We start from the raw sequence: 288,358 nt of genomic DNA on the forward strand, positions 1-288,358 counted from the left end.
AGCATGCCAATTGCACACTCCCTCAAAACATGAGACATCTGTGGAATTGTGTTGTGTGAAAACTGCACATTTTAGATTGGCCTTTTATTGTCCCCAGCACAAGGTGCATCTGTGTAATGATCATGCTGTTTAAATCAGCTTCTTGATATGCCACACCTATCAGGAGGATGGATTATCTTGGCAAAGATGAAATGCTCACAAACAGGGATGTTAAATCTGTGCACATTTGAAAGAAATAAGCTTTTTGTCCATATGGAACATTTCTGGGATGTTTTATTTCAGCTCATGAAACATGGGACCAACACTACATGTTGCGTTCATATTTTACTCAGTGTAAATGCAGAATATTAATCCATTGATTCATGGATAACACCCACTCGTTACCTATAATGGAAAGAGAGAACAATTCCTCTTCAGCTAGCCAGTATTCTGAATCATCACTGTGTGGATTCTATTTAGCGGCATGTGATCTGCCCAACTAGGTTTGAGGTATACAGTATTTGGTGTTCGTGCATGCACAGTTGACTGCATACTAGATAGTAGACACGTATGTACATGCATACAGCATGATGACCTCACCTGAATACTGCAACCAGAGGTGCATAGATGGAGTCTCCATCGTAGATGTACATGTGGTCCCAGCTACATTCCGTGGCAAAATGGTTGAAGCGCAACCTGAGAACAGCGTTTGGGCTGGACGACAGAACATAGAGCATGGTTTAAAATGGGTAGCTATTGAGCTGCAGTAGTAACTACAACACTGCCCACGATGATCAGGAGTCTTTACATTAGACAAAGAGTTTAACACGAAGACCACTGAACAATAACAAATCAGTCTAAGAATGAATACATACTGTACAGAATATAGATAGAAGAGGTTAGGAGAGGAAAGAGAGCAAGAGCTACTTACTAGCCCTCGATCAGCCAGGTGCACTTAGTCTTGTACTTGTAGTTGATAGGTCCATCTGTGAGGGAACCTGATGGCTCTGTTAACCTGGCAAAGAGTGAAAAGCAACAATTAAAACATGGAGAAAGATAGATGGACAGATAGCTCACATAGAGGGGGAGGGTATAGGGTATAGCAGTGTTTCCCCTATATTAATTTAGCAGCGGTGGCCCACCACCGCTAAATATTTGCAACCACTCCAAAAAATGTTAATATGCTGATGTCTTTTAAACGCCTACACCAGTATAAATCCACTTTTTCAAGCTAAGACGATGGCCAGAGCTTACCAACAATTTTGCACAACAATATAAGTCAATAAGTTATCGTTTTAGTCAAAGTATGAAGTATTTGTGCTTCAAGTGACAAATTTGAATGTGTGACTTTGGGTGTTTTCGTGAGTCTTACGTGTCTTTTCCTATGAGATGACATGCCAATTCTTTTCAGCCTACATTTTGTTTCAGGGCTGGGTTTTATTTCAATGTTACCACCCACCAGCATGGCAATGTTTATTAAGCAGTAACAACTGCTGGGACGTCTTCCTATTTGAGAGTCGTCTGAGAGCCAAACAGACAGATATTGTCAAAACTGGCTATATCATACAAATGTCTAAAAACAAAAATTATCTTTGATCTTACTTTAAGGTTAGGGTTAGGCCAGCATTTTTCCAAACTCGGTCCTCAAAGCTTAATGATTAGTTAATTATTTCAATCAGCGTGTCGCGTGTGTAGTGATAGGGCAAAAACCAAAACGTGCACTCCTTGGGGTCCCATTGACAGAGTTTGGGAAACACTGGGTTAGGCTAAGGTTAGCAGTCTGGTTCGGCTAAGGTTAGCAGTCTGGTTCGGCTAAGGTTAGCAGTCTGGTTCGGCTAAGGTTAGCAGTCTGGTTCGGCTAAGGTTAGCAGTCTGGTTCGGCTAAGGTTAGCAGTCTGGTTCGGCTAAGGTTAGCAGTCTGGTTCGGCTAAGGTTAGCAGTCTGGTTCGGCTAAGGTTAGCAGTCTGGTTCGGCTAAGGTTAGCAGTCTGGTTCGGCTAAGGTTAGCAGTCTGGTTAGGCTAAGGTTAGCAGTCTGGTTAGGTCAGGTTTAAAATCTGATTTTAAGAGAAAGTAGAAATAGGCCGGGTTTATAACTTTGTGGCTGTGTTAATTAGTGACCAACCTACACGTGGGCGCCTTACTATAGAGTAAATTAAAATAGGGGGGTAAAAGTGATGTTTTTGCACTTCCCCTTTATTACCAGCAAAATATCCCAATCTATTGTATCATTTGTCAAGTTTCACTTATTTTTGAGCTAGTCTGCATAAAAATAAAATGTGACAATTTTATAAAAATTGTCAAATTGCGTGGTATGATTGCATTTTAGAACCCGTGGTTTTGACCACTAACGTTTTAGGCAAATTAGTTTTGCATGGCCTGATGCAGGGTTTGCTCATTTTCAACCATTACATTGATCCTAAATAGAAATCTCCACCCTCACAGGGCACCTTGCCATGCAAAAAAAACATGAATTCAATAAAACACTCCAACCCATTCACTAGTTAGGCCATCCAGGCCATCCATACAACCAGAGGTTATATCCTTTCTTTTTCTATGGCGGTTTCACGGCTGCAATTTAGACAACACATTGATATAGCTGCACAATGTAGACAACACATTGATATAGCTGCACAATGTAGACAACACATTGAGATATAGCTGCACAATGTAGACAACACATTGAGATATAGCTGCACAATGTAGACAACACATTGATATAGCTGCACAATGTAGACAACACATTGATATAGCTGCACAATGTAGACAACACATTGATATAGCTGCACAATTTAGACAACACATTGATATAGCTGCACAATTTAGACAACACATTGATATAGCTGCACAATTTAGACAACACATTGATATAGCTGCACAATTTAGACAACACATTGATATAGCTGCACAATTTAGACAACACATTGATATAGCTGCACAATTTAGACAACACATTGATATATAGCTGCACAATTTAGACAACACATTGATATATAGCTGCACAATTTAGACAACACATTGATATATAGCTGCACAATTTAGAAAACACATTGATATATAGCTGCACAATGTAGACAACACATTGATATAGCTGCACAATGTAGACAACACATTGATATAGCTGCACAATTTAGACAACACATTGATATATAGCTGCACAATGTAGACAACACATTGATATAGCTGCACAATTTAGACAACACGTTGATATATAGCTGCACAATTTAGACAACACATTGATATATAGCTGCACAATTTAGACAACACATTGATATATAGCTGCACAATTTAGACAACACATTGATATATAGCTGCACAATTTAGACAACACATTGATATATAGCTGCACAATTTAGACAACACATTGATATATAGCTGCACAATTTAGACAACACATTGATATATAGCTGCACAATTTAGACAACACATTGATATATAGCTGCACAATTTAGACAACACATTGATATATAGCTGCACAATTTAGACAACACATTGATATATAGCTGCACAATTTAGACAACACTAGCTAGCTTGCAGCTACATTCCTAATGAAAATAATGTACTTTTTACTCCACACATTTTCCCTGACACCCAAAAGTACTCATTACATTTTGACATGAAAATGGTCAGAATCACACACTTATCAAGAGAACATCCCTGGTCATCTCTACTTCCTCTGATCTGGCAGACTCACAAAACACAAATGCTTAGTTTGTAAATTATGTCTGTGTGAGTGTCGGAGTGTGCCCCTGGCTATCCGTCAAAAAAAAGAAAATTGTCCCATCTGGTTTGCTTAATATACGGAATTTGAAATGGTTTATACTTTTACTTTTGATACTTCAGTATATTTTAGAAGTTCCATTTACTTTTGATACTTAAGTACATTTAAAACCAAATACTTTTAGACTTTTACACACAGTATTTTACTGGGTGACTTTCACTTTTACTTGAGTCATTTTCTATTAAGTTATCTTTACATTTACTGAGGTATGACAATTGAGTACTTTTTCTCCCACTGTCAAATGGCAAGAGTAAGACAACGTCAACAACTGGTATAGGCTTAGCTGAGACTCATTTCTTGACAGGTAGGCTGCTAGTCTTTATCTGAAATAATTCAGAAATAACAGTCTTAATTATTATAGTAGTCTGAAATGGTGTTGACATAACCATAGCTAGCTAATGAAAGTTATCATGCTAGCTAGTTACATTCAGTGGCCTAAATGTTGATATTTCTCTACTACACCACGTTCCCACTCCAAATTCCTGAATATGTATTAGCAGCATGCGTCAGTCTTTGAGCTGGAACCTAAATGTGAATTTCCGCTCTAGGACAGGAATTACTCAAAATAGGTGCGGCAACTTCCTCTGCGGGGCTTTAAATGGACAGTGCGAGATTTTGTGAATTAAGCCTTTTTTCTACTTACCCATATAGTCAGATGAACTCATCGATACCATTTTATGTCTCTGCATGCAGTATGAAGGAAGTTGCTAACTAGCGTTAGAGTAAACGCTTACTAGCGTTAGCCCAATGACTGGAAGTGTATGGGAACAGTAAGCATGATGTTCGCATAGACTTTCAGTCATTACGCTAACGCGAGTTAGCAATGGCTTGCATATGAGTACATCACCGTGATTCAGCTACTGTACATTTCCTGTCAAAGAGTATTGTCTGAGGTGTGACAGGAAGGCTTCCTGCCACAGGAAATGTACAGTAGCTGAATCACGGTGATGTGAGTGCTGGGTCAATAACCGGAAGGTCGCTGGTTCGAATCCCGAGCCGACTAGGTGAAAAACCTATCGCTGTGCCCTTGAGCATTCAACCCTAATTGCTCCTGTAAGTTGATCTGGATAAGAACGTCTGATTAATGAAGTAAATGTGTTTGGGGGTGTGTGTGTGTGTGTGTGTGTGTGTGTGTGTGTGTGTGTGTGTGTGTGTGTGTGTGTGTGTGTGTGTGTGTGTGTGTGTGTGTGTGTGTGCGCGTGTGCGGGCGAGCGAGCGAGAGCGTCTGTTTGTGTGTGCATTGGCGTTCTCTAAATGTGGCCACATTGACAGCCTTCCTCATCTCAAATGGGGAATTGAGGGACAGATATGTGTCTGCTTTAAGGGGTCCTTAACTGAAAAAGAATCCCAACGTCCATCTCAACCAATTACACTGAAACCACAAGTGTTATAGGAAATCATTAGCTCTCCCATTCAGAAAGCATCGGTCTTGTTTACTGGACAACACCTCCATCTACAGCCACACAGAGACTATTAGACAATGCTATTCTCTGGTCACCCTGACGTAATGGGACAAAATGGAAGACTACTGAAGGAGAGCCAGGAGCTGATGTCTTCAAGATATTGACATGGGGTAAACAAAGCACAAGTCACCATTATCTGATATATTATTGTCACTACTGGGAGCCTGGGACACTGTGGTCACACTGGCACCCAGCCACATCACTTCCTGGTATCAGCCTTGACAACAAACCCTCCAACAAGTCTATGTGTGTCTGTGTCTGTGTCAGTGTGTGTGTTTTACTATCCTTGTAGGGACCAGAAGTAAAACAAGGAACATTTCGCTGGTCCCCACAAGGAAGAAGGCTATTTTAAGTGTAGGTCTTAGGGTTAGAATTAGGGTTTTGGGATTAAGGTCAAGTTTAGGGCTAGGTTAAGGGTTAGGGTAAATAGGATTTTTAATGAGAATCAATTGTTTGGTCACTTCAAGGAGAGTAAAACAAGCATATCTGTGTGCGTGTGTGACGGGGGGGGGGCAGCGACTGTCTCTTATTCACACATCAGCAGTGACCTTATGCCACATGTCATGTAGATGACAACAATGACCTTTCAACAACCTTAATGCACAGAAGAAAATGCATTAAGAGAAGTGCTCTGGAATCATGCAGGACATGGATAGGCAACTCCAGTCCTCTGTGGCCTGATTGGTGTCTCTTATGCCCAGGGCACCAGCGAACACACCTAACTCCAATAATCAACTAATCATGATCTTCCGTTTAAAATGCAATTCGTTTAATCAGCTGTGTTTGCTAGGGATGGGGGAAAGGTATGACACCACTCCGGCCCACGAGGAGTTGCCCATCCCTGATGCAGAGAGTACATTCAGCATGGAACCAAGTCAACCAACTCACTACCAAGTGGAACTAAGTGACAGATGGGAATATAACACGGAATTTACTTATTATTATTAATAATACATCATTTCTGGAGGCATCTCCAGGGAATTAAAAGGAGGGAGTTAGACAGACAGAGAGTCATGTAGACCCAGACAGACAGAGAGAGTGTCAGAGACAGTCAGACAGAGAGAGTCAGACAGAGAGACAGAATGAGTCAAACAGAGAGAGAGTCAGACAGAAAGACAGAGACAGACCGAGAGAGAGTCAGATAGAGACAGAGACAGAGAGAGGGTCAGACAGAGACAGAGACAGAGAGAGGGTCAGACAGAGAGACAGACTACACTAGCAAAAACCCAAACTAAGCTGCATTGCGTTGCTTTGCTTTGCGTGTCTGAGCTGGGAGCTAAGTGCTGATTACAGACAGTATAACCCATCTGGCATTCAGGACAACCAGGTCAGGGCCTGTGGCAGGGTTAGGCAGGGGAACACACACACACACACACACAGAGAAAGACAGACAGACACAAAGACACTATGCACAGGCTGTCTGAGCCAGGCCAAGACAAACAACGCTACATTACACCACTCATGACCGGAGTTGGATCAGGGCCCTAGAGGGCCGAACGTGATGCCTCCATGTGATTAAAACAGACAGATTGCAGCCCAACCTGACTTCTAGGAGGCATGCTTCCAAATACCACCAATATAGAAGGGGAACCGGGTTGGCTACGTCCGGTGCAGGAAAACATGAACACGGCCATGTGAGTGAGTCACCAGGTTATGTTTGCGTCTCTCTCTCGTTCTAGCTCTCTTTCGCTCTCGTTATCATCTCTCTCTCCCTCTCTCTCAATCTCGCATTAATCCCAGGGATTGGAATATAAATATTCATCTGAAAGGCAAGAGCTCAGATTGCCGTACTACACAGCTCTTACCCATTCAAGCGGACTACAACCAACAAGCTCATATTTTCAGATGAAAATCTTATCCGATTGGTCCAATGTCAGTCTGTGGGAGAGAGATATTGTGTAGGTGTGTGTTTTCTACTCGGAGCCTGGGAGGAATATATTACTGACCACCTGCAGCCATGCCGGAGACATCAAAAGGTCCAATACATCCTGTCTTCCATGCAGGATACAGACTGTGACGAGTAGAATGACAAATCTAACAGTAAATGAATAGGCCTGTGTTCTTTCCTCCAGTGTTAAACCTGGACAAGCACATGGACGGTTTCATCCATCATTTCATAAAGAGCCTTTGAAGGACCGTCTTTTTAGACTTCAGTGATGCGCCAGTCTGACCACATATCGCCAAGAGTGGTCTGAACCCTGTGAGCATCAAACGCTACTAGAAGTAGACTCGGGCCTCCACTGTGGGCAGAGCGTGCAGGTCCATTCATTTATTTTGCCAACCCTTAGAAAACCAGAGCCACTCAAAATGCACACGCAAAACTGCATGACACCGTGAACAGCGAGATGCACAAGCATTTCGCTACATTCGCACTAACATCTGCTAACCATGTGTATGTGACAAATAAAATTTGATTTGAGGTAGCTTTAGAAGACTAGGCCAGCAGCACACTGTTTAGCAGGGTCCAGTATGACCAACAACATCCCACTGGGCAGAAACTGGTTGAAGCAACGCCATTTTCTTTCACCAAAAAATGTAATGTGATGACTTTGAATCAACGTGGACAACTGATTGAAATTGAAAGTCAATGTAAGAGAATTTCCTATTTTTTTCACCCAATGTTCAATCCAAATCCAGTGACGTGACATTTGTTGTTGAATTCACGCTAGTTGACATCTCAACCAACATTTGAATCAAAATCAGCCATTGGAATGACGTCTGTTCCCAGTGAGACGGCACTCTCGCTCTCCCACCCAACACTGGGAGACGAGCTTTAAACAAATTGCTCCTGCCCCTTTTGGAATTCCACAAGAGCAGACGCAGTAAAAGGCAGACAGGAGTGGAGGTATGGTAGGCGAGTAAACCGTTTTCAAATATTAATCTCCTCTGAGTGAATAATTGATCATGTGTAGCAGACAGATGTACAGTGGCCGGAGTGGTGAATCCCTTGACACGTCAGACTAGAAACGCCTGTCCCTCAGGTAGTATAGGCAAAAAAAGAAACTCTCTCTCAACAACACACATCTTAATGCCCAGACCACTAACCCTCTCTCTCTCTCTCTCTCTCTCTCTCTCTCTCTCTCTCTCTCTCTCTCTCTCTCTCTCTCTCTCTCTCTCTCTCTCTCTCTCTCTCTCTCTCGCTCTCTCTCTCTCTCTCGGAAAATCACTATCGGTTTCACTTCACTAATCACAAGAACGCACAGACAGAGTGGAAGAGGAAGAGAAATACTGCATGTATTGCAGAAGAGGACAGGGAAGGACAAGACATAGTCTATCATAGCCCTCTAAAATAGTGAAAGCCCAGCAATTACAGTGGGGCAAAAAAGTATTTAGTCAGCCACCAATTGTGCAAGTTCTCCCACTTAAAAAGATGAGAGGCCTGTAATTTTCATCATAGGTACACTTCAACTATGACAGACAAAATGAGAGAAAAAAAATCCAGAAAATCACATTGCAGGATTTTTAATGAATTTATTTGCAAATTATGGTGGAAAATAAGTATTTGGTCAATAACAAAAGTTTCTCAATACTTTGTTATATATCCTTTGTTGGCAATGACCGAGGTCAAACGTTTTCTGTAAGTCTTCACAAGGTTTTCACACACTGTTGTTGGTATTTTGGCCCATTCCTCTATGCAGATCTCCTCTAGAGCAGTGATGTTTTGGGGCTGTTGCTGGGCAACACAGACTTTCAACTCCCTCCAAAGATGTTCTATGGGGTTGAGATCTGGAGACTAGCTAGGCCACTCAAGGACCTTGAAATGCTTCTTACGAAGCCACTCCTTCGTTGCCCGGGCGGTGTGTTTGGGATCATTGTCATGCTGAAAGACCCAGCCACGTTTCATCTTCAATGCCCTTGCTGTTGGAAGGAGGTTTTCACTCAAAATCTCACGATACATGGCCCCATTCATTCTTTCCTTTACACGGATCAGTCATCCTGGTCCCTTTGCAGAAAAACAGCTCCAAAGCATGATGTTTCCACCCCCATGCTTCACAGTAGGTATGGTGTTCTTTGGATGCAACTCAGCATTCTTTGTCCTCCAAACACAACGAGTTGAGTTTTTTACCAAAAAGTTATATTTTGGTTTCATCTGACCATATGACATTCTCCCAATCTTCTTCTGGATCATCCAAATGCTCTCTAGCAAACTTCAGACGGGCCTGGACATGTACTGGCTTAAGCAGGGGGACACGTCTCGCACTGCAGGATTTGAGTCCCTGGCGGCGTAGTGTGTTACTGATGGTAGGCTTTGTTACTTTGGTCCCAGCTCTCTGCAGGTCATTCACTAGGTCCTCCCGTGTGGTTCTGGGATTTTTGCTCACCATTCTTGTGATCATTTTGACCCCACGGGGTGAGATCTTGCTGGAGCCCCAGATCGAGGGAGATTATCAGTGGTCTTGTATGTCTTCCATTTCCTAATAATTGCTCCCACAGTTGATTTCTTCAAACCAAGCTGCTTACCTATTGCAGATTCAGTCTTCCCAGCCTGGTGCAGGTCTACAATTTTGTTTCTGGTGTCCTTTGACAGCTCTTTGGTTTTGGCCATAGTGGAGTTTGGAGTGTGACTGTTTGAGGTTGTGGACAGGTGTCTTTTATACTGATAACAAGTTCAAACAGGTGCCATTAATACAGGTAACGAGTGTAGGACAGAGGAGCCTCTTAAAGAAGAAGTTACAGGTCTGTGAGAGCCAGAAATCTTGCTTGTTTGTAGATTTATTTTCCAACATAATTTGCGTATAAATTCATGAAAAATCCTACAATGTGATTTTCTGGATTTTTTTTTCTCATTTTGTCTGTCATAGTTGAAGTGTACCTATGATGAAAATTACAGGCCTGTCTCGTCTTTTTAAGTGGGAGAACTTGCACAATTGGTGGCTGACTAAATACGTTTTTGCCCCACTGTATATATGCTGATCTATCTGACCTCTAGTCAACACATCTCTAGTCCAATTTGAAAGGCACTGTTCGTTGGAGCAAAGCAGTCATCCTGCAGAAGAACTATCCTGGTTCCTCCTACAACATCCTGTGACCTCACCGTTCTTTCACACCCAACTCTCTGCTCTCGCTGAGTCAGACTGCCTTCTCTCCTACTTTCCTAACTGAACAAACTTAGCAATGTTTTCATGATGAGCAGATTTCCATCTATCTACAGTACTCATCCTCTGCTACAACCAACACATACAGCCGGAAGTAAAGGAGTCTGAGCAGTCTCATGTTTCTTCTCTCCTGGGCTGTGTTCAGGGTCCTGAGTCCCTCTCAAAGAGCTCTCACTGACCTGTCTGTCTGCTAGGAGCAGATCAAAGCCTTGCTCCCACTCTGCACAAGGGCTCTCAATCAAATTCAATGAGTCGAGAGAGACTGCATGGGAGAAGAGGAGAGAAGTGGTGAACAGGACCAGTCAGATAACCTCCTTCCTACAGCCAGGTGCTAGAGTGTAAGGGTATCGGAGAGAGACCTCTGAATGCTGATACAATCTAGACCTAGTCTGATCAGATGGAGGAAGTGCAGGTCCACATTCCAGATTCAAGTGAGGAAAATATACAGAGAATAAAGTGACAAATGAGACTATGTGGGAGGTTTTTGTTCTTTTGATTTCTGAAAGCATTAACTGGAGAGGTTTACTATATGGAAAAACAGGAGCAACCATTCCTTAGATGAATTAAATTCTTCAAATTTCTCTGTAAACAATGAATACAGAGAACTGATAGGCAGATGCACATAGTTACATATTTGGTGACTCTGCAATCATCATGAGGTGTCAATAAAGCACAAAGTCATGTGCCCCTCTATTGTTCGACCAATAACAACACTCCAAACTCAGGATAACAGAAAATGCGTTCTTCAACATAAAGAGAGGGCCCAAGATTGTGAAAACATTCACACAAAGCACAAGGGTAAGTATAAGCATGCACACACACACACAAACACAGCTCTAGCATAGTGGACAAAGAGCTTAGTGACAGTTCCCAGTCAGCTGACAGTGACCTCATCTCTCAAGTGTTACACAATGTCCTCAATACACTGTTAAAGACAACTGTTTTCTTTGGGGACAGAGCAGGACCACTCCCTCACTGTAGCGTAGCCTTTAAAGAGATGTGGTACTGTAGCTGCATACGACGCACACAAAACACCCATCTCCCCCAGGCTATTGCAGCCCTGCGAATAGACAATGATAAATGAATCATTTACCCAATGGGTGACTGCTGACTTGTTCCCTCATACACACAGGTACAGGCGCAGTGGTCCTTTGGCTGTCTGCTAGTGGGGGATGGACAGAACTGTTATCACGCTCCCGCTGACAGGGACAATGTGTGTGTACATACTGTATGATAAATCAGCATTGTAAGAGGGTGAAGATTGAGGGAGGATATTATCATAATCACTGCATGATTTTGAGTGTGTGCGCGAGTGTGTGAGCATGTGTGTGTGTGTGTGTGTCTCTCAGAGTGAAAACAATGGGGAGAAGAATAACCCGGTGTAAATAACCTTGACCATCCTTTATTAGAAATAAAAAATCATGAAGGATAGAGTAAATGGGACTGTAAGAAAAGAGATTGATGTTTGTACGTCTCCAACACCTCTTCACGGTCCAGCAGCGTCACACCAGCAATTCATTCATCGGCAGACCCCGGGAACAGAAATCACATCGCTTTTACATTCTTTTCTAAAATAAGGTCAGGCTAAAGTTAATAGAATCGTATCTAACCAGCCCCTCCATACACCCTCTGCCTGAACCAATACCCTTGTATGTCAGTGTGAAATCTCAGAGAAACCCAATTGAGTGTTGTGGAAAGCATGAAGCACATGATGCAGTCAAACAGAGGTACTGCATTTAGTCAAATGAAAGCTTGTGAATATTCAAAACAAGTTTATGGTATAAAAAAAAGAAATACAGGCTGCTGAATGGTCACAGATATGCAGGAAAATATAGTATGTCTAGAGCAGATGAATAATCATCACAACATTACATTTCTAATTTGCGTCGGTACATTTTGAAGTCGCAGAGATCTCAATAAACAAAACAATCAATTGACATAACGAAAGAAACCGCGGGAACAAGTGGCACGTGCTTCTCCAGCAACCACGAGAGTACGCGCATGTACAGAACGCGCGTGTGAACGAGCGGAGCTCTGAAAAGCGGTAACCAATACATCAAAGTTGGCACTCAAAATAAATTCACCACATACTGAAGGAATATAGACTGGAGTTACGCAGATAACTCAGCGACATCATAGCAATATGGATAGCAATGATCTGCGTTTATACAACATTCAAATCTCAAGAAAAACAGGGGCAAGTCTTAGCCAAATTAATTTTGGAGCATACAAGGGAGCAGGGCTTGAACATGAGTGGGAATGTGATGCGCACAGGCATGCCTGTCGCCATCACGCACGCACAGACACATACACGTATAAACATGAAAAAGGTGTTTGATACACATGAGAACACAATGAATTCTCTTCTGAGCTTCCAGCCTCTAAGACGTTGCAGTGTTATTCATATATTCACAATATAAAAATAGCCCTCCCTGCATTTCCTCTGAAGAACACCATTCCTGGACACTAGTGTGTAATACTGTACTTGCTGACAGAGAAAACAAGTTCCTTGTAAAAGCAGGTGATTAGTGAATCTTATCTCATCGCCAGAGGTTTTTCTGTGGGACTTTCTAGAATGTCACGCATGACACTAAAACCATGGTTTTCTCAGAAATCGTATGATCAAATAGCTATCTGAATCTATGGGTTCCTAGACAGTGTGCTTTTCCGAAAACACATCCATCACTCTCTTATATGAACATATGAGTGTTCAGCTGAACAAGTTCACATCCTCCTCCATTCTGGCAACATCACTACACCCACAAGCCTCTGATTCAATGATAAATGACATCAGATTTCCACAGCAAACTTCAAACCTTCACCTGTGTAAAGTGGATAAAAACTAACTGCAACCCTATATAGCCTCTGCTCAGGTGAAAATATGGCATGTGGGGTACCACCACCCAAATCAGAGTAGCCCTCGCTTATCTGGACAGTGAAATCTAAACTAAGCACCAGACCATCACAGGCTTTCCAGGATCCCGTAAATCCCATCTGATCCAGTGTGTGAAGGGTTGGTGTCAGCGGTGGGATCCATGGCTGACAGGGATGAGATGAGGCTCATCCCACAGGCGTTCCTCATTAATATTACCAATATATCCAACTGCCAGAGAAAAGAACAAGGCTGAGATGCTGCTGAATCCAATTACCAACAAAGTGAAAAACATTCAGAAGAAGTGGAAGTAGAATACAGCTTGAGAATAGAAAACTAAAACCGAAAGCTTTGCAGTGGTGATTAGTGGGTACAATTCCTCAGTGGCAGAGTGGTTCAGACTGTGCATAAGAGAACAAATATGTTTATAGTGATATACTGTATAGTCACAACACGGCAAATAGGTTGTAAATGAACTGAAAGCCAAAGTATAGAGGCTAATGCGTGCCTGCTTTTTTTTCTTGTGTGTGTGTGTGTGTGCGTGCGTGTGTGTGCGTGTGTGTGTGTGTGTGTGTGTGCGTGTGTGTGTGTGTGTGTGTGTGCGTGTGTGCGTGTGTGTGTGCGTGTGTGTGTGTGCGTGTGTGCGTGTGTGTGTGCGTGCGTGTGTGTGTTTGCATTAGTGTGAGTGAGAGAGCCCACCAGACTTTAAATGCTGCTCTACCAATTCACTGATGATGCAGGCGTGATTGTGAAGACATAAACAATGCAGTAATATCTAGCGCTACAATAACAACACACACATAATCTTGAAAAATGAACACAAGTTATATATTTTACCTTTATTTAACTAGGCATGTCAGTTAAGAACAAATACTTATTTACAATGATGGCCTAGGGTTAACTGCCTTGTTCAGGGGCAGAACGACAGATTTTTACCTTGTCAGCTCAGGGATTCAATCCAGCAACCTTTCGGTTACTGGCCCAACACTCTAACCACTAGGCTACCTGCCGCCCCAGGTAGGGTGTGTGAGTGTGTGTGTGATGACGTTGGATGGTCTGTGTGAGAGCAGAAACAGACCATTCATTATAGTACTACTACTATTATTACCCACAGTTTACACCCAGCCCACGGTGGAACAATTACATAGGAAGGTCTAACTTAAAAGCCTTGTGTAGTTTAACAGTATTTTAACGACCCTGGGTTTATAAGCGCGGAAATAGACTATGCCGCACGAGCATGCTTTTACGGCACAGTAATTAAACATAGTGTAATAACCTATCGTTTCTTGGACTCTATGTATCATTACCAAAAATGTGCAAATAGACTTGCAAACTTGAGGAATATGCTCCAAAATGCAGTGTGGTTCCACAAGGAAGAGATGAGTGGCGGAGACCGAGAGGAATGAGGACAGCAGTGCAGCCTAGGTTACAAGACTTGTGTAGGCCTAATGAATGACAAGCGCAGAATATTAGATTTGTGTTTTGTAAGTGATGATTCATTGCATTTATCAAATGGCACTGTATGGATGTTGGAATTATTTTAGAGTGGAGTAGCCTAATAGTTGGAATAGTAACTGAAGTCTGGACACTGAATGTAGGCCTCACAATAGCCTATTCTAATATTAACTCCTGCAGAATTAAGTGTTCCTCGAAGTAAAATTATAGACCAAACGTGAATTTTGTCTCGGGAAGAGAAGTATAGAAATATGATTTCTTTCTTTCAGCATATTCTCAGGGCTCCTGAGTGGCGGTGTAAAGGCACTGCATCTCAGTGCTAGAGGCGTCACTACAGACACCCTCGTTCGAATCCAGGCTGTGTAAAGGCACTGCATCTCAGTGCTAGAGGCGTCACTACAGACACCCTCGTTCGAATCCAGGCTGTATCACTACCGACCGTGAGTCCCATAGGGCGGCGCACAGTTGGCCCAGCGTCGTCCGGGTTTGGCTGTCAATGTAAATAAGAATTTTTTCTTAAGTAACGTACTTGCCTAGTTAAATAAAACAGTTGTTGTTTTTTTATTCTATATTTTGAGAGAATGCTAAGTTTAGGGACCTGTTGTGTAGCCTAAATTGCCATTTCTTTCAGTGACATTAAAAGCTGACTGTATTTCATTTTCAACCACATAATATTTGCATCCACGACTAACTAAAATACTATCAGAAACATGCTGGATCATTTTCAAAGCTTTTCATTTCCTTGCTTAAATGTAATTTGGAAATCTCCCTGGTCCCTAAACGTCCTCGCTCCGTGAGAGAAGCAGAAATGAAAGAGAACTTTTGTTCTCGATGTCAACTAGGTTATTGATGATGCATTGGATTTATGGATTTATGACATTCTGGCGAGCAAGGCTTTATTTAATATTCTAGACGAGCATCAAGTAATGACAGGAGAGAAGCCGCATCAAGTAATGACAGAAGAGCAGCTGCATCAAGTAATGACAGAAGAGAAGCTGCATCAAGTAATGACAGAAGAGAAGCCGCATCAAGTAATGACAGAAGAGAAGCCGCATCAAGTAATGACAGAAGAGAAGGTGCATCAAGTAATGACAGAAGAGAAGGTGCATCAAGTAATGACAGAAGAGAAGGTGCATCAAGTAATGACAGAAGAGAAGGTGCATCAAGTAATGACAGGAGAAGGTGCATCAAGTAATGACAGGAGAAGGTGCATCAAGTAATGACAGGAGAAGGTGCATCAAGTAATGACAGGAGAAGGTGCATCAAGTAATGACAGGAGAAGCCGCATCAAATAATGACAGGAGAGAAGCTGCATCAAGTAATGACAGAAGAGAAGCCGCAACAAGTAATGACAGAAGAGAAGCCGCATCAAGTAATGACAGAAGAGAAGCCGCATCAAGTAATGACAGAAGAGAAGGTGCATCAAGTAATGACAGGAGAGAAGCCGCATCAAGTAATGACAGGAGAGAAGCCGCATCAAGTAATGACAGGAGAGAAGCCGCATCAAATAATGACAGAAGAGAAGCCGCATCAAATAATGACAGAAGAGAAGCCGCATCAAGTAATGACAGAAGAGAAGCTGCATCAAGTAATGACAGAAGAGAAGCTGCATGTATCTACTAATTATAGTCAAGTTGACAAATAAATAGCCTGTTTATGCTATGTTCAAAAGGTAGGCTAATACATTTAAAGTTAACAAACAAATCTTTACTATTAGGCCCATAAAGATCCTATTAAATGAATGTGGATTACATAGGTCTACGTAATTCTATGATTAGGCATATAGAATTGTTATTTATTTCTTGAAGTGCATGCACAAGAGGTCCCTGTACCGGAAGGATATTACAGTGCCTTCGAAAGGTCACACCTTGAATTTTTCCACATTTAGTTGTGTTACAGACAGAATTTGTCATCACTGGCCTACACACACACACACACACACACAATACCCTATAATGTCAAAGTGGAATTGTGTTTTTCAAAAATGTTTACAAATGAATGAAAAATGAAAAGCTGAAATGTCTTCAGTCAAGAAGTATTCAACCCTTTAGTTATGGCAAGCCTAAATAAATTCAGGAGTAAAAATCTACTTAACACGTCACATAATAAGTTACATGGACTCACTCTGTGTGCCTTGTTTAACAAGATTCTTTAATGACTACCTCATCTCTGTACCATACATACAAATATTTGTTAGGTCCCTCAGTCAAGCAGTGAATTTCAAACACAGATTCAACCACAAATACCAGGGAGGTTTTCCAATGCCTCGCAAAGAAGGGCACCTATCGGTAGAAAAGAAAAGAGCAGACATTCCATATTTTCAAGCATAGTGGTGGCTGCATCATGTGATGGGTATGCTTGTAATCCTTAAGGACTGGACAGTTTTCAGGATAAAAAAGAAACGGAAAGGAGGTAAGCTCAGGCAGAATCCTAGAGAATCCGGGTTCAGTCTGCTTTCCACCAGACACTGGGAGGTGAATTCACATTTTCTACTTGAAAATCTATGGCAAGACATGAAAAGGGTTGTCTAGCAATGACAAACAACCAATTTGACAACTCTTGAAGATTTTTTTAAAGAATTATGGGCCAATGTTGCACAATCCAGGTGTGGAAAGCTCTTAAGAGACTTACACAAAAAGACTCACAGCCATAATCGCTGCCAAAAGGTGCTTCTACAAAGTATTGAGTCAGGGATGTGAATACTTGTGTAAATTAGATTTCTGTATTAAATTAGCTAAAAAAAATGTTTTCAACTTGTCATTATGGGGTTTTGTGTGTGGATGGGTGAGATTGTTATTTTATTTAATCTATTTTGAATTTGTATTTATAATGGATCCCCATGTATTATGGATGCCAAAGCAGCAGCTCCTCTTCCTGGGGTCCAGCAAAATTAAGGCAGTTTATACAATTTTAAAATATTACAATAGATTCACAGATTTCACAACACACTGTGTTGTAAAAAACACTGTGTTTCACAACACACTGCCCTCTGGCCCCTACTCCACCACTACCACATATCTCCAGTACAAAATCCATGTGTATGTATAGTGCATATGTTATCGTGTGTGTGTGTGCGCATGTGCACATTTGTCTGTGCCAATGTTTGTGTTGCTTCACAGTCTCCGCTGGTCCATAAGGTGTTTTTTTTATCTAATTTTACTGCTTGCATCAGTTACTTGATATGGAATAGAGTTCCATGTAGTAATGGCTCTATGTAGTACTGTGTGCCTCCCATAGTTTGTTCTGGACTTGGGGACTGTGAAAATACCTCGTGGCATGTCTTGTGGGGTATGCATGCATGTCCGAGCTGTGTGCCAGTAGTTTAGACAGGTGCATTCAACATGTCAATACCACTCATAAATAAAAGTAGTGATGAAGTCAATCTCTCCTCCACTTTCAGCCAGGAGAGAATGACATGCATATTATTAATAGCTCTCTGTGTACATCCAAGGGCCAGCCGTGCTGCCCTGTTCTGAGCTAATTGCAATTTTCCTGAGTCCTTTTTTGTGGCACCTGACCACACGACTGAACAGTACTCAAAGTGCGGCAAAACTAGGGCCTGTAGGACCTGCCTTGTTGATAGTGTTGTTAAGGCAGAGCATCGCTTTTTTATAGACAGACTTCTCCCCATCTTAGCAACTACTGCATCACTATGTTTTGACCATGACAGTTTACAATCTAGTGTTACTCCAAGCGGTTTAGGCATCTCAACTTGCTCAATTTCCACATGATTTATTAGAAGATTTAGTTGAGGTTTAGGGTTTAGTGAGTGTTTTTTTTCCAAATACAATGCCTTTAGTTTTAGAAATATTTCGTGCTAACTTATTCCTTGCCACCCACTGAAACTAACTGCAGCTCATTGTTGAGTGTTGCAGTCATTTCAGTCGCTGTAGTAGCTAAGGTGTGTAGTGTTGATTCATCTACAAACTCTATAAACTCTGGCTTTACTCAAAGTCAGTGACATGTCGTTAGTAAAAAAATCTAAAAAGCAAGGGGCCTAAACAGCTACCCTGGGGAATTCCTGATTCTAAATGGATTATATTTGATAGGCGTCCATTAAAGAACACCCTCTGTGTCCTGTTAGACAAGTAACTCTTTATCCACATTATAGCAGGGGGTGTAAAGCCATAACACATACGTGGTTCCAGCAGCAGGTTATGATCAATAATGTCAAAAGCTGCACTGAAGTCTAACAAGACAGCCCCCACAATCATTTTATCATCAATTTCTCTCAATCATCAGTCATTTGTGTAAGTGCTGTGCTTGTTGAGTGTTCCTCCCTATAAGCGTGCTGAAATTCTGTTGTCAATTTGTTTACTGTAAAATAGCATTGTATATGGTCAAACACAATTTTTCCAGAAGTTTACTAAGGGTTGGTAACAGGTTGATTGGTCGGCTATTTGAGCCAGTAAAGGGGGCTTTACTATTCTTGGGTAGAGGAATGACTTTAGCTTCCCTCCAGGCCTGAGGGCACACGCTCTCTAGTAGGCTTAAATTGACGATGTGGCAAATAGGAGTTGCAATATCGTCTGCTAATATCCTCAGTATTTTCCATCTAGATTGTCAGACCCTGGTGGCTTGTCATTGTTGATAGACAATACTTTTTTCACCTCTTCCACACTGACTTTATGGAATTCAAAAGTACAATTATTGTCTTTCATAATTTGGTCCGATATACTTGGATGTGTAGTGTCAGCGTTTGTTGCTGGCATATCATCCCTAGGTTTGCTTATCTTGCCAATGAAAAAGTAATTCAAGTAGTTTTCAATATCAGTGGGCTTTGTGATGAATGAGCCATCTGATTCAATAAATGAAGGAGCCGAGTTGGCTTTTTTTCCCAAAATGTAATTTAAGGTGCCCCAATTCAGGCTGTAACACAACAAAATGTGGAATAAGTCAAGGGGTATGAATACTTTCTGAAGGCACTGGAAATCTACTTTCGAGAGAGAGCGACAGACAGACAGACAATAGTTTCATTCACAGAGCCAGATAAATCAATGTATCCTGGCACTACGATGGAGAGCTGCTTCCAGTTTCTCCAGAGCTGACCACACCACTGATATCTCCATCTGCAGGCAAGTCACTCTATATCCTGAACAGCTGATTTAGGATCAGTTCTCCCTAACAGGAACCTGACCCAATCCATTAAGAGCTAAACAACGACTGGCTCTGGATCCGAATGTTAGACCTCTGTTTAGACATAGAGGAGAACTGAGATTGGAGGGTCGGTCTGTTAAAGCAATGCCAGACTAATAGGCACCTCTTGCTAACTCAGTCCTCCTGGTGGTGGGCCCCATCACATCTGCTCTTCATTAGCACTCCATTGTGTTCTGGCCTCTTTTACGCTGTGTTTAGACAGGCAGCCCAATTCCGATTTTTCACTAATTGGTCTTTTGACCTATCAGATCAGCTTTGAATAATATCTGATGTGATTGGTCAAAAGACCAATTAGTGGGAAAAAGACCCAAATTGGGCTGCCTGTATAAACGCAGCCTTAGAGCTAGCTGCAAGGGGACTCCATGCCAACAGAAATCACTTCTGCTGTTGTCAGCCTCCTCCTGATTTCATTAAAGGACTGGGTTCCCCGTACTGTACGCCCCACACACTCCTTGGAACACAACAGACCCCTTAGAAAAGAAACTCAGTCTGGCAGCTCCAACACAGTCTTCATACAATATTCATTTATAAAGTATATTTAACAGAAATTCTATCTCAATCAAATCCTGAGCTGAGCAAACAAGACATTGGAAGAAAGAAAGAGTAACACATTGTTTCTGTAAAAAGAGAGATGTTGACCACTGGTGTCAGCAATTCGAGGCAAACAAAAGCGGAGTCTTGGACAAACATGTCAAAGTGGTTTAATTGGTGCGTTAAAGGGCAGGAAGCAGGAGTTTTTACTCACCAAAGTAACAGTGTGGTTAAAGACTAAGTAACTTAGTTCTAGTCACGATATGGTTACCTATAACAACAAACATAGTTATGTTTTAGCCACAGTAGGTTGGTGGCACATTAATTAGGGAAGACAGGCTGGTGGTAATGGCTGGAGCGGAATGGTATCAAATACAAACACATGGTTTCTATGTGTTTGAGGCCATTCCATTTACTCTGTTCTGGACATTGTTATGAGCCGTCCTCCCTCAGAAGCCTTCACTGGTTATAGCATTTTTACATGTTTCTTAACTTATTTCCGGATATCTTCAAAACTCCCCACAATGCCCTATTTCTCAATATCCTATGGAGAATCTACTCTGCGTTAGCTAGCTCGAGTGCTGCAGTGGTGAGCTACAATCTACCAATCATCAGGAGGTGGGATGTAACAACCATGACCTGTTCTCTGTGAAGAAGGATACCAGACTTTTTCAACCTTGGCTTAGTACTAGAGAGCTACAGTAGCGGACTGACTGTGCCGTTGTGATACTTTCCATCTGCCTGGAGCCTTCGATCGCTGTCTTACTGTTGACTCCTCCCCTCATCTCCTGTTCCCAATTCCGGTCTCTGGAATATATCTACTTTGGATTTACCTCACTACATCGCTATTGGATTCATGAGTGCAAAAGATTTGGTTGACTTTGAAGTGATACATTTGAAGTTATTTCTGTTGGGAGTTTATATTGTTGGGAATAGGCTGGTTTGCCGGGTACTCCAGATTCACAACCCACAAAAAACAACCCACAAAAAATATATTGTCATTCTTCGGTTTTATGTAATAACTCAAAAAATATAAAAGTGAGGTGTAACTTTGCATTGGGACTTGATGCATATACTTACGAAAATTCATGTTACATGTGCTTACGTTTATGCTACCTACCCTTTTAAGCTCATTCAAGGTCTGAAACTACGCAAGAGTTTGCAAGACATCAAAGCTTAAAAGAATAGCATGACATTGAGAAATGTCAATACAGAATCGTTTGGCATTCAGAGAGCTGCCAAAAATAAAACAGTAGACTAGTGCTCCGTCAACCGAGGTGAGGGGGTATTTTAAGTAGAGTCAAAGATCATGTTTGACCACATTGTTGACATACAGTAATCCATTTACAAGACAAATGTCCCTTCATGACTTATGCATGAGACTCTCCTCATATTAGCAGCATTTTCATGCTTCTTCATGTAGATAGAGTGAACATGAGATTACGGCTTTTGACAATGCAAAGCCACCACCTCAACACAGGTCAGCATTGATTGTCTTTCCCTTTACACTGATGTCGGCAGAAATACTGATGGAAAATGTCCTTTCTGATGCTGCACTCAACAGGCTGTGTTTCTGTGTGTGCTACTGATGGCTCCATATTGTACAGCCCCAGGTGCAGCAGCGCAGGGAACCTCACCACATCCCATCTGGTACTGCCAAAGAGTGACAGACCATGGCAGAGAGAGGAGCAGCTATGCCACCTGGGGCCCCCTGGGCCACCCACTGGTGTCTGGTAAAACACACACATACATTAGTGCACGCACACAGTTTAGCCCAGGGAGGAGCATTACATTTATTTCCACATTAATGGAAACATGGGAGCTCTGAGTGCTGTTAGACTTCGCTTACGAAACTCTACAGCTATGAAGCCTCTTTCACACAACGTTGGCGACTTAACGCTTCCCCCAGCATAACTAAGCCGTCAGAACACAGCGAGAGGCATCTAAGAAAGATAAACCACATCAGCAGACCTAGGGAAGAACACAATCAAAGAACCCAAATTAAGTCAAATAATCAAACCACACTGTGTACTTTAAATCACCACACCCACACACCACCACCCAGCAAACACTTGAGTTATGAAATCAGTTGCATAAGCAGCCATTTTGAAATGGGGGAGTGTGGACTCCACAGTGCATTCATGAGAGTGGTCATCAGTGGAGCTGGAGAGAGAAGGAACAACTAAACACATCCAGCAGGAAGAGAGAGGTGGAGTGGGTGGGAGAGGAAGAGGGGAGAGTAAGAAAGAGATGGGGGGGTGAAGGAAGAACAGCCATAAAAGCTGTAGTAATTCCCGGGCACTCGGTTCAATCACAGGTTTTGTTGTGAACTCTACATGAACCGTCACTCCACTGCCTGGTGTTGTCATGTGTTCCTGGAGAGAGAGATGCACCATGGCCAGGCAAACCATAACAACTCCAGCGAAGAGACACAGGATCCATTACACTGAGTGAACATTCCGCCCTAGACACTGTGGAGACTCAGCTTGGCCTGACCAACGGTTAAGGATGTGAAGTGCTGTGTTACACCTCCCTTGGAGATCTTACATGGGAAAACATTTTACATGTGCTATACACTTCAGCTGACAAACTTAAAAGGAATGATTCACCCATTTTGAATGTTATGTCGTATTTATGCACCTCGGAGTGATGTTCTATCGATTATCGGGGTCATTTCATGTTTTCATGTATCTGAGATATTCACTGTTCAAGCGGGCAGAAATCAAAATCAAATTGTATTGGTCACATACACATTTAGCAGATGTTATTGCAGGTGCAGCGAAATGCTTGTGCTTCTAGTTCCGACAGTGCAGTAATATCTAACAAGTAATATCAAATCATTTCACAACATATACCCGACACAAATCTAAGTAAAGGAATGGAATTAAGAATATATAAATGTATGGAACGAGCAACGTCAGAGCGGCATAGACTAAAAGAAGAATAGTATAGAAATACACCCGGCATGATGAGTTATTAATGGCGAATAGCTCAAATACATTAAATGACTCCAGGAATCAATAGAACGTCGCTCAGAGAAGCACAAATATGACAAAATATTCAAAAATGGGTGAAAAACGCACCAAATTATTTTTCAATCTTCAAAATAGAAATGCTACCAAATAAAATGCATTGAAACTTGTTACAAATGGAGTCAGGCACGATTCACCGAATGATATTTTGAAAGAGGAAGTAAAGTACTTTAAGAATATGTTTTCGTTTCAGTCTCCTCCATCTCCACTAACCGAAGCTAATTGTTTGGATTTTTTTCCTATTAATAATTAACTTAACATTATACAGAAAGACTCATGTGAAGGCCAAATTACAGAGGAGGAATTTCTTGATGCAATTAAAGCCTTTAAGTCTGGGAAAACTCATGGGCTGGATGGCATACCAGTGGTAGTATACCAAACTTTTTGATATACTCAGAGGACCATTATTAGCATGTTTTAACAACTCCTATATTAATGGTAGATCATCCGACACGCAACAAGGTCTGATTTCATTATTACTGAAACAGGATCCAAGTGGTATATGTAAAGATCCAGTCCATTAAAAAAAATTGCGGTCTCGTACACTTCAGTGTTGTGATGCAACAATTATAGATAAACGCTTGGCGCATAGAATTAAAACAGTATTGTCAGATATTATTCATCCTAATCAGACAGGTTTTTTACATGGAAGATACATTGGAGATAATAGAAGACGAGTACTGGAAACAATAACAGAATACTATGAAATATCGGGGAAACCAGGCCTGGTTTTTATAGCTGATTTTGAAAAGGCTTTTGATAACGTACGACTGGAGTTTATACATAAATGCCTAGAATATTTTAATTTTGGAGAATCTCTTATAAAATGGGTTAAAGTTATGTATAGTAACCCTAGGTGTAAAATAGTAAATGGTTACATCTCAAAGTTTTAAACTCTCAAGAGGAGTAAAACAAGGTTGTCCACTATCGGCATATGTATTTATTATTGCCATCGAAATGTTACGTACGTATGTATGTACCCCAAAAATATATGGGGGATTGGAAATGATGCAGACAATTACATTGAAGGATGCAACAATCTACCCGCAATATAAAAGCTGATCCTTCCCTTTATATATATATGGGTGAATCGTTCCTTTAAAGTCATTATATGTACTCAGTACACTCGCCAAATGCACTCACACGCACGGGACATTAACTCACTTCCTCCACACAGTCACACACCGATTCAACAAATGCTCCCACAAACACAGGACATTGACAAAAAACATAGACAATGAGACTTATAAGCACAGAGACAGAGAAATAGATTCAATGCAAACTGCTGAAACCTCTTAACACCTCCACAGATACCTCAATGGCTCAGAGTAAAAACTTGTGGGGGGGGAGACAGGGAAGGGCAAACCAAATGAACCCACTTTGTAGGTGACATTTATTTTAAATTATTATTTTCCCCCTCCGCACCTTAATAATTGGCCTGGTTCATTAAAGGATAAAAATCATCTTACTGGACAATCTCACACCACAATTGCACCTGGCATTTAATTGATCTGCTCAGCCTATTCTTTGTGGCGAATAGAAGAAAGAGCAGGGAGACTGGGATTGCTACGACGGGGCCAAATTATCATTGTTCACTCTGCTTTTGTGGCGCTTGCCAGAAGTGCCAAGACATCATCAACTTGGGGAGAAATCTATTGTGAGGTGCAGTGTTCTATGGTTCCAACTTCCTGCTGATGGAAGTGACTCCACGCTGAAGCAGACACTCATTCACATACAGACCCAGACAAATAAAGACTGACAGACCAGAGAATGGCAGGCAGAATGACTGTGAAACTTCCATTTAGGAAGAGAAAGGAAATTCAACATTTACATGATGAGCCTGTCTCTCAAACAGTGACATATGCTTTTACATTGAATCCCCACATTATGTCAACTAGTGAGCTCAAGACAGACCACCTAAACCCCACAGGAAAGCCATGCTGCTGTGGTTCAGATGAGACTAATACCTCCATCAGACATGGCTGGTGTCGATCAGACAGATACATAACCATACTCACACAAGGCGGTGAAATATACAGTGGGGCAAAAAAAGTATTTAGTCAGCCACCAATTGTGCAAGTTCTACCACTTAAAAAGATGAGAGGCCTGTAATTTTCATCATAGGTACACTTCAACTATGACAGACAAAATTAGAAAAAAAAATCCAGAAAATCACATTGTAGGATTTTTAATGAATTTATTTGCAAATTATGGTGGAAAATAAGTATTGGTGTAGGCTATTTTAAGTGGATTTATTAGACTGTAGATGCTATAAAGGTCTGCATCAGTGACTTGTAGGCTATGAGTGGAAGCCGGAGATGCTAAACGTGTTAAATGTTCATTAATTGTCCATTTCAGTGAGACCGGCAGTTATTTAAATTACAATCACCGGCTAACAAAATTTCATAGCCCTAATCCTGTTTGCAATAAGGCACTAAAGTAATACTGCAAAAAAATGTGGCAGAGCAATTAACTTTTTGTCCTGAATAGAAAGTGTTTTGTTTGGGCAAATTCAATACAACACATTACTGAGTACCACTCTTTGTATTTTCAAACATAATGGTGGCTGCATCATGTTATGGTTATATGCTTGTAATTGTTAAAGACTTGGGAGTTTCAAGACAAAAAAAATTACAGAATGGGCAAAATCCTGGAGGAAAACCTGGTTCGGTCTGCTTTCCACCAGACACTGGGAGATGAATTCACCTTTCAGCAGGACAATAATCTAAAACACTGGAGTTGCTTACAAAGACGACAGTGAATGTTCCAGAGTGGCTAAATTACAGTTTTGACTTAAATCTACCTGAAAATGGTTGTCTAACAATGATCAACAACTAATTTGGACAGAGCTTAAAAAGGGCAAATGTTACAGAATCCAGGCGTGAAAAGCTCTTATCCAGAAAAATTCACTGCTTATCGCTGCCAAAGGTGATTCTACAAAGTATTGACTCAGGTGTGAAAATACTTACAGCACCAGACAACCCTCATTCAATGGTTTTTCTTTATTCTTACTATTTTCTACATTGTAGAATAATAGTGAAGACATCAACACTATGAATTAACACATATGGAATCATGTAGTAACTAAAAAAAGTGTTAAATCAAAAATATAATTTTAGATTCTTCAAAGTAGCCACCCTTTGCCTTGATGACAGCTTTGCACACTCTTGGCATTCTCTCAACCAGCTTCACCTGGAACAGTCTTGAAGGAGTTCCCACATATGCTGAGCACTCGTTGGCTGCTTTTCCTTCATTCTGCGGTCAAACTCATCCCAAACCATCTCAATTGGGTTGAGGTTGGGTGATTGTGGAGGCCAGGTCCTCTGATGCAGCACTCCATCACTCTCCTTCTTGGTCAAATAGCCCTTACACAGCCTGGAGGTGTGTTGGGTCATTGTCATGTTGAAAAACAAATGATAGTCCCACTAAGCCCGAACCAGATGAGATGGCGTGTCGCTGCAGAATGCTGTGGTAGCCATTCTGATTGAGGGTCCCTCTAATTCTAAATAACTCAGCAACAGTCTCACCAGCAAAGCACCCCCACATCTCCTCCTCCATGCTTCACAGTGGAAACTACACATGCGGAGATCATACGTTCACCTACCCTACATCTCACAAAGACACGACGGTTGAAAACAAAAATCTCGAAAAAGGACAGATTTCCAACAGTCTAATGTTCATTGCTCGTGTTTCTTGGCCAAAGCAAGTCTCTGCTACGTTTTGATGTCCTTTAGTAGTGGTTTCTATGCAGCAATTCGACCATGAAGGCCTGATTCACGCAGTCTCCTCTGAACAGTTGATGTTGAGATGTGTCTGTTACTTGAACTCTGTGAAGCATTTATTTGGGCTGCAATTTCTGAGGCTGGTAACTCTAATAAACTTAACTCTGGGTCTTCCTTTCCTGTTGCGTTCCTCAAGAGAGACAGTTTCATCATAGCGCTTGATGGTTTTTGCGACAGCACTTGATGAAACTTTCAAAGTTCTTGACATTGACTGACCTTCATGTCTTAAAGTAATGATGGAGTGTTGTTTCTTTTTGCTTATTTGAGCTGTTCTTGACATATTATGGACTTGGTCTTTTACCAAATAGGGCTATCTTCTGTATACCACCCTTACTGTGACACAACACAATTGATTGGCTCAAATGCATTAAGAAGGAAAGAAATTCCACAAATTATCTTTTAACAGGGCACACCTGTTAATTGAAATGCATTCTAGGTGACTAACCCATGAAGCTGATTGAGAGAATGCCAAGAGTGTGCAAAGCTGTCATCAAAACAAAGGGTGGCTACTTTAAAGAATATAAAATATATAATTTTAATATTTTTAATTAACCTCTGTTTTTCTACTGCTTTTTTTGCTACATATACATATATTTTACATGTGGTACTTTTATATAAAGTAGTCACATAACAATAATACATTATCGAACATGAGCTCTTTAATCCCAACCCTCAGCCACTCTCAGCCCATCCCACCTACCACCACAGACCACCCCCATTTGGTTTCAATGTGCCATACATTTTTCAATTGTGCTGTGATGTTTTACAAAATGTTTGAGCCTTTCTAATCGTATATTATCCACAGATTGTGAGCTAAAGATGAAACTCGTAGGAAAGATTATTAAATTATTTGTTGACTGACTATGGCTTTCCAAATCGCCCAACATCGCTATTTGTAAGATTCGATTTAAGTGCATGTTGTGATTTTTTAACCATTCCTGAACCAGTGACCAGAAACAAGCTACATAGGGGCAATACCAGAATAAATTATCTATTGATTCTGTCTCTTCGCAACAAAATCTACAGAGCTGAGATTGTTTTATGGCCAATATATATATATATATATCAATAACCAGGATGTAAAGAAATGTGTGCACAAAATTTGATATATATATACATATATGGAGGATAAAACTGAAATAGTAACCAGCTTTTTATGGCTTGTTTAAGAAAGGGCGATAATTTAATTTTCAATTAGTCAGAAATGATCCATTGTAATCTGTATGAAGGCAAAAAGGCAACAAAAAAAGGCCTTTATTTTTTTCATTTCACCTTTATTTAACCAGGTAGGCAAGTTGAGAACAAGTTCTCATTTACAATTGCAACCTGGCCAAGGTAAAGCAAAGCAGTTCGACACATACAACAACAGAGTTACACATGGAGTAAAACAAACATACAGTCAATAATACAGTAGAAAAATAAGTCTATATACACGATGTGAGCAAATGAGGTGAGATAAGGGAGGTAAAGGCAAAAAAAGGCCATGGTGGTGAAGTGAATACAATATAGCAAGTAAAACACTGAAATGGTAGATTTGCAGTGGAAGAATGTGCAAAGTAGAAAAAATAATAATGGGGTGCAAAGGAGCAATAATAATCTACTGGAGAACCATTTGAGTTTAAGTATAATTTATGTATGAGTGAAGCTTTTAATGAGAGGTTTCTAGCTTTATTATTTAATAATGTTAGCCCCCCCCAAACTCATATTCATTATATAAATAGGCACGTTTAATTGTCTGGCTTAGCACTCCAAATAAAATGAAATATTTTTTGCTAATATGATAATGGCACTGGAGTAGGCAGTGCCATTAGTAAGTAAGTACACTGTGATAGGACCAAAGAGTTAATCAATGTGATATTCCATAAATAGACAAGTATTTACCTCTCGTTGGTTGCAGAATCTTATCTATTTTTGCTAAATTTCTATTGAAATTAATTCTGGTAAGTTCATATGTATTTTTTGAGATGTGTATATCAAGTATGTCTACTTCACCATCCTCCCATTTTATTGGTAAACTACAAGGTAGTGTAAACACTATTTTTAACGATCCAATACGTAATATGGTACACTTGTCAAACCTAGGTTTTAATCCTGAGAGGCTAGAAAAGTTCTCCAGATCTTCAATGAGACGGTGCAGGGATACAGATTGCGGATTTAAGAAAAAACTAGAGTCATCAGCATACATTGACACTTTTGTTTTCATCCCCTGGATTTATAACCCCTTTATGTTCTTGTTGGATCTCATTTTAATAGCTAGCATTTCAATGGCCATAATAAATAGATATGGAGACAATGGACAGCCTTGTTTAACTCCTCTTAAAAGCTCAATACTTTCTGAGAAGTAACCATTATTTACATCTGGGGTTTGCTGTACATAACTTTAACCCATTGTATAAGAGATTCACCAAAATTAAAGTAATCCAGGCATGGATTACTTTATATATACATTCTAGTTGTACTTTATCAAACACCTTTTCAAAATCTGCTATGAAGAAGTAATTGTTGTATATTATCTCCAAGATATATTATCTTCCATGTAAAAAACCTGTCTGATCAGGATGAACAACATCTGGTAGAACCTTTTTTATTCTATTGTGCTATACATTTCGCCAGGATTTTCACAACAATTAAGTGTTAAAGGCCTCCAATCTTTTTAAATGGACTGGATCGTTAGATTTCCCACCTGGGTCCTGTTTTAGTAGTAATGAAATCAGACCACCTTGTTGAGTAAAGGAACGTCTACCATTTGTATAAGAGTAATTAAAACATGCTAATAATGGATCTTTCAGTACATGTTTCCATGTACAAAAAATGTCTGATATACCTCTACTGGTATACCGTCAAGCCCTGGTGTTTTTTCAGACTGAAAAGATTTTATTGCCTCAAAAAGTTCCTCTTCTGTAAGTTGGCCTTCACACAGGTCCTTCTGTAAATTTGTTAATTTTACATTATTATTATTATGATAGAAATCATAGTTAACATAATTCAATGGAAATAGAGGAGACCGAAAAGAAAACATATGCTTCAAATATGTTGCTTCCTCTTTCAAAATATCATTTGGTGAATCATGGATAACTCCATCATTTGTAACGAGTTTCTGTAAATTATTTTTGGTAGAATTTCTATGTTGAAGATTCAAGAAAAATGTTGTGCATTTTTCACCATTTTCCATCCAATTCGCTTTATTTTTGATACATTACACTTCATCGTTCTTGAATAAGTACCTCCATTTATTTTTGTTTTTCCTCTAACCTATTTTGTGCCTATATAGTGGTTTCCATTACCATCTACCTGCTCTGTTACTTCCTCTATTTCCTTTATAAGTCTAATCTATTTTGACCTAAACTGCTTTTGTTTTAATGTTGAGTATTTTATTGAATGGCCTCTAAAAGTACATTTGAAAGTGTCCCATACAATAAGGGGATCTTCTGTACCCATGTTGTACAAAAAAAAGTCAATTATGAAATATTTTGTCTTAGTAAAGAACAAATTGTCATCCAATAGGCTTTGAAATATAACAAAACATTTTGATTTGTTTAACACTCTTTTGGTTACTACATGATTCCATATGTGTTATTTTATAGTTTTGATGTCTTGACTATTATTCTACAATAGTAAAAATAAAGAAAACCACTGGATGAGTAGGTGTGTCCAAGCTTTTGACTGGTACTGTACGTAAATGAGAGATTTCTGCATTTCATTTCCCCCAAAAATGTGCTTAAATAAAAAAGAATTAAAAACATGTTCACTTTGTCATTATTGAGCATTGTGTGTAGATTGGTGAGAGAAAACAAATCTATTTAATCCACTTTGAATTCAGGCTGTAACAACTAAATGTCAAGGGGTATGAATACTTCCTGTAGACATTGTATATACATGTTGCAATTGTATTTCTATATCTACATATGTAGAATGACAACCACCAAAAGGCAGTGGGTATACTCAACAGAGATGGAAACAAGCATTGATTAAAACAACTTAGAAAGAAAGCAGACCCAATTGTTCCACTTTCCAAATCACAACAAGCATTCTCTCATTCTCCATGACAATCCCATGGTAATGATCACAGAAAAGAGAGTGACATTGTTGGTACCTCAAGGCATTCTAGTCTCTGGGAAAACAGGGAGGGCATGAGTCATGTGTTACACACATGCATTTGGAACTCCGTGTATGTGTGTGTGTGTTCTTACATGAGACAAGGCCTTCGCTCTCATCATATCAGGATTAGCGCGCTCTCTGGACAGATGGCCATCCAGCCCTCCCCCACCCTACACTTCAAACACACAGCTCAGCTCCACACGTAGGCAATTTCAGTTCACTGTGCACAAAAACATAGCAGCCGTCAGCTGTACCCCGCCTGAGGCTTAAACATGCATAAATTACCACACACACACACACACACAGTGCTGTATGACAAACACATGTTTGGTGATGTAAGAGGTCACTCCCGTGTTCTCAGACAAACAAAATATGTAGGCTACGCCTGTGAGAACTAGACTCCTACCACTTCCTTCCCTCCCTCCCTCAACCCTTCCCTCCCTCCCTACACACATGAACACTGGAACAGACACTACCCATCAACCTGGGATAGGCAAGCCATTTCTACAGTACAAACTGGTCAGACGTCAAGGTTTGTTTAAACTTAAATGTAACCTGGGTCAATTTGAATTGTCTTCATTGTTGATGATGCTGGGAGAGCAGACTATCTTGATACATAGGGATGACAAACCAACATGGCTATATTTATATCGGACATGCTCTTTAAAATCATGTTGTTTTACAGTTAATCCTATTGGAGGACCGAATATTTAGATGTTGAGTCTCCCGTATCCCAGTCATCAAATGGTTCAGTCCACCACATGACAGCCATCCATTACTGACCACAAATTAAATCTAATGTCATGAGTATTTAAAAATAATATCAGTACATTACAGTATGCATAGTATTAAAAGACACATAGCAACCCAATACAATATAGTGCATTTATATCATGTGTTCTAGTGGGGAGGAGCTCTGGGGGAATTTGTGAGACCATTCTCATTTAAAAGTTCTCATATGTCTGTAGAAATCTAGAGAGGCCCTAATTGTGTCCATATTCAGAGAGCACATCCTTATAACAAAGAGTATTGACCAATATAAGGTGAGCAGGATCCAGTAATGTTACTGTACTTTTTGCATGCACACATGTACAGTAGTTCTCTTTCAGTCTGCTCTGTGCAGTGCTGTTTCCCACCACCTAGTCTCTATATGTGACACCATTTTCAGGACACCCCCAGAGGGTTTGGATGCAGAGGAAACTAAGTGAGGCCGTGTAAAAAGAAGTACTTGATGTTCTCTGCTCTATAAATACAGTGTCATGGTCTCAAAGCAACTGTACAATCACTTCGTTCTCAAAGCCTTCACCCATTTACCCCTCTCAGAGCTGTTCAGTCTGTCCGTGCAGGAAAGAAGGCCTTCATGTTTAGGACACTTCATTCCCCTTCTTGTCTACATATGCATGAGCTCACTAGATTCAGTTTGCACGCTCTGATCCATTTCCAAATTCCACACCCCAAGCGATGTTATAGACAAGCACATCAGGACTTGACGGACTGAGGAGCAACAAATTAAAATAGACTAGATGGGGGAAATGCAGAAAAGAATACAGATTGTAATATGTGTTCATTTTGTCTCTACAACGCAGTGTCCATGGTGCTCCTCAGAGCTTAGTCAGCTTACAACAACTTCTAGAAATACAGATAAGAAATGGAGAGAGGTGGATGAGGGGATGGAGAGGGGGGGATGAGGGGATGGAGCGAGAGAGGGAGATGAAAGCACGGAGGGAGGGAGATGTGGGGATGGAGAGAGGGAGATGAGGAGAAGCAGAAATATCTAAGCTCCTTAATTAGATACTGTATGTTCTTCTTTCCCATGATGCTCTGATTGACATTGTGTCCATAACTTTGTGATTCTCATATATTTTTGTCAAACTGGGATTTTATTCCTGGTGGGAATGACCTTATCTGTAGGCAAGTACAGCTTCTATAGAGATTTACAAATACTTGAATCTTCTCTTCAGAGTTCAATGACTTGTACAATGTTTGATTAATTCAGTGCACATGACACCAGCAAGTGCTGCTTGGGAAATAAATGAACTAAATGAATGCACTCAGCATGTTTGTAATGGGATGAGAGTCCGGGAAATTCCAATTAGGAAAGTCTTAAAAAGGCAAGTTTAAAAGAACAGAGGCCTTGAATCCTCCATATCACAAGTTTCCTTTGAAAGAGAAGCACATTATTATCCCTCGCTAAGTGCACAATATAGCAGTACTGTATTCACCCCATCAAGCACTTTAAAAACAGGAGCAATAGGTTGTTGGTGCAACTAGCTCTAGCTTGATTAAAGAAAGAAAGACATTGAGAAAGAGATAAAGGGAGAGGAGAGGAAAGTAAAGTGTGGGAGTATACAGTGCATTCAGAAAGTATTCAGACCCCTTGACTTTTTCCACATTTTGTTACATTATTAGACTTATTCAAAAATTAATGGCATTGTTTTTTCTCCTTCATCAAGCTACACACATATCCCATAATGACAAAACCTGTTTTTTTTTTCAAATATTTTATTTCACATTTGTTAAAAAATATAAAAAATGGAAATATCACATTTACATAAGTATTCAGATGCTTTACTCAGTACTTTCTTGAAACACCTTTTCCAGCGATTACAGCCCCGAGTCTTCTTGGGTATGACGCTACAAGCTCGGTACACCGGTATTTGTGGAGTTTCTCCTATTCTTCTCTGCAGATCCTCTCAAGCTCTGTCAGGTTGGATGGGGAGGGTCGCTGCACAGCTATTTTCAGGTTTCTCCAGAGATGTTTGATCGGGTTCAAGTCCGGGCTCTGGCTTGGCCTCTGAAGGACATTCAGAGACTTGTCTGGAAGACATTCCTGAGCTGTCTTGGCTGTGTGCTTAGGGTTGTTGTCCTGTTGGAGGGTGAACCTTCGCCCCAGTCTGAGGTCCTGAGCACGTTGTCATCAAGGATCTCTTTGTACTTTGCTCCCTACATCTTTCCCTTGATTCTGACTGCTACCACCATGCTTCACCGCAGGGATGGTGCCAGGCCTCCTCCAGACATGACGCTTGGCATTTAGGCCAAAGAGTTCAATCTTGGTATCATCAGACCAGAGAATCTTCTTTCTGGTCCAAGAGTCCTTTAGGTGCCTTTTGGCAAACGAAGCGGGCTGAAATGTAACTTTTATTGAAGAGTGGCTTCCGTCTGTCCACTCTACCATAAAGGCCTGATTGGTAGAATGCTGCAGAGATGGTTGTCATTCTGGAAGGTCTTCCCATGGCCACAGAGGAACTCTGGAGTTCTGTCAGAGTGAGCATTGGGTTCTTGGTCACTTCCCTGACCAAGGCCCTTCTCCCCCAATTGCGCAGTTTGGACATTCAAGTTTGGACTCCAATCAAGTTGTAGAAACATCTAAAGGATGATCAATGGAAACAGGATGCACCCGAGCTCAATTTCGATACTCATAGCAAAGAGTCTGAATACTTAAGTAAATCTATTTTTGCTTTGTCATTATGGGGTATTGTGTGTAGATTGATATGGGGGAAATTGTTTCATCCATTGTAGAATAAGTCTGTAACGTAACAAAATGTGGAAAAAGTCAAGGGGTCTGAATACTTCCCAAATGGACTGTGCATGGGCCAAGCAGGATGCAATCTCCTCAACTTTATGTCCACTCGTAACCCTCACTGTTTCTAATAACGAAACTGAGAATAAAATAACAAAAGTCCTTAATTGACAGTCAAACTGTCAGAGAGAAGACATTTTTTCAGTTCTGCATTCAAAACAACAAACTTAAATTTGACCTCTACCAGGCTGTAAGATTATGAGCATCTTTTTTTATTTAGGATGCCTACAAATGCTCATAGTCTGCATTTTGGTTTTGGCAGCATCTGGGTTGTAACTGTTTGTTTGTGTGAATAATTAATGTATGGGTGGAACTGCAAGATGTAATCTGCCTGTCTGAATCCATTTGCAGCAACCAGCCTGTGGCAGTCAGACAGTCACACTCAGGGAAACAGACTAGAGGGGCCGCAGTGCCATAAAAATCACAGATAACTAAATCAATAGAGCAACTCAGCAAGCTGTTTCCACTCTGCTAAACTCCGATTTCCCCCTGACATTGTGTATGCCATCCACAGGTGAGATGATTCGCTGAAAACAATCGAACCGCTGATGTGATACATTAAAAATAAATTGTTGTGCATCTTTCGTTCGCTCTTTGATTGGCACTTTGAACCTCCCACAGCTTCCGTGCACTTTTTATTTATTTCACCTTTATTTATCTTGGCAAGTCTAACCCAGACGACGACGGGCCAATTGTGCGCCGCCCAATGATACTCCAATTTGCAGCCGGTTGTGAAACAGCCTGGAATTTAAACAGGGTCTGTAGGTCTGTAGTGACGCCTCTAGCACAGAAATGCAGTGCCTTAGACCGCTGCGCCACTTGGGAGCCCTTCCAACTTCACTATTTGACACTGATAATGAACCCGTTATTGTCCAATTAATTATACTGGATTCCAGACAGGAACTGTACACTTGCCATTTATGGCATTCAAATGTGGTCCATTTTAGAACTTAATACAGACAGCATGGACATTAAAGGGCCAATCCGAAGTTGAAATAATAACAAAGCGGTCACTGCTGAGTGATGGGTCTGGAGAAATGAAACAACTCAAATTCACAGAGCTATGGATGCAAGGTCTGACCATGCATGATATCAAAATTAGAGTTGGAACCAAGTTGAGGCTAAAGTGTTTTTTAAATTTTATATTTACAATGTTTACAAACATAGAAGTAAAACACGCTTATATAAAAGTTAATAAGGCATTGATAAGTTATATTCTTGAAGAATCAATGGGTATATAATTCATTTATAAAATCCAAAAATGGATGTAGCAAGTGCAGATTGCCCCTTTATAAATCAGCCAAGGTAAGGACAAAACACTTTTGGTTGATAACATGAACATACTGAAGGGTTTGAGTGGGATGAAATGACCAGCTTTAATTTAATCACAGGTGGTGGCACTTCATTAAAAGGTGACTGAACTTCCTGATTTGGCCTCGTTTTGAAGATTGCTCATTAAGAAATGCTAAACAAGAGTTGTCTTGGGGGTGTGGTTTGATGTGAGTGTGTTATGTTTGCATATCGTACCCGGGCAATTACTGCCGTTTGTCCCTCCTAAGTCACCATAGCAACAGCACAGCCAACATAGGTGTATGGTGTATTTCTCAGGTAGAAAAAAGAAAAATGTGCATGAAAAACGAATCAGTGCACTTCAGACAGTCGAGTCGGGAAAGTTTGGCTGCGCGCTCAGGACTGATTTCTGAGAATAACATCACATCTTCAACCTCATCTGAAAGCTGTCAAACTTTTGTAAATAAATCACAAGTTACACACTGTTTATCAGTGCCCAAAATCACTAGTAGCTTGCAGGCACATTGAGCATCCAGGCCACAATCAGCTTATCAAGTCACTGGCGAGTGGCAATGTGTGCGCTTCTGTGCCGTTTTGTTTCTTACAACATTCACACTATATATTACTAGTGTGTGCACGTTTGTCTGGCAGTGTTTCATGGGGAATCATGTTACAAAACAGGTTACGGGGGAACATGGGATGTTCCCGAATGCAGTTGCAGTTTGGATACAAGTGCGCTCTGATTGTCTCAATTCAAATTTTGCCACAAAAAGTGGCAAACTTGAGTGGTTTACACTATCAAAACACATCAATCAGCAAGTGGCCACTTAATAAAGGGCCTAGGACCAAGAGTTCAACATAACATGGGAGACATGAGGCGCCGCGTAATGGGAAGGTCTGTCTCACTATCTGGAGGTTCTGGCTGCTATGATTGGATATAGCGGGCGCAGCTGATATAGCGCAATCAGCACAGCTGCTTCTCTCCTGTTAGTCAGCACTGGGCAATCCATACTCACCCTTCCAGTAAATTGTGACATACTCACAAAACTCAGTTTTAGATGAGACTGACTTTATCACCAACATTTTCCTATTTACACTTTGTAGTACATTTTGACACTAGAATGAATGTTTCTGACTCATATCAATGCCACATAGGCTGTTTAAAACTAGAGAAGTTGTTTCTAAATTGCTGCCTAAAATCTCTCTTCAGTGCCCCACACTCAGGTTAAGATCTAGTTCCCATTCTCACATGACCTGGCAATACACTATTTTTAACCATCCTACCTGCACATCCCCATTTCCCCTCAAAAAACATTACTAGTCCCACATAAAACTGGATCCATGACCCTTAAAATCCCAAAAGATTGAGGTAAACAATATTCTCTGATGAACATGGATTAAATTTATATTAGACTAGATTAGTAGATTAAGTTGTCTTTAGTTCATATATATGATTGGTATTTTAGAAATATGACAGGAATGAGTTATTTCACAGTAGTTACAAAGTAATGCAGATAGGCCTAAGTAATATTGCAGCACTGAAATAGTTCCACAACTTTGTACGAAAGGACTTCACCTGTTGCTAATAATCAAATAAAAATAAATTCCATGTAACCACATCTGCCTGGGAAATGTACTGTTAAGTGTGACCAATTTCCTGAATAGATTTAATCTAAGGGATTAAAATGTGCTGTTATTTGCATCCTGATGATAGACATGCAGGTTTGAACCCAATTCAACACAGATTTGACAAGTGTGACCCAGTAGTGTCTACCTTTTCTTTTAAATTGCCAGTCCAGAGGATGTTGACAGATGGTCAAGGTGTGAAAGTAGCTGCATGATGGCATTACGGTGCTGATTCCCTTCTGACAAGAGGGGAGGTGACCTCAGCTCCTCACATTAGGCCAATACAGGCAATCAATCAAGGCCTGTACTAAAGGGAAAAAATCAGTAGGCCCTCCCCTAAAGCAACTCTGACTCAGGGATGGTTGATCATAATCAAATAAGTCTACATATTCACTATTTCCAATCATGTGGACCAGTTATAATATAGTTTACACACTCAAACTCAATCTACCAGCAATAAGTAATGTGTTCATTATCAAATCACCAGTGTTTGGGAGTAGTTTTGCAATAGCTTGGTGGTTGTTGAACTAAATTCAAATCTTGGTTGTGTTTTCAGTAGTTAATTACTTTTTTACCATATAGCGGTGTAGCTAACTACTTGAACTACACACTACATTTTATGCCAGAAAATGTCCTTTCTTTTTCGGCATTAGACCTACCAATCTCACTTGAAACATAGTTTTTGTGTTTGGTCGGCTAAATTACACATTAACAACAGATAGACTACAAATTGCAATCAATGAAATTTCAGATTTAGAAATAAGATTTCAACATTAAGTAGTTTGGATGTAGTGAACAATTTTTTCAAAGTAACTTTAGTTAAGTAAACTAATATGTTTTAAAGAGTAGCTTAACATCTTCAAGTGTGACGTAATTGGTAGCTTGGTAAACTATATGTTCAGTGTAGCTTCCCTAACACTGGCAATCACAACACTTTTTCCACTCGATCTATACAGGTAGTCAGCCATGAATTGCCAGCAATAGCAAGCCTCAATGACAAGGACCACAAAAAAACATGGCTTAGTCCATTACATGGATAGTTCTCAGCCCTCTCCTGTACTCCCTGTTCACCCACGACTGCGTGGCCATGCACGCCTCCAACTCAATCATTAGGTTTGCGGACGACACTACAGTGGTAGGCTTGATTACCAACAATGACGAGACGGCCTACAGGGAGGAGGTGAGGGCCCTCGGTGTGTGGTGTCAGGAAAATAACCTCACACTCAACGTCAACAAAACAAAGGAGATGATTGTGGAATTCAGGAAACAGCAGAGGGAGCACCCCCCTATCCACATCGACGGGACAGTAGTGGAGAGGGTAGTAAGTTTTAAGTTCCTCGGCATACACATCACGGACAAACTGAATTGGTCCACCCACAGACAGCGTCGTGAAGAAGGCGCAGCAGCGCCTCTTCAACCTCAGGAGGCTGAAGAAATTCGGCTTGTCACCAAAAGCACTCACAAACTTCTACAGATGCACAATCGAGAGCATCCTGTCGGGCTGTATCACCACCTGGTACAGAAACTGCTCCGCCCACAATCGTAAGGCTCTCCAGAGGGTAGTGAGGTCTGCACAACCCATCACCGGGGGCAAACTACCTGCCCTCCAGGACACCTACACCACCCGATGTCACCGGAAGGCCATAAAGATCAGCAAGGACAACAACCACCAGAGCCACTGCCTATTCACCCCGCTATCATCCAGAAGGCGAGGTCAGTACAGGTGCATCAAAGCAGGGACAGAGAGACTGAAAACCAGCTTCTATCTCAAGGCCATCAGACTGTTAAACAGCCACCATTAACATTGTGTGGCTGCTGCCAAAACACAGACTCAACTCCGGCCACTTAATAATGGAATTGATGGAAATTGATATATTTTTTACATCACTAGCCACTTTAAACAATGCTACTTAATATAATGTTTACATACCCTACATTATTCATCTCATATGTATATGTATATACTCTACTCTATATCATCTACTGCATCTTTATGTAATACATGTATCACTAGCCACTTTAAACTATGCCACTTTGTTTACATGTATCACTAGCCACTTTAAACTATGCCACTTTGTTTACATACCCTACATTACTCATCTCATATGTATATACTGTACTCGATACCATCTACTGTATCTTGCATATGCCGTTCTGTACCATCACTCATTCATACATCTCTATGTACATATTCTTTATCCCTCTACACTTGTGTGTATAAGGTAGTAGTTTTGGAATTGTTAGGTTAGATTACTCGTTGGTTATTAATGCATTGTCGGAACTAGAAGCACAAGCATTTCGCTACACTCGCATGAACATCTGCTAACCATGTGTATGTGACAAATAAAATGTTATTTGACATGCTATATATTTGTCTGTTGAGTCTAAGGTGACTGTTGCAGGGATATTTGATTGGAAAATCGATATGAATCCACAAAGATAATAATTTGTACATTTACCACCCTTGAATAGAATGTAAAGGCTTTATATTGTAGCGTGGCAGAGAGTAATAACAAAGGAATGCGCCGGGTTAAGATGTCACGGCTCTTGATATCGTTTGGTGATTCATTAGCATCCGCGCATAGTTTCTAAAACCAGAAGAGCAACATCGCGAGACTTCCGGGAACGCTTGCGAAATAAACCAGGCCAGGGTTTGAAAAGTCAATGAGAAAAGTGAAACATTCTTCCTTTAGTTGTTCATTTTCTCGAAATCTAAATGGCACAACCTAGATTCGAGCCAATGTCTTAAGTACTTGAACATGTTATTACTCCACCCTCGTGAAAGTGACAAACGGACACGTTTTAATTTTCGTCAAAAACTACTTTATATCGAAGGACTGCCTGTGATTTGATGGCCTACACATGCGCAATTGGGCGCGAGACGACCTTTATAGACACGATGACGTATTTCTACGCATCAGCTTAGCTTGCCAACGTCGCCATGACATGTACTGGAGAAGCAGCTTTAGCCTGTCTTCATACCGTACTGTCGGTCTGTGATTAGCTGCAAGTCAATAATAGGCTACTTCCGACCGAGCGAGGTTGTAATAATGTCAAGTGGACTTGAACTTAACGTAGCAGGCGTAATAGACAGTAGACTTTGTCTTTGAACACTGGTTAGAAAGTAGCCTGGATCAAACAACTCAATACTCGATTAGAATGTTACTTTGAAACAGTATATTTGCGGATACTTACTTGAATCTTCCCTGACAGTGTTGACACTGGGCTCCAACCCATCCTTGGTCACAGACGCAAGTTCCATTGATGCATTTACCAGAAAAGCAATTTTTATCACAGGACTTGGAGACTGTAGCTTCGGTGTAAAACACCAAGTACAGCATAAGGAATGCCCCCAAATATATTTTGATGTCCTGGGGTCGCATATTTGGATATCTAGTCCATGTGCATAGATGCATTCCTCGGCAGTCCCCTCCCATTTTACTTTAAAAACAGGTAAAGTTCTCCTTTTCTGGTTAAGACTCCCTTATTCACAGATTGAGTGACTCAATTAAAATGTCACTTATTGGTAATAAATACTTTGTAATCAAAGGTTTGGTGTATGCGTGGGATAGCCTAGCCATGAAGCTAAATACACTCAAACATTCAAATTGGCTTATTTATTGGCTATAGAAACATAGCTGAGTCTGAGCATATTGCTGGAGTCCCGCAACTAAAGCATCTCTCATCAGACAACAAAGCCTGCAAATGTGTACTGACTTTATGCACTCCTATTAAACTTTCTTGAACTAACGTTAATGAATGCTCACAGCGTTATTCCCAGAGGCTAAGAAGCCATTTTAAAAACCAAAGAAAATCGGTGTGTTTTCTAAGTTGTATTCTAAATTAAGTATTTTCCAAGCAATTTTCAAGTTCACCATCCTAATGCTTCCCGAAAAACTGGAAGAAAATAAAAGGTCACAGGATTGATCCTGGGATGTTAGTTCTGGATCCCAATTTCCATTGCAAGAGTCGGTTGTGGATGTTGTTCGCTGCGGTGGAGAATGCAGCAACCCGGACAAATAGATCAAGTTGACCGTTCTCCGTTCCGCTTTTTCCCACTTTCAGTTTAGTCCCCTTCACGGAAGATAATGACGCTTATTTGCATAACAATTAATGTAATCCTTGTCAGAGAAAGCGATATTCACCGATGAATAACAACACGATCACCTCCTTACGTGATGATACTCGCACAGCTGGTTTTCGACAGGGAAACTCCTGGACAAAGCTCCGAGCATGAGCAGAGCAAAATTACGCATTTAAAGAGACAGTACACGAATGCGCGCTGCTGTCCCTGTACTGGTTAGCCCTATCCGAGATCCTTGGGACGTCTGTGCCCTAAACTCTAACCTTAACCCCTACTCTAACCATACCCTAACCTTAACCCTTACCATTTTTAACAAGAACCCCCTGTACTTCTCAGAACCTTGTTTTTCTTCTTCTCTGGTATAACGGCGTTCGCAACAATTGGATGTGCATGCCGCCACCTACTGTACGGGTGGATAATAAGGATCCACAAATGGAAAAAATGTGTGTAAAAATATTCATATAAAACGATAAATAAAATTTAACTAATCAAAATCAACCTGCTTTTCTGTAAAAAAAAATATATATATATATATATATGTATAATAACATTTCATCAGGTTCCCACACAGGCTCACAAGGAGCATTGTGCCATCTTCCAGAGACAGTAGTCCTTGTAGTGCTTCTGCAGTGAACTCTTGAAACCTCAAATACATTTTTGGCCGCAGCCACAATGTCAAGCTTCTTGGATTTCTTGGACACTTGAGCAATAGAATTTATAACAGTGGCAACAAACACTACAAAATCCACCTTCACAATGAGTGTATCCAGGTCTATTGACTGACAAGGAACATTTATAATGGGCTGTGGAGCATCACCACCATCTCTTCAGCGCTGTCGCCACTTGCCCCATCGACTCTCTTAACCACCTCCACATAGGAGATCAGCTGGACAGCCCTGATCCTTGACACCTCGACCTCTTGACTTTCATGTTAACAGGGCACTCAGGGAATATGATCCCCACCACAGTTGCAACATTTAACATTTTACCTCAATAACATATTCCTCCCATCTGCAAACACTTGACACATGGCCAAACTTTTTACACTTCTTGTATTTCAGCAGGTTTTGCAGAAAAACTCACAGCGTGCCTTATACAGTATATCCCAGCTTTACATGGGTTGGGAGATACTCTTCATCAAACATCAGTAATACAGATGTACTATTCTCCTTTTTCCCCCCATACACCATACGGGTCATACATACAATAACTACTACTTTCAGGCTGAGATATTGATTATCACTGTTCAACGGGATGCCAGAGATAACACCTTTTACCAGTGCCCTGTTACGAAAATCAAAGCTGTCCACTTAATTCATCGATAATTTTGCGAGCCACAATGCACACTCCTTTTGCTCTTCAAAATCAAAGATTATTGGTCACATACACGTGTTCACCAGATGTTATTGCAGGTGTAGCGAAATGCTTGTGTTTCTAGCTTCAACAGTGCAGTAATATCGAACAATTCACAACAATACACACAAATCCAAAATAAAGGAATGGAATTAAGAATATATAAATATTTCGACGAGCAATGTTGGAGCGGCTTAGACTAAAATACAGTAGAATAGAATACAGTATATACACGAGATGAGTAATGAAAAATAATTCAACAATATTAAAGTGACCAGTGTTCCCTTATTAAAGTGGCCAGTGATTTCAAGTCTATGTACAGTATATAGGGCAGCAGCCTCAAAGGTGCTAGTGATGGCTATTTAACAGTCTGATGGCCTTGATATAAGCTGTTTTTCTTTCTCATTGATGCACCTGTACTGGCCTAGCCTTCTGGATGATAGCGGGGTGAACAGCTTGGTTGCTGACCTTGATGATCTTTTTGGCCTTCCTGTGCTGTAGGTGTCCTGGAGGGCAGGTAGTTTGCCTCTGGTGATGCGTTGGGCAGACCGCACCACCCTATGGAGAGCCCTGCGGTTGCGGGCGGTGCAGTTGCCGTACCAGGCGGTGATACAGCCCGACAGGATGTTCTCAATTGTGCATCTATAAAAGTTTGTGATGGTTTTAGGTGTCAAGCCAAATTTCTTCACTCCACTGCTTGTGTGGGTGGACCATTTCAGTTTGTCCGTCAAGGAACTTGAAGCTTTCCACGTTCTGCATTGTGGTCCCGTCGATGTGGATAGGGGGGAGCTCCCTTTGCTGTTTCCTGAAGTCCACGATCAGCTCCTTTTTTTTGTTCACATTGAGTGATAGGTTGTTTACCTGGCACCACACTCCCAGGGCCCTCACCTCCTCCCTTTAGGCTGTCTCATCATTGTTGATAATCAGGCCTACTACCGTTGTGTTGTCTGCAAACTTGATGACTGAGTTGGAGGTGTGCGTGGCCATGGTTGAACAGGGAGTATAGGAGGGGGCTGAGCACGCACCCTTGTGGGTGTTGAGGATCAGTGAAGTGGTGTTGGTTCCTACCTTCACCACCTGGGGGTGGTCCATCACGAAGTCCAGGACCCAGTTGCACAGGGCAGGGTTCAGACCCAGGGACCCGAGCTCAATGATGGTGTTGAATGCTGAGCTATAGTCAATGAACAACATTCTTACAGATACACACCACCATACCACTCCTGAGTCATGGTTACTTTAAATGCATCCACTATTCCCAGCACCTTCTTCACCATCCTCATGACTTCAAAAAGGTTCCCCAAATGAACATCCTTGTCCAAAAAAAACTTGCTCTGACAAGAAACGTTTCATTAGACTCCTTTTCAACAACAATTCTAGCCCTTTTCGTTCCATTCTTGGACTTCACTGTTGTCCACTCATCCTTCTCACTAACTGTACTCCATGCACTTTCAGCTTCAAACAGCACTTCCGCTTCCGCCTTCTCGCTTGGCTTCTTCTTCCTCGGTGGGGTTTTTCAGTGGTTGGAATCCAACGGTAATGGCGCATTACTGCCACCTACTGTGCTGCCTGCTGCTGTCCCTGTACTTCTCAGAACCTTATCACAATCACATCACACAATATCCCCATGGGCAATTTCAAACCATTGTTGCAGAAATGCTTTCCTGTCTTGGTTACTGACCTCAAGTGCCCTTGTCTCTGCTAATGTATTTAATCTCAATTTGTTTCAAATGGCACACACTTGAGGCCAGGAAGATGATTGATTATGGATGCTGTTGAACAGAAACAATAGCCTATCATGGATTCAGCCTCTTCTAATCAACCAAGAAAATAAGCTATAATTATAACAATGTAAATGGTGTGCCATAGAATAACCTAGGCCTAGATGTGTTGAGTGAGTTTTATCATTTTCTATGCAATTTGTTGCTTTGGTTTTAATCAAATAGTCAAGAATCAATAAACATTTTTCTTTTTAATTTCCCCCCGATGGGACTATGTGACCCAATCAATATTTCTGCATTGACTCCAGGGTGAGCAAAATTCCTAGCTGCATAATGGAATTTACCCAAGCAACCAGAATACAAAGCCAGCTTAAATGGTTCAATGTGGAATACTTTTTCTACCCAGGTACTTGTTTTAAAGACGCTTTTCTGAGTTGTAATGAATTCAGGTCTGACCTTGTTCAGCATCACCTTCAGTAGGATTACCAGTTATAATGATCATCATCATTAGACCCTAACATCCATTTACTATTCTGGATAATAGAATCAAGTCACTCACACATTCATGCCAATGCTATTAAGTCCCTTATTGCTTTAGTTAAAAAGATTCTGCTTCTCTTAGAGTTAGAAGAGGTCATGTTTTATTTTGTTTAATCAATTAAACTCCATGGATTTTTTTAAATGTACACTAAGTGAATGTACTTTGTAGGAGGGGAACACGTCTCTGTTGCTAGAAACCAAGCAAAACACACATAATCCTGCATGTTTACATCAGGCCCAGAGAAACATTAGAGAAATCTTTGAACCAAATTAGTTTTCCTCTTTGTCCAACAACTATGAAGTAGAATCGGGGAAAATAGCCATACTAGCTCGAAAGACCTCACTCTCTCTCTCTCTCACACACACACACACACTCACCAGCTAACAGGAAATGTTCTTTAATGCCTCATCATGACATGCTGTTTATGTTCCCAAAGTGGGTAGCCATGAGCCAGATGTTTCCTGGTGGACTGTGTATAGTTGATAGCTACCTGGCTGTGCCCTCTTTACTGCATGCACCAAAAATAGGTTGAGCCCATTGTTCCATGACTTCCCTGAAATAGCTAATAAAATAAATAGCTGATCAGGGATTTTCTTTACCGAATGGTAAGAACAAGAAAATGGTTTTGTATCAGAATACACTGTGGCCACTGATCCTTTCTTTAGACGTTGGGCCTAGACCGTGGCGACCCGTTATTTTTGTTGTTGGCTGTTGTGCATGTTATTTTGGCCTTAATACGTGTCACATATCAGTTTGCAAACAATGTAAAAAAATATATATACGTATATGTATAGAGTTAATAAAGCTGCATACAAACATGGTCTCTTTTGGCTTTCTTGAGTAAGGCAGCTCCAAAATGCAGGTGTTTCCACCTAGCCCAGTGCTTTCTTTGGTGGAGTGGCAACCAGCATAAAATACAGAGCGTAGGGGTTTGTAATCTTCTCTAGTTGCGCCGTAATTGGCTCTGTTCTTTCACTCATGGGGACACTACGTTACTGCAAAATCTACAGGGATATCTAGAAAGTTAGATTTACATTAGAATTGCCCATCCAAGAAGGCTCAAGGTCATTGGCTACAGAATAAATGGTGTCAAATCACGTTATATCTACCGTAGCTTTGATTGGACGGATAATGTCAACATCATACTTTCAAAATCTTAGCTAGCAAGCAGTTATTATCATGAATCACGTCGACAATCTACTGGGGAATCCTTTTCAATCCTTGTCATATGAAGAGAAATTACAGATAAAACGCATTCGTGCTCATTGGCCATTAGACATAAACATTACACAACAAGTTGGAAATCGAAAATTCAACAATGAGTGGTTTGGAAGGAATCAGTGGCTAACTGCAAAGCAATCACTATTTTGCTTCCCCTGCTATTTGGTGGAGAGAGTGTGTGGTCCAAGTCTGAGTTTAAGGGTCTCCTTTCCAATCTTAAAAGGAGAAACATTCACACGCAATATCATGGGACAGAAAAGGTTGAATACATTGACCATACTGTCAATCCAGTATGACTGCCACGTTCAAAACAACTGGAAACTCAGACTTCAGTGAGTTCCAGACCACTGGGAACTCTGAAAAAAACTAGCTGTGGCTGGGAAAATACGTTTTGAACGGTCATCCAACTCGGATTTCCAAGTTGGGAACACGGGCCTCTTTCTAGAGCTCCAACCTGTAGATCATGGACATCATGATTCAACCTTGTTTTTTTTTTCCAGAGTTCCCAGTTGTCTTGAAAGCACCATAAATCCAGATAATGCCAGACTTTGATGTTTAATGACAAAATTTGCCCACAAGAAGGACCAACGCGCCACCTTCCTGTTCAAGTGAGCACAGCACAACGGTCCCAAAAGAGTCCAAAAATGACTTATGCTGCTGCATAAATTATGTAATATGCCAGGTAGATATGTATACTGTAGCTAAGAAAGTGTATGTTGTGTAGTAATACTGCTGTTAGTAACCCATGTGCCTCACCCTAATAATTTGGTCCCGTTCACCCTCATAACTTAATATACTGTTCTGACTTGTAAGATATAAGAGATTTCATTGTCTGCTTATATGCCCCCTTTATTTATCCTAGGGTTCTGACTTGGGGAGAATACTGTAAGAACGGCCTATGTTCTGAATACTGCCGCTGTACATTTCAAAAATGCTGAACAAATAGTTCTATTGACTACATCTATCATAGCTCGCTCATTAATGTCTTAATCGAAATTACGGACGGCCTCTTATCCGCTCATCATTCCCTTATGCCATAGTTTGTACATCTCAAATGTCCGTATAAACCACAATTGTTTAAGGAAGTCAGCCATATCAGCCATGTTTTTTAAAAGGCAGTAAATGAGGCTGAATGATCTGTTTCTCTGCCAGACAAGGCTCCGCTGATATCCAGATGTAGCTGTGTTAAGGATTCACTCCATTGTACTGAAAAGAAAGCTCTGCTGTTGGGACAGCTTTATGTAGGCCCTAACAGTTTGTGGACACCGTTTGTCACCGTTATAGTGCAATTCATGTATTGTTTAGTGTTGTGTTGTGGAGTGGCTTTGCTGGCATGCATCTAAAAATGTTTTGGGGAGTTTTCCCCATCAAGATTTACATGCTAAAAATCGCCAGTGGGCCTAGATAAGATCCTCATATGATGAACAGAACAACTCTAGTAAGATCATCAGCTCTGCTATCTGACCATACCATAGCCAGATCAGCAGTGTTATGACAGTCTGTTTGTATGCTCATTGGCTCCCTCATGCATCCACAAACTGTCACTGCAAGTCGTCCATCCTACCAATCACATTGTACTGTCAATCCAAAAGAGAATGATTCAGCCCTAGTGATTGAGGGCAGAGGGCAAAACCAAATCTATAGGTCACACTCTGACAAGATATTGCACGTTGCCAAGCCCATTTCAGACAAATCCTGTTATACAGTATCAGTGAGCCAGCCATGAGGGTCATCGGTGAGGATGGGAATGTGATTTCATATCCTCTGAGCGGCTTGTGCCAGACAGGGTTTATGAAACGCTGCCATCTGTCCTGCCTTCAATTTGAAGTGCGTCTAAACAGGGAGGTCTGAGGCTGGGCTGGGCTAAAGCACTGACAGGATCATCCATCTTGTTACGTCAGAATGAGAACTCACGCAGATGACCCCCTCTTCAATCACGTACTGTATGACCACCAGGATCAGACACTTTCCCTGCAGTATGGGTTTAAAATCAGGTCTCTCTCTCGCTCTGTTTCTTTCTCCCCCAATGGGCTTTCTAAGCATGGGTAACATTTGTTTACATTGCCAAACCAAGTAAAATAGATAACTCAAGTGAAATAAAAGAAATCAACAACAAACATTACACTCACAAACATTCCAAAGGAATAGAGACATTTAAAATGTCATATTATGGCTATATACAGTGTTGTATTGGTGTGCAAATAGTTAAAGTCCAAAAGGGAAAATAACATTTTATTTATTTATTTATTTTACCTTTATTTAACTAGGCAAGTCAGTTAAGAACAGATTCTTATTTTCAATGACGGCCTAGGAACAGTGGGTTAACTGCCTGTTCAGGGGCAGAACGACAGATTTGTACCTTGTAAATATGGGTTGTATTTACAATGGTGTTTGTTCTTCACTGGTTGCCCTTTTCTTGTGGCAACAGGTCACAAATCTTGCTGCTGTGATGGCACACTGTGGTATTTCACCCAATAGAGTTGATCAAAATTGGATTTTTGAGTCTGTGTAATCTGAGGGAAATATGTGTCTCTAATATGGTCATACATTTGTCTCTCTCTCTCCCACTCTCTCAGCCTCTTTCTGTGATCAAATCAAAGTTAATTTGTCACGTGAGCCGAATACAACAGGTGTAGACCTTACAGTGAAATGCTTACTTACAGGTTCTAACCAATAGTGCGAAGAAAAAAAAGGTGTGTGTGTGTAGGTAAGTAAAGAAATAAAACAACAGTAAAAAGACATGTGAAAATAACAGTAGCAAGGCTATATACAGACACCAGTTAGTCAAGCTTATTGAGGTAGTATGTACATGTGGGTATAGTTAAAGTGACTATGCATATATGATAAACAGAGAATAGCAGTAGCGTAAAAGAGGGGGTTGGTGGGTGGTAGGTGGGACACAATGCAGATAGCCCGGTTAGCCAATGTCCGGGAGCACTGGTTGGTCGGGCCAATTGAGGTAATATATACATGAATGTATAGTTAAAGTGACTATGCATATATGATAAACAGAGAGTAGCAGCAGCATAAAAGAGGGGTTGGGGGGGGCACACAATGCAAATAGTCCGGGTAACCATTTGGTTACTTGTCCAGCAGTCTTATGGCTTGGGGGTAAAAACTGTTGAGAAGCTTTTTTGTCCTAGACTTGGCACTCTGGTACCACTTGCCATGCGGTAGTAGAGAGAACAGTCTATGACTGGGGTGGCTGTGGTCTTTGACAATTTTCATGGCCTTCCTCTGACACCGCCTGGTGTAGAGGTCCTGGATGGCAGGCAGCTTTGCCCCAGTGATGTACTGGGCCGTACACACTACCCTCTGAAGTGCCTTGCGGGTCAGAGGCCGAGCAATTGCTGTACCAGGCAGTGATGCAACTAGTCAGGATGCTCTCGATGTTGCAGCTATAGAACCTTTTAAGGATCTCAGGACCCATGCCAAATCTTTTTCGTTTCCTGAGGGGGAATAGGCTTTGTCGTGCCCTCTTCACAACTGTCTTGGTGTGTTTGGACCATTCTAGTTTGTTGTTGGAATTTGAAGTTCTCAACCTGCTCCACTACAGCCCCATCGATGAGAATGGGGATGTGCTCAGTGCTCCTTTTCCTGTAGTCCACAATAATCTCCTTAGTCTTGGCTACGTTGAGGGATAGGTTGTTATTCTGGCACCACCCGGCCAGGTCTCTGACCTCCTCCCTATAGGCTGTCTCGTCGTTGTTGGTGATCAGGCCTACCACTGTTGTGTCGTCTGCAAACTTAATGATGGTGTTGGAGTCGTGCCTGGCCATGCAGTTGTGGGTGAACAGGGAGTAGAGGAGGGGACTGAGCACACATCCCTGGGGAGCTCCAGTGTTGAGGATCAGCGTGGAAAGTGTGTTGCTACCTACCCTCACCACCTGGGGGCGGCCCATCAGGAAGTCCAGGATCCAGTTGCAGAGGGAGGTGTTTAGTCCCAGGTTCCTTAGCTTAATGCACAGTAGTACTGGTAGATATAATACGTGAAAATGTGTCAATTTCAGCTCTGTGGAGTCATTATACCATATGAACTGTATCCATAGACAGGGCTTTCAACAAGGTCTGTATCAGTGGAGGCTGTGGAGGCTGTCCTTCCCTCTGCAGCTTCCACTGCTCTGTTCAGTCCAAACATCATATTGTTTTCGTGTCAGGTTAATGCTTTTACAATATGTCCATATTCTATTTTTCATTATAAGGGGTTGATTTCTATGTGATTGTTGCTTTAGGTTAGTACAGATTAGGGTATAGAGAAATGTGCGCATAGTATATTTGTTAGGACCTTTGTTGAAAGCCCTGTCTATGGATACGGTTCTTATGGTATATATACTATACAAAGCTGAAATTGATAAATTGTCATGTATTATATCTACCAGTACTACTGTGCATTACATATGATCACACACCCTATGAAATATATGATACATTTTTTTTAAACTATGCTACATATGCCCGTTAGGACTATTGTACCCTTCTGCAGTCACGAGTGGCTCAAATTCCTGCAGTCCCTCTACAGATAATATTGTCTCTATAATGTTGTCAAGATATGAATGACCATTCCAGTATGACCTTGGTTATGGTTGCAATAACACAAAAGACCACAATCGCCAACCAGATGATCATTTGATTAAATAGAACTGGAGATCAGAGGGCAGGACTTGTCCATGTAAGTAATAAGACTGGCTTCAGGGCCAGTTGTTTTTTGCTTCAGTGTTTGCCTGTTTGAGAGACAGTGTAATAAGGACATAACTTAGTCTTGTAGATAGGAGCCTCGGCACTGATTGGAGCCTAATGATCCTTGACAAAGCCCAAATCCAATTTTCTCACACCAAAGACATGGCACGCTTTAATAATATCTAGGTTATTTTTTATTTTGGGTGAGTCAAATTATGATGGAATGGGTGGAATGGATATTTTTTCCAATAGCATATTATTTTTCTTGTGACAGCACAATTTAATATTTAGTTATTGCGTCAGAATCAATCAATAGGGACACGATATGGAAAAGTTCAAAATTCTTGGATGAAGATGTCTACCATACTGTACTATCAAACATTTCATTCTATGAAATTGAGTGTGGTTATCGTACTCTATACAACAGATAAATAATATCCATTAAGTGCCAGTTCTACACAAATTCTCTGTACCTCCCCACAAAGTCTCATATAATATTTATATTATATTAGAGAAGCCCTTGAGATTAACCTAGTGTAGCCCAGTGTATAATCTTCCCATTGTAGGGGATCCTGATTCTGTGATTTTGTCCATTTATCCAGTCACACAAGCGTACAAGGGAGGGAAGTGTGTGTGTGTGTGTACGTATGTGCATGAGTGCATGCGATACCGAGAGACAGAGAAAGACAGAGAGACAGAGAGCAAGAGAGATAAAGATGGCAATATAAACATTTCAAACGCACTAATGCAATATTAAATGGTTGGAGACATCCTGTTTGTAATTGTATAATCCATAGAGGTGGATAGAGGGCCCTTATATGACAGCATGAGCAGTGCCATTGAGGGCTCCCTCCATTTTAAAGTAGTCAATTTCTTCTTTTTCTACTGTACTTCTATTAGCTGTTAAATGAACTGAAAAGGTGCATACTGCCACCTGGAGTGTGTTGTCAGAACAGGTATAAAGCCGAGGTTGGTAAATTATGGAATGTTTGCTCAGGAGTATAATGAATTGGCTTATCCATCCTGATGAGCTGGATGGAATTATGTGATCTTTGCTTAACCTATAGGATCCCCCACCAAGTTGACTACAGCTTTTTCTGCAGTTAAATGCAACAAAACAGTATATATAATTAATGTATCATTATAATGTATATTTATATTATTTATAAATACTAACATGGTTTTTGAACAGGATAACCTGTTTACAAGCATGATACTTTTACTTTATAGCTTGTTGGCCATTAGTTTTTCTCAATGATATTGACTACTTCACTGGTAATTCCCACTTGGTTATGTACGCACCATTAGAATGCAACAGGTGGAACCTTTTAGATGTCTATCACTATGGAGAAGTACCTGATAGGATTATTTCAAGTACCTGCTGTCCCTTTAAAAAGGAAACTGCAATCAGCCATTTTGAGGAGACGACCGTGTGGAAATGTCTGGTTGGGGCTCAATGAAATGTTTGATGAATGTTAGAGTGTGTCCTTTATGGTAAGCCTTCTATTTCAAATGAGTAATATTATTGAACATGTGTGTTTAATAATATAAACGGTTTGATAACCATCTTGTACATGTAGTATTTTTCATATTAAAGAATTGTTTATTGATGATTACAGTTAATATTTGTATTGCCATTATGTAATAAATGATAAGATGACTTTCTCATTTGATGGCAAATTAATTTGGATGAATAGAATCAGATAATATATTAAACTGTATGTATATTAGGTGTGGCCCTTTGATATAGCATGGATGTTTGCATGACCAGTCTAGGATTTAGAATCCACTGCAGGTTATTCTGAAATTTAAAAAAATTATAAAATATTGTACTGTGAATATATTTCAAGAACAACTGACAGAATTCAAAACCAGCTTCTTCGGTGCTGAGCTTTTAAGTAACACAAACATCCACTAGGTGGCCACAAATGACAGGGGATTCAATAGGTAGCCATGCACAACATACAGTGATTATTTGGAAAGCCAGGAGATGCTGCTGACCATGTGACCTGAACATGGAAAACACAAAACCCTGATTGCAAAGGTATAACATAAGCTGTGTTCACACTGCATTTAGCCCAGGGCTAAGAGCCTCTTTAGCACTGGGCTACGGGAGCTTTTAGGTCGGTACTAAGAAGGTATTCATACTTACACATTCTAAACTGGGCTAGCACCAACCTTAGTCAAGGGATAGCTGGCCTATTCTGGAGCAGGGTTAGCACCAACTTTTGGGGGCTAGCCATTTAGATGTTACCTAATTTGAACATTCTACTCCAGGAAAAGGACAGTTGGTTTCAGTTAGCCCTGCTTGTGTGAACACAGGCTAAGCTAGCCCAAGGACAGTGTTAGCCTGGAGGTAAGAACAAAACAGTAGGAGGCCTATTGTCTACCAAACCTGCTTCCCCTACTTATACACATTTTTGATTATTATTATTATTAGCCTATCTCACCGAGCAGAGGAAAAGCCCAATCAACTAATTGACTCAGCCCAGGGACAGTTTTTGCAGTGATTAAACTGAGCCACTAGCATGAAAAGGAGAGCACTCCTACACACACTTCGTGGTGTGCTCTGTGACAGCTATGCAGTCTGTATTATGGCCTGATTCAATCTGTCCCCTGGGTCTCAGCAGCTCTCATTAGAGGTTCTGTGAAAACTTTACTTGGCACCTGAGACATGCCCTATTAAAACACATACAGTAATTGGCCATCTTAATCACCAGCACAGTACTGCCATGGAACCATATAGGCTACTGTAGGATAGAAGTTGGAACGTTGCATAGATATACGAATCTCAGGCAACACAAGAGTACACGCTATGAGTATCTTTTGACACTGACAGACATTTTCTATTGTATTTCTCTTCAAAGGAAAATGTGGTGTGTGGGTGGTGTTGCCAAGGTGACCATGTCCAAAATGTAGGACCATGACATACTTCAAGACAGGGTAAGTACAATAATAATTTCACTCTTTTGGCACAGGGTGTCTAAGAGGAACCCAGTTAATTAAGTATCAGAAGCTTTAGTTTTATTTCCTAGATAGTCAAAGCTGAACAGTATATCCCCAGTGGACATTAAAGGCATGCTGTAGCCTACATCCCAGGGCCCAGTGGACTATAGGAGGGAGAAGCACAGAAAACTCACTCCAACACTGAATCACATTCATTATTCATTGTGCTAAACCCAAACTGTCATCTTCCAACACTCGCGCCAAATCCACGGAGGACACTTAAGTGCATAGAATGGGAAAATAAAGTATGTGAAGCCTCAAAGGGGCATGAGTAAATGTCTGACCATCCCTCAAAAGCAAACCCCCAAAATGGTAGCAAACAAAAAGGTATATTCACTTCCAATGCCATGGAAAAGACAACCTTGACATCAATCCAATTTACTCTAAAACTTAACTCTCTCCCTATTATCCTTAGAGGACAAGAGACAGTTTAACATTTCTGCCAACCTGCAAAGCACAATAACAATGAACCTTGTTTAATTCAGGGTTAGCCAGATATGTGACACAATGTTTATCAACTAATTAATCCCAAAACAAAAATACTGGTAGTTGATAAAAAGCTGCAATGCCTTGGCTAGAGAGAGAAGACGCAGAGGAGAGATGGAGGTAAGGTCCTTTTGATCATGTTTTGGAATGTTTTTGGGGGATATCGATTTTGGCTGAGGCATGTGCTGAGTAATCATTGGAGGCTATGCATATGACATTGCTTAATTAAATCACTGCAGGTCGTGTTTTCTTAGCCCGAACAATATAATGGTGTGTTCTACACATTCAATTTGAAGCAGTCGACAGACTCAACGAATGACCAAAGTTTATCCTCAATATCATGCACAGTGAATAATAAGGAATCCGGTTTGTACAGAGATTGTCACAAAGGCAATTAATTTTCGGTCCCAATTCCAGGGACTGGGGACAAACGGTATTCAACCTACGAATCACCGTTTTACCTTATCACCCATAGCAGCTTTAGATAGATACTTGCGCTCGCTGATTTTCTTGCTTCTATCAGGATGGACTGCATTAGTTAAGGCTGGTTTAATTAATAATATATTGTCTATTTGGCTGCATCCTGCAAGTACACGGCTCAAAGGGCCTTTAAGGCTTTTTTTCATGGTGTCAGTTGATAATACTTTTTGTTAGACTTTGTTGTGCCTAATCCTTTGATGCTGAGAAAGTATTCAATTGAAGCGCAGCATATTTATGTATATTTCAAGACTTTGAAGTCGTAATGTCATTTAAAGCGGCACAGTATGCATTTCTGTTCAATAAACAAATATATACCGTATTTATATATTTAACCTTTATTTAAATCCAGTGGCATTATTCATTGGTGGATTTTAAAGACGTATTTTTGTAAACCATACGAGGCTATATTTGTTTACCGTAGCTCCGTGTTTACTAAGTCATTTCATGGCTCGTTTAAATATCGCTGGGTAAAATTGGACAAGGTGCAACCTAATCTGCCGCCGCTGGTTATGGCATCCACATAATGTCCTAATTTGCAAACTGTTTTTAATGTCATATCCCACACATTCTCCTTTATGTGTGCAGGGGGAAAACAACTTTGGAAGCAAGTAAAAAATGTGTCATATGCCAACATTAGTTTGATAATTAATTGCCATAAAGTAAAATTGCAGTGATCCCAATTATTTAAAATTATAGTAGGTGTAGTTTACACTGTAAAACAATCGTGCTGTTTATACAGGCACTTTTCTGGCAGATAGTTATCTGTAAATGATTGTAAAAAAGTACAGTATGTTACCATATATTCCAAAGAAACTTTGGTTTAACAGTATTTATGGTATCATACTGTACCTTTTTTTGAAAAGTAATTTACATGTTACTGGCTGCCAGTAAATTACTGTAAAAACAACAGAATTTGTTTTACTGTTTACTTATCTTCTTATTCTAGGCTAACTTCAGATCAAGATCAATTGTATTTTAGTCTCTGAACCAGAGCCAGAAGGTGGGCCCAGTGGTAGTTATAATGTTGGCCAGAGTTCAGTATGCTGGATGGACTCCTGATGCTTCTCTGATAGGCTCTTATGGTAGAGAATGTGATTGGAATATAATGGGATTGACGGTAACCTTTAACAAGAACCAGGAGGGCACAACACCTGCCTCTCCTTGCAAAGATACAAACATGACTCGGCTTCATTTGATGTTGTTCTTTTGGACCGAGTGGCGTAGTGGTCTAAGGCACTGCATCCCAGTGCTAGAGCCGTGACTACAGACCCGGGTTCGATCCCGGGCTGTATCACAACCAGCTGTGATCGGGAGTACCATAAGGTGGCGCACAATTGTCCCAGCGTCGTCCGGGTTAAGGGAGGGTTGGACGGAGTAGGCCGTCATTGTAAATAAGAATTTGTTCTTAACGGACTAGCCTAGTTAAATAGAATAATGCAGTGCAGATATTGATAGAGTAACGTGGGAAACTTCATAGTCATAATGTAAATGGTTGTCTGAAAGGTTAAGATAATCGGGTAATTAAGAATCAGACATTTGCTATTGATCCTAAATAAAAATGATACACCTCAATCGATCCTTTAACGTACATGTAGCGTTATAGTTCTGTGCATTTGGGAGAGCTCAATCTATATCTCCAAACTCATTGCTCAATTTTAGCACATGTGGATGATCCAAGCCTTTATGAACAATTGCTACCAAAAGTAAAGCATTATTAATGGGCTGGTTGAGTGATCTCCTATAAACTGTCTTTTGTGCTAAGTAATATCTCCAAACTATGTGACACCTACCGAAACTATAACAATGGTGAAAGTCCAGCTGAATTATTCACCTACTGTGGGTCCCAACAAATGAAAGGGTAGTGTAGGTGAAAATAGTCCAGTGTTATCTCTATTCATCAGGAAGTTATTCCAGGAAGTTATAATTATTCGACCTAAGTATATACTATCTATACATACCACGTATTTACTGAATATTCTGGATTCTGACACATTCTCACTCTGTATCTACTCTTGATTGTTATTTCTGTTTAGGTTTTTGATTATTTGTGTATTTGAATTGTATATGCGAGACATTCTACTGCCCTGTTGGAGCTGGTAACATAAGCATTTCTCTGCACCTGCTTTAACACCTGCAAATCTTTCATTTGATTTTATTTGAAGGCAGACTTTCATGCTACAATGAGTCCTAATTAAGGAGCTCTGACTGTTCCTCTGGAAAAAGAGGTTGAGGTAATTAGACCTTAAGCTCTGTTGCCTGTGTGACTTGTGATGGGCGGAGGTGAGCAGAGGTAACTGCGGATCATACATATTGGTGTGTGTGTGTGCGGGTCTTCTGGCATTTATGTATGCGTGTGTATATCTTTGTGTGTCTGTGAAGGCTCCCTCTGATGATCAAGGATATCCCTGCTTGAGATGGAGAGTTATGGAGGTAAAGACCAAGTGGTGGAGGTAAAGACAGAGAGGAGAGTGGTGGAGACAGAGAAATAGAAAGACCGAGAAACAGACATGAGGGGGAGATGCAGAGAGAGAGCCTCCTACCTCTGCCAGTAAAGCCTAGTCTCATAGACTAGGCGTAGCATAGTAAATGTAAATCCGGGTCACTCAAATTAGTATGATACAGTATGGTTACATAAACCAGATGGTTACTTTAGGCAAAAACAAAAATAGGGTGGATGGGAAGGTGTATAACGCAAACGTCTAGCAACCCAAAGGTTGAGAGTTCAAATCTTATCACGGACAACTTTAGCATTTTAGCTAATCAGCAGTTTTTCAACTATACATTTTAGCTACTTTGAAAAAACTTAGCATGTTAGCTAACCCTTCCCCTAACCTTAAACCTTTAACCTAACTCCTAAACTTAAAACTAACTTAACCCTAACCCCTAGCCTAGCTAACGTTAGCCAGCTACCTAACAGTAGCCACCTAACTAGAATCCATAACATATCATACGTTTTGTGAATTTGTAACATATTGAACGTTTGGAAATGTGTAACATATTGAACGTTTTGCAGATTCGTAACATATAATACTAATTGTAATACGTAATATCATACAAAACAGGTGATGGACATCCACAAATGAATATATATATATATATATATATATATACCAAACGTAACATATCATACTAAATGGAGTGTCAGATTTACATACAGAATAATACTAAATGCTCTGAGACCAGGTTGGCCAGCACCGACGGCAGTGTTGCTGACTCTACTGGGGTCTGATCCTGACGGGGGTCTCTTCTTCTTCCGTCACGCTGCATCAGCAACACAACACATGGGATCCCTGAGTCATACAGCTAGGGTGGAGCCCCACTCCAGGGGGCTGAGCAGAGGGCTTCTCCAGCCCAACCTGCCGTGAGCCAAGCTGCTGTCAGGGGACTTTATGGAGCTCCAGCTGAAAGGGGGTGGTCCCCCAGTGGTCCCCGCAAATACCATCTACAGAACCGTCCAGCAGCAGGATTACTCTGCGGGCATCTGGCTCCGCAGGAAAGAGAAAAAACTTGAACATGTAAGCCAAGGGACCTTTGTCTAATAAGTTGCTGTAACTGTGAAATCTATAGATTTCTCATGGCTGTTCTATCTCTGTTTGCAAGTTGTTGTCTATTAGGTATTTTTATCTGGTTGTTTCTATACTTGAGTGTTTTGTGTTAGCATTTCCAGTGTTATATATTGCCTGCTGAATGATCTTATCTGCTCTAGTAGCGACTTCATTTTCTGACATAAATGATACAGTTGAACCTTATTGCTGTAGACTGGCGTTGAATTATTAATTACTCTTCTTTACAGTGTAGAAGTTAGGGTCCAGAAGTCTATTGGATAAGCTGCTGCAACCACTGAGTGATTTGCGACAAGGGAAGGTACGCTAAAGTCAGACTGTACTGTATGTAAATTCTCCCTGTGCTCAGTTGATGCTCTTAGTGGATTGAGCCTAATGTAGATGAGTTTATTGAGGATAGAGAGGAAAGATGTTCTCCTCGTAGCCGTACTCTGAACCAAAACTGATTTATCTGTAAGTAATGCTTCAAAGTGCTCTTCTTATTGAAGGAGGTCAATATGAGTCCGACAAAGAAAAGCTAGTTTCTTGGCTTACTTCCAGTCAGTGTGTCTTAAAAGGTTTCTATTTATATTATATCAAGGCATCTATAAAAACGCAAATGTGCCTGTAGATATGGTCCAGTGAATGTTTACCCTCGTGTCTAGCCTGCGGCCAGCAGTTTGAACTGGAAATGGTGCGCTGAATATTTGATGGTTCAAAGGGATTGGGCCGTGTTTATATGCGATGCTTTCCAAGCCCAGCTGTCTGTTCTCACTGCTTACTAAAAGAGGAGGAGAGGAGAGAGTTCTGCACTCCTCCTGGCTGCCTGTCTTGTCACAGCACCCAGTTAGCCAGCTCTTACCCATCCCTCCAAAACCAATTGAATGGTTTGATGAAGCCGTGTCCTTTCTGAGTTTCACTCTTTTTCTACAGAGAAAGATGTAGAAACAGTAAAGTATGTCTTGAGCAGTAAAGTATGCAATTTTACTGAATTTGGAACAGGGCAATAGAAGAGCTAATTACCGACAACAAAACAACACTTGAGATGATGTATTCTGTAACACCTTGCTTTGGTGAAACTTGAGTCTTGGAGGGATAAATAAACAGATCGGTAGTCATGAACCGTCACTCACCTTAAATCAACTGTGAAAGGTGGGAATGGGGTGTAATCTTTGTTTTGCTAGGAGAACTCGGAAACTCATAAACAGCGAGCGCCAAGAGGCTTGGGGAAATTGCTCGGGAGAGTCGTGCTGTGGCATGAAGCGGTGCTATGCTTGCTGTTGACATAAAGCAGTGAAGATTGTAAATGGCAAGGTGTTATTGCAGATGTTCTTCTCTCAGTATCGCCTGGACTCAGTGGACTGTGTGGTGAACCCCTGCTGAACCCATCATTTCACACCACATAGTGAGAGTTTATTTTGCACAGAGATGAGGAGTTATCTGTATGAGTTAGGACCAATGATGTATATAAACCCTGGATTGATCATGCTGGGTTTAAAGCCACAGGTTGACACTCCCTCATAGGAATGAATGGAATTCAAAGGTCAAGTAGGGAGTGCTTGTATTTGTCCTGTTTCACAAATGTACAAGTGTGTAACCTGTTCAAGTGTGTGGTGTGAAATGGATTTTTTTTCTTCATATCCCGCACACCCTGAGACACCCTCTGTGAGGTCACAGCATGGGATTAGCCATTATTGATGGTGACCCTGAAGCAATTAGGGTTAAGTGCCTTGTTCAAGGGCAGATCAACAGATTTTCACCTAGTCAGCTCAGGGATTCAAACTAGCAAACTTTTGGTTACTGGCCCAACACTCTAACCGCAGTATTTCAATTAAATGTTTCAAGGACAAAATTACATGTATTTAAGTATCTTTGTTGTTTTTGTGTAGACAGTAACATTAATAATATAAACATTTTATTTTAAGGATTTATTTTATTTTTTATGTTTAGTTCACATAATATAATTTTAAAAGTATGCATAGACGTGTCTAATAGAAAAACATGTGGAAAAAACAAATAACATTTATATAGCTTCCAAAATGTTTTTTACAACGGTGGGGGAGTGCCAAGATGGAGGTATGGTGGCTTCAACACAGCACCCCCCTCAGTCATCGTGTGTATATATATATATATATATATATCTCATTGGTTAGGACTTCCTGGAGAAGCAGGTTCTGTTTTTCATTTACTGGATAGTTCCCTGCTGCCTCCCATATCAGAATATCACATCTCTCGCTCTCTCTCGCACCTGCTGTCTCGACTTCTGAATGCTCAGCTTTGAAAAGCCAACTCACATTTCCTCCTGAGGTGTTGAACTGTTGCACCCTCTGTAACCACTGTGGTTATTTGACCCTGCTGGTCATCTATGAACATTTGAATGTCTTGAAGAACGATCTGGTCTTAATGGCCATGTACTCTTACAATTTCCACATGGCACAGCCAGAAGAGGACTGGCCACACCTCGGTACCTGGTTCCTCTCTTCCTAGGTTCCTCCATTTTCCAGGGAGTTTTTCCTAGCCAGTGTGCTTCTACATCTGCATTGCTTGCTCTATGGGATTTTTCGTCTGCGTGTCGGTATAAGCACTTTGTGACAACTGCTGATGTAAAAAGGACTTTATCAAATACATTTGACTGATAAGTCTCCTTTGAAGTTGAACTCTAAAAGATGATAAAAATCTAAATTAATACACCTCACAAATATATAGCTAGTGGGTTATTTGCTAATGACATCAGTGACCACTGCCCTATTGCATGTATCAGAGATACTAGGCTAAAAAACCCTGACCTCCATATAATTTGAAAGAGAAACTATAAAGACTTCTCAGAGCAAGCCTTTATCCATGACCTTTATTATTCAGCTTTTATCCGTAAACTGCATAATGGACCCAGTTTTAACGTTCTCTTTCTTTTCATCAATTTTTACCTTCATGGCTGATAAACACGCCCCGTTAAAGCAACTTAAGGTAAAAAATCGAACTAATCCTCGGTTCTCCTGTGATTTGAAAATCCTTTTTCTGCAAAAGAATCAAGCATGGGCCTTGGCGAGGAAAACTGGTGAAACAGCTGATTGGCTGCTTTTTAGGCAATTGAGAAATAAATGGACTGGAGGAATAAAAAAAGCCTAAATCTAGGTATTTTCTTGATGCTCTGACAGAGTCTGCTGGTGATCCCTCTAAATTCTGGAAAACTGTCAACTCACTTAAACCAGGAAACTCCTTGACTTCCCTGCTGAAGCAAATTACATCGGAATCTGGGATCATCAGTGACCGAACTGAAATTTGTGATGTTTTTAATAAGCATTTTATTTCTGCTGGTATTCTTTTTGAAAGAAAAAATGGCCAACATGATCCTGACCGGTCTATTGTTTCAGCCCCTCTGCCTTTAGCTGATGTGGAAAACAGTAAGTGACTATTTTCCCCCTTTTGGGTAAGCTGTCTTATCTGCACTTATCTGCTATAGATTCTAAGAAATCAGTAGGCACTGAACATCTGGATCCATATTTACTCAAGTGTGCAGAACCTATTATTGCTGGTTTAGTGACTCATATTTTGAATCAAACATTTGTTGTAGGAAAGATTCCTAAATCTTGGGAAAACACTTTTGTTTTACCACTCCTCAAGGGAGGTGATGGTAGTGAGTTGGATAATTATCGGCCCATCTCTAAGCTCTCCTGTTTGGCTAAAATTCTAGAGTCACTGGCGAATAGGCAACTACAATCTTTTTTAAGAGTTAACAATACTTTTTCTAGTAATCAATCTGGCTTTAGACCTAAACACAGTACTATTACAGCCACTGTACGTGTTGTAAATGATATTACTAATGCTCTAGATAATAGAAAGGACTGTGCCGCCTTGTTCATAGATTTGTCTAAAGCTTTTGACACTGTAGACCATGTGATACTTTTAGGTAAGCTGTCATCCATAGGACTGGGACTGGATGCCTGTCGTTGGTTTCATGACTGTCTAAAGGAAAGAAGGCTGTTAGAGTCGACTGCATCCAGTCAGAGCCATTGGAGTTGGTTAAAGGGGTCCCACAAGGTTCTATACTTTGGTCCGTTACTGTTCACTCTACATAAACAATATCGGTGATGAGTTAAGAAAGTGTCAAATTAATTTATATGCTGATGACGCTGTCATGTACTCTATCACTTCAACGGCTGACCAAGCATTATCATTATTGGAGACAGATGTTAAGACAAGGGTCTTTTATACAGCTGAAACTTGTTTTAAATGCAAAGAAAACAACACATTTTATGATTTTTAATAGGTTCAAAAAGTTGGTTGAAAATACACTTGCACTTACGAGCTTAGATGGTTCTCGAATAAATCAGGTCTCTGCATATAAATACATAGGGATATGGTTGGATGATAAACTGTCTTTTAAAATGCATATTGACAAACTTTGTAAATGGCTAAAAATCAAGCTAGGCTTCCTCTATAGAAACAGGACATACTTGTCCTCTACAAATAGAAGACAAATTGTGCAAGCTACTTTTATGTCTGTTATAGATTATAGGGATATTATCAACGTGCATGCTACGGCATCAACACTTAAATCGCTGGATGCTACTTAACAATGCGCACTTAGGTTTATTACGGGTGCTAGCTACAGAACTCACCACTGTGTTTTATATCATAATGTGGGTTGGACTTCGCTGTCAGTGAGACAAGAACAACATGCTCTCGTGTTTGTCTGTAAAGCATTTCTGAATAAGCTACATTCTTATTTATCATCACTCATCTTGAGGCCCATGCGACTTCCACAGAGTTGGGTATGGCTGCCTTTTCCTGTTACGCTCCTTGCCTATGGAATAGCCTGCAGACTAAACTTAAACTTGAGACTCTTATCCCACTTGCTCATTTTAAATATTTATTGGAGCATTTTTATTTTTGTATTGCTTGCAACTGTTTCGGGTAATGCAGGTTCTTGTGCTGTTAGGGGAATAACCTGTTCTGGGAATAACCTGTTAGGGGAATAACCTGTTAGGGGAATAACCTGTTAGGGGAATAACCTGTTAGGGGAATAACCTGTTAGGGGAATAACCTGTTCTGGGAATAACCTGTTCTGGGAATAACCTGTTCTGGGAATAACCTGTTAGGGGAATAACCTGTTAGGGGAATAACCTGTTAGGGGAATAACCTGTTCTGGGAATAACCTGTTCTGGGAATAACCTGTTAGGGGAATAACCTGTTCTGGGAATAACCTGTTAGGGGAATAACCTGTTCTGGGAATAACCTGTTCTGGGAATAACCTGTTCTGGGAATAACCTGTTAGGGGAATAACCTGTTAGGGGAATAACCTGTTAGGGGAATAACCTGTTCTGGGAATAACCTGTTCTGGGAATAACCTGTTAGGGGAATAACCTGTTAGGGGAATAACCTGTTAGGGGAATAACCTGTTCTGGGAATAACCTGTTCTGGGAATAACCTGTTAGGGGAATAACCTGTGTGTAAATGTAGTCTGTTGCTGTATTTAAACATGTAAAAAAAAAAGGTATTATCTGTGATCATTTTGTTTGTCTTGTGTAGTTTTTTAATCATTGTATCAACTGTATGTGTAACCATGTATACGCAGGGCCCAGCTGTAAAAGAGACCTTGGTCTCAGTCTGTGTTCCTTGTTGACATAAAGGTATAATAATATCAGTGTGCTGCTTCGTCTATATAGCTTTGACTAAAGGCAGAAATAATCATTCTTATAACCCATCTAGTGTTTGATATGTCAAATTACACTGGGTATGACCTCTAGCTAAACTCCCCTGGTCAATGTTCATATGGGGCGGCAGGGTAGCCTAGTGGTTAGAGCGTTGGACTAGTAACCGAAAGGTTGCAAGTTCGAATCCCCGAGCTGACAAGGTACAAATCTGTCGTTCTGCCCCTGAACAGGCAGTTAACCCACTGTTCCTAGGCCGTCATTGAAAATAAGAATTTGTTCTTAACTGACTTGCCTAGTTAAATAAAGGTAAAATAAAATAAATATGAAGGAATTTGAGAATGTCAAGTCTCAAATAAAACATCCTTCAACATCAGTACCATCTGTACCATCCCTCCTGTCAGGAAGCTTCCACTAGTAGAACACAGCTGGGCAAATTGTCTCACTCCCATGTGAGATGAGTGATGTGTGAGTTAGGACTCCCAGAAGAATCCGGTTCAGTGTTTTTGTGTGGTTTTTTTGTCTCCAGAATCGCATCAGAGAAGTCTACTTCAAAGTTGAATTGAACAGAGAAAATGGTATTTCAAAGTGTGTAGCTGTGAGCTGCTTTGTTTATAGAGCTTTGACCGGTGGCAGGAATAATCATTCTCAACTCGTGTTCGATGTGTCGAATTACAGAAAGAGTAGCCTAGCTGTTGCATTAGTAACGGCTAATTGGGGATCTAAACAAATAAATCAGTAGCCTGTTTTGTTTCTTGGTAAACAGACTAGCAGCTAGGTGAATGGTATCATTCTCTAGTTCAATAAGAAGCAGAGCTGTATGTGAGCAGTGTTTGATCTAAAGATGTAAGACACATTGCCTTAGTTATAGTGCCTTTGAACTTTGCAGGTTGAGTGTATTGATGCAAGAGAACCTTTCTACTATGGCAAATGGTAGTCAGCCTCCCAACAGGGTGCAGAGTGTCCAGAGCGGTTTTCTTCTCAGGGAGAGATTGAAAAACCCCTAGCTGTGACAGTAAAACTAATCAAATCAATTGCCAGGTCTGACAGCCTGCCTTCTCGCCCGTTTCCTCAATGTCTGTTAGAGTTAAAGATAAGGGACAGTTCAGGCACAACCTTGTCTCTGCTGGTACCACACGCACCCCACATTCCATCCCCCAACCATCAACGTATCAGTGACCTGAAATGACAAGAACCATTGCATCAACTTGTAGACTTGCCAACTAAGCTTTTACTTCCAAACTTTCTCCTCTACCAAGGGTATGAGTGAAACTGTTGTTTCGTCATCATCATAGTTTAATTCAAACATAAAAAATGTCCTCAATAAATGTAGGGTTTAATAGATGTTTTATGCATTGTGATTGAGTTTTTCTTACATCTGAGCTGACAGTAGCAAGAAAACCCCAATGTACTGTACAGACACATTAAACCATCCGCCTGGGGAAGCTACACCAGGAGCTACATCAGGGAGATGAAAGATAAATGAGGATAACGTTTTAGTTTAGCTTGGCAAGCATTGGTTTTGATATTACAGAGCAACAATAGACCATGACAACACTACAGAGCCTTACCGTCCAGTATTTGTCTACAGGCATGGCCAAAAGTTTTGAGAATGACACAAATATTAATTTCCACAAAGTTTGCTGCTTCAAGGTCTTCAGATATTTTTGTCAGATGTTACTATGAAATATTGGAGTATAATTACAAGCATTTCATAAGTGTCAAATGTGTTTATTGACAATTACATGAAGTTGATGCAAAGAGTTAATATTTGCAGTGTTGACCCTTCTTTTTCAAGACCTCTGCAATCCGCCCTGGCATGCTGTCAATTAACTTCTGGGCCACATCCTGACTGATGGCAGGCCATTCTTGCATAATCAATGCTTGGATTTTGTCCGAATTTGTGGGGTTTTGTATGTCCACCCGCCTCTTGAGGATTGACCACAAGTTCTCAATGGGATTAAGGTCTGGGGAGTTTCCTGGCCATGGGCCCAAAATATTGATGTTTTGTTCCCCGAGCCACTTAGTTATCACTTTTGTCTTATGACAAGGTGCTCCATCATGCTGGAAAAGGCATTGTTTGTCACCAAACTGTTCCTGAATGGTTGGGAGAAGTTGCTCTCGGGGGATGTGTTGGTACCATTCTTTATTCATGGCTGTGTTCTTAGGCAAAATTGTGAGTGAGCCCACTCCCTTGGCTTAGAAGCAACCCCACACATGAATGGTCTCAGGATGCTTTACTGTTGGCATGACACAGGACTGATGGTAGTGCTCACCTTGTCTCCTCCGGACAAGCTTTTTTCTGGATGCCCCAAACAATCGGAAAGGGGATATATCAGAGAAAATGACTTTACCCCAGTCCTCAGCAGTCCAATCCCTGTACATTTAGCAGAATATCAGTCTGTCCCTCATGTTTTTCCTGGAGAGAAGTGGCTTCTTTGCTGCTCTTCTTGACACCAGGCCATCCTCCAAAAGTATTCGCCTCACTGTACGTGCAGATGCACTCACCCCTGCCTGCTGCCATTCCTGAGCAAGCTCTGTACTGGTGGTGCCCCGATTCCGCAGCTTAATCAACTTCAGGACAGGGTCCTGGCGCTTGCTGGACTTTCTTGGGGCGCCCTGAAGCCTTCTTCACAACAATTTAACCGCTCTCCTTGATGTTCTTGATGATCCGATAAATGGTTGATTTAGGTGCAATCTTACTGGCAGCAATATCCCTTGCCTGTGAACCCCTTTTTGTGCAAAGCAATGATAACGTTTCCTTGCATGTAACCATGGTTGACAGAGGAAGAAGAATGATTCCAAGCACCACCCTCCTTTTGAAGCTTCCAGTCTGTTATTCGAACTCAATCAGCATGACAGAGCGATCTCCAGCCTTGTCCTCGTCAACACTCACACCTGTGTTAACGAGAGAATCACAGACCTGATGTCAGCTGGTCCTTTTGTGGCAGGGCTGAAATGCAGTGGAAATGTTTTTGGGGGATTCAGTTCATTTGCATGGCAAAGAGAAACTTTGCAATTAATCTGATCACTCTTCATAACATTCTGGAGTAGATGCAAATTGCCATCATACAAACTGAGGCAGCAGACTTTGTGAATTAATATTTGTGTCATTCTCAAAACTTTTGGCCACGACTGTATGTGGCACATTGGCCACTATAGCTACAGATACAGCAGAGGGTGCTATCATCAAGCCTAAAAGAAGAGCTAAGGACCTCAATGTTATGGTCTAACGGAAGTGATGCAGGCGGCTTTGAGCTTTAATTTACATGGCACCATAACAATTTGTGAGAATCTACATATAGTGCAGTCGGAAAGTATTCAGACCCCTTTACTTGTTCCACATTTTTTACTTTACAGACTTATTTTTAAATGGATTACGTAGTTGTTTTCCCTCATTAAGCTACACACAATACCCCATAATGACAAAGCAAAAACTGGTTTAAATGTTTTTTTGCAACAAAAAAAACTATGACATTTACATAAGTATTCAAACACTTTACTCAGTACTTTGTTGAAGCACCTTTGGCATAGATTACAGCCTCAAATCTTCTTAGGTATGATGCTACAAGCTTGGCACACCTGTAATTAGGGAGTTTCTCCTATTCTTCTTTGCAGATCCTCTTAAGCTCTGTCAAGTTGGATGGGGAGTGTTGCTGCACAGCTATTTTCAGGTCTTTCCAGAGATGTTCGATCGGGTTCAAGTACGGGCTCTTTTACTCTTTTTACTTTTTACTCCACCAAAGCACATTCAGAGACTTGTCCCGAAGCCTCTCCTGCGTTGTGCATAAGGTCGTTGTCCTGTTGGAAGGTGAACCTTTGCCACAATCTGAGGTCCTAAGTGCTCTGAAGCAATTTTTCATCAAGGATCTCTCTGTACTTTTCTCCATTCATCTATGCCTCGATCCTGACTAGTCTCCCAGTCCCTGCTGCTGAAAAACATCCCCACAGCATGATGCTGCCCTTCTGGAAGGTTCTCCCATCTCGACAGAGGAACTCTAGAGCTCTGTCAGAGTGACCATCGGGTTCTTGGTCACCTCCCTGACCAAGGCCCTTCTCACCCGATTGCTCAGTTTGGCTGGGCGGCCAGCTCTAGGAAGAGTCTTGGTGGTTCCAAACTTCTTCCATTTAAGAATGATGGTGGCCACTGTGTTCTTGGGGACCTTCAATGCTGCAGAAATGTTTTGTCACCCATCCCCAGATCTGTGCCTCTACACAATCCTGTCTCAGAGATCTATGGACAATTCCTTCGACCTCATGGCTTGGTTTTTACTCTGACACGTGCTGTCAACTGTGGGACCTTTATAAATACATGTGTACCTTTCCAAATCATGTCCAATCAATTAAATGGTATTTCTGTTTTCACTTTGTCATTATGGGGTATTGTTTTTTTAACCATTTTAGAACAAGGCTGTAAAGTAGCTAAATGTGACAAAGCGAAAGGGTCTGAATACTTTCCGAAGGCACTGTATACATACTAGCTACCTCTTTTATCTTTTACCTCGTACCCCTGCACATCGACGCGGTACTGGTACTCCCTGTATATAGCCATGCTATCTTTTTACTCGTTATTCTTTATTCACTGTGTATTTTTCCTTGTGTATTACATTTTTTTGGTTGAATTTTTCATATTTCACTGTTAGTCTACAGCTGTTTTGCAACGAAGCATGTGACAAATACAATTTTATTTGACACGCACACAAACACTTTCTGTAATGACATGACGCTGGCGGCAGGTAACTTAGCAGTTAATGTTCGGCCAGTAACCAAACGGTCATTGGTTGGAATGACAGAGGTGATTCTATTATGACTATCTTTTAACTTATACTTTCCAGTTGTTCAACAAAACAATGATTCCAGTAGTGGGAGAGGCATGCATCTGCATCGAGATAATGACAAGGGTTCGCTTGTGGTTTTCTATGTGGTTTTCTATGGCAGATGGGCCATGTCTAACCCTGCTAACTCAGAGCAGGCCGACACACTGCTGGTTGATTCTCTGTCATACGGCTCCAGTGGGTCCCATGAAGCAAACCTTCAGAGACCATACTATATCAGCCCTCACAGTGTAGGTTCTGGCTTAGTCTACTGCATAGTATACTGTAAAGTTGACTTAGTGTACTATAAGTCGATGTACAGTATACTTTAGTCTACTGTAAGGTATACTGTACTATAAAGTATACTTAGTCTACTGCTCATCTACTTAGTCTACTTAGTATAATGCTTAGCCTACTCTAAATTGTCTTGAGTCATTGTGATAAAATACATTTTTGCTCTCCATTTTATGCACATACAGTATGTATTTTGGGAATTGTAAGATGCATCACTATTATCATGGAAAACAATAAGTAAAACTACAGTAGGTTTCAAAATCTATTGAACAGCTATTTTGAATTAAATCAATAGGAATAGTAAGCTATCCTGATAGCCAACTTCTATGGTATGTCAGGTTAATACAGAAGGTTGTTGTATATTCTCCATATGCATCCGACTCCTATTACTTTTTATTCATCATCTCAACTGTCAGGTCGGACCTGGTAAACCATTATAGGGTACCCCGCTTCAGTAATGGTTCAGCCCCAACCCTCAAGACCTGCTCAAGGTCCTAAACGATATCTTAACCGCCATCGATAAGAAACAATACTGGGCAGCCTTATTCATTGACAGAGTCGAAAGCCTTGGCCAGGTCAATCACCACATCCTCATCGGCAGACTCAATAGCCTTGGTTTCTCAAATGATTGCCTCACCTGGTTCACCAACTACTTCTCTGATAGAGTTCAGTGTGTCAAATCGGAGGGCCTGTTGTCCGGGCCTCTGGCAGTCTCTATGGGGGTGCCACAGGGTTAAATTCTTGGGCCGACTCTCTTCTCTGTATACATCAATGATGTCGCTCTTGCTGCTGATGAGTCTCTGATCTGCCTCTACGCAGACGACGCCATTCTGTATACTTCTGGCCCTTCTTTGGACACTGTGTTAACAACCCTCCAGGCAAGCTTCAATGCCATACAACTCTCCTTTCGTGGCCTCCAATTGCTCTTAAATACAAGTAAAACTAAATGCATGCTCTTCAACCGATCGCTGCCCGCACCTGCCCGCCCGTCTAGCATCACTACTCTGGACGGTTCTGACTTAGAATATGTGGACAACTACAAATACCTAGGTGTCTGGTTAGACTGTGAACTCTCCTTCCAGACTCACATTAAACATCTCCAATCCAAAGTTAAATCTAGAATTGGCTTCCTATTTCGCAACAAAGCATCCTTCACTCATGCTGCCAAACATACCCTCGTAAAACTGACCATCCTACTGATCCTCGACTTCGGCAATGTCATTTACAAAATACCCTCCAATACCCTACTCAATAAATTGGATGCTGTCTATCACAGTGCCATCCGTTTGGTCACCAAAGCTCCATATACAACCCAACACTGCGACCTGTATGCTCTCGTTGGCTGGCCCTCGCTTCATACTCGTCGCCAAACCCACTGGCTCCAGGTCATCTACAAGACCCTGTCACCATAGCATCACCCACCTGTAGCACGCGCTCCAGCAGGTATATCTCGCTGGTCACCCCCAAAGCCAATTCTTCCTTTGGCCACTCTCCTTTCAGTTCTCTGCTGCCAATGACTGGAACGAACTACAAAAATCTCTGAAACTGGAAACACATCTCCCTCACTAGCTTTAAGCACCAACTGTCAGAGCAGCTCACAGATTACTGCACCTGTACATAGCCAATCTATAATTTAGCCCAAACAACTACCGCTTCCCCTACTGTATTTATTTATTTATTTTGCTCCTTTGCACCCCATTATTTCTATTTCTACTTTGCACATTCTTCTACTGCAAATCTACCATTCCAGTGTTTTACTTGCTATATTGTATTTACTTCGCCACTATGGCCTTTGTTTGCCTTTACCTCCCTTATCTCACCTCATTTGCTCACATTTGTATATAGACTTATTTTTCTGCTGTATTATTGACTGTATGTTTGTTTTACTCTGTGTTGTATGTTTCGAACTGCTTTGCTTTATCTTGGCCAGGTCGTAATTGTAAATGAGAACTTGTTCTCAACTTGCCTACCTGGTTAAATAAAGGTCCAATTTAAAAAAGCACCAGACATTTCCAAATCGCAGACACACACACGTACTTGACCCTGTAGATGTTTTAATTTTTTAAATGTTTTAAATGATTATTTATGACAAAAGACACAAGGAAGGGGTAACATTAAAGTATTAGAACATGAAGGACAAATAATACAGCATCAAGACACTATCAAACATGTATCAGTCTTTCCGCAACAGAGCTATCCTTATGTGTGAGGGTGCGTGTGCATGATAGTGATATGAAATATGTGTCTTAGTTGTCTTAGTTTCCTTTTTCATGATCACAATCTTGTGAAACCCGAACCCTCCAAGGTCCCCCACAGTTCCCCAATTGCTGTCCCTCAACCATTCGAGACCTCTCCCACAGCCCCCCCACCCGCCCCCCTGGAAGAAGAAAAATACAATTAATTCCATTCCCCTCCAAGATCCCCCCAATGCACCAACAACCAAGAAAATGAACTAAAGAGAAAAAAGGAAAAGACAGAAGAAACAGCAAACAACAATGCAAAAAATATATATCTATAAATTAAAAACAAAAGACATCAAGGACAACTGAAATCCTAACAGAAATGCCTACTTTATATGTTTGTGTGCATGTCTGGCACTATTACATGTATGTGTGTGTTCTTGTATGTGTTTATTTATTTATTTTTTCCTTCATCTTTTGACCATCATTCTCTCTCTCACACAGCAACTCCACTCTGACTTGTCTCCAATTCCACATACCAACCCTCAGCTTTCCTCAGCCCATAACATCTATCTCTGCTGGCCACCCAGTTCGTGTTTCTATGCAACACATATCTTTCAACTATACTATAATGTTTAACATACAATTTCAATCTATCTAATAGAATAGAATCTACAGATTGCGTGTTGAAGATAAATACTTTTAATAAGAGTGTTAGTATATTAGTAGTTGACTGACCCGGTCTCGCCAGATCTCCTATCAGTACTATTTCTAGGGTCAATTATAGATCAATGTTATACATTTTCAGCCATTCCTGAACCTGAGACCAGAAACAGGCTACCTGAGGGCAATACCAAAATAAATGGTCTATTGATTCTGTATCCTCGCAACAAAATCTGCAGAGCTTCGATGATTATATGCCCCAGATTTTCAACATTTTGTTGGTGGCAAGAATTCTATATAATAATTTTAGCTGAAAAACACTAAGTTTTGAATCTTGCATTGTTTTATATATCAACTCATACCATGGAATCGGTACATCAAAAATCTCTTCCCAACTATTTTGCAATCTGTATGGCACAGTTGTCAACATCCTGGTCCTCAAATGAAACTGGTATACTTTCCTATTTATGCTATTTTTATTCCTCCCTGTAGACTTATCTAACGTCTATGTCAGACACATTGGCCTAATATAGTTTACTCAAATCCCCTCTGCACTTAAGGCATTGAACTTCCATGTGGATTATGCATAACTGTAGATAGTTCCCCATTGTTTCGTAATAGCATTGTTAATAATAGCTTTCTGAAATATGCATTTGTACTGCCGGCTAAGTGACCATCAGTATTGTTGAAGTGGGGACCATTACGATTATCAGTATTGTTGACATGGGGACCATTACTATTATCAGTATTGTTGACATGGGGACCATTACTATTATCAGTATTGTTGACGTGGGGACCATTACTATTATCAGTATTGTTGACGTGGGGACCATTACTATTATCAGTATTGTTGACGTGGGGACCATTACTATTATCAGTATTGTTGACGTGGGGACCATTACTATTATCAGTATTGTTGAAGTGGGGACCATTACTATTATCAGTATCGTTGAAGTGGGGACCATTACTATTATCAGTATTGTTGACGTGGGGACCATTACTATTATCAGTATTGTTGACGTGGGGACCATTACTATTATCAGTATTGTTGAAGTGGGGACCATTACTATTATCAGTATTGTTGAAGTGGGGACCATTACTATTATCAGTATTGTTGACGTGGGGACCATTACTATTATCAGTATTGTTGACCAGAATATTGTTCTCAACAGCGTCCTGGTCATCTCCTGCTTGGCAAAGTCTAAATGGATAGATACAAAAGTTGATATTGTTTTCTTTATCAGATGCAAATCTTGTTGGGTTGTTTTTGTTTCTATACTGTATTGACAGTAGAAAGTGCACTTGGAAGGACATTATTTTATCACCGATTCTCCCTCTTACTCATTCATAAAGCAATTTAACGACTGGATGTACAAGCTTAGAAAAAAAGCTCCTCTCTAGAACCTAAAAGTGTTCTTCGCCTCTCCCCATAGGCAAACCCTTTGAAGAACCCTTTTTGGTTCCAAGTAGAACCTTTTCCACAGTGTTCTACATAGAACCCAAGAGTTCTACCTGGAACCAAAAAGGGTTATCCTATGGGGACAGCCGAAGAACCCGTTTGGAACCCTTTTTTTCCTAAGAATTTATCTGTAAAGATCTGACACCACCTTAAACCCTGACCAGTGACAGTATTCTCATCGCTTCACTGCAGGACCACTGCTAAAAAAAAATCCTTTTTACTTTTATATTTCAGAGATTCATATGAGATCATTTTAGGAGCATTAGGAGACACTGAGGGACTGGGAGTGGTATAAGATTAATTGGGGCTGTCAATTGTGTAGTGTCTCAGATCTAATTAAATCCAAAACGAATGAAATTGTGCAAAGGCAATTGCAACACATATCACTCGTACATTTATTTCTCCGACATCCCCCCCCCCCCCCCCCCTCATTCCCATGATATATTTTCACACCCCTGAAATATTGTTTCAAATGCATTTATGTAAGTGTGATAATTAGACCTCAGTGGAAATACTATTAGCAGTCATGGTGATGGTTATTGGGGGGAAAAATAATATCTTCAACATTTGTAGATGGACTTGATATTTCACAAATGTAAATGAATGTGAACCAGCACTTTTGATTGCATTGTCCTGATATGATAATTGATAGGCTTTTCATGGTCAGCACCATATTTTGACTGGGAGTTTATCACTGTAGTCTGATGGGTACTGCTTGTAAATACGTAAGGGGGAAAACCTTTCAATACATAGGATCAAAACCTAAACTTCATCTTCTTCTGCAACACAACCTTTACTGAGTGATGGCTGCATTTCAAGGAACTACTGGTTCAGTTTTTCCAGGTAAACACATTCTGAGGTAGTGAGGTGGCTTTATCTGTAACAAATCAGATCAAACAGCTGCTATCATTGTTCGTTTTAATTCTTTGTTTTTCAAGCTGTCATGTCTGGGATTGGAACCAAGCATCGTAATATCCATGGCTTTGTTTTGCGTCATCACATACTCTTAAACAGCTACAGTATATGACATTGAATATAATATTGTAGTTCAAAGGCAGGATGGTGCAGTAATCTGGTTTTGTTTCTGCTGGCTGTCATCTGTGGGGTGATATGCTTGCCAGCCCCCTCCCTCTACCCCTCTCAGGTAGTAGTATACCGTGTGCCTTTATCTGCCCTGCTCATAGCCAATGATCTGAGCTATGGCTTTCCTGGCCTTGGGCCTGTAGAATGTCTATTGTTCCTCTCCTCTGCTGCAGTCAGCTGGGTGCTTCATTATCGAGAAATGCACAGTACACTGTCCAACACAACACAGATACACTCTGTAGATCAGATAGCACTGACCAATAGAATAGAACTGCAGTAATAAATACTGTATAGCACACTAAGGCAGAACAACAGCAGAGCAGATCAGCAGCTGGCTAGATTGGATGGAGAAAGCAGACAAAAGAGCAGAGACAGATGTATCTGATAATTCAGCTCAGGTTGTCTGATGGATCAAACACTAACCGAGTCAGAGAAGATTGGCTGTTAGACGGACAGCAGTGGCTAGACAGAAATCGGATTAGACACCTATGGATTTGACCAGACGCTCAAGATGACACCCTCACAGATGATTTACTTTTGTTTGGTGATTGAAGTCGATGGCAGCTTTGACATGTTTATATTTATGGGATACATGTACACTGTACAGCAGATCATGCCTGTGTTGTAGGAAAACAGTGTGTGGAGACTGTCCTCTATTGGTGGCTGTGTGTTATAACACTGCTGCAGGGAAGGTTGACTATTCATCATTTTAATTAAGGTGAAAATTAAATCAGACTGTGGAAATACCATGGGTCATACCAAAGAAGTGTGTGTGTGTGTGTGTGTGTGTGTGTGTGTGTGTGTTTTGCAATATCTTGGCGATTGTAGCTTAATGTTTATTCAGTACACAGTATGGGAGGATTATGTTGCCGACGTGGAATAGACGTTGAATTGATGTCTGTTCCCAGTGGTGTCTTTTCTGACATCTAACACACTGCAGCGTCACTATCACAATGGTATAAATGTAATCGATTGGTTTCCATAATCCTGTAATATTCAAATGCACCTTGGTTTTAAACAGGTTATTCTTTTGTCATCCTGGTGGCTACAAATGTTCATCTATGCAATACATTTCTGTGCAGGTACTTATCCTATTGGTAATATTATAATCATGTGATGTAATCATGTGACATTTGAAAACATTGCTGTCAGTTTGCCACTTCATGCCACCTATAGTGTTCAATGTCTTTCCTTTGCTGTGGATCATTTGTTTGTTTTCTACACATGTGCAGTGTGTGTATAACTCATAATACCCGCTGAGGATTTATCATTTACCAGACCAGCTAACTACAATTTCCTTTGGAATCATGTGAGCTAACTAATATTATTCATGCATATGTGTGTATCAATTTATATAGTGTGCCTGTCTGACTTTGTTTGAGAACTGAGGAGCTACAGGAGTTGTGATTTTGCCCAGATGTACCGGTCTGCCTCTGTCTGAGGTTCTCACTCCGTATGGCTTGAACAGAGGGAGGGGAAGATGGCTGGAGTGGATTTGTATTGGATGGAATAGAAGAGGGGGAAGGATCATCAAAGGTAGGAGGGCTGAGGAGAATGGACCATCTATCTTTCCCAATCTCACGATCTGTGTTTCCAACTAAAGGGTGGAGAAGTGTGAGGAAGAGATACAGAAGGGGAGGGAGAGCGAGCGAGCGGGTGAGGGAAAGGGAAGGAGAAGGGGAAAATGTAGTGAGAAATAGAGAGTATGAGAGAGGGAGAGATTGATAGCATGTCAGGACTCAGTAGCTTCCTGTTTCTACACTCTACATTATACCTTTCATTTGGACGCTGTCCAGCCAACAGGAATAGCAGCGTGTGAGGGGACAGCATCTCCTGCCCTGTCAGAAACAGGCTCCTGTCCAGAAAACAAGCACACACAATTACACACACACACACACAAATACACACACACACGTGTGCTGCGGAGAGGACTATCGACGCAGGGGTGCATCATGAAGGTGAGTTCTACTCACTCAAAGAAAGCCAAATAATTTCAGAGAGGTCAGCAGCTACTGTTGCCAGCTGGCGTGTCATCTTTTAGCTCGCATTCATGTGTCAGCTTACGCATTCATGTGTTGTTGTAGCTCGCAATGAGACTTTGAAATTTAAAACAGGTGAATGTGTTTTTGGCTGTGAACAGTGTTGTTCTCTGAGCTTTTGATGCTACAGTATGTACATACGATATGCTTAGCTGAGAGGTCATTGATCTCAGTGCAAACTGTACATTTTGATTTGCTTGCCTTTTAAGTACTTCACAACTCCACTGGGTTGTAGTTTTTGATGAAGACATTGAAAATAGGTGAGGGATTTGGGCTCTTCAGTAGTTGGGGGCTGGGATGTACAGTATAACGTTGAGGGGAAGGCAGTGTTGCTGAAGGTGATGCTGGGTTGTTTGCTTGAGGACGAAGTTACACTAAAGAAAGATTGCTGTGAACACATTTATCACTAAATTACTGACCACATTTAGTCATGACATGAAACAGCTCATAGTTTCATGCTAAACAACATTCCCAGATTTCAAATGTTTATAAGGTTGGTGGGTGAAAACTTTAATGAGGATTTGGGGATGCTGTTCATTTCCATATTTGTCAAATGTTTTTGGAATTTGGTGTGGTTCCAGTCATTTTGTCATCTGTCATATTGTTGTCACATTGCAGACGACACCACTGAGATGCTGAGGATGTTTGACCGGGGATACAGGGTTGAAGGGTTTGTGTAGATATTTTTTTACAACCTCTTTGGGGGGTGTCACAGCTCACTTAGCAGTAAGGGAAGGCGCAAAGTGCAGCAACTCTCCCTCGCACCGGCCGTCACTCTTTCAGCACCGCTGCACAAAACAGAGCTGACAACTGAAGCATGCAGCCAATATGACACAGGCTGACCTGCTATTCTGCCTGTGGGGAAATGAGTGGAGGGGGAGGGGTTTCTCTCTAAATTCCACTCGCAGACAGGATCTCTATGCATAGAGCGTGCCAACGCGCGCACACACATACACACTGAGCTAACAGAACTCATCCAGCAGAAAGCCCATAGGAGAGGGAAGCCAGAATTACTTGGAGTGGTACCCATGGAAACATCACCACTGGCTCACCTCTGCCTCCTCAGGTAGTTCCAAATCAAATCGTATTGGTCACATATGTGTTCAGCAGATGTTATTGTGAGTGTGGTGAAATTATTTCGCTTCTTGTTCCGACAGTGCAGCAGTATCTAACCAGTAATCTAACAATTTCACAACTACCTAATACACACAAATCTAAGTAAAGGAATGGAATAAGAACATATAAATATGTGGATGAGCAATGTCAGAGCGTCATAGGCTAAGATGCAATAGATAGTATAGAATACAGTATATACATACGAGATGAGTAATGCAAGATATGTAAACAGTATTAAAGCGACTAGTGTTCCATTTATTAAAGGGACTAATGATTTCAAGTCTGTTTGTAGGCAGTAGCCTCTCTGTGCTAGTGATGGCTATTTAACAAACTGATGGCCTTGAGATCGAAGCTGTTTTTCAGTCTCTTGGTCCCAGCTTTAAAGCACCTGTACTGACCTCTCCTTCTGGATGATAGCAGGGTGAACAGGCAGTGGCTTGGGTGGTTGTGCTTGATGATCTTTTTGGCCTTCCTGTGACATCGGGTGCTGTAAATGTCCTGGCGGGCAGGTAGCTTGCCCCCGGTGATGTGTTGTGTAGACCGCACCACCCTCTGGAGGTGCAGTTGCCGTACCAGGCGGTGATTCAGCCCCACAGGATGCTCTCAACTGTGCATCTGTACAACAATGCAGTTGGTGGGGTCAGTTTATGAGATCAGTTGGCGGGGTCAGTTAAGGATTACATTGTTACTTACGGCTTACAGTCTCTGAGGATATGAGTAACATATCTTAGTCCCACACACTGGCAGACTGTTTGTTTAGCAGTGTTTCCCAAACTCCATCCTGCACCCCCCTCCCTTGGTGCACGTATTGTTTTTTGCCCTAGCACTACCATAGCTGATTCAAATAATGAAAGCTTGATGAGTTGGTTATTTGAATCAGCTGTGTAGTGCTGGGGCCTCAGCACTGAGTTTGGGAAACACCTTTTCATGGCACAAGTGTCACAGTGTTTTGTGTGTGTGGGAAGCAAACTGAATTTCTAATATTGTTTTCGCAGACCTCGTGCTGTGAGACGGTTCCCTGGGCAGTATTCTGTCCTAATGTCTGAATCTTATTTCAGACTCATTCTGCTGACTGGTGTAATATGGAAGCACTAGTTTAACAAGCTTTACATAGTATGCCAATCCAATCTTTTTTTTTATATGTCAACTATTAATGGAACTTTGATTGCACAAAATAACCTTTTCAAAATCATGACAGCAACATATTAGCCTCATAAACAATGTCTTACTTTATTTCTTACGTCGCTACTATCACAAGGGGACGGACCCTACCCCTCCTACCCAAGTGCATTAGGTCACAGTGCTCTGGAGATCATATATCACAAGGATTGAATGAGCGGATGGGCTGACCACGGACCAGTTATGGTCAGGAGCTCAGAGCTCTCTGTGAGCCTGTAATGGCCAAGCCAGTGCTGCAGGCTGCAGCCTATAGGGGCTCCACGAGGGAGGGACTGGGACGGCAACAGTGCTACCATCCCTGGCTGGGCCAATAATACTGCAGCATGGAGAGACGTATCATTGATCGTCTCTTGACTGGACTAAACTAATGGTGCCGCTCCAAAAATAATGAGATCTAATAAGTGTGCACTGTCTGATTTATAAAAACATGAATTACTGCATGTCCCTTTTATTAGATTATATGCAAAGGGAAATGGTTTTGAATTGTGTTTGAGATAGCTTGGTTGATGCTTGAAAGTGATTTATTTGATCAAATATTCTACCTTCTCTCTCCATTCTTCTACCACAATGGAATTTCTGATTATCTGGCAGGGCATTTAACCCATCTTTTTCTCAATTACTGGAAGAAATTGATACATTTTGCAGTTATTCGCAATAATTTCATATCACACATGCAAACACACACACACACTTTCCACTAATTGGTCTTTTGGATCTGAAAAAAAGATCAGAGTTGGGTTGCTTGTCTAAGCACATCCATATAGACACACAAATGGACACTAACATAACACATTTCCCTAATGCAGAATGTGTAAGTTATTTAGCTTGCAGAGTGTGTCCGAGTCTCTTTTAGTATGTAGCTTGGAGCAGTAGTGATGGGAGTTTACTCACCCTCTAAATCAGACAGCAATTCACAGATCAGCCCTGGCGGTGCACAGCATTGATTTCCATTGTTACGTAGACCATACTTAACTTAACATTTCTGTGTCACCAGAGGATTTTAGCTTCATGGATAAATTATTAGACTGTATTAGTGATTTAAATACATGGGTACTTATTGTTGGAGCCCAAGCACAGAGAGAGAGAATCTGTCTGGACATTTTAATTCACGGGCAATAAAAATTAAACACCAGGTGAAAAACCTAGGTGTTGTTTTAGATTCTGAACTCAATTTCGAATCCCACATTAGGAATGTGACAAATAGCTTTTTAACCACTTGAGGAACATTGCCACGGTGTGACCGTTTCTCTCTCGTGCTGACACACAGAGACTCATCCATGCTTTTATTACGAGCAGGCTTGATTACTGTAATACTCTCCTGTCTGGTCTACCCAAGAAAGCCATTGGTCAACTGCAAAACATACAGAATGCTGCAGCACGGGTACTGAGCAAGACCAGACGAAGAGCACACATTACATCAGGTTTAAGGTCTCTGCAATGGCTGCCTGGGAGTTTTAGAATTTATTTTAAGATTCTTCTATTGGTTTTTAAATCAATCCACGATTGTGCACCCCAATACATGTCAGACATGCTTTTAAGTTATGTACCCAGTATGTCCCACAGGTCCTCTGGCACTGTCCTTTTAACTATCCCAAAGGCTAGGATGAAGAGGCATGGAGAAGCAGCCTTTAGTTATTATGCCCCCAGCCTCTGGAATAGCCTGCCAGAGAACCTGAGGGGAGCCGAAACTGTGGACCTTTTTTGCTTCACTTTTCCTTAGGGTGATTTTTAATCTTTGGGTTTTTGTTATTCTTAAATTTCTATCCTCTTGTGTTTGTGTTGTAAATATTTAAGTTGTTTTATTTTCCTTGTTTATGAATTTTTTCCTGTGAAACACATTGCATTGCATTCCATGTCTGAAATGTGCTGTATAAATAAAGCTTGATGATTTGAATATAAAACTCGACAGATATGCAGAGAGGGCAGAAGCAGGAAGAAGCATTAGAAGAACCGTAGGATATATACAGTACTATTTCTACTGTAAATGGAGAACACTGATAGCTTACTGTAGCCGACAAAACTGGTGTTTCTGCACCATCATACAGTAATTGGTTCTATTTCTTTGACGTGTTCGAGGCTTTTATTCTATTCTGTCCTCTGACAAAGATGGTGGTTAATTGGTCCCTTGTCTAGGGGAAATGGCCTGCTTTCTGTCAGTGCAGCAGTTCTGACATTTCTGCTGCGTTGTTCCCATCATCATGGTGTTCGTGCTCCACCAGCTGTCCTCTGGTCATGAAAGCCTCAGGCTGAGGCTTCCCAGGGATGAGGGGAAGGGGCCCAGGATCTGGAAAACTAGTCTTCTCCCATCTGGCATTAGAGGTGTCTGGAGCCTCAGATTTCATGTTGCTCTAATGGAGGCTTAATTGACTTATTGATCAGAAGGGGCCTGGATGCGATCAATGGGCTGAGCTGCCTGCAGGGCAGGGAGCGGGTCCCAGCCCTTCAGACTAAAGTAGACACGATCCTTACCAGTTACCACTCCAAGAGATAGTGCAGAGAGAGAACATGTTCCTGACAAATTCTCAGGGTGTTGATACTGTATTTTCCACTGGAGCCATTCTATAGCTACATAAATAACCTGCACCTTTTTGGCCAGTTTTCTTTTTCTCTTTTACCCTCTCTCTGTTTTCCCTCTTTCCAGTAATGTTTGCTAATTTCCTCTCAGGTTTCTGTGGTTACAGAGGTCTGTATTGATATGGAGATATAATGAATACATTCCCATTAATAAAGAGGAAGGCGATAATAGAAAGAAATACTAAAAAAATAAAAGCATATCTGCCATTTTTTCCCTTGTCATCTTTCCCTGATTTTAAATATTTCCCCCATCCTTCTTTATCCCATAACATCCTGTGGAGTTTTAAATCATTGTGGGGAGATGTAGTGAGTTCCAAGGCAAACGCCAGCGTTTGTCTTCTGACCTTTCTGTGTGGAGGCGGTATTGGAAAGGTCAGGTAAAAGGTCTCACGCAAATTTCAGCCAGAGAACCATAGCAATGATCGACTTGACTGCCAAGGAGATGCATCACAAATATGATGGCTGACTCATGGATATTGAATAGTTACAACTGATTGTTGATAACAATTATTAGCGATCTCACCTCACATTTCCAATGTTAATGTTCCTTTAGGAGATTCCACATAAAGATCCAGTCTGGTGTTAACTTGGGTTGGTGCAATTGAATATGCTACAGTAAAAGAACCATTAGAGCTAAACAATATGCATTCTAAACAACCATCACTCCATTGTGTAATTGGCAGTATTAATCACTGGGTCACATGGGCCCCAATAACCAATCACAGACAGCAACGCTCCTCCTGTTGGAACCTATGCAGCACATTTGTCAGTCAGTCACCGGCAGATAGCTAGCTCAGGCCAGGGAAGAAGGACTATCCACTCTTATTGTAGCCACAAATTTAAAGGCTGACCCCAGTACTGCAGGCATTGTTTGCAGAAAACAGGATCCCCTATTTATTTTATTTATTTATTTTACCTTTATTTAACCAGGTAGGCAAGTTGAGAACAAGTTCTCATTTACAATTGCGACCTGGCCAAGATAAAGCAAAGCAGTTCGACAGATACAACGACACAGAGTTACACATGGAGTAAAACAAACATACAGTCTATAATACAGTATAAACAAGTCTATATACAATGTGAGCAAATGAGGTGAGAAGGGAGGTAAAGGCAAAAAAGGCTATGGTGACAAAGTAAATACAATATAGCAAGTAAAACACTGGAATGGTAGTTTTGCAATGGAAGAATGTGCAAAGTAGAAATAAAAATAATGGGGTGCAAAGGAGCAAAATAAATAAATAAATAAAAATTAAATACAGTTGGGAAAGAGGTAGTTGTTTGGGCTAAATTATAGGTGGGCTATGTACAGGTGCAGTAATCTGTGAGCTGCTCTGACAGTTGGTGCTTAAAGCTAGTGAGGGAGATAAGTGTTTCCAGTTTCAGAGATTTTTGTAGTTCGTTCCAGTCATTGGCAGCAGAGAACTGGAAGGAGAGGCGGCCAAAGAAAGAATTGGTTTTGGGGGTGACTAGAGAGATATACCTGCTGGAGCGTGTGCTACAGGTGGGAGATGCTATGGTGACCAGCGAGCTGAGATAAGGGGGGCCTTTACCTAGCAGGGTCTTGTAGATGACATGGAGCCAGTGGGTTTGACGACGAGTATGAAGCGAGGGCCAGCCAACGAGAGCGTACAGGTCGCAATGGTGGGTAGTATATGGGGCTTTGGTGATAAAACGGATTGCACTGTGATAGACTGCATCCAATTTGTTGAGTAGGGTATTGGAGGCTATTTTGTAAATGACATCGCCAAAGACGAGGATTGGTAGGATGGTCAGTTTTACAAGGGTATGTTTGGCAGCATGAGTGAAGGATGCTTTGTTGCGAAATAGGAAGCCAATTCTAGATTTCACTTTGGATTGGAGATGTTTGATATGGGTCTGGAAGGAGAGTTTACAGTCTAACCAGACACCCTAAGTATTTGTAGTTGTCCACGTGTTCTAAGTCAGAGCCGTCCAGAGTAGTGATGTTGGACAGGCGGGTAGGTGCAGGTAGCGATCGGTTGAAGAGCATGCATTTAGTTTTACTTGTATTTAAGAGCAATTGGAGGCCACGGAAGGAGAGTTGTATGGCATTGAAGCTTGCCTGGAGGGTTGTTAACACAGTGTCCAAAGAAAGGCCGGAAGTATACAGAATGGTGTCGTCTGCGTAGAGGTGGATCAGGGACTCACCAGCAGCAAGAGCGACCTCATTGATGTATACAGAGAAGAGAGTCGGCACCCCCATAGAGACTGCCAGAAAAGGAATGAGGAAATGTCAATCTTCATGTAAAAAATAAAATAAAACCGAAGACAATCATGGTAGCAATTATTGCTTCTATTACACCAGGTGTATGTCCTGATTATTTAAAAAAATTGAACAGGGAGTTATAAGTATAATTGAGTTGCTAATGGCAACCTGCAGTACCCCGGTTTGCCTTCAACATGAGTTACTCAATGAGAGCGGGCAGCACTGAACTAGCCTGCAACATCACTTCCTGGATTAGCGCCAACTGCACATGTTATGTTTCCATGAGATGCCATCTTAACCTGACTTCCTTGGCTTCAAATGTACATTTTACCTGTAACATGTTAGTATTGAAATCGTAAATTACTTCTCAGAGTGTAGACTGGGGTCTAGTACCCAGTGAAAACATGACACACTGGATCAAGGAGGATGATGGATAATATTGGCAGGACTCACAATAATCAGAGCTAACCTTCAGGCCCAGTCCCGATGGAGTGAATAGATCGCAACACAATCCCCCGATGATTGGGAATTGATAAATGCTGCAGGCGTTATGTAATGCCTCTACACAAATTGCCAACAGATTGAAACTGGGCGTGCCTCTTGTTTGTTTTATTGGAGATAATGCATTAGGAAAGGAACAGTGAGTCAGGTCTCTAAAGCCTTGTTCACATTGGCAGTTTGAAGTGACTCAAATTCCTTCTTTTTTTTGCATATCCGATTAAAATCAGTTGTTTTTCCTGCTGTCTGGACAGCCAAAAAGCAAATGGATTTCAAAAACAAAACTGATTTGAGCATTAAGGCTCGCAGTGTGAAAAAAGGCTTAAGATAAACAGTAAGTTGAGTGACAAACAACATGCCATGTGGCCAATGCGAACTGTTGTGTAGCAGACAAGGTTGATCATAGCCAATCTCACAATAGCAGTTTATGATCTCAAGGTGTTAGTGATTTTCGATAATATCAGAAGATGTGTAGGCTTTCAAGTATAGGGATTTGTTTTCTCAAGGGTTTTACCTTCCAAATGAGCTCTGTTCAACTAAGCTGTAACTACAATTTGTGTATCAGAGCAGTTCTTATCTTTGAATCCAGAATTCCCTTTGATATTCCATCCCGTTCTCTCCCCTCTTGATGAGATGAGCTTGAGGTTCCATTGATTGGTTCAGCTATGTGACTGGCCCTCAGATTGAACCTGACATACCTGGCAAATAGCCACACCAATACAGATATCATAAAGCTTGCTTGCCAAGCTTTCTGTTCCTGAGTTGCATTGCCATGTCAATCATGGTCCTTTTGAAACGGTTCTTGGTCCTCGTCTTCTGCGACATTTCTGAAGTCGCACTGTTGTGTTGAGGTATTACACAGTCCTCTGAGAGGCTTTTTAACAGCTTCTAGACAAAATGATTCATTCTTAACCAACATGACTTGAGCAGCTCTGCACTTCTAGGTGGAAATATTCAGGGGCTTGGAAAATGTATACCTTTTGCACTGAAAGTATATTTTCTGGGCCATCAGCACACGAGTACAGTCTGTCATTTATTCTGGAGATGGAAAAGGAGTGAAAGACCATGCATCCCAGAGTGCTTAGCCTTGATGTGCTGAGTATGTGCAGAGACACATCCAGCTGACAGGACACACTGTCCTGGCATCACTCACTGGCTCTAGGGACCTTCACGCTGTCATGTACAGAGTTGGTAAAGTACTGTAGTAAAACAGCTCTGTGTGATGGGAATGGCTGTAGAAAGCCAGGTAATAAGAAGACAGGAGCCAGGAGACTGAGGAACCAGAGACGGTTTGGACGAGGTGGTGCAATTGCCAGCACTTTTTTGCAGGTGTCAGAGATACGCACACAGAAGAATACCTTGTTTTTTTATGTTAGTAGTCTAGGGAGTAGTTCAATGGTCTTAACGTTGTGAATCCACCCGCTAGTAAAAAGGTGAGGTGTGAGGTATCACGATCTCTTTCAATAATGACAGGAATGGAGGAGGTCTTTATACTAGTGAGATTGCTAAGGCGAACACCGCCATGTTTAGTTTTGCCCAAACCAGGTCGAGGCACAGACACGGTCTCAATGGGGATAGCTGAGCTGACTACACTGACTGTGCTAGTGGCAGACTCCACTAAGCTGGCAGGCTGGCTAACAGCCTGCTACCTGGCCTACACCCTATTTCATTGTGGAGCTAGAGGAGTTAGAGCCCTGTCTATGTTGGTAGATAAGATGAGAGCACCCCTCCAGCTAGGATGGAGTCCGTCACTCCTCAGCAGGCCAGACTTGGTCCTGTATGTGGGTGAGTCCCAGAAAGAGGGCCAATTATCTACAAATTCTATCTTTTGGGAGGGGCAGAAAACAGTTTTCAACCAGCGATTGAGTTGTGAGACTCTGCTGTAGAGCTCATCACTCCCCCTAACTGGGAGGGGAGGGGGCCAGAGACAATTACTCAATGCTTAATTGCAATTCATCTGATCACTCTTCATAACATTCTGGAGTATATGCAAATTGCCATCATACAAACTGAGGCAGCAGACTTTGTGAATTAATATTTGTGTCATTCTCAAAACTTTTGGCCATGACTGTACTTTACTGACCTATACTCTACTTTTCTGTACTGAGCTGTTTGGGCCAAATGAAGGTCCGTATGGAACAGACCGAAAAAAATGTAATCTCATAGAGAGAGAGATTTCTTCTCCACACTCTCGCTTTGGCCGAAATGAAAACAACGAAAACAATCATGAGCTGAACATAACAGTATGCCAATGGAAGGGAGAACAGTAGCAGGTGACCCAACTGTGGTTTGACTACTATGATTTGCATTGTAGCCAATTCAATTGCAGTAATTTCGATTTGGTAACATAATTACGAGTTTTAATCACTTAATAATTCATAAGCAAAATTGATATAAATAAAAACACTAACCAATTAATAGAGCTACATTTTACTTCTGAACTTTTATCTTCCCTCATGAGGGAGACAAATTAGAATATATGTTGAAGATATGTGTGTTTTGGTAGCGGAATAGCAAGGCACAAGCAATGTTTCTTAAACTTACAGAATGCAGAAAACAACTAAATATATGTAGATATTAGTTGGCATGTGTCTTTCAGCATTATTGTGCATTATTATGTACCTTTTTAAGACTATTTCTGGTAGATGTTTTGTTAGACCCCTTTTTCATTTGTGCGTATTGGGTATATGTTGTGTAATTTTAGATATGACTGCACTGTCCGAGCTAGAAGCACAAGAATTTCGCTACACCCACAATAACATCTGCTAATCACATGTATGTGACCAATGAGATTTGATTTGACCAGAAATCAGAGCTATTACTTATGCCAATTTTTGTTTAATGGAAAATGGTTTAAACATTTATCTTTGCATTTATTTCCCCCAAATATAGACTCTTAGCATTCATTTGACACCCAGTTTGATATGCTCCTATTAACTTCCCATGTTGGTGCTCATGGGTCCTTTTACATTGAAATGACCTGTACCAACAAATTGATCCAACTTGAAGGGGCAATCAGTGGTTGCTACATCCATTTTTGGACTTGTATATTATTGACATGTAGGCCTACCCATGATTCATGAATAATATATATTATAAATGCCCCATGAGCTTATTTCAACCGTTGTACCCCATTAGAACCCAAAATACAAGCTAGTTTTACTCCAATGTTTGTCAACAAAGAAAATGTAAACAAACTAGATGGTTCTCAATACATGATTGAAACTATAGTTCTGATATCATGGATGGTCAGTCCTTGCGTCCATAGATCCGTCTATGAATTTGAGTGATTACATTTCTCCAGCCCCATCCCTCTGCGTTTTACTGAACCGGGGGTGGGGAGGCTGTTTTATTGTTTCTACTGCTGATTGCTGCTTTAAATGTATCATAAATTAAGCTAATTTAAGTTGGGTCGATTACTGCCTTGGTGAGCTATATTATTTAGGTCAAGTCAACCTTAGCAAAACTGTTACAGACCTCTGCATATAAATGATTTATTTATATCCTAAAGTTGTTGTTGACCTTTTCAAATGATCTCTCTTTGTGTTCCTTTGAAACAGCATGAATATATGTTGATACATAACATGCATATAACAACATGTATGAGGACTTTCCTGTGAGTTCACCCAACAGAGGTCCTTCCCTTTGTCCTTGGTGCAATGGATAACTGAATATCCACTGAATAATGTAATATAACTCTTCTTAACATAATAGCTTTTCAGTAGTAACAAAATGAAGCCAGATATTACATTATCCATTGCTTGAAGATGTACACCTGACTGTTTACTACTGTAACTATCCCTCTACCTTAGGTGATCTACAGCTACGGTAATTCCTTTTCCTTAGTTGTTGTGCGTTATACCATCAGTTTAATTTATTCCACTTCGCTCTCTTATAGTTACACCTCCCTCAGAGAGGTGCAAGATCTGAAGCTTTCCCTGTTACTTTTGGGTAGAGGGGCCATTTGTACTTGTTAAAGGGACACGCTTGAAAAATGTGATGTCCTCAAAGCATTATTCAGGAAGCGGATTTAGCACCAACCTTCAGATATTTCATGAAACTCAAAGGTTTTTTATTTCCAGGCTATTTATAATTCAAGACCAAGCTTCTCCTAGATTGCACATACAGTGCCATCAATCTCATCTTTATTTTTTTTATTTTTTTTATTTTTTTTATTCTTTTCAAATCAATCTACAGTTTTGGTGTCTTATCAGTGTTTTACACATTCTCCACACTACTGTAAGTCCCCTGTGTGTGAACTGTCTATATGTAGAAGGTAAACAGAGTTCTTACACCACTATGCATCAAGAGTCTGTTGTTTAGGGAAATCCATCCAATCCTTTCACCCTGGTGCCTTTGTCAGTGTTCAGCATGAGTCTCTGCACCCACATCAGTCTACCAGAGACATGATCTGCTCTTTAACCAAGTACCAAGCCATTAGATGTCAGGAACGCCTGTACTCCTCAACTATCCCGACTAAACTACGAGGAAAAATCCTCTTACTAAAGTACAGATGAGAAATGATATAGTATATAGTTATACTCTGGTTCTTTTTTTATCTGCACAATATGCCAAGTTTGATAAGAAATCCTCCTCTTCGTTATACATCATTACTACATTACTGCTGTACTAGTGTCTGAAAGAATGGGAAAGTAAGTTGTGGTCGGCAAAGCTTCTATTGAAACAGAGTAATATTTCCAATCTAACTCAGTACTGGCACCTTTCTGAGCACTTATGTATAACAGTGTATAACTCAACTTTTTGTATAAATATTCAACCGTGTAACCAATCTAATTTCCCCTGTCCTATTATTTTCCATTACAAGCTGGTGAGTGATGGCAGTTCTTCATAGAACAGCTGTGCTCATAACAGACAATGAGTCTCTTGAGGCACACTGAATATTAACTCTCTCTCTCTCCACTATTTCCACAAGGATGAGCAGTTTCTGTTGCAGATCTCTGCATCATTTCATAGGTAACAATGTTTGTGCGGGCATGCGTCATGTCCATGATGTACGGTTATGGTAAAGGCACTGTGGTAGACCTGCCTTGTGGATGGTAGGTAGATACTCTGTGCTGAGTGCTCTCTGGGGCTTGATGAAGGAATATTGTAGGTTACTGAACCCTCTAGTACAGAACAGATATGCAGGCTGTCTGTTAATCACTTCTGGGAGCCAAATATAGATTAAAGCATGCCTTTCTGCTTTGGTTTTTAGTGAATGCAATTAGCTTGTTACAAATGTGACCGAACCAAGAAGCTCATTTAAATTATACAACTTCCATGAAAACATCAAGAAATCGCTGATTGTCAGGCCCTGTCAGTTTGGATCACCACTTGAAGCTTTATGCTGAAAGAAATAAAAATCTGGTTTGTTGCGGGCATACACTGTAGACACCTTTCTTTCTGGGATAGCTGTATACAGATGAACTATCTTCATTTGATCACTCTGTCATCTCAAATGTATAGGTGTATTCAAAGTTTAAAAAGGCTTCTACAGTTTGTAATTTCCACATGAACATTTCTGATGTGATTTGCCCTCATGAAAAATCTATCAACCCCTATAAAAATGACCATGAATTATAATTCACATAAAACATTTCTTGTTACTGCAGGGTAATTTTCCTGTTGTGAGAAACTGGCCAAATTAAGATGGCACATTTTATACATGCTAAAGTGTACAGAGGACAGGCTTTTCCAACGCCTGTGTTGTATATAGGCTAAATCCATGGCTGAAGTCAACAGACAAACGCTCCAGCTGTTCCTCTATACTGGAATTGAATTTTCAGCAACTACAAAGGGAATAGAAAAAATCTTGTTGCATGATTTGATCATCAGCACAGACATCTCTGGCCACAGCAGCGGCTTACAGATACTTGGCTTGCCCCGAAACAAGACTGTCTGTTCATGAAACATGAGGCTTTCTTCTCTGCATAGGTTCTCCAATGGTTAGAGACAACATTAGTCAAATTATTCCAGGATAAGTAGTAAAAATAAAGTCTTAGAAAAAAAGGTGCTATCTAGAACCTTAAAGGGTTATTGGCTGTTCCCCATAGGAGAACCCTTTGATTAATCCTTTTTGGTTGGAAGTTGAAAACCCTTTTGGTTCCAGGTACAACCCTTTTGGGTTCCATGTAGAACCCTCTGTAGAAAAGGGTTCTACCTGGAACCAAAAAGGGTTATCCTATGTGGACAGTCGAAGAACCCTTTTGGAACCCTTTTTCCTAAGCGTGTAGAATTGCATGAGCTCTGAGTGTTATCCCTCTCCCTGTGCTAAGGTATAACCCTTTCCTTTGTGGGCATGGTAATCTGCAGCTCTAAAATAGGAGTAATCATCATCCACTTAATTAGGCCCCTGACATTTGCCTGTCTTTTTCTTGTATACAGTAATAAACTATTTTCACAATGGGTCTCTGAAAATATGTGACTTGTCGACATTTGCATTACCATTTTCAATATTACAGGCTTCTAATTAGTTAAAACGCTCTAGATAACTGATGCCAAAGTACCATGACTACCATGGTAAAATAGTTGTAAATCACCTTCCATTATGTTCTGAGAGGGAGTTGACTGTAATGGCAGTGAATACACTCACTTTGTGCAAATTACTATTACAGGCCAACTTTCCACTGCATGCCTAACATCTATCATTTTGGCCTAATGTTTTAATCCCTGATGAAAAAACGCCCTCTTTTCAGCAGACATCTCTGCCTCATATCCCTGAATCTGAATGCCCATCCATACTGACCTTCCCTTCAAGTGGGCGTGTGACTTACTGGCACCCTGCCAGCTGCCATGTACCAGTCATCAGTCTTTTTCACAGTGACTAGAACAATGGAGCTTTTAAAGCGGCAGCCATTTTGAGCAGGCTTGGGGCTTCCCACAAAGTCAGTCCAGGCTCTAGGTAGTGGGGCACAATGAGTTGTCTAATGTAGTAGTCAAAGATGTTGTCTGTTCCCTCAATCAGTCAAGCAATCAAATATATTTTATAAAGCCCTTTTTACATCAGCAGTTGTCTCAAAGTGCTTTACAGATACCCTTCTTAAAACCCCAAAGAGCAAAGCAATGCAGAGTCGTAGGCACAGTGCCTAGAAAACCCAAGGAAGAAACTTATTGTGTACCTGTTTCCTTCGGAGTAGCCTATTGTATTCAGAGTTCGGAGTCACTATTCCTCTATACTTATATTCATATATTCATAAGGAGCCTTATGGACCTAGACTTGGCGCTCCGCTACCACTTGCCGTGCAGTAGCAGAGAGAACAGTTTATGACTTGGGTGACTGGAGTCTTTGACAATTTTTAGGGCCTTCCTCTGACACGCCTAGTATATAGGTCATGGATGGCAGGAAGCTTGGCCCCAGTGATGTACTGGGCCGTACGCACTACCCTCTGTAGCGCCTTGCGGTCGGATGCCGAGCAGTTGCCATACCAGGCGGTGATGCAACCGGTCAGTATGCTCTCGATGGTGTAGCTGTAGAACGTTTTGGGGATCTGGGGACCCATGACAAATCTTTTCAGTCTCCTGAGAGGGAAAGGGTGTTGTCGTGCCCTCTTCACAACTGTCTTGGTGTGTTTGGACCATGATAGTTTGTTAGTGATGTGGACACCAAGGAACTTGAAACTCTCCACCCATCTCCACTACAACCCTGTCGATGTGAATGGGGGTGTGTTCTGCCCCACTTTTTCTGTAGTCCACGATCAGCTCCTTTGTCTTGCTCACGTTGAGGGAGAGGTTGTTGTCCAGGCACCACACTGCCAAGTCTCTGACCGCCTCCCTATAGGCTGTTCCATCGTTGTTGGTGATCAGGCCTACCACTGTTGTGTCGTCAGCAAACTTAAGGATGGTGTTGGAGTCGTGCCTGGCCATGCAGTCATGAGTGAACCGGGAATACAGGAGGGGACTAAACACTCACCGCTGAGGGGCACCCGTGTTGAGGATCAGCGCGGCAGATGTGTTGTTGCCTACCCTCACTACCTGCAGGCGGTCTGTCAGGAAGTCCAGGATCCAGTTGCAGAGGGGGGTGTTTAGTCCCAGGGTCCTTAGCTTAGTAATGAGGGTTGTGGACACTATGGTGTTGAACGCTGAGCTGTAGTCAATGAACAGCATTCTCACATAGGTTTTCCTTTTGTCCAGGTGGGAAAGGGCAGTGGGGAGTGCCATTGAGATTGTGATTACTGTTTTCTTGCTCAGTCTTATCGAAGAGTACGTGTTCACATAGGAGGGCATGGCTGTTTTTCAGCTAGGGTGAATATCTCCGGTAACTGAAGGACTGTTGACTCTGGACCCCATTCAGGAGTCTGATAACTGGCAACGTTTCAAGTGCACACTAGCACTATGACCCCCTCCCAACAACACAAACCTAATTCAAACATATGTCCTCATGTGTGAGAGAGGTCTATTTACCTATAATTGTTATTCAAGGTTTCTTCTCAGTAATGAACTCTGCCATATAATGGCCTTTTGTGTTCAAGAGTAATTATGTTATGGCTCCTGCAGCAGTTAAAGAGATCAGGACATATTTGTTATTGTTTTACTTGCGGAGTAATTAGGTCATGGTTGTATGTCAATAGCCATTATACAATGTTCCGGTTGGAGTTGTGATTTACCACCACTCAAAGTGCATTGGGTATACGTTTTAATGTACACAGATAAAATGAGTATACTGTACATGAGGGAATATTTCAATAGATATTATATGATGTTATGATGAGAACTTTGTTTTTACCGTCAGAGCACCCAAGTATGTAAGAACAAGACCAACCGAATCCAAGCAATAAAATATTGTATTGAGTGTTTACCTCACTGGGGAAACTATAGCATTGGTTTTCTGTGTACAGTTGTTTGCGAAAGTATTCACCCCCTTGGCATTTTTACTATTTTTTTTGCCTTACAACCTGCAATTATTGTATCATTTGATTTACACAACATGCCTACCACTTTGAAGAGGCAAAATATTTTTTATTGTGAAACAAACAAGAAATAAGACAAAAAAAAAACAGAACCTGAGCGTGCATAACTTGACTTCGGCGATGTCATTTACAAAATAGCCTCCAACACTCTATTCAGCAAATTGGATGCAGTCTATCACAGTGCCATCCGTTTTGTCACCAAAGCCCCGCCAAAACCCTGCCTTATCTCAGCTCACTGGTCACCATAGAAGCACCAACCCGTTGCTCGCGCTCCAGCAGAAATATTTCACTGCTCATCCCCAACGCCAACACCTACTTTGGCCGCCTTTCCTTCCAGTTCTCTGCTGCCAATGACTGGAACGAATTGCAAAAATCACTGAGGTTTGAGACTTGTATCTCCCTCACTAACTTTAAGCGTCAGCTGTCAGAGCAGCTTACTGGTCGCTGCAGCTGTACACAGCCCATCTGTAAATAGCCCATCCAACCAACTACCTACCTCATCCACATTTGTTTTAGTTTTTCTGCTCTTTTGCACACCAGTATTTCTACTTGCACATCCTCATCTGCACATATCTCTAAATTGCTAAATTGGTCTATTTATTGCCTTACCTCCTTACTTCATTTGCACACACTGTATACAGATTTTTCTATTGTGTTATTGACTGTACGATTGTTTATCCCATGTGTAACTCTGTTTTTGTCGCACTGCTTTGCTTTATCTTGGCCAGCTCGTAGTTGTAAATGAGAACTTGTTCTCAACTGGCCTACTTGGTTAAATAAAGGTGAAATAAAAAAAAGAACCCCCCCCCAAAGTCAATACTTTGTAGAGCCCCCTTTTGCAGCAATTACAGCTGCAAGTCCCTTGGGGTATGTCTCTATAAGCTTGGCACATCTAGCCACTGGGATTTTTGACTATTCTTTAAGGCAAAACTGCTCAAGCTCCTTCAAGTTGGATGGGTTCTGCTGGTGTACAGCAATCTTTAAGTCATACCACAGATTCTCAATTTGATTGAGGTCTGGGCTTGGACTAGGCCATTCCAAGACATTTAAATGTTTCCCCTTAAACCACTCAAGTGTTGCTTTAGCAGTATGCTTAGGGTCATTGTCCTGCTGGAAGGTGAACCTCCATCTCAGTCTCAAATCTTTTGAAGACAGAAACAGGTTTCCCTCAAGAATTTCCCTGTATTTAGCATCATCCATCAGTCCTTGAATTCTGACCAGTTCCCCTGTCCCTGCTGATGAAAAACATCCCCACAGCATGATGCTGCCACCACCATGCTTTACTGTGGGGAAGATGTTCTCAGGGTAATGAGAGTTGTTGATTTTGCGCCAGACATAGCATTTTACTTGATGGGCAAAAAGCTACATTTTAGTCTCATCTGACCAGAGTACCTTCTTCCATATGTTTGGGGAGTCTCCCACATGCCTTTTGGCGAACATCAAACGTGTTTGCTTATTTTTTCTTAAACAATGTTTTTTTTCTGGCCACTCTTCCGTAAAGCCCAGCTCTGTGGAGTGTACGGCTTAATGTGGTCCTATGGACAGATACTCCAATCTCTGCTGTGGAGCTTTGCAGCTCCTTCAGGGTTATCTTTGGTGTCTTCGTTGCCACTCTGATTAATGGCCTCCTTGTCTGGTCTGTGAGTTTTGCTGGGCGGCCCTCTCTTGGCAGGTTTGTTGTGGTGCCATATTCTTTCCATTTTTTAATAATGGATTTAATGCTGCTCCGTGGGATGTTCAAAGTTTCTGGTATTTTTTTTATAACCCAACCCTGATCTGTACTTCTCCACAACTTTTCCCCTGAACTTTTTGGAGAGCTCCTTGGTGCCGCTTGCTTAGTGGTGTTGCAGACTCTGGGGCCTTTCAGAACAGGTGTGTGTAATACATACATACACACACACACACACACACACACATACATACATACATACATACATACATACATACATACATACATACATACATACATACATACATACATACATACATACATACATACATACATACATACATACATACATACATACATACATACATACATACATACATACATACATACATACATACATACATACATACATACATACATACATACATACATACATACATACATACATACATACATACATACATACATACATACATACATACATACATACATACATACATACATACATACATACATACATACATACATACATACATACATACATACATACATACATACATACATACATACATACATACATACATACATACATACATACATACATACATACATACATACATACATACATACATACATACATACATACATACATACATACATACATACATACATACATACATACATACATACATACATACATACATACATACATACATACATACATACATACATACATACATACATACATACATACATACATACATACATACATACATACATACATACATACATACATACATACATACATACATACATACATACATACATACATACATACATACATACATACATACATACATACATACATACATACATACATACATACATACATACATACATACATACATACATACATACATACATACATACATACATACATACATACATACATACATACATACATACATACATACATACATACATACATACATACATACATACATACATACATACATACATACATACATACATAGATAGATAGATAGATAGATAGATAGATAGATAGATAGATAGATAGATAGATAGATAGATAGATAGATAGATAGATAGATAGATAGATAGATAGATAGATGGATGGATGGAGGTGCCACAGGGTTCAATTCTCGGGCCGACTCTTTTCTCTGTGTATATCAATGATGTTGCTCTTGCTGCGGGCGATTCCCTGATCCACCTCTACGCAGACGACACCATTCTATATACTTTCGGCCCGTCTCTGGACACTGTGCTATCTAACCTCCAAACAAGCTTCAATGCCATACAACACTCCTTCCGTGGCCTCCAACTGCTCTTAAACGCTAGTAAGACCAAATGCATGCTTTTCAACCGGTCGCTGCCTGCACCTGCATGCCCGACTAGCATCACCACCCTGGATGGTTCCGACCTAGAATATGTGGACGTCTATAAGTACCTAGGTGTCTGGCTAGACCGCAAACTCTCCTTCCAGACTCATATCAAACATCTCCAATCGAAAATCAAATCAAGAGTCGGCTTTCTATTCCGCAACAAAGCCTCCTTCACTCAAGCCGCCAAGCTTACCCTAGTAAAACTGACTATCCTACCGATCCTCGACTTCGGCGATGTCATCTACAAAATGGCTTCCAACACTCTACTCAGCAAACTGGATGCAGTCTATCACAGTGCCATCCGTTTTGTCACTAAAGCACCTTATACTACCCACCACTGCGACTTGTATGCTCTAGTCGGCTGGCCCTCGCTACATATTCGTCGCCAGACCCACTGGCTCCAGGTCATCTACAAGTCTATGCTAGGTAAAGCTCCGCCTTATCTCAGCTCACTGGTCACGATGGCAACACCCATCCGTAGCACGCGCTCCAGCAGGTGTATCTCACTGATCATCCCTAAAGCCAACACCTCATTTGGCCGCCTTTCGTTCCAGTACTCTGCTGCCTGTGACTGGAACGAATTGCAAAAATCGCTGAAGTTGGAGACTTTTATCTCCCTCACCAACTTCAAACATCAGCTATCTGAGCAGCTAACCGATCGCTGCAGCTGTACATAGTCTATTGGTAAATAGCCCACCCTTTTCACCTACCTCATCCCCGTACTGTTTCTATTTATTTACTTTTCTGCTCTTCTGCACACCAATATCTCTACCTGTACATGACCATCTGATCTTTTATCACTCCAGTGTTAATCTGCAAAATTGTAATTATTTGCCTACCTCCTCATGCCTTTTGCACACATTGTATATAGACCCCCCCTTCGTTTTCTACTGTGTTATTGACTTGTTAATTGTTTACTCCATGTGTAACTCTTTGTTGTATGCTCACACTGCTATGCTTTATCTTGGCCAGGTCGCAGTTGCAAATGAGAACTTGTTCTCAACTAGCCTACCTGGTTAAATAAAGGTGTTCTCAACTAGCCTACCTGGTTAAATAAAGGTGTTCTCAACTAGCCTACCTGGTTAAATAAAGGTGAAATAATAAATAAATAAACATACATACATACATACATACATACATACATACATACATACATACATACATACATACATACATACATACATACATACATACATCAATCAATCAATCAATCAATCAATCATGTGACACTTAGATTGCACACAGGTGGACTTTATTTATGTGACTTCTGAAGGAAATTGGTTGCACCAGATCTTATTTAGGGGCTTCTTAGCAAAGGGGGTGAATACATATGCACACACCACTTTTCCGTTTTTTATTTTGTAGAATCTTTTGAAACGTGTTATTTTTTTCATTTCACTTCACCAATTTGGACTATTTTGTGTATGTCCATTACATGAAATCCAAATTAAAATCAATTAAAATTACAGGATGTAATGCAACAATGTAGGAAAAACACCAAGGGGGATGAATACTTTTGCAAGGCACTGTATATCTGAAGATGTCACTGGAGGATAATGATTATCCAATACGTTCTCATTATAACCAAGTGAGCATCCCACTGAGATTAGCAATCAGACAAAACACAATATAAACACCCTTCAGTATGGGACTAGATCAGTCTCTAATTATTATGTCATTACTATGTAATACCATGGTAGCAAATGAATTATAGCAACCACATTTGTTTCCTGCTTTCCTTTGATTGTTATGTTTGGGTGGATTAGTAACTGAATGCCTGGTCTTATCATAAGTTTAAGTTCCCCCATGGCCATATGATAAACATGATTAGCTTGATAGAGCAAAAGAGAAAGAAATGTGAAATTCTGAGCAACAATGTATAATTTGCTTTTGAATGTATTAATTCTACATCCACACTTCCCCAGTTCAAAGCCGGCGTGTCTTTCTATGGACACATGGTGTAGATCAAATGTGCCACTATTTTGAGGATCATAATTGGCGGAGTGAAAATACTTTAGAGGTCTCACATCATCAGAGATCCATTAAAGATGACCTGGGACTCTGTCAGCCGTATCACAGTAAATGTACTGAGAGCACATAAGATCTTTCAGAAGAGCTGATACACGCTAGGGGTAACATTGATAATGAACATACTGTCTATGTTAGTAACAAAGGGCACAGTGTTCGCCTACATAATATTGTCAACATAGTTTCCACTAGAAGATTTAATTTTATAAAACGTAAGTTGCCTTCATTAGGCTTCGGATCCCCATTAGCTTTTACCGAAGCAGCAGCTATTCTTCCTGGGGTCCACAAAACACGAGGAAAACAAGAGCAAAACTTACTGTTATTGATGTTGTCCTGCAGTATACACACAATTCCTTTCTAAAGGTCCCAGAGACTAGTAAACAGTGTTGGGGTGACATTCTCTCTCTCTCTATCTCTCTCTCTATCTATCTATCTATCTCCATTACAATCTCACAGGGTTGACCAAGGTCCAAGTGCCTCTTTGATTTGGACAAACCCTCCAGAAGTACTTTTAAATGTTTTATAAATGATTGATTTGAGGCCAAATCTAACTGTTTTCAGTAGATCACTGTACCACCAGCCATGGCCTCCCCTGCAAATACTTGTTCTCCCTTTTCCAATTATTATCCTTACAAATAATGGTAATCTTTTCACAATTTTGAGCCATTTGGATCCAGCCCAAATATGCCAAGTTATCAGCAGAAAATGCCTCTTTACTGGGTTCCCTGTTGGCTTCTCTCCCCCATATGGCTGATCCTGACCATGTACAGTATGTAAATGTATGCGTTGACTTCCCTTGGGAATGTGCTGCTATAATTTATGATTTGCTGTGCAGTGCAATAAAGCAGCTAGGTTGGGGCACTAGGGGTGGGCACTGACCCTCTAGGTAAATAAAAATGTCCAACAATCAATGTGTTGCTTTCTTTTACAGTCTCAGCAGAAATGCATCGTAATCTTTGCGTTGGTGTGCTGTTTCGCCGTGCTGGTGGCCTTGATCTTCTCAGCGGTGGATGTCTGGGGAGAGGATGAAGACGGTATAACAGAGGAGAACTGTAACAAGAACTGCAGGTGAGATATCCTCCAGCCATAATAATCTCTCAATTCCCATAGCCCAGTTTTTCAAAAATTATCTTTATGGATTTCACCTAGGATTATCTGATCAAATGGATAGAGAGAGAATGAATGAATGGAATGGTAATCCCCATTTAAGTAAATGATCTGTCCATTCTATTCATTCTATTTCTATGCATTTAATCTATGCATTTAATCCAGATAACGTTACACTGTCTATACACTGTCAATCAAGTACACTATATATACAAAAGTATGTAGACACTCCTTCAAAATAGTGGATTTGGCTATTTCAGTCACACCCATTGCTGACGGTTGAATAAAATCAAGCACACAGCCATGCAATCTCCATAGACAAACATCGACAGTAGAATGGCCTTACTGAAGAGCTCAGTGACTTTCAAAGTGGTAATGTCATAGGATGCCAACTTTCCAACAAGTCAAATTTCTGCCCTTCTAGAGGTGCCCCGGTCAACTGTAAGTGCTGTTATTGTGAAGTGGAAACGTCTAGGAGCAACAACGGCTCAGCTGCAAAGTGGTAGGCCACACAAGTTCACAGATCTGGACCGCAGAGTGCTGAAGAGCATAGCGCGTAAAAATAATCTGTCCTCGGCTGCAATACCAACTACAGAGTTCCAAACTACCTCTGGAAGCAACATAAGCACAATAACTGTTCGTTGGGAGCTTCATGAAATGGGTTTCCATGGCTGAGCACACAAGCCTAAGATCACCATGCACAATGCCAAGCATCGGCTGGAGTGGTGTAAAGTTCACCGCCATTGGACTCTGGAGCGGCGGAAATGCATTCTCTGGAGTGATGACAGCAAATGCTCTGGCAAACAAATAAACAAAACACCATCCAACCTGGAACTGAGTGAGTAATGATTAGTCTGAAGCAATTTTTTTACTTTCAAAAGCCAAGAAGAAAAATATATTACAATGATAAGGCTACTAAGCTTGCTAGGACAAAGAGCTACAACTTCAATTGGCACTGATGTGTCGATACCTTTGAGCCCAACAAATGGCCGGCTACCCCACCCAAATCCAAAGGCCTCGAAGCCCCCTCCTGCTGTTCAGGGCCATCCACTGGCATTTTATACAAGAAATCTGCCAACAGAAATAAAAGCTTCTCCCAAGTGGGTGTGACACACACCTACTCCCATTACCTGCTGCTTGGATTCCACCTGGCAATCTGTTCACCGTCTGTCCTGGTTGTCTCCCCGTCTGGTACAAGTACCCCCCCCCAAGCGTTCACTCGCCTTCAGCCCACACACACTGTTGGGGCTGTGACTCGTAACTTACATGGCTTGCCCAAAGTCGTTAAATATTTTTTAAATCTTGTGCATCTTGCTATTTTGCTATTTGCCTCATGACTCCTGCATGCTTTGTTGACTACAAACTTTCTTTACCCAACCATGGGGCAGATTGTTTGTTCCCACACTCGGGACTATGACTATTGGTTACACAGACTCCCATCCCATTCTAACCACCTCTTGCCGGCTTTGTATTCATTTTACCTGATGAAATTGCTGTACAATATGATCTTGTTGCCATCTGATGCACATTCAGATGTCGTAAATCAGCACTGCAGAGCTTTCCCTGATTGTATTACTGTTGGTCAAATCACATTTATTTATATAGCCCTTCTTACATCAGCTGATATCTCAAAGTGCTGTACAGAAACTCAGCCTAAAACCCCAAACAGCAAGCAATGCAGGTGTAGAGGCACGGTGGCTAGGAAAAACTCCCTATAAAGGCCAAAACCTAGGAAGAAACCTAGAGAGGAACCAGGCTATGAGGGGTGGCCAGTCCTCTTCTGGCTGTGCCGGGTGGAGTTTATAACAGAACATGGCCAAGATGTTCAAATGTTCATAAATGACCAGCATGGTCAAATAATAATAATCACAGTAGTTGTCGAGGGTGCAACAAGTCAGTTGGCTTTTCATAGCTGATCATTAAGAGTATCTCTACCGCTCCTGCTGTCTCTAGAGAGTTGAAACCAGCAGATCTGGGACAGGTAGCACGTCGGGTAAACAGGTCAGGGTTCCATAGCCGCAGGCAGAACAGTTGAAACTGGAGCAGCAGCACGGCCAGGTGGACTGGGAACAGCAAGGAGTCATCATGCCAGGTAGTCCTGAGGCATGGTCCTAGGGCTCAGGTTGATGTTTGATGTTGATGATATCTGGAAATGTGCATGCACACCCTGGCCCATCTACTGTTGCTAGCCCCAATTCTGACTTGTGCTCTGATATCTGCTTCACTGATTTCTGCTCTCGTAAAAGCCTGTGTTTTCTGCACGTTAACACTAGAAGCTTATTACCTAAAATGGATCAGTTGAAAGTGTGGGTTCACAGCTCCAATCCACATCTGTTGGTCATTACTGAGACATGGTTAAGGAAGAGTATTTTGAATTCTGATGTTAACCTTTCTGGTTATAACCTTTTTCGGCAAGACAGATCTTCCAATGTTGGGGGAGTGGCAATCTTTACCAAGGATCATCTTCAGTGCTTAGTTGTCTCCAACAAGTCTGTCCCCAAACAATTTGATTTTATAGTATTAAGTATCAAACTTTAAAATAGCTCTTTGTTGACTGTTGCTGGGTGCTATCGTCCTTCTTCAGCACCGGCCTGTACCTTACCTGCCCTAAATTCTCTCCTGGCCCCTTACACTAAGTCTGAATTTGTCCTGTTATGTTACCTAAACTGGGACATGTTTAAACCATCTGACCAAGTCCAAAACAATGGGACTCTCTAAATCTTTCTCAGATTATCACCAATCCAACAAGGTATGACTCCAAACACCCAGAAAATGTGGGTGTTTGGGGATCAAGCCTCATTTTTTATATTTTCAGTGGTATTGTCAACAAACACGCCCCCATAAAGAAAATGAGAATTAAAAACAGGTTCAGCTCTTGGTTCGACCGTGATCTTGCAGAGTTACTCAATCTCAAGAATTGCATTTGGCGAAAGGCTTGGCACATGTATACTCAAGCTGACTGGCTCTCGTTCAGGCAAATTAGAAATAAGTCCACTAAGGCTATCCGGAAGGCCAAAGTTAGTTACTTTAAGGAGCAGTTCTGTGGGTCTAACCCCAAGAAGTTCTGGTAAACAGTTAAAGACCTGGAGAATAAATCCTCTTCACAGCTGCCCATGTCCCTTAAAGTTGATGATGTGGTTGTGTCTGACAGTCAGGATTCCTATTTGACTCAGCCGTGCCTCCTTGTCCATCCAACATTTCCTCATCTTCCACCCCTTCTAATGCGACTATCCCCGATGCTTCTCTCTTTTTTTCCCCTGCCCTGCTACAAAGTTTCTCCTTGCAGGCAGTCACAGAGTTCGAGTTGCTAAAGGAGGTCCTGAAACTTGACCCCCCCCAAAAAAAATCTGGGTCAGATGGTTTAGACCCTTCTTTAAGTTTGCTGCCCCTATCATCATCAAGCCTCTCTCCAACCTTTTTTAACCCTCTCTCCAACCTTTTTTAACCTGTCTCTCCTTTCTGGGGAGGTTCCCATTGCTTGGAAGGCAGCCACGGTTTGTCCTTGAAACAAAGGGGGAGATCCAGCTGATCCTAACTGTTATAAATCCTGTTGTGACTCGGGGGCAGTATTTTCATTTTTGAAAAAAAAAACGTTCCCGTAGTAAACGGGATATTTTGTCAGGACAAGATGCTAGAATATGCATATAAGGATAGGATAGAAAACACTCTAAAGTTTCCAAAACTGTAAAAATATTGTTTGTGAGTATAACAGAACTGATGTTGCAGGCGAAAGCCTGAGAAAAATCCAATCCGGAAGTGGCCCATGTTTTGAAAGCGCTGCGTTCCAATGAGTCCCTATTGAGCAGTGAATGGGCTATCAACCCGATTACTCTTTCTCTGTATTCCCGAAGGTGTCTACAGCATTGTGACATAGTTTAGTGTCATGTGATGATTACGCTCCCGCATGCGGGATGGGGAGTCACTAGAGGATTTATAGAACCATTTCTATTTTGCCCCGTTTATCAAAAGTGTTGGAAAAACGTGTCAATAATCAATTGACTGGCTTTCTATACTATTGCAATCTGGTTTCCGCTCAGGTTATGGATGTGTCACTGCAACCTTAAAGGTCCTCAATGATGTCACCTTTGCCCTTGATTCTATGCAATGTTTTGTGGCAATTTAAATATATATATATATATTGACTTGGCCAAAGCATTTGATATGGTAGACCATTCCATTCTTGTTGGCTGGCTAAGGAGTATTGGTGTCTCTGAGGGGTCTTTGGCCTGGTTTGCTAACTACCTCTCTCAAAGAGTGCAGTGTATAAAGTCAGAAAATCTGCTGTCTCAGCCACTGCCTGTCACCAAGGGAGTACCCCAAGGCTCAATCCTAGGCCCCAAGCTCTTCTCAATTTACATCAACAATATAGCTCAGGCAGTATTAAGCTCTCTCATCTATTTATATGCAGATACAGTTTTATACTCAGCTGGCCCCTCCCCGGATTTTGTGTTAAATGCTCTACAACAAAGCTTTCTTAGTGTCCAAAAAGCTTTCTCTACCCTTAACCTTGTTCTGATCACCTTCAAAACAAATGTCATGTGGTTTGTTAAGAAGAATGGCCCCACAGGTGTGATTACTAACTCTGAGGGTTTAGAGCTTGAGGTAGTCACCGCATACAAGTACTTATCAAAAGTGTTGGAAAATTCGTGTCAATAATCAATTGACTGGCTAGATGGTACACTGTCCATCTCTCAGCATATATCAAAGCTGCAGGCTATAGTTAAATCTAGACTTGGCTTCATCTATCGTAGTCGCTCCTCCTCACCACAGCTGCCAAACTAACCCTGATTCAGATGACCACCATACCCATGCTAGATTACAGAGACGCAATCTATAGATCGGCAGGTAAGGGTGCTCTCGAGCGGCTAGATGTACTTTACCATTCGGCCATCAGATTTGCCACCAATGCTACTTATAGGACACATCACTGCACTCTTTACTCCTGTAAACTGGTCATTTCTGTATACTTGTCAAAAGACCCACTGGTTGATGATTATTTATAAAACCCTCTTAGGTCTCACTCCCCCTATCTGAGATACCTACTGCAGCCCTCATCCTCCACATACAATACCCGTTCTGCCAGTCACATCCTGTCCCCAAAGCACACACATCCCTGGGTCACTTGTCTTTTCAGTTCGCTGCAGTTAGCGACTGGAACGAGCTGCAACAAACACTCAAACTGGACAGTTTTATCTCAAATCTCTTCAAATCATAGACACTCTTACTGACAGTTGTGGCTGCTTTGAGTGATGTATTGTTGTTTCTACCTTCTTGCCCTTTGCTGTTGTCATGTGTTGCTGCCTTGCTATCTTATTTTCTTAGATCTCTATGTAGTGGTGTCTCTCTTGTCGTGATGTGTGTTTTGTCCTATATTTTCATATACATATATATTTTTTTAATTACATCCCAGCCCCTGTCACCACAGGAGGCCTTTTGCCTTTTGGTAGGCCGTCATTGTAAGTAAGAATTTGTTATTAAATAACTTGCCTAGTTAAATAAAGGTTAAATAAAAAAATATATAAATCAAAATGAATCTCGCATCACCACCTGGCAGACAAATATGGGTTAGGCGGATGCCAGGGGAACGCTACCTGCCCCAATGCATAGTGCCAAATGTAAGGTTTGGTGGAGGAATAATGGTCTGGGGTAGTTTTCATGGTTCGGGCTATGTCCCTTAGTTCCAGTGAAGGGAAATCTCAATGCTACAGCATACAATGACATTCTAGACAATTCTGTGCTTCCAACTTTGTGGTAACAGTTTGTGGAAGGCCCTTTCCTGTTTCAGCATGACATTACCCCAGTGCACAAAGCGAGGTCAGAAATGGTTTGTCGAGATCGGTGTGGAAGAACTTGACTGGCCAGCACAGAGCCCTGACCTCAACCCCATCGAACACCTTTGGGATGAAATAGAACGCCGGTTGCGAGCCAGGCCTAATCGCCCTACATCCGTGCCCGGCCTCACTAATTCTCTTGCAGCTTAATGGAAGCAAATCCCAGCAGAAATGTTCCAACATCTAGTGGAAAGCTAGTGTCCTAACAGAGTCTGTTATTGCAGCGAAGGAGGGACTAACTCCATATTAATGCCCATGGTTTTGAAATGAGATGTCCGACGAACAGGTGTCCACATAAATGGCCTTCTGTTGGGCTGCATCGATGACAGGGCACATCTGAAAGCATTGTGTGAGAAATAATCTATTTTGAGCGATGGGTTTGTTTGAGGAAGATAGAAATCCACTGTGCTCATTCAGAGTGGAACCTATATCCCCTTTGCCTAGTAAGCTAAGTCAGTGTGGTGTAGAGAAAATGTAATACTTCGATCAAGACATTAATGTCAATTATGGGAATCATAGTTCTCCAAATCTGGCATATATATACAATTTTGTATGTGTCATAGGCCAAGACCTTTATGAGGCAGGGATCTTGTATTGCTTGTATTCAGGAAGTCTGCTTCAGGGGGAAAATTAGATTAATTTTTGGATTAGGGCACATAGGCTTTGTAAACAGAATATTTCATCAAATTAATATCCTGTGTGCAGGATAAACTTCTGTGCTGCGTCAGACATTTTCCCAGATTAGGGTTGCAGTGTGCCAGAGAGGAGTTCATAATGATCGACATGGTGCTGCTTCCTTCCTTATGACTCTTTGTAAACTGTCAGCATTTGGAGCCACTATTGACCAGTGCTACATTTCACTGCTGTTAACTTGGTCTATTTCAGGACCTCCTGTATCTTGCCATGTCTGATCCCATTGGCTCCTGCTGTCTTAGCATTAATTGTCTGGGATTATGCATGGAGTGCTGTTTTAGAATGATTGGGGTTCTGTTCATGATGAAATTTTGCCATGCCATGGTAGAGCTTAGTGAACGTAATGTTCCGTGAGCAGTATGGGGGTTGATAGCATCTCTCAACAGCTCTTTCACTTCAAGAGTGCTGAAGTACTTTTTATACTTTTCAGACTAATAATAATTTGAGGGGTGCTTATATTTGTTATTTTACACACAAGTGTAATGGAACTGTGTATTATTCCAACTCCCCAACTACCATTGTACAGCGCCCCTGGAGCAATTAGGGTTAAGTGCCTAGATTTTACTTATTTTACCAGGTAAATTGACTGAGAACACATTCTCATTTACAGCAACAACCTGGGGAATAGTTACAGGGGATGGGGGGTGATGAATGAGCCAATTGGAACCTGGGGATGATTAAGTAGCCATGATAGGAGGGCCATATTGAGAATACAGCCAGGAGACCGGGGTTAATGCCCCTACTCTTACAATAAGTGCCATGGGATCTTTAGTGACCACAGACAGTCAGGACAACTGTTTAACGTCCTATCCGAAGACGGCACCCTACACAGGCCAATGGGATATTTTTTAGACCAGAGGAAAGAGTGCTTCCTACACCACTTCCAGCAGTATCTGGTCTCCCATTCAAAGACTGACCAGGACCAATCCTGCTTAGCTTCAGAGGCAAGCCAGCAGTGGGATGCAGTGTGGTATGCTTGCTCAAGGGCACAGCGGCAGATGTTTTACCTTGTAGGCTCTGGTATACTGTTTGAGCTCCTATTTCCTGTCTCGCATGAGTAATGTCAAATTGTCAACCTATACCCGATTGTCAAACTGTGCAACTGCAATACAAGGTGTATTAAGCTATTAGTGTCTAACATCAACTAATGCCTTATTGCAATGATATTCTACCTCACAACTTTAGGTTAATCCAAAGATTCCTGTAGCCAATTAGATGCGATCATATTGTGCATTGCTGTACTTGTCTAACAGCTGGTATTGAATGTCTGTTGACGAGGTACATATTGATCCAAGGCTGTGTAGTGGCAGACTAGAAACTAAATAATGTCGTTTCCGGATGGTGATGGACCTAGAAAAGGGTTAGTGGTCTCATTTACTGGTAGACCTTAGATTTTAATCAATCTTTGGAATCCACTGTTCCTGATAATGCAGTAGCAGAACTAGACTGTTTATTTACTTCGTACAAGACTTTATACATGGAAGTCCCCATCAAATGTTTGTTTTAATGTCACCTAAACTGTATAATGAATCAAGGGGCATAAGAACAGTTTGTCAAACATGTGTTTTTGGCTACTAATTACCAGTGCAGTCAGTATTCACCCAGTGCCCTATAAAGGAATGATGACTGTTTACTATTTCTGGAAGACCTTCAGTCAGTAGCATCCAAGACACTCTACCTGGGTCATACCTGGGTCTATACAGTAACCAAACAGGCTCAAAGTTCTGCCAGCATCTGGAGTCTGAATTAATGGATTGTCTTAGCCACTGACATCAGTATTATAACTCAATGAAACTCCAGGGCTGAAACATACTAAATCCAGTCTCAGGCTCAGGCAGTGAGATTCTTACATTTTATTTCTTGAATTTATCCTCATATATACAGTACCAGTCAAAAGTTTGGACACACTTATTCATTCAAGTCTTTTTCTTTTCTTTTTACTAGTTTCTACATTGCAGAATAATAGTGAAGACATCAAAACTATGAAATAACACATATGGAATCATGTAGTAACCAAGAAAGTGTTCAACAAATCTTTGAGATTCTTCAAAGTAGCCACCTTTGTCTTGATGACAGCTTTGCACACTACTGGCATTCTCTCAACCAGCTTCATGAGGTAGTCACCTGGAATGCATTTCAATTAACAGGTGTGCCTTGTTAAAAGTTCATTTGTGGCCTCCCGGGTGGCACAGTGGTTAAGGGTGCTGTACTGCAGTGCCAGCTGTGCCATCAGAAACTCTGGGTTCCTGCCCAGGCTCTGTCGTAACCGGCCGCGACCGGGAGGTCCATGGGGCGACGCACAATTGGCCTAGCTTCGTCCGGGTTGGGGAGGGCTTGGGGGTTGGGATGTCTTATCGCGCACCAGCGACTCCTGTGGCGGGCCGGGCGCAGTGCGCGCTAACCAAGGTTGCCAGGTGCACAGTGTTTCCTCTGACACATTGGTGCGGCTGGCTTCCGGGTTGGATGGGCGCTGTGTTAAGAAGCAGTACGGCTTGGTTGGGTTGTGTATTGGAGGACGCATTACTTTCAACCTTCGTCTCTCCCGAGCCCGTACGGGAGCTGTAGCGATGAGACAAGATAGTAGCTACTAAAAACAATTGGATACCACGAAATTGGGGAGAAAAAAAAATGTATTTAAAAAAAAAAAATGTTAAGTTAATTTGACAAGGTAGGGGTGGTATACAGAATATAGCCCTTTGGTAAAAGATGGCAAGAACAACTAAAATAAGCAAAGAGAAATGACAATCCATCATTACTTTAAGACATTTAAGACAACAAGTTTTTTTCAATTAGTAGGTGTGGGTGTGTCCAAACATTTGACTGGTACTGTATCTGTATTTGAGTATTCTCAGCAATTGTATTTTTTATTTGACTGTTTTATTTTACCAGGCAAGTCAATTAAGAACAAATTCGGCCTGGCAAGCAGCATACGGCCTCCTGTGGGCAATGGGGGCGGGGATTTAAAGTGTAAGAATATATCAGACATTTGTAATGACATTACAATAATGCATAATAATACTTTTTCCATGACTTACGTCATCGTACTATATGTGAATTTGCCTATTCCTATTGGGATGTCATAAAGAATACATGAAAACACTGATCAATTCCAGGCATATCTAGCTAGTCATCCATCATGGGTCTCATTCACATTCACAGAGCCTTGGCTGCTACTATCAAAATAGTTTCCACCATTTAACATGCCAGTCTGCTCCAGTGTGTCTGCCTGGACAGGCTTCCTGCTCGTTCGCAGAGCCGTTGGGTTTAACTGGACTTCTTCGTTAGCAGCTCTGTGAGTGTCATGGATGCACCACTGAAGGACATCAACACCACTGAAATCAGCCTTTCAGATAGGTGGGAGGGATTTCATTGTCATTCCAGAGATTTAAAACTTTAGCTTTCACTTTGAAAATTACTGAATTTTCCTCCACTTGGGTATCAAGTAATACACACGGCTGCACATTGGTATTTCAAATGAGGGTGGCCTAATGTGCACGCCGTGTAAATAAATCTATGGATGTCCTTAGTGCTGAAACAAATGCTCTCCTCACTTTACAGAGACCTGCTTGCTGTTAGAGGCATACATAATCCCTGTGCATTATTTATTGAGTGAAATGGGTTGTTGTTTTTTCTCATTAAGATGACATGTTCTTCTTCCCTGGTCTTCCCCACTTTTGTGTTTCTAATTCTAATGGTAAATAATGCATGGAGTGACTGTTCATTTATCAGTCTCTGAATGTTGCATGCTATTTCCAGAGTTTGCTTGTTTGTGTGTTATTGCATTTTGTCTATTCATGTTTTAGAGATTTAAAGCTTACAGAATAATCTACCATACTTTCTTGATCCTAACCTAAATCAATCCAAGTTCATTTCACAAACACATTTGTTTGACTACCATTCTCTTTGGGATATGTAGTGCTTTACTTATGGAACATATGAACACCTTAGTGTCCTTTACCATATTCCTTTTCTCCAACGTCATGACCTGATTTCAAGTGGTTAGTCACCCAGTCACTTTTTCTGGTACGCCACCGGTCAATTTGGTTTTGCAGCACTGACAGTATGTTGTCTGCTTGCTGACTCAACCGGGGCCAGGAACTGAATGTCTGCTCAACATCTCACTTGACTTGCCCTGTTACCGTTTTATGTGATTAACTGTGTTTTCCTCCAAATGTTTTTTAGATATATTTTTGGGGGTTACCCACTTTTTTCTCCCCAATTTCGTGGTGTCTAATTGTCCCATCATTGCAACTCCCGTACGGACTCGGGAGAGGCGAAGATCGAGATCCGTACGTCCAACGAAACACGACCCCGCCAAGCCGCACTGATTCTTGACACAATGCCTGCTTAATCTGGAAGTCCGCCTCACCGTTGTGTCGAAGGAAACACCATACACCTGGCGACCTTGTCAGCGTGCATCCCCCCAGCCCGCCACAGGAGTGGCTAGAGTGCTGCAGTGCCTTAGACCGCTGCGCCACTCTGGAGGCATTTCGCTCCAATATTCAACCATTTCCCAGCATGAAGAATGTTTGCTCGGTATTGGATCGGTATGAATCAATGATCTGGCAAGATAAAGCAGGAGCAATTTAGTTTTTTGTAATTTTTTGTTGCAATTTTTATAATTATACAGATAAGAAAGAACAGGTAGAGGGAAAAACATACACTGATCCTCTACCAGATCAAACCCACCCCAACCCCCCATGCTCTAACAGAACACACACTGATCCCCTACCAGATTAAACCCACCCCAACCCCCCATGCTCTAACAGAACACACACTGATCCCCTACCAGATCAAACCCACCCCAACCCCCCATGCTCTAACAGAACACACACTGATCCCCTACCAGATCAAACCCACCCCAACCCCCCATGCTCTAACAGAACATACACTGATCCTCTAACAGATCAAACCCACCCCAACCCCTCATGCTCTAACAGAACACACACTGATCCTCTACCAGATCAAACCCACCCCAACCCCCCATGCTCTAACAGAACACACACTGATCCCCTACCAGATTAAACCTACCCTAATGCTCCAACAGAGCCCCACCCCAAAACCAGACTTAAAGCAGGTATTATATAGAATTTGAGTTATATATACAGTTGAAGTCGGAAGTTTACATACACTTAGGTTGGAGACATTAAAACTCGTTTGTCAACCCCTCCACAAATTTCTTGTTTAACAAACTATAGTTTTGGCAAGTCGGTTAGGACATCTACTTTGTGCATGACACGAGTCATTTTTCCAACAATTGTTTACATACAGATTATTTCATTTATAATTCACTGTATCACAATTCCAGTGGGTCAGAAGTGTACATACAAAGTTGACTGTGCCTTTAAACAGCTTGGAAAATTGCAGAAAATTATATCATGGCTTTAGAAGCTTCTGATAGGCTAATTGACATAATTTGAGTCAATTGGAGGTGTACCTGTGGATGTATTTCAAGGCCTACCTTCAAACTCAGTGCCTCTTTGCTTGACATCATGGGAAAATCAGCCAAGACCTCAGAAGAAAAATGGTAGACCTCCACAAGTCTGGCTCATCCTTGGGAGCTATTTACAAATGCCTAAAGGTACCACGTTCATCTGTACAAATAATAGTACGCAAGTATAAGCACCATGGGACCACGCAGCCGTCATACCGCTCAGGAAGGAGACGCTTTCTGTCGCCTAGAGATTAACGTACTTTGGTGCGTTCAAAGTGGTGATCCTAACTGACCTAAGGGAGTTTGTACGAGGATTAAATGTCAGGAATTGTAAAAAACTAAGTTTAAATGTATTTGGCTAAGGTGTATGTAAACTTCAACTGTGTGTGAGAGAGATAATCCCAAGTAAAAATAGTGATACAAATTCCAATTTGGGTTTGTTTATGGAGTTGTGAAAGTAGCTGTGTCCATGTCTTCTACAAAGGATAGGAACGGAGGCCAGATATTATAATGTAATTGCGGATCCGCTAATGGAGCAGCACATTTTCTCTGGCTTGATGTTGCATGACTTCCTTTATCCAAACGTAGGAGGAAACCCATCCTTCAGAGCCATTCGGGTTTGATAAAAGCATGTAGTGTGTCTAAAGCACTCAGGCTGACACACTAATTCCAATATGTTTACCTTATATTCAGCACTCCTGCTAGGCTAGAATGGGGTTTGAAACATTGAGGAGAGCAAATGAATTTGCAATGTACAGAAATGTACTGTGTGGTGTGTCTGTGAAATTGAAATAGAACACATTCTTGGCAGATGTAACACAGTTCTTAGAAGATTTAATTCAATTACTTATGATCAATTAGCTTTGATGATGTCCTTATGGCCCAGCACACAGTTTGACGTACATCTGTGTTTGTTAGGTCGGATCTGTGTTTGTTGTCAGGTTGCTATGACAGCCTAAGTCACTGATATATGTTTCACTTAGACCTGGATACATTCATGGAGAGACAATAGACACTGTGTTTCTAAAATGTGTTTCATGTTTTAATGTCATGTGCACTGAACTGCCTTTCTTGCAAGCTCCAAACCCCCAAATGCAGTAATCAATATCAATGTAGCACTAAAAATAACATAACAAAAACACACAACAAATAAGAACATGAGAAAGTAAGAAGCTATGTACTGTACAGGGTCAGTTCCAATACCATATAAACAATGTGCAGGGATACTGGAGTGATACTATGTATTAGGGTCAGGTGACTAGGCCTCAGGATATATGATGCGTAATTGATTGTATGCGCACACGTGTGTGTGTTTGAGTCCTGTGAGTGTGCATACAGAGGGTGCAGAAATAAAACACGGGTCAACTCAGGCCGTGTAGCCATTCTGTTAGCTATTTACCAGTCTTATGGCTTGGGGATTGAAGCTGTTCAGGAACCTATTGGTGTCCAGACTTTTAGTAAATCCCTATTCATTTATTTTACTTTTTTATTTTACTTTTTCTCCCCAAATTCATGGTATCCAATTGGTAGTTACAGTCTTGTCCCACCGCTGCAACTCCCGTACAGACTCAGGAGAGGCAAAGGTCAAGGGCTGTGCGTCCTTCGAAACACAACCCAGCCAAGCCGCACTGCTTCTTGACACAACACCCGCTTAACCCTGAAGCCAGCTGCACCAATGTGTCAGAGGAAACACCGTACACCTGGCAACCGTGTCAGTGTCCGTTGCGCCCGGCCATCCACAGGAGTTGCTAATGGGCGATGGGACAGGAACATTCCTGCTGGCCAAACCCTCCCCTAACCCAGACAACACTGGGCTAATTGTGCGTCGCCCTATGGGTCTCCCGATCCCGGCTGGCTACGACAGACTCGAACCAGGATCTCTAGTGGCACAGATAGCAGTGCCTTAGACCACTACACCAATCGGGAAGCCTCGTTGGTGTCAGACTTGATGCACCGATACCGCTTGCCATGCAGAAGCAGAGAGAACAGTGGCTGGAGTCTTTAACAATTTTCCGGGCCTTCCTTTCACACCGCCTGATGTAGAGGTCCTGGATGGCAGGGAGCTCGGCCCTAGTGATGTACTGGGCTGTCCGCACCACCCTCTGTAGTGCCATGCGATCGAGACTGGTGCTGTTGCCATAATAAGCAGTGATGCAGCCAGTCAAGATGCTCTCAATGGTGCAGCTGCAGAACTTTGAGGATTTGAGGGTCCATTGCCAAACGTTTTCAACCTCCTGAGGGGGAAGAGGCACTGTCATGCATTCTTCACAAGTGTGCATGTGTGAGTGGACCATTTTAATTCCTTAGTCATTTGGACACCGAGGAACTTGAAGCTCTCGACCTGCTCCACTGCAGGCCCGTTGATGTGGGTGGAGGGTGTGCTTGCCCCCCCCAGATCCATGATCAGCTCCTTGGTCTTACTGATGTTGAGGGAGAAGTTATCCCGGCACCACACTGCCAGGTCACTGACCCCCTCCCTGTAGGCTGTGTCGTCGTAGGCTGTGTCATCATCGCCGGTGATCAGGCCTGCCATCCTCATGTCGTAAGCAAACTTGATAGTGTTGGAGTTGTGCATGGCCACACAGTTGTAGATGAACAGGGAGTACAGGAGGGGACTAAGCATGCACCCCTGTGGGGCCCTCGTGTTGTGGGTCATCGTGGCGGAGGGGATGTTTCCTACCCTCACCACCTGGGGTTGGCCCGTCAGGAAGTCCAGGATTCAGTTGCATAGGGAGGTGTTCAGTCCCAGGCTCCTAAGCTTGGTGTCGTGTCTTTGGCTATGCCGGATTAATTGATATGACATGCTATTCTATAAAATAATTGATCCGTAATTAATATTACCTGATTGAGCTAATCCTGTAAATGTAATTAACTAGAGAGTCGGGGCACCACTAAATAATATTTATAGAGCTGTTATATTCTGAATAAACTCTTAAAGACCTAGTAATATTTTACATCAATAGCAGTCAATATTAATCGTCACCTTAATTCAGTCTCATCTGAAAGTTGTAAATTCTTGGTTATCTTCACGAACCCTGGCTAACAAGTTGAATCAGCAATACAAAATTGGGTTTAATTATCTATTTACTAAATACCTAACTAATCACACAGAATTACACATACACATAATTAATCATAACTTGATTACAAATTACGTCATAAAGGAAAACGTCAGATATGACAGCTTGTTACACAAAAGAAAAGGCTGGGTTTGAATGAAAGAGCGGGAAGACTGATGAACAAAGGGCAAAGCTGTGCTATCGTAAATACAGTATCTGATGCATTCTGAATTACCGCCCATTTGGAAAAGGAAAATGCAATAAATATTTACTCTGAGCTGCGCTTCGGTAGGTTGGTGGTAGAGGGAGGGCCTTGTTGCCAAACCGAGTCCTTTGTCCTTTGAAGAATGTCCCTGGTGGTCAATTGGATACGTTGTAGTAACGTTGTTGTGTGATAGACGGGATACTCTGTCTGTTCCTTCCTAACCCTCGTTTGCAGCTGCTGTTGCTAACTCAACGGCTAGGAGGTATCACTTCTGTAGTGAATAAGAGTTCAAAGTTCATACCATTCGCAACCAAAGCTCACGCTGATGTTTGCTTCGTTCTGTAGTTATTATCTGAACCATTCTGACATCGGACCGTCGTCCTCACATCCTCGGAACAGGAGGTTATATTGTCGTCATGGCTTTATATAGGAAGGGAGAAAAGGGGTGTGTTTCATAGTTAACAACCTATGTCTCTTCATGTGGGCGGCCACTTAGTCGGGCCTAATTCACAGATGACAACCGAACTGACATCATATTAATTACGTACCACCGCATATGTTCAATTGGTCGGATTACCAGAATATAGTTAATTTCCCCTCACCTTCTGATGTTCCCAGAATCTCTATGTTAACCAAGGTGTTTGCAAATGTAACATCAGTAGGGTAGAGAGGGGAAAAAGGGGGGAAGAAGTTTTTATGACTGTCGTAAACCTACCCCCAGGCCAACGTCATGACATTGGTGAAGAGCTTGGAGGGGACAATCATGTTGAACGCTGAGCTGTAGTCAATGAACCTGAGCCCTAGGACCATGCCCCAGGACTACCTGACATGATGACTCCTTGCTGTCCCCAGTCTACCTGGCCATGCTGCTGCTCCAGTTTCAACTTCCACCTGACTGTGCTGCTGCTCTAGTTTCAACTGTTCTGCCTTATTATTATTCGACCATGCTGGTCATTTATGAACATTGAACATCTTGACCATGTTCTGTTATAATCTCCACCCGGCACAGCCAGAAGAGGACTGGCCACCCCACATAGCCTGGTTCCTCTCTAGGTTTCTTCCTAGGTATTGGCCTTTCTGGGGAGTTTTTCCTAGCCACCGTGCTTCTCCACCTGCATTGCTTGCTGTTTGGGGTTTTAGGCTGGGTTTCTGTACAGCACTTTGAGATATCAGCTGATGTACGAAGGGCTATATAAATCAATTTGATTTGATTTGATTCTCACATACAGTTGAAGTTGGAAGTTTACATACACCTTAGCCAAATACATTTAAACTCGGTTTTTCACAATTCCTGACATTTAATCCTGGTTAAAATTCCCTGTCTTAGGTCAGTTAGGATCACCACTTTTATTCTAAGAATGTGAAATTTCAGAATAATAGTAGAGAGAATTATTTATTTCAGTTTTAATTTCTTTCATCACATTCCCAGTGGGTCAGAAATTTGCATACACTCAATTAGTATTTGGTAGCATTACCTTAAACAATTTAAACTTGGGTCAAACATTTCGGGTAGCCTTCCACAAGCTTCCCACAATAAGTTGGGTGAATTTTGGCCCATTCCTCCTGACAGAGCTGGTGTAACTGAGTCAGGTTTGTAGGCCTCTTTGCTCTCACACGCTTTTTCAATACCGCCCACAAATTTTCTATAGGATTGAGGTCAGGGCTTTGAGATGGCCACTCCAATACCTTGACTTTGTTGTCCTTAAGCCATTTTGCCAGAACTTTGGAAGTATGCTTGTGGTCATTGTCCATTTGGAAGACGCATTTGCGACCAAGCTTTAACTTCCTGTCTGATATCTTGATGTTGCTTCAATATATCCACATAATTTTTCTCATGATGCCATGTATTTTGTGAAGTTCACCAGGCCCTCCTGCAGCAAAGCACCCCCACAACATGATTCTGCCACCCCAGTGCTTCACGGTTGGGATGGTATTCTTCAGCTTGCAAGCCTCCCCCTTTTTCCACCAAACATAATGATGGTCATTATGGCCAAACAGTTCTATTTTTGTTTCATCAGACAAGAGGACATTTCTCCAAAAAGTACAATCTTTGTCCCCATGTGCAGTTGCAAACCATAGTCTGGCTTTTTTGATGGTGGTTTTGGAGCAGTGGCTTCTTCCTTGCTGAGTGGCCTTTCGGGCTATGTCGATATAGGACTCTTTTACTGTGGACTCTTTTATATATATAGGACTCTTTTACTGTGGATATAGATACTTTTGTACCTGTTTCCTCGAGCATCTTCACAAGGTCCTTTGCTGTTGTTCTGGGATTGATTTGCGCTTTTCGCACCAAAGTACATTCCTCTCTAGGCGACAGAACGCATCTCCTTCCTGAGCGGTATGATGGCTGCGTGGTCCCGTGGTGTTTACACTTGCATACTATTGTTTGTACAGATAAACAGGGTACCTTCAGGTGTTTGGAAATTGCTCCCAAGGATGAACCAGAGTTGTGGAGGTCTACAATTTTTCTTCTGAGGTCTTGGCTGATTTCTTTAGATTTTCCCATGATGTCAAGCAAAGAGGCACTGAGTTTGAAGGTAGGCCTTGAAATACATCCACAGGTACACCTCCAATTGACTCGAATGATGTCAATTAGCCTATCAGAAGCTTCTAAAGCCATAACATAATTTTCTGGAGTTTTCCAAGCTGTTTAAAGGCACAGTCAACTTAGTGTATGTAAACTTCTGTCCCACTGGAATTATGATATAGTGAACATTCATAAGTGAAATAATCTGTATGTAAAGAATTGTTGTAAAAATGTCATACACAAAGTAGATGTCCTAACCGACTTGCCAAAACTATAGTTTGTTAACAAGAAATTTGTGGAGGGGTTGAAAAACAAGTTTTTTTTAATGACTCCAACCTAAGTGTATGTAAACTTCAGACTTCAACTGTAGGTATTCCTCTTATACAGTATAGGTGGGTGAGGGCAGTGTGGAGTACAATTGAGATTGCGTCGTCTATGGATCTGTTGGGGCGGTATGCAAATTGGAGTGGGCCTAAGGTGTCTGGGATGATGGTGTTGATGTGTGCCGTAACCAGCCTTTCAAAGGAGAGGTTGAAAATGACAGTGAATATACGTGCCAGATGATCTGTGCATGCTCTGAGAATGCTCCCTGGAATACTGTCCGGCCTTGCGAGTGTTAAACCTGATCTAAATACCTTACTAATGTTGGCCTTGGAGAGCGAGGCAAAGTAGAGATTTCGTGCTGGAGTGCCAATTTGGTGGGGTAAAGAAAAAAACTAAAACTTGGGTTCAAATTCTTTTAAATTCTTTAACTGTGTGTAATTGAGCCTGCCTGATGCAGTGGAACCAATGGAATAATCCCCAAAAATGCAAACCCTGACCATCCAAGCAGACTCACTCTATTATCGGGGTGGCAGGGTAGCCTAGTGGTTAGAGCGTTGGACTAGTAACCGAAAGGTTTCATGTTCAAATCCCCGAGCTGACAAGGTACAAATCTGTTCCTAGGCCGTCATTGAAAATAAGAATTTGTTCTTAACGGACTTGCCTGGTAAAATTTAAAATAAGAAAATTACTTGAAGTATTTCAAAGAAAACAAGTACTATTTGAACCCAGGCTTGATGACTGACTATTGGTGTTGAGACTTCACTGGCTGGGTTTAGAAGCCTTTTCATCTTTGATTTCCATTACATTTATGATACTATAATTCACTCTACTTGAAAGCAGCCGGATGCATAGATAATGATTCTAAATAATGCCCTGGAAAATGTGCTACAGTTCCATTAGAGTTCTGCCACGGTGTTCCTGTTAGAAGGCAGTCCAGCCACTCTTCTATTCACCCCTACAACCGATCTCGGTGATAATAATGTCTAGATGGATCATTTTCTAAAATATAGTGTAGGAGGTAATCATAGGTGAACGTCAATGCATATGACCTCGTTTTACAACATCACAAGGCAGCTGCACAAGTTACAGATGGTTCTGTGGCTAATGCAGACAGACATAATTGTCTCTGTGCTCTAAATTACTCTTTAATTAAACTTCTCTTGCTTCTAGGTCTTTTCAATTACAAGGCTGAAAAACAGCCATGTGTCATTAAATTAGTTTTTTTTCACTCATTTTCAATCTCAGGGTAGTGCTTGTGGAGAATATTCCAGAAGATGTCACCTTCTCTGAGAATGCTACGTCCCACCTCCCCCTCTCTGCTGGGCTGCACAGCCTGTTGGACCTGGCAGTGGCTGGTCACTCTGTGGAGATTGTGTCACCTCAATGGAACCTGAACCCCTCCGACTATGAATACAGATTCCTACAATCTTCTAGGCAGGTAAGCACAACAACCAAACAGGTAGCACCACCAGGCCAAATAAGGCATTACTGTTTATCATACCTAGCCTGGCAGTTTTACTTATGGTCTTTTTCTTGTCAATAAATCCAAATGTATTGTATAAGATGCTCCTTACTGTTCTTCCACCAAGAATACAAATAGCTCAAGTTCAAGTTTTATTGTAAAAGCACAGTGAAATGCTTAACTGCGAGCTCTACCCAACAGTGCACCTATTAATAAAAGTCTAAATAATCATTTAAAAAAAGTATATAATAAAGAAAACAAGAAATAAGAAACAGCTGTATCCAGGGAGTATGTATACATATCTTGTTCACCTTATTCCAGCTGCTCTGACTTCTTGTTGCTTCAAAGATCAGCCTTAAGTACAGTCTTATCCATCGCTCACACATTGTCTTTATAGGCTTATGCAGACTGGGTATGGCCACTTTCTGCCAGAATGTGCCATTAGTAGATTGCAGCCAAAACCAAGCCCATCTATTGTGTTGGCACACCAGTAGACACCACCACCATCTGACAGCCATTAGCACTAAAACACTCCTGCTTACACCGAGGCTAAGGTTACACAGGGGTTTGGCTATAATGGCAGCGTTGAGGTTTGGACAACCCCTGTATCTACCCACTGCCATTTAGTTCATTAGGCCTAATGGCACCCCTTGGCAGTTTAACTGGAGAGAAATTGCACTTGGGGGCCCTCTGGCCTACACAATTATAATTGCTGGAGCCTGGCCCAATGTTAAAAATTACATTAAAATAAAATGCATTTTTGGTTATTGGTAAACATTTTTTACTATAATCACAATTCAGCAACAAACAAAAAAATATTTAGGAAATCTGTTCCCAACTATTCCCACGAAATAAAAATAGATACACTATATATACAAAAGTATGTGGACACCCCTTCAAATGAGTGGATTTGGCTATTTCAGCCACACCTGTTGCTGACAGGTGTATAAATTCAAGCACTCAGCCATGCAATCACCATAGACAAACATTGGCAGTAGAATGGCCTTACTGAAGAGCTCAGTGACTTACAACGTGACAAGTCAGTTTGTCACATTTCTGCCCTGCTAGAGCTGTCCCGGTCGACTGTGAAGTAGAAATGTCTAGGAGCAACAACGGCTCAGTCGTGAAGTGGTAGGCCACACGAGCTCACAGGACGGGACTGCCTAGTGCTGAAGTGCGTAGCGCGTAAAAAACGTCTGTCCTCGGTTGCAACACTCACTACCGAGTTCCAAACCTCTTCTGGAAGCAACACCCATACAATAACTGTTCGTCGGGAGCTTCATGAAATGGGTTTCCATTACGGAGCAGACGCATACAAGTCTAAGATCACCATGCGCAATGGCAAGCCTCGGCTGGAGTGGCATAAAGCTCGACGCCATTGGACTCTGGAGCAGTGGAAAAGCGTTCTCTGTAGTGATGAATCATGCTTCACCATCTGGCTGTCCGACCGACGCGTTTACACTGATGCCAGGAGAACGCTACCTGCCCCATAGTGCCAGGTTTGGTGGAGGAGGAATAATGGTCTGGGGCTGTTGTTCATGGTTCAAGCTAGGCCCCTTAGTTCCAGTGAAGTGAAATCTTAACGCTACAGCATACAATGACATTCTAGACGATTCTGTGCTTCCAACTTTGGCAACAGTTTTGGGAAGGCCCTTTACTGTTTCTGCATGACAATGCCCCCCGTGCACAAAGCGAGGTCCATACAGAAATGGTTTGTCGAGATCAGTGTGGAAGAACTTGACTGGCCTGCACATAGCCCTGACCCCATCGAACACCTTTGGGATGAATTGGAACGCCAACTGCGAGCCAGGCCTAATCGCCCAACATCAGTGCCCGACCTCACTAATGCTCTTGTGCCTAAATGGAAGCAAGTCCCTGAGGCAATGTTCCAACATCTAGTGGAAAGCCGTCCCAGAAGAGTGGAGGCTGTTATAGCAGTAAAGGGGAGACCGACTCCATATTAATGCCCATGATTTTGGAATGAGATGTTTGATGAGCAGGTGTCCACATACTTTTGGTCAGGTTGTGTATGATTGTGTCTCAATGTAATCTTGGTATGAAATGATTGTTAGTTTCAAATGCAATATATTTTTGAGCTTACTTGTGGTCATTTTGCAGTGTACAAATTATTATAATTACGTTTCGGCCCCGACCACCCGCTTTGACAAATCAGCCCGCGGCTGAATTTAGTTGCCTACCCCTGACCTATGGTGATCCAATTGATTGTGTTCTTGGTTACAGGGTCAGGCTTTGCTGCAAAGACTGCAGGGGCTGAAGAAGAAGGGAATCAATTTGAAGATAGCCAGTGGAATGATCAACTCTTCAGAGCTGAAGAGCCTGTCTCGTCACAGTGAGTCATGTTGTCAACCACAAGACCAGAGCTACAGTGACATTTCCATTCCGTATACAGTATATTGCCATTTTATAGAAAATACTGGGTAGTGAACGGTGTGTCAGTGAAGCGACTTAAAGGGAACACACCCTTACGCAATGCACCAATAGGGTTAACCCCATTGCTGTGATGCCTGTTGACAGGATGCGTAGGGTGTTTGTATTTCACACCAGTGACCCGGGTTTGCTTCCCTCCAGTGGGATGGCGGCTGTGAGGAACGCACGGCCCGGACGTGTCAGGGGTCTGAGTAGTCAAAGCACAGGAACTTGCCTTCCCGTTCACACTTGAGACCCAGGTTCGCTTCCCTGCCCCACCGTTCACTACAGTATCTACAAAATGGTCTCGTCACTTTTATCTCAATGAGGGATAATACATCATGACTAATCTTACATGCAATATTAACATACATTGCTGTGAAAAAGTACTTGCCACCATTCTAATTTTCTCTACTTTTGGATATTTTGATACTAAATATTATCAGTTCCTGGAATGGTCTGATCAAAGTCGAGACCTAATCCCAATTGAGATGTTGTGGCAGGACTTGAAATGAGCAGCCCACAAATGTCGCTGAGTTTAAGCAGTTCTGCATGCAAGAGTGGACCAGAATTCCTCCACAGCGATGTTAGAGACTGATCAACAACTACAGGAAGCATTTGGTTGCAGTCATTGCAGTTAAAGTTGGCACGGCCAGTTATTAAGTGTAAGGGAGCAATTACTTTTTCACACAGTGGAATTGGGTGTTGCATAACATTGTTAATTGAATAAATAAAATAAGTATCAATTTTTTGGGTTATTTGTAAACTCAGGTTCCCTTTATCTAATATTAGGTTGAAGATCTGATTACATTTATGTCATTTAGCAGACGCTCCTATCCAGAGCGAAAGCATTTATACTTTTTTCATACTGGTCCCCCGTGGGAATTGAACCCACAACCCTGGTGTTGCAATAACATTCTCTATCAAAAATATGCAAAAATGGAGAATCAGAAAGGGTGCAAATACTTTTTCACAGCACTGATTTCTATCTCTGTCGATTCTGTCTTTTCCTACCTGTGTAGGTGAGGTACACTACATTAACATGACAGCCCTGACCAAAGGCTTTCTGCAATCTTCTTTCTGGGTGGTGGACAGGCAGCACATCTACATCGGCAGCGCCACCATGGACTGGCGATCACTGTCCACGGTATCTTAGTATATTCACTCCATTATATTTACCTACCTGTGTATATTTCTTTCTTTTTTTACCCCTTTTTCTCCCCAATTGTGTGGTATCCAATTGGTAGTTACAGTCTTGTCTCATCGCTGCAACTCCCGGACGGACTCGGGTGAGGCGACAGTCGAGAGCCGTGCGTCCTCTGAAACCCAACCAAGCCACACTGCTTCTTGACACAAGGCCTACTTAACCAGGAAGCTAGCCGCACCAATGTGTTGGAGGAAACACCATACACCCGGCGACCGTGTCAGCGTGCACTGTGCCCAGCCCGCCACAGGAGTCGATGGTGTGCGATGGGACAAGGACATCCCTGCTGGCCAAACCCTCCCCTAACCCGGATGATGCTGGGCCAATTGTGCACCGCCCCTTGGGTGTGCGACAGCGCCTGGACTCGAACCCAGAATCTCTAGTGGCACAGCTAGCACTGCGATGCAGTGCCTCAGACCACTGCACCACTCGGGAGGCCACCTGTGTATATTTCTGTAACATTTATTCTCCATTCAATGAGACCAGTCCACCTATGAGTGCTCCTCATACTGACTAATATGTTACATACCTTGATTACGTAAACACTTTAACCAATCTACTGTGTACACAAAACCTGTTTTCATTTTGAGGTCTGATATTGCAGGCACTTTGAGGGTACTGTGTACAACCATCAGCTCTGGGGATTTTTGTCCAATGATTATGCAATCAATATTTATTCAAACACTGCTAGTTACACTAGGAGAACAGCATCCATTGGCTTAGGTTGCACAAACATCCTGAATATAAAAGAGATGCAACTTTTTATAGTTGGCAGAAAACGTCACCGTTTTCACGTGCGTACGAGAAAGGACAATGCTGAATTAATTGAGTGAGGACAAAAAGGGAATGTGGTGCTGCTCAAAGCTGCAAAAGTACAAAAGGTTGATTTAAAGTGTGACCCCATTCGCTGTACCTAGCCCATCTATCTTTATCACTTCACTGAAATAAACATTTGCTTGAGAAGTGCATCACTTGAAACCCTGCTGTGAGAAGGGATGGGAGAGGCTTGGTGATTGGAAGGGCCTGGAGGACTACCTGCCTCGTCCGGGGCCAGAGGAGGGCAGAAGACGATGGGGAGGATTCAGGGCTGGTAGGGAGAGGAGCACTGGGCTGTGGAGAGGAAACAAAAAAGAGGACAGGAGGGAGAAGGGGAAATTGAAGTGTGGGGAGTAGGAGATGGGAGGAGAGGGAATGGAAAAGGGGGAATGGAAGGAGAGGAGGGGGGAGGCAGGATGAGAAGAGATGTGTGAAGTAAGGATTTGGTATGGGTGGAGTCCCTGGGGGCACATGCTAACACCGTACAACATCTGTGCTGTTGCTTTGTTGTCTCTCAGATGAAAGAACTGGGCATCATCGTCTACAACTGTAGTTGCCTGGCACTGGACCTGCACAGGGTATTCAACCTCTACTGGCAGCTGCAGTATAAGGACTTTATACCGTCCATGTGGTCCAAAAGGCTGAGCGCCCTGTGGAACAAAGATGAGAACCTTCCACTTCTCTTCAACAACACCAAGGCTGAAGTCTTTGTCTCTGTGAGTGACAACTAATCGTTCTCTCACATGGCTTCATGCATAAAGACAGGAGTTTGTCTGGACGATGTGACCTTTTAACAAGGGCCTTGAAATTATTTTTTAGCATTCTGTATCAGTAGTAATTTGTATCATTCTGAAACAAGCAAATTTTATACTAAATTAATGAATACTTTACAGAGATTATGAATTCTTTGGGGGTTTTCTTGCTAGCAATAATAAATTGCCAATATTTATGCATACTATTTGAAGACTTTTCTTGGTTAAAGCCTTTACATTAGTCCTGATATATATAAATGATGTAAACATTTGCAATGTCCTCCCACAGTAAGAACTTTGACGAGAGGTGACAGTTGGGTGAAAAAAGCTGTGTCTTATACAGCTCGATATGACTAATCAGCTGCTGTTTTAAGTACGCTAACGGGATGAAAAATTGCATTGCTTCCAACAGAAAACATACTTTTGGCTGGTTGTAAATTAGGCCAGTCGATGAACATTTCTGAAAAACAGAGGGAACGTTAATCATCAGAAGTATTGATAGCATGGAACTGTGATCTGTCATTTTTCTCATCACACACATCCTATGGGTGACAGGGCTTTAGGCTGCGCGGCTCCGTGGCTGAGGAACACACTTCCAGACACTATTAGGGTTGCAGAGTCTCTGGCCTCCTTTAAGGCACAGCTCAAGACCGTGCTGTTCAGAAAAGCTTTCAAGGACCTCTGTTAATTCTGTTCTCATGTCCTCCAGACCTGTATATAGCTTAGATTGTTGTCTGTGTTCTATGGTCTGTGTTGTTTTTGTTTTGTTTTTATTTTATTGCACCTTGGGTGTGAGAAAAGAGCTTTACCAATTAAATGAATATTATTATTATATATCAAGAAATAAAGAACAGAGGCAGGATCAGTTAGAGACAAGTAAAGAGAAGGTAACGATGCTGTTGAAATACTAATGGACAAAGATATGTTCTAAGAGATAGTGGTGGTGGTGATGATGACGACGACGAATTGATAACAATAATGAGGACGACAACAATGACAATGATTCATTGCATCTGTAAAGCCTTGTCATTGACATGAGGGCCTCCGTTCTCTACTCTCCAATGATTTAACAGTCTTATCTTGTGGCAGAGCTCTCCAGATGTCTTCTGCCCTAAAGACAGGACCAGAGACCTTGATGCCATATCCTACGTGATCCAAAAGGCCAAGAGGTTCATATACATATCCATTACAGACTATCTGCCTCTCACTAACAGGAATGCTCACAGGTGAGCAATTTGTTGATACTGACAGCACCTGATCACCTTATTGTTGAGACTGACAGCACCTGATCACCTTATTGTTGACACTGACAGCACCTGATCACCTTATTGACACTGACAGCACCTGATCACCTTATTATTGATACAGACAGCACCTGATCACCTTATTGTTGATACTGACAGCACCTGATCACCTTATTGTTGATACTGACAACACCTGATCACCTTATTGTTGACACTGACAGCACCTGATCACCTTATTGTTGACACTGACAACACCTGATCACCTTATTGTTGACACTGACAGCACCTGATCACCTTATTGTTGATACTGACAGCACCTGATCACCTTATTGTTAGTGTTGTATTGTTCGCCCATTTATACAATACAATGACAACTGATAGAATGAAACCGATAGGATGTAACTGTGTATAATGACCTGTAATTACCAAACAGATTAGTGTGTAACTCTTTGCTACCTTGGCAGATACTGGTCACGTATAGACGGGATGCTTCGGGAGGCCTTGATCCTGAGGAACATCGAAGTGCGTCTGCTAGTAAGCTGCTGGGAGCAGACGCATCCCCTGACCTTTAACTTTGTGTGGTCCCTGAAGACCCTGTGCATGGAGCTGGCCAACTGTTCAATGGAGGCTGTGAGTGTGGACACCACATGCCTACATCCTCATTACCTGGATACAAACTGATGTTATACAGAATCATCATAGCTACTTTACCAGGCTCATTATACATACAGTGAGCTACAAAAGTATTGGGACAATTATACATTTTTATTTTATTTGTTTAATCTATACTCCACCACTTTGGATTTGAATGATACAATGACTGAGGTTAAAGTGCAGACTGTAAGCTTTAATTAGAAGGCATTTTCATCCATATCAGGTGAACCGTTTAGAAATTACAGGACTTTTTGTACATAGTCCCCCCCCCCCAATTAACTTGTGTGTATTAAAGTAGTCAAAAGTTTAGTATTTGGTACCATATTCCTAACTTGCAATGATTACATAAAGCTTGTGACTCTACAAAACTTGTTGGAGGCATTTGCTGTTTGTTTTGGTTGTGTTAAAGATTATTTTGTGCCCAATAGAAATGAATGGTAAGTAATGTATTGTATCATTTTGGAGTCACTTTAATTGTAAATAAGAATATAATATGTTTCTTAACCAGGGGAGCATCTTTGGTTTTAGAAGTGGGAGGGACAAAAAAAAGTGAAATCAAAATATATTTTATATTTGAGATTCTTTAAAGTGGCTACCCTTTGCCTTGATGACAGATTTGCACACTCTTGGCATTCTCTCAACCAGCTTCATGAGGTAGTACCCTGGAAGGCATTTCAATGAACAGGTGTGCGTTGTTAAAAGTTAATTTGTGGAAGGTAGGGGTGGTATACAGAAGATAGCCCTATCTGGTAAAAGACCAAGTCCATATTGTTATTTTATTGCTACTCTTTAATTATTTGTTACTTTGTTCTTTTTTTTCCTCTTCTTTTTTTCTGAACTGCATTGTTGGTAAGGAAGCATTTCACTGTACCTGTTGTATTCGGCACATGTGAGAAATAAAATGTGATTTGATATTATGGTAAGAACAGCTGAAATAAGCAATGATACATTAAAGTTCATAATTGCTTTAAGATGTGAATGTCAGTCAGGGTGGAAAATGTCAAGAACTTTGAAAGTTTCTTCAAGTGCAGTCGCAAAAACCATCAAGCACTCATGAGAACCGCCCCAGGAAAGGAAGACCCAGATTTACCTCTGCTGCAGAGGATAAATGGACATTAGACCGGTGGGAATCTGTCCTTCGGTCTGATGAGTCCAACCGCCGTGTCTTTGTAAGACGCAGAGTAGGTGAACGGATGATCTCTGCATGTGTGGTTCCCACCGTGAAGCAGAGGTGTGATGGTGTGGGGGTGCTTTGCTGGTGACACTGATTTATTTCGAATTCAAGGCACACTTAACCAGCATTGCTAACAGCCAGCATTTTACACCGATATGCCATGCCATCATGATTCCACTTATTGGGACTATCATTTGGCTTTAAAAAAGGACAATGACCCAACACACCTCCAGGCTGTGTAAGGGCTATTTGATCAAGAAGGAGAGTGATGGAGTGCTGCATCAGATGACCTGGCCTCCACAATCACCTGACCTCAACCCAATTGAGATGGTTTGGGATGAGTTGGACTGCAGAGGGAAGGAAAAGCAGCCAACAAGTGCTCAGCATATGTGGGAAGTCCTTCAAGACTGTTGGAAAAGCATTCCAGGTGAAGCTGGTTGAGAGAATGCCAAGAGTGTTTAAAGCTGTCATCAAGGTCAAAGGGTGGCTACTTTGACGAATCTAAGATATATTTTGATTTGTTTAACACTTCTTTGGTTACTACATGATTCCATATGTGTTATTTCATAGTGTTGATGTCTTCACTATTATTCTACAATGTAGAAAATAGTCTAAATAAAATAAAAACCCTTGATTGAGTAGGTGTGTCCAAACTTTTGACTGGTACTGTATATATTTTTTTATCCTCTCGGGATAAACACTCCAAACAGCCTACCCGACTGCTCAGAGGCGTCCGCATGGTCCTAAAGCACACCGTTGCCTGATTTGATTCAGAGGGGTTGGGTTAAATGCGGAAGATGCATTCAGTTGTACAACTGACTAGATATCCCCCTTTCCATTGTATCACATTTCAATGATAAAACTAGGTGGCACAAAAATGCAATTTCAGAATGAGGGGGGGACATGTTCCCCCCTGTCCCCAGTGAAAGTTGCGCCCCTGTTCTATAAATCTCTACATTAATATGGATGCTACCATGAATACCGATAGTCCTGAATTAATCATGAATAATTATAAGTGAGAAAGTTAGTCACACAAATATCATACCACCATGACATGCTAACCTCTCACCATTACGAAAAAAATGTTTGGGGGGTATGATATTTGTGCGTCTAACTTTCTCACTCATCATTATTCAGGACTATCCGTAATCATGGTAGCATCCACATTAATGTAGAAGTGTTCAAAAACATGTTCTATTCTTATTTACAATAAAAGTGACTCCAAAAAAACACTACATTATTTGACATTCCTTTCTACCGGTCACAAAATAATCAAAACGTGCTGTAGTACAGAGCCAAAACAAAAATTGTGTCACTATCCCAATACTTTTGCAGTGCACTGTATTTAATCATCTCTATAGTAGGTCATGTATTCATCTCTACTGTACCTGCAAACCTACTGTAGGCCATGTAAAATGTATTCATCTCTACTGTACCTGCAAACCTACTGTAGGTCATGTAAAATGTATTCATCTCTACTGTACCTGCAAACCTACTGTAGGTCATGTAAAATGTATTCATCTCTACTGTACCTGCAAACCTACTGTAGGTCATGTAAAATGTATTCATCTCTACTGTACCTGCAAACCTACTGTAGGTCATGTAAAATGTATTCATCTCTACTGTACATCATGTAAAATGTATTAATCTCTACTGTACCTGCAAACCTACTGTAGGTCATGTAAAATGTATTCATCTCTACTGTACGTCATGTAAAATGTATTCATTAATCACTACTGCTAAGCCAGTCCTTGTGTGTTTTGTGCAGAAGTTCTTCAGCCCCAGGGAGCAGAGAGATGGCACGCTACAGGGAATCAACCATAACAGATTAATGGTGACAGACAGTGCTGTGTACATAGGTGAGTTCACTTGCATTCATTTCAGATGAGTAATAACTATTTTGCAAATGTTTTTTATTTTTTTAAATTCAATTATTGGTCTAGCTACTGGTTGGTGGCTTGATTAGTTTGCTTGTGAGGTGGGTTGACTATTTGGCTAGTACCTTTGAATCTATATTTCTGATTAACGGTTTTGACGGGTGTCTGTTGTCCCACAGGCAACTTTGACTGGGTGGGGAATGAGTTTACGTTCAACGCTGGAGCAGGCTTGGTGATCAATCAGGCGGAGGGGATGAAAGAGAAGAACTCAACGTTGGTGGAACAGGTGAGGGCTACGTTCGAGCGGGACTGGTATTCACGCCACACCAAGAGCCTGCAGGCTAACAAGATCCCAGTCTGCAACAAGCACCAGCTCAACCAACTGGCACATCTCAAAATCGCTCAACCAACAGAGCGCAATGGGAGTAAGGAGAGTCCCAATGGCTCCCTGTGAATCCGAAGACGTGGTGCGTTACAAGACTGATTTATGCAGGCTTTAAGAGAAAAATAACAGTTTAATACTGAAATCGGACACTGTAGACGTAATATAGGACTTGGAGGGCAACCTTCTGCTTATTTCATCCTGACTGTTTCTTACAGAAGACATTCATGGGAAGGGAACTGATCAAATAAATTGATTTTCTATTGAATGCTGAACCTCAGTAAATATAGTTCATCGTTAAATCCATTTAGCCAATAATGACATCATTCATCACAACCCTTTAAAACCCTCTCTGGCCCAAGCAGGTTGGAGCTGCATGGACAGTAGTGTGGAGATATCCTATACAATCTATACTCCAAAAGGTGTTTACCTGGTGTGTCTTCAATTTTCATTTACAAAGTGCAGCATACCTCCAACCTCGACCAAATGAACTGGGGCCAGCTGATCAAATGAAACTAATGGGGAAAATAGGAATGCCAGAAACCTCACCTGACTCCTAAGATAAAGACATCTATTTGATGTTTATTGTTGCAGAGTAAAGACAATTATGCCCCATTGGCATTCATCTATTTTGGTATCATGTCTAAAATTCTGTTTTGGTCTAAACCAGAATGTAAACTGACTGGGGTTGATCTCAGAATCTTGACTCAATTTCCAGCATCCAATTTTAAGTAAAAGTTGATGTCTTCTATTCTGTATATTTTCTTTGTTGGAAACACTCAATAGGGTACAACTAGATATTTAACCTGTGATAGAGCTTTAGGGCTGTTATGTTTTTAACATGATCAAAAATGTATATATTATTAATTATTTTTTGAGCGTCTTGCTTCCTGAAAAGTGTTGAAACCACCATGTCCCTGGACAGTACTTAGTTTGTAATGGATATGCTATCATACCCTGGTCTTATGCATAGGTTAAAACGAAAACCAACTGCAGCGGTCAATAGCATACTAACATTGGAAGGAGCTGAGCTGCCCTTTTAAGGTCTAAGACAAGGATGGGCAACTGGCGGCCCCCCTTTTGTAGGCCCACGGATCAATTTTCAAAGCCTTAAAACAAAAGATCTGTCAGGGTCTCAACTTACTGTTGAGTTAGAATAGTATAATACACAAGGTGACATTTTGAAATGTAGTTGTGCATCAGCAGTTTCTCTCGTTATGTCAGTCACTCATTTAGCCCATGTCAGCAAAAACAACTGTGATTGTAAGTTAGTCCTGCGGCCAGTTATCTAAACTTTTAGTAATCATGGTTGAATTACCGATTTGGGGGGCCTCCATTGATGTTGTTAGTCACATCATATTAAAAACTGCAAACCTTTCTCTCCACCCCATGACAAAATTAGTAGAATTGCATGAAATTAGTTATAAAATTGAGAAATCTTCTCCGCCTCATGGCAAATGGGGCGGCAGGGTAGCCTAGTGGTTAGAGCGTTGGACTAGTAACCGGAAGGTTGTGAGTTCAAACCCCCGAGCTGACAAGGTACAAATCTGTCGTTCTGCCCCTGAACAGGCAGTTAACCCACTGTTCCCAGGCCGTCATTAAAAATAAGAATTTGTTCTTAACTGACTTGCCTGGTTAAATAAAGGTAAAATAAAAATAAATAAATATGTATAGAATTGCAGGAAATTAACTCTGAAACGTATAACTTCCACTTAATGGCCCCCAAAAGGCTCTGATTGCATGTGTGAGTATGGATGTGGGTACACAGACCCGTGAGCCACTGCTGCCCCCTATGATGAGTTTAGCTTTGTTGTGGCCCCCACCCTCATCAAAGTTACCCATCCCTGGCATTTGTTTGGTAAAATTACAAGACAATGATTTTACCTAATGGAATATTGGTCCTAGATTCCCAAGGTATTCGTGAATAATTAGGTTTATTAGGTATAACTGGAAAAGGGTGTTGAACCAGTGGGACAACTGTAGCTCTCTTTAAAAACAGATGTTGACTTATTGAACAGATATTGTAAACAATTGGAGGCTATTTCAGTCAGTAAGATCAATAGCATGACTTTTTAAAGACTGCTAAACACCATTTCCAGTTCCCCCTAGGACATGTTTTGAAATAAGACCTTATGCATTGGACTTAACACCGGCAGAGAAAGTAACCACAGCAACTCTTTACACCACACGCATGATACACTTTGCGCCGGAATATCAAAGATGATCAACTACAGGAGTTGTCAACACCTTTTTATGAACATGTCACTCCAATGACTAAATACTGTATGTAATAGGCCTATCTGTGGTGTTTGATTGGCATTACACTTCTATTAATTCTGTTTCATCTGTCTTTTCATGGTAATATAATGGGAGAATACTTTCTCCATGTTTACAGGTGGTTCCCTTCACACATTATTTTATAACTGGGGTTCTGTTATATCATATTCTGATACAAGAAAAATATGAATAGTAAATTGAAAAAATTAATACGTTTGTCAGCGTTAACCAGTACATAAATGTAGCATTAACACATCTATGATGTACACTGCTCTTATGGCAGACAATGTTCTTAATCTGACAGTAAATATCTGTACAACAACTTACCCTTTAACTACAGGTAACTGCCAAAATATAGGAAACATCAGTGTCTTAATAGGGCGTTGGGCCACCACAGGCCGCCAGAACAGCGTCAATGAGCCTTGGCATCGATTCGACATGTGTCTGCAACTATTGGAGGGATGCAACACCATTCTTCCACGAGAAATTCAATCATTCGTTTTTTTGTTGATGGTGGTGGAAAACGCTGTCTCAGGCACCGCTCCAGAATCTCCCATAAGTGTTCAATTGGGTTGAGATCTGATGACTGAGACACACACACCCTTTAAACCCCCTATGCTCCTTTGAGACCCCTCTTTCAAAGGCACAGATATCTCTTCTAGCCATGGTAGTCAAAGTAATGGGCAACTGGGCATTTGTATACATGACCTTAAGCATGATGGGATGTTTTAATTGCTTAATTAACCCATGAACCACACCTGTGTGGAATGAACCTGCTTTCAATATATATACTTTGCATCCCTCATTTACTCAAGTGTTTCCTTTATTTTGGCAGTTACTTTTATGTCCTCATGTCATAAAGAGGTAGTCAAAGGCATAGGACTGCTGTTGGTGCAACAGTCCAGAGTAGGCTACTTTATATATTGTTTTACAAGTGCATCAATAGTGACTGTCAATGATCTGTTTAGGAATGCACTTTGTCACTGCACAAGAAACATATTTTCTTATTCAATTGCTGGCAAACCTTCAGTCACTGTATTGCTCTTGATGTAGCAATTCTGGGATAAACATTTCCTAACCTATACATCGAACCCATTCATAACAGATCAGAGCAAACCAAATGTGGGTGTGTCCCAGATACAACCTACAGTATAAACTGTCCCTGATTCACTGTTGCCACCTAGAGTTTGTTTAAGGAAAGATTATTTCTCTCACCTGCAAACAAGCACAAAAGATGTCTGAATACAAAGTAAAGATTAATGAATAGTCTTAGTCCTCATCATCACTTGCGCATTAGACAGACAGCCTACATTTTATTAGAATAGTCTCCTGTGTAGTTTTTCAAAATGTTAGATTAGATTTGTACATCCACAGTAGGCAAACATGTCATACGCTACTACTGAATGGTAAATTAATTCATTTAAAAGGTATGATTGTAATAATAGCTTGAAGGATACCACTGTGGTCAAGGTGATTTACAGTTAATTTAAAAGCACATTGCATCACAACACATGGAAGACCAGTGGAGGCTGCTGAGGGGAAGATGGCTCATAATAATGTCTGGAATAGAGCAAATGGAATGGCATCAAACCATGTGTTTGATGTATTTGATACCATTCCACTCATTCTGCTCCAGCCATTGCCACGAGCCCGTCCTCCCCAATTAAGGTGCCACCAAACTCCTGTGTTGAAGACATTGATTGGGCTGGTTCGACATTGCAGCCGACAGTGCAGGCGACTGCCTGTTCTACAAATCACCTTGCATTGTAAATAGCTGCTCATTATTTGTTTCAGTCAGTCACAATTGACCCATAATACATTGCGGTTTTGATGCTCTCAAACATGACCATTCATTTCGATACTATTACAGTACAATGACTGCCCTCTGGAGGACAATATGTCCCACCAGTTAATTATATACTTAACAAAAATATAAAACGCAACATGTAATTTTACTGAGTTTACAGTTCATATACAGAAATCAGTCAATTTAAATAAATGCATTAGGCCCTAATCTATGGATTTCATGTGACTGGGAATACAGATATGCATCTGTTGGTCACAGATACATTAAAAAAGATGATAGGATCAGAAAGCCAGTCAGTATCTGGTGTGACCACCATTTGATTGTGGCATGTGCAAAGTTGTCCCACCCCTCTAATGGCTGTGCGAAGTTCTTGGATATTGTCGGGAGCTGGAACATGCTGTCGTACATGTCAAACCAGAGCATCCCAAACATGCTCAATGGGTGACATGTCTGGCGAGTATTCAGTCCATGGAAGAACTGAGACATTTTCAGCTTCCAGGAATTGTGTACAGATTCTTGTGACATGGGGCAGTGCATTATCATGCTGAAATACGAGGTAATGGCGGCAGATAAATAGCCTCAGGATCTCGTCACGGTATCTCTGTGCATTCAAATTGCCATCGATAAATGCAATTGTGTTCGTTGTCCATAGCTTATGCCTGCTCATACCATAACCCCACCGCCACCATGGGGCACTCTGTTCACAACGTTGACATCAGAAAACCGCTCACCAACATGATGCCATACACGTGGTCTCCGGTTTTGAGGCATATTGGACGTACTGCCAAATTCTATAAAATGACATGAGGGCAGTTTATGGTAGAGAAATTAACATTCAATTATGTGGCAACAGCTCTGGTGAACATTCCTGAAGTCAGCATCCCAACTGCACGTTCATTCAAAACTTGACACATTTGTGGCATAGTGTTGTGTGATATAACTGCACATTTTAGAGTGGCCTTTTTTGAGAAATAATATTTTTGTGCATATGGAAAATGTCAGCTTATGAAACATGGGACCAACACTTTATGTTGCATTTATATTTTTGTTCAGTGTACATTACACCATCTCTGTTTCCAAATGTACAAATAAGCAGAGTAAGTCATGCCTTACAAATATGTTCTCATGCATAATACAACATACTTTTTTTGCTTAATTTTGGCATGCCCACTGTTGCATGCCCTGTCTTTATGAACTGTAGGATTAAAGTACAATAGACAGCCTTATTTTAACAATATATATTTCAAAATACAAAAATAGTGTATATTTATTGTATAACCTTGATGCCTATATCGAATTGATACATTTAATGTTTTCTCTTAATAAAAAAAAATCTGGTATGTATGTATTGTAGTTTTATTCAGAGGCTACTGGACATGTCCAGTCCAAACCCCGGTAACTAACCAAATTCAGGTAGGTCTACGCGCTTTAGTGACTATCCATTTCAGATTACGTGATATTTAAACTGTGGTGGTTTAACCTGTGAACTAATTAATCCTATCTCAAGAGTGGGGGTTAATTTACCACAGCGCCCGGGTGACAAGGGTGTGGGGGCTCTCAATCATGAAACTAGATTGCCAGTGTCTTGGCTATGCACACTATCACCCTATTCAGGCATAGAGAGGTATCTTCAACTAGCACACGGAAACTTCGCCCTACACAACAGCGCCAATAAACGGGCAATGTAGCCTAAATCACTATTCAGGTAATGTAGGTAGTTTACAGAGAAATGTCAGGGATTATTAGTATTGTGCGTTCAAAGGATCACAAAGAATAAAACACTTACTAGGTTACCACACACCTGATGGGCTGTTCAATTTGTAGAACGCTAAACGCTGATGTAATCGGTTACCATAGGGACCGATTAGGAGTCAACCTATTCGACCACTTCGAAATTCATGAGTGCGCATTTTCAGATTTTCTGCAGCTACGGAGAGGGATACTAACAATACATGGACTAGCTTGTTAGCTAGATCTCAACAAATGTATGCATACTTACACTTCAGTTGTGCATTTAGTTTAATTTCAAGACTAACCTTCCTCGCCTGAAGAGCACTAGTGTAATTTTTAGCCAACATGGCTGAGGACAGCGAGTGGGTTGTGGAGAGCATCGCTGGATATTTGGGAAGTCCTGAATGGGTCATTCCATACACTGACTTCTTGGAAAACAAATGCACAGGTAAGAAAGGCCATTTGTTTTTCTACGTTTTTACGATAAAGAAAATTATTATAAACGGTTTTCAGGACCAGGATTACAAATGCTGAAATCATCCTTGGAACCCCTGCTCGAGTGAGCTAGCTACCAAGCTGAATAACAGCCAGCTAGCTAACGTTAGCTATTAAATCTAAAACTTTTACTGTAGCTAGCTAGCTTCAAGCACGTAATGTTTTTGTTGGCGAAAGGGAGCAGTGATTTTCCAGCTCAGTTGTTTGGCATGCGTCAGTGCGTCACATGTTTGAGCGACATTCATCCAACATGTCTTATTATAGCTTAGTTAATACTTTAAGCAAATAAACTAGCTGGTTAAGTTATCCACTGGGTGAAACAGTATATACATGTGCGTAGAGACCACTCGAACGCCTAGAAAGTTCCGATTCAAACGCACAATTCACCAGATCTGCATTAGAATGATCACCAACTATTGAGTTTCGTTGATCAACTCTCTGCATTTACTTCCGGTATGTACTTCCAAAAAATGTCTAAATAAAAATGTACAAGCAACCAAAAAACATCCAGTGTGATAGGATTGAGCTGTTGTATTCTTCCGATCTGATCGTTGCAGTAATTTTTTTGGAAGTACATACCGGGAGTAAATGAAGATACTTGCTCAGCGAAACTCCATATTTGGTGATCAACAAATTTACATTATTAACGCTTACAGTGGGGAATCGGCGCATTCTGGATGTTAGCATACAGATACTGGTGCACACACTGGTTGAATCAACTTAATTGGTCAACGTGTTGTGACATGGAATCAAGGTGAAAAATTCATTGGATTTGAAAAAAGTCATTAACCAGTACGGTTTTCATCTAATTTTAACAAGCGTTGTAAACATTGAAATTAGGGTTGAACTCAAATACATTGACTTACAGGTAAAAGTGTTGTTAATATCATTAATTTGGCATCTTATTTATAGGGCTAATGTAATGGTACCCCATTCATAGACGCCAACTGCTTTAGCTCTATTGATGATAGTATCTTCTTTATGGGAGCTTTTTGAAAGCTAACACGCATCGCTTGCCGTACTCTTTTGTAAACATAAGGACCATATTTCATAACAGCGAGAAATTATTTTCTAAAAACAAAAGGTTAAATTGATACACACATTGTTAGGGTTAATGTTCCCACACAGCCATATCCATGTTTCAGCGCTTGTTTACTGAAGACAAGAGGTGCTAGTTAGCTGTCTAGCATGCTCTGAACACCTGTGTGGAAGCGTAACTCGGGAAGTGTAGTTGGATGGAGGCAGCCATAGCTGTTTGGATCTGTAACTGCTACAGTGTAGTTTTGTCGGATGGAAGCTCCCATAGCAGTATAGATCTGTGCTACAGTAAGTATATTTTAAATTTAAAGGATTGTTTCTCGCTGATGAAAGATAAGGGCTATATATTTCAAAAGCCGTATCACAAGCAACTACTATTGACATTTCTAAAGGTTAAACCACAGCGTAGGGATTGTAGTTCACATGAGGTAGGGGAAGTTAATGGCTGAAAACTGTAGAGAGAAGGCAGAATGCCGCCTAAAGTTTTTTTTTAAAGCTAATGTGATGGTACTACTACTTCTAAACTTCCAAAGATCCAATCAACCATGGATGAATGATGGTCTACCTAGATACAAGCTGAAATGATGGTGTTCTTTGTCTGGTAAAGTAGATGTAAGTGTAGACTACATAAACCCAAACTCAAGTTAGGAGTTACATTCAACTGTTCAATGTTATTTAGGTAGTCTATGCAAATGAGTATGGAAGCTGTTCAATGTCTCAATGTTTTGACATGATACACCACATTAACATGTCAACGTGTTTTAATTGGCACGTTAAAGGGTAGGAAGTGTGAGTTTTTACTAGTGATGTACCGATATAACATTTCTGGCCGATAGAGACCTTTTTATTTATTTTTATTTTATTTTACCTTTATTTAACCAGGTAGGCAAGTTGAGAACAAGTTCTCATTTACAACTGCAACCTGGCCAAAATAAAGCAAAGCGGTGCGATACAAACAACAACACAGAGTTACACATGGAATAAACAAACATAGTCAATAATACAATAGAAAAAGTCTATATACAGTGTGTGGAAAAGAGGTAGGATAAGGGAGGTAAGGCTATTTGAGTGTCAAATAACACTATTTGACACATCAAATAAGTTTGTTGAACAAACAGGACCTGAATATGACTGTCACATAATAATTTAAGGCGTTAATTAATTTTTTACGTAGTTATTACACATTGATTACACTATCACTCGTATTTCATATGTCACAAAGATTCATCGATATGTATGCTATGATGCTGCTAAGGTTGTCCCGCGCACCTACAGTGCTGGCCATTAAAAAAGGGCAATGAATTCTATTATCTTGGCATTAATGGATTTCACCTTAGAGTTGTCTCACTGAAATTGTGTTACTCTTTCAAATGACTGCTTGACTTGTTGACTGCTCAATCCACACAGCAGACATTGTGGGCTAGTTTAGGAAGGCTGTGCTGCACGTATAGCGCAAAATTTTACATGGCGTCATTACTTCATGTACCTTCATTATATAGGTATGCACATCAGCTTTGACATCGGTTTTGCACATCGGGCATTAAACTAGACATCGGCCGATTCCGATATTTTCCACGATATATCGTGCATCCATAGTTTTTACTCAAGGTAGTAACAACACAGTGTGGTCAAAGACTTAGTACCTTAGTTGTAGTCACGATCTAGTTACTTATAACTACAAACATAGTTATGCTTTAGCCTTTTCACATATTTATTAACTTATCTTAAATGACCCACAATGTACTAATTCTCAACATCCTATGGAGAATCTACTCTGCGTTAGCTACACTACATAGTCAAAAGTATGTGGAGACCTGCTCGTCGAACATCCCATTCCAAAATCATGGGCATTAATATGGAGTTGGTCCCCCCTTTGCTGCTATAACAGACTCCACTATTCTGGGAAAGCTTTCCACTAATTGTTGGAACATTGCTGCGGGGACTTGCTTCCATTCAGCCACGAGCATTAGTGAGGTCAGGCACTAACGTTGGGTGATTAGGCCTGACTCGCAGTCGGTGTTCCAATTCAACCCAAATGTGTTCGATGGAGTTGAGATCAGGGCTTTGGGCAGGCCAGTCAAGTTCTACCACACCAATCTCGACAAACCATTTCTGTATCGACCTCGCTTTGCGCATGGGGGGCATAGTCATGCTGAAACAGGAAAGGGCCTTCCACAAACTGTTACCACAAAGTTGGAAGCACAGAATAATCTAGAATGTCATTGTATGCTGTAGCGTTAAGATTTCCCTTCTATGGAACTAAGGGGCCTAACCGGAACCATGCAAAACAGCCCCAGACCAGTTCTCCTCCTCCACCAAACTTTACACTTGGCACTATGCATTGGGGCAGGTAGCATTCTCCTGGCATCCGCCAAACCCAGATTTGACCGTTGGACTGCCAGATGTTGAAGTTTGATTCATCACTCCAGAGAACGTGTTTCCACTGCTCCAGAGTCCAATGGCAGCGATCTTCACACCAATCCAGCCGACGCTTGGCATTGCGCATGGTGATCTTAGACTTGTTTGTGGCTGTTTGGCCATGTAAACCCATTTCATGACGCTCCTGATGAACAGTTCTTGTGCAGAAGTAGCTTCCAGAGGCAGTTTGGAACTCGGTTGTGAGTGTTGCAACTGAGGACAGACGATTTTTACGCGTTACGCACTTCAGCACTCTCCGATCCCGTTCTGTGAGCTTGTGTGACCACTTTGCGGCTGAGCCATTGTTGCTCCTAGATGTTTCCACTTCACAATAATAGCAATTACAGTTGACCTGGGCAGCTCGAGCAGGGCAGAAATTTGACGAACTGACAATGCCACGTTGAAAGTCACTGAGCTCTTCAGTAAGGCCAATGTTTGTCTTTGGAGATCGCAAGGCTGTGTGCGTGATTTTATACACCTGTCGGCAACAGGTGTGGCAGAATCCACTAATTTGAAGAGGTGTCCACATACTTTTGTATGTAGCGTGTAGCTCTGTTGAAATGTACACAACTTGTTTCCAAAGCTAAGCAAATCAAATCAAATGTATTTATATAGCCCTTCGTACATCAGCTGATATCTCAAAGTGCTGTACAGAAACCCAGCCTAAAACCCCAAACAGCAAGCAATGCAGGTGTAGAAGCACGGTGGCTAGGAAAAACTCCCTAGAAAGGCCAAAACCTAGGAAGAAACCTAGAGAGGAACCAGGCTATGTGGGGTGGCCAGTCCTCTTCTGGCTGTGCCGGGTGGAGATTATAACAGAACATGGCCAAGATGTTCAAATGTTCATAAATGACCAGCATGGTCGTATAATAATAAGGCAGAACAGTTGAAACTGGAGCAGCAGCATGGTCAGATGGACTGGGGACAGCAAGGAGTCATCATGTCAGGTAGTCCTGGGGCATGGTCCTAGGGCTCAGGTCCTCCGAGAGAGAGAAAAAAAAAAGAGAGAATTAGAGAGAGCATATGTGGGGTGGCCAGTCCTCTTCTGGCTGTGCCGGGTGGAGATTAAAACAGAACATGGCCAAGATGTTCAAATGTTCATAAATGATCAGAATGTTTGAATAATAACAAGGCAGAACAGTTGAAACTGGAGCAGCAGCACGGCCAGGTGGACTGGGGTCAGCAAGGAGTCATCATGTCAGGTAATCCTGGGGCATGGTCCTAGGGCTCATGTCCTCCGAGAGAGAGAAGGAGAGAATTAGAGAACGCACACTTAGATTCACATAGGACAGGATAAGTACTCCAGATATAACACACTGACCCTAGCCCCCCGACACATAAACTACTGCAGCATAAATACTGGAGGCTGAGACAGTATACATAAAGGGTACATAAAGGTAGGCATCTGTATGGTAGACTCGTTCTCACAGAAGTGTATTACCCCTCATCACCAGCTGTCTACACAATATGTGAAAACCAGCACCTCCCTCGACAGAGATCAATCATCTCAATAACTAAAGCAGATAGCTTGCTACGGCCCACTACATAATGAGGATGTGAAATTTCAGCACCAAAGCACGTTTCTACTTTGGGCAGAGTGGGTGGACACCCTATTGTTCAGGCAGAAGTCATTGGACTGTGGCTTCACATTTTATTTCAATATACCTCATATTTAGGTTGATAGCATGACGTTGAAAAAATGACTTCAAATATTACATTTTACAACATTGAAACAAGGTCAAATAAACTGTGTAATCAAATCTAAAGTTAATTGACGAAAGGATGAAAAAGATTGTTTATGTTTCTTTGTGGAATTTTTAATGCAATTTCACCTGTTCATCGGGAGCTTCATGAAATGGGTTTACATGGCCAAACAGCCACAAACAAGTCTAAGATCACCATGCGCAATGCCAAGCGTCGGCTGGATTGGTGTGAAGATCGCTGCCATTGGACTCTGGAGCAGTGGAAACACGTTCTCTGGTGTGATGAATCAAACTTCACCATCTGGCAGTCCAACGGACAAATCTGGGTTTGGCGGATGCCAGGAGAATGCTACCTGCCCCAATGCATAGTGCCAAGTGTAAAGTTTGGTGGAGGAGGAGAACTGGTCTGGGGATGTTTTTCATGGTTCCAGCTAGGCCCCTAAATTTCACAGTACCAGTCAAAAGTTTGGACACACCTACTCATTCAAGCGTTTTTCTTTATTTGTACTATTTTCTACATTGTAGAATAATAGTGAAGACATCAGAACTATGAAATAACACATATGGGATCATGTAGTAACCAAAAAAAGTGTTACACAAATATGTATTTAATGAGAGTCTCTCTTTGCCATGTAAATGATCTGAATCCCCAAAAAACATTTCAGCCCTGCCACAAAAGGACCTGCTGACATCATGTCAGTGATTCTCTCTTTAACACAGGTGTGCGTGTTGACGAAGACAAAGCTGGAGATCACTCTGTCATGCTGATTGAGTTTGAATAACAGACTGGAAGCTTCAAAAGGAGGGTGGTGCTTGGAATCATTGTTCTTCTTCTGTCAACCATGTTTACCTGCAATGAAACACGTGACGTTATCATTGCTTTGCACAAAAAGTGGTTCACAGGCAAGGATATTGCTGCCGGTAAGATTGAACCTAAATCAACCATTTATCGGATCATCAAGGAGAGCAGTTCAATTGTTGTGAAGATGGCTTCAGGGTGCCCAAGAAAGTCCAGCAAGCGCAAGGTCCGTCTCCTAAAATTGATTCAGCTGCGGGATCGGGGCACCACCAGTACAGAGCTTGCTCAGGAATGGCAGCAGGCAGGTGTGAGTGCATCTGCACGCACAGTGAGGCAAAGACTTTTGGAGGATGGCCTGGTGTCAAGAAGGGCAGCAAAGAAGCCACTTCTCTCCAGGAAAAACATTGGGGACAGACTGATATTCTGCAAACAGTACAGCGATTGGACTGCTTAGCACTGGGTTAGCCATTTTCTCTGAGTCCCCTTTCCGATTGTTTGGGGCATCCGGAAGAAAGTTTGTCCGGAGGAGACAAGGTGAGCACTACCAATCTGTCCTGTGTCATGCCAACAGTAAAGCATCCTGAGACCATTCATGTGTGGGGTTGCTTCTAAGCCAAGGGAGTGGGCTCACTCAGAATTTTTCCTAAGAACACAGCCATGAATAAAGAATGGTACCAACACATCCCCCGAGAGCAACTTCCATCCAGGAACAGATTGGTGACGAACAATGCCTTTTCCAGCACGATGGAGCACCTTGCCATAAGGCAAAAGTGAGTACGTGGCTCGGGGAACAGAACATCGATATTTTGGGTCCATGGCCAGGAAACTCCCCAGACCTTAATCCCATTGAGAACGTGGTCAATCCTCAAGAGGCGGGTGGACAACAAAAAAACACATTCTGACAAACTCCAAGAATGAGCTGCCATCAGATGTGACCCAGAAGTTAATTGACAGCATGCCAGGGCAGATTGCAGAGGTCTTGAAAAAGAAGGGTCAACACTGCAAATATTGACTCTTTGCATCAACTTCATATTAATTGTAAATAAAAGCCTTTGACATGCTTGTAGTTCATACGTGCTTGTACTTCAGTATTACATAGTAACATCTGACAAAAATATCTAAACACTGAAGCAGCAAACTTTGTGGAAATTAATATTTGTCATTCTCAAAACTTGTCCACGACTGTACATGAACATTTCCAGATATCATCAACAGAAATGTAATCAAGGCACGGCATAGTACAGGGAGAGCTCTGCAGTGCTGAGTTATGACTTCTGAATTTGCATCAGATGGCAACAAGATCATATTGTATAGAAATTTCATCAAGTAACATGAATACAAAGCCGGCGAGAGGTGGTTAGAATAGGATGGGAGGCCAAAAGTCTGTGTAACCAATAGAGAGTCAGAGTCCAGAGTGTGGGAACAAACAGTCTGTCCCACGGTTGGGTAAAGACAGTTTGTAGTCAAAGTATGCAGGAGTCATGATGCAAATAGAAAAATAGCAAGATGCACAATAAAAAAATTAAATCTATAACGACTTGGGGCTAGCCATTGTAAGTTCAGAGTCACCTGCCCCAACAGTGCGTGTGTGCTGGAGGCGAGCGAAAGCTTGGGAGAGAGGAGTGAGTGTGGTAGAGGAACCTGTACCAGACTGGGAGAAAGGCCAGGGCAGACGGTGAACAGAGAGGAGTGAGTGTGGTGTAGGAACCTGTACCAGACTGGGAGAAAGGCCAGGGCAGACGGTGAACAGAGAGGAGTGAGTGTGGTGTAGGAACCTGTACCAGACGGGGAGAAAGGCCAGGGCAGACGGTGAACAGAGAGGAGTGAGTGTGTTGTAGGAACCTGTACCAGACGGGGGAGACAGGCCAGGGCAGACGGTGAACAAATTGCCAGGTGGAACCCAGGGAGCAGGTGTCACACCCACTTGGAAGAAGCTTTTATTTCTGGAGGTAGATTTCTTGTATAAAATTCCAGTGAATGGTCTTTGAACAGCAGGATGGGGCTTCAAAGGATGCTTCAAAGACTCCTGACACTTGTTCGGCCAAAACCCCTTTTACTTCACACATTAGTGCTAATTGAATGTGTATCTGGTCTGTCCTTTCAAGCCTGAGACCTCAGTTCCAGGTTGGAATGGTGTCCTCAGGTCTCTGCTGTTTGTTTGCTAGAGCACCCTCTGTATAGCTTGGAAAAATAACCTTGGAAGCAGTAATCTCTCCGGTTAATTTTGGTCAAATTAGGTTATAGGTTTGGAGTTTTGGTCTGGAGCGAAGGCCATGCTGTGGCGAGTAGCATCCTGCATATGTACCTGCCAAAAAATCCAAGTTTATCTAACTCAATCTATCCTTTTGTAAAAAAAAAACATGTTGAAAGATGTGAGAGCTCCCATTTAGCTGTCTCTCTCTATGAGGGGGGCGTGTTTCCACTGCATGCCAGATATTATGTCAAGAACAGCGCAAATAAGCAAAGAGAAACGACAATCCATCATTACTTTAAGACATGAAGTCCGTCAATCCGAAAAATAAGAAATGTTCAAAGTTCAAGTGCAGTCGCCAAAACCATCAAGTGCTATGATGAAACTGGCTCTCACGGGGACCACCACAGGATAGGAAGACCCAGAGTTACCTCTGCTGCAGAGGATAAGTTCATTCGAGTTACCGGCCTCAGAAATTGCAGCCCAAATAAATGCTTCACGGAGTTAAAGTAACAGACACATCTCAATAACTGTTCAGAGGAGACTGTGTGAATCAGGCCTTCATGGTCAAATTGCTGCATAGAAACCACTAGTAAAGGACACCAATAATAAGAAGACTTGATTGGGCCAAGAAACACAAGCAATGGACATTAGACCGATGGAAATCTGTCATTTGGTCTGATGAGTCCAAATTTTAGATTTTTGGTTCCAACCGCCATTGCTTTGTGAGACTCGGAGTAGGTGAACGGATGATCTCTGCATGTGTGGTTCCTACCGTGAAGCACGGGGGTGTGATGGTGTGGGGGTGTTTTGCTGGGGACACTGTCTGTGATTTATTTAGAATTCAAGGCACACTTAACTTCTTGCGGATTAATGGGACGCTACCGTCCCACCTGGCCAACATCCGGTGAAATTGCAGAGCGCCAAATTCAAATTAAATTACTATAAATATTAAACTTTCATGAAATCACAAGTGCAATACATCAAAATAAAGCTTAACTTGTTGTTAATCCAGCCGCCATGTCAGATTTAAAAGAGGCTTTACGGCGAAAGCAAACCATGCGATTATCTGAGGACAGATCATTTTTAACAAATCATTTTCAACCAGAAATAGCGATATAATATATGCCTTACCTTTTGAAGATCTTCTTCTGTTGGCACTACAAAAGGTCCCAGTTACATTACAAATGGTCCTTTTGTTCGATAAACTCCTTCTTTTATATCCATAAAAACTCAGTATAGCTGGCGCGCCTCAGTAAATAATCCACTCGTTTTCTCTCCTTCAAAATGCATACAAAATGAATCCCAAACAAGTCCATCAACATTTATAATCAATCCTTAGGTACCCTAAGACAATCGTTATTGTCTTTACCGGAGAAAAATACCAAAGAACGTGCTCTTATTCACATGCTTCGAAACACTACCGCCAAAATGGGAGAAACCTAGAAAAACTACGATTTCTGGCAAAATCTTTCCAAAACCCAGCCTGAAACTCTTTCTAAAGACTGTTGACATCAAGTGGAAGCCCTAGGAACTGCAATCAGGCACGATTTCGCCCTATTATAAAAGAGCCAGCCATTGAAATCAGTGGTAGGATAAATTTGTTTTTTGGGGGGATGGTTTGTCGACGGGGTTTCGCTTGCCATTTCAGTTCTGTTATACTCACAGACATTATTTTCACAGTTTTAGAAACTTTAGAGTGTTTTTTATGTCCTAGCTTCTGGGCCTGAGTAGCAGGCAGTTTACTTTGGGCATGCTTTTCATCCGGACGTCAAAATACCGCCCCCTATCCCAAAGAAGTTAAGCAAGGCACTTAACCCTATTTGCTCTTGTAAGTTGCTTTGGGTAAGAGCATCTGCTAAATGGCTAAAATGTAAATTAAGAATGTATGTCAATAAGCAGTGTCACCCTACTTGTTTAATTCAGATATTATGCATGCAAGTTTGCATAGTTGACCAATTTGGCATTTTCTTTCAGTTTTTGATGACGAAGATGAAAATAAATTGACTTATACAGAAATCCATCAGCAGTACAAGCATTTGGTGAGTAGCTAGCTACAGTCTTTGGAATGGCTTGCAACATTATTATGCATTGGGTTTCTTATTATGATGATTTATCATTACACATGTATCTTAAATAGACATATTCTGGAAGGGTCTGCAATTCCATAAATTAGTCCTGAATCAAGATGTGGAATGGCTGAGTTAGTCATGAATAGTTTGTCAGTGTCTTAACATCAAATGTTTTGTCTCTGGAAAACGGTGATGCAACTAGCAACATTTACTTTCAGGTGGAGAAGTTGTTAGAAACCTACATGCAAGAGGTTGGCATCGATGAGCAGCAGTTTTTGGAGGCATGCTCCTCTCCTTTTGCCAAGTCCAAAACCTTACAGGTAAGCTCGATCATCTTTCATATACACTGCCACAAATTATGCCAGCTACGTAGATGTAGACGGATGAGTGTGCACCTTTACAATACAAATGGGTTGAGAACAGAACATCTAGATATTTACATATCCTTCAGTGCTTTACACAAGTCAGTGGAAGGAAAATGTAAACCATTCCTCTGAAAATACCTAGGTCTATGTTTGGGCCAGGGCTCTCTCTGGATACAGCATTAAAGACTCTCCATAAAAAATAACATTATGTCAATGCCACTTGCCTGATGTGATGACATATATAGGGGATTTGTATTATGATGATGTCTAATGGTTGCTGGGAACTTGCCAGCTATTGGTCTCTGGCCATACTGAACGATATATTCTGTATCTGGAATTCAATAGCCTCCATCTCAGGACAATTCATTTAATGCACCATCAATGTAATGACAGAGTTAATTTGTGATGACTCATCAAGTAATGTAATACACAGTACGTCTCTGACAGTAGAGATGAGCTCTTTGACATCCCAAAGGCCTAGTTGCCTTTTGATGAAGCCAAGCGCTACAAGGTTCAGGTCTGCACTGAACTGGAAGCTAACCAAGTCATTTGGAATAATTATTGCACAGTTTTATTTATCTGTTATTTTACCAGGTAAGTTGACTGAGAACACGTTCTCATTTGCAGCAACGACCTGGAGAATAGTTACAGGGGAGAGGAGGGGGATGAATGAGCCAATTGTAAACTAGGGATTATTAGGTTACCGTGATGGTTTGAGGGCCAGATTGGGAATTTAGCCAGGACACCAGGGTTAACACCCCTACTCTTACGATAAGTGCCATGGGACCTCTAATGACCTCAGAGTCAGGACACCTGTTTAACGTCCCACCCGAAAGACTGCACCCTACACAGGGCAGTGTCCCCAATCAGTGGGATATTTTTCTTTAGATCAGAGGAAAGAGTGCCTCCTACTGGCCCTCCAACACCACTTCCAGCAGCATCTGGTCTCCCATCCAGGAACTGACTGGGACCAACCCTGCTTAGCTTCAGAAGCAAGCCAGCAGTGGTATGCAGGGTGGTATGCTGCAGGTCAGGAAGGAGGAGTGGACAGTGCCAGAGTTTAACAACTCTAATGAGGTAGCTTACTATGGGATGGGTTTCTACAGGGACTCCCTGTGATATTGTTACAATTTAACTTTGGGCCCTATCTAATCAAACTCAATTACCAGGTTTCTGGGATAAATCCCAAACTATTCTTCTTGCACTACAAGTATGCCTAGGTTATGCACATTTGATGTGTGTAGATAAACACTGTAAACATTGTTTGTTTCTTTTTGTGCAAGAATACTAACTTATCCTGGAGACCTGTTCACTGATTTTATGAAATGGGCCTTCGGTTGTAGCCTGGTGGAACAAGCCGAGCGCATCGGTCAGTCTGCTTGACCAGGCCACTCCGGTTGCATGGCAAGCAATCAAGAACAAGAAAGGTACAGATTGAACTACCTGTGAAGAAAGGTAGGCTACAGTGCCTTGCGAAAGTATTCGGCCCCCTTGAACTTTGCGACCTTTTGCCACATTTCAGGCTTCAAACATAAAGATATAAAACTGTATTTTTTTGTGAAGAATCAACAACAAGTGGGACACAATCATGAAGTGGAATGACATTTATTGGATATTTCTAACAAATCAAAAACTATTCAAAATTATTCAGCCCCCTTAAATTAATACTTTGTAGCGCCACCTTTTGCTGCGACTACAGCTGTAAGTCGCTTGGGGTATGTCTCTATCAGTTTTGCACATCGAGAGACTGAAATGTTTTCCCATTCCTCCTTGCAAAACAGCTCGAGCTCAGTGAGGTTGGATGGAGAGCATTTGTGAACAGCAGTTTTCAGTTCTTTCCACAGATTCTCGATTGGATTCAGGTCTGGACTTTGACTTGGCCATTCTAACACCTGGATATGTTTATTTTTGAACCATTCCATTGTAGATTTTGCTTTATGTTTTGGATCATTGTCTTGTTGGAAGACAAATCTCCGTCTCAGTCTCAGGTCTTTTGCAGATTCCATCAGGTTTTCTTCCAGAATGGTCCTGTATTTGGCTCCATCCATCTTCCCATCAATTTTAACCATCTTCCCTGTCCCTGCTGAAGAAAAGCAGGCCCAAACCATGATGCTGCCACCACCATGTTTGACAGTGGGGATGGTGTGTTCAGGGTGATGAGCTGTGTTGCTTTTACACCAAACATAACATTTTGCATTGTTGCTAAAAAGTTCAATTTTGGTTTCATCTGACCAGAGCACCTTCTTCCACATGTTTGGTGTGTCTCCCAGGTGGCTTGTGGCAAACTTTAAACAACACTTTTTATATCTTTAAGAAATGGCTTTCTTCTTGCCACTCTTCCATAAAGGCCAGATTTGTGCAATATACGACTGATTGTTGTCCTATGGACAGAGTCTCCCACCTCAGCTGTAGATCTCTGCAGTTCATCCAGAGTGATCATGGGCCTCTTGGCTGCATCTCTGATCAGTCTTCTCCTTGTATGAGCTGAAAGTTTAGAGGGACGGCCAGGTCTTGGTAGATTTGCAGTGGTCTGATACTCCTTCCATTTCAATATTATCGCTTGCACAGTGCTCCTTGGGATGTTTAAAGCTTGGGAAATCTTTTTGTATCCAAATCCGGCTTTAAACTTCTTCACAACAGTATCTCGGACCTGCCTGGTGTGTTCCTTGTTCTTCATGATCCTCTCTGCGCTTTTAACGGACCTCTGAGACTATCACAGTGCAGGTGCATTTATACGGAGACTTGATTACACACAGGTGGATTGTATTTATCATCATTAGTCATTTAGGTCAACATTAGATCATTCAGAGATCCTCACTGAACTTCTGGAGAGAGTTTGCTGCACTGAAAGTAAAGGGCCTGAATAATTTTGCACGCCCAATTTTTTAGTTTTTGATTTGGTAAAAAAGTTTGAAATATCCAATAAATGTCGTTCCACTTCATGATTGTGTCCCACTTGTTGTTGATTCTTCACAAAAAAATACAGTTTTATATCTTTATGTTTGAAGCCTGAAATGTGGCAAAAGGTCGCAAAGTTCAAGGGGGCCGAATACTTTCGCAAGGCACTGTACATGTTAATGACTTGAAGGCAAGCTCCTTTCAGTTCTGCTCATGCTGTTACTTGCTGTCTCCATGCCAACTGTTTTGACAGTTCGGCGGGGTTGTGATACTACTTAATTACCTTGCTGAAGCATTTCCCGAGGTCTGAATCTGAGGACCTTATCACCATTGAGCTTAATCCACACCTTTCCCGACCCTTTACCTTCCTACTAATGGTAGGGAATATGAACTGTCAGAGTGGGGAAATGTGATAGGATTGGGTGTGCTCTCATGAAAAAACATTTAAGATAACTTTCAGCCTAGATCTTCTTGAAATGCGTCCTCCTGTCATGGACTGAGGAGCATGCCCCATCATGTTCAACTCCATGGTCAAAGAATGCATGGCCCTGCATAAAAATACATAATAGGAAATAGTTCAGGTACACAATGATGCATTCTGTTTCTCCTCCATCTGCTGGTGTTGTGAACCTGAGACTGTTAAACATACAGGAGCTCAGGTAGACCTGATCTATGACCAGATTAGTGGGCCAGGCCTAAATCGGGTTAGTGAGATACAGGAACAGCTCGATGGAGCTATTCCTGATGGAGAGTGTTACTTAGTCTCAGAGCCAACAGTGCCCTCTGGGACATACCTGGGCCAGAAAAAGACCTTGGTTGTGATTTAAGTTACCAGGAGGCACATAATGTAGGCCTCAGGACAGAGACAGAGAGAGGAAGAGAATTCAGAGCTGACTCAGTTTCAATTACAGTGCCAACTGCCAAGGTTGCACAACCCAGAGGCAGAGAACTCAAAGAAACAAGTACAAATATGAATAATTCATAGGACTTGTCAAGATGGTTAGCAGACATAGAACAGTATTCATGCTTATTATTAACTGTACCTTTTGTACAGACTGTATTCCAGCCCGTCCTGGCCACAGACGACTTCCAGATGTTCAGGTCTCTCATGGTGCAGAAGAACATGGAGCTCCAGCTCCAGGCGCTGCAGGTCATTAAAGAGAGAAATGGTACACCTTTTCACTGTTGTCACACAACTCCTAATTAGGGTTGAACAAATCTGGTAACTTTCCCAACATATTCAGATTTTGCAGATGTCTTGATTGGAGGATTCCGCATTTCTTGCGTATTCCCTCCTGATTTGTGAAAGTTACTGGATTTTTTTGCAATCCTAATGCTTGCCTACCGTACCAGCTTACACACTACTCCATCATGCGGGTGTGCCCATACACACACACACTTGGCACAATGGCACCGATGAGCCTACACTGGTCCAAAACTATTTGTTCTAATGCTCCCCTCCTGTGTGCATAGGCGCCCTGCCTGAGTGTCTCACAGATGGAGCAGACGTGATGAGTGAACTGGAGCAGCAGGAGATGAAGATTATACAGGAGGTTCTGAAGTAAGAGACTCATAGAACTGGGGCCATTACACCAGCTCTCATACATGCACTGTCATTTTATAATAATAGGGTTTTCATCAGGTTCTCATAGGCTTTGTTGTGTCGTTTCCTTTAGTCATTGGCGCACACGTAGGGCCCATAGTTTTGCCTGAGCACATTATTAGACCAGGAAAGACTCCAGCTCCCGATACCCCCCCCAAAAAGGAACAATAAAACAACAGAGGCTATATGCATGATATATTATTATATATTATTCGTAGCCGTCTATTTACCACCACAGACCGATGCTGGCACTAAGACCACACTCCACCAACTCTATAAGGCCATAAGCAAACAAGAAAATGCTCACCCAGAAGCGGCGCTCCTTGTGGCCGGGGACTTTAATGCAGGCAAACTGAAATCAGTTTTACCACATTTTTAGACTCTAGACCACCTTTACTCCACACACAGAGATGCATACAAAGCTCTCCCACGCCCTCCATTTGGCAAATCTGACCTATAATTCTATCCTCCTGATTCCTGATTACAAGCAAAAACTAAAGCAGGAAGTACCAGTGACTCGCTCAATACGGAAGTGGTCAAATGACGCGGATGCTACGCTACAGGACTGTTTTGCTAGCAGCGACTGAAATATGTTCCGGGATTCATCCAATGGCATTGAGGAGTACCACCTCAGTCATCGGCTTCATCAATAAGTGCATCGACGACGTCGTCCACACAGTGACCGTACCTACATATCCCAACCAAAAGCCATGGATTATAGGCAACATCCACATCGAGCTAAAGGCTAAGTGCTTTGAAAGGTTGGTAATGGCTCACATCAACACCATTATCCCAGAAACCCTAGACCCACTCCAATTTGCATACCGCCCAAACAGATCCACAGATGATGCAATCTCTATTGCACTCCACACTGCCCTTTCCTACCTGGACAAAAGGAACACTTATGTGAGAATGCTATTCATTGACTACAGCTCAGCGTTCAACACCATAATACCCTCAAAGCTCATCAGTAAGCTAAGGATCCTGGGACTAAACACCTCCCTCTGCAACTGGATCCTGGACTTCCTGACGGGCCGCCCCAGGTGGTGAGGTTAGGTAGCAACACATCTGCCACACTGATCCTCAACACTGGAGCTCCACAGGGGTGCGTGCTCATTCCCCTCCGGTACTCCCTGTTCACCTATGACTGCATGGCCAGGCACGACTCCAACACCATCATTAGGTTTGCTGATGACACAACAGTGATCAACGACGAGACAGCCTATAGGGAGGAGGTTAGAGACCTGGTCGGGTGGTGCCAGAATAACAACCTATCCCTCAACATGAGCAAGACAAAGGAGATGATTGTGGACTACAGGAAATTGAGGACCGAGCACGCCCCCATTCTCATCAACGGGGCTGTAGTGGAGCAGGTTGAGAGCTTCAAGTTCGTTGGTGTCCACATCAACAACAAACTAGAATGGTCCAAACACACCAAGACAGTCGTGAAGAGGGCATGACAAAGCCTATTCCCCCTCAGGAAACTAAAAAGATTTGGCATGCTGCCTGCCTGGTTGCATCACTGCCTGGTACGGCAATTGCTCGGCCTCTGACCGCAAGGCACTACAGAGGGTAGTGCGTACGGCCCAGTACATTACTGGGGCTAAGCTGCCTGCCATCCAGGACCTCTACACCAGGCGGTGTCAGTGGAAAGCCTTGAAAATTGTCAAAGACCCCAGCCATAGACTGTTCTCTCTACTGCCTCATGGCAAGCGGTACCAGAGTGCCAAGTCTAGGACCAAAAGGCGTCTCAACAGTTTTTACCCCCAAGCCATAAGACTCCTGAACAGGTCATCAAATGGCTACCCGGACTATTTGCATTATGTGCCCCCCCCAACCCCTCTTTTTACGCTGCTGCTACTCTCTGTTTATCATATATGCACAGTCACTTTAACCACACCTACCTCAATTAGGCCGACTAACTGGTGCCTGTATATAGCCTCACTACTATTATATCCTTAGCTTAGTGATGAGCTTTGAGGGTACTATGGTGCTGAGCTGTAGTCAATGAATAGCATTCTCACATAGGTGTTCCTTGTGTCCAGGTGGGAAAGGGCAGTGTGAAGTAGAGATTGCATCATCTGTGGATCTGTTTGGGTGGTATTCAAATTGGAGTGAATCCAGGGTTTCTGGAATAATGGTGTTGATGTGAGCTATTACCAACCTTTCCAAGCACTTCATGGCTACGGACGTGATTGATACGGGTCTGAATTCATTTAGGCAGATTGCCTTTGTGTTCTTGGGCACAGGGACTATGGTGATCTGCTTGAAACATGTTGGTATTACAGACTCAATCAGGGACATGTTGAAAATGTCAGTGAAGACATCTGCGGTGAAGACATCATTGTGGGGACGACATCCTCAATGCACTTCTTGATAAAGCCAGTGACTTATGTGGTGTATTCCTCAATACAATCGGAAGAATCCCAGAACATGTTCCAGTCTGTGATGGCAAAACAGTCCTGTAGTTTAGCATCTGCTTCATCTGACCAGTTTTTGTTATTGACCGATCACTGGTGCTTCCTGGTTTAATTTTAGCTTGTAAGCAGGAATCAGTAGGATAGCATTGTGGTCAGATTTACCAAATGGAGGGCGAGGGATTGCTTTGTACGTGTCTCTGTGTGTGGAGTACAGGTGATCTAGAATTTTTTCCCCCTTTACCTTGAACCCTGTTAAAAAACCTGTGCTTTGAATTGAGGAGGGCAGTCCATAAGCGCGGACGAAGGATATCAAGGATCTGGAGAAAAAAAATCTTTATGGAGGAATGGTCTAAGATCCCTCCCTAAGTGTTCTCCAATTTTTATTTTACCTTTATTTAACTAGGCGAGATCAGTTAAGAACAAATTCTTATTTTCAATGACGGCCTAGGAACAGTGGGTTAACTACCTGTTCAGGGGCAGAACGACAGATTTGTACCTTGTCAGCTCGGGGGTTTGAACTTGCAACCTTCCGGTTACTAGTCCAACGCTCTAACCACTAGGCTACCCTGCCACCAATCTCATAAAACATTTAATAAAAAGGCTCAGTGCCATTATCCTCACAAGGTGAAGTATTGAAAACAGCTGCCAATAATCTTGAACCCCATCTTTTGGGAGAGAAAAAAAGTATTACTTTTTAAACAATCTTTTCTCTGAGAAATTGCATTAGTATAATAACATTTTCCTTTTTATTTTGCATACAATATAGCTTAGTATTTTTTTATTTTATAGTATCTAAATGGTGACAATAATGGCTGTGTTATTTAAGATCGCTTTGTATTCAACTACAAGTAACACATTGAAACACACTAGTGCAACCCTATAAAACCATGGTGGTTTTGATGTAAAGCAACCTCACTCTTATCATCTGAGTTAACCGACCATCTACTAGTAAACATATCTCCCCGATGTGTGTTTGTACAGGAAGTCAAAGGAGGATTATGACCTAGAGATGGCTCGGCGACTGCAGTCAGAGGAGATCGGCTCCACGTTCAGAAGCTGCTCTGATAGGCCAGTTCTAGAGGCAGTCAGCATCCAGAGGCCCACCTCCATTCAACAGACCAACAAGGTGAGTTATAAACCTAATACTGACTCATCAGAGTGTTGTAATACAAAAATACTGAACATAAGACTTTGTCTGCCTGTAGAATGTGATAAATGGTTCCTATTTCATGTATTCATAGCCATAGTATTCTTCTGAGCTATGTAGTTTAGCAGCAACACAAAAGAAGGGGAAGTGATGAGTACAGCAGCTTACAGTCCCTACATATCACGTTACTAGACAGTCTTCAATCAATCAACTAATGCAGTGGTACATGATCTGGCAGATATCCAGCCCTGTTCTAGGACATGGACTCACATTGTTAACTAAAGGTTTGACCTGTAACACTGTTTTTTGCACATTATCGTTACAATATATGTTTTTTTTGCCTGTATATTAACCTAAAGTGGGGTATGTGACAACTCTCTTGTATGTTGCATATGCTCAGCCCAAGGCTGAGGCGAAGGTGTGGGACAGTGGTAGCCACCAGCCCTCTGTCCCTCTGGTCAATGGAAACGCAACGGTAACTCTCCTAGTAGTACAGTGCACACAGTCTGCTATTGCACTGTTAGACCTGTGGTCGCACATAAATGTTAGCTGTACAACCTGAACTTTGTGAACATCAGTGTGGCATAACTAGAACTGCTAGATGCAATGACATGGCTGCCCTGTGCCTTCCATGTAGGTGAACAGTACATCTCCTCAGAGAGGGGAGCTGAAGGCTGCTGGAGGTAGTGGGCAGATGAGTCCAGCCAATACCAGCACATCTCCCCCTTCTAAGTTGGCATCAGGTAATAACTGTTACATTCAGTCTCCAATACTGTTGGCTGACTGTTTCCCCTCCATATACTTTGGTGCTTGAAACAGTCTTCTCTGTTTCATGTTCTCAGTACATCTGCTCTATTACTAGTCTGTAGTGATGTACCTTCCCTACTGTTCACTGGATTTACTCTGTGCCCTCAGGTTATAGTATACACTAGTCTGTTCTGCTTGAAGTCTTTCCTGTAGTGTAGATATAACACATGAATGCTAAAAGGTTCATCTACATTACATGTCCCTTCAAATTAGTGGATTTGCCCACGCCAGCTGCTGACAGGTATATAAAAATCGAGCACACAGCCTTGCAAACTACATAGACAAACTTTGGCAGTAGAATGGCTTTACTGAAGAGCGTAGGACCGCGTAGCGTGTAAAAATATTCTGTCCTCGATTGCAACACTCACTACAGAGTTCCAAACTGCGTCTGGAAGCATCATCAGCACAAGAACTGTTCATCAGGAGCTTCATGAAATGGGATTCCTTGGCAGAGCAGCCGCACACAAGCCTAAGATCACCATGCGCTAAGCCAAGCGTCGGCTGGAGTGGCGTAAAGCTCGCCGCCATTGGACTCGCGTTCTCTGGAGTGATGAATCTGGCAGTCCGATGGAAAAATCTGGGGTTGGCGGATGCCAGGAGAATGCATAGCCATGCAATGCCAACTGAACATTTTGGCGGAGGAATAATGGTCTGGGGCTGTTTTTCATGGTGCGGGCTAGGCCCCTTAGTTTCAGTGAAGGGAAATCTTAACGCTACAGCATACAATGACATTCTAGATGATTCTGTGCTTCCAACTTTGTCAACATTTTGATTAAGGCCCTTTCCTGTTTCAGCATGACAATGCCCCCGTGCACAAAGTGAGGTCCATATAGAAATGGTTTGTTGAGATCGGTGTGGAAGAACTTGACTGGCCTGCACAGAGCCCTGACACCTTTGGGATGAATTGTAACACTGCGAGCCAGGTTCAATCGCCCAACACCAGTGCCCGACCTCACTAATGCTCTTGTAGCTGAATGGAAGCAAATTCCAACATCTAGTGGAAAGCCTTCCCAGAAGAGTGGAGTCTGTTATAGCAGCAAAGTGGGGACCAACTCCATATTAACGCCCATGATTTTGGAATGAGATGTTCGACGAGCAGGTGTCCACATACTTTGTCAGGTAGTGTACTTCAGAGGTTGTGTGACTACTGGAGGGTTATGTGTTGATGCAGAACCACGAGTCCTTCCTGCTGTGAGGGTTCCAGTGAAGGGCATAGAGCTTCCGGCTGTCTCCAGGGAGAAGGGCAGCAGCCAGGCAGTAGAGGGCTGGATAGAAGAGGCACGCAAGGAGGCTGGCATCTCCAAGCCATTCACAGTGAGACTCTCCTACTGCATACACCATACAAAGGGCTTTGTGTTTTGGTTCATCATGTCACATGACATAGATTTGAATGTTTAAGGCTTTCCCAGAAAGGAGAATTAGACTATTTACATTTTTCTGATGGTCAGACATAAAAAGGGGGTTTGATGAAAAAGCTTTAAATCCAGGTCATGTGACATTAACCATTACACAGGGCCATATGTCATGCACTCTGAATAAACACCCAGGCAACATGACCAGTTTCGCTGAAGACAGATGGATTGTGTTTCTCTGTGTGTTCAGGAGTTGTCAGCAGAGCAGCAGGTGCAACTCCAGCAGAGGGCGCTGTACCTGAGGCAGCAGAGGGACAAACTTCAGGCCATGAAAAGAGAGCAGAGACCCAAACCAGCCACACCAGAGGAACCCCCTGCCCCCACTCCCAGCACACCGGTAACAGCTTTCATTAGTTACCACTAATAACGATAACAATGCACCACACCTCAGCTGATGACTGCAAATTCAAGTAGAACTCTGCTAGCAAAGAACTCTGGTCTGCCTGTGTCATGTTTTTAGTGAGTTTCAAATGCAATCTTCTCGATTGGTTTCCTCTTCCCCTCTTCTTTTGCTGCCTTGCCAATCAAAGGACTATGTTCCTAAAATGAACAGGGGTGGTGCTAGTAGTGTACAGGAAGAGATGGTCAATGCCTCGCAGCCTGCAAGCTCTCTCGTTGGGGGACATAAACCCAAGGTGATCTGGGTTGAAGTGACAACTGTCTCCACTTTGTAGTGCTGCTGCCCCGTCTGCTTCTACTCTTCTGGCTCTATTCAGTCTAGATCGCTGAAGCGTTAGATTGCGCAATATGAAAAGGGTCATTTCCAATTGAGCCGGCATATGCAGTCGCCACTAACATTGCTTTTAAATCAGGCTGAACTTCGGCGATACGGATTGAATAAAGCCCTTGCTGTAGTAGATGTGACTTAAGTTTGAGTGGTGCTACCGTTCAACATTTGATACACTTTCTTGGTTTTCCCTTCAAAGGAGATCTCTGTCGAAGATAAAAAGAAGTTACAGAAAAGACAACATCTGGCTGAAAAACTGAAAGAGGAAGTCATCAAGAAGTAAACGCAACTGCAATATACACCCCCCTCAGAGTTTAATTGTAGTCAAAATGGTCCGGGACTGTGCTTGAGAAGGGGCAAAATGAAAGGTATTCAAATGGATCTTTATATAGAATCAGTGGTGCATTAATATTAACTATGTAAGATCATGTATGCCGTTTAATAAATCCTATTATTTTATACACTTTCTGCCAAAGATCTTGTGTGATAAACCTACTGGTCAGCATGGAAAGATGCAATTAACTTGTACATACTGTTTTAAATCTACAAGCATGGGTACCTCAGAGGCAAACCTACTGGATAGGCATTTGGACATTTTCAGCACTCAAACCAAATGAGAAAGTTTACAGATTAAATTAAACTAGTATCCAGAGTAAAATAAAGCTAGATCCACAACTTTAATGCCAGGGTCACATTTAATCTGAAAACGTATCAACTGTATACAAAATTTTAGAATGGAGATAGTGGTAGTAAATGCACTTTGTACACATTTTTCAGGGAGAAAACAAACCTATTTGTTGGTTACATTTGGGCATTCACAGATGCTGTACGTACTTCGACAAATGCTTTCCACCTCTTCCTGACATCTCAAACTACATCTATCAGGGATAGGCAATAGATGGGTAGGGACCACCCAAAATCTGAACACAAGCAGGGCCGCAACGGCTCGCAGGTCTGCTTACACACATCCATACCCACAGATGCAGTCAGAGTAGGCCCTGGTCCTTTGGGTGCCGAAGCTAAATTGTTACACCCACCTTGCGAGCAAAACAATTTAGCAGCCCCCATCTTGACAGAGAATTTGAAGTTTTAGTTTCATGCTATTCTACACATTTTGCAAAAGGGTGGATGCGTTTGCAGTTGATCATCAGATATATTAAATGGGGCACCCGGTAGGTAATTCAACCATGACCACAAGTTTAGATAGCTGGCCTAGACTAATTTGCTAATTGAGTGACTGTCAGAAGAGAAACTACTGATGCAACAAAATTGCACCTAGTGTATTCTACTATTCTAACCCAACAGTAAATTGAGACCCACACTGTCCAACAACAAACATGGGGATGAGGGGGCATCCCTGGTCTATATAAAATGGCAGTAGCTGGTCTAGCCACCACTGCTGCAATTTTGGATTGAAATATGTTCTGACCCACAGGAAGTGTGCTAGCAACAATCTCAACCCATCAGGAGTACTGAACTGGATCACCGGTAGTATGTATCACTGAGAAGAGTTTCTGTTCTTTTAAAACAAGATACATACCTGCTGGAAAATAGACTTCTCTGAACAAAGACATCTGGAGCCAGTGAGTCAAAGCCACTGAATACACAAACTTCAGACATTCTCAGTGGGCTGCAAAAATGACTTTACTGCAGTTTAATACCAGAATTGCAACTCTTGCTTTCTACAATGAATTTAATTAAGGGTGAACAGTGGTCCCACCATTTGTGCAGCAAAAAGATAAAAAAAATACACTGGCAGGTATAGCTCTCCCCTTTTTAAAATCACTTAAGGGGCATATGATGAAAAAAAAAAAAAAAACTGTACAGTACTTTTAAACTCATGAATACTGGATTCCTGACTAGTTGTGTGTGAGCCTCGGCAATGCAGCCCCAGCTTCGACAGTTGAGTCCTGCTCCTCAGAACTAAGAAACTTTTGTTTTCTGTAGGTTCGTTTTTTTTTGTTACTTATCCCCTCTTTTTGCCTAGTTCCCTCCACCCAACCCAAAGGAACAGTTCTGTAGGGTCAGCCAATCAAGCTTCCATTACTAAGCGGCTAGTCCTGCTAGCCTGACTGGCTCTCCCATTAGCACCTGCTCCCCCTTCTGTAGAGCGACTGAGGTTTGGATGAAGTGCAGCGCCCCTGCTGGACCAACAGGGAAACCATGGCACTGTTCAACCTCTCTGGTCCACAGGCCAGATATGGGGACGTAGGAGCAGGGGGGCAGGGTAGGAAGGTGGGAGTGGTCTCTGTCCAGTGGACTGTGGCACAGCTGACCAAGACCAGACGATTTCACTGGCTTAGGAGCCCAGACGGGGACGTTTCCGTGGCGACTGCTCTTCGTCTTCTTCCTCCTCGTCTTCGTCGTCAGGGTAGTCTACAAGGCCGACCATCGCAGTCTGTCAACGAGAACACAGGTCACATTAGAACTCAAGTGACTCAACCCTGGGTTTGATAATTTTTACTACTGGGGTGGCAGGCAAATGGGGCTTTTTACTACAGATTGACAGGTAGAAAGAGGATATGGCTCACCTTGGCAATTAGAATGGCAGTTGACAGGGAAAGCTCACCTTGACTACCAGGGTGCCGGGTGTGGCGTCCGACTTGGCTGGGGAGCCGTTGGGACTGGCTGAGGCGGCGTGTGAGGCAGCTGGCTTGCCGTTGGCACCGTTGGCAGCCCCTGCAGAATGAGAGAAGGTAAACTTAAAGCTGCCAGTTGGGGTCTGCGTTGGGAAGTTCTCTTTGTCGTCACTCTCTTTAACTGTAAAGAGACGGAAATACATAGTGAACATACCATTCCACAAGTTGTGGGTTTGAACACACTGAGCAGAGTGGCGGCACTTACCTTTTTTTGCTTCCATATACTTTCCGTAGCTCTCTGGGAACTCTTCCTCTGGCCTACTTTTCTCAACAGCCTCTCCTTCGTCATCATCCTCATCTTCATGGAACCACATTTCCTCATCCTCGTCCAGCGTTCGGGCATCCCTACGATATCTGCTTGGATACAGTAAAAACACATTTTAACAGGCTTTATATAAAAAACTAAAATATAAGTTACTTGACAACGCAACATTGCTTTACTTTGCTCAACACAAACCAACTGCTATTAAAGTATATGCCAAGTTATCCTCTTTGACTGAACCAAACAAATCAAACGTTCCACTTTAACGCCATTCCAGGTATCCATGTCTGTGGGAGATGACGAAACACTGACCTGTTGAGTCTCAGGGTCTGTCGGTCCTTCTCCTGCTCATATCTGCCCTTTAGGCCCTTGAACGTCTGGACGTATTCAATGGATTCAAGTGCTTTGTAGTAGTTGTCTATGATGTGTGCTATCAGGGACTTAACATCCTCCTGTAGAGAGAGATGTCATGAGAGTGTGTGCATGTGGTAAAATGGTAACCAGACATGTTAAGGGTGAATGGGGGCTTACAACTTTGATGAACTCAAAGAGTTCGATGATGGCTGAGTTTAGGAGGTTGTATCTAGTGCCATTGTCCAGCAGAGTGTTGATGACTGGCTCAAACAGGTTCCCTTTGATAATATAGCGGTTGTAGTACTCATCCTTCTGCCCGATTATCCTCCTCATGAAGCGCAGAGCACCTGTTAGACAAAATCAGACAAAATCAGTACAATCACCACTTTGAAAAGAGGCTGAGGAAACTCCATACCGGCAATTACTTGCAGTACATTTTAGGTTGTGGATTTATCAATGGATTATACCCAGGAGCCAAGGGTCTGGGTTCTAGCTTGATGTGCTTCATTAAACAAATTCACTCTACTGACACAATGTTTTCATGTCAACCCTTGGTGCTCCCCATATTCTAGAACCATGTCCCTCTGTAGTGTTTCCCCAGTGACTCACACAGTGCCAGGAAGGTGTGTTTAGAGTTCATTAGCACCAGGATTCGTCGTAGCAGGTCCTTGTTCATGATGTATGTCTTTATGTGGTACGTGTGGTGCTCAACACAGAATGTCAGCAGCTCCAGAATCAAAGCCAGGAGTTGAGCTGTCTGGAAATTATCTGGAAGACAGCGGCATGCATTTACAATTGGGAGAGACACTCCTAGTCAAATTAGATTTAGGATTGTAATAATATGGTTAAATACCAGGACACACTGGGTTGATCTTGGTGGACCCCTCTTGCAGAGCTGAGAGACATAAAAACAATGAATATCAGTCATACAAACAGATCCAAACCAAGACATCTTGGCCTGCCCACCAAAAAGATATGCTTATCTACACAGAGCTGTACCTAAACACACCAAATTCTACAAAGGACCAGAGTCCATACACACAATGCATATATTATCAGTGCTTTCCGGAATCCTTGGGACGTCCCTAACCTAAACCCAAACCCTTGCCTTAATAACCATTTAAAATGTAAACTTCAATGAGGTTGGGACGTCCCAACGATTCCGGATAGCACGGACCATGCATGCATCCATTTAGATCTATAATCACGCGAGTTAAAATACAAAAAAATCATCCCCCTCCTCACCTTTGGACTTCTTCTCGTCTACAGTGTTGGCCAATAGAGGGGCTGTTAGGACCTGCATGCAGTACTTGTAGAAGAAGCTGAGGAACTCCGTCTTCTCCGTTTTCTGACAGGATTCAAAGTGAAAGTATCATACAAATCATGAGGTATAGCTAGCTGTTCTGTTTTCTTGCATAATAATCGTTGTGACAGAGTGCATGTGTATTTGGACATGGTCTTACATTGGTGGGCGTCAGCATGTTCTCTGGGTCAATCAGTGTACGTAGGAGCCCCATCAGCTGCACAGCACCCCCCAGCTCAGGGTCCGAGTCACAGATCATCTGCTTTATAACCACGTTGATCAGCAGCACATCCTAATGAACATACAGAGGGGAACAGTGAGTAGCGTCAAGTACAGGAAACCTAGAACACCCTAGAGAATTCAGACTCATCTAATCTAAATGCTCAGAAAAGGTATGCTTGAGTTAACAGTAAACACCTACTATAAGAAACAGTTCAATGGTTAAATAATCATGCCTTCTCATTTACATAATCACATCTCCATATGGCACCTACATGTGTCAGAGAAATTTGAAAAATTGGCCCACTAGTATCACGTAGGGCTAGCTATATGATATACTTACATCATCAGTTTGCTGTGGCTCCTGCATAACAAACTCTCGTACCATGGAGGGGCTGAACTCCACCAGGTATGAGAATATGTCTGTGGCTGCAGCCCTCACTTGCAGGTCGTCCATCCCCTGTGGAGACGGTGAGACACAATAGTCACACACTGGGTATACACAGTGAGCTCAAACTAATAGCGCATTCAGCTCCATCCACGTGTTTCTGTAGGGGCTCAGGAGTCTTCGTGCAATCTGGAATAACTGACTTTCTAGACCTTTCTAAATTCAGGATTAAAAGGATTCTTTAGGATTTAGGCAATGAATCCCTTTATCTACATCCCCAGTCAGATTAAATCACAGATTTTTTTTTGTATGCATCCAGTATGAAGGATGTTAGAGGTAGTTTTGCGAGCAAAAGCTAACTAGCTGTAGCGCAATGACTAAGTCTATAGAATCTACTAGCATGCTAGCGGTCAAAGTCTATGGAATCTACTAGCATGCTAGCGGTTACCATTGACTTCCAATCATAGCGCAACATTAGTTAGCAACTCCCTTCAAACGGTACGGAGGTAGACAAAAATGGTAGCCACCATTAATCTGACTTTGGGGAAGTAGATAAAGAGCTTTATACCCAAATCCTGAAGCATCCCTTTAAGAGACACTCTGGTACATTTAAATTCATTCATTCATTTTTACATGTGCTGGCAAGATGCAGCCCTTGATGTTGAGATGAGATTAAACATTCAAGTGATTGAGAGAATGTTGCCACATCAAACACACAACCAAATGTCCAGGCTAAATATGCAAAAAGTAGACATTTAAAATGTACATAGTAACCATTCATACCATGACTATTTCAAGAGCAGGAAGAATGCCTAGATTCGCCAGAGTCTTGAAGAAAGCATCTCTATTTTGCGGTTGCAAGGTTTGTGAAAAAGCACAAAATTCTTTGAAGAAGTTCACCTGTGAAGAGGAAGGAAAACACAGGACAGTACTGAAACATTCATGACAAAAGCTGAGTATTTGTATGCTTTTAATAAATAGAGTTAATCATTAAACTTACTAGTTCCCTCCTTTTACTGTCCTCTGTGGCTTCATCCGTTAGCTGTGCGAAGACTTCAGTGAGGAACTTCTCATCCTCCTGTAGTGTAAGGCATGGATATAAAGTTAACATACTCAACTGCATCTCAGATCTCTGTGGTCTGTAGAGGTTTTGTGGTGAGAGGTCATGTTAAAAAGCACAAGGCCTGAACCCAAATTTATTACAGGTGTCAATAGACATGGCCATGTCCCTCTTGAGCTTCTAAAACGTGTATAATTATACTGCCAAGAGAAGTTAAAAATAAATAAATTAAATCATGCCACAGCCTTATCATTGTTATCAATGTGAGATCCAAGACATTCAGGGCCTACTGGTATGTTGGCTTCACAGATTCCCCATCAACTACAAACCCGTTCACTAATATCAGAGCCAAAGACAAACAGTTTGATCGAGAAGTAACAAGCATCGATTTACAATACTGAAGACAACAAAGTGGCATGAGTATTTTATCACATTTCATATGATATTCTATTTATGTCAAATAAAATACATTGATGAGTAGGGATGCACGATATTTTTAAAAAATATTATAGAAACGGTAAGCATATCGGAAACGGTCAATATTATCGAAAAACGCCAACATCAGCCAGATGTCTAGTTTAACGCCAACGTGCAAAACCGATGTCAAAGCTGACTTGCATACCTATAAACGTAGGTAGATGACGTAATGACGCCACGATAAATATAACACTACACATGCAACACAGAATTTCCAACCTAGCCCACAAGGTCAGCTGTGTGAATCGAGCAGTCATTTGAAAGAGTAAGAACATTTCAGTGAGACAACTGAGGCGGAATCCATTAAAGCCAAGATAATGGAATTCATTGCCCTTGACAATCAACCACTCTCTGTCTTGGGTGATGTTGGCTTTCGCCGACTGGTCGAGCACCGGGTACACACTACCAAGTAGGCGCTATTTTCCCGATTTTGCCCTACTGGAGTTACACAATATTGTTGAAACTCACATCCACAAGCAACTTGTTATGGGCGTCACTGCTATTTGCTTCACAACGGACATTTGGACCAGAGACGTCAGCCCATTGAGTCAGACAGCTCAGTGGGTCGACGAGGATTTCGTACTGAGGAAATCCGTATTGCATGCTCAAGAATGTGCTGGTTCTCATTCCGCTGCTGCCATTTCAAATGGCATTTGAGAACATGAACACTCTTCGCTCCAATTCGAACAACTGTCTCAAGAAATAAGCTCAACTGCGTCTGCAGCAAATGTGATACCCTGTCATGGCATTGAAACCCCTGCACAACAAAAACGCCAACACAGACCGCCTGGTTAACTTGTTAAAGTACTCTAGTAGAGGCTGTGAACAATCGAGTCGGTGGCATTCTCTCTGAGCCTCTGTGTCGCCACCATGCTCAATGCTAGGTACAAAGACCTCTACTTCGATGCAAACAAGAAACAGGGTTTACGTGAAATGTCTGGCTGTGTCTGTAACAAGACGGAAAAGGACAGTGACAGTGTGCACCGAGGAAGAAAGGCCACGGATAGACAGAGCTGAAACTTCACTGTTGACATGTTTGATGAAATGGTTGAGACTGAACAAATGAACAACGAAACAGCACAGCAAGTAAGTGAAACAAATAGGGTTTGATTATGTTTCACTGGTAAATGGGGACATATGTAAATGCCAACAAAATAACGTGTGTGTGTGTGTTGCAACTATTTAACTGTACTAGAACGCTTAAAATGGCGCAAATGTTTAATAAATATCGGCATCAACTTTTTTTGGCAAGGAAAATATTGGCCAAAAATGTCATATCAGTGCATCCCTATTCATAAAGTTGATCCATTCCAGGTTGTTTACAACAGCAGAATATCACGTAAATTGTAATCAATACATGTATCTTCAGATCTACAGATGGGGGAAATTTCACAAGAAAATAAAAGCACCAAGAGACACTCAGTCACAACATTGTTGGTTTCATTCAATGGTTTCTTTATTTTTAGTATTTTCTACATTGTAGAATAATAGTGAAGACATCAATAGTGTAGCCACCCTTTGCATTCTCTCAACCAGCTTTGAGCTAATCACCTGGAATGCATTTAAACTAACAGATGTGCCTGTTATGGATGATGCGAATTTTTGCAGCTTTTTGTAAAAAAAATCGCGCAACATTTCAACGTCCTGCTACTCATGCCAGGAATATAGTATATGCATATGATAAGTATGTGTGTATAGAAACCACTCTGAAGTCTCTAAAACTGGTTAAATCGTGTCTGTGGCTATAACAGAACGTGTTTAGGAGTAAAAATCCCAGGGAAAACTGTTCACCAAAAACACAAAAAAAATATTCATCCGCCAGTCAATGTATTGTCTAAGGCGATAGAAAATAGATGAGGTTCCGATTACAATGCCTACAGCTTCCACACGATGTCGCCAGTACTGGCATTTCATGGCTGGTTTATCCTTGGTGAGATGACGTATAGGCACTTCCTGTCTTGGGGCGCACCGGAGGAAGTTATGAAAGTGAAAAAATGGACGATGATTTCAAGACTTGCTGCTATCGAATACAGATCGCCCCGTGATCAATTTGATCGATTATTAACGTTTATTAATACCTAAAGTTGGTTTACAAAAGTAGTTTGAAGTGATTTGTAAAAGTTTATAGGCAACTTTTTTAATTTTAAAAAGTGACGTTGCATCTTGTAAAGGTGAATTTTCCTGGATCAGACCGGCCTTCATAAAATGACATTTTGGGGATACAATGACGGATTTAAATCGGGAAAAATACCCAATTGTGATGTTTATGGGACATATAGGAGTGCCAACAAAGAAGCTCGTCAAAGGTAATGAATGTCTTATATTTTATTTTTGCGTTTTGTGTAGCGCCGGCTACCGCAAAATCTTTTGTTTAGGTCTCGTTCAGGTATTTTGGGGGGTGCATGCTATCAGATAATAGCTTCTCATGCTTTCGACAAAAGCATTTTACAAATCTGACATGTTGGCTAGATTCACAACGAGTGTAGCTTTAATTGAGTATCTTGCGTGTGTGTTTTAATGAAAGTTTGAGTTTTATCGAGTACTATAGGTGGCGCTCTGAAATTTCCGCTGATTTGGTTCCTGTGCAGGAACCACATCCGTAACAGGTAGTTACATTTGTGGAATTTCTTTCCTTCTTACTGTGTTTGAGCCAATCAGTTGTGACAAGGTAGGGGTGGTATACAGAAGATAGCCCTATTTCGTAAAAGACCAGGTCCATTACATTAAGACATGAAGGCCAGTCAAAGCAAAACATTAAGAACTTCAAAAGTTTCTTCAAGTGCAGTCGTATAAACCATCAAGTGCTATGATGAAACTGGCTCCCATGAGGACCGCCACAGGAAAGGAAGACCTAGAGTTACCTCTGCTGCAGAGGATAAGTTCATTCGAGTTACCAACCTCAGAAAAGGCAGCCCAAATAGATACTTCACGGAGTTCAAGAAACAGACATCTCAACATCACCTGTTCAGAGGAGACTGCGTGAATCAGGCCTTCATTGTCGAATTGCTGCAAAGAAACCACTAGTAAAGAGACTTGATCAATGGACATTAGACCGGTGGAAATATGTCCACAGCATTCTGCAGTGATACGCCATCCCATCACGATTCCACTTAGTGGGACTATAATTTATTTTCAACAGGACAATGACCCAACACACATCCAGGCTGTGATAGGGCTATTTGACCGAGGAGGGTGATGGAGTGCTGCTTCAGATGACCTGACCTCCACAATCACCCAAACTCAACCCAATAGAGATGGTTAGGGATGAGTTGAACCGAGTGAAGGAAAAGCAGTCAACAAGTAGTTAGCGAAAGCCAACAAGTAGTTAGCATGTGGGAACTCCTTTAAGACTGTTGGAAATGCATTCCTCATGAAGCTGGTTGAGAAAATGTGTGCAAAGCTGTCATCAAGGCAAAGGGTGGCTACTTTTTTAGAATCTAAAATGTTTTGATTTGTTTAACTTTTGTTTGGTTACTACACAATTCCACGTGTTATTTCATAGTTTTGATGTCTTCACTTATTCTACAATGTAGAAAATAGTTTTAAAAAATATATATAAAAAAAACCTTGAATAAGTAGGACTGTCCAAACTTGACTGGTACTGTGTATATAAGGAGGACCTAACTTGACAAGGCTCACACTACATCATGGTTGTTGTAAGATCTTTCAGATACAAAGACCCAACTGATTGGAATAATTTACCAATAGAAAACAGGGCATTAAAATCAGTGAATTTAAAGCCCCTTTTCAAATGTTAAGGACAAACCGTTTGTGTTTTTAATTAATAGAAACATCACCATGTGAAGATTTTTGTAAACCTGTATGTATATATTATAGGTACTTAGTTTATTAGTTGACTTAGTAGTTGTTGCAGGGGTTAATAAGTTGTATTAGCATTTTTATTAGTTGGAGCAGGAGTAGTTGTACAACAATGTTTCTATGCTGTTAGTCTACTTTTTTTAAATGAATTGTTTCACTTATTATTAGACAGTTGCCATATGCTTGTTACTAAGTATGTATGTTTGAACACTCAAATGAGATGTGCATCTCGAGATTTCATCCTGTAAAATGTGAAATAAATAAATAGACTTACATTTGTAGTTAAGAATGGAAAAATCTTGTTTGGCACTGTTGGTTTGCAGTGACTCACCTGCAGCATGCTGACTATCTCCACCTTGTTGAAGAAAATGAAGGATGTGAGGGTGGAAAGGAAGTTCTCTTCGAAGACAGAAGGAGTGGGAAGGATGATGTCCTGGATGTACTGCACACGGTATGTCTGGTGGATCTTCTGCCGCAGCTCTGAGTCCGTGATGGGGATCACCTCCTTGAACTTGGCCGTCTTGGTGAGGAACTCGCGGTGCCTTTTGGGCTGCACCAGCGCCGGGTCGTACTCCAGGCAGCCCACCACGTCCATGATGCAGTCGTCTGAGAACATGACCTCGAACAGAGCCGCCTTGTTGAGAAAAAGCACGCCACGCACAATCTCATACAGATGATGTAGGCCCTCACGGTTGTCCAGGTCTTCACACACCTGGAAGAGCTGCAGTAGCTTCTTCATGTAACCTTCGCTCATAAGGGCTAGGGCCAGTTTCTCCCGGCGGATGGGCGAGGACAGGACAGAAGTCACAAGGTCAGCGATCTCCTCCAGCCGGGCCAGCTCGCATGGAGGCAGCTCCACCAGGTGGCTGGTCTCTGGCATCTCCTCGAAGCGCTCCTCCTCAGACTCATCGATGGGGTCCTGGGTGATCTCCAGCGCAGGGTCTTTTCCCTGCACCTGGGGTGGAAATTAGACACAGGCCAAAGGTAAGAATAATAGAGAAGATCTCTAGTCCCCCATTGCAAAGGACAAACTTCTATAACATGATATTCTATCATTTAAAATGATTAAATACTACTGGCTTAGTCTTATATGGGCATACAAAGAAAATGTATGTTTACTGGCCCCTAAAGAAGCAGCAGTGAGCTACTATGCACATACATGGTTATTCATAGTATTGGGGGCTGGAGCTTCAAATATCAAGCAAATATGGTACAATCAATTTTTCCAGACAAGGCATGTTTTTACTTGTGTGTATGTCACCAACAGTTGTGACATGTTCTATAAATGTTGTTCCTGCAGTTAAAAAGTATGCTTTCTGGTGCCATAAAACGACTATAAATAGCATAGTAGTACTCATAAAACTTACACTGACTTACACAACCATATAGAGTAAACACCGTACAATACCTGACAAATCTTTTCCCAGATTTCATCACAGCCAGCTTTTTCCTGAAAACTCAGAGCCAGATCATAGTTCTCTGCTTCAGACCACACGATCAGAGTATCCTGAGCAGGGAAAGACGGTCCTCATGATCAAGTTCAGACAAATCTATTTTCAAGTATTTGCATTGTCAAATTAACCACAACTGTACACATTCACAATTATTTAGATACATAGGCTACTTTTATAAATGGAACTTCCCCAGAGCAAATACAACACTGAATGTACACTGATGATACACAGCAGGCCTCGATAGAGGTAGAATACTTACTTGTTGTTTTTGATATGCAGTATTTGGGCTGATTTTAGACTCCAGAAGAAGTGAGCCTAAAAGACATGAGGACATTTAGTTAGCTAACCACTACCATACTGAAATAATTATTTGCTGTCTAAAATGTTCCCAACTATATAATCAACAACTTAATTCATTAACATGGTGTGAAATAATGTTCGTCAAATAAGCCTTCAATATCAACAACAAGATGGCTGTTGTAACTGACGATAATGCTGAAACCTGAACACTTTTACTGACAAACTGTGCATGTAAACAAAGACAACACACCATAAATTAGCTGCCAATTTGTTTTGGGCTGGCCAACAACTATCCCTTTATTTACTACTGAGTTAGCCAAGTGAGTTTACTAGTAACGTTACCTAGCCAACGTTAAACTAGCAAGCTGTGCAACAGTTATTTGACCAGGTTGCTAGTTGGCTGGCTAGCTCGTTATCTAGCTAGTTGGATACACTACTTGTAATGTACCAATGTTCATTAACAAGATAACTAGTTCGTTAATTATATAACCTTAAGTATTGAAACGGAAAGAGTTTGAAAGGAAGTCAGTTCAACCACATTTATATTGCAAGTACTGGCTAGCTAACGTTATGCTAGCGTTACATCGATAATTAAAACAAATCAGTTATCTTCAAGTCTAATCACCCATACGGTTACAAATAACGTTAAACGTAAAACAAACGACATAACGTTAGACAGTTAGTATTAGCAATATAGTGATTTAGCTACAGTAGTTGGCTAGAATAACTCATACACGTCGACATCAGCAGTTACGTTTGTAACTAGTGAGCTAATAACAATTGATTGCCAACTGATCTCGCTAACTAGTTGGTTAGTTAGGTGATCGTTCGCAAACTAGCTAGCGATGTGGAATTATTGAATGGGAGGCCTGTGCTAGCTACCAGCTAGCTGGCTAACTACGAACAAAACAAACGTGACGAGCCATCGTCTACTTATAAGATATGCTAGTTAGCAACTCACCGTCGGATTCGGCCCGAACTAATAATGATATTCCCTTTAGTCGTTCGACAAAGGTAGACGAGACATGTCCTGTGCCCCTGTCGTCCCACTGTCGGTCTTCATTCAGCGTGTATACTTTCACACGCCGCCGAGTATCCGACATAGTTACCTTGAGGAAAAACTAACGCGTTAGCAAGCCAACACTAACGTTAGTTCACCCTATCTTTAAAATAGTTGTCTAGCTATGTTCTTATCCCCGAGCTTCAAACGTGTTTCTACCCGCATGTCCCAGACATACATCTGAGTATGATTTACAATAATGTGCTATTTAATGAACATATTACGCGGTTGATTGTTTTTTTTACCCGCAGAAAGCAGGATATCTATCGAACTGTAAAATTCACCGTTGAAAACAACTACGACGGCCTCTTCACTATCGTCCACAGACCGCCATCTTGTAATCCGATCTTTTTCTTCCCCTACGTCAATCAAACAGCTACCGCCGCGGGGTCTCCTCTGAGGGGCTACGGAAACCAGTACTATGGCGTTAATGCTGTAATAGTTTCGATATGGTTGGGATACAGACCTGTCAGTCTCTGCTTTGCTTACAATATAGGAAAAAGAATGCTGTTGATTTCAATTTAAACAGCCAACTAAATATTGAAGCACTAACAATGAGTATGTAGAATATTGGAATATGGCATGAGCAGTCACAGGTTCAAGTCAAGTGAATGTAAAACAATGGAATGTTTAGTTTACATATTTATTATTCATTGTATAAAATAGATAAACAAACTGACAGCATATTGTTATTTGACAACTCAAAATCATATGACCACCAAGCTGATATCATTGCTGAAATCAACAGGGAATGAGAGTACAGCAACCAGTGCTTGGAGGATGTTGGTGAGTAAATGACAAATGGTAGTTCAGAGAAGTCAGGATAGATAGACTGTGGATGGAGACTGGACAGTTGGTCCGTGTCTAGGAGGATAAGGGGAGTCAAGACGAGTTGCTGGTTGCTTGGCCATTCCCTGTGCCCATGGTGATGCTCTGTTTCTCACTCAGTGTCTTAACAACTGTTGCTGCTGGAGATTGTAACACTTTCCTTGAAAGCCTCATTCTTCCATCTGTTGGGTCTCGCCCAAAGTATTTAACCTGTTGATAGCATTCCATCAAAAGAAAGAATATTAGTCAAGGAGTCAAGCAAATTAAGAAGGTCAGAAGACTGCAATACATACCTGAATCTGCTGTCCAACCTCTAATCCAATAGCACTTGGGTGTTTTATCTGGACAAATTCAACATGTACAATTATTTCACTCTGCCAACAATTTTAGCTGAAACATTGTTTATTAATGGATTACTTTTTAAAATCACACAAATTACAACTTATTGTAAAATATAACTGAAAACAAGCCAACACATGCAGCCCTTTCCAAACTGGTAAGATCTGTAAAACGTACTACATGTTGAAGTTCCTGTAATCCCTGCATGGTATTCTGGGACTAGACTCTTACCCGTTTATGGTCCAGCTGAGAGTTATGGAGCAGAACAGCACTCATATTGGGATACAGCTTCACCATGACACCAATGTCCCTGTGGAGGAAAGGAGACAGAAGTGCAGCAAGTCATGAAGCTACCTGTTCAGCAATCCAATATTTAAAATCAATCAATGGAACAAACATTTTAAAAACTTGACTGCATCACAGATGAAACAGCAGCCCCCAATAACGCAGCAGTGTGTACCTTATTTCCATGATGGTGGCAGTGTAAACAGCACCAAACTCCAGCTGCTGCTCTTGCTGAAAGGAAGAAAAAAAATACATCCTCAGATTCATATCAGTACTGATGTGTGTAAGTACTGCCTTTTTGGAGAATATAGTACAATGATGTTTAATGAGGAGTAAATAAAAATGAGGAATTGTAAGAAATTTGGCAATACAGTGGAATTAGACTAGGTTGGACTCACATCATCTTTGCAGATTTCTGTGATGAACTCCTGGGCTTCATTCATGGCACCAGGAGTAGGTGCAAACACAGAGAAGGTCTCCTCATCCACCTGGCTTATCGTCACACCTATCCAATGACACAAAACAACCACACACACAACAACCTGTAATTTCCCCATACACCAGGGATCATCAACTAGATTCAGCAGCAGGCAGATCTTTTCTTGAGTCCAAACAGACATAGCATTTGACTAAAACAATGATTTCAAACCTTGCTTACATTTGTATACGATTGCATATATATATATATATATATATATATATATATATATATATATATATATATATATATATATATATATATATAGTCATTTACAACATTAACAATGTCTACACTGTTTCTGATCAATTTGATGTTATTTTATTGGACACAAAATGTGCTTTTCTTTCAAAAACAAGGACATTTCTAAGTGACCCATAACTTTAACAGTAGTAATAAACTCAACAAAAAAACAAACGTCCTGTCACGGTCAACTGTGTTTTTCAACAAACTTAATTAACATGTGCAAATATTTGTATGAACATAAGATTCAACAACTGAGACAAACTGAACAAGTTCCACAGACATGTGACTAACAGAAATGGAATAATGTGTCCCTGAACAAAGGGGGTGTCAAAATCAAAAGTAACAGTCAGTTTCTGGTGTGGCCACCAGCTGCATTAAGTACTGCAGTGCATCTCCTCCTCATGGACTGCACCAGATTGGCCAGTTCTTGCTGTGAGATGTTACCCTACTATTCCACCAAGACACCTGCAAGTTCCTGGACATTTCTGGGGGGGAATGGCCCTAGCCCTCACCCTCCGATCCAACAGGTCCCAGACGTGCTCAATGGGATTGAGATCCAGACTCTAAGCTGGCCATGGCAGAACACAGACATTCCTGTCTTGCAGGAAATCACGCACAGAACGAGCAGTATGGCTGGTGGCATTGTCATGCTGGAGGGTCACATCAGGATGAGCCTGCAGGAAGGGTACCACATGAGGGAGGAGGTCTCCCCTGTAAACGCACAGTGTTAAGATTGCCAAATAATGACAACTAGTGTTTAAACCATTTATAATGAAGATCTGTTGTTATTTGGATTTTTACGAATTATCTTTGAAAGACAGTGTCCTGAAAAAGGGACATTTTATATATATAAAAAACACACAGTCAAAAGTTTGAACACACGTACACATTCACAGGTTCTTTATGTTGACCATTTTCTACATTGTAGAATAATAGTGAAGACATCAAAACTATGAAATAACACACATGGAATCATGTAGTAACCCCAAAAAAGTTTTAAACAAATCAAAGTATATTTGAGATTCTTCAAAGTAGCCAAGCTTTGCCTTGATGACAGCTTTGCACACTCTTGGCATTCTCTCACTCAGCTTCACCTGGAATACTTTTCCAACAGTCTTGAAGTTCCCACATATGCTAAGCGCTTTTTGACTGCTTTTCCTTCACTCTGCAGTCCAACTCATCCCAAACCATCTTAATTGGGTTAAGGTCGTGTGATTGTGGAGGCCAGGTCATCTGATGCAGCACTCCACCACTCTCCTTGGTCACATAGCCCAACCACAGCCTGGAGGTGTGTTTGGTCATTGTCCTGTTGGAAAACAAATGATATTCCCACTAAGTGGAATTATAATGGCGTATCACTGCAGAATGCCGTGTTAGCCATTCTGGTTTAATTGTAGCTTGAATTTTAAATAAATCACTGACAGTGCCACCAGCAAAACAGCCCTACACCATAACACTTCCTCCTCCGTGCTTCACGGTGGAACCACACATGCAGAGATAATCCATTCACCTACTCTGTCTCAAAGAACAAAAAAAACTCAAATTTTGACTCATCAGACCAAAGGATGGATTTTGGTGTCCTTTAGTAGTGGTTTCTTTGCAGCAATTCGACCATGAAGACCTGATTCACACAGTCTCCTCTGCACAGTTGATGTTGAGATGTGTTTGTTACTTGAACTCTGTGTGAAGCATTTATTTGGGCTGCAATCTGAGGCTGGTAAGCCTAATGAATGTATCCTCTGCAGCAGAGAACTCTGGGTCTTCCTTTCCTGTAGCGGTCCAGTTAGATCATAGCACTTGATGGCTTTTGCAACTGCACTTGAAGAAACTTTCAAAAGGTCTTGACATTTTCCGCCCTGACTGACATTCATGTCTTAAAGTAATGATGGGCTTTCGTTTCTCTTTGCTAATTTGAGCTGTTCTTGCCATAATATGGACTTCATCTTTTACCAAATAGGCCTATCTTCTGTATACCAATACTACCTTGTAACGACAAATCAAAATGTTATTTGTCACATACGCCGAAAACAACAGGTGTAGAATGTGAAATGCTTAATTAAAGCCCTTAACCAACAATGCCTCAAGTTAATAAAAATTGAAAATAAAAGCAACAAATAATTAAACAGCAGCAGTCAAATGACAAGAGGCTATATACAGGGGGTACCGGTACAGAGTCAATGTGCGGGGGCAATGGGTAGTCGAGGTGTGCAGGTATAGTTAAAGTGACTATGCATAGATTATAAACAGAGTAGCAGCAGCGTAAAAGAGGGGTCTGGGTAACCCTTTGATTAGCTGTTCAGGAGTCTTACGGCTTGGGGGTAAAAGCTGTTAAGAAGCCTTCTGGACCTAGACTTGGTGCTCCCGTACCGCTTGCCGTAGCAGAGATAACTGGGTGGCTGGAGTCTGACCATTTTTAAGGCCTTCCTCTAACACCATCTGGTATAGAGGTCCTGGATGGCAGGAAGCTTGTCCTCAGTGATGTACTGGGCTGTACACACTACCCTCTGTAGTGCCTTGCGGTCAGGTGCAGCTGTAGAACCTTTTGAGGATTTGAGGACCCATGCAAATCTTAAAATCAGTCTCCTGACCTGGAATAGGCTTTGTTTTGCCCTCTTCATGACTGTCTTCGTGTGTATGGACCATGATAGTTTGTTGGTGATGTGGACACCAAGGAACTTGAAGCTCACAACCTGTTTCACTACAGCCCCGTCGATGAGAATAGGGGCGTGCTCGGTCCTCCTTTTCCTGTAGTCCATAATCATCTCCTTTGTCTTGATCACGTTGAAGGAGAGGTTGTTGAAATGGCACCACGTGGCCAGGTCTCTGACCTCCTCCCTATAGGCTGTCTCGCTGTTGTCATCGGCAAACTTGATGGTGGTGTTGGAGTCGTGCCTGGCCATGCAGTCATGAGTGAACAGGGAATACAGGAGGGGAATGAGCACACACCCTTGAGGGGCCCCCGTGTTGAGGATCAGTGTGGCGGATGGGTTGTTCCCTACCCTTACCACCTGGGGCGGCCCATCAGGAAGTCCAGGATCCAGTTGCAGAGGGAGGTGTTTAGTCCCAGGATCCTTAGCTTAGTGATGAGCTTTGAGGGTACTATGGTGTTGAACGCTGAGCTGTAGTCAATGAATAGCATTCTCACATAAGTGTTACTTTTGTCCAAGTGGGAAAGGGCAATGTAGAGTGCAATAGAGATTGCATCATCTGTGGCTCTGTTTGGTCGGGATGTGAATTGGTGTGGGTATATGGTTTCTGGCATGATGGTGTTGATGTAAGCCATGACCAGCCTTTCAAGGCATTTCATGGCTACAAACGTGAGTACTACGGGTCGGTAGTCATGTTACCTTAAGTGTTCTTGGGCACAGGGACTATTGTGGTCTGCTTGAAACATATTGGTATTACATACTCAGTCAGGGACTGGTTGAAAATGTCAGTGAAGATGCTAGCCAGTTGGTCAGTGCATGCTCGGAGTACACGTCCTGCTAATCCATCTGGCCCTGCGGCTTTGTGAATGTTGACCTGTTAAGAAGGTCTTACTATGGAGAGCGTGATCACACAGTCATCCGGAACATCTGGTGCTCTCATGCATGTTTCAGTGTTACTTGCCTCGAAGTGAGCATAGAAGTAATTTAGCTTGTCTGGTAGGTTCGTGTTACTGGGGAGCTTGTGACTGTCCCTTTGTAGTCTGTAATAGTTTGCAAGCCCTGCCACATCCAACGAGCGTCAGAGCCGGTGTAGTACGATTCAATCTTAGCCCCTGTATTGACGGTTCATCGGAGGGCATAGCAGGATTTCTTAAAAGCTTCTGGGTTAGAGTCCCACTCCTTGAAAGCGGCAGCTCTACCCTTTAGCTCAGTGCAGATGTTGCATGTAATCCATTGATTCTGGTTGGGGTATGTACAGTCACCAATTGTGCAAGTTCTCCCACTTAAAGAGATGAGAGGCCTGTAATTTTCATCATAGGTACACTTCAACTATGACAGACAAAATGAAAAAAAAAGAGAAGATCACATTGTAGGATTTTTAATGAATTTATTTGCAAATTATGGTGGAAAATAAGTATTTGGTCAATAACAAAAGTTTCTCAATACTTTGTTATATATCCTTTGTTGGCAATGACAGAGGTCAAACGTTTTCTGTAAGTCTTCACAAGGTTTTCACACACTGTTGCTGGTATTTTGGCCCATTCCTCCATGCAGATCTCCTCTAGAGCAGTGATGTTTTGGGGCTGTTGCTGGGCAACACAGACTTTCAACTCCCTCCAAAGATTTTCTATGGGGTTGAGATCTGGAGACTGGCTAGGCCACTCCAGGACCTTGAAATGCTTCTTACGAAGCCACTCCTTGGTTGCCCGGGCGGTGTGTTTGGGATCATTGTCATGCTGAAAGACCCAGCCACGTTTCATCTTCAATGCCCTTGCTGATGGAAGGAGGTTTTCACTCAAAATCTCACGATACATGTCCCCATTCATTCTTTCCTTTACATGGATCAGTTGTCCTGGTCCCTTTGCAGAAAAACAGCCCCAAAGCATGATGTTTCCACCCCCATGCTTCATAGTAGGTATGGTGTTCTTTGGATGCAACTCAGCATTCTTTGTCCACCAAACACGACGAGTTGAGTTTTTACCAAAAAGTTATATTTTGGTTTCATCTGACCATATGACATTCTCCCAATCTTCTTCTGGATCATCCAAATGCTCTCTAGCAGACTTCAGACGGGCCTGGACATGTACTGGCTTAAGCAGGGGGACACGTCTGGCACTGCAGGATTTGAGTCCCTGGTGGCTTAGTGTGTTACTGATGGTAGGCTTTGTTACTTTGGTCCCAGCTCTCTGCAGGTCATTCACTAGGTCCCCCCGTGTGGTTCTGGGATTTTTGCTCACTGTTCTTGTGATCATTTTGACCCCACGGGGTGAGATCTTGCGTGGAGCCCCAGATCGATAGAGATTATCAGTGGTCTTGTATGTCTTCCACTTCCTAATAATTGCTCCCACAGTTGATTTCTTCAAACCAAGCTGCTTACCTATTGCAGATTCAGTCTTCCCAGCCTGGTGCAGGTCTACAATTTTGTTTCTGGTGTCCTTTGACAGCTCTTTGGTCTTGGCCATAGTGGAGTTTGGAGTGTGACTGTTTGAGGTTGTGAACAGGTGTCTTTTATACTGATAACAAGTTCAAACAGGTGCCATTAATACAGGTAACGAGTGGAGGACAGAAGAGCCTCTTAAAGAAGAAGTTACAGGTCTGTGAGAGCCAGAAATCTTGCTTGTTTCTAGGTGACCAAATACTTATTTTCCACCATAATTTGCAAATCAATTCATTAAAAATCCTACAATGTGATTTTCTGGATTTTTTCCCCTAATTTCATCTGTCATAGTTGAAGTGTACCTATGATGAACATTACAGGCCTCTCTCATCTTTATAAGTGGGAGAACTTGCACAATTGGTGGCTGACTAAACACTTTTTTGCCCCACTGTACGTACGGTCACTGTGGGGACGATGTCATCGATGCATTTATTTATGAAGCCAGTGACTGAATGTGGTGTACTCCTCAATGCCATCGGAAGAATCACGGAACATATTCCAGTCTGTTCTAGCAAAACAGTTCCGTAGCTTAGCATCTGCTTCATCTGACCACTTTCTTATTGACCGAGTCACTGGTGCTTCCGGTTTTAATTTTTGCTTGTAAGCAGGAATCAGGAGGATAGAATTATAGTCAGATTTGCCAAATGGAGGGCGGGGGATTTCTTTGTACGCATCCGTGTGTGGAGTAAAGGTGCTCTAGAGTCCCCCCCCCCCCCCTCTTTCCCCCTTACACATTTAACATGCTGGTAGAGATTAGGTAGAACAGATTTGAGTTTCCCTGCATTAAAGTCTCCGGCCACAAGGAGTGCTGCCCCTGGATGAGCATTTTCCAGTTTGCTTATGGCCATATATAGCTCATTGAGTGTACCTGTGGATGTATTTCAAGGCCTACCTTCAAACTCAGTGCCTCATTGCTTGTCATCATGGGAAAATCAAATGAAATCAGCCAAGACCTCAGAAAAAGAATTGTAGACCTCCACAAGTCCGGTTAATCCTTAGGAGCAATTTCCAAATGCCGGAAGGTACCACGTTCATCTGTACAAACAATAGTACGCAAGTATAAACACCATGGGACCACGCAGCCATCATACCGCTCAGGATGGAGACGCGTTCTGTCTCCTAGAGATTATCATACTTTGGTGCGAAAAGTGCAAATCAATCCCAGAACAGCAGCAAAGATGTGAACATCTGGAGGAAACAGGTACAAAAGTATCTATATCCAGAGTAAAGCGAATCCTATATCGACATAACCTGAAAGGCCGCTCAGCAAGGAAGAAGTCACTGCTCCAAAACCGCCATAAAAAAGCCAGACTACGGTTTGCAACTGCACACAGGGACAAAGATCGTACTTTTTGGAGAAATGTCCTCTCTTCTGGTCTGATGAAACAAAAATAGAACTGTTTGGCCATAATGACCATTGTTATGTTTGGAGGGAAAAGGGGGAGGCTTACAAGCCAAAGATCACCATCCCAAGCGTGAAGCCCGGGGGTGGCAGCATCATGTTGTGGGGGTGCTTTGCTGCAGAAGGGACTGGTGCACTTCACAAAATACATGGCATCGTTAGGAAGGAAAATGATGTGGATATATTGAAGCAACATCTCAAGACATCAGTCAGGAAGTTCAAGCTTGGTCGCAAATGGGTCTTCCAAATGGACAATGACCCCAAGCATACTTCCAAAGTTGTGGCAAAATGGCTTAAGGACAAAGTCAAGGCATTGGAGTGGCCATCACAAAGCCCCGATCTCAATCCTACAGAAAATTTGTGGGCACATCTGAAAAGCGTGTGCGAGCAAGGAGGCCTACAAACCGGACTCAGTTACACCAGCTCTGTCAGGAGGAATGGGCCAAAATTCAACCAACTTATTGTGGGAAGCTTGTGGAAGGCAACCCGAAACGTTTGACACAAGTAAAAAAAATGTAAAGGCAATGCTACCAAATACTAATTGAGTCGATGTAAACCTTTGACCACTGGGAATGTGATGAAAGAAATAAAAGCTGAAATAAATCATTCGCTCTACTTTTTTGACATTTCACATTCTTAAAATAAAATGGTGATCCTAAATGACCGAAGACAGGGAATCTTTACTAGTATTAAATGTCAGGAATTGTGAAAAACTGAGTTTAAATGTATTTGGCTATGAAAACTTCCGACTTCAACTGTATATATTACGTGTGGGAATACTTTGCAACAGATTTCCCCCCACACACTATGCACAATATCCATTTGCCAATTGGCCTGGACCCCTTTTACTGCCGATACGGAGGCCCGCCGATTCATCACGACTGGATTACCGACGTAATCTGCCCGGGGGGGGGGGGGGGGGGGGTTCAACAGGCTCCTCCGTTGCGACGTCCCCTGAATGCTCATCTGCTAGCCGCAGCCCGCTAGCTGTCTAGAGCATATCGGACTGTTAGCTGAAGAGGTCCATCAGCCAATTTCTTGGGCTACTATAACCATTTTTCCAATTGGCCTAGACCCTTTTACTACACGGAGCCCTGCTGATCCATCACAAATGGTCTGCCGACGTAACCGCACAAGGTGGCTACAACAGACTTCCTCCGTCGCAAAGTCCCTCTAAAGCCATTCTGCTAGCCCCGGCCCGCTAGCTGTCTGAATCGCCGTGCCTCCAGTTCGCCCAGCTACTCCCTAATGTCAATATGCCTTGTCCATTGCTGTTTTGGTTAGTGATTAGTCTTATTTCACTGTAGAGCCTCCAGCCCTGCTCAATATTCCTTAGCTAACCCATTTGTTCCACCTCCCACACATGCGGTGACCTCACCTGGTTTAAATGGGGTCTCTAGAGACTATACCTCTCTCATAGTCATTCAATGCCTAGGTTTACCTCCACTGTATTCACATTGTACCATACCTTTGTCTGTACATTATGTCTTGAATCTATTGTACCGCGCCAAGAAACCTGCTCCTTTTACTCTCTGTTCTGAACGTACTAGACGATCAGTTCTTATAGCATTAGCCGTACCCTTATCCTACTCCTCCTCTGGTGATGTAGAGGTTAATCAAAGCCCTGCAGTGCCTATCTCCACTCCCATTCCCCAGACGCTCTCATTTGTTGACTTCTGTAACCGTAAAAGCCTTGATTTGGTTTGTTTTATTCGCTGATTTAGCACACCCTGCCAACCCGGATGACCTAGCCGTGGCTGAATCCTAGCTTAGGAAGGCCACAAACAAAAATGAAATTTCCATCCCTAACGATAACATTTCCCGACAAGATAAAACTGCCAAAGTAGACAGAGTTGCAATGTCCTGCAGAGTTCTGTCTTACTATCCAGGTCTGTGCCCAAACAATTTCAGCTTCTACTTTTAAAAATACACCTTTTCAGAAACAAGTCTCTCACTGTTGCTGCTTGCTATAGGCCACCTTCTGCCCCAGCTGTGCCCTGGACACCATATGTGAATTGATTGCCCCCCCATCTGTCTTCAGAGCTTGTGCTGTTAGGTGACCTAAACTGGGACATGCTTAACACCCCGGCCATCCTACAATTTAGGCTTGATGCCCTCAATCTCACAATTTATCAATGAACCTACCAGGTACAACCCCAAATCCATAAACATGGGCACCCTCATAGATATCATCCTAACCAACCTGCCCTCCAAATACACCTCTGCTGTCTTCAACCAGGATCTCAGCGATCACTGCCTCATTGCCTGCGTCCGTAATGGGTCTGCGGTCAAACGACCACCCCTCATCACTGTCAAACGCTCCCTAAAACACTTCAGCGAGCAGGCCTTTCTAATCGACCTAACCCGGGTATCCTGGAAGGATCTTGACCTCATTCCGTCAGTAGAGGATGCCTGGTTATTCTTTCTATTACTCAATCTTAAATAAGCATGCCCCATTCAAAAAAAAATTTGAACCAGGAACAGATATAGCCCTTAGTTCACTCCAGACCTGACTGCCCTTGACCAGCACAAAAACATCCTGTGGCGTACTGCATTAGCATCTAATAGCCCCCGTGATATGCAACTTTTCAGGGAAGTTGGGAACCAATATACACAGGCAGTTAAGGAAAGCAAAGGCTAGCTTTTGCAAACAGAAATTTGCACCCTGTAGCACAAACTCCAAAAAGTTTTGGGACACTAAAGTCCATGGAGAATAAGACCACCTCCTCCCAGCTGCCCACTGCACTGAGGCTAGGTCACCACCCATAAATCCACGATAATAGAGAATTTCAATAAGCATTTTTCTACAGCTGGCCATGCTTTCCACCTGGCTTCCCCTACCCCAGTCAACAGCCTGCACCCCCCATAGCAACTTGCCCAAGCCTCCCCCATTTCTACTTCACCCAAATCCAGACCTGACTACCCTTGACCAGCAAAAAAACATCCTGTGGCGTTCTGCATTAGCATTGAATAGTCCCCTTGATATGCAACTTTTCAGGGAAGTTAGGAACCAATATACACAGGAAGTTAGGAAAGCTAAGGCTAGCTTTTGCAAGCAAAAATGTGCATCTGCTATGCTTTATCTTGGCCAGGTCGCAGTTGCAAATGAGAACTTGTTCTCAACTAGCCTACGTGGTTAAATAAAGGTGAGAAAAAAAACAGATAGCTGATGTTCTGAAAGAGCTGCAAATATGGACTCCTACAAATCAGCCGGGCTAGACAATCTGGACTCTCTCGTTCTAAAATGATCCGCCGCAATTGTTGCAACCCCTATTTCTAGCCTGTTCAACCTCTCTTTCGTATCATCTGAGATCCCCAAAGATTGGAAAGCTGCCGCGGTCATCCTCCTCTTCAAAGGGGGAGACACTCCAGACCCAAACTGCTACAGACCTATATCTATCCTACCCTGCCTTTTCAAGTTCTTCGAAAGTCAAGTTAAACAGATCACCAACCATTTCGAATCCCACCGTACCTTCTCCACTATGCAATCTGGTTTCAGAGCTGGTCATGGGTGCACCTCAGCCACGCCAAGGTTCTAAACGATATCATAAACGCCATCAATAAGAGACAATACTGTGCAGCTGTATTCATCAACCTGGCCAAGGCTTTCGACTCTGTCAATCACCACATTCTTATTGGCAGACTCAACAGCCTTGGTTTCTCAAATGACTGCCTCGCCTGGTTCACCAACTACTTCTCAGATAGAGTTCAGTGTGTCAAATTGGAGGTCTGTTGTCCAGACCTCTGGCAGTCTATGGGGGTGCCACAGGATTCAATTGTCGGGCCGACTCTTCTCTTTTTCACCTTTATTTAACCAGCTAGGCAAGTTGAGAACAAGTTCTCATTTGCAACTGCGACCTGGCCAAGATAAAGCATAGCAGTTCGACACATGCAACAGAGTTACACATGGAATAAACAAACATACAATCAATAATACAGTAGAAATAGCTATATACAGCATGTGCAAATGAGGTAGGGTAAGGGAGGTAAGGCAATAAATAGGCCATGGTGGCGAAGTAATTACAATATAGCAATTAAACACTGGAGTGGTAGGGTGTGCAGAAGATGAATGTGCAAGTAGAGATACTGGGGTGCAAAGGAGCAAGATAAATAAATAAATACAGTATGGGGATGAGGTAGATTGGATGGGCTATTTACAGATAAGCTATGTACAGGTGCAGTGATCTGTGAGCTGCTCTGACAGCTGGTGCTTAAAGCTAGTGAGGGAGGTAAGAGTCTCCAGCTTCAGAGATTTTTGCAGTTCGTTCCAGTCATTGGCAGCAGAGAACTGGAAGGAGACATCAATGATGTCTCTCTTGCTGCTGGTGATTCTCTGATCTACCTCTACACAGACACCATTCTGTAAACTTCTGGCCCTTCTTTGGACACTGTGTTAACTAACCTCCAGACGAGCTTCAGTGCCATTACAACTCTCCTTCCGTGGCCTCCAACTGCTCTTAAATGCAAGTAAAACTAAATGAATGCTCTTCAACCGATCGCTGCCAACACCTGCCTGCCCGTCCAGCATCACTACTCTGGACAGTTGTGACTTAGAATACGTGGACAACTACCTAGGTGTCTGGTTAGACTGTAAACTCTCCTTCCAGACTCACATTAAGCAGCTCTGATCCAAAATTAAATCTAGAATCGGCTTCCTATTTCGCAACAAAGCATCCTTAATTCATGCTACAAAACATACCCTCGTAAAACTGCCTATCCTACCGATCCTTGACTTAGGCGATGTCATTTACAAAATATCCTCCAACACTCTACTCAGCAAATTGGATGCTGTCTATCACAGTGACATCCGTTTTGTCACCAAAGCCCCATATACTACCCACCACTAGGACCTGTATGCTCTCGTTGGCTGGCCCTCGCTTCATATTCGTTGCCAAACCCACTGGCTCCAGGTCATCTACAAGTCTTTGCTAGGTAAAGCCCCACATTATCTCAGCTCACTAGTCACCATAGCAGCACACGCTCCAGCAGGTATATTTCACTGGTCACCCACAAAGCCAATTCCTCCTTTGGCCGCCTTTCCTTCCAGTTCTCTGCTGCCAATGACTGGAACGAATTACAAAAATCACTGAAACTGGAGTCTTATATCTCCCTCACTAACTTTAAGCACCAGGTGTCAGAGCAGCTCACAGATCAATGCACCTGTACATAGCCCATCTGTAAATAGCCCATCCAAGTACCTCATCCCCGTACTGTTATTTATTTATTTTTTGCTCCTTTGCACCCCAGTATCTCTACTTGCACATTCATCTATCACTCCAGTGTTTAATTGCTAAATTGTAATTATTTCGCCACTATGGTCTATTTATTGCCTTACCTCCCTTATCTTACCTCATCTGCACACACTGTATATAGACTTTTTCTATTGTACTATTGACTGTATGCTTGTTTATTCCATGTGTAACTCTGTGTTGTTGTTTGTGTCGCACTGCTTTGCTTTATTTTGGCCAGGTCGCAGTTGTAAATGAGAACTTGTTCTCAACTAGCCTACCTGGTTAAATAAAAGGTGGAGGGAAAAAAACACACTTTGGAACAGGGAACCCAGCCATACACTATGCAGCGATGAAGAGAGCTAATGTGTTGGGGTAAATGTTACCTGTTTGAGCTTGTAGTCTGCGGAGGTTATAGCCCCCTGGCCCAACAAAGCGTGCTCGTCTGGAGACTGGGACTCTGACATTTTCTACAACAGACAGGAAACATACCTTGAAAGCAAAATACATAAATAATGGGAATGAAAAAGGACTAGCAACCAAGAGTCTTACCGACAACCGGACCATTCTCCTTTCTGTTAGTCCTGGGCTTGGCAATGGTATTGTTCATGATGCCCAAAATCTCCCTCTTGGCAACTGTAAGGATATAAAATGAGGGTGGTGACTTTGATATTTATCTCTAGAGAATGAATAGATAGCTATTTATGGGGCATGTCTTTCATGTCACCTGTGGCTTGCTGAATAGCCTCCATTACAAGTTTCAGAGGTAAGCCTGGAATCTTCACATCCGCCTAAGAGGAAGCATACATTATAGCAAAAAGAAACACAGTCAACCAAATACGACAGCAGAGAGAAACCAATGGATGTTCAGCTACAGTACCTGTAAGGCATTGATACCCTTATTTGTTCCAGCCAGTTTGAAGTCCATGTCTCCTAGGTAATCCTCGATTCCCTGTTGTGACAAAAAACACATAAAACAGTTCTACAGAAAGGGGATCTTATGATTATGGTACATGTGGCATTCCATAGAAAATGTAGTTCGCTTTAGGAATGGTTAGAAAAATACTAGTAATATTGAGTACCAGAATATCAGTCAGTATTCGGTAGTCCTGGATTTCCGATGGCTTCTCTGGGTTTGCCTTGGAGATGAGTCCAATAGCTACACCTGCCACAGCTGATGTAATAGGCACACCTGGAACACAGAAGTGCTATGTTTCACTGTAAATGAAAGAATCAGCAACAAAAATGTTTAAAAAAGTTAAGTATTGTACCAGCATCCATCAAAGCCAAACTGCCTCCACATGCTGACGCCATCGACGAGGAACCTGAGAGAACGAGAGTGCGCTCATCATACAATCATTGAAATGACTAAGATTTGGCAACTAAGCTTATAATAAGAAGTGGTCAAAAAGTGGTCATCCACAGAACTCACCATTAGATTCCAAAACCTCAGAGGTGACTCTAATAGTGAAGGGGAAGTCTTTTGGGATGACAGGTCTCAAAGACTTCTCCGCCAGTGCCCCTGTCAACATAGAAACAGAATATGATTTAAATAGGCATGCCACCCACACACTACCCATGGGCATATTTTAATCCATACCAACCATGACCAAGCTCTCTTCTGTTCATTCCACTCATCTTTCCAATCTCATTGGTTGCGTAAGGAGGAAACTGAAACAGAAAAAGTTCATTTCAGCCCATGCAGATTTTGTTCTGCAATACCAAACCAATAAGCAAATCCTACTGGAATCCTTATTATTTACATATTGTGATACTCACCTCATAGTGAAGCATGAAATTCTTGTCTTTGACTCCACTGTTAAAAGAGAGCAACTCGTTTCAGCTAACATATACACACACACACACACACACTTGCTTGAAACTTGCATTCAAAAGGACTGTAATTAATAATGTACAAGTTTACCTTAATGCTGTAGTAATGATGTCTGTTTTAATACTGGACTCCAAGGAGTCAAATGTTACAGAGCACAGAACCTAGACAGAAAAGGCTTTACTAACTAGGCTAGATACAATGATAAACAACCCAAAACAAGTCAGACTCTGCAAATATATTTCTCCTCTCAACTTTCCAATGTCCCCAAAATAAATAGCACGCCTACACTGAGCACTTTATTATAACGCCAGATCCCTACCTGTGTCTGTCCCCTCTGGAAAAGTGCAGACCCATGAAGGGGCTTAAAGATGTCTGCCTCACAGGAAATATTTCTTAATGAAGTCAGGTTTCTTCCATCACACCTTTAAAACAAGGACATTATTAATGACATTAATGACACTTTTCTAAATACTACTGAGACATGCATTGTTTTTACCTCCTATATTCATTCAAAACCAGATTGCGGAAGACCTCTTTGGACACCATGTTGAAGGATTCCATCACCTCATAAGGTTCTGCATGAGGATATTTCTCTACAGAAAACAGACATACTGTATGTAGGCGGTTAGACAGTAAACGAACACACACAAGACCTTGGATGTTGCAAAAATCTTGTAACAACATTTATTTGTGTCCCCCTGTTGCAGGATAACTTTCCTGCAATTCAGGAAATGTGAAACTTTGTATTTGAAGTTTAAAAATGCTTCTGAAGTTTGTAATTTCCACTTTGAAATTAGACTCGACTTTCCCTCATGAAAAATGTATCAACACCTACAAAAATGTCCAGTTATTATTCACATTTCCTGTTTCTGCAGGATTATTTTCCTGATGTAGCAAACAGTCTCAAATTAAGATCCTACAGCTGTATATAGCAGTGATACATACCTTTTATTTGTTCCTCTGTTTCTAGTCGCACTTTGTTAATGGCGTCATCTCTGGAAATCTGAAACACAATAAGTTACTAATTTTATTGAATTAAAAAGTACCACCAAAACACAATAGCAAAAACAACCAGACATAAATACTTACCTTGTCATGAGTGAAGTCTGTGAAAACAGCATAGACCTTTTCAGAGGCAAATCTGAAAGCAAAACCGTGTGCTGTCATGTAACCATAAAAAATAAAAATATGGGAAATATCAAGTCAGAAAGAAATATGTCTTACTGTCGTGTGTGCTCAATCATTTCCTCGGGCGCAGAAAATATTTTGGGAGGGGTGCGCTTGGTCACTTTCGCTTCTCTGGCCATCTGCTGAATAGCCAATATGATCTGCTGTGTGTGCTTCACACCAACCTTGACTGCATGACAGAAGTCCTGCTGCAACACATTCTCAGCAGATGCCTCGATCATCACTAAGACAAAAAATATGTTAAATTTTTTTCAGGGTGGTAGAGAGGATCCTGTAGGAAAAAGGGATGTCTGATATAGCTGGACTACAGTACTAACCCACTTGGCTGAGAGGTGCTCCAGCCACTATCAGATTGATAGTGCTAGAAGCCATTTGCTTTCGTGTTGGGTTCACCAGGAACTCGCCATCCACCAGGCCAATGCGCACTGCACCTAAAACATCCACGAAACACAAACCATATAGTAAAAGCCTCATACAGGCGAAGAAAAACAAAAGGGCAAAGATCTATAAGAGATACTAACCAATGGGCCCATTCCAGGGAATGTCAGAAAGGGTAAGGGCAGCAGAGGCTGTAGGGAAGTTAAATAGTTCATGTTATCACTGGATGTCAAACAAAGATCATGTGAATGTTTCTACAAGGAAATCAATCTCTCCTCACCTCCATTGATAGCCAGTACATCTGGATCATTAACACCATCAACTGCCAACAGGTTACACAAGACCTGAAAATATATACCGCAGGACTAAAATCAAGAGCATAACTTGTAATAACAGTGTAAACAAGGTACAAATCTATCGTTCTGCCCCTAGTAACCGGAAGGTTGCAAGTTCAAATCCCCGAGCTGACAAGGTACTAATCTGTCGTTCTGCCCTTGAACAGGCAGTTAACCCACTGTTCCTAGGCCGTCATTGAAAATAAGAATTTGTTCTTAACTGACTTGCCTAGTTAAATAAAGGTTAAATAAATAAAAACATATCAGTAATGAACCTACATAAGTACAACAATAACTACAAATACTGACTCACCTGAGTGTCATAGAAATAACCAGCAGGAAAAAGGGGTCTGATTGCCCTGTCTGAGGTGAGACAATAAAGAGATAGTCTGCTAATGGCATTTGCACTAAATCTAATATAGAACTGGAGTAAGAGTTAAGGCATAGGAGTTAGAATCATCTTCTCACCTATTAGCCTACTAGTCAGAATCTCATTTTCAGTGGTGCCCAACTCCCGCCGCAAGTGGTTAGTGGGGATTCTACCAGCAGCAGCTCCTTTCTGTCTGTAGTCCACCTGTCAAATCAAAAACACACCGTTCTAGCCAAGGGACCTGAATCACTCCAAGGGACCTAAAACCACTATGCTATAGCCTACTACACTAAAGAGATTATCACACACAATGAACCATCCCACATGGAAGACAAAAAGCAGTGTTTAAATATGTTTGAAGTGCATTGAAAAAAATGATATGACCCCACTTACAATAAAAATTAAGTATTAACTTACCACTAGTGGCATAAATTGGGAGGGGGACGGTTTTGTTTTGCTGACAGCTGTCACCATCACGGTTGTATCCCCAAGCTGTAAAAAGAGGTGGAATTCATCCAAGTAACTGGTCTGAGCATCTTGTGCATATTCACTTACAAACTCTCAAAAAATGCTTAGGATTTATACCTGCACAACAGCTGACCCATCTGCAAATCTGGCAAGTTTCCCTGTTGAGATCTCAAGTTTTCTTCAAAAGAGGGGAAATCAGAACACATCTGAAGTTAGAGTGAATTGATGGGAGTCAATTAACCATTCATAACTGCAACGCAGATTTAGGAGGATTCGGACAAATATTCTATACATATTCCGTCTTATAAATATATCTGACTCAGACTATGCACACCACTGCGTTGAATAATGAACTTGAAGCGTTGGCCCACAGGCTTGACCGGTTGTCACTGTGTAACGTTATGTAAGTAGCTAAGTCAGACGTATACTTACTTCTCACCCAAGTTCACACCCACTTTTTGTATCGTTCCATGGCTGTTCCAGACACTTTGGTGGCACAACCGCACATTTAGTCTGGCCAGCGTAGGCCCAAGCCTCAGTAAATGTTTCATATTCAAGTACAAACTACCATAAGAAATACTTTTCAATTGAACATGAAGCCTTTACACAATTTTACTGCCATGACAGTTCATCACATGCACGGAAGTACGTCACAAATAAATAGTGTCCTGTGATTGGACAAAAGACGTTCCACCATATCTGATTGGACATTATTTGTGCATCTCCAAAACAAGGCGTTGCAACTGGGAGGACAATCCGTGACTTGCAGATAGAGCGCACCGGGGGTCATAGGATCTGAGTAAGCGAATCCGAGAGAAAGGGCGCGCATGTTTGAAATGGAAAAGCGTCGCGGTTGTTATTGATGAAGAAGAACATCATGATGAAGCAGCTGATTTACAAGTGGGATGCACTTTTGAGCGCTTTGTGACATTGTGATTGTGACAACCGGTTAAATGGCGTCCCTTGACAAAACAAGAACAAGATGTATGTCAGGAGAAGTGCAGTATTATCATAAGGAGAGCCAAACTTGGAATATGAAGGAGGAATGGAGGGGAAAAAGAGAGTCAGATGAGGTCTAAGAAAGAGGGAGGAAGAGGGTGAGCTTGAGTTGGTTAAAAGTAGCAGGAAAAAAGTGAGATGGTTTGTTAAAGAAGACTGGTAGAAAGTGCAAGCACGGTGAATTGAAGACAGGATGAGAAATGGAAGTGAATGAGGGCGAAGTATCGGAGGTGGTAGGTATGGTGAACTCGGAGCCTGAGGCTTGCACTGAGGGTCAGGATAAAGATGAGTCTGTGACGGTAGGAGTGAAGTTTTTGGAAAAAGTGTACCCTTTTCTTTTGGCTGATCTATTTGTGGTTTCAGTGTGCGTGAAAAGAGTTGAGTGCTGTGGAATCGGTGAGAGTAACCAGAAGTGGTCTTGTGATAATTGTTTGCGTTTCTGCTGGTCAGAGGGAAGATTCCTGGTGTTTTTGATGCTCGTCATTTGGTGTGACGCAGACAGAGTGGAGAAACAGAGTGATTGTCTGTTCTTTTGAGTTTTGATGTTGAGTCTTTGCCTGACAAAGTGATGGTAGGATATATAAGTTATCCTGTACAGGCTTTTGTACCGAATACATTACGTTGTTACAGATGTCAAGCTTATGGGCATGTGGAAGGAGGGAGGTTCGTAGGTGTGCAGAAGAGCATGAGACACATGAATGTGTAGCATTGGGGAAAGTAGTGATATGTGTTAATTGTAGAGGTGCCCATGGGGCTGGGGATCAGAAATGTCCAGTGAGAGAGGCAGGTTGAGGTTTCCAGGGTTAGAGTAGAGCCGAAGTTGTGATATGCTGAGGCAGTGAAGAAAGTAGAGGAAGATGGGTCAAGGGGGAGAGATCCTGAGAGTGGTGTGAGTACCCAATACAGAGGGATAAACCAACAAGTGATATATGTTTCCGCAAGATTGGATTTTTGGCATTTACAGCAATGGTTATCAATTGTACTCCAGGGATGGAACTTAAGTTGCAGAAAATCGAGGTTGTGGTGGCAGCTGCAGAGAGGCATTTGGGTGTGTGAGACTTGAAGATTTACAGGGTGTGTTAAGTGGTGGTGTCTCATCCTTTCAGGCTGTTGGCCTAAAGTAGGACTAAATAGATTTATATAGTGGAGTATGGTATTTATTTAAAAATGTTTGTGAGTGTAGCGTTAGATATGAGGGTATTTGTTGTATTAAAATGTATTTATTTTTAAAGTAAAGTATAAGGGGGTTATACTCCAGTCTAGTAGGTGGCGGTAATGCAACATTTATTGGGTGCCGCCAGCCGTTAAACATCGAAGAAGGCGTTGCAGTGCAGCATTTTACAGCTCCAACCCATTTAAGCCTTGTTCACACTGCAGGTCTTAATAATCAAATCCGTTTTGGAATACTGACTGTTCAAACAGCAAGTTATAAGTGCCCAAATCGGATTCTGTGTGTTCAGACTAATAATTTGCTTACATGGCTACGCCAGTTGTCGTGTTTGTAGGCACACGCGCAGTAGGCTGTTTGGTGCTAGTCACTCAGAAATTGTGTAGCATGCTTAGGTGACAATAATACCTGCCATGAAAGTCTCCCAGTTGCTTTGAAGGTTCGAAATCAGTGTAAGAACACTTAAAGCCTCAAAAGATATGATCCAACTTTCAAAATGAGACCTTTTTGGTTTGCCACAGCAGTCAACTGGCTAGCTTTTTATCACATTCACAAGTTTGTAATTCAACAATTAGCAACCTAGTTAGCTACCACAAGTTCTTGTCAGACTGGCAACGGAGTAGCTAGCAAGCAACAAGATATGGCGTTCTAAAAAACTAACATTTGCAGATTAGGCCATTCAGACAAGTCCCATGGCCACGAATCATATTTGTATCCTTAAAACCACCCACGAATGTGGTTTGAAATGTGTCTTGAAATACCGGATTTAATGTGCTTTGTTGTTCAGAATGCAGTAAAAATATAATTGAATCGGATATGCAAAATAATAGGATTTGCGTCGATTCAACTTGCAAGTGTGAACAATTCCTGTTCAAATTACATACAGTATGTCAAATGTATTTTTTTCTAAAGAAAATATGATTGAAGGGTGATGTTTGAACTTAGTTTTGCTGACTTTCCTAATGTGATTGTGTGTATCCTACACAATGACCATAACCATCAACATCAAGCAAATTCATCTAGCATAAAGCACGTTTTCATCCAAACATTTCATGCTCATTAATTATCTGAAGCATGAAATGCCGACAGATAATTTGTTCGTTCGACATGGTAGGATATTTTTGTGTCGGTAAAATTGTGAGAAATGGCGGTGGAAACGCCCTTATGCGCAAATATGTATAGAATAACTATCATATCACGGACACTCACTGACATTTGTGGAAGTTTCGCATGATGAATTGTTGTTTCTACCTTATTGCCTGTGTGCTGTTGTCTGTGCCCAATATTGTTTGTACCATGTTTTGTGCTGCTACTATGCTGTCATGTGGTGTTGCAACCATGCTGTGTTATTGTTTTAAGTTTATCTTGTCATGACGGGGAATCGCAGCCCCGTCCCCGCAGGATGCCGCTTGGTTGGCAGTCATTGTAAATAATAATTTGTTCTTAACTGACTTGCCTAGTTAAATAAAATATTGAAGTCAACTTGGAGTCACGCAGTGATGTGTTGTGTGGTCCTCACACTAAGACCCGAGAAAGTATGCAGTTTATTCCGTACAGATGAAATAGCATGAACTTCACAGGCTGGTGAATGTGCAAGGTGATGAGCTTGATGCTCCTTTCAAATAAATATCGATGGTGTTATTCTGGTGACATGATGATTAATGCTTGGCTGCCATTTGACCAATACAACTAACATCGTTCTAAATCATACACGCACTGCATCTGCGAGCTGTTTGTTAGAGCGCATGTGGGCTCATTGGCTATATAGCAGTTTTTGTGACAAACCCACCAGTAGAGTTGAAAATGCGATAGAAACCCTTTTAACACAAGTAATTCGGTACATGGGAATTTAACAGTAAACGTAATTTTTATGTGGATAACGTCATCACGCACAGCGCATTTTCCGCAAAAAAAAGTTTGATGGAAACATCTCCTGGTGGGAAAATTCGCTTATTATTTTAGCATATTCACATGAAAATCTCACATGAAAATCTCACAAATTGGATGGAAACCTAGCTATTGATAGATAGTACCCTTTAATGAGGATTGTTGAGTGGTACATAGCCTACATTATTATAAACCATCTCTCGTACAGTGCTGTTTAAAGATGTGAACACAAGAGGGCGCATGTTCTCACAATTAACATGATACCCACCGGGTCATGTCCCAATGATCTCTTTCTCCTCCCAAAGTGTGCACTCCCTTCACCGGTTTGAAAGGAAATGACTGGTACAATAAATATTGTGGAAACTCCCACTAGCCCATGCCTCCACCAATCCAATGCTTTTACATTTTTGGGAAGTAGTAAACGAGTGCATACTGCAGAATAAATTATATATTATTGGGAAGCACACAGGGATAATGAGGTATGATAAACTAGAAGTCTGTGGTTGTACAATGTCAGGCTTGCCAGCCATGCTGTAATTGTACTGTAATAGCCTAAATCACAATGTGAGTATATGTTGAAGGACTTGTAAGATAAGAATATGTTTTTTTGATCAACACAGTACTAGCTTCTTCATCATGAATAATGTTTGTCTCTTAGACTGTATATTTACCTGCTTTATAGTCAGTTATCAGTCAGTTATACAACCCAGACATTTAGGCCATACCCTATTTTGTTCTAAGGTTATGTAGAGTGAATTGTCTGTATTGCACTTTGAAAACCTATTTTAATTCTCTGGATGTAAAATAAAATTTGACAACCACTGTTTTGCAGTATTCAACAGATCATTATTATTTATTTACTTTCAGTGGTGAGGGTCCATCAATAATTCAAATTTCTGATATCAATAATATTTTTATATGACAATAACCTTCATGGTGACCATTACAGTCGTGAATCGTTTTGAATAAGATTCTACTAACTTTGCACAACTCTTAGGGAAACATATCCATGTTTTTTGGGGGTCAACATTTGGATGGGGATCATTGATGGACGACAATATTCAATGCTTGTCACTGATTTTCAAGAATATTTAAGTCAGGACTGTGACTACTAGACCATTCAGGAACACTCAACACCTCTTGGAAAGAGGCATTAGAATGTGTGTAATTCTGCTGAAAAATAAAGCTATCACAGAGTTAGGTTTTCAGAAGATTGTGGCAGGTTTTCCTCTAACTTTTTACCTGTTTCTCCTTTCATATTTATTTTGATCCTAACAAACTCCCCAGCCCCTGTCGGTAACAAGCATACCCATAACATGATGCTGCCTCCACAATAATCATCTTATTCAAAATTATTCACACCTGTAATGACTGCCAATGGTGCTTCCACCACAGGAGGCTGCTTAGGGGAGAACGGCTCATAATAATGTCCGGAATGGAGCAAATGGAATGGCAACAAACACCTCGAAATCATGTATTTGATACAATTCCACATATTCCGCTCCAGTCGTTAACACAAGCCCGTTTTTCCCAATTAAGGTGCCACCAACCTCCTGTGGCTTCCACCAAGTATTAACTATGGCAGGGCTGCCAGAAAATGTGTGGTGAGGCGGCATTTGCCCCAGCACTTTTCAATCTGGTGTGACACTGCCACACCACTTTTGATTTAGTTTAATATAATACATAGATGCAAAGAGAGAAGGGCAAAGTGCATCTTTAAAAAAGTTATTTGTCTCATGATTTGTAAACTCTCAAACAATTTCTCTGTCCTTCACATCGGAGTGCTGCTGCAGGCTCTGCGCATGTCTTGACCAATCCGTTTCAAGGAAATCGCAGGTGGCGTGGGCCCGGGTACAACACACAATGCACGGTCTACACTTTCCTCCGGTATGATGGTCCCCAGAAATATTTTATCCAGTTCCCAGTTTGTCACCTTATGGTCTCAAAGAAGCGGCAGCCCCCCCCAAAAGGCACAATAGTTTCATTGCACATCACCCCTTGGCATCAAGTCCCTGATTGGTGAACAAGTTATCTAGTCACAGCTCTTTGTCTTTTGGCAATGCTAGGGACACCCACAGTGCTTTTAATATAGTATTTTCAACTTGATTACATTGTATGTTTTATTCATTCAGTAATTATTATTTAACATGTCCTCACCTGGGATTTGAACTCACAACCTTTTGGTTCATACTGTTCCACACTTCCTGCTATGCCACCATGTCTGTATCAATGACTGATTTCACCTGTAGGCCTATCCCTACACTTTGCAATTCAAAGTAAATCTCAGCTGTTAAAAATACACTGAAGAAAAAGTATTACATATTCAGAAGTAACATTAAAACAGAATAATATGCCCCACCAACATTAGACAACTGTACTGAAAACCCAAACTCAAATGTCTGAAATAAGTCAATTAAATCAATGAGAGAATAGTCAGAATAACTGATAACTAAAAAAGCAGTGCAGATTGCAATCTTTTGCTAAGTGTAGAGATGTATTATCGGTAATGATTGTGTAGGGGACTTATGAAATTCAGAATTAGTGATTCAGCAGAAAGATTAAACTCACAATTCAGAGGTTGTGAGTTTAAATCCCAGGTGGGGGTCATATTGAAAAGTTGGTACTAAGTGATCATGTCAAAAGTAATCATATTATCATTGATTAAAGATTTGTACACTATTTTAGCTGAATGGTGTACCGCTTACCTTAACCCCCATGCCATTTCATTACTTTACTTAAAATGGATTGGGACACCTGGAACCATCACGTGACAAAAGACTCCAGGGGACCATGACACAACATCTCAAGAACATTCAGGGGACCATGACACAATGTCCCAAGAACATCCTAAAAACGTCCTCGGAGACATCCCCAGGACAAACAGGGAACTAGACAAAACAAAACTCCCTCGCCCTCCATTTGGCAAATCTGACCATAACTCTATCCTCTTAATTCCTGCTTACAAGCAAAACCTAAAGCAGGAAGTACCAGTGACTCGCTCAATACGGTCAGATGACGCGGATGCTACGCTACAGGACTGTTTTGCTAGCACAGACTGGAATATGTTCAGAGATTCATTCAATGGTATTGAGGAGAGTACCACGTCAGTCACCGACTTCATCAATAAGTGCATTAACGACGTCGTCCCCACAGTGACCGTACATACATACAGTTGAAGTCGGAAGTTTGCATACACCTTAGCCAAATACATTTAAACTCAGTTTTTCACAATTCCTGACAATTAATCCAAGTAAAAATTCCCTGTCTTAGGTCAGTTAGGATCACCACTTTATTTTAAGAATGTGAAATGTCCGAATAATAGTAGAGAGAATTATTTCTTTCAGCTTTTATTTCTTTCATCACATTCCCAGTGGGTCAGAAGTTTACATACACCCAATTAGTATTTGGTAGCAATGCTTTTAAATTGTTTAACTTGGGTCAAACATTTCGGGTAGCCCACAATAATTTGGTTGAATTTTGGCCCATTCCTCCTGACAGCTGGTGTAACAGTTAGGTTTGTCGGCCTCCTTGCTCGCACATGCTTTTCAGTCCTGCCCACAATTTTTCTATAGGATTGAGGTCAGGGCTTTGTGATGGCCACTCCAATACCTTGACTTTGTTGTCCTTAAGCCATTTTGCCACAACTTTGGAAGTATGCTTTGGGTCATTGTCCATTTGGAAGACCCATTTGCGACCAAGCTTTAACTTCCTGACTGATTTCTTGAGATGTTGCTTCAATATCTAAATAATTTTCCTTCCTCATGACGCCATCTATTTTGTGAAGTGCACCAGTCCCTCCTGCAGCAAAGCACCCCCACTACATGATGCAGCCACCCCCGTGCTTCATGGTTGGGATGGTGTTCTTCGGCTTGCAAGCGTTCCCCTTTTTCCTCCAAACATAACGATGGTCATTATGGCCAAACAGTTCTATCAGACCAGAGAACATTTCTCCAAAAACGATCTTTGTTCCCATGTGCAGTTGCAAATTGTAGTCTGGCTTTTTTATGGCGATTTTGGAGCAGTGGTTTCTTCCTTGCTAAGCGGCCTTTCAGGTTATGTCGATATAGGACTCGTTTTTACTGTGGATATAGATACTTTTGTACCTGTTTCCTCCAGCATCTTCACAAGGTCCTTTGCTGTTGTTCTGGGATTGATTTGCACTTTTCGCACCAAAGTATGTTAATATCTAGGAGTCAGAGCGTGTCTCCTTCCTGAGCGGTGTGACGGCTGCGTGGTCCCATGGTGTTTATACGTGCATACTATTGTTTGTACAGATGAACGTGGTACCTTCAGGCATTTGGAAATTGCTCCCAAGGATTAACCAGACCTGTGGAGGTCTACAATTGTTTTCTGAGGTCTTGGCTGATTTCTTTAGATTTTCCCCCCATGATGTCAAGCAAAGAGGTACTGAGTTTGAAGATAGGCGTTGAAATACATCCACAGGTACACCTCCAATTGACTCAAATTATGTCAATTAGCCTATCAGAAGCTTCTAAAGCCATGACATAATTTTCTGGAATTTTCCAAGCTGTTTAAAGGCACAGTCAGTTTAATGTATGTAAACGTCTGTCACACTGGAATTATGATACAGTGAATTATAAGTGAAATGATCTGTATGTAAACAATTGTTGGAAAAATTACTTGTGTCATTCACAAAGTAGATGTCCTAACCGACTTGCCAAAACTATAGTTTGTTAACATGAAATTTGTGGAGTGGTTGAAAAACGAGTTTTAATGACTCCAACCTAAGTGTATGTAAACTTCTGACTTCAACTGTATCCCAACCGGAAGCCATGGATTACAGGCAACACCAAGTTTAAGGCTAGAGCTGCCGCTTTCAAGGAGCGGGACACTAATCCAGACTCTTATTAGAAATGCTGCTACATCCTCAGATGAACCATCAAACAGGCAAAGCATCAATACAGGACTAAGATTGAATCCTACTACATCGTCTCTGACCCTTGTCGGATGTGGCAGGGCTTGAAAGCTATTACGGACTACAAAGGATAACCCAGCCATGAACTGCCCAGTGACACAAACTTACCACACGAGCTGAATGCCTTTTATGCTCACTTCGAGGCAAGCAACACTGAAGCATGCATGAGAGCACCAGCTGTTCCGGACAACTGTGTGATCACGCTCTCCGTAGCTGATGTGAGCAAGACCTTTAAACAGGTCAACATTCACAAAGCCGCGGGGCCAGACGGATTACCAGGATGTGTCCTCAAAGCATGCGCGGACCAACTGGCAAGTGTCTTCACTGACATTTTCAACCTCTTCCTGACCGAGTCTCTAATACCAACATGTTTCAAACAGACCACCATAGTCCCTGTGCCCAAGAGAGCGAAGGCAACCTGCCTAAATGTTTTTCAGCCCTTAGCACTCACGTTGGTAGCCATTAAGTGCTTTGAAAGGTTGGTCATGGCTCACATCAACACCATCATGTCGGAAACCATAGACCCACTCCAATTCGCATAACGCATGGAAAGATCCACAGATGACGCAATATTAATCGCACTCCACACTGCTCTTTCCCACCTGGACAAAAGGAACACCTATGTGATAATGCTATTCATTCACTACAGCTCAGCGTTCAGAACCATAGTACCCACAAAGCTCAAGACTAAGCTAAGGGCCGAGGGACTAAACACCTCCCTCTTCAACTGGATCCTGGACTTCCTGACGGGCCGCCCCCAGGTGATAAGGGTAGGCAACAACACATCTGCCATGCATATCCTCAACACTTGGGCTCCTCAGGGGTGCGTGCTTAGTCCTCTACTGTACTCCCTGTTCACCCACGACTGCGTGGCCAAGCACTAATCCAACACCATCATTAAGTTTGCGGCCGACACAAAAGGGGTAAGTGACAACCAAATGTAACTGCCTGTAGCTCAGGACCTGAAGCAAGGATATGCATATTCTTGATATTTAAGTCTTTACTGAAGACTCATCTCTTCAGTGGGTCATATGATTGAGTGTAGTCTGGCCCAGGAGTGGGAAGGTGAACGGAAAGGCTCTGGAGCAACGAACCGCCCTTGCTGTCTCTGCCTGGCCGGTTCCCCTCTTTCCACTGGGATTCTCTGCCTCTAACCCTATTACAGGGGCTGAGTCACTGGCTTACTGGGGCTCTCTCATGCCGTCCCTGGAAGGGGTGCGTCACCTGAGTGGGTTGATTCACTGATGTGGTCATCCTGTCTGGGTTGGCGCCCCCCCTTGGGTTGTGCCATGGCGGAGATCTTTGTGGGCTACACTCAGCCCTGTCTCAGGATGGTAAGTTGGTGGTTGAAGATATCCCTCTAGTGGTGTGGGGGCTGTGCTTTGGCAAAGTGGGTGGGGTTATATCCTTCCTGTTTGGCCCTGTCCGGGGGTGTCCTCGGATGGGGCCACAGTGTCTCCTGACCCCTCCTGTCTCAGCCTCCAGTATTTATGCTGCAGTAGTTTATGTGTCGGGGGGCTAGGGTCAGTTTGTTATATCTGGAGTACTTCTCCTGTCCTATTCGGTGTCCTGTGTGAATCTAAGTGTGCGTTCTCTAATTCTCTCCTTCTCTCTTTCTTTCTCTCTCTCGGAGGACCTGAGCCCTAGGACCATGCCCCAGGACTACCTGACATGATGACTCCTTGCTGTCCCCAGTCCACCTGGCCGTGCTGCTGCTCCAGTTTCAACTGTTCTGCCTTATTATTATTCGAACATGCTGGTCATTTATGAACATTTGAACATCTTGGCCATGTTCTGTTATAATCTCCACCCGGCACAGCCAGAAGAGGACTGGCCACCCCACATAGCCTGGTTCCTCTCTAGGTTTCTTCCTAGGTTTTGGCCTTTCTAGGGAGTTTTTCCTAGCCACCGTGCTTCTACACCTGCATTGCTTGCTGTTTGGGGTTTTAGGCTGGGTTTCTTTACAGCACTTTGAGATATCAGCTGATGTACGAAGGGCTATATAAATACATTTGATTTGATTTGATTTGGGTAGGCCTGATCACAGACAACGAGGAGACAGCCTATAGGAAGGAGGTCAGAGACCTGGCAGTGTGGCACCAGGACAACAACCTCTCCCTCAAAGTGGGCAAGACTAATGAGCTGATCGTAGACTTTAGGAAAACGAGGTCTGAACAGGCCCCCATTAACATTGATGGGGCTGAAGTGGAGCGGACCGAGAGTTTCAAGTTTTCATGGTCCAAACACACCAGAGAGTTGTGAAAAGGGCTTGAAAACACATTTTCCCCCTCAGGAGACTGAAACAATTTGACATGGGTCCCCAGATCCTCAAAAAGTTCTACAGCTGCACCATCGAGAGCATTCTAACCGGTTGCATCAAAACTTGGTATGACAACTGAACGTAAGGCGCTACAGAGGGTAGTGCGTACGCCCCAGTACATCACTGGGGCCAAACTTCCTGACATCCAGGACCTATTTACTAGGTGGTGTCAGAGGAAGGTCCAAAAAATTGTCAAAGACTCCAGGCACCCATGTCATAGACTGATGCCTCTGCTACCGCACAGCAGTGGTGCTGGAGCACCAAGTCTAGGACCAAAAGGATCCTTAGCAGCTTCTACCTGCATGTGACAAAAACAATTTTATTTTATTTGATCCTCCAGGGGACCATGACACATCCTAAATACTTCCTCTGGAACATCCCCAGGACAATCCGGGAACTAGAAATAACCTCCAGGAGACCATGACACAACGTCCCTAGATCGTTCAGGGGACCTTCAGGGCACCATGACACAAGGTCCTAAGAATGTCCTAAAAACATCCTCAGGGACGTCCCAGGACAAACTGGAAACTAGACCAAACCTACATGGGACCATGACACAACATTCCCCCAAAAAAAGGTCCCCCAGAGAATGCTCCCTTGCGACCCTCATGCAATGTCCTAAGGACTAGTAAAGTTCAAATCTAGAAAACCTCCTAAAAAGGTCATGACATGGTTCTCAGTGACGTCCTGGGAACTTACAGGGAACTTGACAAAGAACCCCCAGAAAACATTTCCTTGGGACCATCACGCAACATTCTCAGAACGTCAGTGGAATAACATTGCGCCAAAACCCTTAAGGGACCTAATGGGAACGTCTGTTTGCTGGGATGCTGTATTGCATGGAAACAAGACTATTTTTCTGTCTGATCGACTGTAGGCTACTAACAACAGCAGCTGCATAGTCGGACCTACTATGCGCCCTGTCCCTCTGGCCAGGGTAAATTAACCTGTAATGTTGTGTGTTTATAGCCTATTTGTTTGTGATAAAATGTGAATGGGATCAATTTCGTTTGTATTCAAATTTGTGTTGACAAGGCTAGACTTTTTTAATCCCAAATTATTAACTGGAATTAGTCAATAAACACAATAGCTGACATAGACTGTGAGTAAATGGTTTATTCGGCCTACATTTGCATAGGGCAAGCCTACACAATGCAAACCTGCATGAAGCAAACTCAGCCTTGTGAGTGTTTCTTTCTCTGTGTCTGTGTATAGTTCTTCTTTAACATATTATTCATATGAACAAGTACAAGGTTGTTGCAGTTTGACAGGGGTTTCATCCAGGAGTTTTTTTTTAACCATGTGACCTAATAAGGAAAATTCTGATCCCATCATAGCCCATATTAAACCTTTTTACAACAGATTAATAACGTTTAAGATCCAGATTTTTAGCTGGTTTGGTTACCAGATCAGGAAAAACTACGGGCCCCAGATTTTTCTTTCACTTTAGAAATTTGAAGTACGTATATATCGGCAGAATTAATAATTGTTGAAAAAAATCTAATTGACGAAAAAATATACAATTATTGATATACTATACACAATTTAATTATTCACTTCTTTGGGGGACTAATTCGGTAGATATGGATATCTTCTATTGAGCCTATTACTGCTTGCTACGGGACATTTTGGTGTAGTTTGTTTTATTTTTGGGGGGCAGGGGGGGGTTCAAATTTCACACTGTAACACGCTATGCCTTGTGTCAAAAAGATCCCCTTGCTGTCCCTCAGGAGGGCATCCTGTGTATAATAAAAAGGAGATTAGTGTGAGCAGCCATGCTGAGGATTGGGTGGCAGGCTGTGGTTGGTATGGCAACAGATTAGTGCAGTTTTTTCCCCCCAGAGATTCTATTAGGTTTATCCAGTTGCCATGGATTTGGACAGGTTGAGATCTCCTGTCCTTACAGTATCCAGAGGCAAGGACCATTAGTGTCTTATGGACCAATCACTGAATGTTGCTGTCAGATTGCACTCAGATAATAATTGTTTCATGGTTTGTTTCTTAAAGCAGATATTCTTGGAAATGCAATTCTAAATAATGTGTGTGCTTTGACCAGAATACAATAGCTAGGCACTGACGAAAGGCTGTATAATACCACAGTGATTCATTTTTGGTAACTCCAATGAAATTTTCACCAGTGGAGTGAAAATGTGGGTTTAAGGGGGTTTGACAGGAAATCATTACTGTGTTTTAGGGATTACACATTAGACCATGCTGTGAAAATACTGTGCAAATATGTTTACAACAGGAAGTCTGAGGCACAAATATTTAGAAAGAGTGAGGTGATAGAATACAATATGACATATAAAAATGACTTTACATTGGCCATAGCCTGTCTACAAAAGCTTGAGATTCAAAGGGTACAATATCAATTTTGCTGAGCGATAATGGAATTAGATTTCATTTTCTACATAATTTCATCCCTGCCCCAGTTTACCAGACAATGTGTGGTGGTGATTATCCTTGGTCCTGCTCATTTCTCACCTGTCAAAAAGACATTAGCTCCTGGGCACAGTCAGTCATTTTGATTACTGAGGCTTGAAGTGCATGACAGTGTACCAGAGCAGTAGGTATCATTGAAAGTTCTTAGGAAACTCTAACATGACATATTTATTTTGACATTGGGCTGTTGATACTGTAGTCTTGTTGGAAAGCAGAAGGGAATGTATTGGTATTTTTGTTGTAATCAGGTTGAACTTTGCCACAGGGGCTTTATATCACCAGAAGAGGGATTTGATGCATTAGGTTTGATTTCCTATATCAGCCCCACAGGATGTTCTAAATAGGCCAGTCATTCCAAAAGCATATGTCAATCATTTGACATTGTGTTAGAGTAACATTTATAGTGATGTATTTCAGTACACATTCTCATATTGGCTAAAGAGTCTAAATGGTTTGTGGTGAAACATAAATAACTAACAGGAAACAACAGTCATTCCTTCTGGAGAAAAAGAGAGAGAGGGAGAGAGAAAAAACAGAATAAAACATTTTAAAAATGGAGAAAAAGAGAGGGAGAGGCCTCTAGTTTCAGTAAGGGAGACAGAAGGTCAGGGAGTCCTGGACAAATGCCTCTCCCTCTCTGCTGTTGAAAGGCCCATGGTGTTCAGAGAAAACGTGGCGTTTTGGTATTGCGGCATTGCTTGGTCAGTGGAATCTTTGCTTTAGGCTAAATTAATAAGATTTTGAATGTGAATGTTTTCCATTCACCTCTGCTGCAGCTCTGTTTGAGCACACTGGCCAAAGGGGCGGTCTGCGTTTTTAAGAAAGTTGCCAACCAAGTTGAAAGAATTTGTTGAGTTGTTTTCCCTCCATGTGTTTAAGCTGCATAAGGAATGCTGCTGTCGCTCTATGACTGCACCAACACCGCTGCAACACCAATAATGACTTAGTCTGCTCTGTGACACACCACATAAACATGATGAATAATGGATGAATAAAAGAGATGAGAACAATCCCATTTTCAAAACAAAGGTCTACACACACTGCTCTCCCTTTAAAAAACACAAAGATGGAGCTCCACTATGAACCTCCATGACTAATTCCACATAAAACCTAATTGCATTCAGATTGTGGTAGATGTGTATTACATGAGTCATGAGTACTTAATGAGTATGAATTAGCTGTAAGTGTTTCAGAATCTATGTGTTCAGTCTGGCCTGTGGGTTGGCATGCTGCATATTTGAATTGGAATCCCCTCCTACAAAAATGGTATGACAACATCCGTCTTAGTTCAAAGTCCTGCCCAAACCAGAGAACACATGGAATATCCACCCAACGTCCTCTTTTTAAGCATAAACATAGGCCTACATCCAGGGGAACGAGATAGTGTTCACAGGAAGCCACCGTGACAGTTATTCAAATGAGTTCAGAAGCTCTCCTTTGTTATCGCAGCAGACTGATGAATTACCTCAAGTAATTATTTCCAGGAAAGCGGTGTGCTTCTATACATTGATTTTAGCTGAGCCATCAGACGTAACCATTTCCATGTCAATGATTGTGTTTAAATTGCCTTTTTGGTGGCATTGCCCTCTCTTGATTTATTCAGACAAACTAATTAATCAGTTAGGTTGATTGAGGCTTATCTCTTGAGGCTAATGACTTTGGGCTGGACTCAAAGTATGCCTCCTAACTGCAGACACAGTTCATACTATTAGGTTTGTAATTACAGGTTGATAACAGTGTAAATAAAAATCCAATATCAATTTCCGGGACCTATAAATCAGTCCATTCCAAATAGGTTAATGAAAGGCTTGCGTGTGTTTGAGAATAAACGATATGTGCACTGGCAAGGCACAAATGGAAGAAAATGGTATTCTCTGTTTTTGGCCAATGACATACAGTATAGATATATAATTAAAGACTTTCTGATTAGAATTTAGCTGTTCTATTTTGACTGTGTTGCTATTAGTTTTATTAATTGTTTCAAGGCAGACCATGTCTATCTCAGGCACATTGTAGGTATGGTAGTTTCCCCCAAGTGCAACTGAGATCTGGTCATGATGGTTGATGGGTAGCCAGCAGATTCCGACCCTACCGTTACGCTTGTTTAAACTGAGCTGCACTGTGGTCAGGACACAATCATGGTTGGATTAAAAGACTGAATGGTCAATCCGGGGTCTGTATTGGCCGTACAGTATTTAAGGCAATACGGCCTCTGCAGAAGTCAGGGCATTCATACCTCCTGCGCTTCACGGAGCAGAGCTGTTGAGCAGAGCTGTTGTGAAGGAAGTTATACGGAGCCCTCCGCATTGTTACAAAATTTGGGAGGTGCTCGGCATCGCCGTGCGGGGCTTGATTTGGCCTCCAAAAGCCACCGGAGGCTCAGCAATCGTGTCACACCCTCCGTATGGAGCCTCCGGCCCGCATTGCCAGATCAAGCATTGCCTGATTAACCATAAATCAGCTATAAGACACTGCGATGCTGGTGTGAGATATGTCACACCAGCTCTGACCGATATCTCACAGTGTCTTAATCTAACCATGATTGCATTCCGACCCCAGTGCAGCTCAGTGTAAACAAGCGTTACGGTAGGGTTGGAATCTGCTGGCTAGTTGATGGGTAGAGTTCAAATTAAATTAAATCCAATTTTACTGGTCACATACACATATTTTGGGTGTAGCAAAATGCTTGTGTTTCTAGCTCCAACAGTGCAGTAGTATCTAATAATTCACAACAATACACACAAATCTAAAAGTAAAAGAATGTAATTAAGAAATATATAAATATTAGGAAGCAATGTCGGAGTGGCATTGACTAAAATACAGCAGAATTAGAATAGAGTATATACATATGAGATGAGTAAAGCAGTATGCAGTATGCAGTAGCCTCTAAAGTGCAGGGTTGAGTAACTGGGTGGTAACCGGCTATTTAACAGTCTGATGGCCTTGAGATAGAAGCAGTTTTTCAGTCTCTCGGTCCTAGCTTTGATGCACCTGTACTGACCTCACCTCTGGATGATAGCGGGGTGAACTGGCTATGGCTCGGGTGGTTGTTGTCCTTGATGATCTTTATGGCCTTCCTGTGACATCGGGGGCTGTAGGTATCCTGGAGGGCAGGCTGTGTACCCCCGGTGATGCGTTGGGCAGACCGCACCACCCTCTAGAGAGCCCTGCGGTTACGGGAGTGCAGTTGCAGGGCAGGATGGATATAGGTCTATAACAGTTTGTGTCTAGAGTGTCAACCCCTTTGAGGTTGAAGAGGCGCTGTTGTGCTTTCTTCCCCGCTGATGAACTTGAAGCTTTTCACCTTCTCCACTGCGTCCATTCGATGTGGATAGGGGGTGTGCTCCCTATTTATTTATTTATTTATTTTTTTCACCTTTATTTAACCAGGTAGGCCAGTTGAGAACAAGTACTCATTTACAACTGTGACCTGGCCAAGATAAAGCAAAGCAGTGCGACAAGAACAACAACACAGAGTTACACATAAACAAATGTACAGTCAATAACACAATAGAAAAATCTATGTACAGTGTGTGCAAATAGAGTAGGGAGGTAAGGCAATAAATAGGCCATAAAGGCGAAATAATTACAATTTAGCATTAACACTGGAGTGATAGATGTGCAGATGATGATGTGCAAGTAGAGATACTGGGGTGCAAAGGAGTAAGAGGCTAAATAACAACATGGGGATGAGGTAGTTAGGTGTGCTATTTACAAATTGGCTGTGTACGGGTACAGTAATCGGTAAGCTGCTCTGACAGCTGATGCTTAAAGTTAGTGAGGGAGATATAAGACTCCAGCTTCAGTGATTTTTGGAATTCGTTCCAGTCATTGGCAGCAGAAAACTGGAAGGAAAGGTGGCCAAAGGAAGTGTTGGCTTTGGGGATGACCAGTGACATATACCTGCTGGAGCGCGTGCTACGGGTCAGTGTTGCTATGGTGACCAGTTAGCTGAGATAAGGTGGGGCTTTACCTAGCAAAGACTTATAGATGACCTGGAGCCAGTGGGTTTGGTGACGAATATGTAGTGAGGGCCAGCCAACGAGAGCATACAGTTCAAAGTGGTGGGTAGTATATGGTGCTTTTGTGACAAAAAGGATGTCACTGTGATAGACAGCATCCAATTTGCTGAGTAGAGTGTTGTAGGCTATTTTATAAATGACATCGCCTAAGTCAAGGATCGGTAGGATAGTCAATTTTACGAGGGTATGTTTGGCACCATGAGTGAAGGAGGCTTGGTTGCAAAATAGGAAGCTGATTCTAGATTTAATTTTGGATTGGAGATGCTTAATGTGAATCTGGAAGGAGAGTTTACAGTGTAACCAGACACCTAGGTATTTGTAGTTGTCCACATATTCTAAGTCAGAACCGTTCATAGTGATGCTAGTCGGGCGGGCGGGTGCGGGCAGCAATCAGTTGAAGAGCATGAATTTAGTTTTACTAGCATTTAAGAGCAGTTGGAGGCCACGGAAGGAGTGTTGTATGGCATTGAAGCTCGTTTGGAAGTTAGTTAACACAGTGTCCAAAGAAGGGCCAGATGTATACAGAATGGTGTCCTCTGCGTAGACGTGGATCAGAGAATCACCAGCAGCAGAGCGACATCATTGATGTATACAGAGAAAAGAGTCGGCCCGAGAATTTAACCCTGTGGCACCCCCATAGAGACTTCCAGAGGTGTGGACAACAGGCCCTCCGATTTGACACACTGAACTCTGAGAAGTACTTGGTGAAACAGGCGAGGCAGTCATTTGAGAAACCAAGGCAATTGAGTCTGCCAATAAGAATGTGGCGATTGACAGAGTCGAAAGCCTTGGCCAGGTCGATGAAGATGGCTGCACAGTGGCGGTTATGATATCGTTTAGGACCTTGAGCGTGGTTGAGGTGCACCCATGACCAGCTCTGAAACCAGATTGCATAGTGGAGAAGGTATGGTGGGATTCGAAAAGGTCGGTGATCTGTTTGTTATCTTGGCTTTCAAAGATTTTAGAAAGGCAGGGCAGGATGGATATAGGTCTATAACAGTTTGTGTCTAGAGTGTCTACCCCTTTAAAGAGGGGGATGACCGCGGCAGCTTTCCAATCTTTGGGGATCTCAGACGATACGAAAGAGAGGTTGAACAGGCTAGTAATAGGGGTTGCAACAATTTCAGCTGATAATTTAGAAAGAGAGGGTCCAGATTGTCTAGCCAGATTTGTAGGGATCCAGATTTTGCAGCTCTTTATTGAAGTCCAAGATCATCTCCTTTGTTTTGTTGACGTTGAGAGAGATGTTATTTTCCTGGCACCACTCTGCCAGGGGCCTCACCTCCTCCCTGTAGGCTGTCTTGTCATTGTTGGTAATCAGGCCTGCTACTGTTGTGTCGTCTGTAAACTTGATGATTGATTTGGAGGCGTGCGTGGCCACGCAGTCATGGGTGAACAGGGAGTACAGCAGGGGGCTGAGTATACATCCTTGTGGGGCCCCTCTGTTGAGGATCAGTGAATTGGAGGTGTTGTTTCCCACCTTCACCACCTGGGTGGCGGCCCATCAAGAAGTCCAGGACCCAGTTGCACAGGGCGGGATTCAGACCCAGGGCCCCGAGCTTAATGATGAGCTTGGAAGGTACTATGGTGTTGAAAGCTGACCTATAGTCAATGAACAGCATTCTTACATAGGTATTCCTCTTGTGAAGATGGGATAGTGCGATGGCGATTGCATCGTCTATGGATCTATTGGGGCGGTAAGCAAATTGAATTGTGTCTAGGGTGTCAGGTAAGGTAGAAGTGATATGATCCTTAACTAGCCTCTCAAAGCACTTCATGATGACAAAAGTGAGTGCTACGGGCAGTAGTCATTTAGTTCAGTTATCTTTACTCTCTTGGGTACAGGAACAATGGTGGACATATTGAAGCAAGTGGGGACAGTAGACTGGCATAGGGAGAGATTGAATATGTTCATGAAGTTGCATATGGTGTGCTGCTGTGCTGTCCCTAGATTTTGTTTTTGAAGTTGCAGCGGGGATTTGCATGTAGTCTTACATGTTGCAGGTTATGTATGGGAACAAACCTTCGATTCATCCTCCTCATTGTGCACATTTTGTATGATATCCACAAGGTGTCACTGAAATGCCTTCAACCATTGTCAGTTCAATGAATAATCAGTCACTGCATGGCAGCTATTTCTTTTTACTTTCATTCCTTGTATGGACATTCTTATTGGTCTTTACGTGTTAACACAAATTATTTTTCTAGTCTTGTTTGAGATAATTTATTATATGAGTACAACCCATAACCTACATAGGCTGCACACAATGCATAGGCCTAGTGACAGACTCACTTTACCTATAATCACTGACAAAGCTGACACATAAAATGTGAATCAACCTAACATAATACATTTGAGGTTATGCCCTGATAATCTAGTCTCTATGTCTACATACAACATAGTGCATTTCATGTGGATGGGGAAATGTCCATGACAACGTCAAAGAACTAACTAGCTCATTGTTCTATCTGACAATGTGCTTGCGCCCTATTTTCTTGAGCGCATTTGATTTTTGGCGGAAGAAGACACGTCCTCTACGGGTGAACGAGGAGGCTGGAATGGAAACGGAGTCGAGGGGGGCGATTCTTCGTCTAGAGCAGAGCTCCATCAGTAGACTCAAATCACCCAGTAGTAGGTTATACAGCCGTTATTCCCCTTTTCCAGCCAAGTGACTAAGTGATAGGAGAAGGACATCTCTGGCATATATATAATTGGAACAATCGTTGGCTTTATGCGGGGGAAAATGCAACCTTCAAGACTTAAAGGAACGTGATGGGAAGAGCATATATATACAAAAAAATTTTTTTACAGAATATTCTAACTCGACGTCCATTGGAGGAAAGCAGTTAATGTTTATAGCTCTGTGCTTCGTCATCATTCAACGTTAGATTTTTGTTTCATGGACCATTTTCTATATTATTAGCCTACCAGTACAGGTCTAATGTCTTAGTTTAGCACATGATTTAGCTGTAGATAGGTCAGCTGCCTTTACAGGCACAGACTAGATGGGATTCAATGGTTTAATGTTTTTTGATGGATTCCTTGTCCTTTAGTAAGTAAGTAGCAAGACAATCTAAGGTAGCTGCTGGTCCGAGAATTGTGGATTAATTACATTTTTCAGCAAAACCAGACGTCTATGGACATTTGTTCTTCATCGGCGAAATGAGTGTATGTTTAATTAAACCAAGCACATGAACGGCGTCTAAATTAAGGTCGTGTTCAGAGGGGTGAAAACCGACGTTGAGAATATTCCCCGACAAGGAGAAATACAATTTAATTCATATTCTCTGGAATTGTTGCTGTCCACCACAAGGAAATGGGAAGCGAGGTTTTTACGCCGTTGCTGGAGCAATTTCTGCTCACGCCTTTGGTCGCCTGGGTAAGGCACCCTAATTAACTATTCTCATGGAATTTGAGTCTCCTAATTAAACTGGGTATCAAAAATACATGCTAAGTTAAAAGTGATTTGGTTTTGCTGACATATTTGGCGTATTGTCCTATTTTTCAGGTTAAGGCGGCTGGGCATTCATCTGGAAACGATGGCACCAAACTATCGGAATACATTGAATTAGTGGATGGCATTTATTTAAACGAGATCATGCTTGAGATGTAAGTAGTAGCGTATTTGTCTTTTATGGGTACTCTCTTCACACCAATCAATTAATGAATGGCCACGCATGCTTCTCTGATCCATTGGTCAACGTTCGCCCTGCACTGTAGGTTACAGTCGACGCAAACACCCATGCACACATAAATTATTATTGATACAAATTCAGGACTTAAATTCAAACAATGTTTTTATTAATTCCTTAGAATGACACATTTCATTAGTGAAATATGTCAACCAACGATGCAAGGATGGGGTGTAAATCCGAATGAAATCAGTGTGAATTGTAGGTATTTTATGCAGTCAGTTCCACCACATCGAGTTCTGTATCGATGGCTCGAGTCGGCATCAGTTTATCTTCCACTCGAGCAGTCAGTCACAAAAAATGTCAGAACGTGAGGTGTCATCTGCAGCCTACTGGAAGACTCCCTGGCGCGTGCTCTTCTTGCCTGCTAGAATTGTACGGAGGGCGGCTATTCTGCCTCAATCACCCAGCCGACCTCTTGGTGAAGATTCAAAATGAGGAATCCGTCAATCTCTGCCATGATCACAGACACGCACGATAAATAAGAAGGCGGTCTCCACCCATGCTTTTGTCTGGGCTAGGTGTGCATGATACAGTGTGTCCATTTTGGCGTATTAATCCTGTACGTGTAGAATAACAATGACACCCCTAATCCAATTAACCAGGGCCTCTGACATTTATTATTGACATTATCGCCCTTTGACTTCAAAACCAGAAGGCAAACATCACATGAATTTCCTTTGTGTTATTGTCGAGCACTCTCTCCTTGCTCACTGTAAGCTTGTTACTTATCATGCATTCTATTAACAGGTCTAAACTCTACTGTGCCAATTATCTCACAGTTGTCAGGTAGGCCTACTACAATCTGGCCTCATGCTGCCTTGGCAACACTGTCCTAGGCTCTCTAGTCTTACTGGGTTGCCAATGACCTTGCAAACCCTACTCGGTTCTGCTTCAGCAAATTTGGTGCTGTATTCATTTCCATTACCCCAGTCGTCATACTAGTAGGACTAGTTTACAATTGCCAATATAACATGTCAAAGCCTCATATTTGGAATAGTTGATTCTCAGCCCAAGAACAGTTTTCATTTTTAATTAAATGTTGTTCAGCTGTGCTTGTTGGTCAGCAGGATGTTGGGGCAGGCCAGTCATTTCATCCTAGCTTTGTGTGTGTGTGTGTAGTACATTTTTGGGCAGCTGTTGGCACTAGTCTGCCCAGCAAGACTCACACAGAGGGCACGTTGTCAGAAGCTGTTGTGAATCGGGTCTTTGTCTCAGTTTATGACGGCTACATGTTTAGTTACAACAGTTTCATCTACATTGGCTCTTTTAAATGTCATCTTTTACTGGTAAACATTTACCTTTAGCTGGATCAACTTATTTTAGTCCAGCATGTTCTGTGATTTATTTGATTGGCCCCTAATCAAAATGCAGTGCCTCCAGTGGTCCATTTAGTTGTATAATATAATTGTTGTGAGGGTAGATGTAGTTAATATTAACCAGGTTACTGGTTGATTTGGTTCCGCTCATATGGCTTCATTCAGCCTGTTCAACAGGTCATAGCTACCAAATGTGATGATGTCTGCAATGATGCTGAATTCGGAACACATGCGGAGCAGGGAGCATTATTAACCGCCCAGAGGTTTGCAAAGCTAATGGCTTTGCCACACATGCCAACCCTCTCACTGCCTGTGTCTGTGTTGAAACTCCTGCAGAGTGCTGTTATTGTGGGCGTAATGGTAGGCATACTTGATATTGACCTGCCTGTGATCAATATAGCCTCGTAAAGGGGGGCTCAGTCTTTCCCATGAGCAGCCATTATCGAGAGAAGATTAAAACTATCCGTTTAAAAATGCACTTCTACAAGGCATACAGCAATCATCCTTCTATCACAGGGCTGTGAAGACTTTTAGCTTTGCACATCTTTCTAGTAGAGGATGCATCATGTACTGCATGAAATGAACATAAAACAAGTTGTAGAGCTTGTTGTCCAAATTCTGAGTTTGCCTGACTACCATTTGAAGCATCCCTTGTTGAATAATGAATGTGTGTGATTCATCACATACTGTACACAGATTGGGTCACCAAATGATTTAAGCAGCTGTATGTGTGTTATTTTGTAATAGCTCTCTCTGCAAGCTGTTGACAGGGAGGCAGGCAGACGTCAGTTGTCCAGGAAGCCCGGCTGGATAATCTAACGGCTAGTTGGAGGCACAGATGGCGTGGTGTCTCTGTTCTGCCCCTCAGTCACTACTGCCCAGCCAATTAGACCTCCCTTCAGCGACCTGTTTGGGTGAAGCACAGACGGACAGAAAACTGTAATTTCCCTCTTCTCATCACAGTGGTAAAAAAATAATAATCTGGTTGTACATGCATAATAAATTACAATGGTTTAGGTCAACATTTGGAATAAGGTGACTGGCTGCATGTTCATAGTGTCTGCAAAGGTTGACCTCAGTGGCCAATTCCGAGCTAGAAGCATTGAAGATAGATTTATGTATCAAGGCCATACTACATCCCCCTCATTCTGGAAGTGATATTGTTAGTATTAATATCTCCCATTTCAGTGTTCATATGCAATCACCTCAAAGTCCATGAAGCTAAGATCAATGAGACTATTGAGCATGTGTGACATAGACACGTGAATTCCACCTGAAGCCATGCAGCAGTTGTAAGGAAACCACCCTACCTGTGTTCCTGAGCCCCTCTCTCAACACCTCCGTCAGGACAAAAGCACCGACCAAGCGCGCGCGGCCCACTCCCAACACTTAAAACAGTTTAGAGGAAGATAAGATAGATAAGAAATCTGTTGAATGACAACAGTTTCATTATCTTAATCCAGATAGGATTAAAATCTCCAGCAGCCCCCCAATTCACACTCCTACATGGTTTCTTTCACCTGGAAAAACGGGTTATAAAATGCAACAGTGTCAGCACCACCACCTCTCTGCACACTGATGAACCAGACACAACACGCCTCTCTGCACACTCTCTCCCTGTGTTTTCACTGAGCAGCACGCCTCCTGCTTTTGTTCTCTCCCCTGCTTCGGTAGAAGGGGTATAATTTGTATGGCTGGTGTGTATCTGCTGAATTCTCCACAGCTGGGTTTTTTATCCTTGGAGATCAAATGCTTCAGTCGTAGGCTACTGACTGCCAGCCAGATATACAGCCAGCCAGATAGATAGATAGACAGACAGACAGCCATCCAGTCAGACAGAAGATGCTGCATCCTCCACCATTTATCTTGGCAGTTATTCGCCACAGATCTCCCTCTCTTCCTAGACTACTTACCATCTATGTGCCTGAACCGAGACATATCTCCCTATCTCTCTACCTATGGTTGGTGTTAACACAACAGAGCTGTTTGTTCTGTCTTTGAATGGTCACGTAAACAGGGGACATGTCTGATGTCACTAGTCTATTGAGGATGTTGAGCTGTAAAAAGCCATGTGAGTCATACATGCAGGAAACAGCTGTTGTGATCTTGAAAGGCTTCGGCTTTAACCAGGCCATGCAGAGACTCACAGGAATAGGAAAGGCCCAATGGAAATGTACAGCAATGACACAAAGCTCCATAGAGAACAAACTATCCATTAAAGCGCTTGAAAATAAGGCCGAGCTACAGTACCTACTGCCGCCGTTCCCTATCCCTGGATTATATACCATGTATGTGCTCTCCTGTAGAGAGAGTATATTTCAGTAGATTGCCGTGATACCGGTGCTGTCTGTAAGGGGCCGAGAGCTGACAAAATAAATGCACACACGTGAACATGAAACGATGGCAAAGCACTACAGCAGCTCTCTCTCTCTCTCTCTCTCACACACACACACACAGTCATTCTGCTTCACTGTCTTCCTGCCTGCATAGTACTGCATAGTCTCTGGGAATTCCGCTAGTTAGCCGTCCAAGTGGCTGAGAAGTCATCACTCCTCCTCCCCTAGTGTGGTTTTGAACTAGGTTTATATATACACCGTAAACCGGGGTATTTTGAAATACAGACAGTATCATTTTCAATACTGTTGTTGGGGGTTAAGTCACTGCTTATAACTAACTATAAGTTAAGTATAACTATAAGAAATCTAAGATGTGTGAAATTAATTATACCCAGCTCAGGGCTCCAGCTTTATTTGGTTTCCTAACTTGCTAGCTAAGTGGCTAGACGTCAAGATCAAGTTTATTGGATACAACAGAGACATGCAATCCCCGCCTGTGTCAAGATCCCTGCCCCCTAAATGGTGTGTATTTTTTGTTGAAATAGCGCCCCTTGTGTGAACTTCCTGTAATATGGTATACCCCGGTATGGTACAGTAACGGTATGAAAATCTGGGTACCGCCCAACCCTAGTTTGGACTGAGAGGCTCACTGGGCAGCCGTTCCCTGCTCTACCCTCTGCCCCTACTGACTTTGATGCAGCGTGTCAGAAGTAGGTTACTACCCAGCGCAGCGCACGTAGGATCCCCCGGGCGGTATTGTGCTCTGCATTGACTATTGACTTGTGCTTTGACTCTCCGTTTTTCAAAGCCTATTTAATCAGTGTGGTACAGTATTTAGATTTTGTCGACCTCACAAAGGGCCCTATTCAGGCGCCTGCAGCCAGTAACACTGGGGGTGATGTTGTCCAATGAGGGGTTGGGGGGGGCCTCAGCCCAAAAAAACTAAGCCGTGGCAGGATTGGGATTGTGTTTTCATGGCACATTGAATTGGCTGTGTGTTTCTGGCCCTGTGATGTATAGAGATGTGAGTTACTAAATTAGCATCCTCATTCCCCAGCTTCCTCTCTGTGCAACCAGAGCTCGGCCTGACAGGATTACAGCTCCCGCCATGCTATTTAATTAAGGGGTTAAGACGACCCCCCACAGGGTTCCTCTAGAGGGCTCTGAATGAGCGGCAGGGTCACGTGGCCAGTGCCATTCAGAGCACTGTTAAAGAGGACCCTGTCTTTCTGATTTGCAAGACTGAGGCGGCAGTGTGTGTGGGAGCACAGCTGATCAAAAGGCCTCAATACATCCGCTGTATAGACAAGTCAGTTCTCAGGGATGGTGGCTTTCATTTAAAATCATTATTGTTGTCATTTTTTATTTAGTTGAGTTCATAGTTCAATGAAGCTCCCTGGTCTCATGAATTGGGCCTTTTATTATTTTCTATGCCCTACTGCTTATCCTTACCAACACGGGAGTTTAGGAAGACACTGGAAACTTGTTTATTACATTTTGCAGTTGCTTGGCAACGGGCCTCTTTTTTCAATCATGGGAATTATGACGGAGACTCATTTAAAGACCGTTTTATCTCTTACTGAGTAGAGTGGTCTTTCGTGGAATTATCTAGAACAGAGTTAATGGTGAGGGAAGAAATTGTGTCAAGGTTAATTTGAAATCAGCCATATACACAGGAGGTTGTGTTAGACATCAATGCAAAAAGTTTGGATCGCAGATGCAGGCGTGTATTCACGTACATGCACACAAGCACACACGCATGTATACACACAACCCTGTTTACTATAGCTTTAATAACCATGCCATTAATGGGTTAAATGGCCATGCGACTAATGAGTTATTTTGTCATAAAGAATAATCGTGCCGTCCTCCAACATTGGGACATGCATAGTCTTTATCAGCAAAGCTTTAAGATCTCCAGACTAGACCAGTAGATCAGTGCAGCGCTGCATTGTCGCACCATCAGATGGGCTTCAGTGAGAAAAGTGGTCAGAGGAGAGTATCCAGAGACATCTGACCATTGAAGGAGGCCTGCATGTCTGAATCTCTCAGCTCGTAAACCATGTTGGTCCAAAACCTTTGGTTGATGATCATCAAAGCACAGGTCTGAACTGACAGGCGGTAGAGGAGAGACTCAGAAATTGGGTCAACTTTGATGGTTTGTTCAGTCATATGGTCTGTGAAGAAAGATGAGATTACAGTATATTCCTATGCTTATGTCTTGTTAGTGTTCAATCGTTCAATTCCACTTCATTGAATTTCAGGTACACTACATGTGGACACCTGCTCGTCGAACATCTCATTCCCAAATCATGGGCATTAATATGGAGTTGGTCACACTTGCTACTATAACAGCCTCCACTCTTCTGGGAAGGCTTTCCACTAGATGTTGGAACATTGCTGCGGGGACTTTCTTCCATTCAGCCACACGAGCATTAGTGAGGTCGGGCACTGATGTTGGGCGATTAGGCCTGGCTCGCAGTTGGCGTTCTAATTCTTCCCAAAGGTGTTCGATGGGGTTGAGGTCAGGGCTCTGCTCAGGCCAGTCAAGTTCTTCCACACCGAACTTGACAAACCATTTCTGTATGGACCTCGCTTGGTGCACGGGGCATTGTCATGCTAAAACAGGAAAGGGCCTTCCCTAAACTGTTGCCACAAAGTTGGAAGCACAGAATCATCTAGAATGTCATTGTATGCTGTAGCGTTAAGTAGGTTTGCACATTTTGGGGAATATTCAGAGGTGGAAACTTTCTGTCGGAATTAACCGGAATATATGGGAATTAACGGAAATATATGCAAATTAATATTAATACCATTTAAATGTAATGTTTTTTGCATTGGATATATTTACCATAACATATGGAGACAGAAACATAAACATTTGACCTTATCATAAGTAGACATAATTAAAAATGATTAAATCCTTCCAATAGAAGTTTTTCAAACGATTTAGTTACGTTGAACTTTAATTAGAGTTGACTCTTCACATGGGATGATTTCACTAAACAACAAAAGAAAGGGAATATTGAATGATCCCCAATGATCCATCGCATCTCCCAAAAACGTTTTCAACATACAGTACATCTGTAAAATGATAAGTCTAGAAACTAAAGCTTAGGTTGTCCTCTCAGTCTTCTCCCTGGACCTCCTCGATGTCCACCTCTTGAACATCAGACTCTGAGGCCTCATCTTCACTGTCACTTTCCAACCTTGTTGAGGATGGCCCGTTGTCAGGCTCAAAAAGCCTTTGGGTCCAATATGTACGCTGCAGTGTGTATGGGCTTCAGGCAGAAGTCTTCACGCTTTTTGATGTATTTCAGAACTGCAGTTTCCTATGCTTGGAGCAACAGTGAAGTGGGCAGTATGGATTTCTTCTCTGACATCTGCAAGCAGAGTCTGAACATCAGACAGGATGGCATTGTTTCCCTCAATCCGTGCAATGGCTACTGCTATAGGTTTCAGGAGTTTCAGGCTGTTTACCACTCTCTCCCAAAATACATCATCCAGGAGAACCCTCTTGATGAAGCTGTCCATATCGGAAGACTGTAATATGGCCATTTCTTGGAGAGACTCCTTCCCCTCCAGGAGATTGTCAAACATGATGACAACACCACCCCAACAGGTGTTGCTGAGCAACTTCAATGTGCTCTTATTCTTCTCACTTTGCTTGGTGAGGTAGATTGCTGCTATAACTTGATGACGCTTCACATACCTAACCATTTCCTTGGCTCTCTTGTAGAGTATCCATTGTTTTCAGTGCCATAATGTCCTTGAGGAGCAGATTTAATGCATGAGCAGCACAGCCAGTGGGTGTGATGTGAGGGTAGGACTCCTCCACTTTAGATCAAGCAGCCTTCATGTTTGCAGCATTTTCTCTAACCAGTGGAAATTCCTCCTGTGGTCCAAGGTCATTGATGATTGCCTTCAGCTCATCTGCAATGTAGAGACCATTGAGTCTGTTGTCCCTTGTGTCTGTGCTCTTGTAGAATACTGGTTGAGGGGTGGAGATGATGTAGTTAATTATTCCTTGCCCACGAACATTCGACCACCCATCAGAGATTATTGCAATACAGTCTGGTTTCTCTATGATTTGCTTGACCTTCACTTGAACTCTGTTGAACTCTGCATCCAGCAAAAGAGTAGATAAAGCATGTCTGGTTGGAGGGGTGTATGCTGGGCAAAGAACATTAAGAAATCTCTTCCAATTAGAAGTTGACCGATGATGATTTTTCAACGCCGATAACGATTATTGGAGGACCAAAAAAAGCCGATAATGATTAATCGGCACATGTATTTATATATATATATTTGTAATAATGACCATTACAACAATACTGAATTAACACTTATATTTTAACTTAATATAATACATAAATAAAATCAATTTAGTCTCAAATAAATAATGAAACATGTTCAATTTGGTTTAAATAATGCAAAAACACAGTGTTAGAGAAGAAAGTAAAAGTGCAATATGTGCCATGTAAAAAAGCTAACGTTTAAGTTCCTTGCTCAGAACATGAGAACACCAGATTTCATTCTGGTGGTTCCTTTTAACATGAGTCTTCAATATTCCCAGTTAAGAAGTTTTAGGTTGTAGTTTATTATAGGAATTAAAGGACTATTTCTCTCTATACCATTTGTATTTCATATACCTTTGACTATTGGATGTTCTTATAGGCACTATTGTATTGCCAGCCTAATCTCAGAAGTTGATAGGCTTGAAGTCATAAACAGCTCTGTGCTTCAAGCATTGCAAAGAGCTGCTGTCAAATGCAGGAAAGTGCTGTTTGAATGAATGTTTACGAGCCTGCTGCAGACTACCACCGCTCACTCAGACTGCTCTATCAAATATCAAATCATAGACTTAATGATAATATAATAAATATACAGAAATACGAGCCTTAGGTCATTAATATGGTCAAATCCGGAAACTATAATTTCGAAAACAAAACGTTTATTCTTTCAGTGAAATACGGAACCATTCTGTATTTTATCGAACGGGTGGCAAACCTAAGTCTAAATATTGCTGTTACATTGCACAAACTTCAATGTTACGTCATAATTATGTACAATTCTGTCAAATTAATGAAGGTCTTTGTTAGGAAGAAATGGTCTTCACACAGTTCGCAACGAGCCAGGCGGCCCAAACTGCTGTATGTACCCTGACTCTGCTTGCTTAGAACGCAAGGGAAGTGACACAATTTCCCTAGTTAATATTGCCTGCTAACATGAATTTCTTTGAATTAAATATGCAGGTTTTAAAAAATATACTTGTGTATTGATTTTAAGAAAGACATTGATGTTTATGGTTAGGTACATTGGTGCAACAATTGTGCTTTTTTCGCGAATGCGCTTTTGTTAAATCATCACCCGTTTGTGATGATAATAAATTAACAGTCATGATTATATGCAATGCAGGATAACCTAGTTAAACTAGTAATATCATCAACCATGTGTTGTTAACTAGTGATTATGTTAAGATTGATTGTTTTTTATAAGATAAGTTTAATGTTAGCTAGCAACTTATCTTGGCTCCTTGCTGCACTCGTGTAACAGGTGGTTAGTCTGCCACACAGTCTCCTCGTGGATTGCAATGTAATTGGCCATAATCGCCGTCCAAAAATGCAGATTACCGATTGTTATGAAAACTTGAAATCGTCCCTAATTAATCAGCCATGCCGATTAATCGGTCGACCTCTACTTCCAATGCACATTGCCTGTGAGCATCAGAGGTGAACCAGTTGCATACACAGCTTGAGCAAGACATTCATCAGCATTTCTATGACAACGTTCCTCCATTGAGTCAAAAAACCTTCTGATTCTTCACATATGATTTGACTATCGATAAGGTGTCAGAGGTTGCTTGTTGTGAGCGCTGAGGGAACTTTATGAACTTGGCCAGATGATTCTGCATCTTTGTTGCATTCTTCACATATGATTTGGCACAGTATTTGCAAATGTACACAGCTTTTCCAACTACATTAGCTGCAGTGAATTGTCTCCACACATCAGATAGTGCCAATGGCATTTTCCTGTAAAGTTTAGAAAACGATGAGTTAAAAATAATTACAGATAAATAGTTAAGCGGTTAGATTAAACAACTCCTTTGTAAGACAAATGTTTTAAAATGGAACATGTACAGTGCCTTGCGAAAGTATTCGGCCCCCTTGAACTTTGCGACCTTTTGCCACATCTCAGGCTTCAAACATAAAGATATAAAACTGTATTTTTTTGTGAAGAATCAACAACAAGTGGGACACAATCATGAAGTGGAACGACATTTATTGGATATTTCAAACTTTTTTAACAAATCAAAAACTGAAAAATTGGGCGTGCAAAATTATTCAGCCCCCTTAAGTTAATACTTTGTAGCACCACCTTTTGCTGCGATTACAGCTGTAAGTCGCTTGGGGTATGTCTCTATCAGTTTTGCACATCGAGAGACTGAAAATTTTTCCCATTCCTCCTTGCAAAACAGCTCGAGCTCAGTGAGGTTGGATGGAGAGCATTTGTAAACAGCAGTTTTCAGTTCTTTCCACAGATTCTCGATTGGATTCAGGTCTGGACTTTGACTTGGCCATTCTAACACCTGGATATGTTTATTTTTGAACCATTCCATTGTAGATTTTGCTTTATGTTTTGGATCATTGTCTTGTTGGAAGACAAATCTCCGTCCCAGTCTCAGGTCTTTTGCAGACTCCATCAGGTTTTCTTCCAGAATGGTCCTGTATTTGGCTCCATCCATCTTCCCATCAATTTTAACCATCTTCCCTGTCCCTGCTGAAGAAAAGCAGGCCCAAACCATGATGCTGCCACCACCATGTTTGACAGTGGGGATGGTGTTCAGGGTGATGAGCTGTGTTGCTTTTACGCCAAACATAACGTTTTGCATTGTTGCCAAAAAGTTCAATTTTGGTTTCATCTGACCAGAGCACCTTCTTCCACATGTTTGGTGTGTCTCCCAGGTGGCTTGTGGCAAACTTTAAACAACACTTTTTATGGATATCTTTAAGAAATGGCTTTCTTCTTGCCACTCTTCCATAAAGGCCAGATTTGTGCAATATACGACTGATTGTTGTCCTATGGACAGAGTCTCCCACCTCAGCTGTAGATCTCTGCAGTTCATCCAGAGTGATCATGGGCCTCTTGGCTGCATCTCTGATCAGTCTTCTCCTTGTATGAGCTGAAAGTTTACCAGGTCTTGGTAGATTTGCAGTGGTCTGATACTCCTTCCATTTCAATATTATCGCTTGCACAGTGCTCCTTGGGATGTTTAAAGCTTGGGAAATCTTTTTGTATCCAAATCCGGCTTTAAACTTCTTCACAACAGTATCTCGGACCTGCCTGGTGTGTTCCTTGTTCTTCATGATGCTCTCTGCGCTTTTAACGGACCTCTGAGACTATCACAGTGCAGGTGCATTTATACGGAGACTTGATTACACACAGGTGGATTGTATTTATCATCATTAGTCATTTAGGTCAACATTGGATCATTCAGAGATCCTCACTGAATTTCTGGAGAGAGTTTGCTGCACTGAAAGTAAAGGGGCTGAATAATTTTGCACGACGCTGGGCCAATTGTTTGCCGCCGCAGAGAACGCGTTTCCACAGCTCTAGAGTCCAATGGCGGCGAGCTTTACACCACTCCAGCCGACGCTTGTCATTGCGCATGATGATCTTAGGCTTGTGTGAGGCTGCTCAGCCATGGAAACCAATTTCATGGATCTCCCGACAAACAGTTATTGTGCTGACGTTGCTTCCAGAGGCAGTTTGGAACTCGATAGTGAGTGTTGCAACTGAGGACAGACGATTATTACGAGCTTCAGTACTCAGCGGTCCTGTTCTGAAAGCTGATGTTGCCCACCACTTTGCGACGTTTCCACGTCACAATAACAGGACTTAGAGTTGACTGGGGCAGCTCTTGTAGGGCAGTCATCCTATGACGGGGCGGCAGGGTAGCCTAGTGGTTAGAGCGTTGGACTAGTAACCGAAAGGTTGCAAGTTCGAATCCCCGAGCTGACAAGGTACAAATCTGTCGTTCTGCCCCTGAACAGGCAGTTAACCCACTGTTCCTAGGCCGTCATTGAAAATAAGAATTTGTTCTTAACTGACTTGCCTAGTTAAATAAAGGTTAAAAAAAATTATGTTTTTAAAAAATGACGGTGCCACATTGAAGGCCACTGTGCTCTTCAGTAAGGCCATTCTACTGCCAATGTTTGTCTATGGAGATTGCATGGCTGTGTGCTCAATGTTATACACCTGTCAGCAACAGTTGTGGTTGAATAATTTGAAATGTTTTCCACATACCTTTGTGTGTATATATAGTGTAGCTACCTAATGAATACCTCAAATTGTGCTATCTAGTCGTTTTAAAAACAATGTCACAAAATTATTTAGAATGCATGATTGAATACTAAGCTGTTGATTTATTTAAAGGGTAGGTAGCAAAATTGTTACCACATGTAACTTATGGATTTGCATTAGTATATGCATCAAAAGTCCCAATGCGAAGTTACACCTCCATTTTTCAAGTTATTATTAAAAAAACTTCCGAACAATACCAAAGCCATGTCGGAAAATGTTTTACGGAAGACCTGGCAAGCCAGCCTATTCCCTAGAATTTCAACTCCCAACAAAAATAACGTCAAACATATTACATGACGACTGGTTTCATTTTCAGCCAATTTACAAGCAAATACTTTATGAATTTGTTACAAATCTGCTTGCAAGGATGCTAACCAACCAGCCTGCTAACGTTAGCCCTGCTAGCCTGCTAACATTACATTAGCACTGCGTCAGCCAGTTGCTATCAACACCTAGCGTACAGGCACATTATAGTAAACCAGTGTTTTGGAAATACATAATGCCATCTAACCAGTTATCAGATAATGTTACCAGTATAGGCAGTTATCTTAGCCAGTAAGCCAGCCAGCTAAAGTTTGTTATTTTAGCTAGCCTAGCTAGCGTACCACCACGGTCGACATAGCTAAGTAGTAAGCCAGAGAACAACTAGTCTAGCACAGGCAGGAACCCACAGAACACAACAACAAGTAGAGAGAGCAGAGACTTACCGATTGACGGCTGAAAGAAGAGCAAAGGAGAGGCCTTCAGAGGGAGATTCGGCTAATTCAATAGCGATATAGTGAGGTAAATCCACATTGAATTTACTCGGTTTATATCCATCACTGCTGACACTCGCAACCACTACCAAATGTACAGGAGAAGAGGAGATGCAGTTTTTCGCATTCATTTATGTGGTTTCTTCTTTGTGGATGTGCATAGTAGTTCACTAATGCCAACCCTTGGTTTGGAATGTAATTATATGCTAGCATGGCTAGTATCTAACGTTAGCCAGCTGGAACTAGCTAGGTAGCACCGGTTCTCCATATGACATTGAGAAATAGTGCATTGTGGGTAGTTTACAAGATATCCGGAAATAAGTTAATTAATATGTATAAACGCTAAAACATAACTATGTTTGTAGTTATAGATAAGCAGATCTTGACTACAACTAAATTACTAAGTCTTTGACCACACTGTTACTTTGGAGAGTAAAAACTCATGCTTCCTACCCTTTAAATGTAATGCATTCCTCACACATTCAGCTAGCAAGGAAAAACGGACTGTCCTGAAGTGTGTGGCATTTAAAACATTTTTTGGCCATGTGCGTTGAGGACAGCATCAGAACCATACCCATGTAAAAGCTTAGTATATTGGAAACCAACTAAGTAAAGGTATTACTGTTAACTTCACTCTCGAGGGATTTTGATACCCTAATTACGATGAAGTTGAGTTATTCACTATGAAAGATCAGTATCTTATTGTGGGTCTGAAACGTGCCAATGTGTTTGGAATGTCTGTTGTTAACGCAGGTTGACACTCCTGATAACATCAGCAGTCACACTGCTAGCCTTAGGGGAACACATCCCAATAGTGCTCCTTGACTGAACTAGAACGCTGAATTAGAGGTCGACCGATTAATCGGAATGGCCAATTAATTAGGGCCGATTTCAAGTTTTCATAACAATCGGAAATCGGTATTTTTGGGCGCCGATGTTTTATATTAAGTGTTAATTCAATATTGTTGTAATTGTCATTATTCAAAATGTTTAAAAAAATCGGCCGATTAATCGGCATCGGCTTTTTTGGTCCTCCAATAATCGGTATCGGTATCAGCGTTGAAAAATCATAAACGGCCGACCTCTACGCTGAATCCCTCTGAGTCTCACACTTGCCTCAAAGTAATAAGTTAAGTTGTTTTTGCGGCAAACTGTCACAGACTAACAACACAGTTAAGACCTAGCTCTGTCAGTACTGGGGTCCTCAACCTAACCATGAGAAATGTCAATGTTAAAACACTAGCTAGGTTTCCATCCAATTGGCAACACATTTTCATGCGAACATTCTCAAATCTGCATATAAACCATATGCACATTTTCCCAACAGAGATGTTTCCATTAAATTGACTTGTGTGATAACGTAGGGCACATAAAAATACATTTTGTGGGGGGGGGGCATTATATAGCGAGTGTGCCCACTCTGGTATTTGCATGTGCGGTCTAGCTGGCTGAAGTGCATGTAAAACCTACATGATGAAATTATTATGGACAAAATAGGTTTATTTTTTATTTTTACGGCAGCCATGCATCAATTTATCATGTAACCAGAATAAGACCCTCAATGGTTAGGAGCATCAAGCTCATCAACTTGCCCTTTTCCCATCCTGTGAAGTTCATCATCATTTATTTAATCTGTAGCCTAATAAACTGAGTCGTAGTGGGAGGACCACACGCCATCGCGTGACTTCAGGTTTACTTCGATATGATGGTTATTATATCAATATTTACTCATAAAAGCCTTTCTTCCACCGATTTAAAAAAAAGAAGAAGTTTATTGCATAATTCATTTTACCGACACATAATGATCCCACATTGTCAACATTTGTAAAGTTTAGCGAAAGTTTTTCCGGTTCCATGAGGCCTGTCATGACATTTGTTTTATCCGACATGTACAATGAACAAAAATATGAACGCAACATGTAAAGTGTTGGTCCCATGTTTCATGAGCTGAAATAAAAATCCCAGAAATGTTCCATATGCACAAAACGCTTATTTCTCTCAAAAGTTGTGCACAAATTTGTTTACATCCCTGTTAGTGAGCATTTCTCATTTGCCAAGATAATCCATCCACCTGACAGGTGTGGCATATTAAGAAACTGATTAAAAAGCATTATCATTACACAGGTGCACCTTGTGCTGGGGACAGAAGGCTACTCTAAAATGTGCCGTTTTGTCACACAACACAATGCTACAAATGTCTCAAGTTTTGAGGGAGCATGCAATTGGCATGCTGACTGCCGAAATGTCCACCAGAGCTGTTGCCAGAGAATTTAATGTTCATTTCTCTACCATAAGCCGCCTCCAACGTAATTTTAGAGAATTTGGCAGTGCTTCCAACCAGCTTCACAACTGCAGACCACGTGTATGGCGTTGTGTGGACGAGCGGTTTGCTGATGTCAATGTTGTGAACAGAGTGCCTAATGGTGGCAGTGGGGTTGTGTTATGGGCAGGCATAAGCTACGGACAAGAAACAAAATTGCATTTTATCGATGGCAATTTGAATGCACAGAGATAGCGTGACGAGATCCTGAGGCCCATTGCCGTGCCATTCATCCGCGACCATCACCTCATATTTCAGCATGATAATGCATGGCCACATGTCGCAAGGATCTGTACACAATTCCTGGAAGCTGAAAATGTCCCAGTACTTCTATGGCCTGAATACTCACTGGACATGTCACCCATTGGGCATGTTTGGGATGCTCTGGATGGACATGTATGAAGGAGATGTGGCAAATGGTGGTCACACCAGATACTGACTGGTTTTCTGATCCACGCCCCTACCTTCCTTTTAAGGTATTCGTGACCAACAGATGCATATCTGTATTCCCAGTCATGTGAAATCGATAGATTAGAAACCTAATTTATTTATTCTAATTGACTGATTTCCTTATATGCAATTTTGAAATTGTTGCTTGTTGCATTTTCGATTTTTGTTCATTATACTTGCAAAAAAAGGTTGGATGGCAACCTGGTTACTGACTCACTTATCACGGTATTGCTAATGCAGCATTTGACTGAGTGACAGACAGCACAATTTACAGTTCCAAATGGATTTGTCTCATCTCTGCTGTTATTCTCATCTGTTTCTTCCCCATAGAAATCCTAAAGCCACTGTTCAAAGAACCAACAAGAAAGTGAACAATGACTCAACACTACGCATACAAAACCTCTCCATCCTGATCCGACAGATCAAGTCCTATTACCAGGTGAGTGTACAGTGAACCCTGAAGCTCTAATGGAAAAATGATAGAGTGCATCTGTTGCTGAGGTCTGGTTCGTTGTGCTGAGCTGTTGAAACCATGTGTCTCCTAGCTATTTGGGATCAATGACGTATTTGTCTCTGAGGTTTGTCAGCAAGACAAGTTTCAGTGGAGACTGCATTGGACGTACGTACACACACACACACACACACACACACACACACACACACACACACACACACACACACACACACACACACACACACACACACACACACACACACTTACATTTAAACTACCCTATAAACACACACACACATTGGAAAATAAGTATAAACACACATATTTGAAGATGTCTGTGGTTGGTGTGATGTGGGACAGGGACCTCCATCCAGATGTCACAGAGGATTCTATAAATGGATGGGAGCTGCATTCAGACAGTCAAAGGTTTAGAGCTGAAACACTGATGTGGGTCTCACACTTTCACTAATGAAGATCCGGGATGTATTTTGGCTTCAGTTTTGTGAAGGCTCCGAACAGTATTAAAATGGACACTAAATTAGGAGTTACTTCCCCACTATAGTAACTTTAAAAGCTGTCTGCCTGTAGTTGTCTCTGTTTTGCTGCTCAGCTGAGGTTTTTACTGCATTAGATCATATCATGTTCTTGCATGTGAGAGTAATCTCAGAGCACAGTTAATCATTTCCATTCTGCTCAAGTAATGAGAGACTTCCAATTAATCTGATGGACAGAGGGAAGGGGGGGCTTCCTGCTGACGATCTGGTATATGCCATGATTGCAGAGGGGAGGGGCTTTGGTCTTAATATCCTACATGTATTTTTTATTTAACCTTTTTACGCCAAGGAACTTCAAACTTTCCACCTTCTCCACTGCTGTCCGGTCGATGTGGATAGGGGGCTGCTCCCTCTGCTGTTTCCTGAAGTCCACGATCATCTCCTTTGTTTTGTTGATGTTGAGTGAGAGGCAAGTCAGTTAAGAACAAATTCTTATTTACAGTGAAGGCCTACCCTTGCCAATCCCTAACCCGACGACGCTGGGCCAATTTTGCGAAGCCCTGTGGGTCTCCCAATCACAGCTGGTTGTGATACAACCTGGAATTGAACCACGGTCGGTAGTGATACCTCTAGCATGGAAAGCTTATCTAGCAGTCAGCACATCTGTCCAGCAGCTTTTTGCCAACCTCACAGTCAAGAGGGAACACACTTAGTACTTCACATAGAGGGCAACAAAGAATTTCAGCCATGATAATTTGGTGTTTCTGCTGAAGGCGTTGCTGCTGGAAGAGATAATTGGTCGTCTCAGTGTGTCTTGGCACTCTGAAGGATGATCAGGTAGTACGAGATCCAACATGCACAACATAAACTGCTGGAATGCTTGGAGTTGAAGGTGTGGGAGTTATCAAGCATCACAGTCTCAGTGAAGAGAGGATTTCCCACGACTTAAGTCTCTGTCATTGGTCTTTCTATAATCATCTGCAGCTCAGCAAGTCTCATAGCAGCAACTGAAATACAATCTAATTTTATTCATCACATGCTTCGTAAAGGACATGTGTGAACTAAGAGTGAAATGCTTACTAAGTAGTCTCATTCCAATAAGCCCAATGCTCATCATCAAATGTTATTGGTCACATGCACCGAACACAGCAGGTGTAGACTTTACACTGAAATGCTTACTTACATTTCCACCAGTCCAGAGTTAAAAGGTAAGACAAATATTTGCTAAATACCATATTGAAGAGTAGGATGATGGCCAAGGCTCTGGTCAAAGCTTGGTTAACAGTCCTACTTGGGTAGAAATAATGTCCATTACCTTGGAACATCCAATATAAACATCCCTTGAACATCTCATTGAAACAGGGCCATTGTTTATCGACAGGTCATTAGCCTTGAGAAAGCCCTGCTAGGCCCTCTCAAAATGTCTTTCAAAATCAAATCAAATCAAATTTATTTATATAGCCCTTCGTACATCAGCTGATATCTCAAAGTGCTGTACAGAAACCCAGCCTAAAACCCCAAACAGCAAGCAATGCAGGTGTAGAAGCACGGTGGCTAGGAAAAACTCCCTAGAAAGGCCAATACCTAGGAAGAAACCTAGAGAGGAACCAGGCTATGTGGGGTGGCCAGTCCTCTTCTGGCTGTGCCGGGTGGAGATTATAACAGAACATGGCCAAGATGTTCAAATGTTCATAAATGACCAGCATGGTCGAATAATAATAAGGCAGAACAGTTGAAACTGGAGCAGCAGCACAGTCAGGTGGAAGTTGAAACTGGAGCAGCAGCATGGCCAGGTGGACTGGGGACAGCAAGGAGTCATCATGTCAGGTAGTCCTGGGGCATGGTCCTAGGGCTCAGGTCCTCCGAGAGAGAGAAAGAAAGAGAGAAGGAGAGAATTAGAAAACGCACACTTAGATTCACACAGGACACCGAATAGGACAGGAGAAGTACTCCAGATATAACAAACTGACCCCAGGCCCCGACACATAAACTACTGCAGCATAAATACTGCATAAATAATGCAAAATGATCTGTCACAGAGCCAAGAGCCTTAATAAGACCCTTAGTAGCCGCATGTAAGCTGGAAGCAGTAGCCTCAAGCACAACGAAACAATAAATGTGTTGTGCTTCTAGGGTGGGTGTCATCAGTCTTTTCCTGGCCCTCCCTGCCTTTGTGTTAACCTCATGATTCATTATATATATTCAGCCCGGTGTCCATTAGAAGCCCCCACCGTTCCTCCTGCCCGTTTCTAGCAAGTCTCTCAATGGTCGTTGAGAGGCTTTAGCTCCCACAATCAACTACCGAGTTAACTGGAAACGCCTTGGCATTTTCCCTTTGTGTGGACAACATTTTCCCTTTGTGTGGCGTTGTTTTGGTGTTGGAGTAGACATGAGCAGAGCCTTGTCAGTTTGAGATCCACTTGATTACTACCTCATTCACTTTCATCAAGGGTTGAGATTGGATGGATGGCTGGCCTTTGGTGTGGATGACAACAGTTGTTGACTAGTAGATCAGAGTGGGCCAGCTGGCAGCAAACACTGCTTGTCTTTTTCTGGTGTCACTTTTTTCGCTGATTAGGGAACACCAGTAATCGCTCCGCTGAAACAAGAACAGCTCAGTCTTACGATCTTGAATGATATGTTTAGAAGCAGAGTGCAAAGACATTCAGAAGCAGAGTGCAAAGACATTCGCTCAGATTAAAGGTCAATTGCCGGTCAACAGACCCCTTGACATCTTAGTGAGGCCTTGGCTTGAAGCCAACTTCAGCACATACTTCTTATTCCTAGGCTCTGGATTAACTACTATCCAGCCTTAAGTTGTTATCTCTGCCCTGGCTAAGGTTCACCCTGGTTCTTCAGTGCTGCTAGTTATCAACCTGAATGACTGGTGGGTCTGGTTGAATCTAAGCCAGGCTAGTGGATGGGTGGCCGATCGCCTATCGGTTAGAGTGGTGGGTGAGTAACTGAAAGGCCGCTAGATCAAATTCCAGAGCCGACAAGGTGAAAAATCTGTCTGTGCCCTTGAGCAAGGAACTTATCCCTAATTGCTCCAGGGTCGCCATTGATAATGGCAGACCCTGGCCGTAACCCCACTCTCCGAGGGTGTCTCAGGGGGAGTTAGGATATGCAAATAATATTAGGACAAAATTAGCACCCACCAAATGATTTACATTTAGCAGACACACGTATCCAGAGTGACTTACAGTAGTGAGAGCATACATTTTCATATATGTTTTCTATATATTAACATACCAGGTCCCAATCATTCACCATCCACATCCTCTGCGGCTGTTCAAAGTCTAGAAAAAGGCGCTTGGTTATTGACACATTGAAAAATGGATTTGGTTTTCTTTGCTGTGGTGCCAGTTGTTCCTTTTCCTGCCTTTTCATTTATCCATTTGAATCTCACATGTTCCAGATGGACATGTTAGAAATGTTATCAATTCTCTAGCTTCTATTTAAGGGAGTTAACCGCAGCATCTATAGTGAGTACATGGCAGCAGAGCAGATATGGTGGTGATGTACTAGTGTGTGTGTAGCTTGGTATTGCTTTGTCTGTCAAGCTTCTGCAGTGTAGCTTCACTCTTTAATATCAGGGTAGGAGGAACATTATTGAGTTACTGATCATGCTGACTCATCTCAAAGTCTTCCGGCGTCAGGCTATAGACCTCCACTCCTCTGGGATTACCCCACCGTCCCCCCTCATATGTTTTTTACAGTGTCAGCTCTCTCATGTATATACCATGTGTCCCAATGTTTCTGCTATTGCACTTATAGACTGTCTAGACACACTGCTGCTTAAATATGTGTAGGTGCTAGTCACTCAATGAAATAGGAAGGTAATAGCCTGTTGGGGGTTCTGTTGTTGGCATGGAGAGGGTGTTACTACAGTACGATGCTGTATTGTGGTGGTGTTTTGTAGGAAGAAGCAATACTCATGAGTTGTTTCTGTCAGAAGGATTGATTGATTAGAGCCAAGTTGCCAACACTTTCCTAGGTATGACTTTGTAGTATTATGCTAAGAGTGCATGAGATTTTCACTTTAAAATTGCATAACTTTTTATTTATGAAGTAGGCTATTGATTCTTGGTCATGTTCTTTCAGGATCTTCATCACTCAGCTGTACATCATACCTTCTTCAGTTAGGCTTTGGTCATTGGGATCAGGGCATAAGGTAATCATTGGTGGATGCGTCGCTCACAGGTACTTCACAGTCCACTGAATTCCACTGTGAAGCTGTGATCCTCACCAGTTCACTGAATTCCACTGTGAATCTTTGATTCTCACCAGTTCACTGAATTCCACTATGAAGCTGTGATCCTCAACAGTCCACTGAATTCCACTGTGAAGCTGTGATCCTCACCTGTTCACCGAATTCCACTGTGAAGCTGTGATCCTCAACAGTCCACTGAATTCCACTGTGAATCTTTGATTCTCACCAGTCCACTGAATTTCACTGTGAAGCTGTGATCCTCACCAGTCCACTGAATTCCACTGTGAATCTTTGATTCGCACCAGTTCACTGAATTCCACTGTGAAGCTGTGATCCTCAACAGTCCACTGAATTCCACTGTGAAGCTGTGATCCTCACCTGTTCACCGAATTCCACTGTGAAGCTGTGATCCTCACCAGTTCACTGAATTCCACTGTGAAGCTGTGATTCTTACCAGTTCACTGAATTCCACTGTGAAGCTGTGATCCTCACTAGTTCACTGAATTCCACTGTGAAGCTGTGATCCTCACCAGTTCACTGAATCACTGTCTGGTGATTCATCAAGTCTGTGATGGGCCAGAAGGCGCTTTGGAGATCTAACCCGTTAACTCTATCTCACACTGGAATTAGTCATTTTTACAAACATTCCAAGCTGCATTTTAAGCGATAATGTGGAGAGGATGTTGGGATTTATTGCATTTTTAGTTTCCTAGTAATGATACTTAGTCATTTTGGGTTTGCCAGTATTGTTGAGATTAGTCCTGTTAAGGCCTCTCTTCTAGGCTACTCAATCCAAATGACTGTTAGAACAGTTTTTAATTTGGTGGTCTCGGGTTGGCACGCATACAGTACAGAGCTGTTTGGGGCTCTCACCAGCCAAACATTTTCCATGTGTGTCGCATCACGTCAAGCTCAAAAACAGACATGACTTATAGGCCTACACTTTTCAGTATCGATATGAATTGAAGAGTGGACCTGTGTTATGTCGCCCTTTAGCACTGCTTTGCTTTGGGGTGTGTTGTGAAGGCAGTCGCTCGTTTTGTTTTCACTGCGTTAAGGGGAACAGAGCTCCATTCACACACAGGGCCTGGTCCTCGGGGAACTGAGCCTCATGCATCATGTGACCCCACCCTATACCCAGTTTAGAAGCCATTAAAGAGGGGATGGCATACTCACAGCCCAGATCCTCTTTGCTATCATCCAAACGTTAAATAATCATCCACATATGAGGCTTTAATGCTGCATGGGTCTACACTGAGCCCCAGAGTAGTGGAGCTTGTTTTAGAGGCTCAGGGAGACTGTTCCCCTCTCGGTTACGGCTGGCAGACCTACACAAAGACTGTGGGCCAGAGGGCTGAGATGTCTAGAGCATAGCCTCAGGTGGATGTTGTTGTTTTTGTCTTGGACTTCATCATGGAGAGATTTAAAGGAATGTGTGTGTGATGTGTGTTGTTATGCGAAAGCTTCAAGCTCAAGGTTGTTTTTCTTTCTTTGAATCATCACCATCATCGGCAATTTTTAACATTTATTTCATTTGGGAATCTCGTAATCCGTAAGGGATTTCTTCCATGGCCCTAACATCTGAAACATGAGTGAATCCAGTTTATTAGGGCATGTAGGCCTGCTTGTGGCTTGAGGCTAATCTCACATGCTAAACCTAAATGTCCGGTTGATGTCAGAGCTGTGCCGATAGCTAGTAAACACGCATCATCACCAACGGCCTCACGGTGTTGTCCTAGGTTGCCATAAAGATATGATTGAAGCTAGATTCTACTCTGCAGCCCCTGTATATATATATATATATATACCAGTCTAGACAGTAGGAAAGTATAGACAATGTGATTTTTATGGCTTAGTAGAGTTGGATTTTACAGCTCATGGCATCATGTTCATCCATCTAAAAATAGATGGTCTCAGTGACCTCACCGTGTTCAGAGAAATTATAATTGTATGATCTATCATCAGTACTGCCCCTGTCTTAATATAGCCTAATATATAGCCTAACAAACCACCCTCGTTGAGCACCACCAGATCTCTAGCAGGCCTGGAGTACTCTGTTAACACTCAAACTGGCAGGAGTACTCTCTGTTAACACTCAAACTGGCAGGAGTACTCTCTGTTGACACTCAAACTGGCAGGAGTACTCTCTGTTAACACTCAAACTGGCAGGAGTACTCTCTGTTAACACTCAAACTGGCAGGAGTACTCTCTGTTAACACTCAAACTGGCAGGAGTACTCTTTTTTAACACTCAAACTGGCAGGAGTACTCTCTGTTAACACTCAAACTGGCAGGAGTACTCTCTGTTAACACTCAAACTGGCAGGAGTACTCTCTTTTAACACTCAAACTGGCAGGAGTACTCTCTGTTAACACTCAAACTTGCAGGAGCACTCTCTGTTGACACTCAAACTGGCAGGAGTACTCTCTGTTAACACTCAAACTGGCAGGAGTACTCTCTGTTAACACTCAAACTGGCAGGAGTACTCTCTGTTAACACTCAAACTGGCAGGAGTACTCTCTGTTAACACTCAAACTGGCAGGAGTACTCTCTGTTGACACTCAAACTGGCAGGAGTACTCTCTGTTAACACTCAAACTGGCAGGAGTACTCTCTGTTGACACTCAAACTGGCAGGAGTACTCTCTGTTGACACTCAAACTGGCAGGAGTACTCTCTGTTAACACTCAAACTGGCAGGAGTACTCTCTGTTAACACTCAAACTGGCAGGAGTACTCTCTGTTGACACTCAAACTGGCAGGAGTACTCTCTGTTAACACTCAAACTGGCAGGAGTACTCTCTGTTGACACTCAAACTGGCAGGAGTACACTCTGTTGACACTCAAACTGGCAGGAGTACTCTCTGTTAACACTCAAACTGGCAGGAGTACTCTCTGTTAACACTCAAACTGGCAGGAGTACCCCTACAGAGAGAGGCCTTTTTTTGACAGAGTGTAAGTGATCCATCCCCATAACCTGCTTTAGTACAGAAGTGTTTTAATTTAGCCAAGAATGACCCGAGTCCGGTACTCTAGAACCTTGACCTACACCACTATTTCTATCTAGTAAGTGTTCTCATAACATTATAGCCACTTCAGAGACTTAGACTTAGGTTGTCTTATTAAGCATGCATGGAAGAGCAGCACATTTCAAGCTTCATTTAGATTAAAGTAGAGAGAACAGAGCTTGATTTTGGAAGAGGGGCGGGGCACTGTTGGCACCTGCCAGAAGATGTCTGTCTCTGTGAGTGGTAGGGCAGGTTTCAGACCCTACGGGAGGGGAGTGTGGGCTGAGCTTGTGCCAGTGGAGGTGCCTCCACCAGGCTAGGTCCTTGACAGTCTGACCCCTGGGATCATTTGGTCAGCTGATGCTACTAGTGAATGAGACAGCAGGCATAATTACATGGATGCGGTGATGAGAGGTCTGTCATTTATCCAAATCGGCACTAAATCTATGATCTCTTGGAAATTACAGTAACCTTGGGCCAGGATTGAATTGTTACCTACATTAGCCGATCTGATGTAACCAGGCACAGTAGAGACCATGTTTTATGTCACTATTCACACCGGGAGGTATTCTGAATTCTTTGCGCTGAACTCATTCAATTACATAATCATTTAAGTTGTGTACGCTTCTCTCAACTCTGAATCAGACCTACAATACAGTCTAAAGGTTTTCATTATGCTCCTGCTTTTTTTGAAATCCTCAACATTAGGAGATCTTTTCTTGCATTAATTTAACACGATACAGATCTGTCACACATGGTGTTAAGTGGTGTGAGACTATGGTGTGTAACTAACTAGCCGGTGCTCAGGTGAGAAAGAGGAAGGCTGCTGTGGTGCAGCTTGTTTCCATTGTGTTGCTTTCTGGAGTTGCAGCCTCTCCCCCTCTTTCCCCGCTCTCCCCCTCTTTCCCCGCTCTCCCCCTCTTTCCCCACTCTCTCGTTCCCCGCTCTCCCCCTCTTTCCCCGCTCTCCCCCTCTTTCCCCACTCTCTCTCTTTCCCCACTCTCTCTCTTTCCCCCCTCTTTCCCCACTCTCCCCCTCTTTCCCCACTCTCCCCCTATCTCCCCACTCTCTCTCTTTCCCCACTCTCTCTCTTTCCCCCCTCTTTCCCCGCTCTCCCCCTCTTTCCCCACTCTCCCCCTCTTTCCCCACTCTCTCTCTTTCCCCACTCTCTCTCTTTCCCCCCTCTTTCCCCACTCTCTCTTTCCCCGCTCTCCCCCTCTTTCCCCGCTCTCCCCCTCTTTCCCCACTCTCTCTTTCCCCGCTCTCCCCCTCTTTCCCCACTCTCTCTCTTTCCCCGCTCTCCCCCTCTTTCCCCGCTCTTATCTCTTTCCCCACTCTCTCTCTTTCCCCACTCTCTCTCTTTCCCCACTCTCTCTCTTACCCCACTCTCTCTCTTTCCCCCCTCTTTCCCCGCTCTCCCCCTCTTTCCCCACTCTCCCCTCTTTCCCCACTCTCTCTCTTTCCCCGCTCTCCCCCTCTTTCCCCACTCTCTCTCTTTCCCCCCCCTTTCCCCACTCTCTCTTTCCCCGCTCTCCCCCTCTTTCCCCACTCTCTCTCTTACCCCACTCTCTCTCTTTCCACACTCTCCCCTCTTTCCCCGCTCTCCCCCTCTTTCCCCGCTCTCCCCCTCTTTCCCCACTCCCCCTCTTTCCCCGCTCTCCCCCTCTTTCCCCACTCTCTCTCTTTCCCCGCTCTCCCCCTCTTTCCCCGCTCTCCCCCTCTTTCCCCACTCTCTCTCTTTCCCCGCTCTGTGTGTCTTCTTCTGCTATCTGAACAGCTTAAGCCCGTCTGCAGATTCATATTCACAGCATGTTTGTACTGTACAGTAGAGGATTGAAGTCTGCAGTGCTATGCCCAGAAGTGTGTGCATACGCACATGTGTGCGAACGAGAAAGACACCCAGCGAAGATTCACCCGGCTGGGGAGAATAAACCCTGTTGTCGTTGCTATGGTAACCAACTCTGAGTGCTAATTCAGAATGCTTGTGATTCAAGCATTCCAAGTTCTTAAGCAAGCAAGCAACCATCTTCCCCCTCTTCTCTTCCTCCTCTCCAACACACACACAGGCGCACTCTCACTCTGCTGCACAATTGCACCCCTGTTTGAGTGGTGCTGGTAGCGGAACCTGGGGAGTTGGGGGTAGTGAGCTGCTTAGACAGACAGTGACAGAAACAAAGCAGTCTCCTCCCTCTCTCCTTCCATCCCTTCCTACAGCTGGTTCCTGGGGCTGGGGATCCACACAGCCAGGGCACACTGTGTCGATGCCCAGCCCAGTCCAGCCCCGCTGAGGAAGAAAAGGGAGTAGGTAGATCAGCATTAAAGTGCTGATCGGGCCACGCTAAATGGCAATTGAACCATGAGAAAATCTGCCTACTGTGAGACCAGCAGTCCCGGTTGTTGTCAGCTTGAATGTTGTCATTAAAACATTGTTTGATTGGTTGACAAGATGAACAATGCTCATTGGTCAACCATGCATCTTTTGGTGCGCCGAGCTAGCGGAGCAAGCACCACGAACCGTGGAGCTTGCAAAACTGCTTGCGTTTTGCCGCCCTACTCATTGAAATCAATGAGAGACCTTGGTTGCTTACCGCGGCCTGTCTGTTAGCATCTTAAAACATATGGCAGCAACTGTATTAGAAAGGTAAATCAGCAGGACAGAAGATGTCAGCAAGCAGTTTTATTGTGTCAGCAGAGCACACTGTCTCATAAGCAAATCTATGGATTTCACATGACTGGGAATACAGATATCCATTTAAAAAGAAAGTAGGGCCTAGTCTATCAGGAAAAAGTAGCCTCTAGGCTACCTGGCTAACTAGGTTAAGAGCGTTGGGGCAGGTAACCTAACGTTGGGGGGGTTGGGGCAGGTAACCTAACGTTGGGGCAGGTAACCTCACATTGGGGGGTTGGGGCAGGTAACCTAACGTTGGGGGGGTTGGGGCAGGTAACCTAACGTTGGGGGGGTGGAGCAGGTTACCTAGGGTTGGGGCAGGTAACCTAGCGTTGCGGGGGTTGGGGCAGGTCATCTAACGTTGGGAGGATTGGGGCAGGTAACCTAACGTTGGGGGGGTGGAGCAGGATACCTAGGGTTGGGGCAGGTAACCTAGCGTTGCGGGGGTTGGGGCAGGTCATCTAACATTGGGAGGGTTGGGGCAGGTAACCTAATGTTGCGGGGGTTGGGGCAGGTCATCTAACATTGGGAGGATTGGGGCAGGTAACCTAACGTTGGGGGGGTGGAGCAGGTTACCTAGGGTTGGGGCAGGTAACCTAGCGTTGCGGGGGTTGGGGCAGGTCATCTAACATTGGGAGGGTTGGGGCAGGTAACCTAATGTTGCGGGGGTTGGGGCAGGTCATCTAACGTTGGGAGGGTTGGGGCAGGTTGCCTAGCGTTGGGGGATTTGTTTGTTTTTCTGCCCTTGAGCAAGGCAGTTAACTCCCAACAACAACTGCTCCCTGGGCGCCGATGACGTGGACATCGATTTAAACCACACCAGCTTGGGTTTTGCAACTGACTAGGTATTCCATTTCCCCTTGCCTAACCAAAAGTTTGCTGGTTTTAATCTCCAAGCCGACTAGGTGGAAACTCCGTCTGTGCCCTTGAACAAGGCACTAAACCCTTATTGCTCCTTTAAATCGCTCATGTAAGCATCTGCTAAGTGACTAAAATGTAAATGTACATTGAACAAAAATATAAACGCAACATGTAAAGTGTTGGTCCCATGTTTCATAAGCTGAAATAAAAGATCCCAGAAATGTTCCACATACACAAAAAGCTTATTTTGAAATTGTCGCATGTTGCATTTTATAAAAAATGTCAGTATATTTAGCATAGCATGTCAGGAGGATTCACATTCTGGCATAATGAGGGTTGTGGATGTTTTGAGCAACTCCTTTTGTTAACACCATGTTATCGCATAAATTAGTTATGTTTTGATGCACTGTGTGAAAACACTGTTTGAGCTGAGTAACATGGTACTAGAGAATGAAGGTTTGGTCTGAGCAACATGGTACTAGAGAATGAACGTTTGGTCTGAGCAACATGGTACTAGAGAATGAACGTTTGGTCTGAGCAACATGGTAGTAGAGAATGAAGGTTTGGTCTGAGCAACATGGTACTAGAGAATGAACGTTTGGTCTGAGCAACATGGTACTAGAGAATGAACGTTTGGTCTGAGCAACATGGTACTAGAGAATGAACGTTTGGTCTGAGCAACATGGTACTAGAGAATGAACGTTTGGTCTGAGCAACATGGTACTAGAGAATGAACGTTTGGTCTGAGCAACATGGTACTAGAGAATGAAGGTTTGGTCTGAGCAACATGGGTACTAGAGAATGAAGGTTTGGTCTGAGCAACATGGTACTAGAGAATGAAGATTTGGTCTGAGCAACATGGGTACTAGAGAATGAAGGTTTGGTCTGAGCAACATGGGTACTAGAGAATGAAGGTTTGGTCTGAGCAACATGGGTACTAGAGAAGGAAGGTTTGGTCTGAGCAACATGGTACTAGAGAATGAAGGTTTGGTCTGAGCAACATGGGTACTAGAGAATGAAGGTTTGGTCTGAGCAACATGGTACTAGAGAATGAAGGTTTGGTCTGAGCAACATGGTACTAGAGAATGAAGGCTTGGTCTGAGCAACATGGTACTAGAGAATGAAGGTTTGGTCTGAGCAACATGGGTACTAGAGAATGAAGGTTTGGTCTGAGCAACATGGGTACTAGAGAATGAAGGTTTGGTCTGAGCAACATGGTACTAGAGAATGAAGGTTTGGTCTGAGCAACATGGTACTAGAGAATGAAGATTTGGTCTGAGCAACATGGGTACTAGAGAATGAAGGTTTGGTCTGAGCAACATGGGTACTAGAGAATGAAGGTTTGGTCTGAGCAACATGGGTACTAGAGAAGGAAGGTTTGGTCTGAGCAACATGGTACTAGAGAATGAAGGTTTGGTCTGAGCAACATGGGTACTAGAGAATGAAGGTTTGGTCTGAGCAACATGGTACTAGAGAATGAAGGTTTGGTCTGAGCAACATGGTACTAGAGAATGAAGGTTTGGTCTGAGCAACATGGGTACTAGAGAATGAAGGTTTGGTCTGAGCAACATGGGTACTAGAGAATGAAGGTTTGGTCTGAGCAACATGGGTACTAGAGAATGAAGGTTTGGTCTGAGCAACATGGTACTAGAGAATGAAGGTTTGGTCTGAGCAACATGGTACTAGAGAATGAAGGTTTGGTCTGAGCAACATGGTACTAGAGAATGAAGGTTTGGTCTGAGCAACATGGGTACTAGAGAATGAAGGTTTGGTCTGAGCAACATGGGTACTAGAGAATGAAGGTTTGGTCTGAGCAACATGGTACTAGAGAATGAAGGTTTGGTCTGAGCAACATGGTACTAGAGAATGAAGGTTTGGTCTGAGCAACATGGTACTAGAGAATGAAGGTTTGGTCTGAGCAACATGGTACTAGAGAACTGAAACTCCAGTAACAGACCTCTGATTGTAACGTGACCCAGTTTTGAAGCGCAATGAACTCGGAGCTGATCAATAATTCAAGAGTAGACCGTGTGAACAGGAAGTGTAATCTATTCACCTCTCTCTCTCCACTGACACATCTGCTGAACTGTTTTACAGATGGATTATTTTCTCACCATGAATATTGCCAGGCATTCTGCCACTCCGGATGATAGGGAGGCTTTTCAATTTCAAAGCGCTGCAGTATTTCTGCCACCCCATTCTCATTATATCAGATCAACATAACACCCCACAGTGTGGTTCCCATTCCTGACTGTTTTATGTTTTATGCATGACAGATTGGGCTGTAAACTCCTGTTAGCATGGACTAATCCAACCTCCATATTTTAACAGACAAACACTTATTTTAATATGCAAACCGGGTTTTAGCATTGATTCAGGCTCTGTGATTCAGCAGTTAGCCCTAGGCTGTTTGTTTGTTTTGCCTAGTCAAGCATCCATAATGAAACATCATGGAGTTTATCATTGGCCAATCTGTACATGCTTCCCCCTTCTCCTTTACATAGAATTCAACCCCCCACTTCAAGCAGACAGGGGATTTAAAGATTGTGAGATGTGCATGAAATTCACATTTTCATGATCCATCAAACAGGAATACGCTTGATATCCTATATCTTGAATATGAGGCTTTCCATTCCCTGTGTTTTCCCTCCATGAAATAGGAGATTCCTAACCCAAATGGAGAGAGGGTGACATTGAGAGCATGTGCTGTGGGTAGACTGGGTAAAGATTACTCAGGCTTTTGACGCAGTGCCTGACTGTGCTATGTGCTCGTACTGCAAACGTGCCTGCCGAGAGAGACAGGGGTGTGTGTGTGTGTGTGTGTGTGTGTGTGTGTGTGTGTGTGTGTGTGTGTGTGTGTGTCAGTGAGGGGGAGGCAGCAGCTAGAAAAGGGGCAGGTGTTGTGTGTAGTTGAGAAAAAAGAGTGTTTGTATTTGTCCCTCTGTAGGTTCCTAACTACCCAAGGCCACAGTTGCTGTCTTGGGGTCTGACTCAGCAGTCAGCACCTTAGGCCACATGGGTGTTCTGTGCTTCTCACTTTAAAATGCATTTAGGTGGGATAGCATTTAATGATGAGAAATCACATGCTATTCTCATCTATTCTATTCTGGAAGCATGGACAAATGTGAAGGTACTCCCTTCCTGTGGGGTTAGCCATATAATCCTCCTCCCACCTTTCACCAGCACAGCAGAGCTGCAGCTAGTTCACACTGACACATAAAACCATGGCAAACATGGCAAATTCTCTTTGTGTAACCCCAGGAAACGAATGCCCTTGAGAACATTCTGACATCCTGTCCCTGAGCTAGTGTGACAGGCATCATCCGCTTTTTGTCCACGCGTGTCTGTTCTTCCTCCTGTCATGTCATACACGTCATATGAACGTCTACAACCGTACATCTCTCTGAACAGAGTTAAGCTAATTAACAGCCTGATATGACCAGTAGACATAATCATTTCCCCTCTTTTTGCCTTGACACCAGTGGTAGCAACGTGTTACAAAAGCATTGTGTACCTTCTGGCAATAAAAAACCCAAACTGAAAGGGTTTATTATCCTTCACCATGAGGTAATCTCATGTTAAATAACAATACGCTTATTTATCATTGCATCAGAGTGAAGATGTTAAAATGTCTATGTGGAGTTTGCCTCGGTGGACATTAAATATTGAAGATAATAGCCCTCATGTCTTTTATACTTGAAAAACGACTCTTTCAATTTGACCACAGAAGTCTCAGAAGAGGACGCAAATGAAGATTCACTAGATGTATGTTTCTAAATGTTATGACAGGTAGTTGGAGAAATATTTCAACATTGAACATATTTCGGGCGTGTTCTCTGATATAGGCCCTAGTCCAGTATCTTGGGGTTAGTTTAATCATTAGACACAGATGCACCAACCCAAGCTCTCCGGACGTAATGTGAGCTGGACAGATGTCAGGCCACCGCCCCACATAGAATTTAATGGTTACTTTGGGTTGGAGTTCTTTGGCCCAAGGCCCAACACAGGCTTAAATTGCTATCCATACACAGTAAGCATGTTCATTATCAAAGGCCTTAGTTCTGTTCCAAACAGCCAGTCAGTCCGGCAGTCTGTTAGAGATTAGAGACAGGCCCTAGGGCAGTGGGTCAAACCAGCACTGCCCACTAGTCTCATACCAGTCCAACAGACTTCTAAATGACTGAATCAATATTTAAAGCTGTTTAATGACAGTTCTCCCTCGTTTAGTGAGTACTTGGCTTTTGACATAATAGATGAAGACCGTGGAGAATCAATCAGTCAGCATGACTGCTGTCTGTCAGAGTACCAGCAGCAGCATGGTGGTGTGCTGAACTAGGAGGAGCAGGGGATAAGCAGCTTTACTAGTCAGCTGATGACAAGGTTTCTGCTGATGGTGTGACGGTGTGTGCCTGGTTTCTGTATGTGCCTTCTTGTGTGTGAGCTTTAAAGTGTGCGTTTTGATGGGCATCCTGTTTTTATGATGGACATATGAAAACCTTGTTGTTGCACATTCAACACACACACAGGACGGGTGATATCATCAAACGATGCCACATGAGACCCTTGCTTTGTCTATTGGTTTCACAAATTGATACTCTTTATATAACATCCCCACTGGGCATCCCTCTGTCTGTACCATCGCTTCAGAGTAAACGGCTTCCCTGAAACTCTCTGGCTTAGCTATCGCATTGTGGAAGGAGAGGGGAAAGTATTCATGCATGGTTCTGCAGTGGTCCTTTTAAAGATGGCGTCTCCGTCTGCTTATGCAATCACTACTCATTCTGATGGTCATTGAAAACAATATGTACACTTTTTTTCAGGATATATAACATCTTGTGAACATCTGTAATAATAACTAATACTGTAATAACAAGTCACATTGCAACAACTCTTACTGTAACAACTCTTACTGTAATAACTCTTACTGTAATAACTCTTACTGTAACAACTCTTACTGTAATAACTCTTACTGTAACAACTCTTACTGTAATAACAAGTCACATTGCAACAACTCTTACTGTAACAACTCTTACTGTAATAACTCTTACTGTAACAACTCTTACTGTAATAACTCTTACTGTAACAACTCTTACTGTAACAACTTACTGTAATAACTCTTACTGTAACAACTCTTACTGTAATAACTCTTACTGTAACAACTCTTACTGTAATAACTCTTACTGTAACAACTCTTACTGTAACAACTCTTACTGTAAAAACTCATGCTGTAATAACTCTTACTGTAACAACTCTTACTGTAATAACAACTCATACTGTACTGTAGTAACTCATACTGTAATAACAACTCATACTGTAATAATAACTCATACGGTAATAACAACTCATACTGTAATAACAACTCATATGGTATTAACAACTCATACGGTAATAACAACTCATACTGTAGTAACTGATACTGCAATAACAACTCATACTTACTGTAGTAACTCATACGGTAATACCAACTCATACTGTAATAACAACTCATACGGTAATAACAACTCATACTGTAATAACAACTCATACTTACTGTAGTAACTCATACGGTAATAGCAACTCATACTTACTGTAGTAACTCATACGGTGATAACAACTCATACTGTAGTAACAACTCATACGGTAATAACAACTCATACTGTAAAACAACTCATACTGTAAAACAACTCATACATTAATAACAACTCATACTGTAGTAACTAATACTGTAATAACAACTCATACTGTACTGTAGTAACTTATACTGTAATAACAACTCATACGGTAATAACAACTCATAATGTAATAACAACTCATACTGTAATAACAACTCATATGGCAATAACAACTCATACGGTATAACAACACATACTGTAGTAACTGATACTGTAATAACAACTTACTGTAGACTACTTACTGTAGTAACTCATACGGTAATAACAACTCATACTGTAATAACAACACACTGTAGTAACTGATACTGTAATAACAACTCATACTTACTGTAGTAACTCATACTGTAATAACAACTCATACTGTAATAACAACCCATACGGTAATAACAACTCATACTGTAATAACAACTCATACTTACTGTAGTAACTCATACGCTAATAACAACTCATACTTACTGTAGTAACTCATACGCTAATAACAACTCATAATGTAATAAGGGAAAGGGGGATACCTAGTGAGTTGTACAACTGAATGTATTCAACTAAAATGTGTCTTCCGCATTTAACCCAACTCAAACTGTAATAACAACTAATACTGTAATAATAAGTATTTTTGATGTGTTCCTCCAGGAGATCCTCCAGCAGCTGGTGATGATGCCTCTCCCCAACGTGCTGGTGCTGGGCAGGAACCCTCTCAGTGGTACGTCTTCATCTGACTGACCTGCCAACAATGCACACTGTTACACTGGGAGTTCAGTGGGGAAATATTCAATTTTCTCACTGAGGATGTTAGTGTCCTGTATTAGAATACAGTGTAGACTCCTGCAGTGTAGACTCCTGCAGTGTAGACTCCTACAGTGTAGACCCCTACAGTGTAGACCCCTACAGTGTAGACTCCTGCAGTGTAGACTCCTGCAGTGTAGACTCCTACAGTGTAGACCCCTACAGTGTAGACTCCTACAGTGGAGACCCCTACAGTGTAGACTCCTACAGTGTAGACTCCTACAGTGTAGACCCCTACAGTGTAGACTCCTACAGTGTAGACCCCTACAGTGTAGACTCCTACAGTGTAGACCCCTACAGTGTAGACTCCTACAGTGTAGACCCCTACAGTGTAGACCCCTACATAACGTGAACCCTTTAGAACTTCATTATTATGCACCCCACATCATGTAGGTCTGTTGCTTCATCTTGAAATCAGTTTTCCTCGTCCTTGTGGGCAGATGTCCTTTCCACCAGCTAGAATCGCTCTATTCTCTTCATGGTAAGATATTGGGTTATTGGATAGTCATGTGAAACCAAGACAAAACCAGCCATTGATTGTGTTGTCAACATATTTGGATTTAGGAAACACATTATTTGTTTTATTTCAAATCAAATTTTATTGGTCAAATATACATGGTTAGCAGATGTTAATGCGAGTGTAGCGAAATGCTTGTGCTTCTAGTTCCGACAGTGCAGCAATATCTAACGTGTAATCTAACAATTCCCCAACAACTACCTAATACACACCAATCTAAGTAAAGGAATGGAATAAGAATATGTACATATAAATATATGGATGAGCAATGACCGAGAGGCATAGGCAAGATGCAATAGATTATATAAAATATGTTATTTACATATGAGATGAGTAATGCAAGATATGTAAACATTATTAAAGTGGCATTAATAAAGTGACTAGTGTTCCATTAATTAAAGTGGCCAATGAATTCAAGTCAGTATGTCGGCAGCAGCCTCTCTGTGTTAGTGATGGCTGTTTAACAGTCTGATGGCCTTGAAATAGAAGCTGTTTTTCAGTCTCTCGGTCCCAGCTTTGATGCACCTGTACTTACCTCGCCTTCTGGATGATAGCGGGGTGAACAGGCAGTGGCTCGGGTGGTTGTTGTCCTTGATGATCTTTATGGCCTTCCTGTGACATCGGGTGGTGTAGGTGTTCTGGAGGGCAGGTAGTTTGCCCCCCGGTGATGCGTTGTGCAGACCGCAACACCCTCTGGAGAGCCTTGCTGTTGTGGGCAGTGCAGTTGACGTACCAGGCGGTGATACAGCCCAACAGGATGCTCTCAATCTGTAAAAGTTTGAGGGTTTTAGGTGACAAATAGTGGTACAACGGAGTACACAACTCTCGGATCGGATAACGGTTTTGAGTCACGGATCGGATCATTTTTCGGGTTAAGCAAAAAAAAAAGGGGAGACATTTAACTTTGCTTTCCATTTATTACTTAAAGAACACTTAAAGCAAGGAACTTTTCAATGTTTAAATCCAATATTCAAATAAAATATTCAATACTCAATTGTTAAATTAAAGTGCAATTTGAGGAATGATACCTTCTTCCTTTGGACAATAGTGAATGAAAAAAGAAAATAAAAAGAAAAAAAGAAAGAAAGGAAAAACCGACCTGAGCTTATAACATCACATTCCTTTTCTAAAAGATGAGGATGTCTACATTGTCTGGGGAGAGGGAAGACCTCTTACAGTCACTATGTCCCCTGCCGTGGAGAACAACCTCTCACGCATCTTGCCACCATGACAATGTGAGGGTATTTACACTCATTGCTTTACCACCATGCCAGTGGATCACCATCCAGTGGATCACCATCCAGTGCCTTGTAGGATGCCATCTCCTCTTTGATGCTGTTGGCAAACATCTTGCCTGTGTCCTTGCTCGAAAAGGTCTCCCCGAAAAGCTCCTTAATGGCTGAATTATTTTGTGGAGGAGATGCCTCTGAGTCTGCTCCTGTCAGCTCTGTGGCTTGACCCTGCAGAAAAAATGACTTGATCTATTTAACTAATGATTTATTTTCATGTTTTATAGAACTATAATTGTTGCAATAATATTTAGTAAAAGCCATTATTATTCCAAATAAAAAATGAATGATTCTAATAACAACAGCATAGACTAAGATTAGACTGCACTATATTATTAAACAAGTAATTCACTCTTATTATTTTCTTTACCTCTTCAGTGGCCACAATCTCAGTGGTGAGATCAATGAATGTCCTCCGGTGTAGGGCAGGTTCTAGGTGAGACAGGGACTTGAACAGACAGGGACTTGAACAGACAGGGACTTGAACAGACAGGGTCTTGAACAGACAGGGACTTGAACAGACAGGGACTTGAACAGACAGGGACTTGAACAGACAGGGACTTGAACAGACAGGGTCTTGAACAGACAGGGACTTGAACAGACATGGTCTTGAACAGACAGGGACTTGAACAGACAGGGACTTGAACAGACAGGGACTTGAACAGACAGGGACTTGAACAGACAGGGTCTTGAACAGACAGGGACTTGAACAGACAGGGTCTTGAACAGACAGGGTCTTGAACAGACAGGGACTTGAACAGACAGGGACTTGAACAGACAGGGACTTGAACAGACAGGGACTTGAACAGACAGGGACTTGAACAGACAGGGTCTTGAACAGACAGGGACTTGAACAGACAGGGACTTGAACAGACAGGGACTTGAACAGACAGGGACTTGAACAGACAGAGGTCCACTCCTCTGTGGTGTAGTGAGCAGTCACAGTCACGTAGCTTTCTGTTACCCTGGAGGTCCACTCCTCTGTGGTGTAGTGAGCAGTCACAGTCACGTAGCTTTCCGTTACCCTGGAGGTCCACTCCTCTGTGGTGTAGTGAGCAGTCACAGTCACGTAGCTTTCCGTTACCCTGGAGGTCCACTCCTCTGTGGTGTAGTGAGCAGTCACAGTCACGTAGCTTTCCGTTACCCTGGAGGTCCACTCCTCTGTGGTGTAGTGAGCAGTCACAGTCACGTAGCTTTCCGTTACCCTGGAGGTCCACTCCTCTGTGGTGTAGTGAGCAGTCACAGTCACATAGCTTTCTGTTACCCTGGAGGTCCACTCCTCTGTGGTGTAGTGAGCAGTCACAGTCACGTAGCTTTCCGTTACCCTGGAGGTCCACTCCTCTGTGGTGTAGTGAGCAGTCACAGTCACGTAGCTTTCCGTTGCCCTGGAGGACCACCCGTCTGTGATGAGGGCAACAGAGGGTGACTTGGATAATTTGTCGAGAATTTTGATATTTTCCTGTTCATAAAGATCTGGCAAGATCTTCATACTGAAGTAGGTGCGCGAGGGGATTTCATAGTGTGGCTCAAGCACTTTCACCATATTCTGAAACCCTTTGTTTTCCACAACAGAGTATGGCCTCATGTCTGTAGTGATAAACATTCCAATAGATTTGGTGATGGCTTCAGCCCGGTTTGATTCTGCAGCAAAGGGCTTAAATGTCGCAGTGAGAAGTTGTTGTCTCTTGACTGAGTTGGCTCCCGTCACTGACACACCAGGGTGACGACGCTTTAAATGTGTGGCCACGCTCCATGTATATCTATGATCATACGGCTTTCTTGTGGCACAATGCCTACACACCGTAATGGTGTTGTCCACCACCCTTCTTCTGTCATCATATTTGACAGGGAAGCCTAAATGCTCCCATACATGAGACTTAAATGAAGCGGGAGGCTTTTCCAGTTCTTCAGCTCCTCTGCTAGCTCCATGGCTGTCACCGCTCTTTTTTCTTCTTTGCTTTTTGCAACGCGAGCATCCAGGATTGATTCGTTGGGATTCAACATGCCCCGTTCACATGAACAGAACACACAACTGCTTTAAAAAAATATCTAATCAACCTTCAGGCTTCAGAGTGAAACACAGCATCTGTCTTGTCTTTATCTTTTCACTGCAACTCTGCATCGAGATTTTGGGAATTATGACTTTAAAAAGTAACAGCAGTAGTAAAACTGTATTTCACACTATGATGGTTAAACTTTGCAATTGATGCGCGGTCCACGTGAGTGCCGAACCGTTGCCGGGGTGATACGTACGGATCAACTATGGTCCATTACACCACTAGTGACAAGCCAAATTTATTCAGGCTCCTGAGGTTAAAGACGCACTGTTGTGCCTTCTTCACCACACTATCTGTGTGGGTGGACCATTTCAGTTTGTCCGTGAGGTGTAAGCAAAGGAACTTCAAACTTTCCGACTTCTCCACTACTGTCCCGTCGATGTGGATAGGGGGCTGCTCCCTCTGCTGTTTCCTGAAGTCCACCATCATCTCCTTTGTTTTGTTGACGTTGAGTGAGAGGCAAGTCAGTTAAAAACAAATTCTTATTTACAATGACTGCCTACCCTGGCCAAACCCTAACCTGGACGACGCTGGGCCAATTGTGCGCCGCCCTATGGGACTCCCAATCACATTATGCCTGTTTGTTGAATCTTGAATGAGCTACTGTGAAAAATAGCTAGTATCTTTCTCTAGAGTCAAGACCCAGACAACACAGCCATGTCATTTGATACTCCTATGTGCAAAATATTATCAGACCAACTCAGTCCTGAACCACAACATGCAGCATTCCAGTATTTTTCCTGTGACCTTTGACCCTAGTGGTGTGCAGCAGCAATAGTAGCTGGAGCCATCTGAAAGTGATTGCCCATGTGGCTTTTATTATGAAGTCATTAAGGCTCTATGGGGGATGGGAATCCAGAATCCACCCTGGACTATTAATCCACTCTGTTACTAAACACTACAAAACCCCACTCTCTCATCTGGTTCCCTCACCCCTTGGGTGCCCCCTACCCCAGACTGTCTGTTGGCCACAGACACAGTCTTCCACACTGAATATCCCTTCAATTCAGCCTGATCCTGCTTCAAAAGAGAAGCACTTAGACCAGCTAGAACACAATGTGCCCCTGAAGGCTAATCTCCTGTTCAATGAAGACTACTGTAAGGCATTGTTTGTCTTTATAGTAAACCTACTTCTCCTTTGGTTTAACAATCAAGCCTTCATTTCAGAGAAAGGGTATGAGTCTCAGTTTCCTGCCTTGTAGAAAGTAGTTTGCACGTACTTTGTATTGCTGACATTGTAACATTCTAGTGTGGTCGTTTAGATGCCAGAGAAGTGTCCCTTTTCAGGAACAACAACTGTAAGGAGACAACTGCTCTCCAATGGCAGGTGGAGGCAGGCCAGACTGACGGTCACCAGCAACACTGTGTGGGGTTGTGGGAAAGTCATGAAACCTACAGTCACATTTAGAAGCCTGAAGATGGTTAGAAGACCTAGGGAGTGGTGAGAGTAGGGGAACTAGGTGAATATGAAATCAGTTTCAGTGGTGAAAAGTGAAATTTAGCAAAAGTATTTCTTATCAGAGGAACCATGTGTAGTCCCTGACCCACAGATATACTGACCCACATTATACTGTAGATATACTGACCCACATTATACTGTAGATATACTGACCCACATTATACTGTAGATATACTGACCCACATTATACAATAGATATACTGACCCACATTATACTGTAGATATACTGACCCACATTATACAGAAGATATACTGACCCACATAGATATACTGACCCACACTATACTGTAGATATACTGACCCACATTATACTGTAGATATACTGACCCACATTATACTGTAGATATACTGACCCACATTATACAGTAGATATACTGACCCACATTATACTGTAGATATACTGACCCACATTATACTGTAGATATACTGACCCACATTATTACAGTAGATATACTGACCCACATTATACTGTAGATATACTGACCCACATTATACTGTAGATATACTGACCCACATTATACAGTAGATATACTGACCCACATTATACTGTAGATATACTGACCCACATTATACTGTAGATATACTGACCCACATTATACAGTAGATATACTGACCCACATTATACTGTAGATATACTAACCCACATTATACTGTAGATATACTGACCCACACTATACTGTAGATATACTGACCCACATTATACAGTAGATATACTGACCCACATTATACTGTAGATATACTGACCCACATTATACAGTAGATATACTGACCCACATTATACTGTAGATATACTGACCCACACTATACTGTAGATATACTGACCCACATTATACTGTAGATATACTGACCCACACTATAGATATACTGACCCACATTATACTGTAGATATACGGACCAACACTATAGATATACTGACCCACATATATATACTGACCCACATTATACTGTAGATATACTGACCCACATTATACTGTAGATATATGGACCCACATTATAGATATACTGACCCACATATATATACTGACCCACATTATACTGTAGATATACTGACCCACACTATACTGTAGATATACTGACCACATTATAGATATAGTGAATAACAGTGATTGGGCCAATTGGCATTGACAAAATAGATATTGTCATTGTGATGAAAATGACTAATATGATGATATGAAATGACAGAGAGGCCAGGGCCGCAGTAGACTTGTACTGGTGTCCACCAGAGGAAACGTGTGGTCCAGTGTCACTCAGAGGCCTTGGGTCCCTGCTCCCCGGAAGAACCCCCATCACCAGGTTCCTGTGAACAATAGCTGGGCAGGAAGGAATGCAACTCTAAAGGGTTCGTCACTGTCTGTGCGCCCCTGTGAGTTTCCTGCCAGGAACAAGGGAGTGTAGTGATGGAGGGAAGGAGGAGGGAAGGAACCACACTAGGCACGTAGAGCACTATGATAACAAAGCCTGGGGAGCCAACCCTCTGTCTGCTGAGCCAGGGCTGCTCAAGGGGACATCGTCTACTTTAAACCTCCTCTTCTCTTCTTGCCCCTTCTCTCCTCTTTATTTCTCTCTCATTCTCTCGCCACATCTTTCTCTTTCTTGCTCTCCCCATCTCTCTCTCTCTCTCTCGCTCGCTCGCTCACTCTCACTCTCTCTCGCTATCTCTTCAGACATGCTTGGTTCAGTCAGCCTCTTTAAATTATTCATCCAGTGCCTGCCTGCTCCTTATCTTTAGCGCTCACGAAGATTTGCCTTTCTAAATCACTATACAGGCTTTCAGTTAGAGGAAACAGCATTTAGAAGGCATTTGTTATTGCTGGCATTCTATACTACGACTAGAAATCTAGAACGGCTACTCTCTATTTCCCTTATAGATATTGATTAGCTTTGATAATGTATTGTGAGCATGGGCCTTAAAACCATCTAATCGTCGTCTGTTCCACCCTTATCCTGGCTATCAGAATATTATTTCAGTTCCTCACTGCGACCTTAACATTTAAAATGGAAGTTCACACGTTTACATGTCGACTTTTCCCTCTTTCTGTGATTGTAGTTGCACTGCTGACAGAACAGACCTACTTCTCTCAATTGATATTCTGAGGCAGTTCCTGTTCTGGACCGAGGAGGTTGCAAATATAGGCCAGTTACAGTTATTTTTATTACTAATGGTGCTTCAGTCTGGGCCAAAAACATCCTGTTAGTTTAGCTGAGATTTATGTGTGATCCTCTAGATGTCGTGTGTGTACATCTGTAAGAAATCCACATGGAATGAGATAAATCTTGTCTTCAAAGAGGATGCCATTAGGATTGGTGAAACTGTTGTGTCACGATCAGTTGTTGATTCGTTACAGATATATAATAATAATAATATATTATTATATAAGATATAGCTCAGCTGAAGTGTTGCTAGTGATTAATGTTTATCATGGCTTTTATCATTAGTGGACTTGGCACTATAAGCAGTACATTTATCACCGCCTCTTGGAAGCGTATATTCCATTGTATAGGCTACACCCAATAACCTTCTAAACTCACTACCTCTGCTGTCACTAGACACCCAACATCTGCACCCACATGGAGAAGACGGATGCACCATAGCATACACTTACAACAGGATCTTGCCATTGATATTATGGCTGTCCGTAAAGATGTTTTATCTACTGGTGGGGATTTACAGTAGTTATAATTGCTGTGTGGCCCTTTTTCTGAATAAACATGCCTGGTTGTCTAAGCCTGTTGTTAGTAATCTGTGTTTATGGCTCAGCTCCGCTCTCTACCCCTGGGGCTGATGAGCTTAACACACACAAACACACAGAGAGAGAAAAAAACCACCTGGCTCATTATTTTACAGTATAATCCTACAGATTATTACCTCAGCCTTGGTGAGCTTCCTAACAGCTGTTTTCTCATTTCATCTATGTGTGGCTTGGCATCATATGATACCTAGCGGATTGGATGGCTGAAAAATAGAGTACAGTCTTTTTGGTTGGGGACAGCAAGCATTACCGGTTTTACATGTGTGTAATAGGGTTACCTGAATGGCTCATCTCGTGGCTGTAGTACGCAGCCAATCTGTGAGACCGCGGGGGCAGTTATCTTTTTAGCCTTTTGCGAAAGTTCATGGGATTTGGTTATGAAATGGATTTGAAACTAGGGGCAAATTTAACAGCTACAGTCGAATATAAAATGTGTAAAAAGTGTAATCAAATCGATGCTAGTATAATGGTTATCAATGGTAGTAAAATGCTAATTGACAATCTCTTTGTGTCTGCAGAGCAAGGACTGGAGGAGATGAGGAAGCTTTTGTTGCTGTTGCTTGGCTGTGCTGTCCAGGTAAGTCTTAGACTCGTCACCGCCTTAATCATCTGTCAGCAGTCTACCATTACCATACTCCTGTAGGATGAACCCTCTGTCTACTACTATTATAAGTAGCTCTTACTCACTAGTTCCTGAACATCTATAACCCTCAGCATTATTGTTCAGACAAGTGTTAACACAGCTACAGTTTATATGAGTAATGTGAGTCAAATTTGTCATTCTCACTCAGACTAGCTTTAGTTCCCCGTTTCCTCTTCCTCGGCAGTTGGCACTGTGACAGGTGGTCTGTCCTGGCTGTCCTGGTAACAGGTCAGAGAGGGGTCAGAGGGGCTGCTCCCTGAACCGACCCGTGTCTCTATCTCTGCCCTGAGCCTGGCTGGAGTAACGATGACGATGCATCATACATAACCAGCGCCCTAGCAAGAGAGATGCTAACCTCACACTGTCGTTCTCATTCACACTTAGCTCACTGTTCAGGGGCTCTGAACAGGCTACTTCTCAAAGACTCCTTAAGGGAAATGTGTATCCGTCTCATCTGTCTGTGTGAAGTCTATGTTTTTTTTCCCATCATGATTTGATTACAGGTTAAAGGCATATAAAATAATAGTTATTGCAAAATGTCTGCATTTTTTAAAAGCGGACAGTCCTATCTCCCTTACTCTCATCAACAGGAAGGAACAAAGTAGCTGCTCACAACGCATGGTTACCAAATAATATACTAAGAGAATACCTACACATTCCTTCAGACATCGCTTTCCTTAAAGCCAACCAATCACAACTCAGGCCATTCTCCTGTGTTTCGGAAGCTGACCTCAGGAAGACCTCTACAAATGTTCCACTCAGTCTCCAGACTGTCATCCTAACCCCAAACTGCTTATTTTTGTTTGCAGTGTGAGAAGAAAGAGGAGTACATCGAGAGGATCCAGACCTTAGACTTTGACACAAAAGCTGCCATAGCATCTCACATCCAAGAGGTATGAGGAAAAAAACACATTTTTGTGAGGGCATCTAGTTAAAACATAAACCCTGAGACCTCTTGTGTTTGTTTTGGGCCAGTTATGTAACAGCTCAGACACACCAGTAGGATAGTCAAACATTTGCCTCCAGAGAGTACTTAGCATCTCTGAACAGAGTATCGGCAGTCAATCGCTTGTTTATTCACACAGCAAAGTCCTTGGAAGTCGTCAGACATTCAGCCTTAAAATACTCCTAACCAGAAGGTGACGCTAGCGTTGTTTGGCAATGTGTATGTTGCTTATGGTCTAGATTCCAAGCTAGCTGCGCTAATGTTGCAATTTTGTAGAAAGCTCTTGTTGATACTAGCCAGATGGCCACAGCTAGATAACTAACTAGCAAGATGACGAAGAAACATTTTCAAATCACTCTCCATAATCCCACACTGCCAGTGCCAGTGTAGCACAACATAACTAGCTAGCTAAGGACACTGCACTAACTTGGCAGCTAACACAGGCAGCTGTTTCATGGAAACTAGCTAATCCATTGTGATTTTAATTAGAATGTCAACTCTAGCTACGGTGGTTAGCTAGCTTGGAGGAAGTATTTAGTGTTGTGTGCATTGCATCTGTGCACTTAGCTAGCTACCATCCCATAGCCTACATTGCATATGAAGTGTGACTGGCTCATCCGTGGGTGTACAGAAAATGCCCTCTTTCCTTTTTTTAAATGTATTGGCTACCCCACGTACGGGTTTGTGTGCTCTGATTGGCCCAAAGTCAAGTTGTTGGTCACTGATGAGCGTTTGCGATTCTACAAGTAGAAACGGTAGGGTCGTCGCTACCAGGTCAGCACGTAGCAGGTACCGCTTTTGTTCTAGCAAGAGAAGGAACGTCCTCCTACTGTGATAAGTACCCTTCAGCATTCTTTCAGCATCCTCTGTGTTTCATGCTTAAAGACACTTCACAGCTGTTTGAGTTAAAGTAGTTGGCTCTCTGGGTCTCTGTGTATTGGCTGGCAGAGTGAGATGACTCTATGCTGTTGTTTTGAAGGTGACCCACAACCAGGAGAATGTTGTGGACCTGCAGTGGCTGGATGGGGGCGAGCTGCCCCCAGAGGACCTGGACTCCTTCTCCAGGAACATGGCCTTCCATCTCAAACGCATAGTGGACGAGAGAGACGACCAGCTGGAGGTACATGTCTGAAACATTGGTGCATTTTTAACTCACCCCACAAGAGAGTACTTAAAAGATTGTCTTAATGAAGAAGGGTGGAAAATTGTTAACAATCTATATAGAGTCTGGATGGTGTCTGTCTGTGCATTTATATGGCATGTGTGTGAGTTGAACCTAGAGCAGTCTGATTAAGCATGGCCCACCCATACAACTGCCATGGCCTGGTAGAGCAGCAGTCCCAGCATTCTATTGGCCAGGGGGGCGGACAGGGGAGGGGGGTGGGGTGATAATGATCTCCAGATCTCCTCTGGAAACCAGACGCTCTTCATTAAAAGCCCATTTCCTTGCATGGCCACTGGGTTATAAACGGAGGAGGAGGGTAGTGGGGTGAACTAAAATGACGATGATGGGAAGATATTGTTTGATTTCCTCTCTTTTTCACAGACCATTTAAACCCAATGTTTTTTCCCACTCTTATCTTCAAACCCAGCCCAATTCACCTTTAAACCGTAACAGCATTAGGCCAATTAGTACTTGGCTTTTCATTATGTTTGGGGTTTCCATTTCAGTAACTGGTCCCGGTGTCTAGGTGCTGCTGCTTCTTCCCTCAGAGGCCCTTCCTAATCGGAGTCATTTCCCTAAGCTCACACCTCCCAGACTGAGCAGACAGAAAAGCAGGGCAGCCTGACGCAACATATGGTAGACTATGTAGTGCAAACCACACCCTCAGTATACTCAATCTTCAATACCCTGCCTGACAACTACTTTGACCATCATTGTGATCAATGATCTAACACGGTTGTAAGCAATTTGTTAGATGACTTGGGCCGATCATTTCAAGTAAGGAAAGCGTGACACATGTCTCAGGTATACACTTTTTGTATAAACATGTATATTGAGATGCACCCCTTTTGCCCTCAGAACAGCCTCATTTTTCTGGGGCATGGACTCTACAAGGTGTCAAAAGCGTTTCACATGCTGACTCCAATGCTTCCCCCAGTTGTGTCAAGTTGGCTGGATGTCCTTTGGATGGTGGACCATTCTTGATACACACGGGAGCTGTTGAGCGTGAAAAACCCAGTAGCGTTGCAGTTCTTAACACACTGGCTCCTACTACCATACCCCGTTCAAAGGCACTTAAATATTTTGTCTTGCCCATTCACCCTCTGAAGGGCACAATCTATGTCTCAAGGCTTAAGAATCCTTCTTTAACCTGTCTCCTCCCCTTCATCTACACTGATTTGAAGTGGATTTAACAAGTGACATCAATAAGGGATCATAGCTTTCACCTTTATTCACCTGGTCAGTCTATGTCATGGACAGAGCAGGTGTTCCTAATGTGTTGTACACTCGGTGTATATGATGTGTGTAGGATACATGATCATAGCCATGATCTGTGAGTTGTGTTGTGTCCTTCCAGACCATCGTGGAGCTGACCCAGGAGAGGGACTGTGGACTGTACTCTCCCCAGCCGTTCTGCGCCCAGTCGCCCAACGACTCGCCCAGCATGCGCCGCACAGAGAGCCGGCAGCACCTGTCTGTGGAGCTGGCCGACGCCAAGGCCAAGATCAGACGTCTGCGCCAGGAGCTGTAAGTTCCCCCGTTGGCCTTTCACCAGCTCTGTATGCACCCCATTGGCCCTTCTGAGTAAGTCTGTAGTGGTAGACTGCAAAATGTCTGTTGGATCTCTAAACACACCATTGGTTCTCAGAAGTTGTGTAAGCTTCCTACAGGTATCCTATAAGTACTGTGGGTGTCCCATGTACTGTCTAGCAGAGTGTCTAAATTTGACACTGCATTCAGGCAGTTAACCCACTGTTCCTAGGCCGTCATTGTAAATAAGAATTTGTTCTTAACTGACTTGCCGAGTTAAATAAAGGTCAAATAAAATAAAACATTCACCTGCTGCTTTCCCAGAACTGTGTGCCATTGGAGCTGGGAGCCGTGACTCAGCTCTCTCTCTGTCTTTTGAGGAGTATCTTGTTCTCTGTTTTCCAGTTCATATAGCACTCTAACGCTGACCGGAGAGAACAGCAAAAGCAGGACACTAATTGCAGAGCTAAAAATCATTACATGTCAGGGGTATTGTTCGAGGAGAAAACATTTCCTGCAGCCTCTCAATAAGACGCAAGTGGTTCTATGCTACTGTTTTGGCGTGATAGTGCTCGACCTTTTTGCAGTGTCATAATCAACTTCCTCTTCAGAGTCCATTAGCCTTGGCAGAGACAAAGGCCAGTGGTCAGTTTATGAAAGGGAGGGGTTGTTACGATAAGCTTTCTTTGTTTCAGGGGGAAGTGTTTAAGAATGCACAAACTAAGCTGCTGACTCTGTGGATTCTCTTCATCAAGTCCATCAAAAGATTGAAATGGTTTGTCCAGTAATGCTGTTGGCATTCGAACCAGTTCTGAGGTATCGGGCATTTTACGATGATCATAACTCCAGAAGATATCAGTGAAGCTGCTAGTGCTGTACCCAACAAAAAAATGCACTGAGCTTGTCTGATGCTTTAAGCACACTAAAATAATTAGGACAAATGACTCAAGAGGGAGCCAGACCTCAAGATAACCAGAATAAAAAACTGTTCGCTCCTTCTGGTGGTGCTGACCTTTGCAGATTCTGAAGTAACTGATAATAGGCTACACCAGGGGTCGGAAACCTTTTTCATGTAGAAAGTTTACAATTTATCTTACAATTTCTTCCGATCTGCGTGCAAGTTATGATTTTCATATGCACAATTCCATGCATAACGACTTCTTATCTCCAAATCATTGTCGTGTGGTTAATCTAAATTATTCAAATCTAAAAGTTACTTCTATAGGTAAAAATAATACCCTACAAAGCCAACAAATGAAAACATTGCAGGTATAAAATATCCTGATAAAATAAATATCATATGAATCACATTTGCGACGCATGACCTGTCTGCAACGAACCTGAAACATTGTATCAACTATCACCTGTGTCCGGCCTGAAGCCTGCACTAGCAAACTTGCAACATTATATAAATTATTTTGGGTCCTCGTTTCCCGTGCAGTGACACAGATGTTTCCACCAAATCAGAGCATGACATTTCGGGGGTTATTGAAAGGGAGGAACTATTGTCATTCTCATAACAGACTTTTGAGGTGAAGAAAATAAATACTTATGAGAAGCTCCACAGCTCATTAGCCAAGTGGTGGTGAATTACGACAATCAAAAATACTATCAGACATCCCCACATTGGCACAGTTATACATTTGGCCTACTTCTATGCGTAATTAGATCTGCATCCTTACTCAACATAGACAGGAGAGCTCCAAACAAAAGACACTGAATAAATTGACAACACTCGTAAATGGAATGAAATAAACCCAAACTTGTTTCTCACAAGTGTAGCATAGGTTGTAAGCCTTGCAAACAACGTATCCACTCCGACAATGAAAACAGTAAACGACTGTAATAATTACATATTGAATGCATTAACAGAAATTACTGAAACCAAACAAACATTGTAGATTAGAAATTATGGGGATTAACCGTAAATGTAATACTGACGTATGTAATGGGGAATTGATAGGCACTAACAAAGGACAGACAATTCACACAATGAATGTGCACAAATTGGCATTCTGGAGAGCGATGCACCTTGTGCATCTTAACCACACTCCCCTTCTTCTTGGACTGTGCCATCCATTGGGCCTCCGTAATGGATTAGTCCACTGAGACAGGAGCCAAACAGACATAAAACATGTTTTAGATTTGCGACCGCTCCGCTAAATCTCGGTCGACCAACAGCCTATCGACCGAACAATGGACCAGTTGACTAAATGGTGTCAGCCATAGAAGCTGCAGACTGCTTCTCTGCAGGAGTGCATATAGTGTAGTCTCCTGTGGAGATGATACATAATCACATACGGCTCCTGTCACCCAGGCCAGTCCTGATGCTGTCTCCGACTGATACCGACTCAGATGTCTGGGGATTTGGCCCAGATCAGATGATTCCATGACAGGGCATTATAGTTATTCTTTATGTGTCTTTGACCTACAGAGCACAAAATCTATTAAATTCCACTTATTTTTCTCAGATTTCTGGTCATTGTACATTGTGAAGCACCAACACTCGAGGGAAATTCTCTGTTAAACCCAATACATAGAGATCCACTGTGTTCTACTGTCTACTGATTGCCAGGGAAGGTCCTCCTGAGGGCACAGTAAAATGACCATGTGACCATAGCTCCGGCAGAATATATTTAGAAAATATGCTTAATTTTCATGTTTTTTAACTTCAGTACAAAACCTGGTGTTAAGAGGAATGCAGGAATATATTGTGTAGATATAGATGACGATATGGCCCCTAAAGACCCAGTCGCAATCTCAATCCTGTCAGGTTCTGTAGAACGACAGTATGGCACATTGTCTAATGTGAATGGTAGACTGTAAAATGTTGGTAGACCATGGTACCACGGTTGTTAGTGACTCAGAGCTGCTGCAGGCTCAGTGCTGTCACCCACACAGGTTCACAGTGGATGAGCAGCTTTGTGTTGAGCCTAGTCTGTCATCTACTCGCCTAAATGAAACTGGGGGAAACACTGAAAGGTGTTGAAAAGTTGTTTTACTGCTGTGGCGAGACTGAATGTCTGATGACATGATCTATTGTGGGATGAGATTAAAGGGCTCCAGACACACAAGGCACACACTGGAAATGTGTGTGTGCGCCCGCGTGCGTGAACCCTGTGCTCACCAAAAGCAGCTGTAGCAACAGCAGCAGAACGTGAGTTTTATTCCACTCTCAAAGCTAGCTGCTCAAGCCTCTGATTTCAACATGCACATCACAGGAAGTGTGGAACAGAACAGTGATAATAATTCCTCCAGCCAATAGCAGACCCAGTAGAGATCACTAATCTGGACCAGGGAGACTGGAAAGCATCTCAGCTCATTTGAGGAATGCACAGTCCTCTTCAAGGCTCTGTGTGGCACATTCTTCATTCCTCACCGACCGGCAGCCAGCAGGACTGGCCTCCCTCAGCCTCAGCAAGCCCCAACCTGCTGAGTCGCTGTCACATCTAAATAAACAGCAGGAGGCTATACAAATTGCATTTAGGTTGCATTGCCTGTCTATTACGGCGTCACAATACAGCAAATCCATTAACAGAAGAACCTGATGTTGTGATTTGGGCTCTATTTGCTGCTCATGCTGGGTTGAGGGGGTCTGAAGTCAGTCTAGTCAGAGACATGGGGAAGAAAGGAATCTATTGGCATGTTACACAATTAACCAGATGTTATCTGGATTTGCTGGATTATAAAGAGCCTGTGGAACCAAAGCAAGGCAGCTCTACAGTTAGAGATTTGCATGTCATGGAAAGTTGGTTGTGAGGTCATTTGTAGGTTGTTTTTGTGGTCCTACTTTGTATATTTCAGTTGAAATATGTTTGTATCATTTGGTAAATAACCCTATCCCCGGCCCCCGACCCACACACACCCACAAGCAAACCAGCTGACCTGGCCCAGTAAGGAAAGGTCCATGGATTCCTTTCTACTGGGTACACATCTAAGTAAAAAATCCAGTGTCTCAAGGCAACTTTAAAGAAAATAAGAAACAAATATTTGTGTGGGACAGTTATGGGTTTGTTTGTGAGGAATGGTGTTTTTCAAATGCGTACATATGTGAATGTGTTTTACAATGTCTCTCTTTTTTTCTCTTGCACCCCCCTTCTCTCTTACTCGCTCTCTCTCTTCTCCCACCCTTCTCTCTCTTCTCTTTCTCTCTTCTCCTCCTTCTCTTTCTCTCTTCTTCCTCCTTCTCTCTCTGTCTTCTCCCTCCTTCTCTCTCTGTCTTCTCCCACCCTTCTCTCTTCTCATCCTTCTCTTTCTCTCTTCTCCTCCTTCTCTTTCTCTCTTCTCCCTCCTTCTCTCTCTGTCTTCTACCCCCTTCTCTCTTCTCTCTCTTCTTCTCATTCTCTCTTCTCCCTCCTCTCTCTGTCTTCTCCCCCCTTCTCTGTCTTCTCCCTCCTTCTCTCTCTTTCTTCTCCCTCCTTCTCTCTCTGTCTTCTCCCCCCTTCTCTGTCTTCTCCCTCCTCTCTCTGTCTTCTCCCTCCTTCTCTCTCTGTCTTCTCCCTCCTTCTCTCTCTGTCTTCTCCCCCTTCTCTGTCTTCTCCCTCCTTCTCTCTCTGTCTTCTCCCCCTTCTCTGTCTTCTCCCTCTCTCTGTCTTCTCCCTCCTCTCTCTGTCTTCTCCCCCCCTTCTCTGTCTTCTCCCTCCTCTCTCTGTCTTCTCCCCCCTTCTCTGTCTTCTCCCCCTTCTCTGTCTTCTCCCTCCTTCTCTCTCTTTCTTCTCCCTCCTTCTCTCTCTGTCTTCTCCCCCCTTCTCTGTCTTCTCCCTCCTCTCTCTGTCTTCTCCCTCCTTCTCTCTCTGTCTTCTCCCCCTTCTCTGTCTTCTCCCCTTCTCTGTCTTCTCCCTCCTTCTCTCTGTCTTCTCCCCCCTTCTCTGTCTTCTCCCTCCTCTCTCTGTCTTCTCCCTCCTCTCTCTGTCTTCTCCCTCCTTCTCTCTCTGTCTTCTCCCCCCCTTCTCTGTCTTCTCCCCCTTCTCTGTCTCCCCCCCCCCTTCTCTGTCTTCTCCCACCCTTCTCTCTCTTGTTCCCTCTCTCTTCTCCCCGTTCTCTCTCTCTCTTCTCCCTCTCTTCTCTTTCTCTCTCTCTTTTCTCTCTTCTTCTCTCCTCTCTCTCCAACCCCCCTTCTCTCCCTCTCTCTCTCTCCCTCTCTCTCTCTCTCTCTCTTCATTCTTTTCTCCCCCCTTCTCTCTCTTTTCTCTCTCTCCTCCCCCTTCTCTCTCACTATCTTTTCTCTCTCTCTCTTCTCCCCCCTTTCTCTCTCTTGGTTTCTCATGTTTGTCTCTCGATCTCTCTTCTCCCCCCCTCGCTTGCTTTCCCTCTCCCCCTGTCTTTCCCCATCTCCCTCTATCTCTCTCTCCCCTGTCTCTCTCTCTCTCAGGGAGGAGAAGAGTGAGCAGCTGCTGGACTGCAGACAGGAACTGGACAACATGGAGACTGAAAATAAGAGGGTTCAGCAAGAGGTGCAGGACAAATCTACCTACTACAGCACAGAGCCATACAAAACAGCTCAATACAGCACAGAGCCATACAAAACAACTCAGTACAGCACAGAGCCATACAAAACAGCTCAATACAGCACAGAGCCATACAAAACAACTCAGTACAGCACAGAGCCATACAAAACAACTCAGTACAGCACAGAGCTATAGAAAACAAATCAATACAGCACAGGGCCATACAGAACAACTCAGTACAGCACAGAGCCATATAAAACAAATCAATACAGCACAGGGCCATACAGAACAACTCAGTACAGCACAGAGCCATACAAAACAACTCAGTACAGCACAGAGCTATACAGAACAAATCAATACAGCACAGAGCCATACAAAACAACTCAATGCAGCACAGAGCCATACAGAACAACTCATTACACCACAGAGCCATACAGAACAACTCATTACACCACAGGGCCATAGAGAACAACTCATTACACCACAGGGCCATACAGAACAACTCAATACACCACAGAGCCATACAGAACAACTCATTACACCACAGGGCCATACAAAACAACTCAATACAGCACAGAGCTATACAAAACAACTCAATACAGCACAGGGCCATACAGAACAACTCATTACACCACAGGGCCATACAGAACAACTCATTACACCACAGAGCCATACAGAACAACTCATTACACCACAGGGCCATACAGAACAACTCAGTACAGCACAGGGCCATACAGAACAACTCAGTACAGCACAGGGCCATACAGAACAACTCAATACAGCACAGGGCCATACAGAACAACTCAATACAGCACAGGGCCATACAGAACAACTCAATACAGCACAGGGCCATACAGAACAACTCAATACAGCACAGGGCCATACAGAACAACTCAATACAGCACAGGGCCATACAGAACAACTCAATACAGCACAGGGCCATACAGAACAACTCAATACAGCACAGGGCCATACAGAACAACTCAATACAGCACAGGGCCATACAGAACAACTCAGTACAGCACAGAGCCATACAGAACAACTCAATACAGCACAGGGCCATACAGAACAACTCAGTACAGCACAGGGCCATACAGAACAACTCAGTAAAGCACAGAGCTATACAGAACAAATCAATACAGCACAGAGCCATACAAAACAACTCAATATAGCACAGGGCCATACAGAACAACTCAATACAGCACAGGGCCATACAGAACAACTCAATACAGCACAGGGCCATACAGAACAACTCAATACAGCACAGGGCCATACAGAACAACTCAATACAGCACAGGGCCATACAGAACAACTCAATACAGCACAGGGCCATACAGAACAACTCAATACAGCACAGGGCCATACAGAACAACTCAGTACAGCACATAGCCATACAGAACAACTCAATACAGCACAGGGCCATACAGAACAACTCAGTACAGCACAGGGCCATACAGAACAACTCAATACAGCACAGGACCATACAGAACAACTCAGTACAGCACAGGGCCATACAGAACAACTCAGTACAGCACAGAGCTATATAGAACAACTCAGTACAGCACAGAGCTATACAGAACAACTCAGTACAGCACATAGCCATACAGAACAACTCAATACAGCACAGGGCCATACAGAACAACTCAGTACAGCACAGGGCCATACAGAACAACTCAGTAAAGCACAGAGCTATACAGAACAACTCAGTACAGCACAGAGCTATACAGAACAACTCAGTACAGCACAGAGCCATACAGAACAACTCAATACAGCACAGGGCCATACAGAACAACTCAGTAAAGCACAAAGCTATACAGAACAACTCAGTACAGCACAGAGCTATACAGAACAACTCAGTACAGCACAGAGCCATACAGAACAACTCAATACAGCACAGGGCCATACAGAACAACTCAGTACAGCACAGAGCCATACAGAACAACTCAATACAGCACAGGGCCATACAGAACAACTCAATACAGCACAGGGCCATACAGAACAACTCAATACAGAACAGAGCCATACAGAACAACTCAATACACCACAGAGCCATACAGAACAACTCAATACAGCACAGGGCCATACAGAACAACTCAATACAGCACAGGGCCATACAGAACAACTCAATACAGCACAGAGCCATACAGAACAACTCAATACACCACAGGGCCATACAGAACAACTCATTACACCACAGGGCCATACAGAACAACTCAATACACCACAGAGCCATACAGAACAACTCATTACACCACAGGGCCATAGAGAACAACTCATTACACCACAGGGCCATACAGAACAACTCATTACACCACAGGGCCATACAGAACAACTCATTACACCACAGGGCCATACAGAACAACTCATTACACCACAGGGCCATACAGAACAACTCATTACACCACAGAGCCATACAGAACAACTCATTACACCACAGACCATACAGAACAACTCATTACACCACAGGGCCATACAGAACAACTCAGTACAGCACAGGAATATATAACAACTCAGTACGGCACAGAACTGTATTAAATGGTTACCCAGACTATTTGCATTGCCCCCCCTTTTCTACACTGCTGCTACTCTCTGTTATTATCTATGCATAGTCACTCTAATAATTTTACCTACATGTACATATTACTTCAATTACCTCAACTTACCGGCACATTGACTCTGTACCGGTACCTGCTGTATATAGCCTCCACATTGACTCTGTACCGGTACCTGCTGTATATAGCCTCCACATTGACTCTGTATCGGTACCTGCTGTATATAGCCTCCACATTGACTCTGTACCGGTACCTGCTGTATATAGCCTCCACATTGACTCTGTACCGGTACCTGCTGTATATAGCCTCCACATTGACTCTGTACCGGTACCTGCTGTATATAGCCTCCACATTGACTCTGTACCGGTACCTGCTGTATATAGCCTCCACATTGACTCTGTACCGGTACCTGCTGTATATAGCCTCCACATTGACTCTGTACCGGTACCTGCTGTATATAGTCTCCACATTGACTCTGTACCGGTACCTGCTGTATATAGTCTCCACATTGACTCTGTACCGGTACCTGCTGTATATAGCCTCCACATTGACTCTGTACCGGTACCTGCTGTATATAGCCTCCACATTGACTCTGTACCGGTACCTGCTGTATATAGCCTCCACATTGTTATTTTACCGCTGCTTTTGAATGATTTGCTACGTGTTACAGCGTTGACATTATGTGTGCCACAGAATGTCAACACTGCTGAGTAAACAGAGGGAGTCAATTACAGCTGATGTCAGACAGAGCTCCCAAACCACATCACATGACTTAGCACCAGCATTACACCACTTAATACATCAATACACAGTATCTGTCTGCCATCAACCAACATGTCTCTCCTGAACTCCAGCTACACACTACAGTATCTGTCTGCCATGAACCAACGTGTCTCTCCTGAACTCCAGCTACACACTACAGTATCTGTCTGCCATGAACCAACGTGTCTCTCCTGAACTCCAGCTACACACTACAGTATCTGTCTGCCATGAACCAACGTGTCTCTCCTGAACTCCAGCTACACACTACAGTATCTGTCTGCCATGAACCAACATGTCTCTCCTGAACTCCAGCTACACACTACAGTATCTGTCTGCCATGAACCAACATGTCTCTCCTGAACTCCAGCTACACACTACAGTATCTGTCTGCCATGAACCAACGTGTCTCTCCTGAACTCCAGCTACACACTACAGTATCTGTCTGCCATGAACCAATGTGTCTCGCCTGAACTCCAGCTACACACCACAGTAACTGTCTGCAATGAACCAACATGTCTCTCCTGAACTCCAGCTACACACTACAGTATCTGTCTGCCATGAACCAACGTGTCTCTCCTGAACTCCAGCTACACACTACAGTATCTGTCTGCCATGAACCAACGTGTCTCTCCTGAACTCCAGCTACACACTACAGTATCTGTCTGCCATGAACCAACGTGTCTCTCCTGAACTCCAGCTACACACTTTCACACATAAGCGATACACTAACCGTGCTGCTGAGCTATGCCAGATGTGTCACACAAAGCTGGCCCAGACCACTAGACCAAAGCTCCACCCATGAGACCTCATGTCACCTCTGGTGTCCTGACTGCCCTCAGAGTTGTACAACACATCAAACCATTGCCACCACCTTCTGTTTTACTTTCTTAATCATTAGGTTAATGCCCTTAACCAATTAGCGGCTGAGCTATTTATAGCTTGGCTAACCCCTTAGATGTTGTCTTTGTTGTAAACATAATTTGCAGCGTTAGGGAGTAGGGCCCACCACAACAACATGGCAGAGCTGCTTATTATTGTGTGTGTGGGGGGGGGTAATTTCAAATCCCTCTTCCAGAGAAGATGACTGACTCATGACACTATTGACTAAGAGGAGCTTCAGCCTGCCTCCTTGTATTACTGCCATGTGTGTTTACCTATATGGTGTCCACCTATACAGTCCATGGCGTGTTTGTTTACCAATATGAATAATGCTCGGCGCAATGCATGTATATAGTGGGAGTCCGTGTGAAACAAATATCTTGTATGAGTGTGACACTGACATGTAGTGTTTCGTTTGTCCCCTCCAGAGCCTGCAGTTGTTGTCGGACGCCCGTTCTGCCAGGGCATATCGTGACGAGCTGGACGCTCTGAGGGAGAAGGCCGTCAGAGTGGACAAGCTGGAGAGTGAAGTGGGACGCTACAAGGAGAGGCTCTACGACATTGAGTTCTACAAAGCCAGAGTAGAGGTACGCCAAACAAAGAAATAGCACCCAACAAGCTTGACGTGTCAGTGAAGCATTCATTGGGTGGAACATAAATGTATTGACCTGTTGTCCCAATGTTGGTTGAATGCGTGGTAGTGGGGATGGTGGTAGTGATATGGCTGTGGTTGACGTATGTGTGAAATCTGCTGGGTCCTACAGGAGCTGAAGGAGGACAACCAGGTTCTGCTGGAGACCAAGGCCATGCTAGAGGACCAGCTGGAAGGAACCAGGGCTCGCTCTGACAAACTCCACGAGCTGGAGAAAGAGAGCCTGCAGCTCAAATCCAAGATCCACGACATGGAAATGGTAAAGGACAGAGGGAAACTGAGTGTGTTTTGTGTGTGGGATCAGAGGAATCAAACAGACATAGTGATATGACTGATTTTACAAGCTCATTTTTTGGAGCCATCTTGTAGGTCATCTCTGATGAATGCCCATACTATACTGTAAGGCTTAGCTTTTGGGGAGCCGTCTGACAGTGTGTCGTGTGTATGTTGTCTGTCTGTGTGTTTGTTAGGACCGGGACATGGACAGGAAGCGTATTGAGGAGCTGCTAGAGGAGAACCTAGTCCTGGAGATGGCCCAGAAACAGAGCATGGACGAGTCTCTCCACCTGGGGTGGGAACTACAGCAGCTCTCCATGACCCCTGACCTGACAGAGGGTGAGCAGCCTGGAGCAGCAGCCCTCAGCACTGGGGCTCTGGCTCCAACCCTGGCCCTGGCTTTGGTCCTTCATACACACACAACAGATTGGACAGGGTTTATCTACACATGACTAACTCCTGTAATTAATATTCAATGACTCCAAGACCCAGATTAGCACTGGGCCTGGATTTGGAACAATGTTAATGGGGTTAACTGGTCTTGGATCAGGATAAACCCTGTCAGTAACTACAGTTAGGGATATTCCATACTTCCTCTTCCCTTGGGGGACCTCTTACCACTATAACAGAACCTGTAGCATTTGCATACAGTATGTTGTTGTGTGCCTAACCATAGATGGTTTCATTGTGCAGTGCCTCAGAAGTCCCTGGGCCACGAGGTGAATGAGCTGACATCCAGCCGGCTGCTGAAGCTGGAGAAGGAGAACCAGACCCTGCTGAAGACTGTGGAGGAGCTGAGAGGTTCTGCCAGCAAACACGTCCCTGCACGTCTCCTCAAGGCCGACAAGGAGAACCAGAGGCTCACCCAGAGGGTCAGAGCAGCTTCTATACTTGTATAGAATATATACTGAATTCCACTCACTTGCTTCCTGAACATTTCCCCTTCTCTAGCCCACTCAACATGGGCTCCACACTTGTTCCTTGCATCAACAACATAACAATGGCTGTTTGCTCTTTACCCCTACAGTAGCGTCTTGTTCCAGCCCCCTAGTTTTCACCCCAGGACTTGGCTTTCAGGCCCCTTAGCTCCATGACACCAGAGGGAATTGAAAGAACAGAGTAATTCTTGAAGACCGTTTCTTATTCTCTCTCAGACTTGACACTTGAATGACACTCCATAAGCTAACTCTCTGCTATTTTCAGACACTTAAGCCTTCTCTGTGCTCTCCGCATAGAATGCATGAAATGTGCCTTTCTCAAACAAAGACAAGAGGTAAGACTGTGTTAGGCAGCACCACTGGATCGGTCTTTATGAGAGCCCATTTTAAAGTGAATCCAAGCAGGAGCTCTTGTACAATAACAGTTTAACTGGCAGTTTAACTGGCTGCCCGTAGATGAGAAATACGTAGGCAGTTTTGAGTTAAGCCGCTTTGACAGAATTAGGTGCTTGTGGGATATCTATGATATGATTAGTAATAATCAGTCTGTCTTGTGAAGAGTTCACCCTGTAGACCAGCATCCTGTCCAGGGGGTGTACTTGTACATCAAGCTGCCTCACGCTACAGAAACAGGAGATCGGCTCCTATGAGCCGTTCCAGCTTGCACAAACCAAGGCTTGTGCAAGATTCATCAGAAGGGCTTTATATGGACCTGCTTACGAATCCCTTTAATAAAGGACATGTATCACAACACTGCCACTGTGACTAGAGAAATATAAATAGCATAATCAGCGTCAATTCAGTTTTATTTTTGCTAATTAAAATTCAAAAACAGGCTCTTCAATTTAACAGTGACCGAATCCCAATAGAATGGTGCCCAACTGTGATGGGTAATGGTATGGTAGACAAGCACCTGCCTGTACTGCACACTCTCATTGTGTCTGTGATCTAAGTGACTGGGTGTCATGGTAACAGTGTGTGTCCTGTGTGTGCCTGCAGCTGGTGCAGCTGGAGAGTGAGCTGAACACAGAAAGGGAGAGTCTGCACAGTGCAGAGCATCTTGGCACCGACCTGATGAAGGAGAAGGCTCTGCTGGAGAAAACCCTGGAGACGCTGAGGGAGAATTCTGAGAGACAGGTACACACACACACACACATGGTGGGTCGAGGGACTGAATTTGTTTTGATCTGGTCTGGTTTCAAGAGTCTCCAAATGACATTACTACCTATGTATCCAGATCGAGTAGTCTTTGTGCTTGCATTCTCCCAACTAGTTGGAGACCTCTGTGTGGCTTGGGGGATAAAGCAGACAGAGTGTAATGAGGTCACAGGGTGTTTAGATTGATGATGTTTACAGTGAGAAGACATGGATACAAGCCAGATCTCTGGTGAACCTACACTACAGCGTTAACTAGGAAGAAATCAGGACCCTAGGTGTAGTCTTCTCAGTTCCCATATTCAGGAAAGACTCAGGGTTCTCTTCATATTAACACCATACTGAAACATGACTTGAGTTGACCTACCATACTGCCACTCTGACGTCCTCTATGTCGTGTCCCAGGTGAAAGGCCTGGAGCAAGAGAACGAGCATCTGACCAATACCGTCTCGTCGCTGAGGCAACGCTCCCAGGTGGGCCCTGAGGCGCGGGTCAAAGACGTGGAGAAGGAGAACCGCGTGCTGCACGAGTCCATCCGGGAGACCAGCTCCAAGCTCAACAAGCTGGAGTTTGAGCGTAAGCAGCTGCGTAAGGACCTGGCGGTGTACAAGGAGAAGGGCGAGAGGACAGAGGAGCTGGAGGTGGAGGCGCAGCGGCTGGAGAGGGAGAACGAGGCCCTGCAGAAGCGAGTAGCCAGCCTGGGCATCACCTGTGACAAGGTCTGCCTCTCTGCATGCATTGGTGGCTGTATAGTTCACCTCTAGTTGTCTGTGTACCTGCTGTCTATTCTGTGTCCCCATCATATACAGTAGATGGGACTTTGAATGAGGAGCATTTATTAATTGCTACATTTTCCCACATTCTCTCAAATCATCAGGTGGCGTCTCTGGAGAAGGAGAACGCAGAGCTTGAGGCTGAGGGCCGTCGTTTGAAGAAGAACGTGGAAGGCCTGCGGAGCACCTCCTTCCAGCTGGAGGCCCTGGAGAAGGAGAATGCCCAGCTGGACGAGGAGAACCTGAAGCTCCGCAGGGCTGCAGAGGTGCTCCGCTCGGCCGGGAACAAGGCGGCTCAGCTGGAACTGGAGAACCGGGAGCTGGAGAGCGAGAGGAGCCAGCTGAAGAGAAGCCTGGAGCTGCTCAAAGCCTCCTCCAGGAAGACGGAGAGGCTGGAGGTGAGCTACCAGGGCCTGGACACAGAGAACCAGCGGCTGCAGAAATCCCTAGAGAACAGCAGCCGCAAGATCCAGCAGCTAGAGGGGGAGCTGCAGGACGTAGAACAGGAGAACCAGAGTCTGCAGAGGAGCCTGGAGGAACTGAAGATCTCCAGCAAACGTCTGGAGCAGCTGGAGCAGGAGAATAAGACTCTGGAGCAGGAGAGCTCTCAGCTGGAGAAGGACAAGAAGCAGCTGGAGAAGGAAAACAAGAGGCTGAGACAGCAGGCGGAGATCAGGGACTCCAAGCTGGACGAGGACAACCTGAGGATCAGCCACCTGGAGAAGGAGAACCGCTCACTGGGCAAGGAGATGACCTCCTTCAAGGACTCCTGCAACCGCCTTAAAGACCTGGAGAAGGAGAACAAAGAGCTGGTCAAACAGGCCACTATAGATAAGAAGACCCTGGTCACTCTGCGAGAGGTAATGGTGTCGCTACTACCCCAGAGAGGCATGTTGTAATGTTTGGAGATATATTGTAATGCATTGGGTGAATGCCCATAAGGCTTCAAATGTGCATTTAGATGATCGATAAAGTTCTCTTACAGTCATTGCTCCTGCATTATGCACGAAGTAATAGAACCAGAGCACTCTGTCAACACACTTTCAGAAACTTGGAACTCCACTGTGCCTCATAAGATTATATTATTCATTAATAAAGGATTGGGGTGTAGGGATTACAAATGTAAAGTGATTCTGGGTTGGCGTTTGATGTTCCAGGAACTGGTGAGTGAGAAACTGAGGACTCAGCAGATGAACAATGATCTTGAGAAACTGACCCACGAGCTGGAGAAGATAGGCCTTAACAAGGAGAGGTTGCTGCAGGCCGAGCAGAGCTCTGACGACGACAGGTAACACACACACACACACACACAAACCACTATGCTGCTGCTCAAAGGTACCACATCGATGAAGGTTCATAGTAGGTACTCTGCCAATCAATACACTGTCAAGACCTTGAATTTTTTCCAGGGAAGACCCTTGGTCTTTAATGATTGTGAATGTCCCTTATCTGCAGGTACAAGCTGCTGGAGTTCAAGCTAGAGTCCACTCTCAAGTCTTCTCTGGAGATCAAGGAGGAGAAGATAGCTGCCTTGGAGGCCAGACTGCAGGAGTCCTCTAACCTCAACCAACAACTGCGCCAGGAGCTTAAAACTGTTAGTTCCCAAACAATACATTACAACAGTCCAGAAGACCAAAACATTATCCCCGAGAGATTCTGTGTTATGTTCTTTAACACATGACTCAGAGAAACGCTGAAATGCTTCTGAGGCCATGTATTATGTATTCATTCCTTTTTCATTATGTTATCAATTCCTGAGGCACCAGGAGCCTGGAAAACAGTTAGTCTCCACAGCACGTTTTTCAACTCTGTGACGAAAACTAGAACCCTTGCTGGGGTGCCAGAACAGAGAACAGTATATCTTTAGAAGATTTGGGGGGATGGAGGTTTAACCCTTTGACCTTTCCAGGTGAAGAAAAACTATGAGGCCCTGCGACAGAGGGAGGAGGAGGAGGAGAGGATGGTGCAGAGCTCACCCCCCAGAGGAGGGGACAGGGAGGACTCTCAGGCCGTCAACAAGTGGGAGAAGGAGAGCCACGAGACCACCCGGGAACTGCTCAAGGTCAAAGACCGCCTCATTGAGGTGGAGAGGAACGTGAGTACACTCTATCTAATGAACAACTCAAAACAGCTGTCTTAGATACTGCATGTGACAGTGATGTGTCACTGAAGTGTGAAGGACTCTGCATATAAATAATGCCTGTGTATATCTTGTCTGTCTATGCCATCTCCAGAATGCCACCCTCCAGGCAGAGAAGCAGGCCCTGCATACCAACCTGAAGCAGCTAGAGACCCAGAGCAGTAACCTGCAGGCCCAGATTCTGGCTCTGCAGAGACAGACTGCATCTCTACAGGAGAACAACACCACACTACAGACCCAGAACGCCAAACTCCAGGTAAGCCCGGGTTCCCTCTGTTGCTCCCTCACTGCTGTGCCCTGAACTCTGTTTTCTGGCCTTGTCTACACTGCATCTATAGCCTGTATTGTAGTTTAAACTCTCCCCAAGCGTGTCTCTTCTCTCCACTCTGCCCCGTGGCTAGAGATAATTCCTTTCTCATTGAGCTTTGCTCCACAACATCTATTTTGATGTATTTTTTGGCAGCGGATCAACAAAATCTTGCATTCTGCTGCAAGCCAAAACTAATTACAACTTTGAACATGTCTGTGCTTGTGATTTGTACTGGCAAAAAAACATTTGACCACTGATGTCTATCCAAATCAGACAAGGACATGCAACGTCTCAACCATCAGAGTTGACTAGAGGGTCAGGATGGCTGCGTACACAGTGCCCCCTGTTGTTCAGAAGTGACACTGGTGTCTATTCAAATTATTTTGTGGGGTTCTTACCCTGGTTTTCACATAATCAGTGAATCTAATCTATTGCTATTCCTAGCAGGACATGACAAAACCCTTGAAGAAACTGTTATAGTTAAGGGCATTTTCTGATTGAGTTCAGACTGCTCAGATCGTCCAATCAGAAGTCTTGTTTTCCCCCCTAGGTTGAGAACTCAACGCTGAACTCCCAGAGTGGCGCTCTCATGGCCCAGAATGCCCAACTGGCGACGCAGCAGTCCAGTACGGAGAACGAGAAGGAGGGGGCGATGAGGGACAGGGAAGACCTGAGGTCCACCTATGAGATGCTGCTAAGGGACCATGAGAAACTGGCTGCCCTGCATGAGAGACAGGCCTCCGAGTACGAGGGCCTCATCGGCAAACATGGAGGCCTGAAAAGTTCCCACAAGAGTCTAGAGTCACAGCACAGAGACCTGGAGGACAGGTGGGGTTTCTACTGGCACTGTTATGTGCTTAATGCATACTGTAGCACAGCTGGCCTACCATCACACACTTAACCACACACATGGCCAAACACACACGTGCACGACAGTCTTATTATGCATTCACCTCCACTCTACCATTACACAGCACTCAAGTCAGAGACGTGTGTAAACACACAGCTGCTGTTCACTAACAGGTAGTACTGTATTTACAGGTATAACCAGCTGCTGTTCACTAACAGGTAGTACTGTATTTACAGGTATAACCAGCTGCTGTTCACTAACAGGTAGTACTGTATTTACAGGTATAACCAGCTGCTGTTCACTAACAGGTAGTACTGTATTTACAGGTATAACCAGCTGCTGAGGCAGAAGGATCAGCTGGAGGAGCTGGAGAAACAGCTGAAGTCAGAGCAGGAGAAGATGCTGTCTGAGAACAAGAGCCACGAGGCCACGGCTGCAGACTACCACAAACTGAAGGAGGAGAATGAAAGGTTAAACTGAATACTGTATGTATAAGGAACCGAGGGGGAGGGGGGTGTGCCCTGAGGTTTACTTTGGGGTGTAAGGGAACATCCCTAAACTGTCAATCCAGCTGAGGAGAAACCTGTGTAACAAGATTTTTTGAGAGCGAGGGAAAAGAAAGTCTGTTTTGAGTGGCAGTATGCAGACATTTTAAGTGGTAGTTTACAATTAGATAACTAACCATTTAGCTGTTATTTTGCTCGTCAATTAGTGAATGGTTTGGTTTGTGGTTTGACCTGTGCCAGGGGCTATGAGTAAAGAATGTGCTGTTTGAAACCCATTCTGATGTTTCTGTGTGTAGGCTGAACATGGCACACCGTCAGCTGGTGAAGGATAATGAGGGCCTGCAGGCCGACCATAAGAACCTGAAGAGCCAGATGAACGGTGCCAAGCTGGAACAGACCCGCATGGAGGCAGAGTTCTCCAAACTCAAAGAGCAGTACCAGCAGCTGGACATCACCTCCACCAAGCTCACTAACCAGTGTGAGGTACGGTTACATACCCCTCAACCCCACTTCTCTACCTCCCACTTACCAACCAGTGTGAGGTATGGTTACATTCCCCTCAACCTCACTTCTCTACCTCCCACTCACCAACCAGTGTGAGGTACGGTTACATACCCCTCAACCCCACTTCTCTACCTCCCACTTACCAACCAGTGTGAGGTACGGTTACATACCCCTCAACCCCACTTCTCTACCTCCCACTCACCAACCAGTGTGAGGTACGGTTACATACCCCTCAACCCCACTTCTCTACCTCCCACTCACCAACCAGTGTGAGGTACGGTTACATACCCCTCAACCCCACTTCTCTACCTCCCACTTACCAACCAGTGTGAGGTACGGTTACATACCCCTCAACCCCATTTCTCTACCTCCCACTTACCAACCAGTGTGAGGTACGGTTACATACCCCTCAACCCCATTTCTCTACCTCCCACTTACCAACCAGTGTGAGGTACGGTTACATACCCCTCAACCCCACTTCTTTACCTCCCACTTACCAACCAGTGTGAGGTACGGTTACATACCCCTCAACCCCACTTCTCTACCTCCCACTTACCAACCAGTGTGAGGTACGGTTACATACCCCTCAACCCCACTTCTCTACCTCCCACTTACCAACCAGTGTGAGGTACGGTTACATACCCCTCAACCCCACTTCTCTACCTCCCACTTACCAACCAGTGTGAGGAACTGCAATATCTGCACCCCCTTCCCACAGACCGACTAGATTGGAATTTGCATGTTCCACATATTTCCCAACTCTATCACAGGAAACTCTTGGTAAATATGCCCCCATGTTATGGAAGTGTTCATAGCTGATATTGGGCCACTGTCCTGACATCTGTCTGTTGGAAAGGAAGGCTGATTGAGTAGTTGTGCCTGGGGATACACAGCTGGTTTCTCAACACTGAGCTCTATGAGGCTTAAAGAGTGTCAGACAACGATTCACACACTGCAAAAGGCACAGCCCATGTAATACATACAACCATGGAAAAGAAACTTGGAAACTTGCTCAATAACTATTTCCATTGAAAACGTAGGTAAAAAAAAAAATATTAAAGTTTATTTCTCTCTCCCTAGTTGCTGAGTCAGTTGAAAGGGAACCTGGAGGAGGAGAACCGTCACCTGCTGGACCAGATCCAGACCCTGATGCTGCAGAACCGCACCCTGCTAGAACAGACAATGGAGAGCAAGGACCTGTTCCACGTAGAACAGAGACAGTACATGTGAGAGATGACCCCCACTATTACATTTTGATAGCCTGTAACCGGTGTCAAACATGTCAACAGGAGAAATGTCTGTTTCTTGGCTATGTAGCTAGATGTCATTTATCTCTGACCCTAACTGGTCTAGATGTCATTTGTTCCTGATGCTAACTGGTCTAGATGTCATTTGTCCCTGACGCTAACTGGTCTAGATGTCATTTGTCCCTGACGCTAACTGGTCTAGTTGTCATTTGTCCCTGACCCTAACTGGTCTAGATGTAATTTGTCCCTGACGCTAACTGGTCTAGTTGTCATTTGTCCCTGACCATAACTGGTCTAGATGTCATTTGTCCCTGATGCTAACTGGTTTAGATGTCATTTGTCCCTGAACCTAACTGGTCTAGATGGCATTTGTCCCTGACAATAACTGGTCTAGATGGCATTTGTCCCTGACACTAACTGGTCTAGATGACATTTGTCCCTGACACTAACTGGTCTAGATGGCATTTGTCCCTGACACTAACTGGTCTAGATGGCATTTGTCCCTGACACTAACTGGTCTAGATGTCATTTGTCCCTGACGCTAACTGGTCTTTCCCTCCTTCACAGAGACAAGCTGAACGAGTTGAGGAGACAGAAGGAGAAGCTGGAGGAGAAGATCATGGATCAGTATAAGTTCTACGACCCCTCACCTCCACGGAGGTAAGTAGCTAGGAGGAATCCACTCACTGCTGTCACTGTGGGTAGTGCTGTGGCCAGACTTGGGAATGCTGCAGTACATCATGTCCATAGGTATCTGTATACTATCTGTCATAGTAAACAGCTGGCTGAGACAAAGCAGACATCCCCCCCACATGAAAATTAAATGTATAACTGCAGTACATTGCTGTAGTCGTCTGGTTAGGATTAATTCTAGTACCTAATCGACTGCACTATACCTAACCATTCAGTTCGGATTCATTTCCGTGCCTGACTAAATGCAGATGGTTTACATCTGAACCTAACCAACCCCTGCATATGGTTGACATTTCTACCTAACCAGGCAGCTCTGGTTTATGTTTATGCCTAACCAACATCATCATAGCTGTAAATGATGGCTGTCTCTGGGGAATTGGTATGCTGTGGTTTACAAGAACACCCCAGATGCTGGAAAACCCCTGGTTCAATAGGCATGAAATGGGAAAACAAACTAAATGCATTCCCTTCATTTCAAAACATTTCCCCCCCCTTTTCCTTCCTACTGAACACTACCCAGAATCAAATAATTTACCTCAAATAACAATAACTCCTCCCCCATCTCTCTCCTTCCTCTCTCTCCCCTTTCTCTCTCCCCTTTCTCTCTCCCTCCCCTCTCACTCTCACTCCCCTACCCTCTCGTGTCAGACGAGGGAATTGGATCACCCTGAAGATGAAGAAGCTGATCAAGCCGAGGAGTCGGGAGCGGATGCGTTCCCTGACGCTGACTCCCACACGCTCCGAGTCCAGCGAGGGCTTCCTGGGGCTTCCTCTGGACAGCCAGGACTCCTCCTCCATAGGCTCTGGCTCCAACTCCCTGGACGACACGCTAACACACAAGAGGAGCAGCAGTGAGTTGACACACTCTCAGGCCTGCATGGAATATTCCCTACTGAACAGATCAAATCCAGCCTTATTTGAAGTGCAATTAAAACACATCAGTATACGTTACAGTAAAATAACACAATAGAAGGAAGCAATAGACCGATCCTGACCAGGCAGCCTGGGACTAGGTCTTCCTCTCTCAGTACAACTGACCAGATGGACTGACACACAGGAAGAAGGACTAGATCACATGTTAGATAAAAGGTTAGGGAGCAGAGCACATATTGTATTAATAAATATATGCAGGGTTGGACACAGGAAATATGATCCACAGAGAGACCAAAGTACACTGGGTCAGATTCAGGAAAGTACACTCTGACACTAGAACATGAGAGGGTCATATTCAGGAAATGAAGAATGAGCAGGGTCAGATTCAGGAAATGAAGAATGAACAGGGTCAGATTCAGGAAATGAAGAATGAGCAGGGTCAGATTCAGGAAATGAAGAATGAACAGGGTCAGATTCAAGAAATGAAGAATGAACAGGGTCAGATTAAGGAAATGAAGAATGAGCAGGGTCAGATTCAGGAAATGAAGAATGAGCTGGGTCAGATTCAGGAAATGAAGAATGAGCAGGGTCAGATTCAGGAAATGAAGAATGAGCAGGGTCAGATTCAGGAAATGAAGAATGAGCAGGGTCAGATTCAGGAAATGAAGAATGAGCAGGGTCAGATTCAAGAAATTAAGAATGAGCAGGGTCAGATTCAGGAAATTAAGAATGAGCAGGGTCAGATTCAGGAAATTAAGAATGAGCAGGGTCAGATTCAGGAAATTAAGAATGAGCAGGGTCAGATTCAGGAAATTAAGAATGAGCAGGGTCAGATTCAGGAAATTAAGAATGAGCAGGGTCAGATTCAGGAAATTAAGAATGAGCAGGGTCAGATTCAGGAAATTAAGAATGAGCAGGGGTCAGTTGCAGACGGTGAGGCTTGCCGGGCTGGAGACTCCAGGACAGTAGAAGCTTGTTGCTGTGTGGTGGTTGGTTGTGTGGACCTAACGCTTGCGATGCTTGTTTTTCTCTCTCTGTGCAAAAGGGAAGAGAGACTCTCAGAGAGTGCAGCATTCCCATGTGCAGGGTAACCAGGGTAACCAGGGTTCCTCTAATGGTATGCTAAGAGGGGAGGGCTGGGCGCGGCTTGTAGTCGAGCTGTCCTGTCACTCAGGGCATGTCAACGTGTCATGACTCATCCTTCAGTCAATGTCCATACCTATTAAAAGGTGCAATGCATTATGGGTCACCTGTGCTCAATGCACCAGCTATTAACACATTTTTTGTCTTCAACTATACTAAAGACAACCTTTTATGCTACCATTTGATTTGTCTTTGAATAGCTCTAATAAATAACGTTTAAGTAACACACACGCAATATGAGATATGTCAAAAAATGTTTTTTAAAAGACTGAAGTTCCACTTCTTTATTTCTGTGAAATGCAGACAGTCTGGAGCTGGAAATCTAAAATGGTGTCTCTGTATAGTCAGTGTCCCAGAATCTTCTCTTTCCCTGTGAATACTCCTTTCACTGCAGTGCCACTCCTTGTCTCATCGTTTTACCTCCTAATTGCACCCTTTAATAAACATCACCCTGTGTGTGTGTGTGTGTGTGTGTGTGTGTGTGTGTGTGTGTGTGTGTGTGTGTGTGTGTGTGTGTGTGTGTGTGTGTGTGTGTGTGTGTGTGTGCTGTCGGCCTGATGTCTTCTATGTAACAACCCTCTTCACAGCCATCCCACCGAGCTGGTGTTTTGTGTATGAATTTGTTTGAACAGTCAGTGAGTGTTAGTGTGTGTGTGCTCATTTGCATGTAAGCGTTTTCCCTTGTGTAACTCTGTGTGTTTGTTTTCGGTCCCAGCTGGGTCTTCAGGGCACTACCCTGGTTCTCTCCCCCTGGTTCTGTCCCCCTGGTTCTCAGCATTAACAGCCATCTGTTTTTCCCTCCTTTCTGTTCCTCTCCATCTCCACTGGTCTTTCTGTTTCTCCCCCCTCTGCTTTGGCTGTAAACTGACAGCTCTGAAAAGGTTGCCCTTTATGAGGACCAGATCGAAGGAGAAAGACAAAGAGAAGGCCATCTACCGCCGGTCCATGTGTAAGACCTCCAATAGCCCACCCAGCGTCCTACCATCTCCCTCCATCACTCCACCTCCTCTGGCCTGCGCCTGCCTCGCTCCCTCGTTCCACCTCCTCTGGCCTGCGCCTGCCTCGCTCCCTCGCTCCACCTCCTCTGGCCTGCGCCTGCCTCCCTCCATCTCCTAGAGTCTCCTCTCATAGCTCCTAGCTGGTGTCTTTCCTTCCATTCTAGGAATACTAAACTCAAACACTACTGTTTCCCTAATAGTAGCTGCATCTATCTTAACACATGTTGTGTTTGGGTTAGATTTGTGTACAGTCAAAGCAATGACATACAAGAACTAACATATGTAGATATTAGAACAAACTAACACTCTCTTCAGTGATTAAGGACACTAATGTAAGTTAATGTGATTGTAGAGGATAGAGGTGTTCTGTGAACTGTAGGGTTTTTTCTGTAGTTCTTTTCTCTGTAGTGTTGTGATATCTGTAGATGAGCTGTAGTTTATTTTTAGTCCAGGTCTAGTGTGTGTATATGTGTGTGACAGTGCAGTCGCGAGGAACTGTATGCCATTCCACTTTTCTCTACTGTACCGTACTGTATAGTGTGGTGTGACCTGCACTGTGTGACTCTGGCCCCATCTATATATCTCTGCCTGTGGTGTGAGTGCAGCCTGCCGTCTCACCCCTCTCTCACTACAGTGCTGATGCAGGCATGGCTTGGCAGAACCACACTGCGCGCTCTCTTTCTCTCTCTCTCTCTCTCTGCCACCATGTAGGATTTGAAATGGAGCCTTCCATTGATTTCTTTATCTTTTTCTCTCTTTCCCTATCTTGTATTTTCTTTCTTTATCTCTCATTTTCTCTATCATTCCCTGTCTTCTCTTTTATCTTTCACTCTCTCTGCTATTTTTATTGAGTCTTTTTTCAGTTTGGCTGCATTTCAGCTCTTTTGCATGCTTTGCCAACATGGGCTTGCCGACACTGACTGTGTCACATCTCTGAATGCTGCTGCTCTGATTCTTAGCAGCCACTGCATGCTTAGCCTAGCGCTGCTCCCTGTGCCCTCCCTCTGGGGCCAGTCAGCCCACCACATAAGGGTAGGAGGTATCGGCTAATTGATCTTCATCTCCAACCCAGCTATGAACGACTTGCTACAGACCATGGCGCTGGCGGGGGGTCAGTGGGCAGGCAGCACAGAGAACCTGGAGGCGCCCGTCGAGACCAACGGGGGCAGCGGTACCCGGCGAATGAAAGGGCTGGGTTCCATGGCCTACTCCACCAACGCTATCAACTACGCCACACTCACCCTGCCTTCAGGCAGCAGGGCCAAGAGGAGCCTGAAGATCAAAGGTAGAGACTACAGGACCCCCCCTTCCTCTGTGTGGTCATCTGAACCATCATCTAGGGAAAGGGGAAACCTAGTCAGTTGCACAACTGAATGCATTCAACCAAAATGTGTCTTCCGCATTTAACCCAACCCCTCGGAATCAGAGATGTGAGGGTGCTGCCTTAAATGACGTCCACGTCATCAGCCCCTGGGGAGAAGTTGTTGTTAGGGTTTAACTGCCTTGCTCTTGGGCAGAACGGCAAATTTGTCCACCTTGCCAACTCGGGGATTCAAACCAGCAAACTTTCGGTTACTGGCCCAATGCCCTTAACCTGTGTATTTACTGTAGTAGAAAGATCTGCCGATCTTTGTGTGTTTCAGAAGCAAGTCATTCATTATTTTCATTTTTTTCATACTCTAGCTTTCAGAAGATTGGCTGACTGATTGGCTGAGTCAGAATTTGCTTCCCATAAGCCCTATTCTCCTGTAGTCTCCTGTAGTATCCCTCCAATCATAACTCATATTTCCTTATCTCTTTGTCTTTCTTCCAGACAACGCTTCCTGTGAAGATGTTCCAGCATCCTCAGACGACCCCATTGGTGTCAAAGGGCAAGGTAAAATAACTGTTGCCCTTAAGAACAGAAACTCCCATTACTATTATATACCACCAGTTTACTACTGGAATGAAATATCAAATGGCCCCTAAAAAAGTCCCTGTTTTAAAAAGCCCTACAGTAAGTGTAAATGTTGTGCCACTATGATGTAAAGATAGCCCACTAACGTTAGCTAGAAGCTTGGCCCATATCTCTGCATTTCAGTTTGCTACCATTAGAAAAGGATTCAGCCCAGATGTTATCATAAACCGCAAACTCCACCTAACAAATGGTCTTAAGCTGCCTGCCTCCATTAGCTGGTAGATCAGGTTTTCTGCCTACTCCATATCCCCACTCACACACATATAACACACACACACAAGTTATCTCTATTTCCTGTTCACTCTTGGCTAGCTAAAATGCCCTCCCACTGACATGTACATTGTGTAATACAGTAATTATATATATTTTTTTTTAATTGCATGAATTTCACAAGGACAGTCTGTTTCACTTACACTCTGTTACATTAATGTTCTGGAATGTTTGTGAGCTAACTAATATAATGGGAGATAGTTTAGGACAATTTAGTATTTCCTAAACTGAGCGTAACTAGCAGTAGCTCAGTATTAGTGAACTGCACTACTGTAGCCCAGTGTAGTGTCTAATATCTGTGGGAGCAGGCTAACCCAGGCAGTTGTGTGTGTTGAATGTGCCAGGCCTGCAGGTCTTTAACAGTACTCAGGCTCTCACCCTCTATTCTCAACCCATCCACTATGTGCAGAGTCCCAGGTTGCATCTGTTGGAAGTCACACATCTGTCTAAGACCACTAAAAGTACCACTTTACTCAAGATCGCTACCACTATAAATGATTACCGGTCACATACCTGCTGACATCACTTTCCCAAACCTGAACCATCCTGAAGACCACTAATAACAGCAACAACACTATCAGTTTGCATCCCACACACCTGTCCTCTAGTATAATCCTCCTCTCCCTCCCCTTCAGTCACCTGAGCCCCTCCCCTGTTGGCCTCTGGGTCTTGTCAATCACAAGGCTCCTTTCCTCCAATCAGGTTTTACAATAGGTCCTTCCTCTTGAATGATTCCTCCCTTCAAGTATGTGTGCCCCTCCCTCCCCACTCCCTTTGTGTGATTGGGCATGTTGTTGGAGTAGCATGGCACCATGCCACCCTTCCTGCCTGCATGCACCATCTGCTGCCATGTGTGACGTGCTCTCTCAAACTGTGTGCCCTCGTCTCCCTACCAGCCTCCAGACCCTCCAGCCTCCATAGTATCAAGACCATCAGTAGTAATAGCAATAATAACTCCCACTTCTCTCCACTCCAGACCAAAGGTACAGTCACACACCCCCTCTCTCCCATGCTCCTGTATACCATGCCTTTGTTGATTCACACACAATAGATTAAAACAATAAGAAACAGAAGGAGAAAATTAGTATAGAACTCTTCGGAATTGCTTCTTCTCTTAGTCTGAGGTATGTTCTGGAAGGGTCCAGGCTAGGTTTAGCACATTTTGTATTTATTTGCTGTGTCACAAAAAAGCAGGTTCCAGAGCTATGTTCCTGAGCTATGTTCCTGAGCTATGTTCCTGAGCTATGTTCCTGAGCTATGCTTTATATCCAGGGCCTGTCATCACCTTGGGGTGATACTCTAATGTTAGTACTTGAGTTAGTCATACGCCGTTAGAACAGAACTCACCTACAGTACTGCTTCTCTTCAGGCACGTTGAACGGAAACCTCAGCAGGCCCCACAGTGAGAGCAGTGGGGAGTTCAGCCTCAGTCTGGACCAGGAGGAGTGGTCCAGCGGGAGCAGCCCTGTCCAGCAGCCCCTGTCCCGCTCCTCTCACCAGAGCCCCATGCTGCTGCGGAGGTCCCTGGACCCCCAGGCCAGGAAGAAGACGAGCAACTCCTCGGGCAGCGCCAGTGAAGTGGTCTCTCTACAGCAGTTCCTAGAGGAGAGCACCGACCCTGCAGAGGTGACAGCCTGGAACACACAGCAACACTAGATTACGACACTGTACTATACAATTTTGGGATAGGAGTACTGTGTTATTCATAGGCTTCAGATGTGCTATGATAAGAAACAAGTAGAAGTTATTTCACCAATCAAGTCTGCTATTAAGCCCAGGTAATGTCATGGTATGGCAACTTGAATGTCTCCTCTCCATCTCCAGTCTGGCAGCCAAGAGAATCTGACCGTTGAGTCTCCCCGCCTCTCTGGAGGCGCTGAGCATGTGCAGAGGGACAGGGCTGAGCGAGGCTCCACCTCCTGCACCGGCACTAAGGGGCGGGGCATCCTGCGCTCAGCCAGTGGGAAGGCAGCGCCAGTGCACTCAGACAGCCGCCCCCCAAGGGGTGGCCAACCAGGTCGTCCCAGTCTACGGAAGGCAGAGAGTACGCGTGTGAAGGGCACGGTCCAGCCCCGGGTCGGCCTCTCCTCCCAGAGTAAAGCCATGTCTGTGTCTGAGCGTCTGGACATCTCCTCCACCTCCTTCTCCACGCTGCCCCGGGCCAGCAGCGTCATCTCCACAGCTGAGGGCTCCACGCGTCGGACCAGCATACACGACCTGCTGTCCAAAGACGCCCGGCAGCCCGTGTCTGTGGACCACTCACCCTCCTCAAAGGCCTCGCCTCGCTCCTCCACCACGCCCAGTGAGTACCCCCCAACCAGTAACCCCTCACAACACCCCAATCACCAGTCCATCCCCCTAGACCCAGCCCTTGTGCCCCTGTCCCTGCCCAAGTCAGTCAGTATGCCCTGCACGGGCAGTCAGCAACCCCCCAATAGTAAGGAAACTGATCTCTCTAGCCTGGAGTCCTTTTTTGGAAAGTCCTTCACAGTAGAGTCAGTGTTTATGGACTCCATCTTCAGCGAGCCAACCTTCACAGGGGCCAAGAGCCATACCTTCCTCTCCCTCAACACCTCCCTGGTCAGTAACATCAGTGGTCCCCCAGGCAAAACCCACCCCCAGCCCAACTCTGTTCAAACTGCCCAGAACCAACCAAATGGGCAAAAGTCCTGCCCACCTGACCAGAATGGGGAACAGGAGGTAATGGACACCAATCATGTACTCGATGCTGACCAATCCCCATCCCAACCCCTTAGCCCAGAGGACCAACAATCATTGTGGTATGAGTATGGCTGTGTCTGAATGTGTGGCGCCCTGGTCAGCTACTGATCTGGGACCTGCATAAGGACCAGTGATGTTGGGGGAGAAAGAAGGAACTCTGCATGCTTTATCAAAGCACTATCATACTATGTTTTCTGTTGAGCTTTCATGTTTTCATGGCTGATTTGTAAATCACAATTCCTCACCTCTGGTTTGGTCTATCTCTTTGTCTTGTGGAAGTGGGGTTCTCTGGATGTCTTTGCTTCAATGGTCCGTTCACACTATTCATTAATCAAACCTCTTGCTTGGCTCACATTTTAAAGCTATTACATGACTGCATTATGGGGGACATGAATAGCTGTTCTTGTTATTTTAATCAACATTTACCATTTATTTTCCAATCACAAATGCATCTTCAGGAAACATGTTGCAAAGCTACATTAACTATCATTTGGACATTCAGTTCATCTTTTTTTTTTTTATCTCCATGTCAGAGGTCCTCCAGAGTTAACATGGAGCTCGTATGAGGCTTGTAGAACATGTCCCATGATAGGCTGTCTGAGGACCACATTAACTGCCAATAAGCTCTATTTATGGAGTCATTAAATAATCTAGCCCTTCAGAGGAAAGAGCTACTATCTTTAACAGGAAACCAGTTTCTCAACTATGAATGTGAGATAATAGATTGTTTCCCTTTTTTTCTTATTGGGTGTTTGGTATGTGGGAGAATTACTGTCCTCTCTAAAATACTGTATCGCATTTCATTACCAGTCTGATTCTACTGTATCGACCTCGATGCATATTCACTGAACTGCATGGCTTTATTCTGTCTTGGTTTGTTCTGGACCTCTCATTTTGATTGTTGTGATCAAAATGGTTTTGTCTTTTTCTTTGGTGTGTTTGTGTTTTGTGCATATGACACGTTTTGTCTGTTCCATTTCATTTTCTGAACAAATCTTTCTCAATTGGGGTTAAGGGATGGTTTTGGAAGAAACGTCATTCACTAAATGATTTGAGAGGAAATGTAAGTTGTAGAGAGAATGTTGCCTTCCTAGTGTTAGTGTTGAGAGAAATTTGCAAGTGAGACGAATGTGATTGTCAGATTATTTTGTGAATGAAGGTTCTTCTACTCTTGATTGTCATGGTATTGGATCTGGGTAAGGTGTCGTGAGAATGCTCTCGGCCACAATACAAATTCCAATAGCATAATAACATGTTTTAGGTTATGTATTATTGTAGACTGACTGGGTACACCGTGTACAAACGTATATTATGAACCATATGAAGTTATATTCAAGGGCAGAAAGCACTCCTTTATGCACCAGTAGTAGGAGTAGTGATGTCGTTGGTAGTTTAGATGTATTTATTTCTGCTTCGTGATGTATTTACCATTTTGAAATAGTTTTATCGTATTTATCTTGTGTGTATAAACCATTAACTGCAGCCTTTATTCAGATGGAATATAACATGCTTTTGTTCTGCAGATGTGGAAGTGTTACAAGAGCGCAGAAAGTCAAAAAGCGGAACTGGGGAGCAACAAAGCTCCTAAACATTAATGATGAGCTCAAGTGGTGAGTGCTGCTCTCCAAGTCCAACAGGGAGATGGGGGGGGGGGGCTCCATGGTAACCCAAAGTGGTGTAACAGATATCCCATCATGGACGTGCTTGCTTATGCTACGCTGGTGTGTCGTCGTCCCCCCTGGCCTGGCTGGTGCCACCCGGTAAAGGGCACATGAATGGACCGTCTGCATGGCGTCTGGTGGAACACGCTTTGCCCATGTATGTGCCCAATCCCTAATAACAGGAGGACCTGTCTGTCCTGCTACACGTACATGCACCCCCTCCCTCCCTCCCTGCTCCTCAGTGATACTGTGTGTCCATAGCTGGCTTTTCTTATAACTTTTTTCTGTTCGTATTCAGGAAAAAGCACCGGTGGCTCTATACAAGGTTGTGGTCCCTTTGCGAGCTTATCTATCTGCAGTACTGCATGGCTTTGGTGTCGTGCAGCTGAAACCCCTCCCCTTATCCTGACTGTCGATGCATGTAGACCGCTTTCCTGTGCGTCCATATCTACATGTTCATCTTCTTCTCTGTCATTTCTGCCTCTAACTTTTTTCTGTCCCCTTCTCTTCTTCTCTTCACTCTGTCTGCCTCCAGCTCAGAGGAAAGTGACCTTCAAGCTGTCTGTTTGACTTTGAAGCCTTTAAAAGTTGGTCTACTTAGATGGTCTTCAGTGAGAAAAGCTTGTAAAAACAACATTTAAATCAATTTCAAGAATGCTTCAATACAGAAAAGTAAACGTCCTCTCTTTTTTCCTTGAATCAAGGAAACAACTCATGAAGGGAAATTTCTAAAATGTTAAATTTCATATTCATAATCTCCAGCAACCACCCCAACATCAACATATGTGAAAATGGCGCGTTTCTATGTTTTGTAGCAAAAATAGAGGAAGATATGTTTCCAATGACATCATTGTGTGTTTTTTAACCAGTTATGAGTAGGTATTGCTTACTAATTGGTTGATGTCATTGGAAAATATATTTTTTACTGCAAAACATAAATGCACCTTTTTTACATATGTTGATGTTGGGGTGGTGCTGGAGGTGATGAATATGAAGTAGAAACATGTTGAAATTTCCCTTTAAGACATATAGGTAACTGCCAAAATAAAAGAAATGCCAACAAAGTGTCTTAATAGGGCGTTGGGCCACCCAGAACAGCTTCAATGCGCCTTGTTATAGGTTCTACAAGTGTCTGGAACTCTATTGGAGGGATGCGACACCTTTCTTCCACAAGAAATTCCATCATTTGGTGTTTTGTTGATGGTGGTGGAAAACGCTGTCTCAGGCACCACTCCAGAATCTCCCATAAGTGTTCAATTGGGTTGAGTTCTTGTGACTGAGACAGCCATGACATATGGTTTACATCGTTTTCATGCTCATCAGACCATTCAGTGACCAATCGTGCCCTGTGGAGGGACATTGGGCCCGTTTGTTTCGCATGGCCCGGTGCGCCGGGTGGGTGTAGATTTCACTTAAGGACCAATGGGAGCACCGGGCCATGCAAAACGACCTTGCCCATTGTCGTCCTGGAAGAGACCACTCCCATCAGGATAGAAATTCTAGGTTGAAGGTGATTCTCAGAATAGATGTGTATGTATTGGTGTTTACCTTTCCCTCTAAGGGGTTGAGAGGACCTAAACCATGGCAGGAAAATGCTCCCCACACCATAACAGTGCTGTGAGAACCCTCATTTACTCAAGTTTGTCCTTTATTTTGGCAGCTACCTGTATGTGGTGACAATTGTTTTTCTAAAACAGACTTTCTGGCAAATTTTTACCTTTTTATTTAACTAGGCAACTCAGTTAAGAACAATTTCTTATTTTCAATGACGGCATAGGAACAGTGGGTTAACTGCCTTGTTCAGGGGCAGAACGACAGATGTTTACCTTGTCAGCTCGGGGATTCGATCATGCAACCTTTCGGTTACTAGTCCAACGCTCGAACCACTAGGCTAACTGGTATTGTGACAGACTGCTAATGTTCACTCTACACGGACCTACACTTGGTGCCAATGTTCACGCAAAGCCAAATGGGTGAGCTTAAATTAGACCCTGGGGACTCCACGTTGTCCTCTGTGTGACTTTGAATCAGCTGGACTTTTGCAGT

General features: G+C 42.6%; 6 protein-coding genes across 33 annotated transcripts in view; 3 read left to right on the forward strand and 3 right to left on the reverse strand.

Moving 5' to 3' along the window:
* LOC109890014 (attractin-like protein 1) overlaps positions 1-42,124 on the reverse strand; it is a 313,206-nt gene extending 271,082 nt beyond the window's left edge. For both annotated transcript variants that reach the window (XM_031823665.1, XM_020481961.2), the window contains exons 1-3: positions 40,936-42,124; positions 911-994; positions 580-693 (exon numbers count right to left, since the gene is read on the reverse strand). In XM_031823665.1, the coding sequence (XP_031679525.1) occupies positions 580-693; positions 911-994; positions 40,936-41,177 (440 nt within the window). In that variant the 5' untranslated portion in view covers positions 41,178-42,124. The remainder of the gene's footprint in view (positions 1-579; positions 694-910; positions 995-40,935) is intronic.
* A 34,512-nt stretch (positions 42,125-76,636) lies between these two features.
* LOC109888816 (inactive phospholipase D5) lies at positions 76,637-135,228 on the forward strand. Its single transcript, XM_020479993.2, has 10 exons — positions 76,637-76,950; positions 99,560-99,696; positions 119,054-119,246; positions 121,512-121,620; positions 122,720-122,844; positions 124,236-124,433; positions 125,559-125,695; positions 126,178-126,343; positions 129,310-129,400; positions 129,598-135,228. The coding sequence occupies exons 1-10, from the start codon at positions 76,945-76,947 to the stop codon at positions 129,870-129,872; spliced, it is 1,437 nt and encodes a 478-aa protein (XP_020335582.1). The 5' UTR covers positions 76,637-76,944; the 3' UTR covers positions 129,873-135,228.
* A 254-nt stretch (positions 135,229-135,482) lies between these two features.
* cfap36 (cilia and flagella associated protein 36) lies at positions 135,483-158,174 on the forward strand. Of its 12 annotated transcripts, none has more exons than XM_031823669.1 (12): positions 135,727-136,063; positions 146,237-146,301; positions 146,550-146,651; positions 148,040-148,123; positions 150,649-150,763; positions 151,068-151,155; positions 154,599-154,743; positions 155,165-155,239; positions 155,402-155,507; positions 156,743-156,885; positions 157,174-157,320; positions 157,514-157,833. In XM_031823669.1, exons 1-12 carry the CDS (start codon positions 135,961-135,963, stop codon positions 157,655-157,657), a joined length of 1,317 nt encoding a protein of 438 aa, XP_031679529.1. In that variant the 5' UTR covers positions 135,727-135,960; the 3' UTR covers positions 157,658-157,833. The 12 variants fall into 12 exon arrangements, with proteins under 12 accessions (XP_020337558.1, XP_031679529.1, XP_031679532.1 ...); XM_031823671.1 differs by lacking the exon at positions 157,514-157,833 and adding an exon at positions 157,910-158,174 and having other exon boundaries at positions 135,730-136,063; XM_031823675.1 differs by lacking the exon at positions 135,727-136,063 and adding an exon at positions 136,440-136,864 and having other exon boundaries at positions 157,514-157,829.
* Positions 158,175-158,368: 194 nt separating this feature from the next.
* ppp4r3b (protein phosphatase 4, regulatory subunit 3B) lies at positions 158,369-171,448 on the reverse strand. 6 transcript variants are annotated; one of them, XM_020481962.2, is made up of 16 exons: positions 170,947-171,448; positions 169,945-170,000; positions 169,640-169,738; positions 168,563-169,186; positions 163,876-163,953; positions 163,659-163,775; positions 162,831-162,947; positions 162,429-162,560; positions 162,211-162,313; positions 161,819-161,860; positions 161,575-161,733; positions 161,143-161,312; positions 160,924-161,063; positions 160,555-160,703; positions 160,280-160,470; positions 158,369-160,108 (listed from the first exon to the last, which is right to left on the reverse strand). In XM_020481962.2, exons 1-16 carry the CDS (start codon positions 171,086-171,088, stop codon positions 160,010-160,012), a joined length of 2,418 nt encoding a protein of 805 aa, XP_020337551.1. In that variant the 5' UTR covers positions 171,089-171,448; the 3' UTR covers positions 158,369-160,009. The 6 variants fall into 6 exon arrangements, with proteins under 6 accessions (XP_020337551.1, XP_020337553.1, XP_031679527.1 ...); XM_020481964.2 differs by having other exon boundaries at positions 160,280-160,389; positions 170,947-171,410; XM_031823667.1 differs by having other exon boundaries at positions 160,242-160,389; positions 170,947-171,410.
* A 221-nt stretch (positions 171,449-171,669) lies between these two features.
* On the reverse strand, positions 171,670-190,161 carry pnpt1 (polyribonucleotide nucleotidyltransferase 1). Of its 2 annotated transcripts, none has more exons than XM_020481970.2 (28): positions 189,942-190,161; positions 189,627-189,687; positions 189,459-189,533; positions 189,140-189,245; positions 188,985-189,034; positions 188,617-188,680; positions 188,480-188,527; positions 188,276-188,389; positions 187,995-188,181; positions 187,860-187,911; positions 187,716-187,773; positions 187,267-187,363; positions 187,090-187,192; positions 186,861-186,931; positions 186,716-186,752; positions 186,541-186,607; positions 186,369-186,458; positions 186,208-186,261; positions 186,019-186,128; positions 185,817-185,888; positions 185,664-185,727; positions 185,489-185,572; positions 185,323-185,406; positions 172,896-173,002; positions 172,673-172,728; positions 172,444-172,522; positions 172,167-172,214; positions 171,670-172,083 (listed from the first exon to the last, which is right to left on the reverse strand). In XM_020481970.2, exons 1-28 carry the CDS (start codon positions 190,058-190,060, stop codon positions 171,928-171,930), a joined length of 2,313 nt encoding a protein of 770 aa, XP_020337559.1. In that variant the 5' UTR covers positions 190,061-190,161; the 3' UTR covers positions 171,670-171,927. The 2 variants fall into 2 exon arrangements, with proteins under 2 accessions (XP_020337559.1, XP_020337560.1); XM_020481971.2 differs by having other exon boundaries at positions 189,627-189,715; positions 189,942-190,008.
* A 19,656-nt stretch (positions 190,162-209,817) lies between these two features.
* Positions 209,818-288,358, forward strand: part of LOC109890019 (girdin) — a 78,951-nt gene continuing 410 nt past the window's right edge. Inside the window, exons 1-35 of one of the 10 annotated variants that reach the window (XM_031823683.1) lie at positions 209,818-210,663; positions 210,793-210,893; positions 226,851-226,959; positions 244,496-244,565; positions 253,239-253,297; positions 254,173-254,256; positions 255,289-255,429; positions 256,832-257,001; positions 262,376-262,457; positions 267,073-267,231; positions 267,409-267,555; positions 267,767-267,911; positions 268,266-268,444; positions 269,510-269,647; positions 270,071-270,385; positions 270,544-271,299; positions 271,597-271,727; positions 271,895-272,033; positions 272,349-272,534; positions 272,674-272,835; positions 273,440-273,717; positions 274,066-274,209; positions 274,542-274,728; positions 275,830-275,975; positions 276,564-276,656; positions 277,338-277,540; positions 278,608-278,679; positions 279,577-279,654; positions 280,776-280,988; positions 281,517-281,579; positions 282,827-282,913; positions 283,300-283,556; positions 283,755-284,232; positions 286,175-286,261; positions 286,848-288,358. The exon at positions 286,848-288,358 is cut by the window's right edge and continues 410 nt beyond it. In XM_031823683.1, the coding sequence (XP_031679543.1) occupies positions 210,601-210,663; positions 210,793-210,893; positions 226,851-226,959; positions 244,496-244,565; positions 253,239-253,297; positions 254,173-254,256; positions 255,289-255,429; positions 256,832-257,001; positions 262,376-262,457; positions 267,073-267,231; positions 267,409-267,555; positions 267,767-267,911; positions 268,266-268,444; positions 269,510-269,647; positions 270,071-270,385; positions 270,544-271,299; positions 271,597-271,727; positions 271,895-272,033; positions 272,349-272,534; positions 272,674-272,835; positions 273,440-273,717; positions 274,066-274,209; positions 274,542-274,728; positions 275,830-275,975; positions 276,564-276,656; positions 277,338-277,540; positions 278,608-278,679; positions 279,577-279,654; positions 280,776-280,988; positions 281,517-281,579; positions 282,827-282,913; positions 283,300-283,556; positions 283,755-284,232; positions 286,175-286,239 (5,700 nt within the window). In that variant the 5' untranslated portion in view covers positions 209,818-210,600 and the 3' untranslated portion in view covers positions 286,240-286,261; positions 286,848-288,358. Of the gene's footprint in view, positions 210,664-210,792; positions 210,894-226,850; positions 226,960-244,495; positions 244,566-253,238; positions 253,298-254,172; positions 254,257-255,288; positions 255,430-256,831; positions 257,002-262,375; positions 262,458-267,072; positions 267,232-267,408; positions 267,556-267,766; positions 267,912-268,265; positions 268,445-269,509; positions 269,648-270,070; positions 270,386-270,543; positions 271,300-271,596; positions 271,728-271,894; positions 272,034-272,348; positions 272,535-272,673; positions 272,836-273,439; positions 273,718-274,065; positions 274,210-274,541; positions 274,729-275,829; positions 275,976-276,563; positions 276,657-277,337; positions 277,541-278,607; positions 278,680-279,576; positions 279,655-280,775; positions 280,989-281,516; positions 281,580-282,826; positions 282,914-283,299; positions 283,557-283,754 lie in introns of all 10 variants that reach the window. The other 9 variants (XM_031823682.1, XM_031823686.1, XM_031823684.1 and 6 more) reach the window with 9 other exon arrangements.

This window comes from Oncorhynchus kisutch, linkage group LG4 (assembly GCF_002021735.2).
Source record: "Oncorhynchus kisutch isolate 150728-3 linkage group LG4, Okis_V2, whole genome shotgun sequence".
Classification (NCBI taxonomy): Eukaryota; Metazoa; Chordata; class Actinopteri; order Salmoniformes; family Salmonidae; genus Oncorhynchus; species Oncorhynchus kisutch.

What these genes read in the sequence shown, in the direction of transcription:
- LOC109888816 (XM_020479993.2), top strand. An exon ending in AACTGTAACAAGAACTGCAG is followed by an intron (nt 99,697 to 119,053) that starts GTGAGATATCCT and finishes TTTCAATCTCAG; the next exon opens with GGTAGTGCTTGTGGAGAATA. An exon ending in GAAGAGCCTGTCTCGTCACA is followed by an intron (nt 121,621 to 122,719) that starts GTGAGTCATGTT and finishes CTACCTGTGTAG; the next exon opens with GTGAGGTACACTACATTAAC.
- cfap36 (XM_031823669.1), top strand. Translation starts at nt 135,961, where the DNA reads ATGGCTGAGGACAGCGAGTGGGTTGTGGAGAGCATCGCTGGATATTTG. An exon ending in ATCAGCAGTACAAGCATTTG is followed by an intron (nt 146,302 to 146,549) that starts GTGAGTAGCTAG and finishes ATTTACTTTCAG; the next exon opens with GTGGAGAAGTTGTTAGAAAC. An exon ending in CCAAGTCCAAAACCTTACAG is followed by an intron (nt 146,652 to 148,039) that starts GTAAGCTCGATC and finishes CTTCGGTTGTAG; the next exon opens with CCTGGTGGAACAAGCCGAGC.
- ppp4r3b (XM_031823666.1), bottom strand. Translation starts at nt 171,088, where the DNA reads ATGTCGGATACTCGGCGGCGTGTGAAAGTATACACGCTGAATGAAGAC. An exon ending in TCTGGGAAAAGATTTGTCAG is followed by an intron (nt 169,187 to 169,639) that starts GTATTGTACGGT and finishes TTTCCACCCCAG; the next exon opens with GTGCAGGGAAAAGACCCTGC. An exon ending in AGATAGTCAGCATGCTGCAG is followed by an intron (nt 163,954 to 168,562) that starts GTGAGTCACTGC and finishes CTTACACTACAG; the next exon opens with GAGGATGAGAAGTTCCTCAC.
- pnpt1 (XM_020481970.2), bottom strand. Translation starts at nt 190,060, where the DNA reads ATGAAACATTTACTGAGGCTTGGGCCTACGCTGGCCAGACTAAATGTG. An exon ending in AGGGTATCAATGCCTTACAG is followed by an intron (nt 185,728 to 185,816) that starts GTACTGTAGCTG and finishes GCTTCCTCTTAG; the next exon opens with GCGGATGTGAAGATTCCAGG. An exon ending in GGAGAATGGTCCGGTTGTCG is followed by an intron (nt 185,407 to 185,488) that starts GTAAGACTCTTG and finishes TGTCTGTTGTAG; the next exon opens with AAAATGTCAGAGTCCCAGTC.